Raw genomic sequence first — 288358 nt, forward strand, 5'->3', positions numbered from 1 at the left:
TTTAATTCATAAAAGTTTTATTTTTGTTGCTTAATTCCTTTCAAATATCTTCCTGATGGCCTGGATTACAGCGCTATTCTGTTCCCCTGCAGCAGTTATTCTGCTTGGTGTAAAATCAGTTCATTCTTCATATTGTTTTCCCTGCTTTTAACACAGCGTACAAAATGAAGAGGATATGTTAAAAACCTTTTGCTCTGATCAACTCAAGTTGCTGTTTTCCATTAACATTCCATTAGAATGAATAGCAGGTTCAGATGTAGCCAATGCATTCCCAGCACAGCAGGTTCACTATGTGTGAAGATACCTGGTAAATTCAGTGGTCAGTAAGAAATTGATAAATCACCAGACAAATCCCAGAACATATTTTTTATAAATGCCAGGAGCAGGATTGACCATTAAATACTGTGCAATGCACAAGAGGCAAACCTATCTCCGTAATTTATCTTTAAACGTATCCAGTATTTCTTTTCCCTCTGTGTAACCCATGGGGAATATTTGCTGTGCTCAGTAAGATTTTCAGATCTGATAAGTAATTTTTTAATTCCAAGCTGAAACCCAGTAACCCACACATCTCACCCTTCTATTCCTAATCATTCATCTGATTTTACGATATAGTTTCACAGCCATACTGAGGAAATTTTGGAACAGTCTCCACAGAACTGTTTGGGGAATTGTTCAGCGAAGAAAGAACCTGATTAAATTTCTAAATGGAAGAATGTATTGTTATGAAAGGGAGCGCATAAGGCACATCAGGATCTGTTTTTGTCACCAATTGTCACAAATGTGTCCACAATCAGGGACCTGTCCAGATTGTGTTTACAGAACCTATGCAGTCTAGACATGCATGGGCTCTGTTCACAAAAGAACAATGAACACATTGGTCAGGAATAAGCAGAGTGGGAACAATCCTGCTCTGAAACCTAGGATGGGGAAGAAGGGAGGTGTGTGTCCAAACAACCAGACTCCAGAGCTTTCGCACCCACAACACCAGCACTCTGTACTTCAAAACTATAGTGCCAAGTGAGTCACATGGCTGCATACTCAGGGCCCAATCCAGGACCCAGTGCGCCAGCTTATTGGCTTATTGGCTTAGCCAAGTGGGCCAGCTCCAGTGCTGAGCCTGTGTTCTGGTGCCCGGTGCTAGCCCAGACTGCTGGGCACAGAGGGATGAGTAGGGGCGTGGGGGGAGGTGGGGGAATGCGTTCCAGGTGGGGGGGAGGTAGGGGGCAGTGGGGAGAGGGCAGGGAGGAGATGTGGTGGGAAGGGTGTGGGGTGGGAGGAGCTGGGACTGGCAGAGCTTAGCTCCACTGGATCCTGAGCCCCGTGGCAGGCTGTGCGGCCCAACACAGTACTCCTTGATTCTGCGCCAGCTCAAGAGCTGCTGCAGAATTGAGTAGCCCCATTGTGGGGCTATTTTTCTTACCCGGGGAAGGGGATGAAAGTCCCCTTCCCCCAAGGAGCCGCTGCGGATTTCACACAGGAGCCCTGTGTGATTTGATGCCATGGTAGCTGTTCTGGCACCATGGCAGTCTTGCACGCCAGGCAGCTCAGGACTGGGCTCTCAGGCTGCAATGTTAGGCATACTTACCCAAGAGTAAGCTCCAGTGAGCTCAGTGGGACTTACTTCTGAGTAGATATGCATAGGACATGCTTCATTTTTATTTTATTTTATTACTGCAATTTTTATATTTTTTATTTTTAGTATATTAACTGTAAACGGCTTTGAGTGTTGAGCTTCGGAAAAGCAGTTTATAAATCTCTTAAACAGTCTTTAGAAATATAAGGTTACCTATAATTATATAATATATAGCTTGCTTTTAAACCTGCACATACAGATTTAGGGCAAAAAAAAAAAAAAAAGAATAATCCCATTGTTTCTGGTACAAGACACAGGCCCATACAGTCAGTGTTGGGAACTCGAGTCAGTGACTCAGATGCATGCTGTGAAAATGTGTGATTTTTGCTGACTTGGTGACTCATGAGTTGCATGCATGTAAGACTGAAAAAGACTCGAGTCAGGACCCCCCTGACTCAGCACTCATCCCCAGGGGTGCTGACTTGAGTCTGCCTGTGTTTTGGGATGCCTGCTCACTGTTTTCAGCACATGGAAAACTTTGTTACATATAAATGTAAGATGTTGTTGGGAACATGTTGTTACATATAAATGCAGCATCTACAACACTAGAGGTATTTAGTTGCATGAGATGGAAGCGAAGCCCTGTAGAAAAGACCTTCCTTCTCCACAGCAACTGTGGAATAATGTTTTCTTTCTAGCCTTAATCTGGAGTGTAGCATTTCTCACCCGCAGGCCTCATGGAATTCTACATTGCTCATATGTTACCAGACCTGAAAATGGTTGGTGAGCCAGCCAGATCTAGCTTCGGCCTCATCCATCTCCCTCTGCTTCTTGCAGGTCTATTTGCAGTTATGCAACAATGATGGATCCATGCCCCAGTTTTTAAATATTGTCTGGATCTCATCATAAAGCTATCTGGATAACTGTGATTGTGTATCTAATATCCGGGTGAGGAGAAGCCTACCCACCCCACATAGTCACAAGTAACCCAAATGAAAAGAAGGCTTGTTTTGGAAAGTCTCAAGAGCATTCCTTCCAATTGTCCCTGATCGTCAGTGGTGGGAGGGGGAGAGTGACCTTCAAATTGGTGGAGAAAAAAACAGTTTTTGTATTCTATTGTTGCAAAATCAACACATTGTGGTCTGTTGCTTTCTTTGGGGACAGTTCTTGCAACAAGGAACCTTCAAAGGATGGGGAGTACATTAACAATCTGCAGCAGATGAAGTTAAATATGATAAACAAGTTCTAAGAACATTTCTAGTAGATTTGCAAATGAAGAGGGTAAACTCATGAGTCAACTTAGATTTCAGCCCTGAGCTCAGCAGAGCGCGTTGTCACAAAGGTGCTGCAAGGCACATCTGCGAGGCTTACCATTGGGCCAGTGCTGGGCTAGTGCTGGGCTAGCACCGGCAGACGCCTGTTCTCTGCCGCTCGGCAGTCTTACGAACCACCATGCTGTGGCACGGTAAGCGGGAGAGGAGGGGGGAGGGGAGGAGGCATTCGGGGGAGGGGAGGCAGGCAGAGGGCGGAGAGAGGGCAGGGAGGAGGCATGACGGGGAGGTGGGTGCAGAGAAAGGGCAGGCGGGAGGCGTGCTGGGGAGGGAGGGAGGCGGGTCCGGTGGAGCTCTGCTCTACTGGATCCAAGGCATTCATGTGGCGCTCGGCACCCTACACTAATGCCTTTACCTTATCGCCAACCTTTTCGTCAGCGGTAAAGTGAGTAGCCCCATTATAGGGCTGCTTCCCTTACCTGGGAGAAGGAGACAAAAGCCTCAGCCTGCCACAGGCGGTGCCTCAGGGGGCACTTTTGTCCACTTCTCCTGAGGCACCGCCTGTGGCAGGCTGAGGCATGCAGGTTGCGGCGGGAGCCATTCTTGAAGCTGCTGCAGCTGTGCGCCCCGGGCAGCTCTGGATTGGGCTGCCAGTCAGCAGCAGGAGGAACTCCACAGGAGAGTAGTCCCAGAGCCCATTGATTGAGGCCATTACTTTTGCTGTATCTGCAGGACCACAATGACAGTGAATCTGTACATTAGTTACCCATCCTCTCCAACACTGCATTCAGAGAGAAGATTAATATATTGGCTAATTGTTTGATCTGATCTCTTTCTATTATACGGGTGTGCCTCCATGGTTTAGTGAAACTGCAGAGATGGATGACTGCTTCCCCCTGCCCTCCAGAAGCTGAGAGCTTCACTCCTCTCACCTCCATAGGGTCCTTTGAGCTTTCCAAGCCTCAGGGGCTTGCCTGGGCTTCCTAATGTTGTATGAGGCATTTAAAACATCACTTCTGGTGTCACAGAAGTATGCCATCTTGTGGGATTGTCTTTGTGGGATCTGTGGGATGCCATCTTGTGGGATTGTCTTTGTGCAGAATATTTTCCTTTGAGGCTATATTTAGAGTCACAAAAGGAAAGACTCTGACTTCTCAATGACTTGAAACAGCCCCTTTCCTCCAGTTGAAAGAATGGGTACATGGTGTGACCAGTGTAGTCAGGATTAGGCCAGGTTTCACACTTCTTCCTGTTCATCCCAAACTTCCCTAAAAAATACCTAGCCAGATCAGAAATACAACTGGCTGGAAAATACTGGAAAGACGACTGGCTGTGAGTAGGTGGACTCTATTCTATTAATCTATGAGAATAAGCATTATCAAATTTTGAACTGTGTGGGTTGTTTTACCAACATGTTTGCTTCAAAAGCTAGCACAACACAGGTGCTGATTAAGGACACAGAGAACACTGTGGACACTATTGTGTCCATTAAAAGACACTATTGTGCTGATGAAGGACACAATTCTTATGCACACTTACCTGGGAGTAAGTTCCATTGAATTTAGTGGGGCTTACTTTGGAGTAGACATGTATAGGATTGCACTGAAAATAAATCCACACGTAATGTAGGTAGAAAAAATGTAGGTAGAAATAGGAAATGGAAGTGTGGCATGTGTGTGCTCGGGCAGTGACTCTTGATGAGCAAATAATTGCCTAATCCTATCTGCTAACTCATGACAGTGAAACAGTTTGGTTGTTGTAACAGGCTATATGGCAGCACGCACAGTGTGCCACCGGCAGCCGTTGTGGATCACCGGAACCAATAGCAGCGGTGGTGGCGGCCTGCTGCCACAGCCAGTAATCTACTCTGCATCAGATAAATTGGCACTGGAGGTGGATGATGGGCAGGAAGTGGGAGAAACAAAGCGTTCCAGGAGAGAAAACTGAAGAGCGGGGAGGGGGCAGAAGGGGATGGATCTGGTGGGAATTGCCCCTCTTTTGAAAATCTCTCAGCCCCATTTTTATCCTTGGATATATGCCACCAAAATCGGCACCATATGTCTGAGGACACCCATTGGTGGTCCCAGGGCTTAAGCAGAGATAATAAAAAATATTTTTAGAGCCCAGTCCTATCATCCTCCTGCTATAGAATGTAGATGTGCCAAAAGAGTCAGGACTGTATGGTATGGTGAGCGGTGGGGGGAACCAATCAGTAGGCTTGGGAGATGCAAGCAAAAATATTTTTCCTTACCCTTCTCTAAGCCCGTCTATTGCCTACGGGCCTCCTTGGACCTAAGCCAGCTATAACAAGGCACACATATACTTTATATAACTGGGGCATGCCAGTTATAAAGGGGGCATGCCAGGAGACTCCAGAGGAGATAGCATCCTGGCGCACATTGCTTGCACTGGAAGACAGTCCATCTCATCTCTGACACACCTCCCACCCTCCCACGGTCAACACAGGAATGCCCTTCCCCACCCATGAAACATGCCCTTGCCGTTGTCCTGGCATGGGTGGAATCTCTTCTGGCTGCTGCTGCACATGGGATGCCAACACTATCTCGGTGGCCTAGAAATGGGCAGCAGCGTGCTTAATCACAATGGCATTCATGACACCATAGTGTTGGATTGAGCTGTTACTGAACTCCCATTTGCCTTTGGGTTACCATAGGATGCCTGTTTGGTGAGGCTGCATCAGTACTAGCAGCAGGGGATAGGATTGGGCTGTTAAGGTGATAAAAGTACAGAAAAAGTACTTTTATGCAAATGCCCGAAGTCTCCGAGCAAAGATGGGAGAACTGGAATGTCTGGCAACTAGGGAAAACATTGACATAGTGGGCATAAAGAAAACCTGGTGGAATGCAGAAAATCAGTGGGATACCGCAATCCTGGGCTATAAACTCTACAGGAGGGACAGGGAAGGGCATGTTGGAGGTGGGGTGGCCGTTAACATTAAGGAAGGGATAGAATCCAGCAAAGTAGAGATTGAAGGTGGGTCCGACTGCACCATAGAATCTCTATGGGTTAAATTACCAGGCCTGAGGAGCGATGTAATACTGAGCGAACTATTGTCCTCCAGACCAGAAACGAGAAGGGGACCTTGAAATGAGGAAACAGATCAAGGAGGTGACAAGGGAGGGACAGGGTTGTAATCATGGGGGACTTCAATTATCCTCATATAGACTGGGTCAATTTGTGTTCTGGTCACGAAAAGGAGACCGGATTCCTTGATATGTTAAATGACTGTGCCTTGGAGCAGCTAGTCATGGAACCTACAAGAGGACAGGTGACTCTGGATTTAATATTGTGCGGTACACAGGACCTGGTTAGAGATGTCAATGTTACGGAGCCATTGGGGAACAGTGATCATGCTGTGATCCGTTTTGACATGCACGTTGGAGGAAGAATACCGGGCAAATCTCTCACAAAAACCCTTGACTTCCAACGAGCGGACTTCCCTCAAATGAGGAGGCTGGTTAGAAGGAGGTTGAAAGGGAAGGTAAAAAGAGTCCAATCTCTCCAGAATGCATGGAGGCTGCTTAAAATAACAGTAATAGAGGCCCAGCTGAAGTGTATATCGCAAAGGAAGAAGGGCTCCACTAAGTCCAGGAGGGTGCGCGCATGGCTAACCAGCCAAGTTAGAGAGGCTGGAAGCTTCCTTCTGTAAATGGAAGTCTTGCCCTAATGAAGAGAATAAAAAGGAACATAAATTGTGGCAAAAGAAATGTAAGAAGGTGATAAGGGAGGCCAAGCGAGATTATGAGGAACGCATGGCCAGCAGCATTAAGGGGAATAATGCTGGATGCCGGATGGCATCCACCCTAGAGTTATTAAGGAATTGAAGAATGAAGATGCTGATCTCTTGACTAAAATATGCAACTTGTCCCTCAAAATGGCCATGGTGTCAGAGGATTGGAGGATAGCAAATGTCATACCAATCTTTAAAAAGGGAAAGAGGGGGGACCCGGGAAACTATAGGCCAGTCAGCCTAACGTCTATACCGGGTAAGATGGTGGAATGCCTCATCAAAGATAGAATCTCAAAACACATAGACGAACAGGCCTTGCTGAGGGAGAATCAGCATGGCTTCTGTAAGGGTAAGTCTTGCCTCACAAACATTTTAGAATTCTTTGAAAAGGTCAGCAGGCATGTGGATGCAGGAGAACCCATGGACATTATATATCTGGACTTTCAGAAGGCGTTCGACACGGTCCCCCACCAAAGGCTACTGAAAAAACTTCATAGTCAGGGAATTAGAGACCAGGTCCTCTCCTGGATTGAGACCTGGTTGAAGATCAGGAAACAGAGAGTGGGTGTCAATGGGCAATTTTCAAAATGGAGAGAGGTGAAAAGCGGTGTGCCCCAAGGATCTGTCCTGGGAATGGTGCTCTTCAACCTGTTCATAAATGACCTGGAGACAGGGGTGAGCAGTGAGGTGGCAGTTTGCAGACGACATGAAACTTTTCCGAGTGGTGAAGACCAGAGGTGATTGTGAGGAGCTCCAGAAGGATCTCTCCAAACTGGCAGAATGGGCAACAAAATGGCAGATGCGTTTCAATGTAAGTAAGTGTAAGGTCATGCACACTGGGGCAAAAAATCAAAACTTCACATATAGGCTGATGGGTTTTGAGCTGTCTGTGACAGATCAGGAGAGAGATCTTGAATGGTGGTGGACAGGTTGATGAAAGTATCAAACCAATGTGTGGGAGCAGTAAAGAAGGCCAATTCTATGCTTGGGATCATTAGAAAAGATATTGAGAACTATGTATTGGCAACTTTCAGTCTCGAAAGACTATGGTATCGCACTCTGAATGGTGGTTCTGGAACAGCGTCTAGTGTGGCTGAAAAGGCCAATCCGGGAGTGACAATCCCTTCCACACCGGGAGCAAGTGCAGTCTGTCCCTGGTCTGTCTCCCTGGCTATGGGCCTTCCTTCTTTGCCTCTTTGCCTCAGACTGTTGGCAAAGTGTCTCTTCAAACTGGGAAAGGCCATGCTGCACAGCCTGCCTCCAAGCAGACTGCTTAGAGGCCAGGGTTTCCCACTTGTTGAGGTCCATTTCTAAGGCCTTCAGATCCCTCTTGCAGATGTCCTTGTATCGCAGCTGTGGTCTACCTGTAGGGCGCTTTCCTTGCATGAGTTCACCATAGAGGAGATCCCTTGGGATTCGCCCATCATCCATTCTCACGACATGACCGAGCCAACGCAGGCGTCTCTGTTTCAGCAGTGCATACATGCTAGGGATTCCAGCAGGTTCCAGGACTGTGTTGTTAGGAACTTTGTCCTGCCAGGTGATGCCGAGAATGCGTCGGAGGCAGTGCATGTGGAAAGCGTTCAGTTTCCTCTCCTGTTGTGAGTGGAGAGTCCATGACTCGCTGCAGTACAGAAGTGTACTCAGGACGCAAGCTCTGTAGACCTGGATCTTGGTATGTTCCGTCAGCTTCTTGTTGGACCAGACTCTCTTTGTGAGTCTGGAAAACGTGGTAGCTGCTTTACCGATGCATTTGTTTAGCTCGGTATCAAGAGAAAGAGTGTCGTTGATCGTTGAGACAAGGTACACAAAGTCATGGACAACCTCCAGTTCATGCGCAGAGATTGTAATGCAGGGAGATGAGTCCACATCCTGAACCATGACCTGTGTTTTCTTCAGGCTGATCGTCAGTCCAAAATCTTGGCAGGCCTTGCTAAAACGATCCATGAGCTGCTGGAGATCTTTGGCAGAGTGGGTAGTGACAGCTGCATCGTCGGCAAAGAGGAAGTCACGCAGACATTTCAGCTGGACTTTGGACTTGGCTCTCAGTCTGGAGAGGTGAAGAGCTTTCCGTCTGATCTGGTCCGGAGATAGATGCCTTCTGTTGCAGTTCCAAAGGCATGCTTCAGCAGGACAGCGAAGAAAATCCCAAACAAGGTTGGTGCAAGAACACAGCCCTGCTTCACGCCACTTCGGATGTCAAAGGGGTCTGATGTGGAGCTATCGAAGACAACAGTGCCCTTCATGTCCTTGTGGAAGGATCTGATGATACTGAGGAGCCTGGGTGGACATCCAATCTTGGGGAGAATCTTGAAGAGGCCGTCCCTGCTGACCAGGTCGAAAGCCTTCGTGAGATCTATGAAGGCTATAAAGAGTGGCTGTCATTGTTCCCTGCATTTCTCCTGCAGTTGTCTAAGGGAGAATACCATATCAGTGGTGGACCTGCTGGCTCGGAATCCGCACTGTGATTCTGAATAAACGCTCTTTGCAAGTACCTGGAGCCTCTTTAGTGCAACTTGGGCAAACAACTTTCCTACAACGCTAAGGAGAGAGATGCCATGGTAGTTGTTGCAGTCACCCCTGTCACCTTTGTTCTTGTACAGCGTGATGATGTTTGCATCCCTCATGTCTTGAGGTACTCCACCTTCTCTCCAGCAGAGACAGAGGATTTCATGCAGCTCAGTGACGATGATCTCAGTGACGATGATCAGACGATGACGTCTGATTCTCACCAGACGCTCCAGCCTTCCCAGCATCAAGATCACATGCAACTATCAGGGTGCTGCTTGTGACACTGACCACTCCCTGGTGTGCAGCAGAGTGAAACTGCAAACAAAGCGACTGTATCACACAAAAAAAGGAAGGAAGACCCCGCATTGATACCAGCAAGACTCGGGATCAGAGAAAAGTGGAGGAATTTGCACGAGCGCTTGAGGAATCTCTTCCAGGCCCGGCCGACACAAACGCATCTAACAAATGGGAACATTTCAAGAATGCCGTTTACAACACCGCCTTGTCCATATTTGGCAAGAAGACCAACAAGACGGCAGACTGGTTTGAAGCCCACTCTGAGGAGTTGACACCAGTCATTGAGGAAAAGAGGAGAGCTCAAGCAGCATACAAGGCCTGTCCCAGTGAGCGCAACCTGCAGGTCCTCTGAGCTGCTCGCAGCAAAGTCCAGCAGACTGCCAGGAGATGTGCTAACGACTACTGGCTTCAGCTCTGCTCCCAGATACAGATAGCAGCTGACACAGGCAACATCAAGGGGATGTATGATGGTATCAAGCAGGCCCTAGGTCCAACGCAGAAGAAAATTGCCCCTCTGAAGTCTGCCACAGGCGAGGTCATCCAGGATCGGACGCAGCAGATGGAACTCTGGGTGCAGCACTACTCTGAGCTGTATTCCAGAGAAAATGTAGTCACCGAAGAAGCGCTGAACAACATTGAGTGCCTGCCTGTGCTGGAGGAACTTGACAGTGAACCAACCCTAGAAGAACTTCACGTGGCACTGGACTCCCTTGCCTTTGGCAAGGCACCTGGAAAAGACAGCATCCCTGCTGAAGTCCTAAAGTGCTGCAAAGAGATCATCGTTGTATTGAGAACAAAACGGCTAATATTATAATGCTGTTGTACAAATCTATGGTAAGGCCACACCTGGAGTATTGTGTCCAGATCTGGTCGCCACATCTCAAAAAGGACATAGTGGAAATGGAAAAGGTGCAAAAGAGAGCGACTAAGATGATTACTGGGCTGGGGCTACTTTGTTTAGGGGAATTAGTATATTAGCCTTTTGAAACTTTTGGGACCATAGGCTGGATACCAAGACAGCGTTAAGCAAAGAGATCCCTTGTCTAGCTTAATGAGGAGACTGGGAGAAAGGGAACTTTCCATCAAAGGTTTATATTTTTATTGCAAAAACACACAAAGGTAAACATAATACACATGGAGAATTGATAAGTATAGATTTCTAGTACTTGTGTATAGTGTACCTAGCTAGTGGTGGATGCATGTGCTATGTATTTGGGTGCATCTGAAAAGGAATCAGAAATGGATAGGGTGTAGGGAAGTATTTAGGGGTTCCTTAATCTACTAAACCCAGTTGCTGACTAAAGATGGGGAAGAAGGGAGGAATAGATAGGGAAGAAGGTAGGGAGTTTAGATGCAAGATATATTTACCTGTCCGGGGGGGGGGCAGTTGGAGGAAGAGTCCCGTGTAGGACCGCTCCCGCAGGAGGGCAATCAGAGAGAGAGAGAGACTTGTGCTCTGAGTTCTCTCTTATAAGGGTTGTCTGACCTGGAAGTTGATCTAGAAATGACCGGAAGTATCCCAGAGCTGTGCACATGCTCAGTAACACCCAGGTGAAAAAAAGGTGGAAGGGTCCAGAAACCAGCTATCAGCAAAACCTGACTCTGGGGGAGGGAGACAATCTGCATAAGGTGCTTAAGAATACAACAAAAGAACAATAGACCTTTTCCTCTGGATGTGCAGGCTTGTTTTGCATAATCAGGAGACACAGTGATCAGGTTCTGCAAGGGAGTGGGGGTTGTGTAATTCATGTGTTTGTAGCTTGGCCATGGCCCTTAGAAACATGTGCTGGGGGAGGAGTGGCCTGCATGATCCAAAATAATATAACCAAATATAAAAATTACAACTTGGAAGGGAAAAGGGGATTTTCACGTAACACCTTCCTTATGAGGAAAGGCTACGGCGTTTGGGCCTCTTCAGCCTAGAAAAGAGACGCCTGAGGGGGGACATGATTGAGACATACAAAATTATGCATGGGAAGGATAAAGTGAATAGAGAGATGTTCTTTACACTCTCACATAACACCAGAACCAGGGGACATCCACTAATATTGAGTGTTGGGAGGCTTAGGAGCGATAAAAGAAAATATTTCTTTACTCAGCGTGTGGTCGGTCTGTGGAACTCCTTGCTGCAGGATGTGGTGATGGCATCTGGCCTGGATTGGACAAGTTTCTGGAGGAAAAATCCATAATGGGTTACAAGCCATGATGTGTATGTGCAACCTCCTGATTTGAGAAATGGGCTAAGTCAGAATGCCAGATGCAAGGGAGGGCACCAGGATGCAGGTCTCTTGTTATCTGGTGTGTTCCCTGGGGCATTTGGTGGACCGCTGTGAGATACAGGAAGCTGGACTAGATGGGCCTATGGCCTGATCCAGTGGGGCTGTTCTTATGTAAAGTAGGACTGAGTCAAATGCGCATCAGAGGAGGATCAAACCACTATGAAGATGCTCTGAGGTCACCGTTTACCATACTATGACTACACCATAGCAGCAAACTGAAAACTGCTATTACATCACATCCACCTCTCTAGCTGCTCTTTGCCTCACACTCACACTCACCACCTGCTCACACACATGCATTTCATTCAAAGAACAATACATTTTACAGGCTGTAACATTTGGTAAATAGTTATTAAATCTGGCATTTACAAAAAAAAAAAAAAAAAATTAAGCAAATAATCTTAATATTTATGTGCAGTTTTTTTTTCCTTACTAAGTGCAAGGCAGAATCCATGCCATTTTACAGTGTAGATGATTATGGCTGCTAGACAAGGAGGCCTCCTGGGAAACAAAATATCAATAGCAGTGTTTAACTACACAAACCTTATTTGCATTATTAGCTCTGCTGTGCGATACCCTAGGAAAGCTAATGGCATGATTTTGAAGAAGCTTTATAGATTATGGATAAGTAAATAACCTTCTGGGCTCCCATTGACCACACAACTCATTTTAGATCTCTGGAATTACGACTACAGAAATTGCTTTTTAAACTTTTCTACCCACTATAAACACATGTGATTTCTAATGGACCCACAGAACTCCCACATAAAGGAATTTCACCTCAACTAGGGGGCAGCTTCATGTAGACATCCCTTTATTTGTGTGGGGCTGCACCCCACCACTGAAGTGAATGGAGAGTCCTTTACAAGCCTCAGAATTCTGAGTCTGTATTGAAGCTTGCACCTTCAAGGAATTGCTGCATCTTGGTCTGTGCATCTCTGTATAGGTGGGACCATGACTAATATCTCTTGTTTGCGCATTACCGCATTTAAAACACAAATTTGGAAAGTAGTCCACAAAAAACAGAATGTAGAGTTTTGGGCAAAATTTTGGATGACAGCAACACACATTTTTCTTTTGTACTCTGAACTTTCTGTGCCTCACTAGTGTGAATGAGCTTAGGATTTGTATGTGATGCATGTATGTGATGCATTTGGTTTGTGGAGTTCAGCTGTCCTGAATGTACACATGTGCCCACCCCCCAAGAAAGCTTGAATGCAAAAGTGCCGTAATAGATATCCCTTTGCATTTACCTAATTTTTTAAAAATTTCTTTAGGATTCTGAGGTGGCCTCCCTTTCAAAACCAGACTGATGGGCATTGATCACCAATGCTGTGATCACGTTAGTACTTTTGTCTGTTAATATTTAGAATTTAGCCTGGCAAATGCAGCTGCATTTCTATGTGTGTAGCAAAATGTTGCCACCAAGTGGTTGTTTTAATCTATTACAAGTGAATCTGTCATCTTGGAGTAAAATTAATAAGAGCATAGGAAACTGGCAGTTTGTTGGTCCTTCCAACTCAGTATTGTTGACGATGACTGGCTTCGGCTCTCCAGAGTTCCAGGTGGGAATGCTTCTTTCCGCTAGCTGGAGGTGGCAGGGAAACCTTCTGCATGAACTCTACCACTAAGCTATAGCCCTTCCTGCAAAAAGTTAATTTTGTGGGCTCCCTTTGGAGATGCCTAAGGGGGCCCTGCATTAGAGTACTATAGTCTTGTCAAATACACACAAAAACACATTGCAACAGGCATCTTGACACTATACTGCAGGTTTTATAGAGAAAAATAATTTTAATTTTCTTCTGAATTCTTAAAAAGACAAATTATAAAAGAAAAATATAAACGTGTTTATACTATTTATATTTTGAATTTTGACTACTTGAATTATGTAATACGTTAATTAATTAGAGAACAGCATAACATTTATTTCTCGGAAAAAAGTTTAAAAAGACAAATATGCAACTACAGGTCCAGCCTATTTATACACGGATTTTTATACACGGATTTGACTCAACATGAATGGCCCCTGTAAATGAGAAGGAATGTACTGATCCCTGGAGAAGGGGAAAAATGCATCCCTTTAAAATCACACTTTAAAAAACTGAACAGTCCTTTAACAATAACCTCCTTAATGAGGGGGGGGGGGCAGCTGGCTGACAATACTTCTCTCTCCAGGCGACCCCTCCCTTCCCCCTGAGTGCTTGAAAGAAAGGTGATAACTTTGCATTGGACTGGAGCAAAGAAACTTTGTTTTTTAAATTGATTTGCTATAGTGCATTTTTTGCCATCCACATGAGTACTTGGAACGGAACCCACGCGAATAATTAGTCTCAACCTGTATATGTGTAACCAGGGCTTTTTTGTAATAAAATGCACCGGAACAGTGTTCCGGCTTCCGGCACCTTTTTTTCCCTTTCACTGAGGGAAGGATTCGAACCTCTGACCTTGTGCTCCACCTTTTTTTTTAAACTGCGGGCTAGGGAGGGATTTGAACCTCTGACCTTGTGTTCCACAGCCCAGCACTCTCTCCATTGGGCTATAGGAAAGCCTGTAGTCAAAGTGCTCAGAACTAATATATAAGGTCTTGAGCCCAGCTGGTGGCCATCAGCACCTCAAGTATTAGTTCCAAACACTTTGAGTCTAAGAGTTCCTATGGTTCAATTGTTAAAGTGCTGGTCTGTGCAGCCAGAGGCTAGGGGTTTAAATCCCTATGAGGAAGGATTTTTTTTTTTTTTAGGAGGGGAGGTGCTCCATGGCTGCAAAATATAAAGGTTGGTTGCCAATTGCCAAAAAGGGAGCCGGTTGAGGCTGCAAAACTCCTCAAATTTCAGTTTAAAAATAAATAAATAAACAAATAAATAAATAAACAAAAGATTAACAAGTTGTGAGTTCCTGCCACCCCCTTTTTTTTTTTTTTTACAAAAAAAGCACTGTGTGTAACATATTTTTTTAGGATTCTGTGGTTCCTGTAAATATTAGTAAAAGACGGGCAACATAATCCTATATCCGGTGCTGGTGCTGGGTGCAACAGGTCCAAAATGGCTACCTCTGCATCCAGTGGCACCGCCAGGGCCAATGGAAGTCTCCTTGAGGGAAGGGGACTTTCATCCCCTTTCCCCAGGAAAAGCCTCAGTCCCACAATGGGGCTTCTCAAGTCTGCACAAGCTATTTTGCCAGCACAGACTTGAAAGCGTCCGTGTCGAGCTTTGCAGCCTGACATAGAGGATAGGATACGGTTTAGCAGGGCTCTGTCGGTCACAGCCTCTCCTGCTCCAATTCCTCCCCACCTTGTCCTCCCCTGCCTTTTCCCTGCTTCTCACCTCAGAATGCCTTCCCTCCACCACCAAGGCCCTTACTGCCACCTGGAGCTCTTACCTTGTTCCAGGTGGTGTCCATCCAGCACTGGGCTCAGCGCTGATTGGTATTGGGGCTGACACCAGCATTGACACCTCTCTAGGTGTCACGGATGTGCCTCATGGCAGTTTGTGACACCTAGCGCTGGTGCTGGAGCTCAGCACTGGCCCTCAATATGATTAAGCCCTGAGGGCCCAATTCTATCCAACATTCCAACACCAATGCAGCCACAGTGCAGCCCTGAGTTGAAGGAGTAAGCATTCCCTTTCCTTGATGAGGTCTCCATGACCCCCCCTCCACTGCTAGACAGCACAGGCCCCCCTTGGCATGGCCGCACCTGTGCTGGAAAGTTGGATAGAATTAGACTCTCAACGAATTTTAAAGTGCATATTTTAATTGCTTTCCATTCCACCATAGAGATATAAAGTCTCTAATAAATTTTATTTATCTCTCTAAGGGTGCAATCCTAACTTGCGCTGGAATAGGCAAGCCAAGAGGCTTGCACTGTATGCAGCGCAGGATTGTGGCCAGCAGCGGCTTAACCAATGGCAAGGGGAAACATTTCCCCTTACCTCCGGGTAACAGCTGCTGGCCCCAATGGGTCTCCTTGAACTTGTGCCACCTCCTGAGGAGGCACAAGTCCGAGGAGAGCAGAGCTACTTGAAGCTGCTCTGTTCTCCCCAGGGACGGGGGTTCTCCCTGCCTCTGGCTCCCTGCATGCCTGCCCCCAGGGCCACCCATCCCCCTCTCTCACCCCACTCAGGTACACCTCCCTCCCTCCCCCTCCCAGCCTCCCCCATGCCTACCTGTCACCCTTGTGTTGGCTCATTCGAGCCAGGAGGAGGCCAGCGCGGAGGCCTCCGTCGGCCTCTACAGGCCGCCGCTTCTCAGAGCCTGGCTTCCTCCCGAGGAGGTGCAAACGTGCTTTATGACACATTTGCGACCTTCCCAGGCTGGTCCAAGGGACTTGGGCCGGCCGAAGTAAATGTTTGGATTGCCCCCTAAGTTTCTACAGACCTTGGCTGTGAACCTAGTGCCCTGCAAAAAAGTTTCCAGTTGGGCCGTACAGCTCCTAAGGCTAGCCCTGGTTATGGCTCCCCTCTTTATCTACAAACTCACCCACTGTATTGGGGGAATAGGTGGAAAAAGGCAGAAAGCAGTGGACATTCATTTCATTGCAATTTTATTTGCACTTTGCAGTGAAAATCAATCCCTTTCAAGGGGAATTAGAAATCATTTTTTTTAAAGTTGCAGCTAGACATTGGAACAGGAAAGATATTTACTTGATATAAAAATACACAAGTCACTTTTCATGACTTCTATATTGCTTATATCATCAGGATAAGAAATCCAGAAAAGCACTGGATATGTTCTACTAATCCATAAATGATTGAACAAGTAGATAGTTCAGTGCCCTTGACACCTACAAAAACATTACCAGCTGAAAGAAAGAGAGATGGGTCCATCTAATTGTATAATATTGGAAGAATACATGCATAATTATAGAGCTGTTGTGACAGCTGCTTACAATGTCTGCTATCATGCGCTGTGGATGATAATTTATCTTTGGGTTTCCCATTCATTTGTACAGGAAACAGCAGGAGGTGGCCTCTTGGCTTCCCATATAATGGCAGACATTTTAAGCAAGTACCACAGCAGACGCTCCTGTTTTAGACAGATTTCACACGTAACCACTTAGAACCACTTTTGAATCTTTCTCCTCCTATTGGAGTGCTTGTGAGAAAGACAGAAATGATGTTTTCAATGCCCTTCTTTCAAATCAATAGTTGACCACGTAGGGAGGTCGATTTATAATTTCATTTCAACCTTCCAGTGTTTTCTGTATGTCACCTCTGTTTTCAACCAGAAGTAGGGTTTTAGTTATGTAGTTACTATTCTATGTAGTTGTGCTTATTTGGGAATTGCTTTTTCATATTTTAATGAAAAGTGTGTGTGTGTTCCAAGAAGGAGCCTTCTCAGTTTCATGAACACTTGACCAGTTTCATGGAGTCACAAGGAACAGTGACTTTGACCAACATCTAGGGGTAGGCAAACAGGGACCTAGTTTTCCCACACTAGCCAGAGAGGTATGTGGTGACATTTATTATTTATGGCAGGAAAAAACATACGCTATGAAAGATGGTACTATTTTTCACATTAAAGGAAGCAGAGGAAAATACCTGAGTGATCATTAAAGTACTTTAAAATGTGAATTTCACTTATATTGGGTAGGAAAAGTGTGGCTTTGTATTCTGTATGGAACTTATTGCATGACTGCTGTTAAAGACTAATTGTGAAAATAAAACCAACCTTGAATGCCAGAGTGGATCGCTCCCTAATTGTGGACACATGTCAAATGATGTGGCATTCAGTACAGTTGATGTGCATGTAGTACAGTTGATAAAATCTTTATGTTGTTGAAGGCACAGATTATCCAGAAATAAAGCCCACTGACTCAGCTGCTGACTTTGCAATGCTTTAGAAAGGCAATATAAATCAGTAATAGACTCCCTATGGAGAGACAGATGATTTCCTTTACTGCATTGCTTTGTGGCAACATGTAAATTCTAGGGATTCCAATGCCAATACACAATATCTCATCAGATTAATTTCACATATGAGTTGGGCATCCCTCATTCATAATTCCAAAATCCAGAATATTTCAAAAACTGCAATTTTTTTAGTGCTGAGATGACTTTTTTTCTTTTTATTTTGATGTTTTTGCACGCAGGTGGGAGTTGGCCAGCATAGCGTGATGGATGCTGGGGTGTGCAGAATTTTAAAAACTTTTAAAACTGTTTTGTGTGTCAGCCAGCATAGCATGACACATATGAGGCACTAGGAAACTGATTGCACTGCAAACCCTGGCTTTGGGCTGCACAGAAGGTGCATGGAGCCAAGTGGGTGGCTCAGGAAGGCTTGCAGGGGGTGATCGGAAGGCACGAGGTGGGAGCCTCACCCTCATCGTACAGCACAGTTCACACCTACAATAGTTTTATTGGTATCCAGTATTCCAAAATCCGGAAAAATCCAAAATCTGAAACACTTCCTGTCTCAAGCATTCCAGATATGGATACTCAACCTGTAAATTGGAGAACGAAATCAAGAATATTGTGTAAGTTTTTTTTAAGTTTATATGAACATTTGTAACTAGGGGCAGTCTAAAATGGTTTTATTTTTTCATGAATTTCAGTGGTTGTTTTTTTTTTTTTTAAAGGCTGAAAGTGGTGTTTTTCTTCCAAATTAATTTTTAATTGATTTTAAAGCATTTTTATCAAGTGTAATCACTGTCATACAGGTGGTATATATGTGATTTATGGCTATGGCTATCAGCAGGCATAAAACAGACATAACCCCCCCCCCCCCCTCAAACAGCACCACTAAATAGTCAAATATTTGAATTAAACTTACAGGAGCAGTTTAAGATTTGAAGGCTGCTTGAACAAAAAAAATACCTGCATATGAAGCGTTCATGTCAGTAAGGGCTGCTGTGCCTGCACTGTTCACCTTTCAGTGGTAGAGCAGATCCTTGTGGTCCTTCTCTTTTGCACCCAGATCTGCTCTTTCTTTCCTGAAATAAATAGGGCACTGTATCAGTGCAAGTGCTGGTCATGTACAGGTGACCCTGGAATGAGGTATACAAACAAATCAAAATCTACACACAGATTGTTTGCCCTGAACCAAACGTATTTCAACTCCCTTGTAAAATCGACACTTAAAATCAATGACTGATAAGTTAATTAGCCACACAGCTCCATTAACTGATGCTTTCAGATCTCTCTAAAACTTAAATGACAACTCTGGGCAAGTGTGTAAAACACCTGTTGTTACTTAGAATTTAACACAAATTTCCCCTTTATTCACGTACATTTTTTCCCTTGGGTCAGTTAAGCCTCTTCAACCAATATAACTTCATACACAGCTTATGTGACAATGTCTTCTTTTGCTTCCTTAATGCATAGGGGTATATAAAATGAGCCACAGGGTAGGCAAACAAATAGTGATTATAGCTTCAGAAATGACATCTCCTATATAACGTCTCATGCTGCCTCGCAATATATACTCTTTATCTCTTCCATTTCCATCCACTTCTTTGTTAATAAGCACTGAGTACAGAGCAGAACAAAGCCTTAACCCTAGAATTATTCTGAGCCTACTGTGGGCTGCTCTCACTCATTCAACCTCTACTGTCTAAGCAATATCCACAGGGTCAAATATTGTTTCAAGTCTTTGTCTTCCTTACATTGGAGTTCATGGATGTCAGTAAAGAAGGAGGTTAATCAATATTTTTCTTAGATTTGTTCATTCTTTTTAGAGCCTTAAAAACAACCTTATACTGACTGGAGAATGTTCTATAGGGGGCTGAGTGATTGGTGGAAATTGGTGTTGATTTTTAAACATTGGTGTGTTTTATGCATTGCAGATGCAGACCACAATGCAGTAACTCAGCCCTCCTCCTCCCTATATTCAACCTGTCCTTGGGTGGTTTTTCTAATCCCAAAGGTTAGTGAGGTATAAACGCATGCAAGTGAGTGATGTTGCAACTTTGTGCATTAAGGACAGCACTTTAGCCCTGATGTAACCTGGTGCCATGTGCCATTTATTACTGTGAATAACATATACTGGGAAAGAATTTTCACCCCAAAGTGAATGGCAATTTCCCATTGGATAAAAGAAAGAAAGAAAGAAAGAAAGAAAGAAAGAAAGAAAGAAAGAAAGAAAGAAAGAAAGAAAGAAAGAAAACAATTCTAATTACATTTTCCATAGAGCATTGTTTGGCAGGGTTTGCACTCAAAGTGAGAGGCACGATTTGTCCTATCACAAATGATTAGCCACAAAAGACGATGAGCCTGCATTTTTACATGCCCGGAGCACTTTTTGAGGTTTTCGAAAGTCAGGAAACTAGCTGCTTTCCAAAGACAAAACTCAGTTTCTAAGACAACCTTAGAAAGGAGCCAGAACATTTCTGCAGAGGGAGAACAAGGCCCTAGTGGCTCTAGCTGCTGGGTCTAGCCGACCAGGGTCAATGCCCGGTCAGTTTCACTGCAGTGAAGACCTTTGTTTGAAAACTGTGCGGAAAAGTGGGAGATTTGGTATTAAGCAAATACTTAACAGTATTTTATGCAGACTGTGAGCCCAATCCTGAGCTCCTGTGGTGTGCGGCTGCGGGAGCACCGAAAAGAGCAGCTGCCGCATCCTGTGCTCCCATGGCAGCTGCGGGTGGCACCTCGGAAGAAGGGGACTTTTGTCCCCTTCCCCTGGGTAAAGGAGGTAGCCCCGCAATGGGGATACTTGATTTACTGCCAACCTAAAGGTTGATGGTGGAGTAAGAGCCTTTGTGTCAGGCGCCGAGCCTGTCGAGAAGGCTCAGGATCCTTCTCCCCTCCTCCCCGCTCTCTCCCCCACCACGCCTCCCCTGCCCTCTCCCCAACTCCCCATCACTCCCTGCCCTCTCTCCGTCCATCTCTCCCCTCCCCGGAACACCTCCTCCATGCCTCCCATCCCGCCCCCCACTTTCTTCTCCGCAGCTCAGCAGTTCATGAGACTGCCGAACGGTGGAGGCCGGGCGCCTGCCCAGCGCTAGGCTAGCACAGGTGCTCACTCGCCATTAGAGCTTGCAAACGGGCCTTATGGAATGTTTGCAACAGTGCGTGCCGGCAGTAAGCCGGCATGTCAAGCTCAGGATTGGGGTCTGTCTCTGCGTAAAACATATGTAGCCCTGTTTATTGAGTGCAAATACCACTTAGCATTTTTTTTTAACATTGTGTTGTTTTGCTATCTCATGTGAGGGTGTGTGTGTGTGAGAATGGATGGGTGCCTAATTTTATTTTTTTAATTATAAATTTTATTCTATACCCATTTTTCATAATCTGGTCTTCTCTGGGCCAATACCTTAACTTAAAAACTAACAAATAAACAAACAAAAGTCTTACCTTTGCAGTAATTTTCTTATCCCGTTTTATATTTTTTTTTTTTAAAAAAAATCCTATTAAAACCTATTTTTAAAAATCCTATTGAAACCTAGTTTAAAAATCCTATTAAATTCTAGTAAAAACACTCCAGTAACAAGTAAGGAATGTTTCCTCCCCCACAAGAAAAGGCTGAAGTTTTAATTTACACATCACTAAAAGAAACCAAAGCAATCCTATGCATGCATATTCAGAAGTAATTCCCTCTGTGTTAGGTAGGGCTTAATCCAAAATAAGTGTGTTTAGGATTGCAGCCTTTGCTTTTTCAGCTTGATAACATTGTGAAATATGTACCACATGCAGGATAGAAAAAGGAAAAGCTGTATGCCCTCCAAAAATCAGAAAACTCTCATTTTAATTTGAGACACAGTGCAGTTCTCTCTATTGTATAGTACATAAAGTTAATGAAATGCTCATGAACAGATAGATCATCATGTTCAGGCCAATTCATTATAAACTGCATGCCTCATTTACATGGGTTTCAGTCTATTTTTCTGAGAGATGGGAAACGTGGGTCTCCTCTGCAATCAGATGAACTCATTCCTCTCGCATGCAACTAATCATTTCTGTGATACAAGCAAAAGAATTAGGCAAAAGGAAGCTATGAGATGAATGGAATAAAACATACATGAAAAAATGAATATTTTCAGCATCCTAAAAGTTGTTCATATTTTCTGATCAAACTGGAGAATAATGGAGAAAAATGATCACAATGTGAGATCACATTGTGGCATTACTCAAAATTGGAAAAATGCTACACCAATGACTGGGCTGTTGTAAGAAAGAGTAACCCAAGTGGGAATAATGGGGCAAGGACAAATAGCAGAAAAGGGCATCCCTTACCACCCGCACCCTGCCCACAATTTTATGATAGAGTATAGGATACAGACTACATTTGAAAGCCGATCACAGCGCAACAACCCCAGTATATAAGCCTCTGCCAGCTCAGGCGATCATCCACAGGGCAAGAGCTATACTTCCGTGGTTCTCAAGAGGAACTTTAGTGATGGGGTTCATGATGAAAGGGCACAACATGGATGGTGTTTTGTTAGCACGTATCCCTGCAGACTTCTTATTGCAGCTTTCTGTCTTAGGAGGACTGCACATGCAAGCACCCAGTCGGATCATCTACACCACCACCTCAACAGGGGAAACAAGGTAAGCAAGGAAAGGGATCCCCCTGTTCTCTGCAGCCATTGGTCAATAAGGCAAACAGAGGCAAGGGGACAGGAAGGGCAGCCTACTGAAAGCCGTGTTGGCAGGTGCCTGTGAGGAAGCGAAGGAGATGGGATGTGCGCGGGTGTAGCCAAAAAGAGGGGCTGTTAGATTATTTCTAGGCTTTTTATATACTGAGGCCTAGTAGAAATTATGTCCTTGCAGAGAGCTTTCAGGTCAGGAGCAGTGGTGTAGCTAAGGGAGGGGCTGGGGGTACATGTCCTTGGATATCACATCTTGAGGAGTGTCAAAAAAACTCCTCCACTCTGCTCTCAGCAGCAGCAAGGAGGAAGCTGAAGCTGGCTGTGAGCCTCCATGAGGGAGTAAGGAGTCGCAAAGCGGGTGCAGGAGAAGGTACTGTGGCAGTGAGGAGGCCTCCTTGTCACCCCAGTACCTTCTCCTGCACCCCTTCTCCCGGGCATTCACAGTGGTTGCGATTAGCTCTGAGTGGTTAACTGCTTTTTCACTTTTTTTTCACAAAAAAGTCATGGGCTGCTCAGAGCAGTTCACAACCGCTCTAAGCACGCCGTAACCTGGAAGTAATTGGCAGTGACGCCTTCATGTCACCGCAATTACTTCTGAGTCAGGAACATCTGGGGTGACATCGACAGTCAGGGCCTCAGGTCCAAGAGAGGCTAGCTACGCCACTAGTCAGGAGTATACTACAAGGTGATCTTTGGGTCTATGTAAAAATTGGTGCTGTGCAAACAATGTGCTTGAACAACTGTTGTGACACCCTGGCTGGCTCATTGATTCTCTCAAATAACCATTGCAGTAGATATCAAGCAAACCTCTTTGTATTCCTTTGTACATATCTCTGCTAGTTTAAAACCATCTTTCCCATTGTTACATCTTCAGATCAGTGAATATGAAACTGTTTTCAGGTATACCTCAATGAAAGGAACAGTCATGATGTACAAGTTCTCCCTGAGAGCTTTCCTATGACTATTAATTCTCCCTTAAAAATGTACAGCACAGAAGGGTGCTGTGTGTACTTTAGGTCTCATTTCAGCCACAACAGCAGTAAGGCCCAACAAGCTTGGCCGGAGCCCTGTATGAACTGTGAATGCACTCAAGAACATGTTCAGAAATAGACAGGGGTTCCATGGCTTACAATCAATGGTCCCTGAACTTGTGAAGTTTGAAAATCACCCGTCTAGACAAATATATCCTTGGCAGAAAATGTTGATGTTACAGTCAGTTTTAAATCATAGCGCTCTTTTCTAAAGAAATGTATTCTGTATCATAGACTTTCTCAAAATGTATTTGTATCTCAAGATGAAGCTATCTGCAGAACAATTCCATGCAAAAGTAAGGGCAGGAACTCTCTTCTACTCTTTAAGCCAAGATGGTCCACAGAGGCTGCTGGGATATTATTGTGTATGGAAAAATACTGAGTGCTTCAGCAATTGAATTATATGGCAAATAAATATGCATACATTGCCAGTGATGTGATTCCAAAGACCACTGCCATGAAAAGACCTGATCTCTGGAGTCAGGTGTCAGCACGCTCAGATTCCCACTGATCAACCACAGCTGTAGAACAGCAGCAAATTTACACAGAGGGAAAAAAAACAACAACACCAGTTTATTCCCTCCCAGCATAATGTCTCCATGGCTGCAAAGACAGGAGAAAGGCAAGTGAATGAGTGAGCATGTTGAGAAATTAAAATAAGCAGAATAAAAAGAATAAACAATGAACCCCACTTTTCCATCTTCAGAAAGAATAGGAACAGAGAAGATGAAAGCAGCATTGCTTGTTTTATTAGTTGTCCAGCCAATCAGTTCCCTTTTCCCGCAACAACTGTATAAACACATATCCCTTCAAATGAATGCTTTGTAGAACCACCTGCAACCTCCTTGACATTGAACCTCAGTGACATTTCAAACATTCTCATGAGAAGTCTGTTTCTTTCTCATAAAACAGGATATAGACTCGCTCAACAGATGATTGGAACACATCTAGTATTTTCTTAGTGGGTTATTGGAGTTCAAGAGATATATATTCAGAGCTTCTAAAAGCCCCATCTAGGAGTAAAACCAAACCATGCAGTTCAAATAAAGCTGATTTCTGCATGACTCTACATGTCCCTGTGAACAGGATAATGAAATTATATTTATGGGTTGTTCTGACAGTGGGACTCCCATAAAGTGGCCAGTTTGCAAGTGTGAACGTTGAGTGGCGATGTGTGTGTGGCTGTCTTGTTACTTTTTTATGTCTCCTCTCTCCTCTGTGTCTCCATCTTCTCTTTGCTTTTTCTTCCATGAGAGAGAATGGCTTGTGGATGGAGGGGATGGTTAAACTAGGAGTTAGGGGAAAAAGTATAAATACAGATTCTGTTGCTGCTTATTTATGTCTCATGTTTGTACAACTTTAATCATAAAAAGGATGTGGACAGTTGCATAGCTACTGGGGGAGAGGGCAAAACGTACTGCAGGTGCTGCAACGCGTTGTGTAAGCTGCCCCTCCCACTTGCTACCAAAGCCATTCCAGGTAGCGACAGCAACGGACCAAACCAAACAGCATCTCCTGCACAGTGCCATCGCTGCCCAGAATGGCTCCAACAGCAAGTGGGAGGGACCCTTACATGGCACATAGAGGTGCCTGCAGTATACACAATTTTGCCTCCTCTAGCTATGCTATTGGATGTAGTGATTCTTCATGGAACCAAACTAAATGACATGGGACAATGTGTTGGATTTGGCCTGGGAGTTGTGAGTTTAAATCCAAGCTTGCATGCAGCTCACTGGGTTACCTCGGGCCAGGCACATAAGCTATCTGACAGGGCTGTTGTGTCACATGGAGTAAGCCAAATGCATGCTGCTTTAAACTACTTGGAGGAGGAATGGGATATAAGACTAGGGAATCAATAACGACAATATTAATAAAACTGCAATACATGAAATTTAGGGCGCAATCCTAACCCCTTATGCCAGTGCTTTCCAGCACTAACAAAAGGGCAGTGCAGTTCTGAGGTAAGGGAACAAACATTCCCTTACTTTGAAGAGGCCTCCATGAGTGACACCCAACTGCAAGATGCAGCTCATGTTCCATTGGCACAGCTATGCCAGTGCTGGAAAGCACTGACGTATGGGGTTAGGATTGCACCCTTAGTTAAGTAGCACCAAGTGTAAGGGAAAATGAACTTTTTTTTGCTATTTATTGGAGACTGGTCAGCTGGAAAAGACAAAGGTAGAGTGAGTTCTGGACATATGTGCAGTTGACAAGATTACTATGCAAACAATGTGATGTGATGGAAGGCAAATGTATTTCTTAGAATCAGGGCATCAGTAATTATTAAATCCACAGATTTGGATAGGACTTATCAGCCTGGAGGGAACAGAGATGCATGGTGGTGGGCCTGTTTACTTAAGGGGAAAAAAGAAGGGGAGATATAATTACAATAAATGAAAAGACAAAAGTGATCCAGCAGCAACAAAAAAATATATGGGAAAAAACTATAAGAGTGCCAGCTGTGTAGACAAAAGATCTTTAATTCAATCTACAGTACATCAGAGGAGGTAACACATGTCTTTGGTGTGGGGAAGTTATTGGAGTTATAGAAAACTGTAAATACAAAAAAATCAATGACAATTATGGCCCAATCCTTTAGCAGCAGATCTAGCAATCCTATGCCGTAAGTCAGCTTATGAGGGTACAAAAATTGCACAGCCATCACACACTCTGGAACCACCAGCAGAAACATGTGCATGCCAGTTCTGCCAGGATGCATCACCCATGTAGGTAAGAACATGGAAGGGGCAGTTAATGGGTGATTAAGGAGAGACCATCTGATTGCTCTCCCCACTGCATACAGCATGCGCACCATCAGTGCAACTGCATGGCAGAAGATGGTGGGGGGAAAGCACTGGGGCATTAATAGATTAACTGCTGGTGATGTGAAATTATGAACTTGTGAGCAAAAATATTTGTTATTTTCAGGATACAGTAGGGTATATTTATGGTGAATGTTACACCTCCACTATCACAGTGGTATAGCACCATCCTTCTTTCCATCCTACAAATTCTAGTATGTAACCTCTGTCCTTGTCAAGCCAGAAAAAGAACAAAAAACACAAATGTGTGGCTTTCTACATAATCTTTTGGAATATTTTACAGAACAATTCTTGACTCAAAATCTCCAATTTTCACTTTATGTACTTTGCTGTCTTTTACACATCTTCCTATTTTCTGATGCTAGACTTAGTCCTAGAATCATCATACTCAATTTTTTTCCCTTCTTGTATCTTGTCAGGCTCAAAGGAAATCCATTAAGCCATCCCAATCCACTTCTCCTGTTCACCCATACCCACACCATCACACTCAAGGACCCTGCCTCCTATAGGAATCCTGAATGTCGGCCAGAAGCTGAAGTCTGAGAATGCTCCAAGAGGGCCTTTTGCTTCTGCCCTCTATTGCCAGGGTTAGGCTTTTCCCAGTGCTTCTGAACCTCCCCTGGAACTCCCCCCCCCCATAGGATGCAATAGATGCCACATTGCTGTGCAGGGAGTTACAGTGGATTGGGCTGCCTGTAGAACAATTGCCACTTGACTGGCACTCCTGATCAGAATTCAGTACTTCTAACCTACAACTGTCATAGGAAACATTTTTAGTATGTACTGTATTTGTGTGAAAACTATGGATCAGTCAGGATCAATTCATTGCATCTACAGGGAAAGACATGAAATCAGATGCATCTCTTTTTCTGCAAAAGATAAAAATGCATGCAGTAAAATAGCACTATGAAAGCAAAAAGCAATTTCCTGTATTTACTGCATTTTAAAATAATAAAAAAACACTATTAGAAGCTAGAAGATCTGAAAAAAAATCTGTTACTAAAGATGTTTGCTGGAAAGATGACATACTGCAGGACAAAAATCTCATCACTGATCACATCCCATAGCCATTTTTGAGAAAAGCATCTTTCTCCTTCTGTCACCTTGCTTGACAAGCTTTATGTATTTTATTTGTATGCAAGTGAAAGGCAGTTTATTGTGTCCCAGAGGAGAGAGTATTAATGATCATTTGCTCCCTGCTGTGTGGCCTGTCATAATTTTGCACAAGTAAGACTGACAGGAGTAACAACCAATCAGTATGTTAATACACCACTTGACAGTGGATAGTCATGTCTGTTTTATGCAAGGTTATTCCACCAAACCCTTAATGCAATTTTCATTTGGAAGGGGAAAAAATCTATTTTTTAAAAGAAGATTTGCAAATTGCTAGCTAGGAGCTGGCTAAGAACTCATAGATGGCAGTCAGACTTGTCTCTCAGCAGGTGTTTTCTGGGGTTGGTGGCAAGGAGGAAAGGATAGGCTCTTCCAGTTTGAAAGCCCAAGAATCAATCTTTAAAAAAAATCAGCAATTTGTTATATCAATAACTTAACATGAAAAAAATGCCTTGCAGCATCTAAAAATTAAATCCACTCACTGACAAGTAAATAGAAGGCAGAATCTTTAAAAATGATAGTAGAAAAGTCTGATGTCAAAAACCCCTACAGATTTCTACAATAGGATGCCTTTCATTCCCTCTTCAGTGCGGCACTGTCTGCTTCATTTTGCTCTGAAGCTAGTGGGGGGGGGGGACACCACCTTAGCTAAAGACAGTTGTTTCGGGTTCTGACATATAAATAGCCTAACATTTCGTCAGTCATTCTGTATCATGCAGCCTCTTGCCATATGCTCCGTGCCATACAAAGTGGGTTTCAAAAATTATTTCTGAGTGTTTGCACAGCATGCCAAGACATGATTACAGGGGAGATTAGTGGATTTTGGTACTGATGGTCAGCTGCCATGAGGCGACATACAAAACAAGCTGCAATTCGCTCGATCAAATTACTTTTTAAAAACATGCCGTTTCAAATCTTTGAAACAATGCAGAGAGCCTCAACGTTGCCCAAATGGAGATGAAAAGCAAAAGTCAGATTGGTCAGGTAAACAAATGAAAACAGGCGGGGAGGAAGTGGAGAATTGGGCTGGTGTACGTCTGCTTAAGAAGACCCAGTCAACAAATTGGCTTGGTATATTACATTCCCTTCCCTCTCAGCTTAGGAAAGTTTTCTCCTCCTTGTGTTGGCTGGTCAAGCAGTTCAGGAAAGAGATGGTGGATACATTTACTTGCCTGCTCACTCACAGATATCTAGAATGTTATTATAGCATAAGGGCCCAATTTTATAGCATAAGGCTATCCAATTTTCCAGTGCCAGTGCTGCTGTGCCTATAGGGTATGCACTGCTTCCTGTGTCGGGGAGGCAATCACAGAGGCTTCCTCAAAGCATGGGAATATTTGTCCCCTTACATTGGGCCTGCATTGCGTCTGCACCGATGCTGGAAAGTTGGAAAGGATCGGCCCCTAATATAACACAGATGAATTGCTTACATGATGTAAAGGTCAATACCTGGGGATCAACACAAGACAGTGGAAAAAGTGATAAGGAAGGGATACACCGCAGCAGTTCTCTAATATAAACTATCATTCATACAAGGTAGAAATGCAGGCTCATGGGAAAGAATCAGCTAGAAAGTAAATTTTACCTTACAGAGTCAGAATACATGTCTTCATGTCTTCAAACCCAGACTCTCTTGGGCTTGCTGTTCACTTCTATTCACAATGAGGAGAGTGAGGAAGTATGTGAAGATTAAAATTGGTGATTGAATCTACCTATCTCTATCCCACACACATATTTAAAAAATCATCAGATTTTAAATGCATTGGATTTTGGTAGAGGCGTATAGGTCATTTGACACCCAGGGCCCATAAATTTTTGTCACCCCATATGATTAATTAACTGTTACCCTGCAGATGCTTGATCTTGTCTGATCTTGGAAGCTAAGCAGGGTCAGGCCTGGTTAGTATCGTGGATGGGAGTCCGCCTGGGAATACTGGGTGCTGTAGGCTTATACCATAGTCTTTCGAGACTGAAAGTTGCCAACCAACCAACCAACCAATTAATAATTAATTATATTGTTTAGTTAATTAATTCACTTTTTATACCACCCTTCCTCTAAGCAGCATGGTTCCTCCCCTTATTTTGTCCTCACAACAACCCTGTGAGATAGGTGAGACAGAGATAGTAATAGTCATGACATTGAATGAATAATAATAATGGCCAGAAAATAAATGCAGTGAATATTTCCCCACAAGCAATGGATGAAATTCTGCATCAAATGGTATATAACATTATGGTATTAGTCCTAAAATCCATGATTTCCAGAATTTTGGTCACTAAGGTGTCACCCCACCCCCCCGATGTCTCATTGGCCTGTTTTGAGTTAAGGCAGTGGTTCTCAAACTTTTAACACTGGGACCCACTTTTTAGAATGACAATCTGTCCAGGACCCACCAGAAGTGATGTCATGGCTGGAAGTGACATTATCAAGTAAAATAAAATAATTATAAATAATTAAACTAAAGAAAAACAGATAAATAAGGGGAAGCCAGCCCTGTTTCACCAAGTGAATTTTCTCTTTAGCCTGCCTGCAACAACACCCTCCCCAGTACCCACCTTACCAGCTCAAATCTCTGGTTTATTCTGTTGGGGGGGGGGCTGCCTTCTGGAGCATTTGTTGAGCTCCACTTTGGGGACCATGCAGCTAGCCTTGCATTCCTCTTTGCCTGACTTGACCAGGAGCCAAGGCACATTTGCTTATTCGCAAGTAAACACGACCATGTGGCTTACTTTCTCTTTCCATAGGGCTCAATACATTCGTCTGCTTGGAGGGAGGGACTTTCTTCTTGGGTGTTTTTTGGGGGCTGCTTTCATTGGATAGGAACCATTCTGATGTCATTGGATTCCTCTCAGCCTGCCCTTTCTGAAGAACTATGGCAAGTTCGCCTACTCACGAGTAAATGCATGATATGGCTCAGTTTCATTTTCCATAGGGTTCAATGCATTTTTTTGGTTTCTGGTTTTTGGCCATAACTTTTGATTGAAAGAAGATATTTCAATCTGGTTTTTTGCATTGCATTCCACTGGAAATTCCACATCCAATGGTATATAGCCTGATGGGGTTACCCCTAACCTTCGTGATGTTAGCGATGTTGGGGCATTTGTGGTGTTAAACCCCCCACAAGGGTGGTACCCAGGGTGGGCCGTCCCCACCCCTCGCTAGCTACGCCACTGGATTTTGATTCTCCTTCTCCCCCATGCATGCAAAAGGAAGCCATTTTTTTTACTTCTATTCTCTGTTTAGAACAACAAACCAGGATTTGCCATGACATCAGAGCCTGGCAAATTCAGGTTTGCACCAACAAGAGTTTCTGAACAAGCCAGCATATGAAACTGGGATAAGTCATGAGTGACGATTCAATAAATGATTGGAAATTAATTTAAATGAAGTTACCATCTACTTAGCCCTTCTCCTGATTTGCCCCAGGGTAGAATTCTGGTCTATGTCTGAATAGACCATGAGGTCTTTTGAGTCTATACCATTTCACAACACAGGTAGGAGATGGCATTGCTTCCCTATGTAAAATAATCCATGGATGTAAACAAAGCCAACACAGCAGGGGGGAATGGTTCTAGCCAGCCCTACTTGATGAGCTACCATTCAGGGAATGGTATATACATAAGGACTTTCCAAACACACAGTGTGATGCAGTGGACTCTACTGCAAAGACTCTACTGCACAAAGACTCTACTGCAGTGGGTTGGGACCCATCAGTGACTCCTGTGCTGATTGTTGGTGAGTCCTGAAACTGAAACTGGCAAGCTATGAGTGAGTTGGAAAATAAATTGAGCCCTATAGAATGTGAAATTGAGCCACACACTTGTGTTTACTTGCAGATAGGTGAACATTCCTCAGTCCATTTTGAAGGGCAGCTTGAGAGAAATGCAATGCCACCAGAATGGTCCTGATCCAATGAAAACAGTCCCCAAAAAACACTCCAGAAGAAAGTCCACGGAAAGTTTCACAGAGAGTGAAACTGAGCCGCATGCATGCATTTACTTGCTGGTAAGTAAATGTACCTCAGCTCCTGTCAAAGGCCAGGAGAAGGGGAATGGAAGGCCACCAAAATGGTCCTGATCCAATGAACATGAAGCTCAACAAATGCTCCATAAGTGGCTCCCCCACCATAGTACAAAGGATAAAAAACAAAGGCTTGAGCAGTTGATAAGGTGAAACTTTTTTGTCTTGTAAAGCTAGGTGTGTCCCAGTGCTAAAAGGTTTGGGAACCAATGCTCTACAGCAGTGGTTCCCAACCTTTAGGAATCCACGGACTTCTGAGGTAAAAATTGGAATCATCATGAACGACATGCAACTCCCCGCACACAAAAAAATACAATTAAATTTGGTAGTCCATGGAGAAGCCCTCAGTGAGACACTGGAAGTGCCGGATGCAGCTGTGGGCAGTCTGTTTTCTGCCCTCTCTGGTGGTTCATGGGGAACAATCTTGCCAAGCAAGTGCTTCCCACAGGCTACCAGAGAGGACAGAGAGTGGACCGCCCACAGCTGCAGCTGAAAACTTCCGCAGTCCATTTTTCGCACTCTGGTTGTCCATGGGGGAGCACTCCCTTGGCAAGACACAGGAAGCAAGAGAAAGTGACCATCTTTTTCAGAGACCTCGCAGACAACTTCCCAGGGTCTTGTGGACTACCTGTGGTACACGGACCATTGGTTGGGAACCTCTCCTACAGCATGATTGTGCATCAATCTGGCTTCATTTATAAAGAGCATCACAACTGTCCTACCCTGCTCTTACCTGACTCTTTGGGGCAGTCATGCACATATATACACCACTGAGAACCCTTTCAGAGGTAGCATAGGTTTCTTGCCCCCATCTCCATTTTGAGCCTTTAGTTGCTCATAACTACCCATAATGTTATCATAGCTTTCGAAAGCTCGAGCGCAGAAGCATCTTGGAAATTAACTAATTGTATTGGTACAGCAGTGGCATTTAATTATTTAATTACTATAATTTATATTCTGCCTTTCTATGAGAGGACCATGCTCACAGTATAAATAAAACAGATGTAAGGCCCCTCCCCCCGAAATACCACTCTAAACACTAATTTTTTTGGGGGGGGTACATTTTTAAACTTGCTCATCATCATAAAGCATTGCAATAAAAAAAAAACAGGAGCAGCAGTTTAGCCATTTGACATGGGAGGATAAAATTAATTAAAATCACAGTGTAATAACATAGTCCTTATTGCAATAGGGCCAGGCACAGCTCCTTAGGGAAAGCCTGCCATAATCTGGGTGCCACTTCTAAGAAGTCAATCCCATGTCCACCAGCCAGAAGAACCTCAGGTGGCAGAAGAACATGAAGGAGGGTCTCTGAAGTGGTTCAGAGTTTTGGGCAGCCTCATACTGAAGATGATGTGGTATGAGATCATCTACAGTCTGTTTCGTTAGATGCCAGAAATAGGCTATGGCCTATTGAAGCTTATGTTATATGTTTTACGTATATGTTCTAAAATAGATCTATTTCATGAGAGTTAGTTCTTTCAAACACACAGCTTTGAAAGAAAGGACAGTTCCCTACTGCCTGATGTTTATGGCGCTCATATCCTGATACACTCCATGCTGACAGTCTTGCAGTCCAACGCCACCTAAGTATTTTGATGTGTTTTGATGCAATGTTTGCAATATATGTGATTGATGAGAAATTTATGTAATTGCCATTAGGAACAGTCTCTTTTGTGACACAACCTTTGGGAGCTCTCTGCTTCAAAGCCAGAAAAAGTAAACAAGAGATCATAGTTGAGTTCAGTGGTACTGCTCTCTCTCTCTCTCTTGCTCTCTCTCTCTCTCACACACACACACAGTCACCAGGGTGAATAGCTATAATTATTTTGGAGTGCATCCAACAAATCAGTCATTCTGTTTACACGTATTGCCTCTTTGAATTTATGTGAACATCAAGCAAACGTACTATAAGCTGGATTTAATGCTCAAACTGTCGACCTTAATACTGCAGTTTAGTGATTATTTTTTCTTTTAATTGCAAGTTGTCCTGGAGATATATAAAAACTAGGTGTGCTTTGGCAATAGGAAACTCCTAGTTTGTTCAATAAATGAGCTCACTAGAATTGCTGCTATGACTAACAACTTTTAAAATACACTACTTATAGTACACTGCTACACTACTGCTACACTACTGCTAAACTACTTCTGTATCTCTGCTCTAAATATTCAGATCTTGATCCAACATTTAGTTTACTTTATGCAGTTCTTCTTTAGTTTCAGGTTATAGATCAGAGCTGCAATCCAAAGATTTTTGAAATCTACTTTCTTTATTCATGTAAAACATTTTTACCCTCCCTTTCAGCTTTACGAATATGCAAGGTAGCTAAAAGCTAATAATAATAATAATAATAATAATAATAATAATAATAATAATAATAATAATAATGCAATTAGAAATGCCCCAAATAAAACATAGAATGCCTCAAATACTAATAGAGTACTGTGATTGTTTAACAATTCATAACAATATAGTTTGGGGGAAACAGTTTTTTTGATTGTATTCTAGTGGCTCACACAATCCTAGGCACTCTTAACAGTTAGCAAAATTAGACTGCAATCCTAACCACAGTTTCCTGAGAGTAAGCCCCACTGAACAAAATAGGGCTTACTTCTGATAAGACCTGGTTAGCATTGTGCCCTTAGTGTTCTGCCAGCAGCAACTACCTTATAGCAGTCACGTAACACAGTCTCAGAGAGCAATACACTCTCAGAGGCCCTGCCTAGTTCTGACAGCAGAACTCTGTCCACAGTCATAATGATCCTGAGAGAATTGGGCTGTGAGTTCCTTCACAGGGTTGCTGTGAGAATGTGAAGGGAATGCCTGCTGCACTATTTCCAGACCAGCAACATAAACTTATGTTGGGGGACCAGAGGTCCGCACAAATCATCACCATCAGCCACATGAATGGACTATCCGGCTCAGAGAGAATAGAAGGAGACTAGAAAACTCCCTGCACATATACAATACTGAGCTAGATGGGACAACATTTTAACACAGTGTAAAACTGCTATAAACTCAATTAAGAGATGCAGTCAGACAGTGAAGATCTTGAGGCTAACTATGATTGTTTTCCTTTCCTGAATTTGGGTTTGTTTTCCTGAATTTAGTTCATTTTTTGGTAGCTGTACCTGAAGAAATAAGTACTTCCATAGTGAAGGAAGTGATGTGTGATCTGGGCCTGCAGCTACCAGTTCTGCACTGGGTGGCATTGGGGCAAGGGGAGGGTGAGGAGGGGGTAGAGGAGGGTGGAATAGGCCCAAGAGGGGGGGGGGCAAGGTTGGTGAAGGAGGCCTCTACCATATCCTAACCTCTGTCTGAGCTTGAAAGCCCTACACATGGCTTCTCAGGCTTGCGCAAGTGATTTCACTGGTGCAGATCAAGTAGCCCATTAAGAACATAAGAAAAGCTTAGCTGGATCAGGCCAAAAGCTGATCTATTCCAGCCTCCTGTATCTCACAGTGGCCCGCCAGATGCCTCAGGGAGCACACAAGACAACAGGAGACCTGCATCCTGGTGCCCTCCCTCGTATCTGGCATTCTGAGATAGCCTACCTCTAAAATAAGGAGGTTGTACATATCCATCACGGTTTGTAATCTGTGATGGACTTTTATAGTCCCTTTTAAAGGCATCCAGGCCAGATGCCATCACCACATACTATGGCAAGGAGTTCTACAGACTAATTATGCACTAGGTAAAGAAATATTTCCTTTTGTCTATCCTAACTCTCCCAACACTCAATTTTAGTGGATGTCCCCACTCAGCAGGCTGGTGCTCAACAAATGTTTCCTTACCCCAAGGAGATGTGCAGCCTACTCAGTTCCATTGCTGGACACAGCGTGGGCCATGCGGTCCTGAGACACCAGCACTGGATAGGATTGGGCTGTCAGTCGTGTAGCAGTTCTGTTTGTGCATTGCAGGACACATAGGACCTTCACTCTTGGCTAAAATTCCTGGATTATAGTTTCCACTTGTTATTTGAGAACAGTCAAAAGGGCTTTCTTTGTACTTTCTATTTGTTTGCTCTTGAGATCTATAGGTGAGAGGCTGAAGATTGTTATTCCTCTTGATACAGTTTTCAAAAAATAAAAAATAAAAAAGGCTAGATCGATACCCTGTTAAAGGTAAGTAGAAAGCTCTGTAATCTCTGAGCTATAGAGCTGTATTAAATTTGTACCAAGTAATAGAATGTGATGAATCATCATTGAAGAAAAGGATCCCATCACTCATTTGGGTTAAGAAATGTCATAAATCATAAAACATGAGTAACATGCATTTGATCAAACTTCTGAAAGAGGACTGCAAGGAACAAATCCAGATTCTCTTTCTTCTGCAGTTAAACACTACAAAGGTGAAATTAAACCAAGAATGAAGGACTTTCACATCTGTGAATTATAAAGCACAGTTTTCTAAAACAATGCATATATTTTCATTTCTAGATTAATTCAATTAAGGATAAATTTGTCCCTTTTCCCCCCAATAAATTGGATTTAACATATTAACTTGGGAAGACATGAGAGCAAATTTACTAGGTTCATTAAGCTTAGGAAATTAAATTACAGAAAATTGTGCTTCCTAGTAATAGATTTAAGCTGTAATATTTAGTGAGTCTGCCAAAGAGAAGCATATTTCTCATGCAAATAGATATTAGAGTCTATGAACAGCCACCTTATATTTCCCAGCAATATAATTAGTTACCTCGGTTTTGTAAAACACTCCTACTTTTAAGACTGCAAAAGTGTCAAGACTCTTAAACGAAAAGATGAATGGATAGGTATCACCCAACTTGTACTCATAGTTGGTATTCTATTTGGATGCTACTATTAAATGTTTTTAAAACACATTTTAAACTATGTAACCAAATGTAATCATGCCTAAGTTTGCCAAATGGCTACCTGGATAGCCTTCAATTTTCTAATGAAGCAGAAAATGAGGCAGCTCGTGTTTTTTGTGCCTTCGTCATACACAGGCCATTCCCCCCATCTCTTCCCTACCTGTTGTAAAACTGGAATTCTTAGTGTGCAGTGCAGCAGAGTTGGGAAAGAACAAACAAAAAGACCAAGACAGACTAGGCAGAAGAAGTTATGGCAGTCTCACTTCCTACTTAATTGGAGAATTTAAAGCTTCAGCACAAATGTCCAAGTTGGCAACCTTATCTACTGCACCAAAGGTAAAGGTAGCATTAAGGCTAACTAGATTGGACACTGACCCACACTCATCAGAGGGCCCACTTGGCCAGGCCCACCCCAAACCCTCAATAATGGCCAGTGTTCCCCAGCTGCAAGGCTGCACAGCTCTGAAGCAATCTCCACGCATCATGGAGCTCAGCAACCCAGAAGTTTGGCAATGATGCCTATCATCATATTTGAGCTTCTGGGGACAACAGAGTCATGTTGACGCTCACAAGAAGAAGGGGGTCTGTGCACTGATGCACTTGGAGGCAATAATGGTAATGGTGACAGCAGCAGCACCCAATGCACTTTCAAGGGGCAAGTGAAGGGCTTCATGGGGACCCCAAAGCAGGTCTTTGCCTCAGGGGCCTCAACAACCTAGTGCCAACACTAACCAAGGAAAGGTGGCTCCAAGTTCCTGGACAGGAATCACTATAGTGTTTGTAATAGCCGTGGGGCTGGGATGGGGAAAGCAAAACAAAACAAATCCACCCACCCCCAATGCCCCTCCACTGATTTACCTGCTCCAACACAGACTCCAGAGGTCATTGACAGGAAAACAGGGCCACTGGCCCATGCACCATCACAGTGGCTGCCACATCAGCAGCCCAGACCTTGCACTGATAGAATGCGCATTCTGTCAATGCAAGGCCTGGATAGGATTGGAAGAGTCAGATATTTCTTAAATAATAAGTGATCAGTGTTTTTCTTACTTGTAACTCTGCACATAAAGCAATCCCCTGAGATGCATCTTGCTATCCTTGAAAACCTGTGTTTCAGTTGCTGTTTCTCATTAAGCTCAGAAACGTATCATCGAAGGAGGACTATTTGACTAATGGCCCAATCCTAACAAGTGTTCTGGCAGTACTAGGTGCTTTCCGGCAATTGCAAAGGGTGATTAACAGAGTGCGCAAGCTGGTGAGTGAGTGGTGGGTGGCTCTGTGTGGCAGTGGTGTCCAGATACCTGCTGTCCCAAGTATGGTTGTGCAGAAGATAGGCAGAACAGTGCAGGGGGAGGGTGGAATGGGGCAGTGACTGGGGCAAGGAGGAAGGCAGATTGAGACCCAGAATGGGGTGGGTTTGGCAGCAGCAGCGTCTGTTGAATCAAGCTCCCTTTCTGGGCTCAATCCACTTTCATGGGTCAATGCAACAATATTATTGGTGCAGACTCACAAGGCCAGCAGCCCCTACAATACTGCAACCTCTTAGTGTTAAAATGTAGCTCTGTTTCTTTCTCAGTGCCAGTCTGATGTAGTAAAGCAAGGGTTTGGCTTGGATGAGACGGCCCTCGGATCAAGGCCCTGCTCAGCCACAACCTCACTGGGTGGCCCTGGGCATTACATCTCAGATTACTCTGATGCACAGGACTGCAATACATTGGTGGAGACCATAAAGATAAATGAGAAGCACATATATGCCATCTTGAGCAATTTGGTGCTTCACACTTATGTAACCGCTTTGAAACTCACCTCTTGACCTTTCCGATTATGTCCCATCTGGGAACACTGTTTAAGCTTCCCCAAAAATTCCCTGACTGCCATTTTGCAGACTTGTCTTAGCCAGCTGTGAAAAGCTGGTGCCTGGAGACCATTTCACACATGCCATATTTCCTCAATAGACACATTCTCTGCGAAAGAGAAATGCGCACACCTTCCTGTGTGAGATACAGAACACACATTCATTGTGCCACAAGTACATGCGGTGGGAAGCAGCTTATTAAAATGCAGCATATGAAGCAGTCCTCAGTGCCTTCCTGTACCTTGGGGATGTACACCATGCTCTGTGGCAACTTCCACTGAGCATGCACTGAGGTAGAATGTGTGAGAACCTTTATTGGTTACAGATGAGGTCAGTCAAGAGAGGAGATCACATTTCCAACTTAATAGAGGTGAGAAACAGTTGGGTGGGGAGATTTACCAAAAAAAGATTCATAAGGACATATACATAAATAGGCATTGGCAATGACCATGAATCTTATTAGAGGTTTGGAAAAAAACTAGTGTTTAGCAGCAGTTCCTATAAAATATTCGCTCTCTCAGGGCTTACTGCTTGCTTGTGCAGCTGGGGCCTTCCCTTTCTTGAAGCAGATGAGGCAGATGAGTTAGCAGAAATTCCGTGTCTCTGCTATAGCAGGACTGCTTTATTTTTGCTCTTTGTTGCATCCAGAGGTGGCAAAAGGGGGAGACAGCAAAGAGAATACTAAGATAGTAAAATGCAAACCTCTACAGCATTCAGAGGGCAATGATGGATCTGAGTTGTATTTTATCTATCAGAAATATTTATCTTTTGTGCATAAAAAACACACAAACACATAAAAAAAAACACCCATCCCACCATCTGGAAATAATCAGGCTGTCTCATAATTAGATACTTCATATACATTGTTTAGGTTTATTAATCATCACACTTCCCTTTATAGTTCATAACCATAAAGCAAGGACAACGCATGCATTTATTTACATAATAAGAAGCAGGAGTACGTTAAGCAGCAAGTAATAAGCAAGATTGCCACAGAGAAATGAGAGGCCATGTCACATGACTATTTTCCATATTAAGATTACTCTGTGAAGGGGCAAGTTGTGGTATGGTGGCCATGTTACCCGAAATGTGTCATTATATACATGGCTACCTAAACCACATGCCCAGGAGAGGGACACCAACTCAATTCTGTGCTGATCAGCATGAATTTCATGGATCCCTTTCAAAATAGTGCTGTTACATTGGCTACTTTCCAGTTCTCTGTCATGGAGGCAGATTTATAGGAACGTTCCCTCTCCCAGATCCAAGGAGATCCATTGGGTAATTGGGAGGCTTGTGCCTGGGTAAAAGAGCAAATGTTCCCTTACGTCGAGGAGACCTCCATGACTGCTTCCCTGCACACACTTCATTGGCATGGTTGCACCAGTGGTGTGTGTGTGTTAGGACTGGGCAATTACTTTTCAAATTTCAATAAGAAGTTGCACTGAAATTTCCTCTTACTCATCAGAGGGTCATGTCAGAACTTGTTGGGTTCATTATTTTGCATGTATATTTTGAGTATCAGGGTCTCACTAAAGTTATAGGTATTTGGTCCTCAATAAACACTTCAGCTCAGTGTCACCTAATATTGTAACTGGCCCACCTCACCCCAGCACTGTCTGTTCTAGTGGCTGTCTGCTGGTATTCATTTGCATCTTTTTAGATTGTGAGCCCTTTTGGGACAGGGAGCCATTTAGTTATTTGATTTTTCTCTGTAAACTGCTTTGTGAACTTTTAGTTGAAAAGCGGTATATAAATACTGTTAATAAATACTGTTAATTGTGATTGGGAATTGATGTAGATTTGGGTTAAGATGAATAAAAAAATGCATTTCTTTATGCAGTCTGTGAACTATAACTATGCATGACAACAAGAACTGGTAGCTTGAGGACCTTTCAGACAGAGCTATAGAGGACTAATCTACAAGTCCTGTTACCCTGCACATGCCTGATCTCATCTGATCTCGGAAGCTAAGCAGGGTCAGGCCTGGTTAGTACTTGGATGGGAGACCACCTGGGAATACCGGGTGCTGTAGGCTTATACAATAGACTTTCGAGACTGAAGGTTGCCAACCAACCAAATCTGGAACAAGTCACTCTGTTAGAAGCAACATTGAGTGAAGGTCATGGAAGAGATGAAGTTTCACCTATTCACCAAGAACATTTCTCTTCGTGCAGGTTCCAGTGCAGTGTCTCAGACCTGAATTAATGAAATAGCTGGTGCAGGTCTGTACTATGGGATTGGGTCAGGGAAGGGGCAGGATATTGATAGCACTGACAGCATTGATCCCAACCCCCTCCTGAACCCAATCTGTTCATCCCGCATTCCCACTCTGCCCTCCTCCATCCTGTTTTGCCGCCTCCCCACCCTGCCAACCTTCTGTCCTCCCACCACCTTCTCCTGGCTCTCCCACTGTCTGGCCTTCATAGATGAGCATCATATTCATATTGGCATCCTTCAGTTTCAGAAGACTATGGTATCGCGCTCTGAATGGTGGTTCTGGAACAGAGTGTCCTCTCCAATGCGCAAAGCCTGGGTCAAGTAGATATGGAGGATAGACTGTTACCCATGCAGCAAATCCCCCCTCTCTACGTCGCTAAAATGGTCCAATGGAAAAGCAGAAGCCAATACGGTTGGTTCCAGCGGCGTCGCAGGAGTTGCCAGAATGTGACTGTGTTCAGCCATGAACTGCCTCAGGGACTCCAGCTCCAGATTTTGCCTCGAGGTTGACTCCTGAAGCCTTTTCCATAACTGGATGTAGCCACAAGGCAGTGGAGGTTTGGGATCAGAGTTTTCCTTCTCTCAGATGAGCTGCCTTCCCAGGCTGACAAGTCCCAACTACCCGGTGGCTGTTTAGTCGCCTCTTACGACAAGTACAGCCAAACTGAGGGCCTATTCTTATCCCCCAGCCCCCAGGGGGCTGTTGAGCAACAGAAGAAAGATTAGAGTGGGCGGAAAAGTGCAGGCCTTCCCATTGGTGCTGCCTGCACATCAAGTGATGCACTGCAGGAAGCACCTTTTGCAACTGTCATTGACTGTTTTACAGCAGTCAGCACCAGTGCAGGAGGTGTGCTGCCATCAGACGGCACACATGGGATTGGGCTCTTAGGATTCTTTTTATATGCCCTCTTAGCTGCCAAGTGGATTCCTTGAATAAGCAAGCAAAGATTGTGTTGGAGTCACCTAGTCTGGTACTGTTGAATCACTTCAGTATTCATGCTGAGGCCACCTTGTCTAGTTCCATTCAGAACTTCATGGCCCCCATGGGAATCATGGAGTTATCCTAAGTTGCACTGGACCCAGTACATATTAAAGGGAGCATTGAGTTTACCCTGCCCCAGCCCAGGTACGATACAGAACATCAGAAAAGCTTATATGGAGCTCCCAGTAGTCTCCTGTCCAGACATTGCTCAAGTCCACACTTATTTGGTAAGAACAATGTTAAAATTTGACTGCTCCCATTGGGGTTTTTTGTTTGTTTCTGTCCTTGAGACACTCCAGAAAAAAAATCAAAATCTATTGTTATTTGGAAATGTGTTAAACTATAATGAGAAAGCCTTGATGACTTCCCTCCCACCCCCCAAATTATTTTAGGCCTATGAGGCTTTTCTCATTAAAATAATAACTTTCTGGTTCCTATAGTCTGATGCCAGCAGAATCATTAAAATAATATGTTGTGAATGCCTTAATATGGGGTTGTTCATTACACAAGTACATCCTTTATCAATGTTTCCATCATAAATCTGGTGCCAACAGTTTCCAAAGTGATTTCCTTGTATCAACAAAGGGGATGAAGAAATAATATTTGGAATGAAGCGAATTACAATAACAAAGACATCTGTACTGTAGCTGAAATCTAAATTAAGATTTCTTTCACTGTTTCAGTTAATTCACGACAATACGCTTGAAACAAGTTGTATAAAATGAAAGCAATAACTATAGATCTAAACCATGTTAGAACATTATTTTTGTTCTGATGTTTTTATTTTACTCCAGACCTCAGAAAATGGTTTCACTCTTTGGAGAAAGATTATAGATTCTGTGCACCACTCACATACACCCACACAGCCATGCCTTAAAGAATTATCACAAGGTTCTGTAAATTTTTAACATTGCCCTTTATAAATGTTGCAGGGGCTATAGAAACTAAAAAGGCCTATAAGAAGTTTAATGGCTCCCAGTTTAGCCATTTGTAATGGGGATTTAACTGCTTTGTTTGTGAGCCTCAGCCAAGAAAACAGATTACCTTCATCAAGTACTAATACTCCGGAGTCAATCTAAACTCTGTTCAGCTATGGAAAGCTATCATGGGATATCAATAAGTGCTATAAACACTAATCCAGCAAACCTGTCAGCTGCTATACACAAAGATTATTTCTGTATCTGAGCTGCAGGTTTAGTGTTTTCATCCTCCTATAAGACGGATGCATTGAAGATAAAACATTGGAGATTAATTTCAAGATCAGAAAGAGCCTACCTGTAATTTTTGGAAGGAAAAATTGTGTCTCTCAATTGAGTCCAGCTAGACATGCACTTATTCTGTGGGAAAATACATCTGTGAATCTCATCCATGAGTTTTGACTCATGAAGGAATTTCGAGCCACGCGTTCACTTCAATCCAGGGCTTTGTTGGCACAAGCTGCACCGGTTCCTTCTCTCTCACTGCCAATCATTCCTCAGCAGATTTCCTGGGTCTGCAAAAATCCCAGCAGCAGCACATGCCAGCTGAAAAGTTTGGGAGTTTCCCTATGGGGCTGTACCCTTCTCAAGGCAGGATATTTCCTGGTTTGGGTATCATAATATTAGGATTCCCTGCCCCAACTTTCAAAAGTGAAATATTTTCTCCATGCTTGGTTCCCATGTTTTGCAGTTTTGTTCTTCAGTGAAGGAAGCAGCTGAGGAGAGAGTGAAGGGGCTGGGAGTTCCCTTCACTGGTTCTGAATGGGAAGGTTGCCCTGGGAAACCTCCCAATAAGTGTCCCCCCCAAATAAATTATATTGATTCTGGGGGAACCTTCCTATATGGAAGCAGGAAGGGGAGCCCATTTGACCAAATGTTGTTTCACTTTGGCAAGCCGCTGTTGGTCCGGTGGGTTTACCCAGACAAGTGCCAGTGATAGCACAGGTGCAAGCCTACTTGGATCTGTGAAGACAGGCTGAGCCCAGGAAGGAGGTTTGAATTCAGAGGATGCCACTACCACCAAACCTGCATCCTTCCCAGTCTCAAGCCACCGTCTTCCCTGCCCCCATCGCTGCCCCATTCTGCCCACCTCTGTCTCCTTTCCATCCCTATGCATACTTTCTGGGAATGGTGGACAATAGGAGCCTGCTGGTGCACAGAGCTGACCACTCACTGCTTATGGTGGTAGCCAGTCCACGAGCTGTGGCATGTCACATTTGCCGATAGCCAGAAAGTGTCCCGCATCACCAGAACACTTGTTCAGGTGGTGCCAGGCACTAATAGGATTGGGACTTTAGTGTAGCATTCAGTTTGACCCTTTTCAGCCCAATTTACCACAACTCCCCACACAGTGATGCAGTGGCACTAACATGACATCTGCTACATTCTGTGGGGGAAGTTTGGTCTCCAGAGGCCTCCTTAGGGTAAGAGAATATTTGTTCTCTTCCCCCAGGGTATGTTCTTGCCACCCTGGTGGGTCAACTCAACCTAAGCCAGCAATATTGCTAGCGTAAGTCTGGGTTGACCCAGGAAAGTGGATCAGGCCTATGAAGGGGTTAAGAGTTGTTGGTGCCCTGCCATCAAATTCACCTGTTCCTGGGCCCTGTTGACCCTCCTCTCTGCTTCATATCTCCCCATTCTGCCCCCAACCCAACTTTCCTCCCAGGCCCTTCAGAATCTTACCATCTGTGGTGGGCATCCGTTGGTAGCTGGTATGTGGAGCTAGCCATTTGCCCTTCCTGCAGCAGCCATTCTGCACGCTTTGATGTGTCACCTTTCACGACAGCCAGAAAGCACATTATGCCACCAGAACGTTCGTTTCAGTGGCATAATACGCTGTTTGGTTTGGGCTGCCCATCAGTGAGTCTGGCGCTGTGTATTTCATCATAACTATGTGGGTTTTATGCTCATTGAAGGAAACTCAAGAAGTACTGAGAAACTTTTATATTGAAGCACACCAGAAAACCTGCTATGCCATTTGAGTTTGCCTCTTTGATTTTGTTTTATGTCAAAGGGTAATTCTTAAAAGGTATGCGGAACTCTTACAGCCCAATCCTAACTAAAAGAAACCCCTGCAGAATGTGTGTTCCACAAGCACACTGGCTGTTGCAAAAGCGCTGTAAAATACTTTGTGGTAGCACAGGCAGCTGGCACGGAGGCAGGAAGACCAGAGCAGCAGTGGACCTCCCCAGCCCTGCAGCTTTTCTTCCAGAAACCTGTCCGATCCCCTTTTAAAGGCATCTGGGTCAGATATATCACCACGTCCTGTGGCAAGGAGTTTCCCATATTAATTATCTTTATTAATTTATGTATTTAATTATAATTATATACGTTTCTTTATTAATTAAGGAAATATTTCTAAACTTGGGCAGAGTAACCATTTCAGAATCACACTATCTGTTGGGAATCCTGCACTACTATCTTCCTGCACTACTATCTTCTTTTCTGTGCATAAACAGTTTTTTCCCCAACCTGTGTATCCATTCATATAAACTAGATAAGAAACAGCCAAAGTCATGGGGCCTGTTCTACATTTTCAGATTCTTTAGCTTGCATTTTTTTAAAAAAACAATTGGGTAGACTTTTAAAATGGCCTGATCATTTCTCCATGGTTGAAACTATGCTCATCAAAATGGTACGTTTGAAAAGTTTGATTGGACATGTTAACTGGTACCAGTCAAATCTCAGATCTGTTAAATTTAAACTGACTGGTACTGTTTACTTTCTTCTTAAAGCTTGCCTTATGAAATGAGTCTTTCTTGTGTGAGACATTACAAACATTATGTATGACTAGCATATATGGAAAAAATATAAACAGAGTACAAGAGAGCCCATCAGGAATACATCTTTAACGATTCTTCAACAAATGCTTCCTAAAAGGTTTTCTCCAAACCATGCAATTTAATTTTCTTTTTAAATGTTATTCTCTATGGCTTAAAAACTTAATTATCTTCCTGAACTTCACGTTAATTTTCATTTGAGCCAAACGTAATCTCTTGTCTATAACTTTTAGGAATCAAAATGCAGACACTAAAGGTGCAAGTATGATCAGTGGAGCAGATAAGCCAGCAATAATCATAGCAGTGAGACATTAATTGGTGTCTGGGTGGTTCTATTCATAGCAACAATAGGCCATAATAACACCCAATGTCCTCTGCTGCTCAATAGCATTTTGCTGTGGCATTTATCATAATGACAGTTATGTTGTACTTGAATTTCCTGCCTTTTCTTTAACAACAGTCAAGTGCATAGCAAAAACCAAGCACCTGTAACTTCATAAGGTGAAATGTTTGGGTCAAACACGTTGTTGTGCCTGCCATAATTCAGACAGTTGTTTCTAGGATCTTATTAACAGTTTAGTGGAAAGTGGTTCATTCTATGTGGTTTTCCCATAGATTTGAGGGCAGAGGGTCATATGATCATTTGAAATTAAATGCAACCAAGGTAGAAAACTCAACAGATACAGCCTTAACAACACTTAACAAGCCTTAACAAGTACTACTACTACTACTACTACTACTACTACTACTACTACTGCTGCTGCTGCTGCTGCTGCTGCTATGGAAAGCAGTCTTTCTTGGAATGGTATATATATTACAAAAATATCTATAAGTATCCTAGGTGTGTTGGAAGGACGTGGGAAGCCAAATCTAGCCACCAACGTCTGGCAAGCTGTACAACGTCTGGCAAGAGCAACAATAATATTTTTGAGACTGGCAAAAACTAATCATCATCATCATCATCATCACTAGTAGCAGCAAGTAGTCCCAAGCCTGATGAGGGGACATAGCTCAGTGTTGAATATATATTTTGCCTGCAGACAGTCTCAGATTTAATCCTTGGCATCTCTGGATAGGGCAGGGAAAGATCCATATCTGTAGCCTTGGATAGCTGCTTCTGGTCAGGGTGGACAATAGAAGAATTGAGGATATAATAAGGCAACATCAAATGGTCACAGGGGGCCCTTTAATGGGCTCTCCTGTCATTGAAAGTTGGGGAACAATCAGGACCTTTATTTTGAGGGTTCTTCCATCTCGTGAATATTTATTTATTTATTTATTTTATTAATTTATACGGGCACACAAGGCGGCTTACAAACAATTTAAAAATATAACATTAAAAACAATCATTAAAAACAATTTACAATAATTAAAAAATCTAAAAATAAACAAACCCCATGGATTTTCATATAAAAAGCAAGAACGCCAGCCAGCCTGTCAACAATTAAAAGCTTTTTGAAATAAAAAGGTCTTCAGTCCACGCCGAAACGTTAGCAACAAGGGAGCAGTTCTCAGTTCTGTGGAGATACTGTCTGCTTGGTATCCAGTTTAAGTAGTTTTAGGTGCCTGGCTAATGGCCCAATCCTACCTGGGCTGGCCATCATCTCAGCACCTCTTCTGCTGGCTCTGACTGCCAGCATGGGTTGTAAAATGCACTCAAGCAGTGCACTACTCAGCACACTGCCAGGAACGCTGGTGAGAAGGCTGGAGCCTTCCAGTCAGCACCAAGGGATCCAGGCCACCTGCCACTGAAGTTAAAGAGGGGTGGGGAGGGTAGAACAGGAGTGTGGGGGGGGGGGAAACAGTGTGGTGACACCTGTAGGGTGATGGGCAGCCACCAAATCCTAACCCCTGGAAGGTTTAGTTGTGGCAATACCTGCAGATGCACAAATTGAAAAGAAAAAAACATGAAAAAGATCTTCGAATTGAGATAAAACTACTCTGGCAAAAAAGGGCAAAAATTATACTGACAGTAGTAGGTGCTTTGAGTGCTATACTGAATGACTTGGGAAAGCATCTGTTCAGCTTGGGTGTAAACAAAATTATGCCATATAAGCTGCAAAAGTCAGCTCTGTTTGGAACTGCACATATTCAGTGTAAATAAATCTAGGGATCCTAGGTCCTTGGAAAAGACTTGCTATTTAGAAAACACCAGTCACCACCAGGCAGTGGCGTCACTAGGATTCGCGTCACCGGGTGCGGGAGGCCTGTGCGTCACCCCATGCAGTAGGTGAGGCAACACCCCAGGTGGTGGGCATGGTGATGTACCATCGCCCTGCCCCCACTGGATTTTTGCCTGTACCTTTTGTTAGAACACAGATATTTCAATGTGGTTTGTATCATTGAATTCTGCATGAAATTTCGCATTGATTGATATATAACATGATGGTATTATTTCTCCAAATTCTGATTTTAGTGATTTTGAAAACTTGTAGCAGTTAATAACAACAACAACAACAACAACTACTACTACTACTACTACTACTACTAGTATTTATGTACCACTTTTCTGGTCATTGGATTACTCCTCTGACTTTATTCAAGGCTGTTTACATAGGCAGGCATTTCTAAATCCCTCAGGATGATTTTTACAATCATAAAGGTTCTGTGTTTCAAGAACCAACAACATTTCAGAATGGATCTTCCTGGTTTGGTCTCACTTCTGGCCTCCAGTTCTCCCACGCAGGCTGACAAGCAGCTCCATCTCTCACATGGAGGGCAGCCAAGACGCTTCTTGCTCACACCAAGAGCAGCTGGAATCACTCAGCTCTGCTTTTCAGCTGCTTCAAGGTCTCGCCACTCTCAGCCATTCAGGGAGCTGCTGTGTCCTCAAACTGGCGACCTTCTGTTGTTATCTTCGGGTTAACGGAGGCTCTACCCTCTAGACCAGACCTCCTGCCCTCAAAGTTCTCAAACATTTAGCACTGGGACCCACTTTTTAGAATGACAATCTGTCCAGGACCCATTGTAAGTGATGTCATGCCCAGAAGTGACATCATCAAGCAAATTAAAATAATTATAAATAATTAAATTAGAATAAAAGAAATAATTAAATAAGGGGGAGCCAGTCCTGTTCCACCAAGTGAATCTACTCTGAAGTAAGTCCTATTGTGGTCAATGGGGCTTCCTCGCAGGAAAGTGTGGGTAGGATTGCAGCCTGTGAGCCCATGCAAGTCTGCTCTGAAGTAAGTCCCATAGTGGTCAATGGGGCTTACTCTCAGGAGAGTGTGGGTAGGATTGCAGCCTGTGAGCCCACTCCTATGCATGTCTACTCTGAAGTAAGTCCCATAGTGGTCAATGGGGCTTACTCTCAGGAAAGTGTGGGTAGGATTGCAGCCTGTGAGCCCAATCCTATGCATGTCTACTCTGAAGTAAGTTCCATAGTGGTCAATGGCGCTTACTCTGTAGTCTGCCTGCAATAACAACCCCCCAAAAAAAGAATCAGTGAGATTTTCAGCCCTCCCCAGTGCCCAGTTTAAAGTTCTTCTATTTAAGGCATATCAATACAAAGACCCACCTGGCTTTTCAAGTGCAAAATAGAAAACTTCCCCTTACCAGTTGAAGCCTCTTTTTGGTCCTTTTTTTTGGGGGGGGGGGGTCTGCCTTCTGGAGCTGCCTTCTGGAGCAGCTCCATCGGATCAAGACCATTCTGGTGTCCTCATATTCCCCTTTGCCTGGCCTGACCATCATAAGAACATAAGAACAGCCCCACTTGATCAGGCCATAGGCCCATCTAGTCCAGCTTCCTGTATCTCACAGCGGCCCACCAAATGCCCCAGGGAGCACACTTGATAACAAGAGACCTGCATCCTTGTGCCCTCCCATGCATTGGCATTCTGACATAGCCCATTTCTAAAATCAGGAGGTTGCACATGCACATCATGGCTTGTAACCCATAATGGATTTTTCCTCCAGAAACTTGTCCAATCCCCTTTTAAAGGCATCCAGGCCAGATGCCATCATCACATCCTCCGGCAAGGAGTTCCACAGACCAACCACATGCTGAGTAAAGAAATATTTTCTTTTTTCTGTCCTAGCCCTCCCAACACTCAATTTGAGTGGATGTCCCCTGGTCCTGGTGTTATGTGAGAGTGTAAAGAGCATCTCTCTATCCACTTTATCCTTCCCCTGCATAATTTTGTATGTTTCAATCATGTCCCCCCTCAGGCACCTCTTTTCTAGGCTGAAGAGGCCCAAACGCCATAGCCTTTCCTCATAAGGAAGGTGCCCCAGCCCCGTAATCATCTTAGTTGCTCTCTTTTGCACCTTTTCCATTTCCACTATGTCCTTTTTGAGATGTGGCGACCAGAACTGGACACAATACTCCAGGTGTGGCCTTACCATAGATTTGTACAATGGCATTATAATATTAGCTGTTTTGTTCTCAATACCTTTCCATCAGCCAAGGCTCGTCTGCCTACTCATGAGTAAACGCAACCGTGAGGCTGTTTTGCTTTCCATAGAGCTCAATAGGGCAACTGGGAGGCAGGGACCTCCTTCTCCGGTGTTTTTGGGGGCTACATTTATTGGATCAGGACCATTCTGACATTGTTGGACTCCTCTTAGCCTGCCCTTTCTGACAGAGTAAGGCAAGTTTGCCTACTCGGGAGTAAACAAGGCCACATGGCTTCGTTTCCAGCTCAATAGACTTGCAGCTGGGAGGGAGGCAGGGACCTCCTCCTCTGGTTTCTGGGGACTGCATTCATTGGATTGGGACCATTAAGGTGTCTTTGGATTCATCTCAGCCCGCCCTTTCCGATGGACTATGGTAAGTACGCCTACTCACGAGTAAACCTGCAATACGGCTCACTTTCACTTTCCATAGGGATCCATTCATTTTTTCTTACCGGTTTTTTGGCCATACCTTTTGAACGAAAGGAGCTTTTTTCGATTCTGTTTTCTGCATTGCACTCCGCTGGCCATTCCACATCCAATGGTATATGGCATGATGGGGTGGCTCCAAAAGCCGTGAAGTTAGCGCGTCCTCCCCCCAGGACGTGTCACCCCCGGGCGTGTCACCCGGTGTGGCCCGCACCCCCCGCACCGCCCTAGTGATTCCACTGCCACCAGGGGGGTTGTTATTAACCAGATGATGATCATCATCATTCCCCCATGGGACGCTACCTTGTAGTGGTGGTGGGGTTTGTGTGCTTCAGTGAGGCAGAGGGCCATGCTGGATAGGGCCACACAAACCAGACAGGGCTCTACTGAGAAGTCAGATGAAATGTTTCCAAACCCATTGCTAGTATGGTATGAAAAATGAGTACAAAGTTTATGCCAGCTCGGTCATCGCCTGGTTAAACAAGGACTACGCCAGCTGCTACATTTCCTGGGCACTTGATGATAAGTGGGCTACAGGAATCAGGATCTTCAATTGAGCAATCAGTTGAGCAACCAGCACATTTTTGATGCTGTATAAGGCATTAAAAAGTTACTTCACTGAGAAACCAGAAGTGACCTTTTTTATTTTTTATTTTTATTATTATTTTTTTTTACCTCTAGGGCTCAGTCTGAGTCTGGGTGAGGCCACTGCAGCCTCTGCTGGGCTCAGAGGACCCTCAAGAGGCAAGGGGAGCAGACCATATCCACGGTTTCACTTAACTGCAGGGGGTTCCAGAATGGAACCCTTGCAGATATGGGGGCATGCCTGTATTTAGGAATCTTAGAAGCGGATAGCATCCTAAATGCAAAAGTGAAAGATTTGACATGGTGAGAATACATCAAAAGAGCACAAAAAATCTTAAAATCAAAGTTGAATGGTGGAAATATCATCAAAGTCATAAATACATGGTCCATCCCAGTAATTAGATACCAGAACTGATTGGATTCAAAGTGAATTAGAAAAGTTAGACTGTAAAAAATGAAAAGTAATGCACATGCATTGAACATCGCATCCAAAAAGTGACAGATAATATCTACCATGTAAAATTGGAGGTTGTGGACTTTTATAACAGATAGTGGAAGAAGAAAAAAGAGGTCTGAGTGATTATGTAAACAAAAGCACTGAAACACTATTGAAGGCTGTAAAAATGGAGAATATTTAAAAAAAAAAAACTACAGAAACTTAAGGCTGAATATAAAAAGCAGCAATTTGAAAAGAGGCTGAGTATTTGGAAAAATAAACCATTGCCTGAAAAATACTGACGGAACGATAGCAACCTGCTTTGGGCATGGCTGAAACTGGGCACCACTGAGAAAGAAACTGAAGGTTTGATTTTGAGCCCATAAGATCAGGCACTGCAAACAAATGTTATGAAGGTTAAAATCCAGAAAGTAGGTGAAAACTCTTAAACTCTTAAGTGCAGACTTTGCCAAGAAAAAGATGAGATTTTGTAGCATTTGATATGTGAATGTCGTAAAATTGCACAGACAGATTACAAAGTCAGATACAACAGAGTAGCAACATTACAACAGAGTGGAATTAATCCACTGGTCAAGATGTAAAAAGTAGAATTTTCCAGCACTGAAAAAAAGATTTTCTAACATCAGGTTGAGAAGGTGTTGTAGAATGAACAAGATCCTGTGGGACTTTAAAATTCAAACAGACCGATACCTTGAGCATAATACACCTGCTATAATGATAATAGAAAATCAAAATGCCTGGCTAGTTGAGATTTCAGTTCCTGGAGCTGCCAGAATTGCTGAAAAAGAACTAGAAAAAATGACAAAATACCAAGATCTGGCCATTGAAATCACACAACTATGGATAAAACATACCAAAGTGGTCCCCATTGTCATCGGGGCCCTTGGAACAATCTTGAAAAGTTTTGTGAATTACTTTAAACAACTGGCATTTATTGAAGTAACACCTTCAGATCTGCAAAAAACAGCACTTTTAGGAACATCGTGCATACTGCTCCAATACCTAGTTGATAGTTAGGTCTCAATATGAGACTTGTATCAGTTGCTCAACACCAGTTAACAACTATGTTTCATGTAGTTTGTGATGATGATGATGATGATGATGATGATGATGATGATGAAATGAACCTGGGCCTTGTCCAACACTCTAGCCACTGCACCATACTGACTCTCTAAAATACATAAACCCTGGGTATCAGGAATGGTGGAGGTGGTAGTCATGGCTTAAACAGGACGATGAAGCAAATGGCTCTATTTGGGCTATTTTGGGCTCAACCAAGAAGCTATGGGTGCAGTCCCAGAACTTAGCTACCCTTCCAATCTGTTGTCTGCAATTTGCAAACATTCCTACTTTTAACCTGCCAGAGCGGAACTGACAGCTTTATAACTGTTGCAATAAGAGAGGGAAGCAATTCTATGTACTGTTGCTATTTCACATAGCTTTCCATGGCATGGTCAATTTTACTGTGTTTTTATAGTATTGGGGGGGGGGGATGAATCTATTCCTTAAGATAGTAATCAGTTCTAGAGAGCCGAGAAATTGGAGAACCCTTCTCAGGTCTCTGTGGCTGGCCTGCCTCCACTTTTCTGCCTATTGCAGCTTTAAGTAGAAACAGATCTTGGCAATAATAGGTGACCTCAGAATTCAAAAATGTATCTTTTGTCCTATCAAAATCTACACATAATTCAACAGCAGACCATCACAAAATTTATGATAATCCTGGTTTTGATGAGGACTCATCTAGCATAATTTAAGGAGGGTTGTAGAGAAATATGATTTTTCAGTGCATGCCATACTGGGCTGGCAATGTGTTCTCTGCAATAAAATTTGTTTCACAGAAGCTTAATCACTACCTAACACACTGAGGGCCACATCGTATGTTGCTTATAGCAGCAGTTCCCAAACTCTCCAGGAGTTTGATAACCAGGGTAAGGCAGCTACTCTATCATCACAACCACATTGCTGCTGGGGCCAAAAGGGTCTTTTTAAAGATTTACCTAAGGCAGCACTGTCCTTCTGGGGGTGTGAGGAGCCCTGCGGACCCCTCTGTAGGTCCCCTAAGCCTCTAAAAAGCTTAAAAAAACTATTGTGACCTACTTCCAGTTTTGCGATTGCAAGCTGGAAGTAGGTTGTGATCACTTTTTCAGCTTTTTGGAGGCTTGGGGAGCCCTGCAGTCCTTGGGGCTTCCTGCACCCCCTGGAGGCCAGTGCTCTTTTAGGGAAGTCTAAAAAAAAACCCTTTTGACCCTGGCAGCAACACAACTGTGATGATCATGTTGCTGCCTCCTCCATCGTCCTGCCCCTTAAGGCGGCAGAATTAGGGCTTTCCTGGTTGGGGTGTCACCACTCCCCAGTTTGGGAACATCTGGCTTATAGGAATGTGAGTATGGAGAATGTCTAAAGAGCAGCATGTATGGTTCCCTCCTCTCCTATTAAAACAGCTTCATTTCTAAATCCTAGCCAGAATCAAAGTCACTAGTGAATAAATGTAATCATTTGATAAACTATTGATTCATACATTTTAGATTGAATTTTTCTTCCATCATAGAGCTTGATTTGACATAAATATGATTCCCAGGCAGTCTTCCACACAGGCGGTGACCAGGTTCAGGCCTTCTTAGTTTCAGCTGCATCATGTGCTTCATGTTGTGTCCTCAGACTATATATTACATGTCAGTTCAAACAATCAATTTTGTCTTCATGGAAAGCTCCCTGAGGGTGAAACTACACATTATCCTGGCAAACAGATATTCCCCAAACTTTTATTTGCTGAGATAATGGGAATGCAAGGGCAGGGTAGACTCACAGAGGACAACTGGTGAACTTAAATATGTGTTACTTATCTCCTTCTGAGCCCATGATTCTCTCCTGCTCATGCTTCCCTAGGGCCATCTCTCCCCCAGCTGGATTTATTCCCATTATCAAAAAAAGTTATGGCTGGGGAAACATTTGTAGGGGAGAACTAGTGGGTGAAAGAAGGCTTAAGCAATCATCTCCACCTTCCTATTCTCCCCTACAAATACTTATTTGAGAGCCTATCCAGGATTGGGTTATACTGCAGAAGGGTTTATGACAGCACAAGCAAGTTCCAGTGTGCTAAAATGACTCAGAGCCCAATCCTATCCAACTTTCCAGCACCGGTGCAACCGCAATGCAACCCCATGGTAAGGGAAGAAATGTTCCCATACCTTGAGGAGGCCTCTGAGACTGTGTCACCACCACAGGATGCAGTGCATGCCCCACTGGCACATTTGCACCGGCAAAGGAAAATTGGATTGGATTGGGCCCTCAGTCGGTGCCCATTTTCAGAGCACTGCTGCAAGAGATGGCAGTGCTCCAAGCCTGCTGCACCCATGAGATATGGCAGGGGTAAGAGTGGGTGTGGGTAGGGAGGGGTCTGGGAAGGGCAAAACTGGGCAGGGAAAGGGGAGGAATGGGGCAGGAAGGTGGTAGGAGGGCTCATGGACCAGCGGGAATAGCATGCCCTGGATCCTGTCCCCACCCCCTTTTACAAATCTCCCCTTCCTTTCTTTTCCTTGAAGTTGTGACAGCTACAGAGGTGGTGCAGGTTCTAGGAGACCCATTGTGGAATGGGAGGAGTAAGGGGAAATAATTTCTTTTTCTCCTTCAAAGCTTCTCGCCCCCTCCCCCAGACACAGTGGGCACCTTTTCGGCGCAGTTGCATCAGCGGCGGGAAGGATCAGATTGGACTCTTAAGTATTGTTTCTAGGTTAATTTTCAATTTCAGACTCTCAATAAGAAAAATAATTTAAAACTTCAGGGTAGGGGAATTTTGCAGGGGAAAATCAGGTTAAAGCCTCAATCCTATTCTGATCTTGCACTGGCATTCCAGCAGCTCAATGAATTGTTTATTAGTCAGGAAACCAGAAAGATTTTTTCGTTGATTTTAGAGTTTTTCTCTTCTACTTCATATTACATCTTTAATTTGCAGCAGCTTCTCTCAGTTAAAGAGCCTGTGGGAGATCCTGTAGCACCTCAGTGCCATCTGCTGGTGACCAGCATTATTGTATTGGCAACCTTCAGTCTCGAAAGACTATGGTATCGCGCTCTGAAAGGTGGTTCTGCCACAGCGTCTAGTGTGGCTGAAAAGGCCAATCCGGGAGTGACAATCCCTTCCACACCAGGAGCAACTGCAGTCTGTCCCTGGTCTGTCTCCCTGGCTATGGGCCTTCCTTCTTTGCCTCTTAGCCTCAGACTGTTGGCAAAGTGTCTCTTCAAACTGGGAAAGGCCATGCTGCACAGCCTGCCTCCAAGCGGGCCGCTCAGAGACCAGGGTTTCCCACTTGTTGAGGTCCATCCCTAAGGCCTTCAGATCCCTCTTGCAGATGTCCTTGTATCGCAGCTGTGGTCTACCTGTAGGGCGCTTTCCTTGCACGAGTTCTCCATAGAGGAGATCCTTTGGGATCCGGCCATCATCCATTCTCACGACATGACCAAGCCAACGCAGGCGTCTCTGTTTCAGCAGTGCATACATGCTAGGGATTCCAGCACGTTCCAGGACTGTGTTGTTTGGAACTTTGTCCTGCCAGGTGATGCTGAGGATGTGTCGGAGGCAGCGCATGTGGAAAGCGCTCAGTTTCCTCTCCTGTTGTGAGCGAAGAGTCCATGACTCACTGCAGTACAGAAGTGTACTCAGGACGAAAGCTCTGTAGACCTCTCCCCAAGATTGGATGTCCACCCAGGCTCCTCAGCATCATCAGATCTTTCCACAAGGACATGAAGGGCACTGTTGTCTTCTATGGCTCCACATCAGACCCTTTTGACCAGCATTATTGCAGATTAATTAACCCATTTTCTGCCAAAATCCTTACTTGTTGTTGTTCATTTGGTTGTTAATCCCTTTTATTAGATTTTTAAGAAACCTGTTACAGTTTAACCTTGAGTCTGAGTGGTTCCTGATATGGAAGTATAGTGGATTGTCATGTCTCCTTGCTCTGCAGGTGCTACTATGCTGGTGCTAGGGCCATTGTTGGGGAACCAAGGGGAGCTGATCAGCTTAAAGTGGGCATAAGTTCTCTACGTGAAGCTTGGACTGGGGATTTGGCAAAACACCAATCTCTCATGGTGGAGCAGGAATCTAGTCCTTTGAATTCTCCAAAAAGGGCCGAATATTAGCAAGAGAAAAACTCTGCAGTGTTCTGTTATTTCGCAGTCCTTTCTACTCTTTTTTTATAAAGTATTGCCTTAGCCAGCTGCCTGTATGTGTTTCTTTGACTTAAAAAGAAAAGCAAATGGGACTGAGGCTAAGCTATATCCTCCAACACCCATGTTCCTTCTGTGGCAGTGCAGAAATGCCCCTTCATTACATAGGAATAAGAACACAAGAAGAACCCCATTGGATCAGACCAAAAGGCCATCTGGTCCAGTATCCCTTTTTCAACTAGAGAACACCAAAAAGCCTCAAACAGCTCCTGAAAGCAATATTTTATTCTCACTTATTTAAAGATTTCTGTACTTTTTTCCTATGTTCAAAGCAGTGTATACCTCTCACGGCACAATCCTACCCAGGTCTACTCAGAAGTAAGTCCTATTGTGTTCAATGGGACTTACTCCCAGGAAACTGAGGTTAGGATTGCAGCCTCCATCTCTAAACCTGGAGCGTCTATAGAGCCATAATGACTACGAACCCAGCGATAGACCAATCCCGAGTGAAGTTAGCTAGTGCAGGGGTTCTCAAACTGATAGAGAAGCTCTATTTCTGCCTCCTTAAGAGGCAGGGCACCAGTGACAACGGCACCAGTACTCCCACAATCGCACCAATGCTGGGTGAGAACGTTCCATTTTAAAACTTTAAACACACACCAGAAGGCACTAATGCTTCCTGGAGAGCGCAGAGAGCCTGTGAACCCCTCTGCAAGCCTCCCCATGCCTCTAAAGTGCCCCAAAATGTGATCGGGAGCTACTTCCAGTTTTTGAACGAAAACCAGAAGTTGGTCGCAATTGCATTTCGGGGCACTTTAGAGCCACTGTTACCAAAAGGGCTGTTTTGTTTAGGGGGAATTATTACACTGCCCTTATTGGAACCTTAGGATCGTAGGCTGCATAACAAGACAGCGTAATGCAGAAAAATTCCCTTTTGCTTAAAGAGGAGACTGAGAGAAAGATAACATTTAATAAAAGCTTATAGTTTTATTACAAAAGCACAAAGGTAAACATAATGCACATGGAGAAATGATAAGTGTATGTTTCTTGGTCCTAATACTTGAATCCAATGTACCTAGCTCTCATGGTGGTTGCGTGTGAATAGTATTTGGTGCATCCGAGGAAATTAGAAAAAGGAAAGGTTGTAGGGAAGGATTTTAGGGGTTCCTGATCTGCCAACCCCAGCTGCTAACTAAAGATGGGAGAGAAGGGGAGAAAAAGGGGGGGGGAGAAGGGAAAGAGTTCCAGGCACAAGATAGTTACCTGTCCTGTAGAGCAGTTGGAGGGGCAGGAGAGTCCTGTGAAGAGGACCCTCTAACACAACACAGATGTGTTGGTCCTTAGAGAGAGAGAACATGTGAGAGGAAGCCCTCACTTAAAAGGGGTTGGGAGACAGTGCTGAGCTGGATGGTAGCTTGATTACTACCACACAGCAGGGTGCTTGGAGTATGTAAAGCATTGAAAGAGGATCAGGATGTCAGTTATCAGCAAAATTCAATGGGGTCTATGGCTGGCTTCCTAGATGGGGGAACTTAAATAATACAATGAATACAGTAATGTAGGAGACACTTTTTTGTATTGGCAACCTTCAGTCTCGAAAGACTATGGTATCGCGCTCTGAAAGGTGGTTCTGGCACAGCGTCTAGTGTGGCTGAAAAGGCCAATCCGGGAGTGACAATCCCTTCCACACCGGGAGCAAGTGCAGTCTGTTTAAGTGCAGGAGACACTTAAACAGTGATTTAAGATACCAGAAGGCAGTTCAAGTTTGCATACAGTACTTAAACAGTGATTGGGTTAAAAAAATACAATGAATACAGTAATGTAGGAGACACTTAAACAGTGATTTAAGACACCAGACTTCCTCCCATAATGTGTGACCATGGGAGGGGGTGGTTATGTAACCATGAGCTTGTGGCTTGACCTTAGTTCTGGAAATGTGGCCTGTGTACTGGGAGAAGTTTAGCCTGCATGCTATTTTAGTCCATAGTAATATAACCAGATAGAGAGAGAAAATTACAACTAAAAGGCAAAAGGGGATTTTCACGTAACACCACAGGAAGGTTCCCAGAGGGGTCCGTAGGCACTCTACACACTCCAGGAAGCAGTAGTGACCCCTGTTGAGTGTTCGAAGTTTTAAAATGGAACATTCACCCCAGTGCCAGTGCAATTACAGAGGCACTCGCACCGCCCTCCCTGCAAATAATTAAATAATGTGAGGACAAAAGGAGGAGAGCAGCTGTGTACACCGCCCTGAGCTCTTTGGAGGAAGGGTGGTATAAAAATGCGAATAATAAATAATAAAATAAAATAATTACAGTGGCTCAAACTCTCCCAGAGTGGGAGAGTGCTGAGCTAGTGGGATGGGAAATCCCATTGCCAATACTGGCTCAGGTGTTAGGGCTAGCCTTCCATGACGTTCTAGCACAGTAACAGCCCAATCCTATTCACGGACATGCAGAAGTTCCACTGAGTTCAATGGGATCCACTCCCAGATAAGCCTAGGCTGCAATTCTATACACACTTATCTGGGAGTAAAATTCATTCAACCCAATGGGCCTTATTCCTGAGCAGACATGCATAGACTTTTGCTGTAAGTTGTAAATTGTACCATGAAAGACAATCTTTCTTTTCAAGAGCAGTCTTGCTCTAAGTTTGCAATTTGTGTTTGTGTGTGTGATACAACAAACCGTTCTTGCACAAGCTTCATCTTTATTTAAAAATTAACTAATGAAAAAACTCTCTTGGCATCTTTTGTAGCTTTGCCTTGAGCTAGAAATTATTAAGCATTTTGCAGCCGGATGCTAGACACTTTTACTTGGCCGTGAATTCTGCAGTGTTCAGTGAGACTTCCTCCCAAGTAAGCGTGGAGCCTTCGGTGTTCTCATCTTTATTGTTGTTTTTTTGCATTTAGAGCCGCCTGCGTCTAAAATGAGCTATTTAATCCCTAGTCATCACATAGCCATAAAAATTGCAGGCAGACAGAAGTCCGCAATGGCTGCTTCACAGGCCCCAAAGCAATGCATGGTAACAGATTTTCAAAGCAGTTCAAAGAGTCCAGTTTCCATCTGTGTTTGGTGAAGGGTGCAAAAAAGCTTGGGGCCATCTGAAAACTCTGCTTCATCTCTAACACTTGGAATAACAAAGGTGTTATTTTTCAAAGCTCCATTCTCCCCTCCTGGGGTGGCTCTGCAGATATAGTTCAGGGAAGGTGGGAAACTTCAGAGTAGATATTCCCCTTCTAGACTTTGCCTCCTTCAGGGAGTTCTTTTGAGGATGTCACAATGGTGGCCTATATAACATGGGTTACTGCCAGCAGAGGCCAACTGTTAATGAACCCTATAGACAAATTCTTTCTTCTGGTCTCTGTGAAAAAAAAAAAAAATCTGCAAAGAAACAGCATTCAGGATTTTTTTCCCCCCAAGCCTTTGTGTGTTATTTGATCAAAAGAAAGTAGAGGGTGCTGTGCATCCATATTACAATGCAAAATGAACACATACCACTGTTTTCCCTGTCTGCTACAGCAATATCAGAATCTCCAAGAAGTTCCTTATTTTGATAGCTAATGTCTGCTTTGCAGGCTCAGCCAAGCTCTCACTTTTACTTATAATTTTTGAAATAAAAGGGTTGGCACATTTGCATGTAGCAAACATTCATCTTCAACAAAGTAAAACGAATTGGCATGAGGCTGAGGATGGAAAAAAAATACACGTATTCACCAAAGGGGTTCTTAATTTGTGGAATTTGCTTGAATTTGTGGGTATGTGCTGAGGGCTGCTAGCTTAAAAGGGAATCAAGCAAATTTATGAAGGATAAGCAACATTTATTAGCCATGATAGGTAAATGGCAGATTCATGTTCAGAGTTACTGCACCACTACTAACAGCTGCTGAGGTGAGGCAGTGGGGCAGGCCTATTGACTTCATTACTTACTTCTGGGCTTTCCAGAAACATCTAGATGGGCACTTTGGGAAAGAGAACACCAGACTAGATGGACCTTTGATCGGATCCAGCAGGTTCCCTATGTTCTAGGGAAGCAGGCTGTAAAACTGTAATTGAAACAGAGATGACCAAAGCTCTCGGTTGCATCTTGGCCGCTGACTGCACAGCTATCTTTTTAGCCACCAGAAACATTGTTCTTTGGGCTTGTTTCCATTGTGGGATTGTGCGTGTGCCCTCTTGAGAGGCTTCCGTGTGAAAGGACACTATCCTTAATCGTGCAGGGTTCATGACTGGTGTGGACCTCTTCCACAGCCTTTCCATAATTTTCCTTTTGGATGGGTTTAGTGTAGGGGTTTCTTTTCAGGCCACATCATATATTTTACACATATTTGGAGGCCGGGGGGGGGGGGGAGAATCGGTTTTATTAAATGAATGAATGAATGAATGAATGAATGAATGAATAAGTTCTACTTAGATCTTTTTTGTGATCAGCATGATATGTCACCAAAAAAGAAATTCCTTTTTGGGTTCTCAGGCCACATTCAAGAAATCTGAACAGTTTCTCAACATTTTGCCACAACTATGTGGGGCTTTCTCAAGGGAATACAGGGAATAGTTTATACATCAGCATGATATGATTTCAAATTTTACAAATTTGCATGAAAATGAGAATTCCGTCTGCACTTTTCAACAGAATTCTGGCTCTGCGTCCACTCAAACATGGGCGCAGAGCCAAGGAGACCCATGGGCATTGTAACGGTATTACCTGAGGCAAGGGAGCAAATGCTTCCTTATGCATAGCTTTGGCATCCACAGGATGCTGAGGTCACCATTTTTGTGTCACTGCAGCTCTGGGTAATGTGGCATTCAGAATTGGGCTGCCCATCTTCCCCACCACCAGGGGCCAGATGAAATCTTGCGGCAGGCCAGATGTCCATGGGCCATAATTTGGAGACCCCTGCCCTAGACCAAGAATACTGTGACTTCCAACACACAACACTCACCCCAAAGGAGGGATAGCTCACTCCTAACTAGGACTAGACTGCCCTTTATTACATTGGAACACAGTTCCACCATCATAAATGGTGTCTGATGATGTCCCCTTGGCAACCACTTGTCCAGTATTGTGGGATTCTTTTCAGCTTGTGCAGCCTGCGGATGTGGACAGACTCCTTTGGAGTGTGAGGCCGTCTGCCTGCCTGTTTGACCCTTGCCTAGCTTGGCTGATTAGAGCAGCCCGGGGGGGACTGGCTGAGTGGACGGGGAGGGTGGTCAACTCTTCTTTGATGGAGGGGACGTTGCCGCTCGCCTTGAAGCGGGCGGTGGTTCGCCCCCTCCTGAAGAAGCCCTCCCTGGATTCCACTGTGTTGAATAACTATCGGCCAGTTGCCAACATCCCGTTTCTGGGCAAGGTAATTGAGCGGGTGGTGGCGGCCCAACTCCAGAGGGTCTTGGATGAAGCGGATTATCTGGATCCTTTTCAATCTGGTTTCAGGCCGGGCTTTGGGACGGAAACTGCCTTGGTCGCCTTGGTGGATGACCTACGCCGGGGACTGGACAGGGGGTGTGCGTCCCTGTTGGTCCTGCTGGACCTCTCGGCGGCTTTCGATACCATCGACCATGGTATCCTTCTGGGCCGATTGGCCGAGTTGGGAGTTGGAGGCACTGTTTTGCGGTGGTTCTGCTCCTACTTGGAGGGTCGGTCCCAGATGGTGGTGCTGGGGGATGCCTGTTCGACACCCTGGCCCTTGAGGTGCGGGGTGCCGCAGGGTTCAATTCTGTCCCCCATGCTATTTAATATCTACATGAAACCGCTGGGAGAGGTCATCCGGGGGTTTGGAGTGAGGTGTCATCAATATGCTGATGACACCCAGCTCTATCTCTCCTTTCCTCCAGACTCCAGGGTGGCGGTTGAGGGCCTGGAGCGCTGTCTGGAAGCAGTGAGGATCTGGATGGGGGCTAACAAGCTGAAATTAAACCCGGATAAGACAGAGGCTCTCCTGGTTCAGAAATCCTCGATGCAGGTGCTGGATTATCGACTTGCTCTGAATGGGGTTGCATTCCCTCTGAAGGAGCACGTTCGCAGCATGGGGGTCCTCCTGGACTCACAGCTGCTCCTGGATTCCCAGGTGGCGGCTGTGGCTAGGGGGGCCTTTGCTCAGCTTCGGCTGGTGCGCCAGCTGCGACTGTACTTGGATCGTGCAGACCTGGCCACGGTGATCCATGCCACGGTGACATTGAGGTTAGGTTACTGTAACGCGCTCTATGTGGGGCTGCCCCTGAAGACGGTTCGGAAACTACAATTAGTACAGAATGCGGCGGCCCATGTGGTCACCAGAGCCAGGCAGTTTGACTCTGTCAGCCCGCTTCTCCGGGGGCTACATTGGCTGTCCATTCGTTTCCGGGCCCAATTCAAGGTGCTGGTTTTAACCTTTAAAGCCCTATACTGCTCTGGGCCAGGATATCTTAGGGACCGCCTACTCCCGTACAATCCGGCTCGTCCTCTCAGATCATCAGAGAAGGCCTTTTTGCAAGTGCCACCACCCAAGGAGGTCTGGGGGGCGGCTGCAAGAAATAGGGCCTTCTCGGTAGTGGCACCAACATTATGGAACTCCCTTCCCCTTGACTTGAGAATGGCTCCCTCTCTTGAGAGTTTTCGGCGAGGCCTGAAAACACTTGTTTAAACAAGCCGTCTGATTTCTGGCCTTCTTCACTTTTTTATACATCTTTTAGTTTTACAGGCTTGATTCCTCGGTGATCTGCTCTTTTACTCTTTTAATCTGACTACTGTTTTTATGGCCTCTGTAGTGTGTTTTTAAATGTTTTTATCTGCTTGTATTAATGTTTTTAAAATCTGTTTTTTAATATGTTGTTAGCTGCCCTGGGTCCCGTTAGGGAGAAGGGTGGGATAAAAATAAAGTTTTATTATTTATTATTATTATTATTATTATTATTATTATTATTATTATTATTATAAATGGCCATATGGTAGCACATGCAGCTTCTGTGAACTGGGCTAAAAAGTACCCAGTGGAGGGAACCTGGGGATAGGATGGGGTGGGTGAAGCAGAGCAGGGAGGGGCAGTTTCTAGGAGAGGAGTGGGTGGGAGAGAGGTGGAATGGAGAAGGGGCGTGGATCCCTTCCTCTTTTCCACATTCCCTTTTTACAGGTTTAGCAGCTGCATGGGGATGAAACTGCTAGATCTATCTACTGCCACCATCCAGGCTATAGGCAAGGGGGGAAAAACCCCCTCCCAGAAGAGCACAGAACCCAAGGGATTCTGATATAAAATAATGACCGTTGTCACGTCTGAGAGCAAATTAAACAAAAAGGTTGGGGGTAGAAAATGTACTGGCAGACTGATGCAAATTACCTGAATTCAGCTGAATGGATAATAAAGAGAAAATGGATACAAAGAAAAGTTTGACCACATGAGATACAGTAACTAGGTATGCCCATCAGATACAGCTAGGATGCTACTCAAGAGGAAAGCATACAAAACAGCAATGATGAGTGGGTTGCCCATGGCTCTCCTGGGATGATGCCCACATCCACAGTGGGGGTTCAGTATTTTAGTTGGTGCATGGCAAAAACCATGCAATATTACCTTATTGAAAGGTCTCTTCATTAAGGTCTCCCAGCATAAAATTAAAGATGGGGGGGGGGGAATTTATTGATATCTTTTGCTTTCTGCCTAGAGACTCAGAGTTGAAGAAGGATTAGCTACCAAGGGAAACAGCTTGAGAATTAAAAAAAAAATTGATAGGTTGGGCAAACTGGTCACCAGGCTTCACAACCTATGCAGAGATTATTTTGCAGGTTCAGCCAAGCGTACCAGAGTCCTTGTGTTACTTCAGTATCTATCTAAACATATTCACAGGGCATTCAGGAATTTTATCAGAACTGCCTCATTGATCTACAGTGAGAACCATCTTAAACTGATGATTGGGAGGGAATAAGCAACAAATGGAACATGGACCACAAATCCGGATGCCTATCAAGCTCATTCAGAGTGATAGATCGGATAACAGACCTTTAATTGCTTCACCTCAGGAGTCACTTCCATGAACAAAAAACACAAGAAGAGCTCTGAGATGAGGTTTACCTGCAATAGATGTTAGGCTGACTGACTTGTAGTTTCTGGGTCCCCTCTCCCTCCTTTTAAAAAATAAAATAAAAAATGGCATATTAGCTATCCTCCAGTTCTCTGGCACACCACCTGTTTCAAGGGACACTTTGCATACTTTAGTCAGAAGAACAGTAATTTCACACTTTTATTTGGGTGGATGCCATCTGGGCCTGATGACTTGTTAATCTTTTAATTGTCATTTGGTTCTGAATGGGCATTTCAACTCAGTGGGTTCAATTCAACCTTATTTGCGGAGAATTTAACAGTGGGGGCAAGCACTGGCATAGCTGAAGCATCTGCTGTCTGAGGTCACGGAAAATTTGGCAGCCTCCACACATCAAAATCATAATTGATTAATGGATTAATATATTATTAAGAAGCAGTAATACATTATCAGTCTCTTGCTATGAAATTCAGCAGGGAAGAAGTGAAATAATATCACTTCAATAAATATTAATAAGATATCAATAAGATATATCAATATCAATATACTCAGTATATCAGTATATCAATATATACAAATACTTTCAGTATATCAATAATGTCAACATAAAAATGAAATTGAAATATGAAAGTTGACAGAGGAAGATGAATGGATGAACAAATGAATAAAACTAGTACACAATTTTATCATAAACATTTACAAACATAACTGAATATATGGGCAATGGGTTGTAAGCAATAAAATCAACAATGACAAATTATATTAAACAATTGAGTGAAAAAATGTATAAAAACAAAATGGTGGAACTTGCTAGACTCTAGCTACACTGGAAAGGAGTTTGAGCATCACCATTTCAAATATTCTATGTTCTGAAAAGCCAACCCCAGGGTAGCAGGGGAGGATAGCCCTTGCTTTCCCAATAGCAGAGTGGCACGGGAGCATAGGGAGATAGCAAAAGAAGCAGGCGATCCCAAACAGAGCCAAAGGCGCAGACACAGGCTTGTTTGTTGCAGAAGCATGTATTGGTAAAAGGAGCAGGCAGAAGAGTAGTCAGTCAAACGGTCACGATACACAGTCCAAGTGACAGAACAAACCAGCAGCACCACATGCAGAAACTCCACCACAGCAACCCACATTTGGTATCTGCTCTTGTCCCCATATATACTGGGGCCAGCCAATCAGAGTAGGGTGACTCATAGTCACAAGACAGTCTTGTGACCCACTCTGATCGGCTATCTAGTGGTGCATTGCACCACTCAACCATAGCCTACCTGACTCTGCACACATCTCCCCAGGTCACATGGCTCTCACCTAACACAGGTGCATCTGATTACTAATTGCATAAAGTGCTGCTCTTCCTTTATTTGCATTTCATACCAGGCCTGGACATCAAGGCCCCTCCTGCCACATCCTGGCTTACAACAATTCAGGGCCTGGGATGCCAAAGGCCTGACAGTTTTGCTCTGCAGCAATAAAACTAGTTCACTGACTATTTTTGTATAGTTCAAATTGATTACCTTGACACACAGCCCAATCCTAAAGGCAGCATCACTGCTGGGTGCAGCAGTGCCAAAAGCAGCTACCCAGTCTTGCAGACTGGCAGCAGCCACTGGAAGTCACCTTGGGGAAGAGGACTTTCATTCCCTTTACCCAGGGAAAGCCCCAAGACCTGCAATGGGGCTTCTCAAATCTATGCTGGCTATTTTGCCAGCGCAGACTTGAGAGGCTCTGTGTTGGGCCTTCTGGCCCGACACAAAGTTCAGGATCTGGCAAAGCAGAGCTCCACCAGTGCACTACATGTCTGTTGAAGTGATGGAAGTTTGTTATCCAGTGCCCCCCACCAGTACTCAGGTGTCCGTGATATCGGTCTTTTGGGCCAGGGTAAAGCAAAGAATGCATGGAGCCCATGCTGGAATTACAAGGATATCTTTTTTGTGTGTTTTTGCTTTTCTGTCCTTCCCACCCCTTGGCATGAGAATCCCTGTGGACATTTCCCAAGGGTACTAAGGTTGAATAATGACCAATCACCCAAAAATGCATTTTGCAGACTGTATCCCTGTTGTTGTGACACATATCTGTACAAATGAGGGGCTGACAAAGTAGTTTTATGAAGATGGCTTACACTGTAACCAGGGGGATCCTCCTCCCTGTCATGAATGCAACTCCTTGTCAAAGTTTTGGAAAGTTAATAGATATTTGACTCAGTTTGCGGCCAACACAATTGGTGTTTTATTCACAGGCCTGTGGGAAATACAGCAGGTAATAGGGTATTTCCTGTTTGCCCCTTTACTGGTGGGCTCTTCCCTCCTGCTGCAGTGTCAGTGATCTGTCACCCTGGATTCAGGTTGAAGGCCAAAACCCATCTTCTTTCTAGGGACTCTCATCTGGGATACCTGAGTGCCCAGGATAACTTAATCTGGAGGACTATTCCATTGACCTACTTGTAGAGGGGGTTAAAGTGTTACCAAAAGGGGCTGTTTTGTTTAGGGGAATTAGTATACTACCCTTTTTGGAACTTCAGGATCGAAGGCTAGATAACAAGACGGCGTAATGCAGAGAAATTCCCTTTTTTTGCTTAAGGAGGAGACTGAGAGAAAGATAACTTTTTAATATAAGATTAGATTTTTATTACAGAAGCACAAAGGAAAACATAATGCATATTTCTTGGTTCTAGTACTTGAAAAGTGTAACCTAGCTTTATGGTGGTTGCATGTGACATGTATTTGGTGCATCTGAGGAAATTAGGAAAAGGGAAATTTGTAGGGAAGGATTTTAGGGGTCCCTGGTTTGCCAAACCCGTTGCTAACTAAAGATGGGGAGAGAAGGGGAGAAATAGGTGGGAAAGAAAGAAGGGAAAGAGTTCCAGACGCATATAATTACCTGTCCTGAAAAGCAGTTGGATGGGGGGGGGTGGAGAGTCCTATGGAGGACCCTCACAACACAGATGTGTTGTGTCCTTGGAGGGGGGAGCCCAGAGAGAGTGAACATGAGGCAAAGCCCTCTCTTAAAAGGATTTTTTTTTGGACCAGCCCAGATGGGCTGGACGCTGAGCTGGAGGAAAACTGCCACCCACCAGGGTGTTTGGGGTCAGGATGTCCCTTATCAGCATATCAGCAAAATTCAATGGGTCTAATGGCTGGCTTCCCTGGCTGGGGAAACTTACAATACGCAGTGATTGATTTAAACCAGGGGTGTCCAAAGTTTTTGGCAGGAGGGCCACATCATCTCTCTGACACTGTGTCAGGGGCCAGGGAAAAAAAGAATTAATTTACAGTTAAAACTTGAATTAATTTACATGAGTTTGCATAAATGAATATATTAAAGATGAACTTATATGAATGAATGAAGGTCTTGAAATAGCTCAAGGCCTATAAAAGGCCTTGCACAAAGCAAGGCTGGCCTTTCCTTTGCTACTGCTACAGCATCAGAGACGTGAAACAGCAAGCGGTGGAGGAAGACCTCATCCCACAGCTCACTCAAGAAGTCAAACAGTCGCCCTCATGCTGAGAGCACTTGCATCGGGCCAGTGCGGGCTCCAACAAATCTCTGGAGAGCCAGAGGCTCATTGGAGACTGGGGGCTCCCTGAGGGCTGCATTGAGAGGCCTCGAGGGCTGCAAGTGGCCCCTGGGCCGGGGTTTGGGCACCCCTGATTTAAACAATACAACCGTAGGAGACACTTAAGCAAAGATTTACTCTTTAGACTTTGTTGCTAAAGTCTTTGTTGCTGTGTGCATAGAGAGGTGGAGGTTGTGTAAACTTGTGACTTTTACTAGGATTTTTGGAAATTGGGCCTGTGAGAAGTTTGGCCTATAACCAGATATAAAATCACAACTTAAAAGGAAAAAGGGGGATTTTCACATAACAAAAGAACTTGTCCTGCCCCTGCTTCCTCTAGCCTCCCAAGGGGCAGGGCTGGTTCTTATCCTCATCATTCTTCCCAAGGGCTTTTATCAGCTGCCCTTCCCCTTTTATACCTGTTCCTCATTTCTTGCTCTGTATCTGGTCTCTTTCCAATTCTCCATGCTTTCTCCATCTGTTTGTCTCCTTTCCTTTGCTGCTTTCCTTGGCTTCCTCCCTTTCTTCTTCTCTCTCTCTTCTGATGGCTTCTACCCTCCTTGCCTTGTTCTGCTACTCTCTCTCTGGCCACACTTAGCACAGCAGGTGCCCTTTTTGACCTCCAACCCAGGTACATTTTTCCCCTATACCCCATCTTATGGGCCCTGCCCATGCCATTATCACACCAAGAAAAATTATCATTTTGTAAATATTTTTTACAAAATATTGCATCATCTGCTCTGCGTCTGCTCTTCGTCTGCATCATCTGCTCTGCATCCGCTTAAAAGTCTACATCTGTATCTAGATGATGCAATATGCAACATGGACTTTTTTTTTTAAAGGAGACCTAAAAAGAAATAATATTTTATTTATTATTAAGTAATAATAAGAAAAAAGACTCACAAACATTTATCTCCGTATATTTAGACATGCTTGCAATCTGCAGGAACTCCTCGCAGGGCTATTAGCAGCTACAGTATCTGATTTTTGAATAGCTTCAGGGCTTGAGGCAATTAGTTATCTGATTTTTCCATCACCCTTTGGCAACCCACCAAAAACATCAAGTCATGACCCACCAGTGGGTCCCGACCCACAGTTTGGGAACCACTGGGTTAGTCTAGATGATGACTGGCTCAAGAACACCCAGTGAGCTTCATGGCTATATGAAGATTCCAGATCTCCCCAATCTCAGTATCCACTGCTTTATATTGTGTAATTTCCAAACCACTTGTTCTCTAAGCTGAATGAAGACCAGGCATTTTTTTCTTCTCTTGCTTATGCAAATTTCAGCCAGCAGGCCGAAAATATATTTACATATATTTACAGGCCGAAAATATATTTACAGCAGTGCTGGGATAATGAAAACCAAAGTCTTTTTTTGTAGAATTCACAGATTAAACCTGTGGAGGCTTCCAAGCTATTGGTGATACTTTGGAAGTATAGTAAGAGATATGGAAAAACTGGCACTGTGAATAATTTCGACACTGCAGAACAAGATACAAAGTGGTAAAATAATAGTGCTCACTCTGTATAAATGTGATGCTTACACCACAGTGTCTGCCAGTTAGGAAGCAACTTGGATGCCTGAATGAGGCAATAATTCCACAGGGTTCTCCTACACACCTCTTTGGAGTGTTGGAGAAGACCAATGGCTGCTTAGTAACAACTGTGTTGTAAAATATTTAATGTCTTTCAGAGGCTGCGTGCTGGTGAGTGTTTATTTCAAAGCCACCACTGCTGGCTACATGTCAGGCTTCACCTGTCTGACTTCAAACACAAGGTACATTAGCTAATCAATGGTTAAATGAGATGCCAGGAGCAAGATAAATAATGTAACAGCAAGTCAATACAAAAAAGTCAAAAGTGATATAAACAGCCAAGAGTTACACTTTACAAAAGAGAATATGAATTAACTTTTTGCCAAGTAAGAATGCTAGGAAGACACGACAGCTACTGATTCCTGGGAGCAGTATCAATGACAAAGTGAAACGTCAGTAGGAATTGTACTATTTAATACAAGAAACTATGTAGAGTAGGCAAATCCCTTGCTAGCGTTACTGAATCAGATTCTCTTGGCCACACTATTTCTCCTGTTGCCTTCTACTACAGTGAACTGTAGGTGACACAAGCAGGATGAGGACTGCACAACACGGGCACACCGGATGTACTGGTAAAGCTGGCCAAAGTAATGGTGCAGTGGGGATGCTGAAATATGTACAGCTTACAAACTTTCAAGATTCAAACACAGTTGGTCAGGGCTTCCATAAACTGAAGTATCATGAGACCAGGCTGCCTGATTGGGTCAGATACTGGGCACTGGGTGCATTAATATGAGAAAACAAAATCGACCCCAAATGGAGGCATCTCAGCTCCCAACAACAAAACATAGTAATGATCCTGGTAATACCTTAATGGCAATACTGAAGAAAGCTCAATAAAGATTCAACATGAGGGTGCTTTTACATGCATTCAATGTTCTTGTAGTGTTAAACTGCCACACATTTTAGGCCGATCATTTGAAAGCAAAAATGTTGCCACCACATTGCATAATAAATAGAGCCCCCCATTTTACATCTTCACTAGGTGTTTGCCATCTAGACACTCATACCAAACTGATGCAATGACACAGCTGAGCAAACACTACAATGTAACACCAAATTCAGAACAGCAACTCCATCTTGGCTAACTGGGTTATGCGACGTATTAATCCTTGGCTTCTTGCCTTGACAAGTTAAACTTTTTGTCAAGCTTGTAATTGCTTCAAAGGGATCTCCATAGGGAGAACCTGAAACAGGCATAATTTAGGCACTATTGACATTTTAAGTGTTGATATCTGTCCCATAAGAGAAAGGTTATAGCTAATGATGCCACTAAACATTATCCCAGCACAGCCCAAAATCAGTAACTTTGTAAACTCTGCAGATGCGTGTGGCCTCTGGGAACCAAGTGCCTCTGGGAACCAAGTGCCAGGTAAGGCACAAGAGTTTAGCATCTGGGTGAGGAGAAGGCAAGGAGACCTCTGAGTTTTGGAGAAGGAGAGGAGGAGGAGCAGGAGGAGGAGGTAAGTGTACTCATTCTAACGCTTTGTCTTTCTAACTCCCTGTCTTCTAACCTTAACCTTACCTTTAAAGCAACCTTAAATCAAAATTGAAAGTTAGCACCTAAGGGAGGTACATAGGGCTACTCTGAGCAGGAGCAGAGTCCTACTCGTGAGTAAGAGCAGAGACCTACTCGTGAGTAAGAGCCCAAGGGTCAGGCATTTAAATCAAAGTTGAAAGTTAGCTGCACCTAAGGTAGCACTTAATCGAAAGAAGGGAGGAGGATAAAGTGGAAAGCAGGTTTTTCTACTTGTTTAAATTAAACCTATACTTAACCCAGGTTAAACCTAATCTAAGTTAGAACATAACCTAAACAGGTCAGTAAATTGGGACTCAGGATCTAGAGAGCAATAAATAATTAAACAAACCCAAATAAAAACTAGCTTGAGGTTACAAAAACAGTCCAGCCTAAGAGAACAGAACTAGGAGGGAAAGGACCTAGGAAGGGCCAATTCCCAACCCATTAAGAGCCCCATTAGGCTAATCCAAGCAGTCCATTCAGGAGCCTGCAGAGTAGGTCACGCCCATCAGCAGCCATTTGCCTTCCTGAGCTTTTGTAAACTCACCTGGGAAGGCCAGCCCCCTTTCAATCAGGAAGGAAGGAGGGGGGAGGAGCCAGCCAGGAGTATAAAGCTAGGCGGGACATCGCGTGAGGCTCTCTGCAGACGCGTGAGGCCTCTGGGAACCCAGTGCCTCTGGGAACTAAGTGCCAGGTAAGGCACAAGAGTTTAGCATCTGGGCGAGTTCAGCAGCAGGGCGAGGAGGCCAGGGCCCCATACACTGCCCTTCCTCTTCCCTAGAGAAAAGGGCTGCTATCCAGTGTACGGTTTTTAAAAGAACCCCTAAATAAAACAACAACAACAACAACAACAACAAAGCTATGCAGTCAGACAGCCAGCAGCAGGGTGGGGGCTATCCAGTGTTCTGCATCAAGTGCCACATGTATGATTATATGCCTCTGGGGCATAAGTCATGGGTGTGTCCTCGGTGCAAGGAGCTCCAGGCTCTCAGGGAACACGTCCGCTCCCTTGAAGCCTTGGTGGCCGACCTGGAGAAGCGCAGGCAGCCAGAGGAGGACCGTGGGGAGACTTCCGGGGACGATCAGGCTTCGTCCCAACCTCAGGCGTGCAGCTCATCGGCTGCCCGGGTGGGAAGTCTCGGGACTGGAGGACGTCATCCTGGAGAGGAGGGAAACAATCCCCTAGGGGGGATCCCTTCTCCAGGGGATGGGCCTGTATCCGAACGCACTCGGGATACTCCTCGGCGGGAGGGGGGTCGGGGGCTTCTTGTAGTGGGGGATTCGATTATTAGAAACATAGAGAGGGGGGTTTGCGACGGATGTGAGGACCGCATGGTGACTTGCCTGCCTGGTGCGAAGGTTGCGGACATCACTTCTCGTCTAGACAGGCTAGCAGACAGTGCTGGGGGAGAGGTAGCGGCTGTGGTGCATGTCGGCACCAACGACTTGGGCAAGTGTAGCTGGGAGGTCATGGAGGCCAAATTTAGGCTTTTAGGCAGGAAGCTGAAAGCCAGGACCTCAAAGGTAGCGTTCTCTGAAGTGCTACCTGTTCCACGCGCAGGGCCAGCTAGGCAGGCGGAGATCAGGGGTCTCAATGCGTGGATGAGACGGTGGTGTAGGGAGGAGGGGTTTAGATTCGTTAGGCACTGGGGAACGTTTTGGGACAAGCGGGGCCTGTACAAGAGGGACGGGCTCCACTTGAACCAGAATGGAACCAGACTGCTGGCGCATAACATTAAAAAGGTGGCAGAGCAGCTTTTAAACTGATCCCTGGGGGAAGGCCGACAGGAGCCGAGGGGCATCCGGTTCGGGACTCCTCATCCCTATGGGATGAGGATGGGGAGGTTAGAGAACAACAAGACAAAGGCAGGGTAGGAGAAGAAATTGGGAAAGGTAGGGTGATGGGATGTGATAGACGGTTTGGCACAATGAGAGGATGCGGGGACAAAGGAGCGAATAAGCAGCCCATCCTGGGGCATTCCGTGTATAAATGCTTTTATGCGAATGCCCGAAGTCTACGAGCAAAGGTGGGAGAACTGGAATGTCTGGTGACAAGGGAAAATATTGACATAGTGGGCATAACGGAAACCTGGTGGAATGCGGAGAATCAGTGGGATACCGCAATCCCGGGCTATAAACTCTACAGGAGGGACAGGCAGGGGCGTGTTGGAGGTGGGGTGGCCCTTTATGTTAAGGAAGGGATAGAATCCAGCAAAGTAGAGATTGAAGGTGGGTCCGACTCCACCGTAGAATTTCTGTGGGTTAAATTACCAGGCTTGTGCAGCGATGTAATACTGGGGGCGTGCTATCGTCCTCCAGACCAGAAATCTGATGGGGACCTTGAAATGAGGAAACAGATCAGGGAGGTGACAAGGAGGGACAGGGTTGTAATCATGGGGGACTTCAATTATCCTCATATTGACTGGGTCAATTTGTGTTCTGGTCACGATAAGGAAACTGGATTTCTTGACGTGCTAAATGACTGTGGCTTAGATCAGCTAGTCACGGAGCCCACCAGAGGACAGGTGACTCTGGATTTAATTTTGTGCAGTACGCAGGACCTGGTTAGAGATGTAAACGTTACTGAGCCATTGGGGAACAGTGATCATGCTGCGATCCGTTTTGACGTGCACGTTGGGGGAAGAATACCAGGCAAATCTCTAACAAAAACCCTTGACTTCCGACGGGCGGACTTCCCTCAAATGAGGAGGCTGGTTAGAAGGAGGTTGAAAGGGAGGGTAAAAAGAGTTCAATCTCTCCAGAGTGCATGGAGGCTGCTTAAAACAACAGTAATAGAGGCCCAGCAGAGGTGTATACTGCAAAGAAAGAAGGGTTCCACTAAATCCAGGAGGGTGCCCGCATGGCTAACCAGCCAAGTTAGAGAGGCTGTGAAGGGCAAGGAAGCTTCCTTCCGTAAATGGAAGTCTTGCCCTAATGAAGAGAATAAAAAGGAACATAAACTGTGGCAAAAGAAATGTAAGAAGGTGATAGGGGAGGCTAAGCGAGACTATGAGGAACGCATGGCTGGCAACATTAAGGGGAATAATAAAAGCTTCTTCAAATATGTTAGAAGCAGGAAACCCGCCAGAGAAGCAGTTGGCCCTCTGGATGGTGAGGGAGGGAAAGGGGAGATAAAAGGAGACTTAGAGATGGCAGAGAAATTAAATGAGTTCTTTGCATCTGTCTTCACGGCAGAAGACCTCGGGCAGATACCGCTGCCCGAACGGCCCCTCCTGACCGAGGAGTTAAGTCAGATAGAGGTTAAAAGAGAAGATGTTTCAGACCTCATTGATAAATTAAAGATCAATAAGTCACCGGGCCCTGATGGCATACACCCAAGGGTTATTAAGGAATTGAAGAATGAAGTTGCAGATCTCTTGACTAAGGTATGCAACTTGTCCCTCAAAACGGCCACGGTACCAGAAGATTGGAGGATAGCAAATATCACGCCTATTTTTAAAAAGGGAAAGAGGGGGGACCCGGGAAACTATAGGCCGGTCAGCCTAACATCCATACCGGGTAAGATGGTGGAATGCCTCATCAAAGATAGGATCTCAAAACACATAGACGAACAGGCCTTGCTGAGGGAGAGTCAGCATGGCTTCTGTAAGGGTAAGTCTTGCCTCACCAACCTTATAGAATTCTTTGAAAAGGTCAACAGGCATGTGGATGCAGGAGAACCCGTGGACATTATATATCTGGACTTTCAGAAGGCGTTTGACACGGTCCCTCACCAAAGGCTACTGAAAAAACTCCACAGTCAGGGAATTAGAGGACAGGTCCTCTCGTGGATTGAGAACTGGTTGGAGGCCAGGAAGCAGAGAGTGGGTGTCAATGGGCAATTTTCACAATGGAGAGAGGTGAAAAGCGGTGTGCCCCAAGGATCTGTCCTGGGACCGGTGCTTTTCAACCTCTTCATAAATGACCTGGAGACAGGGTTGAGCAGTGAAGTGGCTAAGTTTGCAGACGACACCAAACTTTTCCGAGTGGTAAAGACCAGAAGTGATTGTGAGGAGCTCCAGAAGGATCTCTCCAGACTGGCAGAATGGGCAGCAAAATGGCAGATGCGCTTCAATGTCAGTAAGTGTAAAGTCATGCACATTGGGGCAAAAAATCAAAACTTTAGATATAGGCTGATGGGTTCTGAGCTGTCTGTGACAGATCAGGAGAGAGATCTTGGGGTGGTGGTGGACAGGTCGATGAAAGTGTCGACCCAATGTGCGGCGGCAGTGAAGAAGGCCAATTCTATGCTTGGGATCATTAGGAAGGGTATTGAGAACAAAACAGCTAATATTATAATGCCGTTGTACAAATCTATGGTAAGGCCACACCTGGAGTATTGTGTCCAGTTCTGGTCGCCGCATCTCAAAAAAGATATAGTGGAAATGGAAAAGGTGCAAAAGAGAGCGACTAAGATGATTACGGGGCTGGGGCACCTTCCTTATGAGGAAAGGCTACGGCGTTTGGGCCTCTTCAGCCTAGAAAAGAGACGCTTGAGGGGGGACATGATTGAGACATACAAAATTATGCAGGGGATGGACAGAGTGGATAGGGAGATGCTCTTTACACTCTCACATAATACCAGAACCAGGGGACATCCACTAAAATTGAGTGTTGGGCGGGTTAGGACAGACAAAAGAAAATATTTCTTTACTCAGCGCGTGGTCGGTCTGTGGAACTCCTTGCCACAGGATGTGGTGCTGGCGTCTAGCCTAGACGCCTTTAAAAGGGGATTGGACGAGTTTCTGGAGGAAAAATTCATTATGGGGTACAAGCCATGATGAGTATGCGCAACCTCCTGATTTTAGGAATGGGTTAAGTCAGAATGCCAGATGTAGGGGAGGGCACCAGGATGAGGTCTCTTGTTATCTGGTGTGCTCCCTGGGGCATTTGGTGGGCCGCTGTGAGATACAGGAAGCTGGACTAGATGGGCCTATGGCCTGATCCAGTGGGGCTGTTCTTATGTTCTTATGTTCTTATGTAATACTCATTTCCCATGCAGGACAAGCATTGCACCTCAAAGTCCTTCTGCAACTTGGTGTTTAATTGGAGCTGTAGATGTCCTCCCACACATTAGTACATCTTTTGCCTGAGATCCCTACATGTTGCTACCCTTGCAAGATTCTTGCAGGTTCGGTTACATCATACTGTTTCAAAAATTCTAGTCATGTTGTCTGGTTTTCTTCTGATGAGATGGGCTTTTAAAAGATCCCCCATTAACAAGTTATGTATCAGTTAAACCAAAGAGTTAAAGCTTAATTTGTTCTATAAGTTGTCCAGTGTGTAACAACAATTTGTTAAGTATTCTACCTCAACTGAATGATCCTTCCACCCCAAGGAAATTTTGACACAATACCAGGGTGACCAGACAGCCTGTTTTTCAGGATGTGTCCTCTTTTTTAGCCTCTTATCCTGGAAAAGAACTTAAATGTCCTTTGTTTCCCTGTGAGCAGGCCCCTGCAGGCAGTGCAGAGCCTTCTTGAAATTAATAAATTATATGTAATGTTTTAAATTTAATAATAGGTAATAGCGTTTAAATTAACCACATGAAATCAATATACAAGTTGTTTTAGCTTTTATTTTGTCATGTCCTATGTTCTGGGGTGCCTTGTCCTCTTTTGTGGTTATGACATCTGGTCACCCTGCCCTAAAGGTCCAACCAGAGAGCTATGGCAAAACTACAGACTTGGTTTCCCCAGAATTCTACACTGGTTGGCAACCTTCAGTCTCGAAAGACTATAAGCCTACAGCAGCCGGTATTCCCAGGCGGTCTCCCATCCAAGTACTAACCAGGCCTGACCCTGCTTAGCTTCCAAGATCAGACGAGATCAGGCATGTGCAGGGTAACAGTAGTTGAGCAAAATAAAATATATGCATGTGAGATGCAGAGTATTCTTCAGCCAAAGGGTCATGCCTCTGCAGATTTTTAATCTTAAAGCTATGGGTAGCTGCCATGATTCTGTACTGTATGAGGCTCTGCCCACCTGTATTCCTCAAGACCTTGCATTCCAAATCTGTTGCAACTGAATTTACTGATGTGGCTCCATCATCTGCTGTCATTCCGAGGCAGTGTTGCAATATACATATCACTTGGCTGAGAACCACTCCTGTAATTTCAGCTTTTATTAGGTTGCTGGAGGTAGACTCTGAAAGGAAAAAGAGGCAGTGCCATGCTTATCATGCTCATTTTGGGCAAGCTGCCTGCAACCATGATTACAGCAGCCTTCCAACAAAGAGATCAATGGGCTGATTTTCCTGGAAGCCACCATGAGCAAGGATTAGCTGGAAAAGCTGAATGCTATTTACACCTCTCAATGAAAATTTAGCTGGTAAATCATGCCAACACCAGCAAAAATTAAAATCATGTTCATGATAAATGTTTTAAATATCCCTATTAAGTGACTGAATGGTTGTGCACTTGACAAATTATCATTGTCTGAATGCAGCACTTCTGGAGCTACTGCTGCTGCTATACTTTTCGCAGACTGCTTTGCAATCTGATGCACAATCTGTTTTCTCTCGCAGCATATCTGTGCAGCAGGCTGCTATGTGGCAGTACCAGATTTCAGAAGAGGTCTGTTCTTTTATTTATTTATTTATTTATTTATTTATTTATTTATTTATTTATTTATAATTAATACACACAGACATACAAACATATACATTTAGGAGTGCTAAATACCATATACCATTACTCACTAATCATACTATATCTCCTCATCTACTACTGTCTTTTATTAGTTTATCCATTTATATAATATATACTAAATTTTCCCTAATGCCCTGTACTATATTTTCTAAATTTTCACTTTCTATCAAACATAAACTTACTTCAATTACTCATTAATATTAAAACAAAATAATCTAATTACCAAAGTATAACAACATATAAAACGATTCTTCCATCTACTTCTAACTCTTCTACTCATTTATATATTTCTTATATCAAATATAATAGATTTTTCCTAATTCCCTATAATATCTTTTCTAAATATTCACTTTTTATCATCTTGTTCAATTACTCATTAATATCAAATAATAATAATCTAATTTCCAAATTATAATAAAACCAACAATCTCTTATATGTTCTTTACCATTCTCCAATCTAATTCTCCAATCTGATTACATTTTTTCTTTAACATAATAACCACCTATAAAACAATTCATCCACACGCTAACATTTCCAGCTATTTTTTCTAATTCATTCTAATTCATATATATATCATTTTCGTATATATTTATTTTTAAAGTAAATTTAAACCAGTTATTAACTAAATAAAATCCTCCAATTTTCTTTAACCCTCAGGTTTCTTTTTCTTTCTTTCTTTCCATTTTTTCTCCTGTAATATCTAATAATTTATCTCCATAACAGAATCCAATGAACCCACACTTTCTTGTATAAGGTAAGTTCATTCTTCCAATTAACTGGGATATGTTTTCTTCTTGTTCCAACAAATTTTGTATTTTGTGCACCCATGTTACTCTGTCCATCTTCTCTATTTCAATCTCCATCAGCGTCCCCTCTAGATCCTGTTGATTTTCCACTCTTCTAATTTCTGTATCTACTCTTCTGATGATGATTTCATCCCTCACCATCATCTTTTCCACTTTCTCCTTCTGTTTATCTTCTGTTTTCTTCACATCTTCCAATTGCTCCTTGCACACATCTATCAGTTGAGAGAGAGTCTTTAAACTGGCTTGAATCTGCAAGGACCAACTCAACTGCTGTCTTCTCATTGTGAGCAATTTTTCCAAATTTTTGAGGATCATTTGAGTCCAAATATCCAGACCAGGCTCCATCTTGCAATTTCTCTCTAATCCACAAGATGTCCACAGCATATTATTCTCCTTACTTCCACCACATGTTTTTTCAATCAGGCATTCTTCAAATTTCTCTTACAGATAACAACGTGGTTAATGGAGAAAACAAACGAAAGAAACAGTCTCAAGAAGACAAAACTCTTTCAAGTCTAATAAAAATTATGTCCATGAGTAATTCTGGATTTTAGTCCACACATTAAATTATATTTATAATTATAATCTACGACCGATTTATCCCACTACAAAGAGCACTTTCAACATCCTTAAAAAGTTTCTCATTAATGCCTTCAGTGTATCCAGGGCTTTTAGCCAAATCAGTCAATCAAAGCCGGGGACACTATTAACACATACTTATCTTTCCAACTTAAACTTTATGCTTCATGCTTTTTCTTCCATATGGCATCTTAGCACGGAGCCAGCAGCTTGATTGCAGACACTGCACCTCCCCCAATACTGTCCCTGATGATTAGGTTTCTGAGAAGAAAGCCCCCCCCCCCCCCGGTCGGGCTTTCAAAATCTCTGGTACCTGCACTGTGGAAAGATCTTATCTCTCTTGATAAAGATCTTCAGATCCTCTTCAGACCTGCAGTTTTGGGGGGGAAAACAGAATGTCTCTCAGGAGCCCCTGGAGACATCTGTTCATCCACTGTTGGCTCCTCCTCCTCTCAGAAGAGGTCTGTTCTCAGGTGTTTCTGATCAGAACAGAGCATGGACTAAAGGATGAAGATGAGCTGAGGTTGGGGAACTTATATCTGCTTATTTTTACTCATGGAAATGCATTGCTCAGGTCAAGGAAGTAAGCCTGAAGTAAAGGTTACATACATGAAGATTACATACATGAAGTAAAGGTTAGGGCATGTTAAGCCCCTGCAGATCTTCAAATTACCTGGGCTGCCAGAGGAGTTACCATCACCTGAATGAAAAGGAAGTGGAGCAAGGATAAGGCCAATAACCATCTGAGAGAGTAATCTGATGGCACAAGGTGTGAGGTGCCTTGGCATGGCTGTTGGAGTCCCTGGTTCAAGGCCCCTTGTCAAGTTTTACAGGCAGGATGTATGTAGGTGGAAGAAGAACAGATTGGAAGGGGTTGCTTAATTCTTTCCCTTTCTCTCATTTTCCAGCTCAGAATAGCCCTCTCCAAACATCTGTGTTATCCGTTATCCACAGAGAGAGAGAGAGAGAGAGAGATTGGGGACATTGATTTTGAGCTGAAAAGGAACCAGGAGTTTAATTATTACACAGCCTTTTCTAATGGAACCTTCTGCTCAGACTCAACTTTTGTAAACCTTTGGATCACACAACCAACATGGACAAAATAATCAAAGAATTCAGCGTAATGTGTTGTTGGAATCCTATTCCCATTTTACAGCTGAGCCCATGAGAATAGACTACAGCAAGTTGTCTGTATCCCTAAAATGGATCCCTGGCAGAGATGGTGGTTCAGTCCAGGTCGCTCAGCTCCAACTCCAACCCTCAACCATCTGGCCCACCAAACTGGCATTGCGTTTATTCTCCTTGAGTTTGCTGTATGGAATCTTTCATACATTCACATTCTCTGTTCATTCCATGTCAATAAAATTATCAAGATGTTCCATGTGCTACAATGAGAAGAGATTTAACTAATTAGCAAAGTTCCCCATCTGTTTGTAAGGCTCCCTGCGTGCATGTATCCTACATATGATTGAAGCTCCAGCGGGGGAGCAAAGGAAGAACTTGGGTGGGTTTGTTTGCAAAGGGAACTCATCTCCATCATTATCTGCTCAGCAACATAGTGGGGAACCTGTTATGCTTCCATTAACCACTAATAAAAAAGGCACACAACATCCAGTACTGTATATTCTATTTTGGGCAGAGCTGAAAGGAATGATCAGCTCCACTTTTAAAGTACCACAATCAAAGCCAGAATACTGGATGCAATGACCTGTTCCAGTATGTCTAATCTCACTAATGAAAATAATCCCCTGTAATAGGCTCAGGCTTGACCTCCAGCTATCGATCTTGTTCCTCTCTCTCACCCCATCCTAACTCTGAGTCTCAGTAGGAGAATCTCTAACCTTCTTCCCTCTGGGGCTTGAGATTCTGTCATCAGGAATTAGGCATGAGGCCTTTGATATCTACTACCTGTATCTCTAATTCCTTAAGCCATGAATCCACTCTTGGTTTTTTATAGTTCATTCTGTGCAGCAGGAAGGAAGACCTTCCATTCATGGTAAAACCACATCAATCCTAAGCTCTAAAGTTATCCCTAACTGTACATGGATATATATATCCATGGATATATATATATAATCTAAGCACTAAGAGTACAGAAGGGCCTAACTATTTCGCTCTCTGCATTTACCACCTTTAATATTAATTAATTAATAGATTTATTGTGTTTTAACCCCACCTCTCTCCCCCAAAGGGGAACCAAGGTGGCCATCCAATTTATGACCCTTAAGATCACAGTCATTCGAGTTAAATCAATTTCATCCAATCATCCCAGCATTTTGGAAGTTTCCCAGCTGACTTTTTTTTTCATTTAACACAGATTTCCACAAATCACTCACCTTTGCCTCTGCACAGCCTTTCATCAGTAATAGAAAATCTAAAGACAATTAAAAAAATCTAAGAGGTGCTAAATGGAACACATATTTGAATTTACCCTGTTCCCTCAACGCAGACATGCAAGAGGAAGAATTAGTTAAGGAACTCAGAAACAATAACCCATCATGCAGCGCAATCCTATCTTGTGCTGGAACAGGTAGGCCAGGAGGCCTGCGCTGTATCCAGTGCAAGACTGGGGCCAAAAATGGCTCAGCCAGAGGCAAGGGGAAAGTCTTACCCTTACCTCCGGGTAAGCCATCATGGCCTCAATGGATCTCCTTGGACTTGCGCCACCTCAGGAAGTGACACAAGTCCAAGAAGAACGGAGCAGCTTCAAGCTGCTCTGTGTTGCTCTGAGAATGGGGTTGGGATCCGGCATAACAGCTGCGTTCCATCCCCGCCTTCCATTCCCCACCTGCCCCTGAACAACTCCCTTCCACCTCCTCCCCGCTCTCCCCAGACCCTTGCGTCGGCCAAGTTCAGCCAAAGCAGCCATGCCAATGGGGTGTGCATTGCATCTTGTGGTGGGGCAGCAGTCACAGATGCCTCCTTAAGGTATGGGAACATTTGTTCCCTTACCTTGAGGCTGCATTGCGGCTGCACCAGTGCTGGAAAATTGCGGCCCTAAGGCCACAATCCTAACCAACTTTCCAGCACTGACATAATGCAACTCTGAGGCAAGAGAACAAACATTGCCTTTTCTTGAGGAGGCCTCAATGACTGCCCCCCAACTGCAAGATGCAGCACATGCCCCACTGGCATAGCTATGCCTATGCTGGAAAGTTGGTTAGGATTGCGCCCTAAATGGGAATGAATGTGACCCTTACAATAAATCAGTGAAACTCAGTACAAAGTACTGAATAAATACATAAGATGAGAAATCTGTATTGAGCTCAAAACCAACTACAATATCCTCAAATACTGGCCATCACTGATAGTATGTTTTAAGTTAGAAATCGCTGGCACAGATCCAAGCAGCCCAGTGTAATGCTGGGCTGGCTGGGAGCGGGGTTAAGATCCAGCCTAAGTGCTAGAGGCTGGTCCCACCCCCTCCTGGGTCTGGTCTGCCCACTGGTCAACCCTCCCCACCCAACATGCCCCGTTTCAACCTCCCGCCACCCCCTGCTCTGACTGTCCTCGGCTGCTGCAAACCTACCAACCCAGTGTCTGGATCTGGCTTGGGGAGGCCAACACGCATCCTTGCACTGGCCTCCCCAGCTCCAGAGAAATTGCAAATGTGCTTTAGGGTACATTCGCAACACTCCCAGGATGCTGCAAGCACAAGCACAATCAGCCAAGCACAAAGTTAAGATTATACTCTAATCCTCTCTCATATATTTTCATAATCTTACTGCACAATCCTATTGGCCTGCTGCACTGTTGGAACTCATGTTCCAGCAGTGCAGTGTGCTCTATGACTATTGCAAAAAGTTATATGCCCAGTGACAAGTGGCTGTGGCTATGCTCCAGAGGCCTGCCAGGGAGTCAGTGCAGGGAGTGGGCAGGAGGCAGGTGGCGGGTGGAATGGGGTGGGGAGGGGAATAATAGAATCATAGTGTTGGAAGGGACCTAATAAGTCATCTAGTCCAACCCTCTGCCTTAGGCAGGAAATCCTCTTAGAGCATCTCCAACAGGTGCTTGTCAAGCCGCTGCTTGAATATTTCTAGTGAGAGAGAGTCCACCACCTCTCTTGGCAATCTGTTCCACTGAATGGGAAGGAATGGGACAGAGACTGAGGTGGAGAGGGGAATGGATTGAGGCTGGAGGTATAGGCAGTAGTGCAGCCACCAGTATCCTATCCTATCCTTCCCTGCCTCAATCTGCTCTCGGGCAAAATTGCTGGTATGGGTCCAAGCCGACCTACTCAAGCAGTGAAGGCTTGTCCCTGGGTAAGAGTACAGATGTTCCCTTACTTGGAGGAGAACTTTGGGACTGTCTGCTGCAGTATGTAGTACACACTCTGGCGGCACAGCTGCATTGATGATGGGTGATTTAGTTAGGATGATACTGCTAACTGCCATTGTTAATCCTGTGTGATCACCTAGAGATGGTAGGCAGAACCAACTTCTTACCCCAGAAGATGATCAGTAGGGTCAAAACCGATGGCACCAGTCATCTGCTTAGTGGTACACATGCAGTGTAGGACTCCTGGGTGCTGGATGCATGTTTTCCCCTCTTTGGTGCTTGCAGGACTAGTTCAGAAAGGATGGAAGAGATCATATTTTGAAGTTAAAATTGTTACAGTGTTCAAACCAGGTGATGATTAGAATACTGTATTCTGACTATGGCTTCAGTCCTGCACTGGAGTTTACATAAGATGACAAGTTTAAGGGTTGGAGTCAAAGTAATTAAACAATATGAAATGATCAATCATTACCTTACATCAAAAATAACCTTACATCAAAAATGGGGAGAAGGGCAAAATGTTAACCACAAAAATAAGTCCAAAATTTTTGGAAACATTTTTGACATCTTCACCTTCATGGAAATAATCCATTTTGTTTGGTTGCATGTAATCTATGCAATAATTTAATGGAGAGTTATACTCCATTAAATTCCAATGGAGTTGTGTTTCCCTGTATATCACTTATTTTATTTGGGTGTGCTAGAGAATATTTATGGTTAGAAGATAAAAGTATCTGAATAGGTTGGTCCAATAAACTCTTTTCCTATCAGTTAATACAAAGCTGTAAAAATACAACTTTTGCTGTATACATTGTGCCATTTAGTAGTCTTCTTATCATATTCAGAAATCAACTATTGATCATACTGAGGTATTGTAAGTGAAGATTAAAGTACTCCAACATTCTTGTCTACAGGTGTGCCACAGTGAATTATAGTGGTAGCATAATTTATCGGATGAAAAAGCTGGACCCAGGAACCAACTGTTAATCAGTGTATTTGCACAGAAGATCAATCTTTGATACTTATATTCACAAATCCTTTTTATTTGGCCATATTAGAGAACAGACGGGTTTGCTGGAATGGATTCTTAGCAATGATGGATGTAATTGTCAAAACTGCCAAGGTCAATGTATAACGTTCAAAAAGAGAACTAACTCATTTTGAGCACCTTCCATTTATCATTCATGCAATCTGACCCCCAGTTCTCTCTGTAACAACAGAGTATGAAGGAACAACTGCTGTGTTCATTCCTATATGTTACTGTGGACATCTAAATACCATACAGGTCACAGCCTTTCCATGGGACCATTTGTATGTAACTTCTGTTTCCAGCTATGCTGGAACTATGGGAGGAAACCTGAATTTAATAACAAAGAATGGATTGCCTATGAATCTGTTCCTAGTTGAGAGTTTATTGAAATATAGCATGCATTTAAAGTACAAAATTACTTAATTTTTCAACATTTTTATCTACCTATCTAAATGTACTGAATCTTAGCATTAACTTCTCTTTCTCTCTCTCTCTCTCCCTCCTCTACCCATTATTCAGAGTTGAATTCAAGTTTGTTGGTATATGGTTGAGCTCTTTTACTATACAACATAAGCCAGCCTCAAATATTTGGGGAATTAGAAAGACCTTCTGCCTTCATTCTCAAAACGGCTTTAGCCCATAATTCTATTCTGAAAATTTCCTTACACATTTCCCTGAAAATTGTTGCTGCTTGAAACAGAAAACTGGGCAAAGGAATAACTAAGATGGTCTGTAATGGCAATTTATGGGGGACTGTCCATTCATTCATTGATACATACATACATACCCTGCTTTAGCTACCCTCTAGGGGCAGTGGTTCTCAAACTGTGGGTCAGGACCCACTAGGTGGGTTGCGAGCCAATTTCAGGTGAGTCTCCATTCATTTCAATATTTTATTTTTCATATAATAGACTTGATGCTACCATGATATGTGACCGCATTTGGGGAAATGTACTTTTAACAAGTTACTATGCATATTCTTTTAACAATTATAGTTAATGGAACTTATCCTGGGTAAGTGTGGATAGGACTGCAGCCTAGGATAGTTAAAAAATTTCCTGCTTGATGTCACTTCTGGTCATGACATCACTTCTGGTGGGTTCTGACAGATTCTCATTCTAAAAAGTGGGTCCTGGTGCTAAATGTGTGAGAACCACTGCTCTCTAGGGCATTCAAAGCGACTTCCAGATAGAATAAAAATATAAACATTATACAATTATTTAATAATATAAATATTTAAAAATTCCTAAAATCTAGTAAACATAAGAATCTCATTAAAAGCCAAGAGCGATAAAAAGCAGAAAAAAACCAGTAGCAGACAATTAAAAATGTACCATAAAACCCCGAGTAGCTACATTAAAAAAACAACAAAAACTCAAAAGGTTAAAGTAAAAAGAAATATTTTTAGGCCCCACGGGAAAGCCTCTATGGAGGGAGCAGTTCGTAAACTAAGAGGGAGGGAATTCCACACAATTGGTGCCACTGTGGAGAAGGCCCTACTACTTTTTGCTGCCCCTCCCACCTACATGGGCGGTGGCACTCACAAAAAGGTCCTCCATCTCCGATGGCTGGAGAAGACAAGCCAGATTGTAAGGAAGAAGGCCTGGCCCCCAATACCCTGGCTCCAAGCTGTATAGAGCTCTATAGGTCAAAACCAGCACCTCAAATTGGGCCTGGAAACAAATGGGCAGCCAGTGCAGCCGCCGTAGCAGTGGCCCCACAGAGTCAAACCACCTACCTACAGTAAGCACTCAGGCTGCCGCATTCTGCACTAACTGCAGTTTCTGAGCCATATTCAAGGACAGCCCCATGTAGAGCGCATTACAATAGTCTAGTCTTGATGTCACTGTGGCATGGATCACTGTGGCTAGGTTCACATGATCCAAGTATGGCCACAGTTGTTGCACCAGACGAAGCCGAGCAAAGGCTCCCCTGGCCACAGCTGCTACCTGAGAATCCAGGAGCAGTTGCAAATCCAGGTGAACCCCCAAGCTGAGGACCTGTTCTTTCAGGAGGAGTGCAACCTCATTCAGAGCACAATGGTACTCCAGTACCTGCATCATGGATTTCTGAATCAGGAGAACCTCTGTCTTCTCTGGATTTAATCTCAGCTTGTTCGCCCTCATCCAGGTCCCAACCACCTCCAGGCCTTTCTCTCGACAGCCACCTCAGAATGTGGTGGAAAGGAGAGATAGAGTTGGTTGTCATCAGTATACTGAAAGCACCCCAGTCCAAATCCCTGAATGACCTCTCCCAGCAGTTTCATGTAGAAGATGTTAAATAGCATGGGGGACAGGATTGAACCCTGTGACATCCCACATCTCAAGGGCCAGAGTTCTGAACAGGCATCTATCAACACCACCATCTGAGACCTATCTGCCAAGTAGGAACAGAACCTCTGCAACACAGTGCCTCCAACCCCCAAATCAGCCAATCGGCCTAGAAGGAAAGCACTGACATAAGGGGTTAGGATTGTGCCCTTAGTGTTTTGCATTCCCTCTAGCTATGCTACTAGCCCAAAAAATACCAAGGTAAGCCCTTCAAGCAGATGTTAAAAACGTTTTAAAACATTTAATGGTTCCCAAGCTATTTCTTATGGGAACTTATGGGAGTATGGATTTTTTTTGTCCTGTTGCAAGCTTCTCATTCTAGCAAACACACAACAAAAATCATGAACATTGGATCTGCCCCTGCCTTGAGGAGGCTTCCATGATTATCTCCTTTCCCGACCACAAGATGCACTACATGCCACAATGACACAGCTGATTCAGTATGGGAGAGTTGGGTAGGATTGAGACCTTAGCTTCACCCCCAAGTTATCCTAGTTACCTTCTCTTTTCCCCCTGCTTCAAGCACTAACATCCTTAGACATGTGAGTAGGTTATCTCCTCTCCTGTGTTTCAGACCACATGTGACTATTCATCAAGAGCACCTTGGTTTCTGCCCTGTTTATTTATTCTGCACACTAAGGGACTGTTTGATAATATAGGGAGACTTTGATAATATAGGATAGTTTGATAATATAGGGAGAATGGCTATATCATTCTTTTAAAGTATATTAGACAAAGGACCCAATCCAATCCAACTTCCCAGCACTTATTTGTCTCTGCAGACAAACACTGAATACAGGGAGAGTGACTGGGGGAGGCTCTCTTATGCCCCATCAATGAGGATGGAGCTATGATATATGTTCTTGGGAAACTGAGAGAAGGAATGTATGCATAATGTACTTATTTCATTTGTCTCTTTTTAGATAATGAGCTCTTTTGGGATGGGAACCATGGTTTCATTCATTTTATTGTGAAACTGCTTGGTGAACCCACCAATGTGTCCAGACCCACAGTTTGGGAACCACAGATCTAACAGATTTCTGAAACACTTCGGACGCAATCCTAACTCCTTATGTCAGTGCTTTCCAGCAGTGACATAAGGGCAATGCAGCTCTGAGGTAAGGGAACAAACATTCCCTTACTTTGAGGAGGACTCCGTGAGTGACACCCAACTGCAGGATGCAGCACATGTCCCATTGGCACCGCTATGCCAATGCTGAAATAAGAGGTTAGGATTGCACCTTAAGTTTTTGCAGGAAACATCCCTGCAGTGTGCAAGTGGCGCCTCCCCTTTGGAACCATTGCAGGTGGGGGAACAAAACGGAGGCGTATGATTATTATTTTTATTATATAAAACAAAGTTTTAAAAGAGGAAAATAAAACGCCCTGACATTTCTGGCAGCTGTGGCAGAACCCCAACTGTTAGCATTAACTTTGGCTACAACCCTATGTTTTTCTGGTAATTTCTTTAAAATTCGATCAATTTTAATTTAAAAATAGTAAATACCGATAACAAATGAGAGCACAGCAGATTAAAAAGAAAAACAAAAATGTGCCAGCAACTAAAAATCAATCAAACAGCCATCAATCCATTACTAGTTGTCAGGAAAGCCATCAAGTGCCATTAAAAGCCGGAGAGAACACGACAGACTTTGCTGGGGCCTAAAAAATAGCAAAGGAGGCACCGGGTGTACATGCTGACATGTATCAGCTTGGATCCAAAATGCTGCCCAGTGAAATATTTGACTTTTCTCATTTTGAGTGACAACTCACCCGCCATATCACCAACTGCTTTTCGAACGATGACGAAAGTGTGAAATTAAAAAGCTGTTTGTGATATGATGTGGGGATCTGCCACACAAAATGAAGAAAATGATTGTATCCAAGCACTGCTTTAAAAAAAATGGCTGAAGAGAAAATAGCAAATATCCTGGCCACTGGCATTAAAGGAAAAAATGCAGCCCAGATGGGATCAACTGGTAATACTACACAAACACACATAGTTTGTAAAGCTAGATCAGGGGTACCCAAACCCCGGCCCTGGGGCCACTTGTGGCCCTTGAGGCCTCTCAATCCGGCCCTCAGGGAGCCCCCAGTCTCCAATGAGCCTCTGGCCCAGTGCAACTCTAATGTTGGAGCCCACACTGGCCCAGTGCAACTGCTCTCAGCGTGAGGGAAACTGTTTGACCTCTCGTGTGAGCTGTGGGATGAGGGCTCCCTCCACTGCTTGTTGTTTCACATCTGTGATGCAGCAGCGGCAGCAAAGGAAAGGCGAGCCTTGCTTTGTGCAAGGCCTTTTATAGGCCTTGAGCTATTGCAAGATCTTCATTCATTCATATGTTCATCTTTAATATATTCATTTATGTAAACTTATGTAAATTTATTCAAATTTTAAATGTAAATTCTTTTCTTCCCTGACCCCTGACACAGTGTCAGAGAGACGATGTGGCCCTCTTGCCAAAAGCTTTGGACACCCCTGAGCTAGATGGTAAAGGAACATTTTGTAGTTATTTGGGGAAGGGGGGGGGGAAAGGATCAGTTTATGGCTAGTTGAGAATTGGAAACTTCATTTAGGCTGAAGACCAGTGCACTGATTTAGGCATAATGTACATGATCAACGCCCAAAATTAAGATGATTAACCCATTTCTGCCCTGCCCACAGGTGTACAGATTTAATCTCTGTTGCATATATGCAACGTTGGGCAGAAATGGTTTAAACAAGATTAAGGATTGAACAAAGCAGCAAACTCAGAACACACATGTAGGATTAGGATAACGACTGATAGTCACATTCAGATATGGTCAGTTGTGTCACTAGGGTTAGCGTCAACAGGTGTAAGAGGCCAGCATGTCACCCCTATGATGGGCCTCCTCCCATGCAGTGGATGGGGCAATGCCTGGGGCCATTGTCCCCATTGTCCCATTGTCCCACCCCAGCTGGTTTTTTGGCTATACCTTTGATAGAATAGAGTTATTTCAACATGGTTTGTTTTATTGCATTCCGCATGAAATAACACATCAATTAATATATAACATGATGGCATTATTCGAAAATAACAGGTTTTTAAAAATTTTGGCCTGTAGTGGTGTCACCCCCCTGTGTGAGCATCACCTGATGTGGCCCGCACCCTCATAACAACACCACTGGATAATATAGAGGGCCATCAAGAAGTCTTTTTGCAGTTTCAAAGCTCACCTCTCGAAGGCTTGATAGAGAGAATCAGCATGGGGCAGGGCATGGAGAATGCTCTACAGAAGTACCTTACAGAATGAGTCCAGAGTCAGGCACAGACACTTTGCAGATTAGGGTAATGTAATAAAAATTATTTTAAAAAATATGTATGTATTGTCTTTCAACAAAAGTTCACCAAACAGTTTCACAACAAAACCATGAAAATGAAACTGAAAATGAAAAAAAAATGAAACCATGGTTCTCATCCCAAAAGAGCTCATTATCTAAAAAGAGAAAAATGAAATAAGTACATTATGCATACATTCCTTCTCTAAGCTTTCCAAGAACATGCATCATAGCTCCATCCTCACTGATGGGGGCATAAAAGAGCCTCCCCCAGCCACTCTCCCTGTATTCAGTGTTTGTCTGCAGAGACAAATAAGGAACATAGGGGCATTTCTCCCCATGATTTGAAACCCTGTCCTGTTTTCCAATCACAGAGAGAAATTCTCTCCACATTTTGCAGTTGCCGACAACCACTGAATGCAAGGGAAAGGGGCAGGCCTAGTGAGTGCATCATTGGCAGGCTGGGGCTAATGCACATATTCTTGGACAGCCTTTCACTCAAGACAGAACTAAAGTACTCAGTTTAAGAGTACTCTAGAGCTTTAAAATATGACTGGGCAGGGGCTGTATTTTATGGAACTCCCAAAATGTAACAATTAAACTTTGGACTTTGCAATACAACAGGAAGCACAAAACATGTGTGCTTCCTGCCTGTGTCTTCCATGTTTTGCAACAATACTAAAAGACCAATATATGTTATCTAAGGCTGCAATCCTAAACACACCTACCTGGAAAGTAAACTTCATTGAATACAATAAGACTTAGGTCGCAGTCCTAACCCCTTATGTTAGTGCTTTCCAGCACTGGCATAGCGGTGCCAATGGGACGTGTGCTGCATCCTGCAGTTGGGTGTCACTCACAGAGGCCTCCTCAAAGTAAGGGAATGTTGCTCCCTTACCTTGGAGCTTTATTGCCCTTATGTCAGTGCTGGAAAGCACTGAGATAAGGGGTTAGGATTGCGCCCTTAAAGGCATAGGATTGCACTGTAAGTTTCATTTGGACATAGTAAACCTTCTCAACAATAAAGCTCGTGGGTAGTTATTATCTTTCAGCCTGATCAGCCCTACCAAGTTATTAAGAAACTAAAGTTCAACCCTGAGCTAGTTGGAGAAAAAAACAGGTTATGTATAGGAGTGATCATTCTTTCCCCTTTGGCTTCTCTTGGATTGTTTCTATTTGTTATAGTTAATTGAATTCCTTCTAGATTTTGATATGAGCTTAATTGTTAATTTTATTGTGTCTACTTTTGAATGTTTTTTTTCATTTTTATTGTTTTTGCTGTTTTTAATTATCATGTAAGCCGCTCTGAGTCCTTTTCAAAGAAATGTGGGCTATACATTTGTAGAATAAATAAAGCCAGACCGTTTTCTCCAAATTGAACCATTTTCTCCAGTAAGAAAAAGATGACTTTCCACTATGAAAGGACAAAATATTTACTTTGCAAAAGTGAGATGATAAAGTTCAGGGCTGATTTGCCTCCCTCCTACATTTTTTCCTAGCTTGAAAATTCCAGAAAGACAAAAAAAAAAACTAATGGGGGAGGGCTTTGTTTTGATGGATAACCCCACAAAAATTGAAAATTTCTTGAGGGAGCATACAACACCAGCAATGAGCTTTAAAATGAAATGCCACCAGTTTTGAGGCAGCTGGGTGCCACAGAGTGCACTGTAACATTATCTCCAGGATCTAACTCAGGAAAAGCCAGTTCTGCTACTTTGGGCAAATATCGGGAAAAGGAAATCTCATGAGCACATGAAATGGGAAAATCTGAAAGAGGAGTATGTTCTGCCAAATCCCAATCCACTGGGCCTCGTGCCTGCTTAAGGCTGATCAGTCCCACTTGTGCAACTCACCAGTGCAGCAAGCAAAAGTCAAAGTCCAGTTCCAGTCCACAGATGCCAAGTAAACCAGTCCAATCAATTAGAGTTGCCAAATCAGAGTCCAGAGCCAATAAGCCAAGTTGCAGTCCAAAGTCAGGTTCCAGGTAGGTCAGTCAAATCTGTCAGGGTATCCAAGTCCAAAGCCAAAGTCCAGTCACAATCCACAGTCAGATTCCAAATTCAATAAGCCAAGTCAGTCTTCCCCTTACCTTACCAGCAGTAAAGCCCCAGCCGTCCCTATAGGGCTTCTTGGCTCCACACCTGCTATGTAGATGCTGCAAATCTGGGAAGCCCACGTAGGGCTGCACAACCCAGGAACAGGGGTTAGGATGTTGCGTGTGCTGCTACCACCAATCCTACCCCCTTTTCTGCCTGTCCCCCACCCAGAAACACTCCCTCTCTGCCTGCAAAACTCCTCCTGCACGCCACCTTACATGAATCTACCTGAGACAGCTGGTGCTGCGTTCAGAATTGGCCCTGGCAGGTTCACGCACACCTTTTGGCCAGCACTGCCGACGCGCAAGTCATCACAGACGTGCCTTACGGCACATTTGCGGCACTCAGAGCCAGCACAGGGAGGGCTGCATGTGCTCACCAATACCTTTGGATTGTGCTGTTAATAGCAATAGGATTCTGTCAAGCAATAGGATTCTACAATTTGACCCAGATTCATCTGTCATGGGTACTTGAGCTGTCTCATCTCCTGCTCTCCAAGGGATTGAGAGTCCACAGGACAATTGGGAATGCCACAGCTGTCACACCATTTAGCTAATGGAATTATTTGTTTCTGTTTGATGAGCACATATCCATTCTAGGCACACAAAGTTTGTCAACCCAGCTGTGAAAATAGAAAGTAATTTTATATATAAGCTTATGTGCTTCCTCAGAACTGTGTCAGGTAATGTTGCTTGTATTCCTGTAGGCTTGAGCAAAACAAAGCTGAAAGATATTTGGTGTGTCAAAATGGAAAATGGAAGAATAAAGCCACCTTTGAAGCTCAGCTGTACGTCTGCAGTGCAGCCGCGACTCAAACCTCATTTCAAAATCAAAGATGGATCACACAAAATTCTGAGCAATCAGGCACAGATTGCAACCTAGAGACGTCACATCAAACCCTTCCATTTCAGCAATGAAAACTTGTGGGTCGTTGTGGGCTCTTTTTTTTAACATAAAAATGGCTGAGTTGAGGGGAACAGCACAAGCAAATTAGTCACATCTAGAACGTAATTAGCATTACCACAATCTCAGCGACTACTGGCATGACTCCTTAAAAAAAAAATTGGATGTAGAATTTAAAAACCTGTCACTGTCATGAGACACCAACGATCAATTCTCAAATCCTCACAGATGTGCTGTTAAAATTATTAATTTCACCAGGATGATCAAAATGTTTTATTCAACTGTTCCACAAATATCAGTATAACAATGAACCTACTTCTTCTGTGTTAAGATAGCGCTTGTCTTTAAAGAGAAGACTAGATTTTTTTTTATGGCTTGCTCCTGAGTATTTTAAATCTCAAGTAGCATTTGTAAAAATTCCAGAAATGCCATGACCAGTGCCTAGTTGATTATGTAGCCTGATGTAAACATATTAAGCAGTGTCAACTAAGGTAGTAAGGGGATTTAACTGTTCCCCCCTTCTGCCTGGATGTTAGCAGTAACACCTTAAAGTGCAGATTTGCGGCAGCATGGCTAAAGAAAAAGAGAACAGGATGCTCTGGAAGGCTAAGCAACTGCCAGGCATCTCTTGTTTACTTTTTAGCTCTTGACACTTTAGGAACACATTAAATTTAGGCAATTTGCTAATTAAGATGAGATTTGCTACTGTTATGTAACCTGTTTTTGTCATCCTTCTTTTTTCTCCCTGTTTTAAAGACTTTGTTAGCATCTAGCGTGATGCAAGACAAACAAAGCCACTGTCAATATTCATTTTAATTAAGCCAATGGCATTAGCTGCTTATGACTTCATTCCGCTCAGTCCCAGTGGGCAACCTGAAAGGCAATTCTCACTGTTACTTAGCTCCTGCCGCGTAATCCACAAGAGGCTGTCAGCTTGCCGTGGTTTGTGACCTCTGACCCAATCACTTTCTTCCTTTTAACACTACTACTTTTGCACATTTAATGAACTTTGTACATGGTTAAAAAGATGTCAGCACAGAGAAATGATAGACCCTGCTGGGAAGGGCCCCATTGTTTCTATCAGTCTAATTGACCTTTCACATCACACACATACCAAAAAAAGGGGGGGGCGAGAATCAATATGGTTACTTAGTCACCAATCCAGCGCTATCTTTTATTATTAATATGCTAAACACATTGCTTTCAGAGCACTGACACCTAAACACCCCTAGACATACAAAAATGACTTCTCATTAATAACCATTATATTAATCACTGTTGCCCAGAACTAGAATCTGGCTGCGAAATCCCCTGGTGGAAATTGCTATAATCGTTCAAACTACAGGAATGAATATTTTTTTCCCTAGCATAATTACTGCTGTCTCCTTATTGAAAAATATCCCATTAGATAGCAGCTTTTAGTTACGTAAATCGTGTTGATTAATTTTTAATTTCTGGCTTTTTATATGACATTGTTCATGTAAGGATCTTTGATAACTTAAATGGTTAGCTGAACAATTATTACAATAACTTACAGCATTTCAAATATCCATTTACTTTCCAGAACAGTTTGTATAATTAACTCCTAGCTAAAAAAAACTGGGCAATCGCTGGAATGACCACAAATAAACTTATATCTATATTTATATAACTGTGGTGCTATAAAATGACCATAATATGTGCCAAACCAACAGCAGTTGAGATAGCAGTTAAGATGGCTTTTCTTGTGCCTCCTATCCAAGCAGTTGTTCACCTATAGAGCATTATTTTGATATTGGTATGACACTCTCTTTAGACTCACAAAAGATCTGATTGGGGAGTGTAAGATGCGTAGAAAAAAGGTTAAGGGAACCTAGAGTAAGCTGATGACCCTTCATGAAATACAGGCTAAGTTTTAAGTCAGTGAACATTGACATACTAGAAATTCATTCCATATAATAGTATTCTTCTTGGCAAGGATGATCAATTAAGTGGTGCCAAGTTCATGGCTGGATCAAGGTGCAAGATTTTATTTGGGAACAGGAAATGATGTATTCTGAGATGTGTAAAGCAGAGCAGAGAGGGCAGGAAGTGGTGCTGCATGCTCTGTTGGGGATTTAACACTGCCTCTGCCCTAGGCGGCATTCCAGATTTCTTTACCAAATATGTGACATACTGCAGAGGTTTTAATAGTGCACGATAATTGATTACTTTTGCCCCAGTCCCAGTTTGAGAAAATACTTAGGAAGGTTGTGTCAGTCATGGGGTTTGGAGTCTCATATATTTTTATTTGGGGCAACCATAATGACTGCAATGGCTGGACTGGACAGTGATGCACACCGGATGCTATCCTCCTTTCCAATGCACCTTGCTCTCCTCAAACATACACCTCTGTTCCTCCCACTTGCCAATTTCTAGCTTAGCCATCTCCTCCTCTCCACATTTCCTCTTCCTCTATCTGTCTGTCTTCCTTTTCCAGTTCAGGGAGTGTAAGGAGAAGGAGTGACAGTGATGGCAGAGAGAGATGGGTGCCCTGCACCAACCAATCAACTGGCTGAGGGAACTGCTCCAATTTGCCTCATGAGTGGGCCAGGCTTGGTTCCAAGGAATGGTAAGGATTGTTACCCATGCTAGAGCGCCTGAAGATCTCCACAGGTTGGGTGATTGGCTCCTCTCCTCACTGGTCTTTTTAAATAACTTCAAATAATAAAGCAAATAAACTACAATAAAGCAAAAAATCATAGTAGGTGTGCCCAGAGAATGATTGACATGAATCATTCACTAAGGGCCCAATCCTATCCAATTTTCCAGTGCTGGTGCAGCTGTACCAATGGGGCATACACTGCATCCTTTAGTGGGAAGGCAGTCACAGAGGCCTCCTTAAAGTATGGGAAAATTTGTTCCCTTACCTTGGGTCTGCATCGCGGTTGCATCAGTGTTAGAAAGTTGGATAGGATTGGGCCTTAAGAAAGTACTAAAGCATTTTCCTAGTAAGGGGCAGCTGTCTTCTAACAAACCTCTACTTAGTCGGACCCAGTGTGAAGCACTCCTCCTTTTAGAACCACCAACAGCATCTATTTATCCCAACTAGTAAGGAGATGTCTACCCCCCCCCCCAAATGCTGTGTTCTTTCTTTTACTTTCACTCTCCTCCTTCCTCAGTCTTGCCCCTGCTAGCCTTTCAGTCGGAGAATCATTCTAATCTAGTGGTTCCCAAACTCTGAGCCACGGCTCCCTGGGAATCACAGAATCCTCACAAAAAGCTCACTGCCCTCTACAATGCATAGGATTGTAGACTTAATGGGGAGCAGTGGCCAATGGCCCGGAAGGTCAAGAGAGCTGCCAGTCAAAAAAGTTTAGGAACCACTGGTCTAATCTGACTGCTTTCCTTCTTTTCTTATTCTTTTGCTATAATATCCCAGGCCACATATCATTCCTCTTAAATAGGAATAACTCTATCCCCTAAGGCAGTGGTCCTCAAACTCTCTGGGAGTCTGAAAACCTGGGGTAAGTACTTGTGGGGGGTGGGGACTGGCATGGGGGGGATGTCCCGATGGTGCCACAGCAATTGCGGCACAGCAGGCACCCAGGTGCATTTACACATACCTAGGGGGACTGTGCAGCCTCCTGGAGGGTCCTGGAGACTTGCAGCCCCCTCCGCAAGCCTCCCCTCCACTGCAGTGGGTTCCAATCTGCAGTCAGAGCCCACTTCAGGATTGTGGTCAGAACTGCAGGGCACGGAAATTCCAAAACCGGAAGTGGGCTCCGACTGCAGATTGGAGCTCACTGCAGTGGAGACGAAGCTCATGGAGGTGGACTGCAGGGCTCCATGACCAGGAAGCTTAAGAGTAAAATGGTGTGTGACTTGGAAGTTGCTTCATTGGCTGCTTCATTCCTGGTCCAAAAATCAGGTTGTGACCTACTGCTGGGTTCTAACACACCATTTGAGAACTGCGGTACACAATGGTCAATGAAGCGACTTTCTATTACTATTGTATCCTGCAGCTTCCTGGCCTCGGGAGGGGGGGCACTGTGGGTCACCGAAATAAGTAGTTTGAGAACCCCTGTTCTAGCCCATCACTGTTTTGTGTCTTTTCTTGTTGACTCCTGAAATTCTTACAGTGCACACAACAAGGCTTAAGTATGTGTTTCTTAAATCTCAAATTGGCATAGTCTCATAATTGGGGGAAAAAATGTGTAAACATTTCTCCTCATTGGTTTGGGCAGCCTGGAGCTATCCAAGAGCCCAATCCTATGCATGTCTACTCAGAAGTAAGTCTCATTATAGTCAATGGGACTTACTCCCAGGGAACGATTCACGTGAACGTTCGCTAACAAAGTAGTGAAGCACTCTCCTGGGTGAGGAGAATCTGCCTCCTACTAGCTCTCTACTTAGTCAGACCCCAGACCCAGTAAGTGTGATAGGATTGCAGCCCAAATACCTTAACTTAGGATACAACTGGTCATCCCTATTATCATATTGAAGTAACTGAGGGCCCAATCCTATCGGCCTCTAGCACCCGCACTGAGCTCCAGTGCCAGCACTGGGTGCCACAAAGGTGCTGTACGGCACGTCCACGACACCCAGAGAGGAGGGAGCACCAGATCCTATCCTCTGTGTTGAGCTGCAAAGACTGACACAGAGGTTCTCAAAATATCTGGTGCAGACTTGAGAAGCGCCATTGTGGGGCCTGGGGCCTTCCCCTGAGGAGACCTCCGGTGGCCCTGGCAAAGCCACTGATAGCCATTTTGGTGCTGCTGCACCTGGCGATACCACTGAGGTCAAGATTAGGCTGTGAGAACGCGCATAAGGCACCAGTTGTAGAATTTATTTTCCTTCTTGTATGTTTACCACAGAGCTTTTTTCCCTCTCTTCTTGAGTGAAGAGGAAGCACTGAGGACCTCAGTAAAAGAAAGCCCCTGCCCAAAAAATATTGTTTTAGGAATATGACATTTTAGCTTTTCATCAGTTTTCATCGGTTATCAAATGTTTTGGAAGAAACATCTCCCTTGCATGGTTTAACACTCAAGATACAGTGCTTGGGAGAACAGTTTCATAACCAGACAAATAGAGAGATAAGGAAAAAGACGCTTTGTTTTAGAATACTCTACTTATTTTTTTACAGCCCTTGTCAGTATGGTTCCTTAGCAGATTAACATTATTAATATGCAAAGGATAACATCCTTGGAGCAGAATAGACAGTACCAATAGCTACCGTGTCAGTCTGATCTTTGCATTCATTATTCCCATGTCCCTTTTCTGCCCTATGCTTCCTTGGTGGTCTCTACTATTTTGTTAAACAGAAGTCAAAAAAGGAGAGTGAGAGAGAGGAGAAAAAAGATACTGATTTTTTTTTTTTTTTTTACAGTTACAGATAGAGACTTTTTGTAGTTTGATTTTTTGAAATTTCAGCCCCTGGAGTGGTGAGTGGCTCACACTCCAGTATTTACACAGATGTGAGCACAGGCAGTTTGTAACCATCTACCACTGCCCTTGTGGTCACCTCTGCCTCTGAGCAATCGTTGGGAGGTACATTAATAGCATTTGTATTAGATACACCCTCCTAAGATCCAATATTTTTATTTCATATTGTCTTCGTGGAATGTAACTTAATACATATTCTGAATGCGAACATGCATTTACTTAGCAATTTATAATAAATTCAATCATGGACCACTGGGGCATTGCAAGAGAGTCTCAAAAGTCCATACAACAAAATCCAGTTCCAATCCTCTTCTCAAAAGGGGAACTAATGGGGAGAGGCAAAAAGTCATTTTAAAGAACAAAAACACCCTATCTTTAAATCTCGCTCTTTGAAATGAAAGTAAAATAGTTCCAGGCGTATTATACTTTCAATAAAACATATTGTATATAAGTTACTTTCAAAGATAACATGATCACTGGATAAGGTGATTTAACTGAAAGCGTTTTTTGCTGTATCTCTCCTGATCATTTTTCTTTAGCTATTCTTCAGAACACCCCAAAGAATTAAATTAAGGAGGAAAAAAAAAAGCCATTGCAGCTAAAGAGGTATTAGAAGGCCTTCTGTTAAATCTCTTTTGATTCAGCCTTATTCTCTTACTTTATAGAATATGGGGTGAAATTGGCAGCGGCCTTATTCTGTAGGCTCTTCCTGCCTCTTAGAGCTTTGCTCTTTCAGAGCCCACAGATGTCCACATCCTGCTGGCAGGCCGAGTGCTAGACTCCCACTGGGATTTTTACTCAGCCAGGTGTCATGGCTGCCACGCTGAGCGATAAACACTAAGCAGAACCTGTCAGGGGAATATTTGCATTATGGCTTTTCCTTTAGAATCAGAAGTGTTACAAGATGTCATTGAAAAGCCCCAAAGAATGACTAAGCATTTTCGGTGCTTTAGCACCTCTCTGTCCAACTTACATAACTAACATATGGGAGGCCTCCTGCAGGTAATCGTAATAACTCCAGCTCTAGAGCCGATCTCTCTTAGCACCTTCTTACCCTGAAGGAAGCATTGTCTTTGATTGTCTGTCAAGGCTAATCCTTTTTCAGAACCATGCTTGTTAGCATAATTGCAGAAACCACAAGGTGCATTATGTGTATATGTGGGGTTAGTTTTTTTTTTCTTTTTTCTTAAAGGCCATTGTGATGAAAGGACCACTTATTTATGACACTAATCCAGCATTTACAGTTTCCTTCCATAGTTGGGGAGGAAAAAAAAGAGTAACATTCTACTCTCAGCTTTGTGAAAGGCAGAAATTCTGTTTGCAGAGCCAAAGTCCCTTTGTTAGGAATCATCATCAGGTTAATACTGAGAGAATACAAAGCAATTGGCTTTAAAATAGACAAAAATAACATTGTGTGGAACCAAAATGTACATGAGCAGCACCTCCGGTCTTTTCACCCAGGCTACTAGTTGCATCACATAGATAAGATGAGAGAAGAGATGAAGCATTGCCTTTGACAGCTGTGGAGGCCTTCAGTCAATACACATGTTGATGACTCATCTTTGGGAAAGTATTGCACACACTTGTCAACTGCTTAGCATTAACATTGCACAAACATTGGCATGAGCAGCAAGAGCAAGCAGCAAGAATGACCTGCCCTATTCTCCTCTAATTCTACAGATGGCAATACCCCTTTCCCAGCCATAACAAGAACAGCAGTTCATGCTAAAGCAGCATCTGCTACTTGGCAGTTTGGAATGTGACATATTGCTTAGCTTATTAGCCTAATATTCTCTTAGTGGTGGAGATGAGTGGTGTGTTGTTGTACTATGCATTTCAACAGCTGGGCCAAAATTGAGGGGCCACTGACTCAACAGACCCCCAAAAGCTGTTTGCATGGACCTCCCTGCCTAATCTAGGCAGTAGTGATGGCACAATAAGAACAATCAGTAGATTTTGGGCTGGACATGGCCTATATGCAAATAGTACAAGTTTTCTTTTTGCCTTTGGGCTCACATGCACAATCCTATGAACCATAGCCTGGGAAGGCAGCTCATCTGAGTGAAGGAAAACTCTCATGCCAAACCTCCACTGCCTTGTGGCTACATCCAGTTATGGAAAAGGCTTCAGGAGTCAACCTCGAGGCAAAATCCGGAGCCGGAGTCCCTGAGGCAGTTCATGGCTGAACACAGTCACGTTCTGGCAACTCCTGTGACACCGCTGGAACCAACCATATTAGCTTCTGCCTTTCCATTGGACCATTTCAGCGACGTGGAGAGAGGGGATTTGCTGCATGGGTAACAGGCTATCCTCCATATCTACTTTACCCAGGCTTTGCGCACTGGAGAGGACACTCTGTTCCAGAACCACCATTCAGAGCGCAATACCATAGTCTTCCAAGACTGAAGGATGTCAACAACAACATAGAGCAGGTCTGGCCTTAGGAGCTGCAGGGCCCAATTGGAAACATTTTTTTGTGGGGTTCGCAACCCCACAACCAGGTTCACAACCAAAGTCTGTAGAATCTTGGAGATATAGATAAAATTCATTATAGACTTTATATCTCTAAGGTAGAACAGAAAACAATGAAAATACATGCTTAAAAAGTGCATGTAAGTTAATGGACCAAATGGATCTAAGCACATATCCCTGCCTTTAACCCTTAACATTTCCCTGCCTTAACATTAACCCTTCCCTGCCTCCTGGCTGCAACTTCCCTGCTGCTTGCCCAGTCTGAATGATGGCCCCACAAGTTTTTCCATGCCATGAAAACAGTAAGCAAGCACATCCAGTCTCAAGTCTGCATGTATGGGGACCAACTGCTGAGTCAGTGGCCTCAAACTTGAGTCAATTCCTGAATCATTGGTGCGTCTGATTTGAGTGTACATGAGTCAGCAAAAATGCTGATTTTCGCAACTTGGACTTGAGTCACCTGACTCGAGTTCCCATCCCTATTATTTACTTTTAAAATTAGGAGTGGGGGGGAGGGGGACAGAGCCAAAGTATTGTATGGGGGTTGAGGAGGCTTTAGGATGTAACTCTGTCATGGTTTTGTTCCTGATTACACTACCTTGTGCCATTTTAAACAGAAAGTTGTGTATAACACTTCCATTGAGAAATAGTTAGGTTTTTTCCCTATTTAAAATAGTTGAGGGGGATGTGATCAAAAGTGAAACGACTGTAAGTACAAAATTTTAAAGCCCCCCCCCCCAATCTCCTGCCACATTTCCATTCTATTTTCCCTCAAACAACTCACCATCTGGCCATATTGTGTGCTTAGAGGCACATCTGACCAGGTCCTTAAAGAATTCAGAAATACAAGCAGAATGTGCTTATCAATATGAAAACGCAAACTTTCTAAGCAGCAATTTTCTGATTTCCAGGTGCTGGGAACAAACAACAGAGGATGTCCACTTCCCTCTTACTCTGCTTTTGAGCTTCAATAGGCTATCTGGTTAACCAATGTTGGAGATGGACTGCTGTCTCAAATAGACTCTTGACCTAATTAAGCATAGGAGCTTCTTACTTTCTTACTAATGCAAGATGTCTGCTATGAACACCTCTTCTACAGATATCCATTAAAAAGACTGCTCTAAAAAGGCTATTCTGAACCCTAACTTTTTTTTGCCTTTTTATTATGTCCAATTATTCTGCATAAGTATACACATTTATTTATTTAAGGGTGCAATCCTATCCTGCAATGGAAGAGGCAAGCCAAGAGGCTTGCGCTGTATCCAGCACAGGATAGGGGCCTAAAGAGGCTCAGCCAGAGATAAGGGGAAACTTTTTCCCTTACCGCTTTGTACCCTGGCCCCTATGGGTCTCCTCGGACTTACACCACCTCCTGAGGTGGCACAAGTCCAAGGAGAGCGGGGCAACTTGAAGCCGCTTAGAATTCCCTGGGAACGGAGGTTGGGATCCAGCTTAACTGCTGGATTAACTGCTGGACATAGCAACTGATGCAATGTCATTCCATCTGTTCCATGTTTGAGAAAGAATTTGAACCTGGATCTTCTAGGCCAATGGGCTGCCCACTACAATGTGTTGGTTTATTAGCCTTTGCTTCTCATGGCTTTATAACAGAAATATAGGAAATTATTTTTCCAGTCTTCACCTGACATTTTAAGTCTTATGTCACTGTTTTTTTTTAGGGCTGTGCTGTGCCTAGGGATCTTTGTTTTCTTTACAAAAATCCACTTGACACCTGCAGGAACAATCAAAAAATAAAACAATAAAAAAGAATATGATATCTTCTTGCCCACTCTACGCTCTTGTTCTCTGTTGACATAATCCTTAGTTCCGTGCTGTGGCTGAAACTTTATTACTCAGATAATACAGCGAGGCACCTACCCACAAACACCCCCGTGCTCTTTGTCAAATGGCAGTGTTCAAAAACTTTTAGTACCTTTACTCCTGCTGTTTGATGGACTGTAATTTACCACACATATCTGCATGCATATTAATTTTGAGTGTCAGTAACTTTAGAATTTGTTTTAAAGCTCCTGATATACATGCCCAATTATTTTTTTCCCAGTTACTGTAACCATTTCTAATTTAGATCAGAGGACTGGAAAGACATGATCTGTGTCACTGAACAATTTATACTAAATTATGTAGGAGATGTTCTGTCTTATTCCTAAGGCACCTATATTTTTTGTTCTTAAAGTACATGTTGTCCAATTGGGTTCCAGCCTATATAAGTGGAAGACACAATTAATGGTTAGTTTTTAAGCTGCCACATGACTCTTTATTATTCCTGCTACAACAGACTAAGGGCCAAATTCTATCCAACTTTCTAGCACTGATGCAGCCTTGCCAAAAGGACACAAGCTGCATCCTGCTGTAGGGGGACAGTCATGGAGGCCTCCTCAATGTAAGGGAGCATTTGTTCCCTTACCTCAGACCTGCATTGCGGTTGCATCTGTGTTGGAAAGTTGGATAGAATTGGGCCAGACACAGCGGTCTGTCTGTAATTTACATTTGTATCAAGATTCTGCCCCAGCTCATCTGAGAGGCTCAAGACCAGGGGTGCTCAATAAGTCGATCCCGATCTACCAGTCGATCGCCAGGCAAAATGAGTAGATCGAAGGCTTCTCTCCCATCCACGAATTCCTGGGAGTGAGCCCCGCCCTGGGAGTGAGCCCCGCCCTGGGAGTGAAGCATCCCTGGGAGTGAGCCCCGCCCTGGGAGTGAGCTCCTGTCCATGCATCCCTGGGAGTGAGTCCCGTTGACTCTCCTGGGGTGACTTGTGAGTAGACCTGGAGAGGAGCCACTGGCAGGCTTCTCTCCTGTCCACGCATCCCTGGGAGTGAGCCCCGTTGACTCTCCTGGGGATGACTTACCTTTCCCCTGTTTTTTCACTGGTATGTATGGAGATCTACCCCCCCACTTCCATCTGTTGGTTCTGTGTGCAAGGGGTTTTGCACTGGTCTTGCTGTGATGTCTATATAGAGATCTTCCCTCCCCCACACCTTTCCCCTGTTTTTGCACTGGTATGTATGGAGATCTGCCCCCCCCAACTTCCATCTGTTGGTTCTGTGTGCAAGGGGTTTTGCACTGGTCTTGCTGTGATGTCTATATAGAGATCTTCCCTCCCCCACACCTTTCCCTTGTTTTTGCACTGGTCTGTATAGAGATCTGCTTCCCTCCCCCCCACTTGTATTGGAATCGAGGAAGATCTGGTGAGGAGGTAGATGTGGTGTCAGCAGTGGCCCCTTTAAGGGTAAGGCCTGGGCATCCAGCAGAGTGTGCTGCACAGCTGCAGCAACTTGAAGGCAATAGGGCCCTCAGGGATATAAGAGCACCTAAGGCAGGAAGGGCTCCACTTATTTATGTGAGTCAGCCTTTTCCTACATGAAGATCTTTAAGTCCAAGTACCATTCCACCATGACTGATGAACATTTGGAAGTGTGCTTGAAGCTGGCTGTCAGCAGCTACTGTCCGGACTATGCATCCTTGGCTGATTCACTTCAGTGCAAGTCATCAAAGTAAACTCAAGTAATTACAAAAAATGTTTATAGTTAATTGTGTTGTGCAAAATTGGCTCATTCGGTTATGCAAGGTACACCAACATACATTGTACACATAAATGTTACGTTATGATGGCGTGAACATTGTAAAAAAACTCTGGTAGATCTCCAGGCCTTGTTGGGTTTCAAAGTAGCTCTCGAGCCAAAAAAGTGTGAGCACCCCTGCTCAAGACATTTAAACTTCAACCTTATCTTCTTTTATCTGCATGATATAACATTGAGATAGGTTTGGCGAGAAAGAGACAGTTCAACTCAATGTTTTACAAGCTCTCATGGAGAGTTTGAGTCACTGTAAGTGCTTGCAGGGGCAGGGGGAGGCAGCAGGGATGGGGAAGGCAGCGGTGCGATCCTGGGGATCGCGCAGCTCAGGGCGCTGCAGGGGCTTGGGTGCACTTACCCAGCCGCCTGGGTGTGTGGGGAGCCCGGCGCAACCTTCAGCAGGGCTCCCCGCAGCAGTGAAAGTGAAAGCAGAGCAATCGCGCTCCACTTCTGCTTTAGCGGACATGGGGTGCTATCGCTCCGCTTTTACTTTCACAGCTGCGGGGAGCCCTGTCGAAGGTCGCGCTGGGCTCCCCGCACCCCTGGGAGGCTGCAGGAGGCTTGGGTAAGTGCACCCAAGCCCCTGCAGCCCCCTGAGTGGTGCGATCCTGGGGATTGCGTTGCTGCCTCCTCCCTGCCTCCAGATTGCCCCCACCCCTTAAGGGGGCAGAGGCCAGGGCCCACAGATTGGGGCGTTGTGACGCCCCAGTTTGAAAAGCCCTGGTCCAACTTGATGAACACCATTGTGATGCAACGTGGGTATTCAAAATGTTTAACAGTCCCACTTTATCCCACTGTGGCAAGCCAAGGATTAAACAGCAGGCCCTACAGAACAGAGAAGGAAAGACAGCAGCACCCAGGGTCTTCCTCCTGGGTGTTCTCCTACTTCTCTTTGGACTACCTGAAAGCAGAGTGACCGCTTCCCCAGCCCCTAATCTGGATGGCTTTTAAAGGTAGTCCAACAGATTCAGCAATTGCCCTTCTCCCCTCTCAGAAGGTTTCTTAGTATTGTTGCAAATGAGAAACATGGCCATAGTCTGAGCATAGAAACATCCCCCTTTCTGCTTCAGTTTGGCATTTGCCTCTCTCATCGAGGCCCATTTCTGGGGCAACCAGAAAGCCAGGCCAGCTTTGCTAAATAGTGGCCAAAGTATTCCAGGGCCAGATCCCAGACAGCGACAAATACTGACAGTACCGTCTTCAACAGTACTGAAACGGGAGAATGAATTTATCACTAGCCTGCTCCCCCTCACTTTGCCACTGATCACTAAACACACCATCAGCATCAAAAAGGAGAATTGGCTCTCAAGTGGGAAATTGGTCCTTTGTCCCAGGCTACTTCTAATCTTAGGTTTCCCAATACCTAGCAGCAGAGCTTTGATGGAGTGCTGGGCTTGTGGAAAAGTGTGTTAGCATTCAAATCCCATCAGGAATTCTTCTCATTTTAAGAGCACATATTTTAGGATCAAAAGCTAATATTAATATGATAAAACCCCTACACTCCTTCCATAGATTCTACAAACTACAGACCGTGGGGGCAGTTCGACCATGCACTTTCTTCCCTCTATCTATCTTTTTTGCTCAATGTGTAGCTTGGTCTAAACCAGCAGGTCTTTTCTTATGTTCTTTTTTTTCAGAGTGGGCTGGTTTGGCTCTATCCTTGTGTTGCATACGCTTATCTTCATAGTGTTTTGAAACATTCAGTTCTTGATGAGAACAGACTGCAACAGATGAATACGAATACCCTCCTGAAATTCTTACTTTTTACTGTGATGCTTTCCCAACTGATTATAAGTGGTTTCATATGTTACAGACCAATGTTTGCTATTCACTGAAATGATAATTTACAAGCAGCTGTATGTTGTTGTTTTTTAATTTCATGTGCATGCAGCAGGAAGAGATAGCCAGTAGTGGTGACATGCCAAGTCCATTCACATAAAAGAATACATCGCTTCTTCAAATGGCACACTTTTAGAGGACCACAGTGTCCGTTTGTTAGCATGTACCTATTTAAACATGCGGTGTGCCAAGCTACACTCACAGAAGGAAAGAAGAATCTCTTGCTCACCATTTGCTTGCACCACTCCCTATGAATCACAAATGTCCATTGGACTATTTATATCCAACCAACAATTCTACCTTTAGGCTCCTGTCCTTGTAGGATATACTTCTTTTAAGAGCAAATAAAAAAAAAAGACAGATCTGCTGCTCATATTCAGCTATGCTGAGTTTAATTTAATCTATGGCACCAGTTTTTGATGGCACCGGTTTTTGATGCCACGTATTTGAAGCATCAGAAGTAACCTTTAAGATGATGGTGACTCTGTGGACAAGCAACATCTCCCTTGCTCAGAACTTAGTAAACACGACATGTCCCTATAGGCCTGGGTCCTGGGATTAGAGCTAAAAGCTTTCTAGGCAGAGCATGGCACCTTCAGGCAGATTTAAGACCTTGATTTCTCTCTGTGGAAATATAGTTCAAAGGATCTTACATCAGATTCACATTTAGGAAGAAAGAAAACCTTGCAAACAGAAAAAAATGACAGCAGTGCAAGTAGAAAAGAAAAAGGTCTTTCTCTTAACATGAAAGGCTGGTGTGATGTAGTGGTTTGACTGTAGGAGAACGGTTAGACCTCAGTGGTAGAACATATACTTCCATTCAAAAAGTCCCAGATTCAATCTCCTGGAGGAGAGTCTCAGGTACGGCACGTACAAATTCCTTCTGAAACCCTGAAGAGCTGCTTCCAATCACTGTCAACAATACTGCTCTAAGTGGTCCAATGGTCTGACTCAGGATAAGACAGATTCTGTGGACTTTGTATTCTAGTGTAAGATTAGGAGCAAGGAGATCTGGGTTCAAATCCCTACTCAGTCATGAATGTCCCTGGGTAATCCAGTTACTGTTGCTCAGCCTAAATTATCTTACCACAGTGCTGGAGGTAGCAGGGAAAAAGCCCTGCAGCCCTTCTGACGGTATATTGGATGATATCACTGTTACTGAAGATTCAGTCCAGGGACAGTCCAGCCAGATGGACACTCTGATGGGTGTGGGCCCTCAATCAGTGTCCCACCCATCAGAGACTTCTGGCAGTAGCCCACCTTAAAGTGTTGTTGTGAGGATAAAAAGCCACCCTGAGCTTTTGGAGGGAGGGCAGGATATAAGTGTATCTAATAATAAAAGGAATAATGTCTATCGAACAGTGTTGGGGCGGTAATTGCCTTTGTACAGTGCTAAATCTGTTTTGTACAGTTTTGAGCCTACCTTCTCAGTCATTGTTTCAACCATTAGGCGAGCTTTCAGTAGTTTTGAAAGCCAAACAACTTTGTAAATACAAATGTCAGATCACTCAGTATGACAATGCTTCTCATGGCACTGGTTGAATTGATTGATTTCCGCAGTGGAGGTAGACTCTTATGTTGTACTTGAAAACATTTGTTACCAAAAAGTTTGCAAAAAGTTTATAGATGTATAAAATTGTTCTTTTGGGTCACCCATTTTTTTCTATAGGTGATAAGTGAAAGGAACAATTGCACAGTTATCCCCCCCCCCCACGAGTGGGGAGTCAGTGTACTTTAGTGGATGGAGTTGGACAGGGATCTTGAAGGCATATAGTCAAGGCCTCTCTCTCCTGCATGCTGCCTCTCTCAATTTTCTGTCTGATAAATGGGGATAATGTTTATCTGCCCCAGTTGGTTGCAATTAGGGTTTTTACTAAATTTTTCCAAGGCAGATTTGAGGGCCTTATTCCACTAAAATTTGTGAAGGAATTCTAAAGAAAATTCAAACAATTGTCTTATCAACAACATTGGAAAGAGACCCCACAATCTCTAAGTTGCCTCTGTGTTCTGCTAAATCAGCTGTCTCCAAACTAGAAACTGCTGTGTCTTGAGAAAGCCCTCCCCATCCTGAGCAGTGCTTACACTTCTGCTGTGGCAGTGCATTTCTTTCCAGCTGATCTGGGCACAGGATACAGAACTGTAAGTGATGCTCATGGGGGGGGGGCATTTTCCAAACCCTGAATTCAGCCTGTGGGCCAGGGTTTGGAGAGCCCTGATCTAAGGCAGAGGTACACTTGAAAGTCTTTGCTCAGTCACAATTTCGACAGTGGTGTTTATTAAAATAGTGATTTTAACAATATGAACCAAGATTCTGTTTCAGGTATCTCTTGGTGGCAAAGTTGTTGGAGTTGATGCATCTCCGTCTGCTGTCCAGAGGGGGCAGGATGCTGTCCAGAAGGGGTCAAGCTATGGCCCAGTGACTCTACTCTTTTTTTTACCTGTTTACTCTGTGATCCTTATGGGGATGTGGCCCTAACCCTTTATCCCTGTGGGCAGGAGGTCTGGTCTAGAGGATAGAGCTTCTGTTAGCCCAAAGATAACATCAGAAGGTCGCCAGCTCAAGGACACCAGCAGCTCCCTGAATGGCTGAGAATGGCGAGACCTTGAAGCAGCTGACAAGCCCAGCTGAGTGATTCCACCTGCTCTTGGTGTGAGTAAGAAGCGTCTTGGCTGCCCTCCATGTGAGAGATGGAGCTGCTTGTCAGCCTGCGTGGGAGAACTGGAAGCCAGAAGTGAGACCAAACCAGGAAGATCCATTCTGAAATATTGTTGGTTCTTGAAAGAGAGAACCTCTATGTTTATAAAAATCCCCTTGAGGGATTTAGAAACGCCTGCCTATGTAAACCATCTTGAATAAAGTCAGAGGAGTAATCCGATGACCAGAAAGGTGGCATATAAATACGGAGTTATTATTATTATTATTATTATTATTATTATTATTATTATAGTTGGCAACCTTCAGTCTCGAAAGACTATGGTATCGCGCTCTGAATGGTGGTTCTGGAACAGCGTCCAGTGTGGCTGAAAAGGCCAATTCGAGAGCGACAATCCCTTCCACACTGGGAGCAAGTGCAGTCTGTCCCTGGTCTGTCTCCCTGGCTATGGGCCTTCCTTCTTTGCCTCTTAGCCTCAGTCTGTTGGCCAAGTGTCTCTTCAAACTGGGAAAGGCCATGCTGCACAGACTGCCTCCAAGCAGGCCGCTCAGAGGCCAGGGTTTCCCACCTGTTGAGGTCCACTCCTAAGGCCTTCAGATCCCTCTTGCAGATGTCCTTGTATCGCAGCTGTGGTCTACCTGTAGGGCACTTTCCTTGCACGAGTTCTCCATAGAGGAGATCCTTTGGGATCTGGCCATCATACATTCTCACAACATGACCGAGCCAATGCAGGTGACTCTGTTTCAGCAGTGCATTAACGCTAGGGATTCCAGCTCGTTCCAGGTCTGTGTTGTATGGAACTTTGTCGTGCCAGGTGATGCCGAGGATGCATCGGAGACAGCGCATGTGGAAAGTGTTCAGTTTCCTCTCCTGTTGTGAGCAAAGAGTCCATGACTCGCTGCAGTACAGAAGTGTACTCAGGACGCAAGCTCTGTAGACCTGGATCTTGGTATGTTCCGTCAGCTTCTTGTTGGACCAGACTCTCTTTGGCGCGGCTGCACCAACAGGAAGGGGGGAAGTGTAGGAATTGTAGGATTGGGTTCTTAATTACTTACATTAAGGGAAGGCCTGACTCAGAAGCATTTATGAAATCCAGGATTATGAGCTGACATTTTCTGGCCCATTGATATAAATTTGCTTCATTGCTGGTTTTGTCTGAACTCCCTGAGGATGTCTCTGAAGCACTGGCTGAATCACTGCTTGACATCTCTTTGGTCACCACCAGTTCAAGACCCCCTTTAGGCTTGCCCTGACCTTTGTATGGTTTTATAGCTATGAGTCCAGATTTTGAATACTTTCTGCTGGCAATCCAAATCAGTTATCCCTATCACCTGCAAGCACAGTGAAAGATGTAACTTTGAATTGCCAGTGGTCTTCCTTGCAATACAAGGACATCTGCAAGAGGGATCTGAAGGCCTTAGGGATGGACCTCAACAAGTGGGAAACCCTGGCCTCTGAGCGGCCCGCTTGGAGGCAGGCTGTGCAGCATGGCCTTTCCCAGTTTGAAGAGACACTTGGCCAACAGTCTGAGGCAAAGAGGCAAAGAAGTAAGGCCCATAGCCAGGGAGACAGACCAGGGACAGACTGCACTTGCTCCTGGTGTGGAAGGGATTGTCACTCCTGAATTGGCCTTTTCAGCCACACTAGACACTGTGCCAGAACCACCTTTCAGAGCACAATACCAGTGTCTTTCGAGACTGAAGGTTGCCAACATGGTCTTGTAATACTTTTTGCTAATTTTGATCAAAAGCATACATGAAAACGGAATACATTAAATTGTCTGAAGTGTTGTACTTCATTGATAAGATAACTCCATTTTATTTCGTAATCTACCATATGGCCAACAAAAATTTTTTTAAAGGTGATGTGTATTTAACCTGACTTCTTCACCAGTCTTCCTTTATTGTGGTCATAGTCTCATAGCAGTCTAACAGCCCAATCCTATGCACGTCTACTCAGAAGTAAGTCCCATTAGATTCAATGGGGCTTACTCCCAGGAAAGTGTGGATAGGATTGGGCTGCTACTCTCCTGTTACCTTTGGGCAGCCCAGTCCTGAAGGCGGCAGCTTTGCCGGGTACAAGTGGCACCAAAACAGCTACCTCTGCATCCAGCAACACCGCTGATGTTGCTAGAGGTCTCTCTGGGGGAAGCCCCAAATCCTGCAATGGGACTTCTCAAGTCTGTACAGGCTATTTAGCCAGCAGACTTGAGAGACTCTGTGTCGTGCCTTTTGGCTCAACACAGAGTTCAAGTTTCAGTGGAGCAGAGCTCAGTCAGCCCTCTCCAGCCCCAGTTGCTAGGCTAGTAACTAGTCCTTTGCCTTCCACATATCTTTCCAATGAAGGAAATATCAAAGCAACATATCACTGAAAAACTTTTTGCCATTATGCATGATATCTTCATTTACATGCAACAGACTCTGTGCTACTGAGCTTGGACTCCAGGACTGCACAACCTGTGACCCACCAAGTTGCATGTAACTCTCACAGCAGTCTATAGCAGGGTATCAGGATCTTATTGAATAGATGAGAATGAAATGCTGTCAGCATCATTTGGCTCAATGTGCTAGTCACAAGATGGGAAGGTCTGACTTACAGTGATATCATTTCCTACCCTTTCGCCACTTCTTAGTACCAAAATCTGATGGTCTGAGTGAGTATATCATTAATATAGAGGAGGTCCTTCTGTTCCTTCCCCTTAGCATTACACCAAAAAAGTTTGATGGAATTGCTGATTCTGTTTCAAAAGAAACAGAAACTATTACACAAGGTGCACAGTTCTCAGGAGGTTCATGGTATCTGTTCAAACAAAAACTTAAACTTGCTGTTGGACCATTGCCTGCCCAGGGCCCAATCCTATCCAATTTTCCAGTGCTGGTGCAATTGTGCCAGGGGTGTATGAACTGCATACTATGGTGGAGGGGCAGTCACTGGGACCTTCTCAAGGTATGGAAACATGTGTTCCATTACCACAGGGCTGCATTGTGGCTACATCAGAGCTGGAAAGTTGGATAGGATTGGGCCCCCAGTCAATAGGAGTAAGACAAATAGTTGGGAGTTATTGCCACCTGCTTACTTGATGAAACTTGATATAAATTTAAATGCAGGTGTCATTCACACACACCAGTAAAGACTCTGGAGTTTTACATATTTTTCTCCCACAGTCCAAAAGTTAAAATAAGTTCATTTATGAAAGATCTATCAATACGAAAACATAAACAGGGCATTAGAGACTTGATAACCAGAAAACATATATTCCCACAGCCTTTTTCACTGTACCATTTATCACACTGTGAAAGGGTATACTATTTTAGGTACACAAAAGAATTTTAACATACCAGATTTTGTTCTTACTTGGGAAGATGAAAAAAAGGAAAATCCATCTTCCTGTAAGGAACGGTGGACAGAGAAACCAGATATTAAACACTTCCTGCTTTTGAGGAGGGATGCAATATTCTATGAATGGCTGACCCGAGTCTGACCTTGATCATGGGAAAGAGTTTGTTTTGGTAGTCTGCTAAAGCCAGCTACCTGCTGTGAGGCTTGGGATTTGTATCAGAGGGAATTATTAAAACTGCGTTTAAAAGCTCATTTGTTTGGGTGGAGTTGTTATTGCAGAGAGATTGCTTTACAGGTAGAGTGATTGATTGATACTTTGCTTCTTTTTTCAATTTGTTTTATCCTATCTTTTCACACTTGTTCAGAGTGGCTGATCACATTTTATGACCAAACATGCTAGAACAGATTTTCAGTGGGGAACAAGATGAAGCTACCATTGCTTACCCCTGAAAAAGCAAAGACAATTGGACGAAGTAGGCAGAAGGATGTCTCCTGCTTTCCAAAATTTGGATACAGTGATGAATTTGGGAGCATCTCAAGGCTATAGACCTTCAGGATTAAGGAATGCTGAGGGGTATAAAAACATACTTCCCCCACTTCACACTACAGATGGATCTATTAACCATATTACCTGTTGTCTGAATTTAGTTTCCATTTTGGTTCACCAATATTCAGTCCTCTGTCATGGCTTTAGAACCTGATAATAGGAGGAGAATGAAGGTCATCTGGATTCTCTACTGATCACAAGACCCACCAGACTGCACACAATTTATACAGCATCACAGATGCATGTGGACATAGGGGGAGTAAGCAAGGCAGAAATAAACTCTCCACGACCCCCACCAAAAAGACAATTTTGGAGTAAAAATAAATCACCTACTCTTATCTTTGGTTCAGCCCGAACTTGAATGTGTGGAACTACTGAAGCAAGAAATGGCTACTCTGAATGTTCACTAGGTTCTGAAGGCATATATCTGATGTATCATGTTCAGCGCTTTCAAAAGCCATGATCAATTCTGAAATCGACTAGACAGAGTATCGAAGTGCCAGAAGTATAGTCTGAATGCTCCATGTGAGCTAAAAGCCACTTCTTTAATAGCGTTTCTAGAAGGGGAGATGAAAAATGAGGCCAAGCCTCTGTATCATTCAACCATTCAAGTTTGGAGTGAGATGCTACCTCCAACTCTCCCTCTCGTTTTCCCAATAAACATGACAAACCCTCCCCGCAACCATTTGCCCTGGCAAGCCCAGCCCACAGAACAGTGGAGCAGCTTTTGTGCCATTAACCCATTAATGCCATTAACCCATTTGTGCCATTAATTAATTTGTGCCATTAATCATGAGATCTGCCACCAGAAGGTCAGGATACAATTAGGCCATAGAGAGGCCAAGAAGTTGTGAACAAACCCTAAAAATGCTATCCTTGACATTTTTAGTGCCCCAAAACTACTACCACTTATTTTTTTAAAAAAAATTATATGTATTTATATCCTGTATTTCAGTATAATGTTTCCAATGGCCCAATCCTATGGGTGGCTAGTGGCGGCACAGCAACTGCTGCTCCTGCAAACATGCTGTAAAGCACATTTGCAACTACTTGGAAGTAAGGGGCACCTATGGGAAGGCTGTGCAATCCTGCTAAGGCTGAATCTAAACCTGCGGCCACTGGTGCTGATGAGTACAGCACTGAGCAGCACAGGGAGAGGGTGGAACTGAGGTGGGGAGGGGTGGTAACATGGTGGGGAAGGACAGAAAGGGTGTGGATCATGCCCAGGAGGGGGCCAGGGTCAGCAGAGGAAGCCTCCACCATATCCTAACAACACCCTGCCCTGTCTTTCAATATACAAATCAGCTAGCAAATATAAACACATACAACAACAACAACAACAATAACACAGGTCTGCAAAAAAAAAATTTTTGGACAGCTGTTTTGGTTTTTTTGACTGATTCTTACGTTTTTTGGTGCGCTGAATCCAAAAACAATAGCAGTTTTGTCCTGGGGCGTCAGGTTTTCGAACAAACGGGTGGTCATCGTTTTAAAAAATCTCTTAACGCAAATATTTTATTTACATGAAAAATATTAACCCATTTGCACAGGTGACAACAAAATTAACACCACACAAGTAGATTGCTTGTGAAATCGTCTTTTTTTTAACTCTAAACTTCTTTTTGAGCTTTTCCTCTTGTAGGTGGCTTCCGGAAGATCCCTATACAACATCCAACAGTAGTCAGCCATCATCGTTACACTCCATTTCCCTTGATGCCTTCTTTCCATTTCTTTTATATCTTGATGGAAACATTCTCCCTGCTCTTCACTCACTGCTCCCAAATTTTCAGGAAAATAGTCAAGGTGTGAGTTGAGAAAATGGACTTTTAAGCTCATGGAGCAACCAAGCTTGTGGAACGCTTTCAACATTGTTTCCACCATTTCCTTGTAATTTGGGTCCTTTTGGTTTCCCAAAAAGTTATTTATGACCACAGTAAAGGCAACCCACGCTTCTTTTTTGAGTTGGAGTCATTGAACTGATGAAGTCTTTGTCGGATATGAGTTTTCTAATATCTGGGCCAACAAAAAACCCCTCTTTCAGTTTTGCCTCCGTTAAACCTGGAAACTTGGATCGCAAGTACTTAAAGCATTCGCTATCTTTGGGACGTGCCTTAACAAATTGCTTCATTAATCCTAATTTTATATGGAGTGGTGGTAATAAAACCTTCTCAGGGGGTACCAATGTATCTCTGAGAACATTCTTTTCACCAACAACTAGACTTCTTGGTGGCCAATTTTTTTGCTTCCAGTGATTTTGTCGGTCTCTACTGTCCCATAAACATAGAAAACAAGGGTATTTGGTGTACCCAGCCTGTTGTCCCAGCAGCATACACAATACTTTTAAATCCCCACATACCAACCAGTTTTGGTTTTGATAACCCACTTTCTCGAGTACCAACTCCAAGTTCTCATAAGTCTCCTTCAAGTACACTGAATGAGCAACAGGAATGGATGCATAATGGCCACCATTGTGAAGTAAAACTGCTTTTAAGCTTCTTTTGGAAGAGTCCATGAAAAGCCTCCATTCAGAAGAATCATACTGAATGTGGTACTGAGCCATCAACCCCTCTAAATCAGAGCAAAACACCAAATTGCCCTCATGAAAAAAGTAAGACAGAAAGTCTTTTTCCCGATGTCTGTACCATGCAAAAGATGTACCTTCCATCAACAAATTTTTGCTTTTAAGTCTAGAACCAAGTAGACTCTGCAGACGCGTGTGGCCTCTGGGAAACCAAGTGCCTCGGGAACTAAGTGCCAGGTAAGGCACAAGAGTTTAGCATCTGGGCGAGGAGAAGGCAAGGAGACCTCTGAGTTTTGGAGAAGGAGAGGAGGAGGAGCAGGAGGAGGAGGTAAGTGTACTCATTCTAACGCTTTGTCTTTCTAACTCCCTGTCTTCTAACCTTAACCTTACCTTTAAAGCAACCTTAAATCAAAATTGAAAGTTAGCACCTAAGGGAGGTACATAGGTCTACTCTGAGCAGGAGCAGAGTCCTACTCGTGAGTAAGAGCAGAGTCCTACTCGTGAGTAAGAGCCCAAGGGTCAGGCATTTAAATCAAAGTTGAAAGTTAGCTGCACCTAAGGTAGCACCTAATCGAAGGAAGGGAGGAGGATAAAGTGGAAAGCAGGTTTTTCTACTTGTTTAAATTAAACCTATACTTAACCCAGGTTAAACTTAATCTAAGTTAGAACATAACCTAAACAGGTCAGTAAATTGGGACACAGGATCTAGAGAGCAATAAATAATTAAACAAACCCAAATAGAAACTAGCTTGAGGTTACAAAAACAGTCCAGCCTAAGAGAACAGAACTAGGAGGGAAAGAACCTAGGAAGGGCCAATTCCCAACCCATTAAGAGCCCCATTAGGCTAATCCAAGCAGTCCATTCAGGAGCCTGCAGAGTAGGTCACGCCCATCAGCAGCCATTTGCCTTCCTGAGCTTTTGTAAACTCACCTGGGAAGGCCAGCCCCCTTTCAATCAGGAAGGAAGGAGGAGCCAGCCAGGACTATAAAGCTAGGCGGGCCATCGCGTGAGGCTCTCTGCAGATGCTTGTGGCCTCTGGGAACCCAGTGCCTCGGGAACTAAGTGCCAGGTAAGGCACAAGAGTTTAGCATCTGGGCGAGTTCAGCAGCACGGCGAGGAGGCCAGGGCCCCATACACTGCCCTTCCTCTTCCCTTGAGAAAAGGGCTGCTATCCAGTGTACGGTTTTTAAAAGGACCCCTAAATAAAACAACAACAACAACAACAAAAAAGCTATGCAGTCAGACAGCCAGCAGCAGGGTGGGGGCTATCCAGTGTTCTGCATCGAGTGCCACATGTATGATTATATGCCTCTGGGGCATAAGTCATGGGTGTGTCCTCGGTGCAAGGAGCTCCAGGCTCTCAGGGAACGCGTCCGCTCCCTTGAAGCCTTGGTGGCCGACCTGGAGAAGCGCAGGCAGCCAGAGGAGGACCGTGGGGAGACTTCCGGGGACGATCAGGCTTCGTCCCAACCTCAGGCGTGCAGCTCCTCGGCTGCCCAGGTGGGAAGTCTCGGGACTGGAGGACGTCATCCTGGAGAGGAGGGAAACAATCCCCTAGGGGGATCCCTTCTCCAGGGGATGGACCCGTATCCGAGCACACTCGGGATACTCCTCGGCGGGAGGGGGGTCGGGGGCTTCTTGTAGTGGGGGATTCTATTATTAGAAACATAGAGAGGGGGGTTTGCGACGGATGTGAGGACCGCATGGTGACTTGCCTGCCTGGTGCGAAGGTTGCGGACATCACTTCTCGTCTAGACAGGCTAGTAGACAGTGCTGGGGGAGAGGTAGCAGCCGTGGTGCATGTCGGCACCAACGACATGGGCAAGTGTAGCTGGGAGGTCCAAATTTAGGCTTTTAGGCAGGAAGCTGAAAGCCAGGACCTCAAAGGTAGCATTCTCTGAAGTGCTACCTGTTCCACGCGCAGGGCCAGCTAGGCAGGCGGAGATCAGGGGTCTCAATGCGTGGATGAGACGGTGGTGTAGGGAGGAGGGGGTTTAGATTCGTTAGGCACTGGGGAACGTTTTGGGACAAGCGGGGCCTGTTACGTGAAAATCCCCTTTTTCCCTTCCAAGTTGTGTTTTTATATCTAGTTATGTATTTTGGACACTACAGACCAAGCAAGCAGGCCACTCCTCCCCCAGCACATGTTTCTAAGGGCCATGGCCAAGCTACAAGCACATGAATTACACAACCCCCAATTCCTTGCAGGTCAATGTATAACCTAATCACTGTGTCTCCTGATTATGCAAAACAAGCATGCACCTATGGAGGAGGAAGTCTATTGTTCTTTTGTTGTAGCTTTAACACTCTTAAGCACCTTATGCAAATTGCCTCCCTCCCCCAGAGCCAAGCTTTGCTGATAACAGAGTTCTGGACCCTTCCACCTTTTCTTTACATACTCCAAGTGTTACTGAGCATGCCCACAGCTCTGGGATACTTCCGGTCAGTTTGAATTGACTTCCAGGTCAAAGACAACTCTTAAGGGAGAACTCAGAGCACATGCGCTCTCTCTCTCTGACTGCCCACTGGCCGGAGTGGCCAGACTCTTCCTCCAACTCCCCCCCCCGACAGGTAAATATATTGTTGCGTCTAAATTCCCCCCCCTTCTTCCCTACCTATTCCTCCCTGCTCCCCCATCTTTAGTCAGCAACTGGGTTTAGCAGATTAAGGAACCCCTATAATACCTCCCTACTTTCTGTCCATTTCTGATTCTTTTTCAGATGCACCCCAAAATACATAGCACACGCATCCATCACTAGTTAGGTACACCAGATCAGTACTAGAAATCTATACTTATCGATTCTCTATGTGTATTATGTTTTACCTTTGTGTATTTTTGCAATAAAAATATAATCCTTTGATTGAAAGTTACCTTCCTCCCAATCTCCACATTAAGCTAAACAAGGGATTTCTTTGCTCTACGCTGTTTTGTATCCAGCCTATGGTCCCGAAAGTTTCCAAAAGGCTAATATAACTAATTCCCCTAAACAAAACAGCCTTTTTGGTAACAGGCCTGTACAAGAGGGACGGGCTCCATTTGAACCAGAATGGAACCAGACTGCTGGCGCATAACATTAAAAAGGTGGCAGAGCAGCTTTTAAACTGATCCCTGGGGGAAGGCCGACAGGAGCCGAGGGGCATCCGGTTCAGGACTCCTCATCCCTATGGGATGAGGATGGGGAGGTTAGAGAACAACAAGACAAAGGCAGGGTAGGAGAAGAAATTGGCAAAGGTAGCGTGATGGGATGTGATAGATGGTTTGGCACAATGAGAGGATGCGGGGACAAAGGAGCGAATAAGCAGCCCATCCTGGGGCATTCCGTGTATAAATGCTTTTATGCGAATGCCCGAAGTCTACGAGCAAAGGTGGGAGAACTGGAATGTCTGGTGACAAGGGAAAATATTGACATAGTGGGCATAACGGAAACCTGGTGGAATGCGGAGAATCAGTGGGATACCGCAATCCCGGGCTATAAACTCTACAGGAGGGACAGGCAGGGGCGTGTTGGAGGTGGGGTGGCCCTTTATGTTAAGGAAGGGATAGAATCCAGCAAAGTAGAGATTGAAGGTGGGTCCGACTCCACCGTAGAATCTCTGTGGGTTAAATTACCAGGCTTGTGCAGCGATGTAATACTGGGGGCGTGCTATCGTCCTCCAGACCAGAAATCGGATGGGGACCTTGAAATGAGGAAACAGATCAGGGAGGTGACAAGGAGGGACAGGGTTATAATCATGGAGGACTTCAATTATCCTCATATTGACTGGGTCAATTTGTGTTCTGGTCACGATAAGGAAACCGAATTTCTTGACGTGCTAAATGACTGTGGCTTAGATCAGCTAGTCACGGAGCTCACCAGAGGACAGGTGACTCTGGATTTAATTTTGTGTGGTATGCAGGACCTGGTTAGAGATGTAAACGTTACTGAGCCATTGGGGAACAGTGATCATGCTGCGATCCGTTTTGACGTGCACGTTGGGGGAAGAATACCAGGCAAATCTCTAACAAAAACCCTTGACTTCCGACGGGCGGACTTCCCTCAAATGAGGAGGCTGGTTAGAAGGAGGTTGAAAGGGAGGGTAAAAAGAGTCCAATCTCTCCAGAGTGCATGGAGGCTGCTTAAAACAACAGTAATAGAGGCCCAGCAGAAGTGTATACCGCAAAGAAAGAAGGGTTCCACTAAATCCAGGAGGGTGCCCGCATGGCTAACCAGCCAAGTTAGAGAGGCTGTGAAGGGCAAGGAAGCTTCCTTCCGTAAATGGAAGTCTTGCCCTAATGAGGAGAATAAAAAGGAACATAAACTGTGGCAAAAGAAATGTAAGAAGGTGATATGGGAGGCCAAGCGAGACTATGAGGAATGCATGGCCAGCAACATTAAGGGGAATAATAAAAGCTTCTTCAAATATGTTAGAAGCAGGAAACCCGCCAGAGAAGCGGTTGGCCCTCTGGATGGTGAGGGAGGGAAAGGGGAGATAAAAGGAGACTTAGAGATGGCAGAGAAATTAAATGAGTTCTTTGCATCTGTCTTCACGGCAGAAGACCTCAGGCAGATACCGCTGCCTGAACGGCCCCTCCTAACCAAGGAGTTAAGTCAGATAGAGGTTAAAAGAGAAGATGTTTCAGACCTCATTGATAAATTAAAGATCAATAAGTCACCGGGCCCTGATGGCATACACCCAAGGGTTATTAAGGAATTGAAGAATGAAGTTGCAGATCTCTTGACTAAGGTATGCAACTTGTCCCTCAAAACGGCCATGGTGCCAGAAGATTGGAGGATAGCAAATGTCACGCCTATTTTTAAAAAGGGAAAGAGGGGGGACCCGGGAAACTATAGGCCGGTCAGGCTAACATCCATACCGGGTAAGATTGTGGAATGCCTCATCAAAGATAGGATCTCAAAACACATAGACGAACAGGCCTTGCTGAGGGAGAGTCAGCATGGCTTCTGTAAGGGTAAGTCTTGCCTCATGAACCTTATAGAATTCTTTGAAAAGGTCAACAGGCATGTGGATGCGGGAGAACCCGTGGACATTATATATCTGGACTTTCAGAAGGCGTTTGACACGGTCCCTCACCAAAGGCTACTGAAAAAACTCCACAGTCAGGGAATTAGAGGACAGGTCCTCTCGTGGATTGAGAACTGGTTGAAGGCCAGGAAGCAGAGAGTGGGTGTCAATGGGCAATTTTCACAATGGAGAGAGGTGAAAAGCGGTGTGCCCCAAGGATCTGTCCTGGGACCGGTGCTTTTCAACCTCTTCATAAATGACCTGGAGACAGGGTTGAGCAGTGAAGTGGCTAAGTTTGCAGACGACACCAAACTTTTCTGAGTGGTAAAGACCAGAAGTGATTGTGAGGAGCTCCAGAAGGATCTCTCCAGACTGGCAGAATGGGCAGCAAAATGGCAGATGCGCTTCAATGTCAGTAAGTGTAAAGTCATGCACATTGGGGCAAAAAATCAAAACTTTAGATATAGGCTGATGGGTTCTGAGCTGTCTGTGACAGATCAGGAGAGAGATCTTGGGGTGGTGGTGGACAGGTCCATGAAAGTGTCGACCCAATGTGCGGCGGCAGTGAAGAAGGCCAATTCTATGCTTGGGATCATTAGGAAGGGTATTGAGAACAAAACGGCTAGTATTATAATGCCGTTGTACAAATCGATGGTAAGGCCACACCTGGAGTATTGTGTCCAGTTCTGGTCGCCGCATCTCAAAAAAGACATAGTGGAAATGGAAAAGGTGCAAAAGAGAGCGACTAAGATGATTTCGGGGCTGGGGCACCTTCCTTATGAGGAAAGGCTACGGCGTTTGGGCCTCTTCAGCCTAGAAAAGAGACGCTTGAGGGGGGACATGATTGAGACATACAAAATTATGCAGGGGATGGACAGAGTGGATAGGGAGATGCTCTTTACACTCTCACATAATACCAGAACCAGGGGACATCCACTAAAATTGAGTGTTGGGCGGGTTAGGACAGACAAAAGAAAATATTTCTTTACTCAGCGCGTGGTCAGTCTGTGGAACTCCTTGCCACAGGATGTGGTGCTGGCGTCTAGCCTAGACGCCTTTAAAAGGGGATTGGACGAGTTTCTGGAGGAAAAATCCATTATGGGGTACAAGCCATGATGTGTATGCGCAACCTCCTGATTTTAGGAATGGGTTAAGTCAGAATGCCAGATGTAGGGGAGGGCACCAGGATGAGGTCTCTTGTTATCTGGTGTGCTCCCTGGGGCATTTGGTGGGCCACTGTGAGATACAGGAAGCTGGACTAGATGGGCCTATGGCCTGATCCAGTGGGGCTGTTCTTATGTAAGTAATTCAGCAGATTGCTTAGGTAGATCTAGGTCTCTAACCAAATCATTGAGTTCCTCTTGCGAGAAAAGTTTTGGTTTGTCAGCTTCAAGGTCTGAAGAACTTGATCCATCTTCAGGCTGAGGTACAGTTCCATTCTCGTCAGGACAATTGACTTCATCCAGGTTTGTAGGAGGGTCAGGCACAGGGACATCTGGACCATGGGGAATGGGACGAATAGCAGAAGGAAGATTGGGATACGTGATGGTGCACTTCCACTTTGAATTGTACCCCTTCACATCACAGGAACAGAAATAACAATCATCACTATGATTCTTTTGCTCGCGCCACATCATAGGAATTCCAAATCGAAAAGCTTTTATCTTGCCTTTTGACCAATTACAAAGATCCTCGACGCACCGCTTACATACTTTATGAGGAGCCCAAACTTTATCTTGGTCACCAAGTTTTAATTTAAAATAAACGAAATAAACTTTCTTAACAAAATCCGTAATATTCAACTGCTGCTTTTTCACCATGAACTCTCCACATATGAAACAAAAACTGTCAGGCCAATTTACACACTTTTTTGGAGGCATTGCACACAGACAATAGCAGGATGACGACTAAAATGAAATACAAGATTGTGGAAGAAAGAACATGTCCAGGCATGCCCTAGCAAGCACACTCAACAATGTAGTGATCACCATCAGGACCAATAAACATGTATTTTCATGTTTTTGGGAGCACTGGCAGTGAAAATAAATTTGTTTTTCCATGTTCAGTTTTTTTCCCCCAAGTATGATGAATTTAAAATTTAGCGATTTCCAGCTACCTGTTTGACCGAGGCACGTTTTGATTGTGAAAAAACCTGACGTCCCAGGAAAAAAAGGTGGTCATTTTCGAATTCAGCGCACCAAAAAACATAAGAATCAGATAAAATTATGAAAACAGATTTTTGGTTGCAGACCTGTGAATTGGACAACTGGACACCCCTACAATAACACCAGCTGAATTACAGAAGACCGCCTTAATTGGCACAGCATCCATCCTTCATCGGTACATCATCTACACTTAGACATCAGGCAGATGTCCATGTGGATGAGGATTTACCAGTTGATAAATATTATGGTTTTTGTATATACTTGTATATACGATCATTATCAGCTGTGTTGTCATTTTGATGTGAATAAAATAATAATAATAGCAATACAAGTATAAAATCAACCATTTCAACACAAGTCCACCATGCAAAAATGGTCATGGGAATGCAAATTGGATTGCCTGCCATCTTGTTTAATAACATCTTAAACCCATAGATGAACAAACCTTGCTGAGGGAGAATGAGTTTGGCTTCTCTAAGGGTAAATCTGGTATCACAAACCTTTTAGAATTGTTTGAAAAAGTCAACAGGCATGTGGGAGAACCTGTGAATATTATATATCTTTATTTTCAGAAGGTGTTTGACACGATCCCTCACCAAAGACTGCTGAGGAAACTCAGGGTGCAATCCTATCCTGCAATGGAACAGGCAAGCCAGGAGGCTTGCGCTGTATCCAGCGCAGGACAGGGGCCATAAGTAGCTTGGCCAGAGGCAAAGGAAAACTTTTCCCTGTACCCCTGTAAGGGCTGCTGGCCAATGGGTCTCCTCAGACTTGCGCCACTTCTGGAGGTGGCACAAGTCCGAGAAGAGTGGAGCAGCTTCAAGCATAACTTAATATGCTTAATATGATCCCAGCCCCGCCTCCCGCTCCCTGCCCGCCCACCCCCGGGGCCGCCCATTTCCCGCCCTCCCCACCACCCAGCAACACCTTCCTCCCTCCTCCTCCCCACCTCCTACCTTTTCTGCTTGCGTCAGCCCAGTGGGGCCAATGCAAGCATCTGAGGGGAAGCCGGCGTGGAGGCTTCCGTCAGTTTCTCCAGGCCAGTGCTTCTCGGAGCACCAGCCCGGCTTCCCCTCGAGGAGGCTCAAACATGCTTTACGGCATGTTTGCGACCCTCTACAAGTTAGGATTGCACCCTCAGTCACAGAATTAGAGGGCAGGTCCTCTCCTGAATTAGGAACTGGCTGAAGACCAGGAAACAGAGAGTGGGTGGACAATGGACAATTTTCACAATGGAGAGAGGTGAAAAGCGGTGTGCCCCAATGATCTGTCCTGGGACCGGTGCACTTCAACCTCTTCATAAATGACCTGGAGACAGGGCTGAGCAGTGAGGTGACTATGTTTGCACACAACACCAAACTATTCCTGGTGGTGAAGACCAGACTACATTGTGAGGAGCTCCAGAAGGTTCTCTCCAAACTGGGAGAATGGGCGGCAAAATGGCAGATGCGTTTCAATGTAAGTAAGTGTAAAGTAATGCACATTGGAGCAAAAAATCAAAACTTCACATATAGGCTAATGCGGTGTTTCTCAAATTGTGGGTTGGAACCCATTTCAGGTGGGTCCCCATTCATCTCAATATTTTATTTTTAATATCTCAGGATGCTACCATGGTATGTGACTGTACTTAGGGAAATGGTACAGGTCTGTACTTTTAACAGGCTACTATGCATATGCTTTTAACAATGACAGTAAATGGGACTTACTCCTGGGTAAGTGTGGGTAGGATTGCAGCCTAGGATTGTTAAAAATTTTCCTACTTGATGATGTCACTTCCAGTCATGATATCACTTCCAGTAGGTCCTGGTGCTAAAAGTTTGAGAACCACTGGGCTAATGGATTCTGAGGTGTCTCTTGTTGTCTTGTGTGCTCCCTGAGGCACCTGGTGGGCTAGTGTGAGATACAGGACGCTAGATGGGCCTATGGCCTGATCCACTGGAGCTGTTCTTATGTTCTAACATCCTTGTCTATTGGCGAAATGCAAACATTTCTTGGGAATCTGATGAAAATGTAAACTTCCATCTTGGTCAAAATTTAGCACAGCTATCCAGCCAAAGGAAGACACCTTTGTGCTAAGAAGTTAATAATTTTAGTTCAGCAGAGAGAATTGTTAGGATTTTATAATACCTCTTAGTTGCAATCATTTGCAGGATGTATCCACAATGAATTGGGTCACTGAGAAGCATGTTACTTTGTTAATCATTGTAATGTATTCCAGACACAACATCTAGCTAAAGGAAGACAAAGCATTTTGTGTAAGAACACTTTATATAAAAACAAAAGGTTGTCTTAGAGAGAGAAAAACAACAACTAAAATACTCCGTATCTTCTAGGAGTAAGAAAAATAAGTTAACTTCGCAAGCAGGCTAAGGGGAAAAAAGGAATATATAGACAAAAAAAACCTTTGTGGCTTCACAAAAAAAGGTGGCAACCTTACCACAGCATGACAGTAATTATGTATAAGGTAAAATGTGTCCTTAACTCCAGTGTGATAGTGTTTATATATCAGGTGTAGTGCGATTTTTAACTTTAGTGGGCTAGTAATTAAATTTAAGGTATATATGAATAATACATAGAGAATGAAAAGACCATTATTTTAAAAAGGGAAGCAAAATAACCAGTTGGAGATGTTGTTACAGAAATTCGGAAAGTGCAAGCTTGCAGATGTTTATGTTACCCATCTTAAAAGATTCATAAGAACACTGAGGATTTATTATCTCCAACCCTGAAGCAGAATAAGAAAAGAGCACTTTAGATGTGGGATACGGCCGCTTCTTAAAACAGGTTGTTTGCAAGTACCATTGTGATTGGAACTAATTGGCCTATAAGTTAATTCTCTGGACCAAAAGCCATTTAAATTCAAACCCTGCCGAACCTCCTGGGAAAAACTTTGCAGAAACAAGGACAACTGTGGCGACCTCTGCAGTAGTTCTACAATGTAAACAATATTATTCTGGCTTTTGGAAGCCTTTAGGCTGAGAATGCTGAGTCAGAAAGACGATGCAACTTTTGGAACGTCACTTCTCTGAAAAACAGCATTCAGTGCTAAACATGGCACTGCCACTATCAATAGCAGTGGGGAGCAAAGTGGGGTGGGACGACCAAAAATGGAGCTAGGATTCATAGGACCCAAAGCTACATGTGATAGCTGACTCAGATTTCCCCCTTCTGAATGGCAGCCCTTCAGATGCTTGAAGGAGTTTGATTAAGAGCAGCGGTCTCCAAACCGTGGACCGCTGTGCTCCGAACTTAAACTAAAGGGCGAGGCGGTAGCGAAAACTTGCCGTTCCATGCTGCAGCCCCGTTCATCATCCCAATCTTCACACAGACTCATGCCAGGAAGCTGCTTTCACTGCCCATCGCTCCAGAGGGCTCTGCACCCAGATTTCCAGGTGGTAGCTGCTGCCCGGCATAAGTCTGTGCAAAGATTGGGGGCAACAAGCATGGGCTGCAGCACAGAACAGTAAGACTTCACCACTCCTGTGCTGCATCTGAAATCAACCTGGAAGGTTGATTTTGGAGCAGCGGATCTGGCCTGCAGGCCGGAGTTTGGGAGCTCCTGACTTAGAGGGATCATGCAGATGAAGGAGCTCCTGCAAACCAAACCAGAAGTCCCACACTTTCATGTTTGAAGAAACAGCACCAGGAGCAAGATAAAAAGGCAGATGATCTACTTTCCACTAGCTTTAAGTGGGTAATAATAATAATAATAATAATAATAATAATAATAATAATAATAATAATACAGGTATTTATATACCGCCTTTCTTGGTCGTCAGATTTCTCCTCAGACTTTATTCAAGGTGGTTTACATGGGCAGGCTGTTCTAAATCCCTGTAGGGATTTTTACAATTGAAAGGTTCTATCTTTCAAGAAATAATAATAATAATAATAATAATAATAATAATAATAATAATAATAATAATAATAATAATAATAATAATAATAATAACAGTATTTATATACCGCTTTTCAACTAAATGTTCACAAAGCGGTTTACAGAGAAAAATCAAATAACTAAATGGCTCCCTGTCCCAAAAGGGCTCACAATCTAAAAAGATGCAAATGAATACCAGCAGACAGCCACTAAAACAGACAGTGCTGGGGTGAGGTGGGCCAGTTACTCTCCCCCTGCTAAAAAAAAAAGGAGCACCCACTTGAAAAAGTGCCTCTTACCCAATTAGCAGGACCACAACATTTCAGATGGATCTTTCTGATCTGATATCACATTCTGGCCTCCAGTTTCCTCCCACACAAGCTGACAAGCAGCTCTTTCCTTTCTCATATGGAGGGCAGCCAAGACGCTTCTTCGCTCACACCGAAGAGCAGGTGGAATAACTCAGCTCAGCTTGTCAGCTGCTTCAAGGTCTCACCAATTTACAGTGCTGGTGGCCTTGAACTGGTGACCTGCGGATGTTATCTTCAGGCAAACGGAGGCTCTACCCTCTAGACCAGACCTCCTGCCCTGCTCCTGGGTAGAAAGTGGATCAATAAGGATTGCATCTGCAGCAGCCTGAAGGGACGCGGTGGTGGCATCAGCAGACTTGGGGTGAAAGGCACCCCAACTCTGCCACCTTCTTGCCACCCCCCCACCCGGAAAACACTGCTGATGCAACCCGCATCACCTAGCCTCATGGATGCCTCCGGCTGCCTCCTGCTGAAACTTGTTCACACATAAGATTTCTAGACCTGGATTTCTTTCTCAAGCTACAGCAGTTTTAATCAAACAAAATGACACTTCACATCCCTCATAAGAACACATAGGCTATTATTACTGGGGGAGGGGGCGGAGCATAGAAAAAAAACAATATATCCAAAGAGATACTTAAAATGTCTTCCAGGTATAAGGCATAATGATCTTAGGTTTTAATGGAAAACCTGCTCATGTGCAATATCTTCTTGCATTTATGGCTGAGCTACACATTGCAATGGATTGTCTTGATCTATGTTTTATAAATATCATGCAGGGAGCTACAAAGTTGAACCAAATTAGGAGGGTAAGGGGTCTTAGAATTTTGCCTCTGCCATGTGTTTGATCCAGATTTCAGCACCCTGTTTTCTATTAAAAATATCTCACAGAGGCACATGTTTGGAATCAGAACTTTAACTGCAACTCCAATGCCAAACTGCATGTGATGGCATTGTGATGTACTGTTTGGGAGCCCCTGTGCCAGGGATATACTCAAGTCACTAGCCTCAATGTGAGTCAAGACTGAGTCAATGTGAGTCAGACTGAGTCAAGTCTCAGGTCTCTATCCTCAAGTCTCAAGTCTTTGTGCAAATTCTTGAGTTGAGTCGCAAGTCTCAAGTCTCTGAGACCAAATTATTTGATTGCCACTGATCAGCTGGGCAGTGGGAGAAGGCACTTCTGGGTGATGGCTCCTCGCTGTCCAGCTGATCGGCAGTGATTGAAAAAGCAAGCAAGAAGAGACACAGACTGTACACATAGGAACTCCAGCCAAAAATTGAGTCACAAGTCTCCAGCTTCAAGTTGTAAGTCAAGTCCAAACCTTTGATGGATGTGACTTAAGTCCAACTTAAAACTGAGCAGCAAGACTCAAGTGCCCATCCCTGCCCTGTGTTAAGGTAATGTTTCCGGACCATTTTACCTGAGCTTACTGCTCTATTATATTTTTTAAAAGATTGCTGTGCTTACTCTTCTGTATGGTAGCTACATAACAGTATGGCATGGTTATCGGCATGGAAATCTTGCTCAGCATGGAAATCTCACTACCAGCATAGCATCCTGGTTGACCAGGGATCCTAATTAATAAGGGTCAACCAGGCCCACACCTATTAGTTTGCCCACCTGGCTGGGCCAACCCCTAAACCCTCAGTACTGGTGTTACTGATAGTACTGAATGGACCATCAGGAGTAGAGGGGGCAAATGTGGGACCGGTTTAGGGCTTTGCTCCAGCCACAACATATACACTTTAGTTAGCATTTCTGAACGGGAAAGTTTTTTGGTTTTTTTTTAATGGGAAAAATTTTTCTAGTGTCTGCAGTATATACATATAGGTTTCTTTTCTGTCATTACTCTGTTGCTCAGACCAAGTGTCATGTTGTTGGAGACTCTGAGGAAAAGTCATGCACTGGGACCCCCAGTGCACCCAGTACTGAGAGGTCAGGGGCCAGCCTGGCCATGTGGGCCCTCTGATGGATGTGGGTCCTCAACCAGTTGTGTCCCCCACCCCCAGCTGACCTCTGATGCCGGCCCAAAGCAAGTTACCTGTTTGTTTTGTTATATTTTGTTAATATGCTATATTAACTCAATTGGTGAGGTTGAGAGTTTGTAACTTGGTCTTGCCTGCTCACAAGCATTACAGACCTGAAGAAGCAGAGAGAACAGGAAGTGCAAACCAGTTGTTCAACCTTTCACAAATGGCTCACACTGAGCCAGCAAGGATAGAATCTGATGCAATTGTCTGTCTGTTCCATCACAGCTAAGGTTCCAGGATCTTGGGTGTTTGACCTGAAACTCATGCCAGGTGGTGTACCTTATCCATGGCTCTCCTGTACATTTGATAGGACAGCATGCTTGGCATCATCAACCCCTGTGAATGCAAGTCACTGCAGCTGAGGCTGCAATCCTATACACACTGTCCTAAGAGTAAGCCACATTGAAGATAATGGGACTTTTTGCTGAGTAGACAGGAGTAGGATTTCAACCTGAACCAGGAGTTAGGCTGAGCATAAGAGTGGATGATGAAGAGGCCCTGGATTGTCTTACTCAAAGCACAAAATAGTACCTGCAGGGTGTCTGGCTTCAGCTTCTTTGGTGAGCGGTACAGGGAAGGCTTTGCTTGATTTCTTCCAGGACCACTCAGAGAAACCACTTGGATTTCTCTGAGGACCACTTGGATAGTGCAATCCAATATCCACTTGGATAATGTAATCCACACACTGGGGAACAGGTTTGTGTCCTTGGTCTTCAGTGCAGTGTGGAAATTCATATATCTCCAACGGCTTCCTACTGTCAGGAATAACAAGTAGGATTTGAGAACAGCTTTTAATAAAAGGGATTTTGCTTATTAGGAAATATTAATTGATTAAAAGTACACTTTAAACTAATATGACAAGGCACGCATGTGAATTATGTGCTATGGTTCTCTTTACTAAGTGGCCCAGGTTGATTTATTCATGTAGGTAATTACGTACAGCGTTATTAGTGTAATGCACAGTTAGATTAAATTAGGAAAACACACAATAAATTGAAATGGTAGTCATATTTCTTCTTGCTGTGTAAGGAACTGAGATGTATTGATATAAGTTCTAAGCATTCTACATAAGTTGAATTCCCTAGACTGCAATGGGATCAAAAAGCATTAGACATTCACTTAGGCTATATTAGGTCCCTACCATTGGATGGCAGTAAAATTCTATATCAATCACTTTAGCAAAGGGCAGCTTGGAACATAAGATGACTCTCTTTTATTATTTAATAGCAGGAAGCTTAGAGGCTTTGTGTGTCATACAGTCAGTGATAAACACAAGTGCTAAAATATGTTTTATTTTCCACATTAAAGGGTATAATGCTGCATATGAATCCCTTGCTTCAACACTATTATAATATTGCCCAGGATTGAAAGCTTCATGTGCCTTGGAAAAATGTTATTACACAAGTTTGAATGTTTCTGAATTATGTTTATTTAGCCCTGGATAGTTATAATTTACAAGTGCCGCTTTCTGCTATAGTCATGGCGAACCACTTTCAGTTCATGTACATAATTACGATACTATATCTTACATGAAGAGATGCTGCTTTTTAAAACAAAAAACCTGGGTGATTTTATGTGGCAGTTTGGGCAAAAAGTCCTGCCCAAGATGATCTCAGAAGACAGCCAGTTTCATCCTGTGAAATGCTGAGGATCATTATTTTCATTCTACTCAGTGGGACACGAGCAGCTCTCAGCACTTCACATTATTTAACCCAGCATAACAATAGAAGATTTTAGGCCTCTATCACAGTTAGCATTGCTACTTTTTTTTCTAATTATACTGCAATTAGAAGAGACAACCAATTTCAAAGTCTAAGCACGCATTCCTGGCTCTTAAAATACCCCATACTATGCTGTCCCAGTTGTAATAAGTGGGAATTTTACAGATCATTCAACTTAAAAAAAAATCCCACAAAATATATTCTCCTTTAACATCTGTGAGTACACGGCATTTTCAAGGTCCTAAATACCAAAGCAAAATAATTATAAAAAATATTATCTTTCAATTAAATACTCATGATCCACCAGCAAAGGCTGCCTCAAATGTATATAAAATCATTCCACTTTTTCAAAATCAACTGAAATAATTCAATCACTGTTAGTGAGCTCAGAATTGGGATATATACTGCCATGGGTGTACATTTAATATATGCATATATAATATGTGGAGTAATTTAGTAGATGAGGCTCGTTGATTCAGCACCTGAACGTATATGAAGGAATGTGAATTTTGTGTCACTATGGTGGTATTCTTTGATTAAAAGTATAGTAAGCCAAGTGCAATTTAAATGGCTAAGAAATGAACCCATTTTTTTTCCTAAAAGCATGCAGGGTGGTCCAGCTCAACTGACAGCTATTAATCAGGATTTCCTGGGATCATACCAGTGCCTCCCTGGCAGTTTAGTCCCTGACTTTATAGCAAATGTGTGTTAAAAATTTGTCACTTGTTGAAACTCAAATTAGACATTCAAATATGAAAGCAGCATTTCAGCAACAAGGATAGCAACAAAAAGAGTAGAAAGGCTCATGAACTTTATTCCCCAGGAAAGAGAGTTGTAAACTGTGCATGCACACAGTGGAAGAATATTAATCTGTTATATCTTGAAATGGTGGCAACAACTTGGACATATAAAATCTTAGCAGTACAACATGTAGAACATGATGGCCAATACGGAGTTGATTTTAAGTGTGCTTAACTATGTATTAACCCCTGGGGGCTGGGGATAAGAATAGGCCCTCAGTTTGGCTGTGCTTGTCGTAAGAGGCGACTAAACGGCCACCAGGTAATGGGACTCAATAGCCTGGGAAGGCAGCTCATCTGAGAGAAGGAAAACTCTGATCCCAAACCTCCACTGCCTTGTGGCTACATCCAGTTATGGAAAAGGCTTCAGGAATCAACCTCGAGGCAAAATCTGGAGCCGGAGTCCCTGAGGCAGTTCATGGCTGAACACAGTCACGTTCTGGCAACTCCTGTGATGCCGCTGGAACCAACCGTATTGGCCTCTACCTTTCCATTGGACCATTTCAGCGACGTGGAGAAGGGGGATTTGCTGCATGGGTAACAGTCTATCCTCCATACCTACTTTACCCAGGCTTCGCGCACTGGAGAGGACACTCTGTTCCAGAACCACCATTCAGAGCATGATACCATAGTCTTCCGAGACTGAAGGATGCCAACAACTATGTATCAGGCTGCAGCTTCTCTTTTAAACTTCAATAAGTTTCTTTTTAAGTTTCAATAAGCAAGTCTCCCACCACAGTGGGATTACAGTTTTTAAAATTAAAATAATTATCTCCCTCCATTCCTACAATTTAGTACTCCCTTATGACACATTCATTGACCTGGTCACTCCTCACTTTCTTTCCCTTTTCTTTATTCTCTTACCTATTTTGTCCTGTCTTTATCTGATAAGCCAACAAGCAGGGTCTGTTCTTTTACCAAAAAAATGGTTCAATGCCTAGTTATTTCAAAAATAGCAATTTACTATTGCCAATAACTATTCTTATAACAGTACTATTCGATCCTACCCCTTTGTGTGCAAGTGGAAAGACTTTTAGGGCATGAGGGAGTGGGCAAAAATTCCTCCAAGGACCTCCCCCCAACTTTGAGAATGGGCTAAACAAAGCACAGGAGGAGCTTGAAAACTCCTATGCACAAACTCGTAGCTGCTCATGCCAATAATTATCAGGCCAAATAATGATAATTGTAATTAAACATAGGTAGACAGCTAAAGTCATGTCTACACTGCACACCACCATTCTTTTTTCTCATATATTTGCATAGGTTTGCATCTGTTCCTCTAATTCCAAAATCCCCACCACCCATAGGTATGATAGCCAAAATGGGATGACTCTCCATAGAGAAGATGGACGTTTCTGAATACTTACTGGACTCCATAGGCTTGCAGAAGTTAGCAACTTTCAAAAAAAAAAAAATTCCCAAGGGGGTCAAAAAGTTCCCAAATGTGGGAACTACAAAAGATCAGTAGCTTCCTGGATTAAAGAACATCAGAGTAATGTAAGGTTAAAGCAGATAGATAAGTCAGCCATTGCAGAGCACGTGGAAAAAACAGGACATAATGTGAAGTTTGACTCCACAGTTTTACTGAGAAATGCATCACATTATTTCCAGAGAATGCAACTAGAAGCAATTGAGATATTTAAGCATAATATGAATAAAAAGAAGGAAATCTAATCTCTCAGTTGTATTTAAATACCAATTTGGGGGCGCTCTGGATTAAGTCTGCTACCCAGAAGATAAAGTCTCATGTCATCAAAGAAATTGATTATACTATCTTTCAACATGACTGGATGTTTAAAAGGAAGTTTTTAGTAATTTTGAGAGTAAGAATTAACTTAAAGGAAGTTGTCACTTTAATTGCCTCTTACAAGTACATTAGGATGTAGTCCCATGTGTATTGGATGCCTCTAATTAATTCAGTTGGGTTTGGTAAGACCTTTGCTGTCAAATGGAGAACAGGAAGTTGATACACCTTAGAATAGTGGAGTTTTGCCTTTGGATGCCTGCTGATGTCTACAGCAATTGTGAGATGAAATGTTTTTAATTAATCAAACAACATTAGTTGTTTGAGAATTTTATGGCTGGTACACCCAAAGATTTTAACCACGAGTGCAGTTCCCAAATGTTTTGCTTTCTGGTAGACTCATAGTTAAAGAGGGAGACCATGGGTTCCTAGAGGGACTTCACTGGAACACACATTCTTCTGCAAAGCAATGTATTCCAAGGCCCTTTATTTTCAACTTGAGTAACACAATGCATTTGAAGTGCACAGAAAAGCGACTGTGTAAAAGAGATTGGGTGAGCAACTGAGTGAGAGACAGAGAAGAAAAATAGCTGGAAAGATGGGAAACACCAGTGAGTGATGCAATCTAGCAGTGTGAGCCAAGGTATGTTTACTCTGAAGTAAGCCCCATGGAGTCTGGCAGGACTTAGTTTCAGGTAGACATGAAAAAGAAGCTGAGAAGATTGGAGTGTTTATACATTAGAGATATAAAACTCTAATGCAGCCTATGCAGTTATATTCAGTGCATGTTTAGTCTGAACTAAGCCCCAAAAAGTTCACTGAAACTTACATCAAAATCCCCCCCCCCCCAAAAAAAAAAAACCACAAGTCCTCACAGTTACAGAATGTTGAGGTAGTGGCTGGAAAAAGCATAACACCAGAATGTGGGAGAGGGTTTGATTCTTTAACCATTGGTAGTATGCAATTTCTGGTTGGGGACATGCATCAGTTTGTTGTGGGACCCTTTGTTTAAAAATTTTCTTTATCATGTATCCTTCTCCCAAGGGTGGGGGAGAACATGGTATTTTTACAATTGTTATCCTCACAACAACTTTGTGAAGTGGGCTAGGCTACCCATAGTAATGGACCCAATATCACTCAATGAGCTTTATGGATGAGAGAAGATTGAAATGCAGGTCCGAGGCCAGCACTCACTGCACTATGCTACACTTACTGGCTCTCTGTTAATTATTAACACTGTGTCTTTGAATCATCTTATTGTTTTCATATTAGAAAGTGATTCTCTGTCCACACACTTTGAAGTAGTTAGGTTTCATGTGCCATCAGCCTGAATGGATGCCTTCACCATCCAAAGTGCTCTCACATTCTGAAACTGGCATAATCACATAGTCACAATCATGCTTACATCTTTTGCATTTGGTATTTTCTACTAGAGAGACTGCCTCCTTAAGGAATTCTAATTAAGGCTATTACACAGTGATGCAAACTGATGCAAATCATATGCAAGGGGGAAAGCCGTATGCATTGATAACTTTATTTTTTGAACCAAGGACACTGAACAAGGATGAAAAGGCTTGATGTGGTAACCAGAATACAATAAGGTAACTATATAACAGCCCAATCCTATCCTTCCCTTGTGCCCAGGACTACAGCGGTGCCAAAATAGTGACCACTGTATCCTATGGGGCCAGGGAAGCAGCACCAGGTCTACTCAGGGTAAGAGAACAAATATTCCCTTACCCTGGTAAGGCAATCAAATCCTAACCTGCACCGGATTAGGCAGTAGCACATTAGCCAACTGACCTTCACCATATCCAGCACAGGTTAGGAGGCGGCTGCCGTGCAACTTGGAGTAAGGGGATTTATTTCCCCTTACCCTGTGTCGCATGGGAGCCACCCCATGGGGTTACTTGGATCTACACCAGTGAAATCATTGGCACAGATCTGAGCAGCCCAATCTGGCCAGTGGGGTAGTTAGGATACAGCCTAAGTCACCCAGCTGGAAAATAATTCAGCTGGAAAAGGAAAATGGAGATGAAGGTAAAAGGTGCAAAAAACAACAACACCCCGACATGGAGGCTAGGATCTGACAAAGTAGGGCTCTGCTGGCCCCACCCCCCTTCCAGGATGCTTTCTTCCCTCACCCTGTCCTCCCCCTGCCCTGGAAAGCCTCTGCCTGCCCCAAAAACCCGCACTGCCACCTAGCAGTGCAACTTACCTTTGGGTGCTCCTGTGGCGTCCTCCATCCGGCACTGGATCCAGAGCTGACTGGTGTGGGTCCGACACCAGTGCTCCCTCCTCACAGTACCATAAGCGTGCTTAACGCATGTCTATGACAGCCAATGCTGGAGCTCAGTGCTGGCATTGGCCAGATTAGATTGGGCCCTAAACTAGCTCACTCACACCTTAAATTAGATGGTTAGTTCATGGATCGTTTTAGCAAGGCCTGCCAAGATTTTGGACTGACAATCAGCCTGAAGAAAACACAGGTCATGGTTCAGGATGTGGACTCACCTCCCTGCATTACAATCTCTGAGCATGAACTGGAGGTTGTCCATGACTTTGTGTACCTTGGCTCAATGATCTCCGACACTCTTTCTCTCGATACCGAGCTAAACAAGCGCATCGGTAAAGCAGCTACCACGTTTTCCAGACTCACAAAGAGAGTCTGGTCCAACAAGAAGCTGACGGAACATACCAAGATCCAGGTCTACAGAGCTTGCGTCCTGAGTACACTTCTGTACTGCAGCGAGTCATGGACTCTTCGCTTACAACAGGAGAGGAAACTGAGCGCTTTCCACATGTGCTGCCTCCGACGCATCCTCGGCATCACCTGGCAGGACAAAGTTCCAAACAACACAGTCCTGGAACGTGCTGGAATCCCTAGCATGTATTCACTGCTGAAACAGAGACGCCTGCATTGCCTTGGTCATGTCGTGAGAATGGATGATGGCCGGATCCCAAAGGATCTCCTCTATGGAGAACTCGTGCAAGGAAAGCGCTCTACAGGTAGACCACAGCTGCGATACAAGGACATCTGCAAGAGGGATCTGAAGGCCTTAGGGATGGACCTCAACAAGTGGGAAACCCTGGCCTCTGAGCAGCCCGCTTGGAGGCAGGCTGTGCAGCATGGCCTTTCCCAGTTTGAAGAGACACTTTGCCAACAGTCTGAGGCTAAGAGGCAAAGAAGGAAGGCCCATAGCCAGGGAGACAGACCAGGGACAGACTGCACTTGCTCCCGGTGTGGAAGGGATTGTCACTCCCGGATTGGCCTTTTCAGCCACACTAGACGCTGTGCCAGAACCACCTTTCAGAGCGCAATACCATAGTCTTTCGAGACTGAAGGTTGCCAATACAAGAAGTTCTGTGGCTATCTCTGTCATCACCAAGGATGATTGACTGGGAGACTGGGACAAGAAGAAGAGTCACTATGAAGGATATGTACTCTTTCTGCTTCCCCCATCTCTGACCAATTGACCTGCTGTAATATTGCCTGCATGTTTTGATTTCTATTCTGTGATGCTACTTGGCCAAACCTATTTATGGAGGTAAACATATGGTAGCTTCTCTACCGCTTTTTCAACATTTTAACTTGTTTTCAAGTTGGCTAAAAATGACAGTTTGAAGGTATAATACAATCATTTTGCATGCCTGTGTAATTCAGCCAGGCTAATCTAGTTTATTCCATACACAGAAGGAATGTATAATTTTATTTCCATTAGGGGACTGCCATTTATTTGTTTGTTTGTTTGATTGCTTGTTTGTCTGTTTTTCTGTATTTGTATATCAGCTTTCTCTGTTTCTTAGACAGCATTCAAGGCAGTTTACGTGTGCAGGCCAGTGTAAACCACCATTTTTCAATAGGGTTTTTACAAATATATTCTGTGAATTGCAGAATCCTCAGTCACCAGGTGTTGCCTTCACAGTATGGTTATCACATTTTTCAAAATTTATAAAACATTTCTCATTTATACTTGATGAATGACATCCCAATCCTATCCTTCCCACATAGAAATACACACATGATGGTGCACCCATGCCAAAGACAAGCAGGCTATATCCAGAGGGGAGGTAGATTGGAGGGCTTTGGAGGGGAAAGGGAATACTTTATCCCTGCCCGCTCCACAAAGGATCTCCTCAGACGTGTGCTAACGGTTTCACTAGCACAGTCTGAAGACAGAAAGGGAGTTGGGGCTTGCTGCTGGAGTGGATAAGATCCGGTGTGCACCATCACAACTGGATTCACCCCCTCTTGTAACATCCTAACCCATGTTCCTCCCTTTGTTCGCCCAGTTTCACAGGGTGGCGACAGGTGCAGACATGAGGGCAGAACAGGATTAGGCAGGGAGTGGGTTTGGCCAAACCCCTTTCCGAGACTTAATCCACCTTCAAGGGTCCAAGCAGACTTTCATCAGTGATACTGCTGGCACTGGTCTGAGCTGACCCACTGGGCCAGTAGGGGCTTATGCGCTCTGTGGTTATGCACTCCTAAGCCATGCCCGTTGTTCTTCCCGGGTTCATTGCTTACATGAGGAGGGCAGCACTTCTACTGAGGATGGGACGTTTCCTCTATGCAATTCCCTCCCCCGCACAGAGGGACATAGCCAGTGGCATAGCTCAGGGGGTAGCAACTGCACCAGGCAACAAACTGGACTTGACACTAGTGGCCAAAATTGTGAAAACCTTGGTATGTACGAGTAATACCATCATGTTATATATCATTGGAAAAGTAATTTAATACAGAATGCAATGAAAGAAACAGCATTGGAATATCTCTATTCTATCAAATGTTATGGCCAATTAACCAGAAAATGAAAACATAACTGCCTTATGGAACAAAAAGTGGATTTCATTAACTCAAGACTGACCTTGGAGACTGATTGTGCTGACAGCCAATGAGATGTTATGATACAGCATGGAACCAATAAGGTGTTAATATGAGTCAGCTCTCATTTCCATGTATCATAATACAGTTACCCCTGCTAACTAGGTAAAGAGCCACTTTTTCAAGCAGTGCTCCTCTTATATTTAGCAGGGGGAGAATAACCATCCACCCCAGCACAGTGTCACTAACCAATAAGGAGCACATATTTTATTTATTTACTTAATTAAATTTGATTTTGTCATGGGAGGGACTACAAAATCTTCTTTGAGGTAGCGTACAGATACCTTAGGCTGCAATTCTAGCCACACTTTCCTAAGAGTAAGCCCAATTGAACAAAATAGGACTTACTTCTGAGTAGACCTGGTTAGGCTTGTGCCCTTAGCTATGCTACTGGCTGGGGGGGAGGCAGCACAGCAAGTTGGTGGTGAGCTGCTGGGGGGGAGGAGTTGGGTTCCCCCCCCCCGATTTTAACTTTTTAAAAAGCCCGGGTGTGATGTCACTTCAGGTTGTGACATCACTTCTGGGGCATCATTTTGAGCTCAGCACCTGGCTACATGATCATTAGCTACACCACTGGGCATAGCTAAAGAGTACATGGAGTGGGGGTGCCAATCCAGCATGCTTTCATTTCCCCTCTACCTGAAAACACCATGGCCAGTGTTAGAGTGATTGAATGGGCAGCTACTGACTTGACCAAGGATACGCTGTATCATGGGAGAGTGAGAGATTTAAACTTTAGCTTCCCTGGTCCAAGTCTGACCATTCTCTTAACTGCCTCTACAAATGACTTTGCAGAGTAAAAAAGTAGTATCAAAGATGATGTGGAGAATGTGGCTGCTTAGAAATGGAGGAATTTTTTTTAACCATATGTAATGTGTGCTGATTCACACATCCCACAAGCAGGTAGCACAGTTCAAAGTCATGAATATTGCAGGACATGCCTGTGCTGAATGGTACTTCTGTCCTTCTGTCCTTTTAAACCTGCTTCCTATGTAATGCTGTGTAGTGCTAAAGTCAGGGGAGCTGCTATCTGGACATGCTCTAGGATTCTGCATCAAGGCTACCTAACCTTCCCATTACGTGCTTTATTGTTAAGCAACAATGCAGCAATGCTACTTACCTTGTACATTCTGTTAAGAGTCTGCCTTGCATGCATTGTGTGGCTATGCACATGTACTGTATGACTGGCAGGTCTCAAGGTCTTGTATATTGAATGTATGTACCCTATAGGGAAATTATGTCTCCAAGCAGAGGCTTAACAAGGGTGGAGACTGAGGGGCACCTGCCCTAGGTGCTATGCCAAGGAGATGTGTGCAATTTTTAATAAAGGAAAGAAAAGGTCAGGTGCTTTTGCCTCCTAATCAAATAGCAGAGACTCTGGGGTGGGTGGTTGACAAGCTAGAGAACCGTGAGAGGTCCTTTTTCCAGCACAGTGGCCTTACTGGAGCCAGATGAGGTGGTGGCATTTTTGGGCTGGGTGGCATAGCAAATGGAAGTAGAAATGATGTCACAACATCACTTGACATCATGACAACACTGCCCTGGGCACTGTAGCCCCTGGGTACACTTCTGTCTAGAAGTGCTGATAAATGAAGGACTCTAGGAGTGCAGGTGATGATGGAATGCAAAGCCGAGAGGCATAAGTCTTGAGCACTGCAGCATTACAGTGATGGCAGAAGCTTGGCCAGAGCTAGTTGAGTGGTGGCTGGCTTTGGAAATTAACTGAGCAAGAAGGAAATTGGTGAGAAGAACAAGGCAGAAAACCAATTATGTGCAGATTACCAAGTAAAAGAGCAAAAAAACGCATCAAGGAAGAGAGGCAATAAGGTGGACAGAGCAGATTGCTGAAATGTCAATGAGTTAGAGCAGCAGGGAGCAGTTGGGCTGCAGGTGCTGAACTGTGAGAACTGTAACAACACCAGCAGAGAGGTTTACAAAGTGTCAGTGTCTGGTGCCATCATCAGAGGGCAGGCCTGGAGCTATGAAGATGCCAAGCACCTCTCTCAGCACTTTCTGCCCTCTGGTGCTCAGAATACTGTCTTTGTAGAGAAACGCTCTTTCCTTTCATGAACTAGAGGTGCCAAGAGGGAGGTGTTTTTTTTTCTATGACTCATTGCAGGAATTGATGGTTTGGCAGTTTCTTGGCTAATGGGATTTATTAAAAATAAAAGCCCTTTTGCTTATCATTTCCTAAAGCGAGCAGGAAGAGAAGGGAGGAGATGCAAAGAGATTGTCCCTGGTTATTAAGGAAGAGGGACAGAGTCATAACAAAGACTCGGGTCTGTTTAACAGCAACTTGCATGTAACTGTCTGCTATGTGTACAAGTTGCTGGTATATATCTAACCGCCATATAGATATAGAGACACAAACACACATTGTGCTGGCTTACTTTGGAACTTGCAGCCTAATCCTACTCATATGCCATCCCAATGGCACACAGACCCACTACAACAACTGCCATCTCCTGCCAGCACAGCCCTCCTAGTAATGCTGGCACAGCCCTTCCAGTGACAGCAGCTACATTCATGCATCAGAACTGTGCCGCTGGTGCCACTGATGTCAGGGGTATGTTTGTCATCTGAAGGGGGGGGTGGTTAGGATATGACACTTGTTGACTCCTTCTCATCCTGCCCATGCCCCTCCCACATTATGCACATTATGCCCCTCCCACATTATGAGAAGGAGATATCCTTCTCATTTTTGGCTCTCCACTGATGGAGTTGCACCAGCAGTTTAGCAAGAAATATAACTTCACTTCATGGACAACTATTTGGAGTGAGACTAGGGCTGATTGGACTCCTTTTTTGAGGATTTTTTCTGATCTAGCTTAGCACTTTCCTCCCCTCCACATTTCCTCTTCCCCTCTGTCCCCCTCTTCCTTTACCAGTTCAGGGAGTGGAAAGAGAAGAAGGAGCAGTGGAGGCAAGCAGGCAGACAGAGATAGGTACCTCCCCCCACCAATCTGCCACCTTGATTCAACCCTTTCAGTTGGCCTCATGGACGGGTTGGCCCTGATTCCACACCCTCTTCTTGTATTGATTGATCAGTCATTGCCACCTCCTCTGAACTGGCTAGATCACCCACCTAGCCCCCAGTCCTAGCCAGTTTAGAGTAACCCACCAGCATGATGTGACAGGGTAATCATGACAAGAACAGTGAGTGACAGTGACATTGACTTCCTCACTCCTCCTTTTGCTCCTCCGCCCTTCAGCTTTCCCTTTCAGCTCACCCACCCACTTACCTTTTTCTTCCTCTGCCACTCTGTTTTGAAACACTGCACCCAAGCTGGCTGGAATAGGGAAGCCAAGAGCAGCTCAGTAGGGTACCACTTACCTCAGGCAGCCTGCCTCAAAGGATGGCCAGCCTGGGGTCTCTCAACCATCAGGAATGACATTTTTGTGAGCTTTTGGGACTGCAGCATTTGTGGGAGATTTCTTGCATAAGGTTCATTGCATGATCGTCTTCATTAGGGACAGCGGTCAGGGAAGGCCCTGTCTTGCTGCAATGAAAATAGCCTGGGAGCCTCATGTGCCTCCAATGAAAATAGCCTCACATAAGGTTCAGGGAGAGGCTAGAACTTGTAGCAGTGACAGCTCAGGCTCCCCTATGATTGCGCATGTGCTCCACCCAGTTTGAGAGTGGTTGAGCGATTGCAGGGGAGGCTGACCTATTGTTGCCACAAGCTCTAGTCTCTCCCTGAACAGTATGCCTTCCAGGTCTGCCTCCCCAACTTTGGACCTCATCCCACATCACTGGTCTCTATGCTAGCAAAGGTTTGGATGCAATCCCCTGTCACTGAACAGAGCTCTACATTTTGTTGGGACTGTTGGAGTTCCACAGAATTTTGGGTTGTCACCTGGGGTGGTTGATCTTTGTTTTGGGTACACTGTTCTACGTTGACTGTCTTTTATATGAAAATTTATATGTTGCGATCTGTAAAAAGAGAAAAAAAAGATTTCAGAAAAAAACCATATTTTGAGATGTACATAAATGCCTGAATATCTATAAATAGATGACCAACTGCATTGCATCTCTGCTGTCCACCCCACCCCATTCATAAACAATTAGCAAACACCCTCTGCGAGGTTAAATTCATCAAATAAAACATTTACTGTGCACACTTGGCCCAGCTCTGCCATTAACGTATTTGTTTCAAGTCATTATTAGTTTTCAGCAACATTTAAGATGTCTGAATTGGAATTTATATTCATGCTCTTGATATGCAAATAACTTATGCTAAACTCTGCAGCTTTGACTCACTTTGGATTATCAGCATTTACCTGCAAATATTTGAATAAACACAAGTGAGACCATCCTTTTACAACCCTTTTAAGATCAAAGAGCTGGTATTCTGCCTTTGAGGCTTGTCTTTTTCAACCCTGCACAAACAATTAAAATGATCTCCCTCTCTCCATCCATTCCTAACAGCCTAACAATTAAAAGATTTTATTCCTCCAAATGCTCTTGTTTTTGTTTTGATTTTTTATTACCAGTGCACCTAATGAAAGCTTGATGTATTTTTGGATAAATCTCATATGTATTGTTTTAAACCTGTACCTGCGATAGTTGGGTGCCACACAGCATGAAGTTTTTTAAAAAGCAGATTAAAAATGGAACTGGAGATCTGAGCTTTATATCAAAAGGATGTTTGTTTAGTGCCTCCATAATTGGACTTTCTAAGGAATTAAGCAGTTTACCTAGGGCATCTGATGTATTAGAATGGCATGGGAGAGTGACTTACTTTGGGTGATAAGATTCAGGATTCAAATATATTATGAGATATACTCCTTTAGTGAAGAAAGATGTTCATTTTTGCATCATGTGAAATAATATTCAGGGATGCTGTAAATCCTACCATAGTCGTTAACATCTCCCATTCTTTCTATAGCATATATAATAAGTAACCTCATCCTTTCTGTTGTATATATAATAAGCCACTCAGAGCCCAAACCGATGCCTATCTATTCAGAAGTAAGTACCATTACAGTCAATGGAGCTTACTCCCAGGAAAGTGTAGATAGGACTGCAGCCTCAATCAAAACAAAAGAATTCTTAGTTCAAATAATTCTGATTCTTCTAGCGAAAGATTCAGAGATGAACACTTGCTGAGCACCAGCTAGGCTACTGAAAGTTCTGGTGATCCACCAGAAATGACATAGATTCCAGCTCTTTCTTATTCCCTACCAGAAACTTGAAATGCCAGATATTGTCACATTTATGGGCTTCCATATTGAACACTGAACTCACATGTTACCTTAAGTGTATGTTGGGAGGGAGCTACTCACTCGCCCACCAGGTAAGAAGGACTGTTGGCCACATAGGCATGTGATTATATACATAACTGCCTTAGATATGAGATTTGTTAGCAGCAGTGCTTCTTAAAGCATGCATATCATGCACACATGAAAGGGGGAAGAAACTGCATGTACAGATGGTGTGTTGAAGCTAATGGCATGTTTGTGTCATTCAGCAGTGAAAACACCACTGAGGTCACACTAAAGTGCCCTGAAACCTCTACTAAAGTGATCAGAAGACCAAACAGGAGTGGGACTCTCTGAATTATCACACTCTCACATCTTCTGGAAGAATCTAACACTAACAATCACCATATAATAGAGCCTTAAGAAAAGCTAGTTAGCAGGAAGGGAGAGAAGAAGAAGGGAGGAGAGAGGAACTCCTTAGAAAAGGCATGGGGAAAGGGGGCTGTAGTTAGATGTGATGGGCTCCCAGAAGCACCCAGGGTATAGAAGGGAAGATTATGGGGTGCAGGGGGAGGGCAGGCAACAGTCAAAGGAATCAGTAAAAGGGACGCAGAGATGTATCAGTGGTTCATTGTCACAGCAGAAAGCCGCAGCTGGAAATGGTTCTCTGTGGCCTGAACTGAGGGCCAGGGCCTCTGAGAGGAATTTTATCAGGGGGTACAAAGTTTCTTTTGGGCCCCTTTGCAGAGAGGGAGGGGTGAAAGAGCAGGTGATGGGCAAGCAGAATAGGGGCAGGGAGGGGCGAAGCAGCATGAGGAGAAGGTAGAGACAGCTGGAAAAGTCTTTGGAGCCCAGGTCTACCCAAGTCTACCCACCCATGTGGCATCAGTAATGTCCCCAGCATCCTGTACAGGCAACAAGTCTGAGCAGATAGGAAAATGTCAGAACCCAGGAAATTTCTGGGCCCCCTCCTTGGCTCCTGGGCCTCCTTTTGACCCTGGGCCCTGGTACAAATTACCCCCTTTACCCCCTTCTCCTAGGCCCTGCTGAGGGCTACAGGCAAAAGGTGAGCCTAGGAATCAGTCATAAAAGCACTTTACCCACTTGCAGCAGGGAGTGCGTCCCTCTTGTGCAAAACAAACTCCCCTAACCACAGCCCCTCCAGAGCAGTGGTTCTCAAACTGGTGGGTCATTTGCAACCAGGAAGTGCTTTGTAAATGCTTATTTCTCAACATTCCAACATTCCAAGTCTCACAGAGCCCTGCGGGAAGCTCCCTTAACTTAGGTTAAGTTTACCTAAGGGAGTGCCAGCCTCTGGGGGAGGGTTTTTTTAATTTACCTAAAGGGGGCAGAGAGCCTCTGCAGGGCTCTCCAAGCCTCAAAACAGTAAAAAACATGATCAAAAACTACTTCTGGTTTTCGATCAAAAACAGGAAGTGGTTTTCAATCACTTTTTAAAACTGTTTTCGAGACTTGGGGGCCCCTGCAGAAGTGTCTGTGGGGTTCTCCACACCCCCTGGAGGCCAGCATTCCCTTAGGAAAGTTTTTTTTAGAAAAAACCTCTCCCAGCAGTAGCAGGATCCTGGGTTTTGCGTTGCTGCCTTCTGCCTCTCCTCTACACATATTTGCAGTGATTCCAACTCCCTTGTAGGAGTTTGGGAAGCACTTTCCTAGAGGGATTCAGGTTCAGATTTGCCCCTGCTGCCTTTCTGGAGTCACATAAACATTTTTTTCTTTTATTCCAGAAAGTTTTTGAAATTGTTAATGATAATATGCAGATTAACATCTGATTCTCTCCACTGTTGTTTAGGATCCTGCTATGTTTGTGTGCTAATTTTTTGGTTTTTTGTTTTGATTTTTTATTATGTAACTTTGGCGGTTTCATTATGTTAGTTTTAAATTATAAACTGCAGTTTTATCGCTGAAAAGTATAATGGCCTATAAGTTGTTTTTTTTTAAATTTAAAATATCTGTTTAAATCCAAGTACTCCATTTTGACTGGTTTATGAATGAGTCAGTTTATTTCCTTTAAGTCCCCAAAATGTTGATGCAGTAGCAGATTGACTGTAAAATGGAACAAAGCTCCCTTTTTTGGCTGAATTGTTGTTGTTGGCATCCTTCAGTCTCGGAAGATTATGGTATCATGCTCTGAATGGTGGTTCTGGAACAGAGTGTCCTCTCCAGTGCGCAAAGCCTGGGTAAAGTAGATATGGAGGATAGACTGTTTCCCATGCGGCAAATCCCCCCTCTCCACGTCGCTGAAATGGTCCAATGGAAAGGCTTAGGCCAATACGGTTGGTTCCAGCGGCATTGCAGGAGTTGCCAGAATGTGACTGTGTTCAGCCATGAACTGCCTCAGGGACTCTGGCTCCAGATTTTGCCTCGAGATTGATTCCTGAAGCCTTTTGCATAACTGGATGTAGCCACAAGGCAGTGGAGGTTTGAGATCAGAGTTTTCCTTCTCTCAGATGAGCTGCTTTCCCAGGCTAATGAGTCCCATCTACCTGGCTGAATTAAACAAATAATTTCAAAGAGTCTGGTAGGAATATGTACACTGTGGATGAACAACTGTTTCAGCAAATGTTCAGTGCAAGACTCTAGAATCCATAAAGGAAATCACTAGCTACTGATGTCTGGTTCCATTAAGATCAGTATAGTTGCCCTGGCAAATTACTGCAATGTATTTTAACTGTAGTAGGTGATTTTGTGACAAGCTAAGATGTATGGCTTACAAACTACCACCTTTAATATAAGGCCAAATGTGAGCCTTAGGATATTTTTTCCTTGAAAATGTAACAATTATTATAGCACAGATGTCAGCCATGTTCCTATGATTCATTGTTCTTTAGTTAATAAGAGCTGTCAGAAGGTTCAGGTGTATATAAAAAATATTCTCTTAAATATTTACCTTGGGCTTAGGATTCAGAGATTGCTTATCCATTTAAATGGAACAGAGGCAATTAAATGCACTATCCCTTCCAGATATGTCACTGTCAAATCAGTTTCAGTTCAGCAGTCCACAAAAGTCTGATAAGGAAACAGAAATAGATCCATGCTGTTCCTTCACGTGGGCATTCCTGGGAAGCATCCACTTGGTAGGTGCACAGAAATGCACTAGAAGAGCCTTTCAGAAAACGGGTCGTTCTCCTTTGCTGGTACAGTATAGCAGAAAACTGGCTGGCAAACTGTACAGTTGGTGAAGATGCATAGCAATGCACAAGAAAGGGCTGTGGTCAGTGGCATAGCTAGAGGAGGGTCAAAGTACTAAGTTTTGCAGGTGCCTGAACACGCTGTGCAAGCAGCCCCTCCCCCTTCAGAACTATTCCAGGCAGTGGGTGAATGACTCTGTTTTGCTCCCCCCACCCAGAATGGCTCCAAGGGGAGGGGGAGGGCTTAGAAGGGGAGGGGTCGCTGTTATGCTGCGGTGAGGCTCCCTGCAAAACTTAGTGTTTTGCATCCCCTCTAGCTATGCCACTGGCTGTAGTTCAGTCATATGGCAGATGCTTTGTATGCAGAAGGCTCAGGTGTAGTCACTTGCAGAGGGTTAATGCACTACCCCAGCACCCAGAGCAGTGATGCCTTATTTGTGAGGTTGTATCACAATATGTCATGATGTCACTTCCGGATTCTCCCTGAAGGAGGGAGTGCTCACTGCAGCAACTTCACACATCCTGTTCCTTCTCCTGTGGAAGCTTCCCTTTGAAGGAAAAAGAACAGGGGGGGGGGGAGAAATGAAGCCACCAGCATCTCATCTGAAACTAGGACAGAGCCTGATTGGCAGTCATGCATACCCCCTTGGTGTAGTGCCCAGGGCATGTGCCCCTCAGTCACTGGATTAATAACTGTACTCATAACCCCATCCTGTCCCCCACACAGCCCAGACCACATCGCCACAGATGGAGCGCATACTGAATGCTATAGGGAGGGTGACCAGACGGCCCAGGAGATGTAGGTAAAAATAGGCTTTACTCACTTCCCCAAAGGCCGCCTGGCCTCCAAACGGTCTCCTTGGACTGATGCCAGCTGATGTCATTCCAAGGAAACTCAAGAGGCAATTCAAGGTGGGGAAAGGAGGACAGGGTCTCAGTGTGCACGACTGCTGCCTCCCTCTCACCCCCTTCCACTGTCCTGGTCCAATCCCTGCCCTGATCTGCCCAATCAATCCCAACTGCCACTTTACCTATGGGTTCTACGGGTTGCGACTGGCAGCATGGAGCATCCGGATGGACATGCCATCGCTAGCAGGCAACAGAATGGCAGCAGTGGTGTAGCACATGATGCACTAATCATGAGACCCATCAGTGTATTTTGCACCCATAGGATTGGGCTGTTAGTATCTGAAGCATTTGTTGAAAGTGCTTCACATGCACTATTTTGATTCAATCCTTACCACAACCCTGTAAGTAAATAAGTATTATCCCAATATTGCATATGGGGACCTGAGGCTGAGGAGTGATTTGTGTGAGCCCACTTAGTGTGTGTTCATGACATAGGCAAGATTCCAACTAGGCAAGTCCAGATTCACAAGTCAGTTTTTTAACCACTGCACTAACCCAAATCCCAGTCATCTTGATAGGGCTAATAGAGATGCCATAGAATCATTTCCAGCAGGGATAGCATCAGAGTTTGGGCACTGGCTGAAGGATCACACCCATCGGAGGATTCACTTCACTGGTTCAACATGGAACCCTCAGCACCAGTGGCAATGGTGGTATCCAATATGCCAACAGTGTGCAGGTGGGAGTCATGGGGGTTGCCAGTTAGCATCCTGAACAACATTGAACTAGAAAGATTAGTGATCTAACTAGGCCTGGCCTGAGCCCATGTGGCACATGGGCACAAATGACACCAACCCAAGAAACACATGGAAAGCAGCAACCTGGCCATTTGCCCCCTTACCTCACTCCTTCCTTACATGATCCCTTTAAAACAAAACAGGAATTGTGAGGCATGCTAGAAGTGCTATCATGTTTCTAATTCCTGTTTTGTTTAAAGGGACCATGCAAAGAAAGAAGGAAATATGCAACTGTAAGTAAGGGTCTGTGGAATCTTTTGTCTTTCTAGTCATCTTATGAATGATGCCCTTAGTTGTTAAAACTCTGATTTACATCTTATGGCCACAATATGAAGACCACATTACAAAGTGGTCATAAGGTTATTTGTTAGCAAATTCTCCAGTCTTGCCTTTTCCTTTACTAGAGCTAGGCAAAAGACTGTAGAATAATTCTCTCTGCCCATTTCTTGGAATTACACTCCATTATTTAGGGAGTGCAGTCAATGTATTTGAAAATTTAACTTAAAGAACAGACAGGAATGGGCAAGTTTTCACACTGTGGTATAAAAAAAAAACTACATGAATCGATGTCATATGCAGAGCAAAGGAGAGGGAGGAATTAAATATTATGCAATTATACCTGGTCAACAGATAGACATGTATTGTCAATGGATATGGAGGGGAGAGGTCACCAAGATGATAGCTTGGAAGGAAGAATTTGGTTGGACTCAATGAGTTTAAGGTGAAGATGAGACATGCCAAGCATAAATACCAGAGAGGTGGTTGAGGTGTGGACCTAGATGTAAAGAAAAGTGAAGAATTGCTGGTTGTTGTCAGGATATGGGTAACTATACTTTCATGCAAGTTCTTCCTTCTAGGAAAAACTGAGCAATAATACAATATAGACCACTAGTATCAGGTAAATGGTTACATGTTTCATATATAAGACCATCAATCTTAATGGGTAAGTGAAGACAGGAACAAATGTGTGGCATATTTTTCCTTAATGTTTTTCCCCTGGGTGATTTGCCAAAATCTCCACACAGATGTTTTAAATATGATATGCCCTTTCTGCCAGGCTGTTTGATTCAAATTTCCTCCAGAAATGTACGAATTTAGGAAAGGCAATGTTTTCACTTGATGAAGGAACTCAGTTTCCACTAATGTTGTAAGAATTTTATTTTATTTTATTTTTGCTGGAGGAAGGACATTTTCACTAAGGATGGCTAAATAACCATATCTTTACTATACATACATATATGTGTATATGCATATACATACCAAATATACTCTTGATGTGGATGTCCTCCAGATGTGAATAGACTCGAAACTTAGAGGTTCTTTTTTTCCCTGAGTATTCATTTGCCATATAAATCTCCCAACACATTCTTATCTCTTATGTAAATAAGATGTGGAATTCCAATAGTGTATCAGTGTTCTACAGCAGATGGTGTAGTGAGATTTACCACACCATTACATTTAATGGGATTGAATTCATTTGGATTTCTTGAGGCTTGCACAGTCCTTCCCCATGCAGTCGTGTTGCCAATGTTCCTGATTATATATGATTTGAGAGAGTGCTTAAAGAAGGGGAAAAAAAACCTTTTATCTTAGAAATATGTGTGTTTTCTGTCAAAGTTTAAAATGTATCTGCATTGCATTTCCCAGGATTTATATGCCCTTTGAGGAAAAGATATTTAATGAATATTCAACCAAAAAGTTGAGGACATTGCTAAGATATTCCAATATCCAGTTAACTGTTTTCATACAAGCATCTCCGAGAAAAGTGTTTTTTTCTCTTCCTCCATCAGTCTGAAATGGAAGATAGCCAGAGAATATCACAGAGATCCATTAAAAGCAAGGTGGCTTTGAAGCCATTGACTTCAAATGAATGTGGAGTATACTCAGAATTAAAAATCAAAATTCATTTAAGTGGTTTTTTCATAAAATATACTAGGCTTCAACATATTAAATATTGTTTAATATGAATATTATTTGTAGCTATTGATGTGAAATATTTATAGCTGCAGTCTGTCTGTCTGTCTGCTTGCCAGCCAGCCAAATAGAAAGATACCAAATGGGACACTGGAGTTATTTCAGATGATGATTGCAGATATTGCAATCATTGGCAAAATGATGTCTTCCCCTATCAGGAGCTCCAGGGATTACCACTTGGACCCCCAGAGTTCAATCTGGAATGTCTTCAAGAGCAATCCCCAGTTCAGGGCTGGCTTCTCCCACCAGGGTTGGCTATTGGATCCTTCTAAACAGAAAGGCTTGTTCTGACTTCCTGTTTAGGTTTGAATAAAGTTGCCAATTCTGACTGAAGTCGTTTTTTCCCCATAAGATAAATACAATCCTGGATGAGAACTCAAGTCAGGTGACTCAAGTCCCAGTCACGAAAACCAGTGTTTTTCACTACTTGTGTACGCTCAAGTCAGATCCGCCAATGACTCAGGAATTGACTCAAGTCTGAGGCCACTGACTGAGCACTTGGTCCCCACACATGCAGACTAGAGTCTGTCTGTGTCTGGGTGTGCTTGCTTACTGTTTTTGTAGCATGAAAAACCTTGTGGGGCCATCATTCAGACCAGGCAAGCCGCAGGGAAATTCCAGCTGGGAGGCAGGGAAGGATTAATGTTTTGCTTTTGCATCGAGTGAGGGTGGGCGGGTTGGGAGTGGGCTCTCTTGCCCATCTCTGAAGGAACTTGATGATCATTGGACAAAGGATGGGTGGTCTAATTTGTTTCTTTGGGTGAGGGAGGGCAGGAGGAGGAGCCCAAGGGCGTTCTTGCCTTGGAACTGGCTGGAGAAACCCATGGAAAAAGGAGGTGGGGAAGTGGGGTGGGGATTCATAGCAATCACGCTTTCCAACCGCATAGCTGCTGTGAGCTCTGTTGTTACTTGGGAGGAGATAGCCCCATTGAATGACTGATGCAAATAGGACTACTTCTGAGTAGAGCTGCAGAGGATTGGGTTATCCTGGTAAGTCTCGCAGCTGCTGCACGTAACCCTCCTTCCTCTTGCCGCTTCTGTCCCTGCTCCCATGCAGTCTGTCCCACCCCTTCCTGCTTTGTTTACAGATGGGATGGGGACAGCAGGGGAGTGTTTAAAGAGAACGCAAACACACAGCTCTGTTTCCCCCCCCCATGGAATTGCAGCTTACTTTTCAAAGGGAAAGTCACGTGACCCAAGTCTTTTTGAGTCACAAAAACGCTCCAGGTGACTTGGAAAGTGCCCCTCTTATGACTCATTTTCAAGTCAAGATGTGGGTGGAGGGGGGTGGAGACTAGTGACTTGACTCATGTCAAGCCATGCCTGACTTGCCCATCCCTGGTAATAATGAAGGATGCAATCCTATTCACAGTTACCAAAGAACAAGGGCCTAATCCTATCCAAATTTCAGCACTGGTGCCGCAGTGGCAACATGGTGTGCATTGCATCCTGCAGTGGAGGGCAGTATGGGAACATTTGTATGCATCAGCACTGGAAAATTGGATAGGATTTGACCCTAAGTCACATTGGACTCAGTGGAATTAACTTCTAAGTAGACTTGCATAGGATTGTGCTGTAAGGCTATAATCATAGATGAAGTAGACCCCACTGAACATAGTGAGGCTTACTTCTAAGATATCATGCAGAGGTTTGCCCTGTCAGTGGTATATTTTTCCTTAAAGGTAAGCTGTTTACTTTCTTTTCAAACAGAAAGAAATCCATTAAACCTCTCTACACAGTAACATGTGTTACATACATACTGAATATACATACTGAATATACTTGCACATTTATTTTTTAAAGCTAAGACATGCCAGGTTGGGGGGCATGGCTTCGACAACTCCATTTTAAAAAATTTGTGCCATTGCACCAGTACAAGTTAGTTTGTTTCAGGAATCAGTAACACATGCATTTTGCAGATGGCTTACTAAGAATTGACGATTTTACTCTTTCACCTTCATTGGTGACTTTGAGGCCCCTTAACCTCTCCCATCCCCAGCCGATGATCCAGTCTCCAACTGTTTCTTTCCCTTTTGCTTCTGCAGCTTCCTCACCTTGTGTGCTTGCCTAATTGGTGTCTCATATTCTGGGAAAGTGGTATGCAGGCAGGGGTGATGTTAGTCTCTAGCTCTACAGAGACAAAGTGAGGGAAGGCAGGAGACTCTGGACTGGGTCTCAGGGCTGAGAGGCCATCCCTTGGTACTTGCAAGTCTTCCAAATTCCTCTCTTTTGGCCCAGGACAGATTGCTCATTCCAGAGGGCTCCTGGAGTGTGGCAGAGAATTGGCAACCTTAGGCAACAACTACGCCTGAACAGAAGTTATGTTTCAACTCTGGTACCCAACTCTCTGCTCATCTTCTGAATTCCTTTTTTATGCAGTGGCTTACATAAAACATGGGCTGCCCACTCCTAACCTGCGCTGGAACAGGCAGGCAGACTGGCCTGTGCTTTATCCAGCACAGGTTAGGAGGTGGCTGGATGTCAATGTGGGATAAGGGGATACTTTTCCTCTTACCCCATGTCAAACCCCAGCCACCCCTCTTGGTCTACTTGGATTTGCCAACTGCCAAGTCAGCACATGCTTTATAGCATGTTCATGACACTCGGAAGTCTGCACAGGAGGCCTGTACCAGCTTATCTGCAACTTTAGATTATGCTCCAAAATGCAATAAAACACATAAAATGGTTCCCCTCTGACCACTGTTCATATCTCTCCCATACATTTACAAATAGAGAGTTTTTGTAGGCTGCTCGGCAACAAACCTGCATTGAGGAAGAGATCTTCCACTCCCCAAGGAAGACCGCATTTCTTGTTCTCTTCTGTAGTCTTTAATCCACCTTTCCTACCCTCACCCCCCTACTGCAAAAAACCGCCAAACCCAGGAAAACAGTCTAGGGCAGGCAAAAAATCTGCCAACCAAGGCCAACCAGGAAGTAAACAACAAATTTCTGCCTTGTTCCAAAGGCCTCCAGCCAATCTCAGGCTGCACAATGGGAGGGTGTGCAGGTCTCAATAAGCCAAAGCACACTGAGGGTGCTGAGCAAAAACTTACAGCCAATGACATTCTGCCCCCAAAATCCTGAGCACCAATAAGGGGCCTCGGTCTTCCTGTTCTTGTCTAGTATGATTGAGGGGCTGGGTAAGGAATGCCTCCCCCTCCCCACATGTAAGAATGGTGGTGGACTGGCAGTGCTTTAGTATCTTTAATATACATTATCAGTCTCCCAAGGGTCAGAAGAGAAAAAGAAATTATAGGGGAAGGATTTCACAATGTCAGAATGTTAATGTGTCCTTCAAGCAATTATGAGTCTTGTGTATCTGCTTGTGCTTGCTAAAGTGCTCAAAAGCAGAGTGGGGAGGGGCCGAGTGGTAAGTATGGTACGCTCTGTAAAACGCCATGTAAGCTCCCCTCCCCTTGGCATCAGAGCCATTTGGGGTAGCAACAGCAAAGTACCATTGGATCCTCCATCTGCTTCTGGAAGTGCCATCAAAATTTTGGGAGCTGCTCATCCCTACTACATCCTGTGACATCAGAAACAGGGATATTAATCAGAATTAATACGTCACTCTGTTGGTTTTTCCCCCTCTCATTTTCATGATGACATTTAATGATGCATTAAAAAAAAAAGAAAATCAAGCATCAGCTGTTACGTCGGCTACTTGATATCCATGCTAACTGTTCCTACTGGCTCTCCAGTGACGTTACATGGCTCATGCCGTTATGAACAAAGTAAATTTTATCCAGGAGCCCAACTTGTAAGCTTATAAAACGAAAGGCACTGCAGGTACTCTGTATTCTGTTCTTTTGCCCATAGGATTTCAACAGAGGGAAAAATTTTAAAACATGAAAATAATATATTGTTAAAGTTGATTAGCTAGCTGTAGTTTCCTAGATACAGTAGATTTTCTCCTTTTACCCAGCAGGGAAGTACATGACTTATGTAGGCAAAGCCTACTTTACCAGAGGTTAAATTTGATCAAATTGATTAAACACAGGGCATTTTCCCCCCTTTTTACTCTATTCTGTCAAGTCCATTTACAGGTTTCAGGCATGTTTTCAGTTTTCACCTGGGTCTGAAGTCAGCTAATTTGCAATTAGCAACAGTCCTTAATCCCTGCACCCTCCAAAATGTATTCATTATATGTGTATGATATGTATGATTTGAGAGAGCAATTTTTGGAAATCACCCTGGACTTTGGAAAAATGTGCTATCAGTGTTTTAAATAAGTATATATATGCACATGCACTTGGAACTCCGAAGATGCCCATTCTCTTTGGTTTATTATTTGATGCTGAAGATAAAAGACCAAGACTTTTAACGAACACTCATTACGATACACAGGCTTTATTTCACTGAACGTGACAAATCAAATATTTAGCTGGCAGCCTTATGCAACACAAATTTAGCTAGGAGGAAAAAAGACAATGAGGGGATAGAGCTTGCAAACCTGCTGGGCACTCCTGAGCATCAAACCACTGTTCAGTGATGGGTAGCATTACTTTTGCAGCAGACCTCTTTCTAAGAGGGGACCTTTAAAGCTTGCTGAAAACCTTGCTTGCATTCACTAAAATCTCATGAGTGCTTGTGATGTCTGAAATGCCCCTGCCCCCAAATTTATTCACAATGTGTGTGCCCTGCCACAAACCAAATCTTGAAAAACTTTGCAGCAGCAGACTTAAAAACAATGCATCAGCCCACACTGAAAACTTAAGATGTTGTTTACTGCAAAGCAGCCTCAAGACTGTCTCACCACACCCTTAAGGACCACACTAGACAGGATGTGGAAGATGCAAGAGTCAGGAATATGCTCTTCCATGGTTTTTAAAAATGCTAAGAGCAGCCACAGGAAATCCCAATTTGAATTTGAATTTTGATGTTTGGGGGAGTGCGATGGAGCCCTTCCTCTTGTGCTAGTTTCTTGATTGAAATGGCCCCCAAAGCTCTTATTTGCCCTTTCAAAAGCTACATAAATATATAGGTGCCTGTTCCCTTGTCCTACAGAGCAAACAGCAGCTTAATTCACAGTATGACATGGGTGTTGCCACACACCCCATCGTTTGGGGAGCCCAATCCAAATTGGTCTTCAGGTGGTGGATCTCATGATCCACTGCCATATGTCCCAGTCTGGAATTACAAAAAGCACACAACTGTCATGTGCTATGAGGCCACTGGCACAAGTAGCTGGAGGCCCTGAAGATGCATCAATGGCTCTCCCAGGCCATGCCAGAATAGGAAAGGTGGTGGGGCAGGGGTGTTTGTGGGCAGTTTGGGGAGGATTTGTGCAGGGAGCTGGCTGAACCGGAGATATTTCAGGAATGGGAGGGGGAAGGATCTCAGCAGCAGCAAGGCATATCAAGATCCTAACCCCCTTCTCCAGGCCCAACACCCCCCCTGTGGCTCCTCAGACATACAACAGCTAAATAGCTGGCATAGGTCTAAGTATTGGCAGCCAAGCAACTTATAGGGACACAGGTAAAAAAAACATTTCTACTTATCTCTCCCAGGCTACTCCCAGGCCACCATAGGGTGCTGAATTGATGCCATCATTGGCATCTTCCAGTTTCGGAAGACTATGGTATCGCGCTCTGAAAAGTGGTTCTGGAACAGCGTCTAGTGTGGCTGAAAAGGCCGATTTGGGAGTGACAATCCCTTCCACACCCGGAGCAAGTGCTGTCTGTCCCTGGTCTCTCTCCCTGGCTGTAGGCCTTCCTTCTTTGCCTCTTAGCCTCAGACTGTTGGCCAAGTGTCTCTTCAAACTGGGAAAGGCCATGCTGCACAGCCTGCCTCCAAGCGGGCCGCTCAGAGGCCAGGGTTTCCCACCTGTTGAGGTTCATTCCTAAGGCCTTCAGATCCCTCTTGCAGATATCCTTCTATCGCAGCTGTGGTCTACCTGTAGGGTGCTTTCCCTGCACGAGTTCTCCATAGAGGAGATCCTTTGGGATCCGCCCATTGCCCATTCTCACAACATGACCAAGCCAACGCAGGCGTCTCTGTTTCAGCCACAGTCTCTGAATTTATGCCACTGCATTATGTACTCTAATTTCTTTGTTTTGTTTTAAAACAATTGTTTTCATGTTTTAGTATTGTTTTATCTATAATTGCATTGGTTTTATTTTGTAAGCCACCTTGAGTACCCTTCAGTGTGGTGGAAAGTGTGGTATAAATTATTTAAATAATTAAATAAATTATTTACTCTTGCTTTCCCAGCCAAATTCCATCATTAAATCAACATTTATCAGGCTAAAAAGCTGAGGTCAAATTGAAAAGAAGAATAATTTAAGAATAAATAAATTTCCTGTTGTTATCTCAAAAAAAAAAAAAAAAGGCTCCGAAATCCGTGCCATTCATTAGCTTCCTCTGAGTCAACTTAAAAGCTGTCCTGAGGCATTCATTTTTAGGTTTCATTTTGTGGGTCACATTGGAAGCTGCCTCAGACCTGAGTCTGACTCTTGGTCCCTCCAGCTCAGTATTGTCTGAATCTGACTGGCAGTGTCTCTTCAGAGTTTCAGGCAGGGAAGAATTTTTCTTAGCCTAACCTGGAGATGCTGCCAGGGGCTGACCACTGAGCTGCAGCCCCTCCCTTGTGTTGGAGGTTGCACAGAAGGGTGCTACAGTGCACCTGCTTGCTGTCACGGCTTTGCTGGCATACTTATCAGCCACATCTGGCAGTCCACTATGATACACAGGGTGCTGGACTAGATTGTCCTTTGGCATATTCTAGCAGAGTTGGTCTTATGCTCTCAAACATAAAAGATAGCTCAATCCTAGGCTGCTGTTACACTGCCAGTACTAGTGTTCCAGTGACATAAGGCGCATTATAGTGGTCGCAAACAGAACCTGCCAAGTGGCAGCAGTGGCCTGCCGGTAGATCAGTCATGGCCCCAGCACAGGTAAGTCACAGCGGAGGCAGGGAAAGAGTGGAAATGGGTAGGGAGGATGAGGGAGGAAATGGGGCAGAACAGGGGAGCAACAAGGGCTAGAACAACAACAACAACAACAACAACAACAACAACAACAGGTATTTATATACCGCCTTTCTTGGTCTTTATTCAAGACTTTATTCAAGGCGGTTTACATAGGCAGGCTTTATTTAAATCCCTTATTAAATAGGGATTTTTACAATTTGAAAGAAGGTTTTTTCTTTCAAGAACCACTACATTCAGGTGTTTCATTCCGATCTGGCTTCACATTCTGGCCTCCATCCTCCCACGCTCAGAGCAGATGGAATAGCTCGGCTTCAGCTTGTCAGCTGCTTCAAGGTCGCACGGTGCCGGTGGCCTCGAACTGGCGACCTTGTGGATGTTATCTTCAGGCAGACGGAGGCTCTACCCTCTAGACCAGACCTCCTGCCCAGACCAGACCTCCTGCCCAGAAGGGGTTGGTATCGGTGTCAGCCTTGCCACTGATATCCTATTCCTCTAACAGGCCTCAGTCCATCTTCCCAGGTCCACTTGGACTTGCGCCAGAGAAATAGCTGGTGCAGTTCCAAGTACATTCATTCTGGTGCCAGAGGCTTACCAGCTGCATCAACCAGGGATGGAAGGGATAGGATTGGACCCAGAGCCATTCTAGATGCCCATGCTGGCCAGAGTTTTAGGCACCAGTAGCTCCTGGGTGCCTGAACTTTTGCAGGCCTAGAAATGTTAATGATGGAACAATCATTTTCCCATGGGAAGAACTCATCTTACATTTCTTCAAGCTGGATAAATCTTATATTCCCATGCCCTGTGCAAAATGGATTTTAGAAAAAGAAAGAAATCTGATGAAGAATGATATCCAGTTATCTTACATGTAGCTAATCACTTTCAAATCACTGAAGCTATCCATATATCTAGCACACACTTCGGACCCTCCATCCATACTCACTGAGTGCCCAAAATGCTCAGCAAAGCATGAAGCAAAGAGCATCACTGATTCATGGCTGCAGAAATGCATTTGAGCATTATTTTAAAAGTGCCATAGACCTTATATTTATTGTTCTGAATAGTTATGAACAGCGAAGCACTGAAAGCTGAACAGTGGCAATTACCACCCAAATAGGTATACTGTCATTAGATATGAGGCTGATTCCTGATATTTCCATGTCAGCGAAGTTTTATGTTCATAAACAAACAAACAAATCCCCATTTAAGAAAACATTTCTCCAGTACACCAAGGCCTCAACCTGAAGGACTGAGATTAAATTCTACACTTTAGTCATTTCTTGACTTTATGAGACGTTGACAGTTTGCATGATTTTGGAATGGGTTTAATACAAACTCTGTTTGTGTCTTACAGCCCAGTCCCACCGAAATCCCCATGTGGCAATGTCGCAGCATCAGCACATATTCCACTGTATCCCACAGGGAATTTTGAGGTACTAGAGGTCTCCTTGAGGTAAGGGAATGTTTGTTCCCTTGACCCAGAGTAAGCCCCAGCAGCTGCTGTGGGGCAACTCACAGCCCAATCCTATGCATGCCTCCTCTGAAGTAAGTCCCATTAGAGTCAATGGGGCTTGCTCCCAGGAAAGTGTGGATAGGATTGGGCTATCAGACTGCACCAGCTCGATCACTGGCACTAGTCCATGTTGTCCACGCAGGTGAATCAGGCCTAGTAATGGGCCCGGAATTCAATATGTGCCACCACTGCTGATCTTACCCTCCTCCTGGGTCTGATCCACCCATCCTCCATACCATCTCCTCCCTGTTCTGCCCTTCCTCTTCCCCATTCCCCCCTCCCCATCCTCCCCCATGCCATTCCACTCCTTGCACTGGGCTCACAGGAAAGCTCCAGCCTTCCCACAGGTGTTCCAGCAGCTTGCACTACTGCAAAGTGTTTTGTGGCTTCCTGCACCAGCAGATCATGCATTCCACTGGTGCTATTCTCAGTTAGGATTGGGCTGTAGATATTGCTGCCATTCTGCCATTAAAAAACATTGCGAAGTATTTAAAAGAGTTTTTACCCCATACTATAATTAGTTTCAAGCTGGGTGTGTTTTAAACATCTGCACAAGTTAAGAAGCACATAACTTCTAAAACTCTTCCTCATTTCTTCCTAGAACTTTGCACTGAAAAAAGATAAAAATGCCCAAGAAATAATTGAGCATAGGATGAGCATAGTATGTTACTACTACTGTGATGTTCTAAAATGTTACTTGCTTAAAGAATTAAAATGAAATCATCTGGAAAAGATCTGCTGGATTGGGAAACCAATCAACCACCTAATGATCCTTTGATATAGGTTTTTGCTGATGGGGAATTAGAACTCAGGGTCATTGACTAGCTCAAGGCCACCCTAGAACTGAGCCGAGATTTGAAATACTTCTTCATTTTTTCCTGGCTCATTCTTTCCACTATAAATTGTTAAACAGTAAATACCAAATCCAGAATTGCATATTCTAGGCTTTAGAAACTAAAATGCACAATTGCGGGGATGTCACTAGCAAACTGTGAAAACACTGAATACTCTCACTGAAATTCTGCCCATACAAACACCTAGAAGTGCACCACACATGACACACCCCTGGCTCTAACTGTGCACTACAAATCTAGCAAGAAAGGTTGGAGTGGAGGACAGATGGGGCCATACTAAAATATAGAAGCAGCATGAAACAGCTGTGGTCTGTTAGCAACAACAGCTTCGAAAACACGTTTTCTTTTTATTATTATTTAAATAAAGAAAGCTGAGACAATGCTGTGTGACTGGATCTAGCAGTGCCAAGAGTGTACCCAGATGGGCAGTAATACTGGAATTCTCCAGAGTGCTGGCTAAGCTACGGCAAGGCCGACGCTTCTGTTTGTTTGACTGTGTTTAGAAAGTACTAAAGAACATCCCAATTCAAAGCTAACATATTCATCTCCTACATTTAGGATATGTTCAATGCGCTTCTCATTTTCATAGAAACTGGCACAGAGTATTTTGCCACAAGTTCTTTCTTTTCCTCCTAAAATGACTTCACAAATTAAGAGGCACTAATTGAACCATATTAGCATACAAAGTCAATTCAGGGCCCAATCCTATCCAAGTTTCCAGCACCAGTGCAGCTGCAATACAGCCCCAAGGTCAGGGGACAAATGTTCCCACACCTTGAGGAGGCCTTTCTGACTGCCTCCCCAACACCGTACATACCCTAGAGGCACAGTAACACCGCACCGACACTGGAAAATGGGATAGGATTGGGGCCTCAGTGTGTTCCTAGATTTATGCAGGCCTTCCAATGAGTAATATAGTTAATAATAATAATAATAATAATAACAACAACAACAACAACAACAACAACAACAACAACAACAACAACAACAACAACAACAACAACAACAACAACTAGGTATTTATATACCGCCTTTCTGGTCATCGGATTACTCCTCTGACTTTATTCAAGGCGGTTTACATAGGCAGGCGTTTCTAAATCCCTCAAGGGAATTTTGACAATCATAGAGGTTCTCTCTTTCAAGAACCAACAACATTTCAGAATGGATCTTCCTGGTTTGGTCTCACTTCTAGGCCTCCAGTTCTCCCACACAGGCTGACAAGCAGCTCCATCTCTCACATGGAGGGCAGCCAAGACGCTTCTTGCTCACACCAAGAGCAGGTGGAATCACTCAGCTGGGCTTGTCAGCTGCTTCAAGGTCTTGCCATTCTCAGCCGTTCAGGGAGCTGCTGGTGTCCTTGAGCTGGCGACCTTCTGATGTTATCTTTGGGCTAACGGAGGCTCTACCCTCTAGACCAGACCTCCTGCCTGACCAGACCTCCTCCTTAACCTCAGTTAAGGAACTGATAGCCTAGTCCTATCCAACTTTAAAGCACCAGTGCAACCACAATGCAGAGCTGAGGTAAGGGAACAAATGTTCCCATACCTTGAGGAGGCCTCTGTGACTGCTTTCCCATGAAAGGATGCAGTGCATGCCCTATTGGAACAGCTGCACTGGCACTGGAAAATTGGATAGGATTGGGCCCTGAAACTGCTATGCTCGGGTGGGGGGCGGTGGCTTTTCAAAGCATTTCCAACAGCAAGACATTTTATGTTTTTTGCTTTAGTGCATCTTTTTATTTTATATTTTTCTAGTGACTGAATACCAGGAGAGAAATATCACATCCCATTGTTTGTATGAAATGTGAATATATTCACACTATACATTTTGCTGTCACTCTCAAGGACAGCTTTCCTTTGGAGAGACGGGTGCCATTTATGCCAAATATGAGGCAATGTCATTCGCTCAGAGTAATGAGCAGCTGGTGCTATTGTCCTGGTGTTTATGAGATGTAAAAGGCACACTATCACATCTGAAACTGGAGACACCAAAATGCTGCTGCTGTACTTTTTACAACTTCCCTTTGGAAGCAAGGATTTTGGGGTGAATTCTCCCACTAATTTTTGGAAAATGCCTAGAGAGAAATCCAATGGCAGCATGTTTTGCCGCAAGGTGCTAGAGTAACATTAAAAAGTGTGTGTCGTGCTGATGAACCATCAACCAGAACAATGAAACAATGTAAAGGTGTCAATACGTCTTCAGTTTTCCAGACAAATCTAAAGGTTAGTGTTGTCCATTAGGAAACACAGCTTATAGGAGAAGTTTAAGATGAATTCGCACAATTATTGATCAATTCGTTTAAGCTCCCCTGGAAGATCTTCCATCCATGGTTTCAACTGTCTTCTTAAAAGCCATGCTGAGTTCAGTTTTCAGAAAGGAAGCCACACCAGTGCCTAACCAGACAGTGAGATGTCCTTTAAATTCAACATTCCCAGGTTAAAGTTCCAAATACTATCCTTTGTAGCACAAAGACTGAAGCTTAGCTTCACTGAGGGCCAAAACCTATCCAGTTTTCCAGTGCTGGGGCGGCTGTGCCAAAGGGATGAATGCTGTATCTGTAGTGGTGGGACAGTCACAGAGACCTCCTCAAGGTACGGAAACATTTGTTGCCTTACCTCAAGGCTGCCTTGCAGCTGCAAAGGGACTGGAAAGTTTGATGCCAATCCTATCCAGCTTTCCAGTCCCGGTGCCAATCCTATCTGTCGCATTCCACCAACTTCATTCCTAACTAGGCCAGTAGGTGTAAGCAACCTCTAAGTTTGTCAGGCCAACTCTGCATGAACTGGAAGTACCACCAAGATAGCAGAACTGCACATAAAATGGAGATAAACAATTGATTGTTTCTTTATTTACCTCTATTAGAAAATGTCTTGGCAGACTTGCCCATTATCGTCTTCCGCTTTCTCAAGGAAAAGATAATTTACCCTCTTAAAGATATTAGACTCCTGTGTATTGTTGTTCTCCATTTGGTACCCTCGATTCTTATTTCTGAACACTTGAGTGCTTGCAATCAGCACACAATGACACTCACTAATAACAAGTGAAGTACAACACCCCACCATAATGTCGTACTAATACCAGATATAGCACCACATAATACCAGCAATGTGGAACGGCTTGGCTCTGCAGAGATTTGTTTCCTTCCATATCTACATCTGTTTTTCTTTTCCCTCTGGTACATCTGTTATGGAGCGTATCCCCTGCTGAGCACAATGAGACCTCTTTCCTCCCTTCCCCCCCCCCCAAAACGGAGTGTTTTTAGCTGTAATTCTGAGCCCCAATTCAAATTCTGGTGCTTGGCTTGACATTCCTAGAAAATGACAGATGTTGGACTAACACTGTGGCATACAAAAAATTTTATGTTGCAGGGCTTTCTTTGTTATGCACATCACTGCTACTGGTAGTGATGGCTGAGATTAGATAACACTGCACACCTTCTTGTTAGATTTCATGCAATATTGCCCAAAAAGAAAGGTAAAAGAAACACTTTTCAGTTTCTTAGGAATAAGAGGAAAATTGGGGGGGGGGCGTTTTACTCCCCCCGCTGGGAATGGCTCCGAAGGGAGGGGCTGCTTGCCCGCCTCGCTGTGGCTTCCTGCCAGCCTCAGCACTCCGCCCCCCTCCAGCTATGCCACCGGGGGGAGAATGTAAACTGTGTTTTAAAAAAACTGAAGGAATAACAGCAAACCATTACATGCTTCAATGTAGAAAACATGTTAACAGTTTTAAGGCCCAGTTCTATTCAGATACTGTATGGTGCACCAGTGGTGCACCAATGTCATTCTTATCCTAAGCCCATCTAGGCAACATCACACCAGTGCATCCCTCCCTCTAACATTAGCTCAGCATAACATTGGTAATGCTGTTGGCGTTACTGGCCCTTCCCAATAATGCCAACAGCATCCATAGAAGCTCTGATCACCTATTGAGTGATGTCCTGACATTGGTGTGTCACTGGTGCATCATCAGTGTGCGTTATCGGTGAGACATCAGCACATTGTTGGTGTGACCTACAAGGAACAAAACATTGCCATCCATCCAGCTTTAATGCTGACAACCAGAGAAACACTACCAGTGTGAACCAATCAGGGGCAGGCTCAGGGCCAATGAGCATCCGTTGTTGAGGGGAATCCCCCTGCCAGCAAAACGTTGACAGACAGCACTGCCAACCATAGTGAGAAGCCCCAAGGACCTCTCTCTCTCTCTCTCTCTCTCTCTCTCTCTCTCTCTCTCTCACACACACACACACACACACACACACACACACACAATATGTCTGCTATGAGAGCAGTTTTGTGGAGAACCTGGTGGGTTCTAGACCTGCCTTCTCCCTCTTCTTTTGTCCCTGCCGTGGGTGTTCCTGGTCAGTCATGCAAAAGGTGTGTGCCTTACTGGTTCAGCAAGTGCCTTGGCTGGCCTCAAACCCATCCTGCTTGGCTCTCAGCCTGCATCTTTGTGCAGTGAGCTACTAACACTATGATTTATCTGAATGCTATTGTGACTTGTCCCATTCCCACCCCAGGCAAAGCGATTGTCAACCTACCCTCCCCCATCACCAAAAAACGGTTAGTAATACCTCTCTAGGAGTTCCAGGAGGGGAGTAAAAAACACATAATGAGCAAACTTCTCAATAGCTCTTGAACAATATGACAAAACTTGGCTTCACAAAGAGTCCTGTTACAGTTGGCAACCTTCAGTCTCGAAAGACTATGGTATCGCGCTCTGAAAGGTGGTTCTGGAACAGCGTCTAGTGTTGCTGAAAAGACCAATTCGGGAATGACAATCCCTTCCACACCGGGAGCAAGTGCAGTCTGTCCCGGGTCTGTCTCCCTGGCTATGGGCCTTCCTTCTTTGCCTCTTAGCCTCAGACTGTTGGCCAAGTGTCTCTTCAAACTGGGAAAGGCCATGCTGCACAGCCTGCCTCCAAGCGGGCCGCTCAGAGGCCAGGGTCTCCCACTTGTTGAGGTTCACTCCTAAGGCCTTCAGATCCCTCTTGCAGATGTCGTTGTATCGCAGCTGTGGTCTACCTGTAGGGCGCTTTCCTTGCACGAGTTCTCCCTAGAGGAGATCCTTTGGGATCCGGCCATCATCCATTCTCACGACATGACCGAGCCAATGCAGGCGTCTCTTTTTCAGCAGTGCATACATGCTAGGGTTACAGTACCCTCACTCATATGAAGGTCCAATAGTTGGCAGTTTAATAGTTGCTATTTCTTGGCAAGGATTCAAGTAAATATTTCTCTGCTTCCCTGCTTCAGCTTCCCTTGGGATAGAATAGGAAAGAAAAATAAATTATACCCAAATCAACCCACTCTATTCAACTGAAGAGCACCACCCATGTCACCATTGTTGGAAGCACTATAAAATTAGGGGTTTGCAGAAATACCTAGATAATTGTTGAGGAGAAACTTGTTTAACTTTTTAAAAACATCTCAGATGTTTCCCCTTGAGAGGAATCCTGAAATTCACTTTGAGTTTGATTTATTGCAAACTTTCAGTGCCACTCCTGTATTAAAGTCCCAAACAATACACAGTACAGGTTAATAACAAGACCAGAGGCATAATTAGGGCAGGCAGGTATAACTAGTGCTCTGAGCAGCACCTGCTCTGGGCGCTCCACCAAGAGGGGGCTCATGACAGCCCCTCAGGCTCCACTTGTTATGGAGAAGGTGCTGGCAGCTTCATGCTCCCTGTTCTTCTCCTATGGAGGCTGAGGAGAAGAAAGAATGTGTGGTGCGAAGCTACCACAGCGAGTACTTCTCCTCTGGAAATAACCCAGAAGTGACATCACATGACACCATGTCATGTGATGTCAATGATGTTACTGCCCTGGGCACCGGGGTAGTGCGTTACACCTGTGAACATGACTGCCACCACCTACATATGGTGTGAGCAAAGCAGGGTGTAATGCTTCCTTTCATAAAAAGCCAATGTAGTGTTTCAGGGGCAGTTTAAAGCCTCCAGGACCCTTCATCTTTGGGGTCCCCCTTCCTTGGATAGACCCTGAAGCAGGAGAAGAGTGGGCATTCTAGGGGCAGCTCATCCATCAGGCTGACTGAAGCAGTCATAGGCACCCATCTCTTGCCTCCCCCACTTCCCTCCACTGGGAGGAGCAAAGGCAGGCATATCACCTGGTAGGGGTGTGGGGAGCGTTTGACACAGTGCTTCAGGTGCCAGGAGGTTTCAGGTTGGCTCTGGGCTGTTGCATGCCCTAAGGTGAGATACAGAGAGGCCTTCATTGAGAACAGGTCAGTACATACTCTTACGGCCCAATTCTAATCAAGCCTGATCAGTGGAACACATGTTCCACTGGCATGTGCTGTTGCAAAAGCACCATAAAACACTTACAACAGTACAGACAGCTGATGCACTGGTAGGAAGGCCAGAGCCTTGCCATATGTGGTAGCAGCTATCAGGGCAGCCACTGGACCAGGAAAGTTCAGCGTAGTGGCAGGGTGAGAGTAGGGAGGAAGTAGAACATGGAGAAGAAGGGGCAGGGATAGGCCGATCAGGTCTAGGAGGGGGCAGGCTTGGCAGCACCAATGCGCATCATATATCCTAACCTCCTTTCCAGGCCAAATTCACCTGTATGGACTAACATAGACTTGCACCAGCAACATTACTGGCAGAGGTCCAAGGTGACCTGTTGCAGCTGCTGTGCTCAACAAATGCCCATTTACCCTGAGACCCCTGAGACTTCCAGCAGCCAAAAATCCCCTGAGGGATACAACAGTAGCCACACCAGCACTTCTGCATCACTGTGTGGAGATTTGCATAGGATTGGGCTGTTGGCATCGCTTATTATGAGAAGGTACTCAACTTGCTCAGGATTCTGGAGATTTGCCCCTATAGAGATGCAATTCTAATTCTGAGCAATTTGGCTCTCCCAACCTTGAAAGAAACTGGGGTGAAGAAAAGACACAAATACACAACTAAAGTGCCCTTGGTTGACCAGCTGTGCTTACTGTAAAATGGAGGAGTGGGTTATCTGGCACCAAAGATTAATTTTAACTCCAGGCAGCAGAGCCAGTGTTGATATTCCTTGTTTTTCTGATGTTGTTCTTTCCCCTCAATTGAGTATTGCTGCAGTGAAACACAGACTGTTCATCTTTCAGGGGCAAGATTTCTTGTTACTGTGTTCTTGAAAGGACATTCTGTCCTCAAGTCAAATTTGTTGAACTTATACAGCATTTCATTACTTCTTGCCATTTTCCATTTCAAACTCTTTGAATTGCAGGATGCTATTCAATTGAATTTGGATTTGGATTCCTTCCAGAACTGAGTGCAGCGTATGAAATAGCAAAATTGGTATTTTTTTTTCCCCCATGGCTCCCTTTGTTGTTTTCCAGTCATGATATATGTATGATGCAAGAAGTGGAAAAGCAATCTACTCCTACAGTGTCATCCTTTATTAGTGTTCTTATTTGCATTAACACAGATTATATTCTGTTCTGGCAATTCTAATCTTCGACTTCTGGTATCTCTCAATTCATCAGATGTTGCTGTGAAGAAAGGATCGGAACAGATTCTGCTTTTTGTTGCATAAATGAAGATTTGGAGTAAAATCACTAATATCTATAAGGAAATAGACGATAAAGTTTAGTTCAAAGTCCCCCCCCCCAAATGCTTTGGTACTGTTGGAAAATAATGTTACAGAAAGATAGAGGGGGAGGAAATGCTCCTGAACTGCATTTTTCGCTTCTTTTAACCATTTGTATTTTAGCCCTACCCCAAAGGAAGAGCTGTGTTAATGCTTGAAACACTCTTGATGTTCTTTTGACACTGTATCCAGGGGCCTAGCATCTGTGGTTACCATAATTTGACATTTCAGATTAAAGCAAACCATTACAATAATTCTTTATTCCAGCAGGTTTTGTGCAGTTTTATCAGTATAAAAGCATGCCTGATATTTTGTCAGGTTTTTGAGAGACTGTAAGGAGTGGTTCAGACATGGCAGATATACCCATGCATCACTGGAACTCTTCACACCCAAGGAGGAATAACTTGAAAGGGTACTTTCGACACCTTTTCTTCTAAAATTCATCTTTGAACTGCCCGGACATTGTGCTGTGTGTGTGTTTAAAAAAAGATCTAAATGATTAATTGAATGTGGTGATAAATGGATAAACAAGTGAACTGGGGTGTTTTCATGTGTAGTCAGATGTTAGATACGACTTTAGGAGAAACAGTAGTGATAACAGAATGCTGTTTTCTGGCGAGGTGTGGTCAAGAAAGAAAGAGCTAGGAAAGGAATTCTAATGCAGCATAATGTTCTGAAGTATGAAGCACTGGAAGGCAAAAGAGATCCACACAGGATGGATCAAACAAGTAAGGACCCAATTCTATGCTGCCCTGGTACTGCGCAGTACAGCTGTGCCAAAATTGGCCACCATTATATCCTGCAGGGCCAGAGCAGCAGCTCCAAAGGGACTCCAAAGGAACATTAGTTCCCTTATCCTGTATAGAACTCCAGCAGCCCTAATGGGTTTACTCAGATCTGTGCCAGTTACTTAACTGGTGCAGAACTGAGGAGATCTATATGAGGCTCCATGGCTCGAGTGGGGGATAGGATTCAGCGGCAGCCCCCTGGCCTGCCCTCTCTCTGCCCAGTTTCACACCCTCCTTGCCTTCCTCCCACCCTCCCCATCCTGAAAAACCTCCCCAGCACCTGGCAGGGACACTCACCACAGGCACAGCGCTGAGTGTTGCTGGCCTCTTTGCTGTCACTGCATGTTCCTTGCCGGTGGCAAAGTGATTTATGGCACTTGCATGACAACTGTTGCTGGGGCAGCGCACAGACTGCCGGCACTGTCCTGGCAGAGGATTAGGCTGTAAGGATGCAATCCAAAGCATGCTGTCCTAGAAGTCAACTGCATTGGGCACAGTAGGACTTACTTCTGAGTAAGCAAACCAATAAACCAACTTTCTTTGCAACAGCATTCACAATGCTTTTCATTTCCTAATTCACAGGTAACGCACCTAGAAAATGTTCTTCTTTTGGATGCAAGCTCTTAAAGACGTAATCTAGATGTACCTGGCTTCACTTTGGTTTCTGTCATTTTGGGGGTAGTTACCAATTAAGTTAAAACAAGAAAGGATCTTTGTGATATAAGTGTTCACTTTGTAGGATGCTATTAAGTATTATGTTCAGCTGGCAGATCTCATATATAGCCATGAAAAGGCCTCCCCCCATTTTCATCCCTCAATTTCCTATCTTTTTTTTTTTTTTTTTTGCCACCTCATCTAACTTGGCAGCTGACTGGTGGCAGATCTTCTGGTGCTACTTCCTCTTACTAGGCATCAGCAGTGAATCTGCTGGTACTGCTACCACCCTGCAGATCCTCTGTCCAACTGCTCTCAGCTTTGAAAAGGCTGAGGGTGGGAGCAGTGGAGTCATGGTTGGCTAGAGTGACCACTCCCTTCTTTCTCTGGTCCAAGTGGTTCCAGCTTCTGCTTTTTAGCCCAGCTGTGGATCTGTTGAGGAACAGCAGTATTTCATTTTACAGGAAAGCTTTGTGGTGTTTTCCTGTCATTTTCCCCTTAGGGCAGATCATGTAGTAGGCTAATCATATATACACCAGTCTGACCTAAGTAGGGGGAGCTCCTTATCCCTTGGAAACATAACAACAACAACAACAACAACAACAATACACGTCAGAATTGCATGTGTCCCCTAATGGCATACTCTCCCTCAGCCTTCAAGCTTTCAAACACATTAGAAAATTAAATCCAAAAGAATGGGCCAAGTACCACATCAGCCTTGCCGTGTTGCATTTTGCACAATAAGCACCAGAGGTTTGTGCATGGTAGCCCAGTCTTCCCTATGAACAACAATGTTACACACTGCTATAATTACATTTGAAGTTGAAGGCATGTCTTGGGGTCAAAGGGACTAATATACCCCCCAACCCAAACATATGGTGAAAGAATAAATCCTTACTGAAATCCATGGACCTTCCTTTCATTCAAAGTGTCTGGTATTAAGTTTAATAAAGGCTTAAACCTACTTAAAGTGGTTAGGATTGAACCTTAAATTGAGGAAGGCGGAGTTGGGAACAGCTGCAATTGCAAAACTTCATCCAGCTGTTTTCGTAATACTAAAGAAGAAAATCCAAACATTCGCCTTCTAGCCTTTTGTCTTTCCACTCTGTGATGACACAGAGTATGAGCAAAGGAAAAAGATTATACCTTGATATGGAATTTAAATGGATATTCTTTGAAGTTTGCCCCAGCTCTGTAATTAAGGCCTCGTAAAAATAGTACTTTATATTCTAAAAAGTGAAAGAAAATGTTCCTTGGCCTCAGCTTCTTGGCACTGGTGGAAACAAAATGTGCCTGTTTTGCTAGCTGGTGGGTGATTTCTTAAGGGGTTAGTTAGAATGATGTGGTAGACCTGGCTGTGCAATGCATTTCTTCATACTGGGACAATGAAATGCCAGTGTGCGTAACAATGCTGAGGGCCCAATCCTATGCCTGCCTCATAAGTGCCTATAGGCACTTATAGGCACTGCCTATAAGTACCATTATAGTCAATGGAGCTTACTCCTAGGTAAGGGAGGATAGGATTGCAGCTTCAAATCTAAAAAGAGTTCAGGTATGGATGCCCAAATACGCAATGCATATGTCAGTTCCAGACAGGCAGAGCACAGTGTCTTTTTCAGAATATTATCTGAAGCCCATTTCTAGTTGTAATTGATTTTCTTTCCTGGTTTGTCGAGTCCCTGATTCTGTCACTTCATCTCTTTCAGAGCAGCTCGCAATTGAATTAGAAGCATTGCTTAACAACAAGAAAATCTGTCACTGAGGCCCTGTTGACAGACAGCTCTATTCTGTTCACATTTCTATTTACTCCTTTTATTTTCATCTGAAAGCGCCCATGTGGAAGTGTTGTCTGTGGTTGCTGGTATGGGTTTTTTTTTTGTTTTGCCATTTATCATTAAAAGAAACCCTCTTGCATTTGGCATTTTCCATCAGAAAAATAAACAGCAGCCATCAAAGTCTTTCAAACCCCCAAATCCATCAGCTTGACAATTGCCAACTTTTCACCCCCAAGAGTAGTAAAATATTTCCACGTTTGTGATCTTGAAATGTGCTAATAAAGGTGCAATTTCCAAAGAGAATCATTAGCCTGATGGAAGGAAATCTCATTGGTGACACAATTACCAAGGTGAGCATTCAGTTATTCTCTCTCTATGATGTAAGCAGAGGTTGATTGGGGCTTGGGAAGACAGCCACCTGCACTTCTGTAATGACTCCATTTTGGAGCCAAATGAAGGTGAGGCCAGGCAGGTGGGTCCAACTTCATAGCACTCGGTACTTTCAGTGACGAGCACTGTGCCCCCCCCCCAGAAAGCCTGGGAAATATCTGGAGCTCTCTGGAGGGGGATGTGTCTCTTCAGTCACCCCCGAGCACCACTATCCTCTTGGACACCCCTGTGTGGCCTACCATCTGCTCCCCTCCCCGCCACCTGGTTCATTTGCCACTGCTTCTTCCCTAAACTAACTGCAGCCATGGTGCAAATTACCCAATCTTTAAAGTTTATTAAACAGAGAGAGAGAGAGAGAGAGAGAGAGCACACCATGTTAATTATTGGTGAATAGGGATGGGCAGAGCACATGTTCCTGTAAGTGCTCCTTATTCTCTGCTGATCTTCTGGGCTGATCACCTGTTGGGAGGAAGAAGGAAAAGCTGACTAAGATTTATTCACCCACTCTCTCTAAACTGGTAATTAGAGCCTTCAGAAATGTCAACATCGCTCATATATTCTTCAAAGCACGAGTTATGCAGGGACACTCTGAGCTCCTCCAGGTGCTAGAAACGGGGTATTTTTTTTACCCCATCTGTTTCTGCGTGTGGATCACTCCTTTGTAGACTTGGCCAAATAAATGTTGTCGTACCACAAATTATTGCCATTACAGCACATAAGGTACCATTTGAACAAAATGAATTTTTAAAACAAATATGAAATCCTTAATCAGATTCTAAACTACATGTTTCCCAATACTTAAGTGACATGGTTTAGAATTGCCAGAGGATAAAGGAAGAAATTTAAATTCACAATTATGTTTTTCATGTTCCTTGTTTAAGCACATGTAGTTTTTTAGGGAAGCAGAGAAACGACCGCAGAGGAACTGATGGCTCAAGGGATTGGTAACAGGATCTGAAGCCTTGCTTCTTTGGGTCACTGGTTTGCATCCGGCTTAGGTCTTTAGGTCGACAGTGAATTTAAGTTATTACTGATTAACAGGTGTGTGCTGGCCTGTGTAAAATGAGTTGGGGCTTTCAGGGTTCCTAAGAGGCAGATGTCCAAATCACTAGGGAAAGTAGCATAACATTTAGCACTCTTTGCAGAGAGGTCAGAAAAAGCCCAGATAGGAAACTGAACTCACACTTACAGGTGGTCCCTGCCATTCAAGTAGACAGGAAGGTAGTACGACATGAGAAAATCTCTGTCACTGCTATGTGAGTAGCTAGCTTTCTAGTTTTGCTGTTGAGCTCTCTATCCAACCCTGATCTGTGACTGTGAAACTTTCTTCCCAGATGTAAAATATGAGACAAAGGGCACAATCCTAACCGGGTCTACTCAGAAGTAAGTCCTATTGTGTTCAATGGAACTTACTCCCAGGAAAGCGAGGTTAGGATTGCAGCCAAATAGACATAGCTATTTCATAAGTTAACACATGGTACTGACTGAATCCAGTCAAAGGGAGCAGCACAATAGAGGTAGATAAATTCTAGAATTATAAATGAAAAAATTACATGGAAGCCTACACGTGGAAGCCTGTCTTATCAAACCATAATTAACCTGAGAGTGTGCTCACACTATTATTTTACAACAAAAGGAAAGCATGAACATTTAATTCAGAGTTTTCTTAAGGGCTCTTAAAGAAGGAGACATGCTTATTTTGAAATAAAATCCACTTTGTTCTGTTGGATTTCCTCTCTGGTAAATGTGGATTGGATTGCAACCTAAGGCTACCTGTCAGGGGTCGGCCAGTGAGCCCACTCCTGGACATATAGAATCTAAATCACAGCACAACCTTCTCATCTTGATTTCTTCATACAGTCCTGCCACACTGGTACACATTTCTGTAGCTACAAAAAGTACCTTACAGCCCAGCCCTATCTCATGCTGGTCCATAGCATGCAGCTGCAACAATATAAAAATAGCTTTTACTTACCTCCCAGTACACCGCTTGGTCACTAATGGGTCTCCTTGGACCCACACCAGGTATTTTGCTGGCATAAGTCTGAGGAGTGGCAGGGGGGTGAGTCCAGGTTGGGACTCACCCAGCCCGGACTCACTGGGAAAGGGAGAAAGATTCCAGTATTCCAGTATGGATAACTACTGTTGAGATTTCCCCTTCTGTCCCCTTCAAACCCTTCCCAACTCATTCCAAACCTCCCCCCAGACCACCCCACCACCACCTTTCTTGCTTTGATATGGGCTAGGTGGCCTGAAAAAAGTACTGTATTGCCTACCACAGATATTGGTAGAATACTGTTTGTCCATCTCACCTTTATAATACAGGCATTCCGGTGGTTGTATAATGAAGCAATTGCCTTGCTGAAGTTAAGTATGCTTGGGTCTCATCAGCACCTAGATGTGAGAGTATTTGTGAGTCCCGTGTATGCTGCCCTGAACCCCACAGAATCAGTTCAGTGGATTTCTCAACAGCGCCATAGATAAAACAGTATCATGCTCACTTCATATTAAATACACTAAAACAGTGGTTCCCAAACTATTTAGAACCACGGCCCACCAGTGGACCTCCCCAGCCCCACGCCCCAAGGCAAAGGTCTGCGATGGCAACCCCCTGCGGGATGTTGCCACCCCCCATGCACAAATCCACCCCCCTCCTACTTACCTGGAGTGCACAGTGCCTCGCGCAACTCCAGGAGGCATCAGGGAAGCCTCCTGAAGGTTCCCTGATGCTTTAAACTGTGCTTCCGGAAAAGCGGAAGCACATATTTCCAACCCCTCAGAGAGGCTTCCGTGGGGTCCTAAAGGCACCTGAGGCTCCATGCCCAGGGCATTTGTCCCATAGAGTGAATGGGCCACTGCCTGGGCTTACTTTTTAAAACGACACTTTATAGGGACCTACCTAGATTTTTAAAAAGGAGATCTAAATTTATTTATTTTTAAGTAATAATAACAAGAAAAAAAAAACCTTAAACTTTAGCTCACTATATTTACACAAGCTTGCAAAGTGCAGGAACTCAGCTCCTTGTGGGACAGTTAGCAGCTATCTTGCAAGCTGCAGGAGCTGAGTTTTTTGCAGGGTAATTAACAGCTACAATATCTGATTTTGCCATAGCCTCGGGGCTTCAGGCAATTAATTATCTGAACTTTCCATCACCCTTTGGTGACCCACCAAAAATTAGGTCACAACCCACCAATGTGTCCAGACCCACAGTTTGGGAACCACAGATCTAACAGATTTCTGAAACACATAGTTACATAGCAGTCAAACACTTAGCATCAGCAATGGCTGCATTTAGTGTGGTTTAAAAAAATAATATTTTCTACTGACAAAACATTATGTTTTGGAAAATACACTTTCTGAAACCAGCATGGTCTGTCTCAGAGTAACTCAACTTCCTGAGTAGCTTTGTGAGATGATGCATTATTCTTTAGAATCTTTATCAAATTGGTTCCCAAATGAAAAGAATTGCAACTAACAAAAATATTCTTTTCAATAACATGTTTTTCCAAGTGAGTGTATGTTAGCATGAATATAAATGGGTGATTTTCAATGCCCACAGTTCACGTTTCATTTTAAATTGTCACCAAAAATTACATAGTAAGCTCAAATATATTTCTAGTGACTCTATGAAGTAACTTTAGGAAGTACACAAAGAACTATGTACTGAATCTATTGACAGACATGATTTCATTATGTTTGTAGCCTGAGTGCAAAATGTCTTAAGTAAATTGTGTTTGCTTGCTTTCTGATAAGAAAATGTTCTAAAGTAGATATTTTTAAAGTATATACTTTACCGTTTCGCACAGAAAGACCAAAATATTTTGTGCTCTCATTTTCTTCTTATTGTTAGAAAATTCAACAAGGTGGAAAACATTTTTTGCCTTTTCTGCATTGTGCCTTTGATCAATATAAACATCCAATTAGTTTATCTTTAATAATTAAAAACAATGAAAATATCTCTACAAACAAACCATAAAGCAAAACGGGTGCATATACAACTCATTCACACTCTTTGTACAATGGATTACTAGGAGTGCTTTGATCAGTTTTTCATAAAAGGTACAACAAATGAAAATTTTATATTTGGGATTTCACTTGAAAAGAGAGACATAGTACCCACATACATGGAACATAAATATATTATCTCTCAATTTTTTTGTGATCACAGTGAGATAACGGTTTTGTTTGAGCAGAGCATCTTGGTTCAGAAGCTGTTTATTTATATGATGTCAGAGTTCATATATCGGGGGGGGGGGAGCCTTTGCTACAAACCAAAGCATCACTTATTGGAGGTGGCCTCAAATAAAGATGCCACAGTCCATTGTGGTATTTCTTTTGCTCTACCCACTTTGTGTACATTCGGTGCCAGTTTGAACTCATTGTTTGACGGTGGAACTAGATATTGTGAGACTGCGAAGAGCAGCTCTATTTGTGCCTTTCTCTAAGATTTATAATGGCTACAAAGGGCTTTCCTATCCTCCCCATACTGTGCTGTCATGACAGTACACATTTCTCTGCCCCCACATGATTGACTGCAGCTGATAGGGCAGAGACATGCATGACATGATGGCATGACCACCTTCATGAAATGTGATGAAAGAAATAGAGGAGAACCCCAAAAAGGGGTTGCTGGTTTTTTCAGTAGATCTGTGTGTATAATTCTAAATGTCCACAACTCTAATTGTAAAAATACAATGTGCAGATGGAGAGAAAACTGCATTTGAAGTTATCGTATACATAAATAGCAAACTCAGGTGAGTTTCTATGACATTGCAAGCAAACAGGGTGCAAGCAGTTGCCATGCCTAGATTGTTAGCCTTTGACTGAGGAGACATATTGACAGTCCAATCCAATGCCGAAGCAGTGCTGGTAGCCCACATGCTGCCCTGGCAAGGGCTGTCACAAATGTGCTGTAAGGCACATTGCGGTGGCTGGAAGATGAATGGCACTGGCAGAGAGGCCAGCACCACTTGATGCTGGGCCTCTGTGTTGACAGGAGGATAATGGGCTCCCGTGAGTGGTGGATACCCTGCTGCTCAGCAGAAAGGCATTCCAGGGCAGGGGCATTTCAGGGCAGGGGAAGGTGGGAAGGGGGCAAAACTGGGTAGGAGAGGCCAGGGGAGGGCAGGGCAGGGGAAGACGGCTTAAGCCCAGGAGGGGAGATGGGATGGTGGCAGGTGTGGTTGCCAAATTCTATTCCCCTCCCAAGCCTTGGAGCCCTACATGGGTCTCTTCCGTTCTGCGCCAATTAAATACCTGGCACAGCTCTGAGTAGACCCATCAGGGCTGCCTTACCCTGATGTTCCCAAATCTCAAGGAGACCTCCAGCTGTTTCTTTGGCTCAGCAGGATATAGCAGCAGCTGTTTGAATAATAATAATAATAATAATAATAATAATAATAATAATAATAATAATAATAATAGTACAGGTATTTATATACCGCCTTTCTTGGTCTTTATTCAAGACTTTATTCAAGGCGGTTTACATAGGCAGGCTGATTAAATCCCCGTAGGGATTTTTACAATTGAAAGAAGGTTCTATCTTTCAAGAACCACAACAGTCCAGGTGTTTCACTCTGATCTGGTTTCACATTCTGGCCTCCATCCTCCCACGCTCAGAGCAGATGGAGTCGCTCGGCTTCAGCTTGTCAGCTGCTTCAAGGTCGCAGGGTGCCGGTGGCCTCGAACTGGCGACCTTGTGGATGTTATCTTCAGGCAAATGGAGGCTCTACCCTCTAGACCAGACCTCCTGCCCTAAGTTTGGGTGCCACTTTACCACACAGTGCCACACAGAGCATAGGATTGGGCTCTAAATCTCCATTCAGCATCCAAGCTCACTTTGGCCAATCAACCTCTCTCAGTTTAATCTCTGTCACAAGCCAAAAACACTATAAACTACCCTGAACAAATTGGAACAAGGCTGGGATAAAAATAAATAAGTAATATAATGCTTCCTCAAGTTATTGTTAAGATTGAAATGCATTTCAATGTACTGGTAGTACATTTTACATGTGGTACCACTACAGAAGTTATGCAGAGAGTTTTAGGAATAGGTCTGAAGGAACATGTGTGTAGCACATTTAAGGAAAATCTTTCAAACCTTAACATAAAAGCTGTCATCACTCTGAGAGGGAAAAGCTATGTGAAAAATGAAAGCAAGTATAAAAGTCATTACACCCAAGAGGCTTTGCCAGAAAAGCAACACCAATGAGTGGATTCTCTACTGTTGGTACATGTGTGGTTCTTGACTCTGTGTGTGGCTGTATTTTAATGTCTGGTCATGGTCAGTGCTGGCACCAGATTGCTAGTATCCTGGGACAAAGTCTGCAGTGTTCCCCGCACCATTGTACCCTCCCACGTGGGAGGATGTGCATTCTCGGCATCACCTGGCAGGACAAAGTTCCAAACAACACAGTCCTGGAACGTGCTGGAATCCCTAGGATGTATTCACTGCTGAAACAGAGACGCCTGCATTGGCTCGGTCATGTCGTGAGAATGGATGATGGCCGGATCCCAAAGGATCTCCTCTATGGAGAACTCGTGCAAGGAAAGTGCCCTACAGGTAGACCACAGCTGCGATACAAGGACATCTGTAAGAGAGATCTGAAGGCCTTAGGAGTGGACCTCAACAAGTGGGAAACCCTGGCCTCTGAGCGGCCCGCTTGGAGGCAGGCTGTGCAGCATGGCCTTTCCCAGTTTGAAGAGACACTTTGCCAACAGTCTGAGGCTAAGAGGCAAAGAAGGAAGGCCCATAGCCAGGGAGACAGGCCAGGGACAGACTGCACTTGCTCCCGTTGTGGAAGGGATTGTCACTCCCGAATCGGCCTTTTCAGCCACACTAGACGCTGTTCCAGAACCACCTTTCAGAGCGCGATACCATAGTCTTTCGAGACTGAAGGTTGCCTACTGTGCCCTCATGATGGCATTTTGTGTACTAGCTCTGCTGTTGAGGGTTCAGGAGTGGCCCAGTCATGTCAGCCATCTGAAAGATGTGGGCCATTAGCCAGTGCCCTACATGGTCAACCCTGGACTTCACCACTGTACCTGGTGTTAGAACATTGGATTGCATTGACTCTGAGCATGCACAGTTTGGTCTAGAACAGGGGTGTCCAAACATTTTGACAGCAGGGCCACATCATCTCTCTGCCACTGTGTCAGGGGCAGAGAGAAAAAAAGAATTAATTTACATTTAAAATTTACATAAATGTACATAAATTAATATATTAGAGATGGAACTTACATGAATGAATGAAGGTCTTGTAGTAGCTCAAGGCCTCTAAAAGGCCTTGCACAAAGCAAGACCAGCCTTTCCTTCACTGCCTCTGCTGCATCACAGACATGAAACATCAAGTAGTGGAGGGAGCTCACAGATCACGCGAGAGGGGTTGCGTCGGGCCAGCATGGGCTCCAGCAAGTCTCCGGAGGACCAGGGGCTCATTGGAGACTGGGGGCTCCCTGAGGGCCAGATTGGGAGTCCACAAGGGCTACAAGTGGCCCCCGGGCCAGGGTTTGGTAGTCCTGGTCTAGAAACTAAGCCTGATGTCATACAGCTAGCAAATCACGTTTGCCAGATTTACTCTTGAGAGGGGATGTTTCTAAGCCCCGAATTGTTCTTTCTGAAAATTTCGTTAGGGAGTGGGTGCCTAAGGGATTTCCAAAAACTAAGGTGGGTGCCCAAGGGATCTCAAAACTGGTGTTGACCTTGAACTCCTTTATGGGAGATATTCTGGAATGACCTGCTTCAACCTGAAGAAGTGTGTAACCTCTTGTCTACATGATTTTGGGAAATTTGCTCATGGTATATAAATCATTTTTAATTGTATGTATGGTATAAGGATTTATTCAAATTTAAGATAGTAAAATTTATCACCTTAAAAGCTCTGTGACCTTCTTCATAAGGTTCAATATGCTACTTATTTTTATTTCACCTGCTTTTCCATACTAATACCATGCATCTTGTCAATTCAAAGGTATTCACATTTCCTCCTTCTATAAATAATTTTATCCCTGCACTATGACACTTCAAAGAGAATGACATTACTGAAATGTTTATTCTTTAATACAAGCAGTAGCTTCCAGATTTTGCAGAAGTCTCCTCCATAATTAATGGACTTACACATTTCCTGCAGAAAAGCACTGGATTCCCAGTCATCAAAATAGCCAATTTAGATCTTGATGCAATGAAATGTCACAACAAAATTCTTCTTCAATTGAAGCAGTGTACAATAGGTTTCATGGCATCTGGATTCCAACATGTACTTTTCCCAGACATTAAGGTTTCAGAGTTTCCCCACTGCCAACGGGCCAAAACTGTGTCACAGAGTGCTAAGCCTGGAATCACCAGACCAGAATTCCTATCCCACTGAGGCATCCATCAGCTATAGAAACCTCGGTTTGCAACTCTCAATTCATTGCGAGGGGTCAGAACAATCTGAGATTGGTTAAGGCCAACTGAGAGGAAGGGAAGTCCTTGCAAGGCTATACTTTGCTTTGGTAGTATTTCAAGGGCTGTGAGCATATCAGCTCTAAGCAGAATCCTGCAACTTACCTGGGTCTCAGGGGTGGGAGGGAGGAGAAGAGACCAACTTATCTACGCATTGATTTCCAGACCTAAAATGACCATGGCATTATGGTCTAACTCATCCTAGATGCCTTTAAAAGGGGATTGAACAGATTTCTAGAACAAAAGTCCACCACAGATTACAAGCCATGTTGGGTATGTGCAATAGGCTACCTCAGAATGCCGGGTGCAAAGGAGTGGCAATAGGAGGCAGGTATCTTGTTGTCGTGTGTGCTTCCTGAAGCAGCTGGTGGGCCACCATTGTGAGATAAAGGAAGTTAGTTGGGCCTTTGGCCTGATCCAGCAGGGCTCTTCTTATGCTCTTATGTCCATTCCTACTCCTTTCCAGACCAAGGAAATGGCCATGTAAGTCCAAGATGCTCAGTTAGATCCCACTGTTCTTGGCCTGGCAGATCCTTCTGCTTTTCAAACTTTTCACAATTTGCTTTTCAAACAGTCTAAGCAGCTCTTTGGATCTGTGTGTACAACTGAATGTGTGGAGGGCTCTCTACCTGCAGTCTCTCCACTTGCAATCAGGGAATCTGCTTTTCCAGGGCTAGATTGTCTATGAGTGTGCAGAAGTCAGGGTCACACTCCCACTCAGATTCATTTTACCACCATTGAAAAACTGGAAACTAAACTATACAGGTTCCAGTAATCAAGTCTACCTGGGTTTTGCTGGAGGATACCTACCTGTGAGGAAAAAAAAAAAAGATGATCATTGATTGCAATCTTGTTCATACTTGTGATTAAGTACCACTGAACTCAGCATGACTTACTAGTGGGTAACCATGCATTGGATTGGGCTGTACATCTGCTTGATGCATACTGTCATTGCTGGTATGTTCATTTTCATGTAAGAAATACGACGACATGTCTCCATGTAGCATCAGTAATTCTGATCTAAATATTTGATGGGATATTTTCACAGGTTTCATTTTAACATTGAATTCCCCAAACCAATGACTGAATCTTTAATACCGACCGAGCAAAATAATGCAAGTGAGAAAAATCCTAAAAGCCCTTTGTAGTTGTGTGTTCAGCTTTATAAACTACCACTGTTCTAACAAGAAAAAAGCACTTACCTAATACCTGTGGGCTTGTGGTATTACTGTTTTTTCAACCATTCCCTGTGTGAACGTGTATAATTTATTATGTTCAAATAGTCTCACAAGTTTCAAACTACTACATTTACATTTATTAGTAGATATTCAGCTCCAATTAAGCCTTAAACTGGGACAAAAGGCATTATGTGCATACAGAAAGAACAAAAATATAATCAAGAATATATACACATTCAAGGTTAAAGAGACAAGAGGAGATCTGTTCATGCATCCTTCTTGGGTACTTTGGATACAGACTTACAACACAATCCTATCCCCTCTCTGTGCCGGTAGTACACATGCTTCACTGGTGCAGGCTGTCACAAACATGCCGTAAAGCATGTTGCGACAGTGCAGATGTTATTGGCACCTATGGGAAAGCCTGCACCATCCTGCCTGCACCAGATCCAGATGGTGTGCACACTTGGAGCAGTCAAGGGCAGCTTCAAGCAGTACAGGGGCGGGGAGGGGTGCAACAAGGCAGGGGGAGGGCAAGAACAAGAGTAGAAGGATTGGGTCTAGGAAGGGGGCAGGATAAGCAGCTGCAATGCACACCATGTCCTATCCCTTTCCCAGACCAGATATGCAGGCGCAAATCTGAGCTGCCCCATTGCAGAAGCTGGAGCTTACATCACAGCAAGGAGACAAATGTCCCTTTACCTAGAGGAATCCGCCAGCATTTTAACTTCTCCCACTGAATGCAATGGAGCCTGCACTGGCGCCACTGCGTCAGCGATGGAGAGATTAGATAGAATTTGGCTACAGTGGCGTACCTGAGGGGGGCAAGGGGCACAAATGTCTTGGGTACTGGGCTGCGGGGGTGCCGCTGCACCACCATTCACCCCTCCCCACAGTGCCCCCCTCGCACCACTCAGGCACTAGGGGCCCAGAGGGATTCTGAGGACCAGGGAAGTAGCGTGCGACCTCCCTGTCCCTCCAAAGGCCTTGTAGAGGCCTCAAAGGGCTGAAAGACATCACTTCTGGTTTCACAGAGGAAGCCAGAAGTGCCATTTTCAAGCCCTTAGAAGACCTTCTGGGGGCTGGGGAGGCTTTCCTGGTCCTCAGAATGCCTTCTAAGGGATGAAAAACATCACTTTCTGTTTCCTTTATGAAACCTGAAGTGATGGTTTTTGGCCCTTTGAGGCTTTTAAAAGGCTTTCAGGGGGTCTGGGAGGGTGTGCACAGCCTCCCTGGCCCTCCAGAAGGCAAGGGGTGGCAGCCTGCCAGTGAGGGGACAGCACCTTGGCTGGTGGGGGAGGCGACAGCCTGTAGTCGTGGACCCCGGCAGTACCAGAACCAGGATCACCACTGTTGGGCAGTGAGGTTCTGAATATAAGGCACTTTTGTTTCTTCCCACATGACCCCTCCCCCAATAGTTATGTCTTAAAGTTCCATCTCATGTAGAGGTTGACTTCAGCCTAAAGAAAACACAGGTCATGGTTCAGGATGTGGACTCACCTCCCTGCATTACAATCTCTGCGCATGAACTGGAGGTTGTCCATGACTTTGTGTGCCTTGGCTCAACGATCTCCGACACTCTTTCTCTCGATACTGAGCTAAACAAATGCATCGGTAAAGCAGCTACCACGTTTTCCAGACTCACAAAGAGAGTCTGGTCCAACAAGAAGCTGACGGAACATACCAAGATCCAGGTCTACAGAGCTTGCGTCCTGAGTACACTTCTGTACTGCAGCGAGTCATGGACTCTCCGCTCACAACAGGAGAGGAAACTGAACACTTTCCACATGCGCTGCCTCCGGCGCATTCTCGGCATCACCTGGCAGGACAAAGTTCCTAACAACACAGTCCTGGAACGTGCTGGAATCCCTAGCATGTATGCACTGCTGAAACAGAGACGCCTGCGCTGGCTCGGTCATGTCGTGAGAATGGATGATGGCCGGATCCCAAAGGATCTCCTCTATGGAGAACTTGTGCAAGGAAAGCGCCCTACAGGTAGACCACAGCTGCGATACAAGGACATCTGCAAGAGGGATCTGAAGGCTTTAGGGATGGACCTCAACAAGTGGGAAACCCTGGCCTCTGAGCGGTCCGCTTGGAGGCAGGCTGTGCAGCATGGCCTTTCCCAGTTTGAAGAGACACTTTGCCAGCAGTCTGAGGCAAAGAGGCAAAGAAGGAAGGCCGATAGCCAGGGAGACAGGCCAGGGACAGACTGCACTTGCTCCCGTTGTGGAAGGGATTGTCACTCCCAAATCGGCCTTTTCAGCCACACTAGACGCTGTGCCAGAACCACCTCTCAGAGCGTGATACCATAGTCTTTCGAGACTGAAGGTTGCCAATACAATAAGAGGTTGACTTCCAGAAGGGCCAGAAACTTGTCCATTCCAGTTGCAAAAGGCTCTTTCACAGGAGGACGCTCGACTGCTCTTGTTGCTTTTTCAAAGGTAATTCCTTTTTCTTTGTGCATTATGTACTTGGTGCTTGTTTTAACTGTGGTTTGTTTTGTAGTTTTCATTTTGTTTGCCTTTCCCACTTTCAATTACTTTTGACGTATTGTGATTGTATTGTTTTGTACACTACTTCGGGGAAAAATTATTGAAAAGTGTTATAAAAATAAAAGTATTTGTGAGATGGAAGAGTGTTCTGGAAGGTAGATGGGGTGGTGATTAGGTTCCAGCTGTGTTTGCACATGCAGGCAAATATGTTTAGATTTATGGGATGACAGATGTGATGTGAGCAATTCTTAAATGTTACTGAGGCAAGACTCGCCTTTGCAGAAGTCATGCAGATTTTCCACCGCAAGAACCTAGTATGGTTATGTGATGGATCCAAAATACACATAAATATGAAGTGGTCAATTTTTCAAAAGGATATTGGTTTCTTCACATTAGTCCCTATGGGTCGCACCCATTTGACATCTTTTTATGGTGAGGCCAAGAAGTTCTATGAAACCACCTTCAGACAAGCCAGGAAAGGCATCTGGCCTTCAAATGTAGGTCTATCCTCCCAACTTTGCAGTCAAAAATTTGTAACCTAACGACCATGGCCATTTTCTTTTAATATAATATATGAAGCATATACAAGCAAGGCAGAATGCAACATTGGACTCTGAGAATTTAAGAAAAAAAAATCCAAGAACCCTTATGACTATTTGGTAGAATAGACCATAAATATTACTCCATATACCAGAAGTTTCGATCCAATGGAAGAGATTTTTGACCACTAGAGATGTTTGTTTCCAGTGAGTAAGATAAGATTGCAGCATAAATCTTACTGAACACAATGAGCTGAGTAAGGTAAATAACACTGTTTTCAAACACATCTATTGACCGCAAAAGGCTCCTTCTCTCTAAGCTGCAAGATGCTGATTGGCAGATAGAAATCCAGTGGGAAAGAACTGGTCTCTTTCTGTCCTAACCCAGCTCTTTTGTATAGTAAATTGATGCAGATCTGGGAAAAAGACTCAGTGCAGTTCCCACACGTCCATTGCCCGTCAGTGAAGGCTGGATATAATTCGGTTTTCTGGGTTTGATTTAGAATTGGTTTCAGTGGACTGGAACTCCATGAAAGGTCCAAGAGGTGGCTGATATACCAGCCAACTGATAACACTGATAGACTTTTGGTATACCAGTCACCAGTCAGACTGAATGCAGGTGCCTTGTACGATCTTTGGAGATGATGTTCTCTTCATGCCTCGTTGTGTGCTAAGGCACTAGACAGCGAGGTTTTTTGCTGCAGAAATACTCAAATCTTCATGTTATCTGAGATAGCAGCTAAATAAGAGGGCCTTTGCTGCAAATGTTTTAAAGATGTGTTAAACAGGTGGCTCTCGCATGTGTTTGCCTTGCTTGAGCAACTCCACTTTCAACTGAGAAACCCCAGAAAAACGATCCTCCACAAGCTTTAACAAGGCTGATTTCCTCTGCCATTTGCCAAGAATGAACTGAGGTATAGCAGGTGAGTAGTGCTGTCTCTGCGGCTTCCTTGTTACCATAACTCAGCCATAAGTTTTGATTTATAGCATCTGAGGTCATTCTCTGCAATTTAGCATGAAGGTCTCTGTTTTGATATGAATACACTGGATTAGGTGACGATTGCTGTGTGGGTTATGATATCGTTCAAACAATTTTTAATATATTTATTTTAACCTAAAAGAATTACTTTGCTACTGGAAGAATAGAAGACAAATGACCCCTTGATACCCATCCTGTCATCAGTTCTGCATTCCATTCTCTGCACGTAGCATTTCAAGAAAAAAATAATAATTGTTGTTGTTATATGTTTTTATTTAAGAGCTCAGAGCAGCACATATGGCTATGAGATAGCCCAGGTTGAGAGAGTGACACATTGGTGTGAGTGGTTCAAAATCAACTCAAAAGGAGGAGAAAGATGTAATTACACAAGGCTGAATATCACCAATAGCTCTGTCCTCCCCCTTGCACCCCTAACACCAACATCATGCCCCTCACCCAGAGGTCAACTCCAACAGTATTCCTGACTCTTAAGCATCCCAGCCTGAATTTGTCCAGTCTCACAAATTTTCTGTGGGTGAAGGAGATAACAATTTGGGTTTGGCCACAAAGTTGGAGTTGGTTGACTCAACTCCCACACAGGTAACCACTGTCCTGTCTTAAAGGTATTAGGACCTATAACTACATAGATTGTGGTGGAGAATAAAAACTAGCTCTCTGCTTCCCCCCCCCCCCTTTATTCCAGAGATTGTCATGAACAGAATTCATCGATGAAGCAACATGTTCTCCTTCAGGTCAGAGAGCACTTTTATCAAGAGATGAATTCCTTAGATCTGGAAGTATTACTGCTTCCTGTGGCATAAAATACAATTACCGTATAATGGAACTAATCCTTACTCATTCGGGTCAAGGGCTATAAAAAACAACCACCACCAAATAGGCCAGTTACCTAGATTTGAAGTTCATATCATTATTCTATGTAACATGTACCAGTGCTATGAAAGCCCCCACTTATACTGTCTTTTTCCTTCTAGGCTGATAGCTAGTAGAGGTGGAAGGGAAGCAGAAAGCAGAGAATCCTGGTTGCAGTCTTCTCTGCACATAGCAAAGGGCATCACTTCAAAAAGTTGTATGTGCAACTTTATTTATTTATTTAGAAGCATTTGTAGCCCACCTTGCCCCTTATATTTAAGGTGCCCAAGGCCATCAGCAACATAAACAAAACAATACAGTTAATAAAATCACATATAAAACAATACAAAATAATAGCACAAAAAATGGAAAGCAGGAATAGCTAAATGACAAGAACTGAAGGGAGAAGGCAAATGGAATCAAAAGGACTTTAGTCTTGCTGTTATTCTTGTTTTGGGTAGGCACGTTAAATAGTCTGAAAAAAGAGGATAACCAGGAGTGGTGACAGCATAAGATGTGGAGAAGGGGTTAGCATGCGCTACTACTAGGAATGCCGTTGTACAAATCGATGGTAAGGCCACACCTGGAGTATTGTGTCCAGTTCTGGTCGCCGCATCTCAAAAAAGACATAGTGGAAATGGAAAAGGTGCAAAAGAGAGCGACTAAGATGATTACGGGGCTGGGGCACCTTCCTTATGAGGAAAGGCTACGGCGTTTGGGCCTCTTCAGCCTAGAAAAGAGACGCTTGAGGGGGGACATGATTGAGACATACAAAATTATGCAGGGGATGGACAGAGTGGATAGGGAGATGCTCTTTACACTCTCACATAATACCAGAACCAGGGGACATCCACTAAAATTGAGTGTTGGGCGGGTTAGGACAGACAAAAGAAAATATTTCTTTACTCAGCGTGTGGTCGGTCTGTGGAACTCCTTGCCACAGGATGTGGTGCTGGCGTCTAGCCTAGACGCCTTTAAAAGGGGATTGGACGTGTTTCTGGAGGAAAAATCCATTATGGGGTACAAGCCATGATGTGTATGCGCAACCTCCTGATTTTAGGAATGGGTTAAGTCAGAATGCCAGATGTAGGGGAGAGCACCAGGATGAGGTCTCTTGTTATCTGATGTGCTCCCTGGGGCATTTGGTGGGCCGCTGTGAGATACAGGAAGCTGGACTAGATGGGTCTATGGCCTGATCCAGTGGGGCTGTTCTTATGTTCTTATGTTCTTAATTGTGACTTGTGGCAATTTTTCTTTGCAGTCAGAAATGCATTCAATCTTGCTAAAGAAATGAGATATGATGCCATTTTGATGGGCCACAACAAAAACTTCATACAGTAGCATAGCCAGAGTGGGGTGACCCAGGAAGTATTGCAGGCACTGCAATGCACTGTGTAAGTAGTGTGTGTAAGTGTGTATGTGAGCAACACGCTGTGTAAATGAGCACTGTTTAGTGAGTGCCTGTGCGTTGCTGTTGCTGCACCAATGCCTCTGTTAGTGAGTGGGAGGTGCCACTTACATGGTGTGTTGTGGCACCTCCAATATTTACTGTGCCAACGCCCCTGGCTCCGCTACTGAGGTTATAATTTAATTCCTTAAAAAGGTTATTCGAGATGGTGGTCGAGATTTCTCCAACCATAAAAAACACTTCCTACAGTGTGAAAAACGGACCACATTATGACTGGTTCCACCTGAATTGCCAAAGAGTACACTTAAAAACAAAGCCCAGAGCTTTAAACCAGTTATAAAAAGGGGCAGAAATCTAGTAATAACTTTTAGTAGCAATTGAATAGCAGCATTGTGTCAACTATCATTACATATCATAACGCCCCAATATGAGCCTACCTTTACCCAGAAGCTGGATAAACTGTACCATTCAAACCAATCCCATTTCATATTCTAAATTTAATTTAATTTGTTCCCATTCTTGTCTGCCTTGCATGTGCTGCCACCCTATACATGCTTACCTGGGAGTATGTCCCATGGAACTCAATGGAGCTTACTTCTGAACAGAAAGACAAGGGATTGCACCATTCATCTTGACCATCTATAGCTCTCATGACATTACAGTATCCCTGTTATGTGCAGTCTTTGACCCTTATGAGCCATGTTTCTTTGCTGCTGTCAATCTCTTTCTCATTCAGTGTCTTGCATGTTTTCTCTTTCATCAGCAGAGAGAATTCACTTTCTTCAAAATGGGCATCTTTTTTCATTCATCTTTAGTGTATTCCCAGTGGTGGACTTCTCCCTCCCTGCTCCTGGGGCAAAGGTCTCTGAAGCTTCCAGCTCCCCTGCAAGATGCCACCCTCCTCTGTGCACAAAGCTGCCCCCTTCCTCTGCAGGAGCATGAAGGAGCCTCGCATGACCATAGGACTGACTGGGGAAGCCTTGTGAGTTTCCAGAAGTGCAGTTTCCAACCATGTTGGGAGCCTCACAGCCCAATGCTATCCATACTTTCCTGAGAGTAAACCCCATTGACTCTAATTGGACTTACTTCTGAGTAGACATGCGTAGGATTGGGCTCTCAGTGAGGTTTCCCACGTGGTCCTAGAGGTGCATGGACCCAGTGTCCGTTTCATTTGCCCCATATGCTCAGCACTAGGTTCACTGCTGGTTATTCCTCTCTTTTTCTGATTGCATTACAACTTTTGTCTTCAAAACACAACTGAACACCCCCTAGTCAGAACAGATATTATGTGGACAGTAATGTCAAAGAGGCTAGTGACACTCTAAATCAAAATTTCAGCTCAATGAAACAGTACATTTTGCCTTTTAAAAGGAACAGATGTGACATAACAGAACTAGTGATACATTTTTAACTGCAAACTAGCCATCAATATATTGGCACAGAGTATAATATGGATATTTTGTTTTGACTTTACATGGACCCTTAAACTGTCATTCAGAGAGAGAGAGAGAGAGAGAGAGAGAGAGAGAGAGAGAGAGAGAGAGAGCTGCTACACTTAGTCTGAAGGGACTTGCCCATTAAATATTTGCCATAACTAATTAATGGGGAGTTTAAGAAGTGTTGGTGTACTCCTTCAAAAAATTGTTAAAGGGCTTTTAAAACTACAAAGTTGTCCTTGTAAGACCACAGACATCCAACTGTGCTAAATGAATTTGGAATGGAAGTTTTAAATGTATGTTTTGGCTTTTGAATTTTAACAGATATCCTTGAGGACTGAAACATAACTTTGTTGTTTGAAAAGTCTTAAAACTGCACATCAGTAATACACTTTTCCCCCCCTAAAACAACAACAACCAACCCACCAACCTTTGAAAACAAAGTTCTATGCTCTATTTTCACAGGGCCAAGTGTGGGAATATTTGGAACGAGAAAATTTGATTAATGACGTCTATCAGTTTTCCAGGAAGGCGAGGATCATGTGTGACATGTTGGAATTCTTTGAGGATATGAATAGCTTGATGAGATGGAGATGCTCATTGATCATTGGAAAACCAGATTAGCAGGGAAGATTTAGCAAAATTGAAAAAAGTCAGTTAAATTAGAATAGTAATGCCATTACAAAATGTATGGCACAGTATCCTTAAGGCAGGAGCACAGCATGTGATAAAAGTTAAATCTCCCTATTAATTTTTACTGGTTTGAAAACAAATGTGTTCTGTTACATTCCAGACGCTTAAACCAACCTCAAAACTCAGATATATATGTTTCCCATTGAGACTGCTGTGCTACACGAATGCTGTGTTACACGAAACAGGTTGCAGCTGCGGTACAGTTAATGACCACCCACCATCAATTGTTTGAAATAACTGTCTTGTTCTGCAATCCGGAGCTAACAGAATCAATAGGAATCTTGCCACCAACATCACAACTGCAGCCCATCTTTGGGCTATGGTCAGAAGCAAGGGGGAGAAAGGAAAGGCTGTTCTAGCCTCAGAAGTAGACATAGCTGTACCTCTTAGGGTCCATTCCTGCGGGATGCTTAATTTCACAAAATGATAATGGAGTGATCCTAGGCTTCACCTTGAGGATACTGTAACAAGAGATGCTCTGAAATTCTGTGGCTATAAAAAGCTGCTTTATTCTGAGTCCATCAAGCCCTATTCTGACTGCTCACTATTTTCCAAAGACTCAGTCAGGGCCCCAATACAATACCTGAGATGCAGAGCATGAAAACCTTATCCACAGAAAGTATGTGGTAAATCACTGAGCTATGGGCCCTTTCTATTCAGTGATGTTTGGGTCTGTGTCTGCAAGATGGCATCATTGACTGCAATACCTGGGATTCTAAACTTAAGGATTTGGAACTATTAAATCCCAATCCTATTCAGAATGCCACACTGACATTGCATTGACACTGGTGTGACATCCATCCTATCCTAAGCCCATTCTGGCAATGCCATGCCAGGGTAGCTCTCCCAGTAATGCCATTGAGGCTCTTCCAGCAATGAATGCTGACAATGGCGTTGCAAACCCCAACACAGCCCATCACCCACAAAACAACATCCCAACACTGGAGTGGCATTGGCACGATGTTGATATGACATCCATGCATGATTAGTATGATGTCCACAGAGCCAATCACCGCATCCACTGAGCCCCGGCAGTCAGAGAAACACCACCAGGATGGGTGGGCCAGTGGGCAGTGGCCGATGCAGGGTCAATGAGCGGTCAGTACTGGGGACACACACACACTGTGCCAGCAACTAGACATGAGCACCACAGCAACAGGCACTTCCACTAAACATGGGGAGGTGCCCCAAGGACACCACACACAAAACACATGGCACAAGGATGTCACATCATCCCCATCTTCTACAGGAGTTACAACCAAGAAAGGGCATGGCTGGCTATCAACTCCTATGGCAGGGACAAAGGAAGAGATGGAAGCTGGTCTAGAACCCACACTGGTCACTTTATGAAGCTGCTTGCTAACCACCTAGCCACAGCAGGAATCAGGCAAAGGGCACCCCGTCTTGCGTTAAACATCTTTCATTGTCATAAACAGGCATACCTGACTGGAAGGCTGCATCACACAAACCTATCAGAAGGGGTACTGCACGTGCCAACCATTGTGCTGGCATGTGATATGAGATTCCTACTGCATACTGTCACCAAGCCACATCTACACACATCCCGTGCCCTTTGCTGCATCACTGGCACCTGCCAGCGTAGGTGTCATTATGCTGCCACCTTGTCTCCTTTTTTAGACTGGGAGCCTTTGGAACAGAGACCCATCTTCTCATGATGTCATGAACCATGTCATCATCGTCATTGTCATCATCATCATCAGTCAAGTTTTCAAGCACTAACGAATCATCTTGTAAGTCTTATAACTACCCTGTAAGGAAAAGTATTTGTATCCCACGTTGCAGATGTAAAACAGAGGCTGAGAGGGAATGGCTTGCTACTGAGAACATAGAAGAGGTGAGATTAGAACCATGGAAGTCCCAATTCTCACCTCAAACTCTTAAGCACAGTGTTGTGGTGTTATGTGATAATTGCCCAATCCTATGTAGGGCCTATGGCGATGGATCTTGTGATTTACTGCCATAACTCCTGCCATCATTCTTGCATGCCACCACACTGCATTCTGGAGCTACTGGCACAAACTGCCAGAGGCTTTGTGCCCCCACAAACAAATTTCAGCTGTCACACTGCAGTAGGTACAGTGGTGGTGGGGGTTGTTCAAGGGCCATTCAGGGGAGGATCCGGGCAGGGAAAGGGGAGGACATGGGGCAGCTTGGGCTTGGGAGGTGGTGGATCTCAGCACTAGTCCACACCTATTCCCGTGTTTCCTTCCTGACATGTCCTTCTGTGGCTCCTCAGACTAACGCCAGCTAATTGGTGCAGGTATGATTAGACTCATACGATTGGTAAGAAGGCTTACTTCTGGGCAAGGAAACAAATGTTCCCTTACCTGAAGGAGATCTTCAGATCTGCCCCCCCCCCTCCACAGGATGGTGGCACAGCTGCATCAGTGTGTGTGGCGTTTGATAGGATTGGGCTGTCAATAACATGGATTGATATGGATAAGAATTTAACTAGCTGCAGCTCAAGGTAGTGGAGATTCCATCATATCAACTTTCGTCTTTACCCTTGTAGTGGGATTATATCATGTCTTGTTTCCTGCATTTTTAATCTCCATTTGGTTTTATGGCACTTATAGAAGTTAACCTTCTCATACGGTTTCCTAAATACACCCAATATGTAAGAATTACCTTGAGCACTGCAGATTTTTAGGTACTTCCATTTTGTATTTCTGTTGCAAGTGTCCTTCGTGCACTGTTGAGCAATTGTGTGTATGTGTGTGTGTGTGGGGGGGGGGAATGTATTCAATTAAACATCCAAAGAAGTCAAGTAATGTTCGTGAGCAGAAGTCATCTATGGGTAACACACGCACGCACACACAAAAAGACACAGGAAATGAGAAACAATTATACAGTATTTGAATAATTGTATTTCACCCAAAGGGAAACTAGAAATATGGGATAAATTACCAGGATTGGCCACTGGTGCACACAATAGTGCATTCAAGGCAGTAAGAAATAGGTTTCAAGTAAAATTACAAAAAATAATAATAATAATAATAATACTGCCTAGAGAATAAAGAAGGGACTTCCTTTGAAAAAAAATTATAATCACATATTTTTTGAGCTTAGGGAGAGGTTAATTAAGGCCAATGAAAACAAAAGTCAAGTGAGACTATCACAATTCCCTTACTTTTCTGAAAATTGGAGAAGAAATTGTGACAAAAAGGCAGCAATTGGTGGGTGAGCAGTGAGGGCGGAAAAGGCAAAAACCCACTGGGTCACAAGTTGCTTGCTTTTGATAATCCACATCTTCATGAAACTAAAACTGAATTGGGTGTTGCCTTAAGTTCACATACTTCAACATTCATAGGATGGAGTAGTAGGAGTTGACGACAACAACTATGACAATGATGATGTTGAAGAAGTGCTAGTTCTTAACTACAAGTGTAATTAGGCTGGTAATGTAGTATGCCAGTAACAGCTACGGGCCAGCTTCTATGCTAATCTGTCCATGCTACAAAGACAACAGCGGTGGTTCCCAAACTTACCTGGGTCATGACATCCCAGCAACTCCTCAGCTTGGTGCTGCCATATTGGACTTGCAAGATCCAAGATGGCAGCACACACATCTCATGAGATTTTGTGAGATCCAAGATGGTGGTGCCCAAGGAACAGGTAGGAGGACAACTGGGGACATCCCGCAGCATTCCGGTAAGTGTGACATAATGCCCCAAGGCAGTGTTTCTCAAACTGTGGGTCGGGACCCATTAGGTGGGTCGCAAGCCAATTTCAGGTGGGTCCCCATTCATTTCAATATTTTATATATTTCATTTCAATATATTTCATTTCAATATATTATAATTAGACTTGATGCTACCATAGCATGTGACTGCAAATGTTACAGATCTGTACTTTTAACAACTATGTATATGCTTTTAACAATGATGGTAAACAGGACTTACTCCTGGGTAAGTATAGGTAGGGTTGCAGCCTAGGATTGTTGAAAATTTCCCTGCTCAATGATGTCACTTATGGTCATGACATCACTTCCGGTGGGTCCCGACAAGATTCTTTTTCTAAAAAGTGGGTCCCAATGCTAAATGTGTGAGAACCACTGCCCCAAGGCATTACGACACACACTTTGTGAACCCATGGGCTACAGGATTGAAGACAAGGTTCTTAGTGCAAAGGAGAGGGGCCCAGAGATTAATAGTACAGTGCATGCTTTGGAATTCAAAGATCTCAGACTCCGTTCCTAATATCTAGGATCTTAGGTAGTAGACACTAGGAAAGTCCTCTGAGCCTAAGACCTTGGACAGCTGTGGCCAGTCAAAATAGTTAGTACCAGGCTAGGTGACTCTGCACAAGGTAGCTTTGTACATTCAGGGGTTGCAGCTGCTATCAACAATGTTGCATTTGCAGAAGGTGCAAAGGATTTGTAGATGTGGACTACCCCTGGGACTTGCCTCCCATCTTAAGAGTCCCAGCTGTGCCAGGAAAGTGATTTTATTCTGTCCCTGCCATTGTAGTGAGTGCAACACAAACATCTGTACTGAAGAGGCCAAAACAGCACTCATTTATCTTCTGCTCCAAGCATCAGAATGGAATCAAAGACTGAGGGTGCAAGCCTAACCAGGTCTACTCACTACTTACTTCTAAGTCCTATTTTGTTCAATGGGGCTTACTCTTAGGAAAGTGTGGTTAGGATTGAAGCCTGATACAATCCTGATTAGTCCTGATTACTCTCTTGTTCCCTACAAAAACATCTTCTGACATCCACTCTCTCAGGCCTGAGCAAGACAGCAGATGCTTGACTGGCTGTAGCTGAACAATGCTTACTCCTCTCCAGTTTGGTAAATCATGTCTTAGTGCCACCTTGCTATACTCTGAGCTAGTTTGTTTCCATGTCTCATCTGATGCTTGGGACTCACTGAGTATTCAGTGTACTATATTGATTAATCTCTTCCTATAGTCACTGTTTGTTGTTGTTGTTGTTGTTGTTGTTGTTGTTGTTGTTTTGCAGGAACATGTGCAATGTTTAAACTTGTCTTACTTGATATAAAGGGGAAAAAAAGATGATGTATCTTTCCAGGGTTCCCACTTATCTATTAAATGCATATTATGAATGCAGCTCAATAGAGTCTGAACAAAACATGTTGCACTGCATGCTGTGGTAGGTTGAATAATCAGGAGGGCTTGGGAAGGAAAAGGGAAAATAATTTCACCTACCACTCCATACACCCATCACCCCCAATGGGTCTCCTTAGACCTGCATGACCTCTTTAGCTGGTGCAAGTCTGAAGAAACAAAGGGGGCATGTTGGCTTGCTTTGGAAAGGATAACATCCATACCAAGTTGCCAATGTTGAGTTCCACCCCTCTCACTTCCAACACACCTCTGGCCCGTATCCTTCTACCTCATTATAGCACCACCCCTTACTGTCATCAGCAGGCCTTCTCCCCACCACTGTATATGGGGCCTCTGCAGCGTCTCCAGCTGCTGTCTGGAACTGTCATGCACGTCCAGAAAATGTTTTCCAATGCCATAAAGCACATTCTGTGACTGGAACACTAGTTCTAGTGGTGGATCCAAGAACTAGGATTGGGCCATAAGAGTATTTATTTAATGCATTTTTATTTTACCAATATATTTTACCTTCACCCACAGCACAGCAATACCACTTATTTACGCGTACCATCAAATGTATTGATTAAAGACATGCATTTCAGTGGAAAAATCAGGCAGTCAGCCAAATCAAACTGACCATGAAGAGGAAGAGTATATCATGTTGAGCCAAAATATAATCTCTTAAAAAAAAAATAGGCAGTTATATGCTGGACAGTCAAACATGAAATGAATTCATTTCCATCAATTAATTCAAACAATCACTGGCACAGGTCTGAGTTGACCCATTGCAGCTGCTGGGGCTTATCCCGGGCAAAGGGACAAATGTTCCCTTACCCCAAGGAGACCTCCAGTAGCCCAAAATCCCCTACAGGATGCATCACAGCCCATGCTGGTGTCGCTGCATCGCCAACATTGGGAATTTGGTAGGATTAGGCTGTAACATAAAAAGTGTTCTGTTGGACACTCCAAAGATCTGTGCCTTCAGTTTCTGTCTGTGGTCAGCTAGATTGGGAAGTTCACACGGAGGGCATGAAGGCAAATCCCAACATCTGGCTCTGCAGTCCCTGAGCATGGAGGCTTTGTCAAGCTTACATGACTAATTGGCACTGATACACATTTCCTTCATTCTTTTTACTACAAGGAGAATTCTGCACAGGTTGAAAAATTAAAAAAAAAAAGGAGAGAGAGGAAAAGAACCCAGTGGGTAGTGAATTGGCCTTATGAGAAACCTCATTTAGAACTTCTCAGAGTTGAGGACAATTTCAACATCGTATTCATTATTTCTTGCAAATGCTAAACCACTTTGCTGGTCACAAATTAAACTGCAGTATACTTAGAAAGCCCAGTCAGCTTAAATTATACAATTATCAGAAAGAGACAATGAAGCACGTTCTCCTGTTGTCTACTATAAGCAACAACCACTGAAGAAAATGTCAGACATTCTTGATTATAGCACAGGACCACTGTTAATCCTTAAGCCAACTACCTGGCATTCATTTCCTCTAAAAGCCGCCTTACTGCATCAAAATTTTCTCCTTCACCCTGATGCCATTAAACATTTCTAGGGCCAGCTGCCAATAGCAATGAAATGGGACTAATTGTGTCTTTATCTCATGCATAATTAATTTAAAAATATTGAGCTTCTAATTTTGCTCCTGGTGGAGCCCATTGGTGCGTGTTGCCATTCAAGAGAGACTGACTCAGGCTCAGAGTTGGAATTATATTCATAACATTCTTGCTTCAACAGGAATTCTGGGTGCAATTCTGGCCAAGATAAGCGCTGGTAAACAGACTGTATTCAGATATGCAAGCAGTGCTTCTCTCATCCTCCTATCTATCAGAAATATCCATTTGGCATAGTAATGCTAACCTGTTCTATAGCATGACTACTCTACTTATACAGACTCTTGACTGATAGATCTCAACAGATATTCACCAAGGTCAGACACATTGACAAACCTGGAGAGTTGAGGATTTGTGATAACCATGAAGCTGAACTTATCCGCTTCCCATCTTACTTAGGGCAGGAAGTGTGGTCTAGTGCAGTGGTTCTCAAACTGGTGGGTCGCGACCCACCAGTTCATGTAATACTTCCCCCGTCCCTTTAAGTTCTCCCTCAGTAAGTTCTTGCGTGGGAGGGGCTAGGGCAGCAACTCAATCCCCAGGATCGCGTCGCTAAGGGGGGCGAGGGGGGTGCTTGTTCTTTACTTTGCATGATGCTGGGCCGCAGTAGGCTGCAGGAGGTGCAGGCAACCCTGCGCAGCCCTGTACAGTGCTCCCTGACACTTGGAACCTGCAAAAGAAGAGGGTGCAAAGCACTTCCGTTTTGCAGGTAGTGCGCTGCCCTAGCCCCTCTCGTGCAAGAACTTACTGAGGGAGTAAAGCTCCCTCAGAGTTTGAGAAACCCTGGTCTAGTGGTTGAGCTGAAGGCTGCCAGAAGAATGCTAAGCAGGAACAGTCCTGGTTGAATTCTGGATCTGGACTGAAAAAGCTGACAAAGGGTGTAATCCTAACCAATTTTCCAGCACTGACCTAACCATAATGCAGTCCCAAGGTAACGTAACATACATGCCCTTACCTTGAAGAGGCCCCTTGACTGCCTCCATGCCACATTGGCACAGCTATGCCAGTTTTGGAAGTGGCATGTCTATGAATTTAAGAAGTCAAGAGCTGATGGAATCTTGGGGTTTATGAGTTAAACGGTTCTAAGGCAGAATTACCTGCTACAGATCACAGACAGAAAGTCCAAGCCTGGACCAAATTTTATATAGTTCTCCAAAGGAACTGGAAGGCTTACTGGGTTTTAACTCAGATTTCACAGAGATTGTTAAAAAAGTCAAAAATTCTCAGGATTTCCATAGTGGATGAGTAATTGCTGCCCAAGTTTGGGTTTTGGGATGAAAGTGGCTCAGCCTGGGGCAAGGGAAATTGCTTCCCCTTGCCCCAGGGAGAGCCACTGTAGCTCCAGTGGGGCTATTCAGATCTGTGCCACATCATGGGTGGTGCAGATCCAAGCAGCCCAGAACTGACCTGGGCTGCCAATGGGGTCAGGATCCGACATAACTGCCAGGTCCTGGCCCCACACCCTGCTTACCTAGCACCTGCCCACAGGTCCACCCACTGCCCACTACCCCGCCCCAGAACTCCTCCTCCCTGCCCTTCCCATGGCCCCCAGACCCCTGCACCAGCTGAGCTTGGCTGGCATGGACTCACTTTCCTACACCGCTGTGGAGGCTGGATCTGACCTCTGTGGACCAGTGCACATCTGGTTGACTTCTGAGGACGTACAAAATGCTTTACAACATATTTGTGATCCTAATGGGCCAGCGCAAGGAACTATCCAGTTCTGATCTGGATCAGGATCTTCCATGGGTGCTCTTTTAAAAAATTAACAGTCTCTCACACATACATAGAGCCAGACAATGTGTTTAAAGTGACATCAAATCCCACTCTAGGAGCCTTCAAAACAAGCTTGAGGACTATTGTTTGCTTTCAGCGCCTTCCTCCAGAGTAGGAGGACAAGCAGAAGCAAGCTACCGTCCTTAATCCAAATATTTTATTGCCATACTGAGCTGTGAAAGTGTAGAAAAGCACAAACCTTGGGTATCTGTCAGTGCTCCATAACATATACTAAGCATCTGCCCAGGATAACATTTCACAGTGTGTTTGGGGTTTTATCCCTCGTGTCCATTTGTCATTATTGTCCATTTCGGAGCTGGTGGCAGGTTGTCAGATAGCATGATGCTCTTCCTGCAGACTCTTGCCTTATTCCTAGGGTTAGACACGGTCTCTCCTCATTGCTTTTTAATGGAAAGTCTTTTATCATTTCTGGTAATGTGAGCAGTTATCTTTCAAGAGTTCCTTTGTATTTTTGGATACTGTGACAGTTTCTCTTTGGTCAGATTGTCTTCAAAATGTTTCCATGTTTTAGAAATGCTTCCATGTAATCAACATATAACAACAGTGCTTAACACATTAGTAGCTGAAAGACTGGGGGGTGCAATCCAGACCGGCTGATGGGCAAGTGCAAGTTGCTTGCACTAGCCCATCGTTGTTGCGAAAGTACCGTAAAGCACTTTTGCACGAACATAAGGGGAAATAGGCCAGCCCATGGACATGCACCAGCCTCCCCGCACCAATGCAGGCCGTGGGCAGAGTCAGGTTCGTGCCAGCTGTGCTTGGCTGCCATGGGGGACTGGGGGAAGGTGGGTAGGGCAGGGAGGAGGTGGAAGGGAGGCGTTTCGGGACAGGGGAAGAGTAAGTGGTGGACATTTCCAGGGCAGACGGGGAATGGGCAACGAGGCCTAGCCCCATTCCCAAGCAGCCCGGGGTAGACCCAGGCTGCACGGATTTGCACCACCGATTTAGATCCATAGGGGCTGCTGTGGGTCTCCCCAGGGTAAGGGGAAAATTTACCCTTGCCTTGGGCCGAACCTCAGACAGCCCCAAACTTGTGCTGGATGCAGTGCAGGCCTACTGGCCTGCCTGTTCCAGCACAAGATAGGATTGGGCTGTGGGTTTTTATTTTATTTACTCACTTCTGCTTAATATCTGGATATTCAGCATGTAAAGTATAGTCAGTTATTTTTGATACCATCCTCCAAGTCACACATTCATGGAGCTGGTTCACATATATCATAAGGGCTCCTTGGTGGGCCACTGTGAGATACAGGAAGCTGGACTAGATGGGCCTATGACCTGATCCATCAGGGCTGTTCTTATGCTCTTAAATTATAGTGTGATAATCACCCAGATGCCGGGACAGTGTTCATGAAACAGCTGCCACACAGGGTTGGTGGCCTGACACTTAAATGATAGGCTTCTACATGGAGACCTATGTTGCATGGAGACATGATAGATGCAAACTTTGCTTCTCTTTTTAGAGAGCAATCATGTGAACCAGTACTCCACACATAGAGGACATGAGGACTGCCACCTTCACACATTACCTCAGGATAGTGTTTTGCAACATTTTCCCTTGCCATACTACTACTACTACTACTACTACTACTACTACTACTACTACTACTACTACTACTACTACTATTATTATTAACAGTATTTATATACCGCTTTTCAACTAGAAGTTCGCAAAGCGGTTTACAGAGAAAAATCAAATAACTAAATGGCTCCCTGTCCCAAAAGGGCTCACAATCTAAAAAGATGCAAATGAATACCAGCAGACAGCCACTAGAACAGACAGTGCTGGGGTGAGGTGGGCCAGTTACTCTCCCCCTGCTAAAAAAAGGAGCACTCACTTGAAAAAGTGCCTCTTACCCAATTAGCAGGGGTAATACTACTTCACATTGTCTACCTCTTGTGGTGGAAATACAAGTGTAAAATACAAGTACTACCAGAAGTAACTGGTGATGATGTCATCATCAGTTACTTCCAGATTGGGAGGTCAGAAGCAATGCACAGAAACTGATAAGAGGCTCAGGACAAACAGGAGGACTTTTTTGAGCTCACAGAAAATACATGCTGGAGCTCTGCCCGCCAAGCCTCTTACTGCTGCTTGTTGAATTGCATTGCTGGTCTTGCAGCCAGGAGGAAGGGTTCTGGGGTCCTATGTGTACTACTGGACACCACATCAAGTATTACTCATGAGAAACGAGTACTACTGGTTAAAAAACACTCCCTTAGGAGTATGGTGGTGGGTGAGGTCCCTTTGACCTGAGATCAAAGTTGGCAGCTAGCTACAACTAGCTACAAAGTTGGCAGCCAGTGAAACAGCCTATGGAGTATTGATGGACTGAGCACATATTTTGACAGTACATGTTGTACGTACTCCTGTATGGAGTTATGTGTATACTATAAGCAAGAATACATTTTGTGCTCAATAGATGTGATGGCTGTGTTCCATGTCCGTTTGCTATATCCAAAATAAAGTATATACTTTCATTCCTAGCTCACAATGTATCATACTTATCTTCCTAAATGAGTGTGGACTTCCACAAACAAAATCATAGCATGGGATTCAAGACCAGAGGCGGATTCAGGTTGCAGGGGGCCCTTGGCAAAAAGCCCACCTAGCTGGGTGGGCTCCAAGAAGATTGCTCTGCCAGCATCACAGGAAGGTGAAAGCACCGAGGTGGTCTTAGAAATCAGCAGTGTTCAACTCTGAAATCAGCTCCTCAACTATGCTGACCCCTGATGCAAGTCCAAACCAAGACATCTAAAATATCTGCTGTAAAATACAAATAGGGAATTTTCTTTATGAGATTTAAGAAAAGACCAGAGAAGCCTGTTTACATACATTCTTAAAAGAACTCCTGAACCATGATTTTACATGACCCCCATATGCATCTGTGACTCTTATTGTGCATTACTTGGTATGCGCTTTAGTTCTTGTGTAAGCAAGTCACAAGATGCAGCCAAGAAATCCATTTGAAGCTCAAATGTTAAAAAGGGGGAAAGAAAGCCAATTGTAGTTATGTAGTGTCAAATTCTTGCATCTGACTACATAACATATTTCCTTTCCACAGGAGGTAGCTATGACAAATTAGAAGTCTGAAAATTTTCTGATGGTGTAAAGGCTCCAGCTGTCACTGGGGAGATAGTGATCAGATTTCATAGCTGCATGGTCCCACAACGCCTCTAAGAGTTCCATATGGTCATCCAAATGTTACAACTAAACCCGCTCAAAAAAATTACGGTAGGAGTTTTGCTTAGAAAAGATAAAACTCATCCTCGATGAATTTAATAACCAAGGTGCTCTGGAATTGTTCGCTGAAAACCAGTATCACAGAACCCTCCTTACAGTGGTTCTTGCTTTGAATACCAAACAGAGACGACAAGGACCTAACTTGTCCTTTTGCGCAACTTACATAATGGAGTGTGGGCTTTTTAAGTGGATGTGCCATGAATAATTAAGGTGTGTATATGTATGTGGCAATAAACAGCAATTCCTCAAGACACTTCTCTTTCTGTTTTTAAAAAATAATAATAATACACCCCTCTTAAATTGTTAATGCCATCACCGTGGACGAAGAGGCTCTTGCTCATGTCAGAAATGTCAGCGCAAGCCTTGCACAATAAGAAATGACAGATGAATAATTTATTGATCCTTAAATGGCCGTGTCCTTGGATGTATTTCTTATAACTCATTTGCTTAGAGACACATCTGGCTTGTAGCGATAGCATCTGTTTTAAAGAAGGTCAGTATTATATTTTAAAATTAAAGCAGAAGAACATAATCTTTTATTTGTTATGCTTCTCTGCTCCTGCTGCCCTAGGAACTCAGTTAATTCTCATTCAGTTCTGTCTATTTTTTATACTACCAAATCAAAAGATGTACAAGCTGTTCAATTTTGAAACCATAATAAAGGAGCCGATTAAAGATGTGCTTGCAATGAATGAATACTGGTTAGGATTTAAAAAATATGTCCATGAGTTTGAGATAGATGCATTTGAAATCTATTGACAAATATTGAATATTGGCACATTCCACTCAGGTGCTTTATTACAAATGTTAAATGTGTTTGGTTTTATTTAATACACTTTTATAAAAATATGTGTAAAAATATAAAATATGTAAAAATATACAATATGTATATATATACAAATATATACGTATATATATGTAAAAATATTAGCTCGCTGCCATGTGTTGCCTTCTAAAGACCTACTTGGCAGGTTTAGAAATGCCCCGAAGGAAGAACGAGTCTGTAACTGTGGCCTTAGAGAGGTAGACTCTCTTTTACACATTGTTTTGCACTGTGTTGGCAATCAAGTGCCTAGAGATCAGTAACTTCTCCCATTATTAAGAACTAAAAAAGGTCTTTCTGAGAATGTTTGCCTACAATTTTTGTTGGTGGGAGATTCTAAACTCGTGACCCTTCCAGTTGCGAAATTTTTACACCTGAATAACTTGAAGAGGGCTAATCTGTTGGTCCTAAGCAACCTGGAGTTACCACGCAAGTAAATTGTTGTGTTTTAACCTTTATCTTTATTTGCTTTTTTAACATATATTTATATATTGGATTGTTTAGAGATATTATGTGTTAATTTTTATGCCTAATAAAGGTTTGATTGATTGATTGATATGTAAAAATATATAAATATATATGTATGTAAAAATATGTAAAAAAAATATAAAAATATGTAAAAATACCATGTTTTCCAGACTCACAAAGAGAGTCTGGTCCAACAAGAAGCTGACGGAACATACCAAGATCCAGGTCTACAGAGCTTGTGTCCTGAGTACACTTCTGTACTGCAGCAAGTCATGGACTCTTTGCTCACAACAGGAGAGGAAACTGAACGCTTTCCACATGCGCTGCCTCTGATGCATTCTCGGCATCACCTGGCAGGACAAAGTTCCAAACAACACAGTCCTGGAATGTGCTGGAATCCCTAGCATGTATGCACTGCTGAAACAGAGACGCCTGCGCTGGCTTGGTCATGTCGTGAGAATGGATGATGGCCAGATCCCAAAGGATCTCCTCTATGGAGAACTCGTGCAAGGAAAGTGCCCTACAGGTAGACCACAGCTGCGATACAAGGACATCTGCAAGAGGGATCTGAAGGCCTTAGGAGTGGACCTCAACAAGTGGGAAACCCTGGCCTCTGAGCGGCCCGCTTGGAGGCAGGCAGTGCAGCATGGCCTTTCCCAGTTTGAAGAGACACTTGGCCAACAGTCTGAGGCTAAGAGGCAAAGAAGGAAGGCCCATAGCCAGGGAGACAGACCAGGGACAGACTGCACTTGCTCCCAGTGTGGAAGGGATTGTAACTCCCGAATTAGCCTTTTCAGCCACACTAGATGCTGTTCCAGAACCACCATTCAGAGCGCAATACCATAGTCTTTCGAGACTGAAGGTTGCCAAAATGGCACATTCCACTCAGGTGCTTTATTACAAATGTTAAATGTGTTTGGTTTTATTTAATACACTTTTATAAAAATATGTGGCAGTAGCCAGGAACTTAACTTGGGTTTTATGTGTGTGCACATGCATTAAAGGATAAGAAAATATATAGTTAAATATATAGTATAATATATAAACAAATATATAGTATGTTTCTTTAAAAATTTACAAACACATTCCAATTTGCTCATCTTCCTGCATTAGAGTATTTCTCAGGTTTTTCGTCATTCCCATTCAGAGATCTATCAAAGGCTATTTATTACCCATTGTATTATTCTGTATGTTCCAAGATAGTGTGTCCCAGAATATCAAGAACTGTGGACAAAAAACAGGGGAGCCTTGTGGCCTTCATACCGTGTTTGTGAGCCATCCCGAATATGTGGTTGGTTTCTCTTGGAAATTGAATGTTGGCCTGTACTAGATGGATCTTGGGCCTGAACTAGATTGACACCATCAATAGAACAAGAATATATTTTATAAACATTTTAGTTTATAGTCTACCTTACCCTGCTAGCTGAGATTGAGTCAAAACTTTTTAAAATTGATAATTGTATTTTCTTCCTAGCAGGGCTCACAATGTAACTTACAGTGAAGGAGGAATATGAGCAATTGCAGGAATGGACTAAGAGCCAGATATTTCCAAACATTCTTCCATCTCAATTCAGAGATTTCTTAACGATGCTCAAGTTCGGAGCAGAGCAGGAAATTTTCCTGCTCATTAGAACATTTATTCATGTCAGTGAAGGACCCCAAGCATTTGCTTGTGTGCATTGGGTGTCTGTTCCTCCCACTCCATTTATTATTAAATTTGCAATAAATGGGAAATTTCTGCATATTACATATCTCACATTATAAACATCTTAAATACAGAGTATGTTTCTTTAAAAATACACAAACACGTTCCATTGTGCTCATCTTCCTGTATGAGAGTACCAACCTTTTCCCGGTTTTTCATCATTGCCGTCTATAAACAGACAAACTGGGCTTTTTGCTTCTCAACCCTCGTTCATAATCTTTTGTTCCCACTGTTACGACTCATTCCAGGACATCTATTGACTTCATCCATTTGACACAGAAATGAAATGCCAATTGAGTCTCAATTATATGCACATTTTGGATGTGTCCACTGCAGTATTATTATTATTATTATTATTATTATTATTATTATTATTATTATTATTAACAGTATTTATATACCGCATTATATGCAGTATGTGCTATTTACTATCCATTTGAAGTTTGCATTTGGATAGGAATATTTAACCCTGTATGGAGTTGGGAAGCACCTTTCTCATTTATGGTTCACCTTGCAGTATTCATAAAAATGTTTAATTATTTGAGGATTAATGAAGGTGGTTCACAATTAAGCTGAAGTATGATCTGATGTCATCATCTCAGTACGATGATATACATTTTTATGCCAAAGCACCTGTTGTTTTGGATGGAGGCAGCTGATATCATTATCTACTCAGCCAGATAGTCCTGTTTCCTGCTGCTTAAAAAATTATCCTAAGGGTTACCTAAGTTGGGATAATACAGCATTAAGTTTTTCATGCCCAGGACAGAAAAATATGCATGTAGACATTACCAGCAATCTAAGAAAGGAGAAAAAAATTCCCCAGCACCTCCTGGTTTGGGTCAGATGTTCAATTCTTTTTCTCATACAAATGTATTTTCTACAACACATAAATCATGCTGCTTAGTTGTCTATCTTACACACAGTATACGGACAACTCTAATCTTCATAACCACATTCTCTACGATACTCCTATGGACTGCACTGGAAATTACTCTGGAGTAAGCAGCATAATAATTCAGTGTAATTCTACCTCAATAGATTCTCCTGCACATATGTCCACCATGGCCAGTCATGTTGATGCATTCCAAAAGTATAACAAAATAACACATCAATGTGTTGCACATAAGTTTTGCTTTTAGCTAAAATTAACCAGTAAAATGCCATTGAGTTCCTTAATGGTAACAATATTATGCGATTAATAACACTCATTAATAACTCTCAAATAATGACAATAGGAAGACCCATTTTGAGAACTGTTTTTACTTACTAAAATACTACAATAATTGTTCTTACTATAGATACACTCTATATTTACTACTCATCTTCAATGTCTGACTGTCTTTCTGTCACAGGAGAGGGGATAAAAGAGCCTGTGAGATAGACAGTTTGAAATCAAGAAGTTTTAGTTTAGTATGGAAAACAGAATATGTAGTATTGCTAGAATACATATTGGTATAACTGTGCAGACATGGTAGACAGGAGGGTGTTCTCCATAGGGCCTTATTAATTCCTTTACCCTCACCAGCCCTTGGCTAGGTATGGATTTTACCAGGCATGGTACTATCCTCTCCACCACTTCCCTGAATGGCAGGTCTTCCTATGCTGCCCAAGGGCTCAAGTGCCCAAACTACTTGCATTCCTCTGTGCAAGAGCCCTGTGTTACTATCAACATCAGAATGAACCTGCACTGTTATGTTCAATAACAGTTTGGAAAATAGAATGAGTCGATATTATTTCTTCACTAAGAGAAGAAGAGACACCATTGCTCAGAGGTAGATACAGTACACTTTACAGCAGGGTGTCAAACTTGTTTTATACAGAGGGCTGACGTTAGCATTCAGGGCACCTGCTGAGGGCCAGAAGTGATGTCATTAAGCAGAAAGTGACATCATTAAGCAGCTGATGGCCAGAAATCAGCACTTCGTTCACAAAAAAACTCATTAACTGCAAATGACAGAAGAGAAAAATACCAAATCGTGATCATATTTCAAGATATGGGGGTCCCCAATTTTCATGTAGACTGCTTTTCAGCAGTAACACCTCAGCACTACTCAGCAGCTGAGAGCCTGAGGGCCAGATAAAAAGCTTCTGGGAGCCGCATCCGGCCCCCGGGCCTTATGTTTGACATCCTTGCTTGACAATGTGTAAGATCCTAGATTTAATCCTTGGCACTTAGTTAACAAGGCTGAGAAGGCCTTGTTGACTAAGTTTTCCAAGGGGCCTTTTCCAGGGAGAAAAGTTTCTCCCTGGGGCCTTGGAAAACTGTTGCCTGCCCAAGTAGAAAAGACTGAATAGAAGCCCAGTCCTGTGGGTTGCCCAGTAGTGGCAGGACAGACTTTCTCTGCCATAAAAAGCATTTGGGCTGCATGTTGCACATGTCATCAGCAGCCATTTCCAAACTACCACCACAAAGCAGCAGCATAGGTCCAGTTCTAAGCTGGATACTTGCACCAGAGCCAATTAGCTGGTGTGGGGGCAGTTTTTGGATGCAAAGCAGAAGTAATGGGGTGTATTGGGGGAGTAACTGGGAACGTATCAGAAAGGAGGGGTGGGTCCTATGGCAGTCACGTATGCTATGCCCCATTTTTCTACCTGCCCCCTCCCCTCATTACTTACCTCCTGCAGGCTGTTCAATTGCCCCACCCCCACACAGCACAGATAGGATTTTGGGATAGATGTGTTATGTATGCAAGTTATGTAGGATCGAAATCCTTCATAACTGATTGGCCCAGACTTATGGATGGCCAATCGGGTGATGGATCGAAATCCTACCATCCGATTTGCCCTCTAGTTAATGTTTCAATTGCACCAATCATGGGGAGTCTGGGCGGAGCTAAAGGGTATAAAAGCCAGGGGTGTTTGCCTTGTGTCAGATTCATTGCCAGGTCCTGTTCTGAAGATGGAATAAAGGTATTGAGCTGTTATCTCTATGCCTTCCTTTATTCGCATGGACCCTCTATGTAACTGATGGCTAATAGTCTGAGTGGCAAGCCTCCAAGAACTGCTGCCATATGCACTATGCTTCTCACTGTTTATGGTAACTCAGCCAGAAGCACATGGCAGCAACCTGGCTTTCACACCACCGTAAAGGGCCTTGTATTGCTTGAATGGGAGTTCAAGCAGTGCAAGGCCCAGATAGGATTGGGCCTATGTAATTTCATCTGCCATGCATCCTATCCAACTTTCCAGAGCTGGTGCAGCTGCAAGGCAGACCTGACATAAGGGAACAAATGTTTCCTTACCTTGAGGAGGTCTCTGACTGTCTCCCCACCAAAGGACACAGCACATACCCACCAGCACAGCTGCACCATCACTGGAAAATTAGATAGGATTGGGTCCTAACTCCTTATGTCAGTGCTTTCCAGCACTGGCATAGCGGTGCCAAAGGGCCAAGTGCGGCATCCTGCAGTTGGGTGTCACTCACGGAGGCCTCCTCAAGGTAAGGGAATGTTTGTTCCCTTACCTCAGAGCTGCATTGCCCTTATGTCAGTGCTGGGGTTAGGACTGCGCCCTGAGTCTTTTGCAGGATTAAGACATCGATTTCAATTTTTCAATATATTTTTATTTCAGATGTTATGAAGTGCTCTTTAGCTAGTTGGACCACATCCAACCAAACTCTATTGTAATTTCTATTTCAGCATAATTTCTACGGATCAAAGTTGGCAAAGATCTCTGCTTGTGTAAATCACAAAAGCTTGGTATAATTTATAAGAATGTGGTTCAGTTGGTTTATTGGGAAAATTTAATGAATGATATGTTATGCTTTTAACTGTGTGCCTGTTCAGAGTCAGTATAAAGCATCAGGATTATATTGTATAATTTGCATGGATATGTTCTGGTGATCCCAAAATGGCCTGTGTCTTTACAGTAATGGGAAGGATGTTATAAGATGCATGAAGATCATTAGAAATGATATATTTTCAACATGTACATATTCCTGTCTTGCAAACAAAATGTCTTGCATCCAATAAATTAGATGCAATTTGGGCCTCGCTGTAATTTCATCTGCCATGCATAAGATTTCCATTTTTTGGTCTCTGCTGAAATATTCAATAGAGCTTTCTTTAGAAAATAGATAAATATAAAACTTTAACATTTTGTCATTTGGGGGAGGGGGGGTGCATCTTCACATTTGAATACTCCAGGCAGACAGACTTGTGCTTCTTTCTCCTCCAAAGTTGGAAATGGAATACTGTGAAGAGGGGGGAAAAACAGAATTAAAACAGTTAGTAGTGACAATCTCTGGGGAAATAAAATGTTTGAGAAATGCTGATGCTCCCAGCAGTTTGCTGTATCCTGGTCAACTGGGAGAGCAACAAGAATATATTGAAGTTAGTATGTACTGACTATGATGATTCAGTTGTTTCCAGAGGCTCTGAACTTTCCTCTTCTTTACAGGAGAAGAACTTGAGCTGAATCTGTATAATGTTCTACTGTAATTTCATCTCCCCAGAGAACCCTGGGAATTGTAGTTCAACAAGTTGGGGGTTAAGAAGAGGGAGATGCTAAGCACCCTCACCAAACTAAGATTGCCTGGGAAAGTAATTTTAATATTCTAACAGCCCAGTCCTATGATTTTGCCCACCATAGCATGCAGCCATGACCAAATGGGCTATGCTGTATGCTATGGTGGTGGGAGATGGATGTTGGGGATGAGACAGGGAAATGATTGCAGCTTTAAAAATCCTGGGCTGCTCAGATTTGCATTATCAATTTAGGTGGTGCAGATCCAAGTAGCCCCATTGGGGTTGTTGCAGTGTTTCCTAGAGCAAGGGAATTTTTTCCCCTTGCCCCTGGCTGGCCTGCAGTCAACCTCAAACCTGCCCACAGGCCTGCCTGTTCTAGTGCAAGTTAGGATTGTGCTGCCTGTCCACCACTCTATCTGGTTACCCTGACTGGCATAAAAGTGGCCCAGTACAATTAATGGCAATAATATTCCAAAAACTTGGAATAATACTATTATGATCCTACAGACAAAAACTGTTCTGCAGTCAGTTCCCTTCAACTCCCACTCACTAAAAAAGCAGTAAAGTCAGAAAATTCAGGGTCATTTTTTCCCTTTTCCCAAAGATTTAATATTACAATTCCATGAAAACGTTTCTTACCAGCTGGTAATGACATGGTTTTGTGTTTTATCAAGAAGCAAATGCCCATTAGGAGAAATAAAGTGGGAAGGCAAGAGAGAATTGGAAAACTTTCATGACCTCTAAAAAGTGTTGCCTATATTCTTGTTTCCAGCCTAAAGTGCCTTGCTGATGTCCACCCATTGAGCACTGATTGACATCAACTCTCTATGGCTGCTGGAGATAATCATGTGGAAAATGAGTACAACTGATGTGTGTTTAATTGAAGTAGCTGCTGAAATCCTGCATAGTTGCAGTTTAAGGTATAATCAGACCTGCATACAAATGCGTGCTTTCAATCTTTTAGTTTTTTACTATGTAAACAAATAATGGTGGAAGTGGGGAGCGCTAGTACTTTTTCTCCGTAGTGGTTTGTAACCTGATCACATGTTCTCTTGAGTGTTATTTATTGTCAAAAAAGCTTCTAGCTCCCCCCCCCCCCAAAAAAAAAATAGCATTTGGGGGGCTTGCAATCAGATTATGAATTGTAATGAGGACTAAAAACTGAAGACCCCCTCTTCCACTACGGTTTTGTTGCCCCCCCCCAGCGCGCACATACACAAACACAGAGCCAACTGATACGGGGTCAGTGATTTTGAAGATGGTCAGAACTAGCAGATTCTGGCAAACTTTATATGACACAGGAAGCCACTTCCTTGTGGATAACAAAAATAGGACCCATTCAAATTAGCATATACATGAGCTAAATACATGAGTTAAATGCAGCTGGTTATATTAATGTACCTGCTTCAAAGTAAATTTTATTAAAATGCATGGGATTAAAATCCATTTGTGATATCAATAGAAAATTACTGTTATGTATAAGAACTGCTAAATAAGAGTGAATTCAGTGCGTGTGTGCGTGCGTGTGTGAAATCTTTACTCACAGTGGCAGACTAGGAGCGGGGCAGGGGGAAACGTCCTGGGTGCTGCACTTGCCATGCGCTTGCCACACGCCTGCCGCTGCTGCCTCCACCCTGCCCTGCCTGCCCATCTCAAATCATTCCACAGGCAGGCAAGGCTCTGCACGGTGCTCAACGGCGACTGAGAAGCCTTCTGAGGCTACTCAGGATATTTTAAGCAATACCTCCAGTTTCGCTGGGAAACCAGAAGGCTTCTCGATTGCCATTGAGCATCGTGTGTGGCTCCATGAGCCTCAGTAAGTTTCCTGGGGGGCAGCGGTGTGCTGGAGGGGGCTGCATTTTGAAGAAGGGTGGCATGTCACAGACCCACCCCGGGGCACAGTGAGGGCAGGTCTGCTACTGTTCCCTCATTCAACATCACCAGTTTGACAACCAGTACCACTGAGCCACATGGGAGATGTGGGGAAGCATGATTATGCTTCACTATGCATTAGAGTTTTTGGCAGGAAAAAAAAAATCACATTGCATTTCATTCATGCACACAATCAAAGCACATGGTAGAAAACCTTACCACATGGATATGTTGATGATTGTCTGTGTTAATCTCAAGTCTTAATAATTTATTTATTTATTCACATTTTTATACCACCGTTCTTCCAAAGACCTCAGGGCAGTGTACACAGCTGCTCCCCTCCTTTTGTCCTCACAACAACCCTGTGAGGTAGGTGAGACTGAGGGAAAGTGACTGGTCCAAGGTCACCCAGGAAGCTTCATGGCTGAGAGGGTATTTCAACCTGGATCTTCCAGGTCTAAGTCCACCTCCCAAACCACTACACCAAATATATCTGCCATTTTACTTTGGCTTCAGCAATTGTATGTCTTGGTTCACACTGTGGTTTTAGCTGATATTGACATGATACAGTCTTTCTATTAATTCCCCCGCCCCATGACAAAAGTCAAAGTGGTAGCTTGCGACTATAAATTGCACCTAACCTTGTTATTGTCTAACAATATTGGTATTGTCTGCTGTGTGGGCATGACAGTTCTATTACAGTTCAACTACTTCTGTTTCAAGTTCTCTGTTTTAATGCTTGCAGCATGTTGGGCCAGGCATTTGAAGTAGAAAAAAATATGTTAGTTGATACTCTTTAATTGTCTTAACTCTCACAAGTGTGTGTGTAGGAATTATTTTCCTAAAAGGAAGTCTCTGAAGCTCAAATGAACCAAAGTTTCAGCTAATAAAAGGCCTAAGTTATATCATGTTCTTGCAATATATTTTGTAGATTTGGCTGTACAAGTCTGTTTTGAGGAGTAATGGAATTAATCTCATGGCAACCACTAGATTCAATAGTTTTATTTTCCCTTCTAGCTGCGCATGAAAATTGCAATAAGAACAATAAGAATCTTTATTTTCATGGACCCCAAATAATCCCCACCCCAATCCAAGACTTCAGTGCATATCTACTTATAATGCAACATGTAACATTGCTGTACGCAATGCAGATGTTTTCTGTTATTATATGGAGAGGAGGTAATGATGGTTAAGTACGTGTTTGCACTATAGTCTCGGCATGAAATCATTATGTTCAACTTTCTTGATTGTTTCTGCACTGAAAGTGAGGATGTTGTTCAACCACAATTCCTTTCAATAGTTCATAGAGAGCAAGAGGGTTTCAAAAATCTCTCTTGAAGACATAAGAATTCACCTGACTTGGACAACCAGTAATACAAAAATAAACAGATCCATCAGGCATTACTGGTGGTTGGAGGTGGGGAGAGAAGAGGTCTCAAAGCATGAAAGAAATTTCAAGTGATCTAACAATACAAAATTAAAATCTTTCCTTACCAATTCAGTAGTTCTCAGAAAGTAGCCCGCTAAAGGTTTAGGGCCAAATCCTATCCAGTTTTCCAGCACTGTTGCAGCCGTGCCAGCAGGGTATGTGCTGCATCCTGCAGTACGGGGGGCAGTCATGGAGGTACCCCCAAGATAAGGGAATATTTGTTCCCTTTACTCGGGGCTGCATTGTGGCTGCACAGGCATTGGAAAGTCGGATAAGCTTGGACCCGTAATCTTCAGAACGGTACATGGCTACTATGCATCATGACCCCATAGACTCTACATTCAGAGGCATATGCCAATAAATACCAGTTGCTGGGAAGCAACAGGAGGGGCAACTGCTACCTTCATGCCTTGTTTCTAGATTTCCTAGTGGCTTCTGATTGGTCATTGTGGGACTAGGAAGCTGAATGAGATGAGCCGTTGTTTTTTTTTTTTTTTCCAGCAGCATTCTTCATTTGTTCTTATTGATTCAAGTACTGAATGCTTGAAGCCCTAATCATGTCATATTCTTCACTTGGCCACAAAATATTATCTTAGAGCTGGAGAAGAAGGGTAGACGAGTGGAGTAGAAGAGTGGAGCTATCCAGTGAGCAAGATCCAATAGATATCAGCTTACTTTTTCCATCCTTGATATTTTTTTAAAAAAAATTACATGAGGCAAAATTCTTTTCATTCTTCCCTGATCCCCATAAAACAATCTGCAAACTCATCTATTTACTGCAAATATGTCTTTTCATTCCACATTAATTTTTAGAACATTAATTGTAAAGATCCTGGCCATCATCATCATCATCATCCCCGGTCACCATGATGACAGGGGAGCCGGCACTAAGGACCTAGCAACCAACACCACTCCTCTGCCCATTTTACCCATGAAGCTGGCATTAAACTGGGACAGTAACTGCTGCCACAACTCAAAGGAGGGTGCCTTGGGTTAAACTGGAAGGAAGGTATCTTTCAGGTTAGCCAAAACCTTGGGTAGTAACTCCTCATGGAAAAAAAAAATTACTCCAATGCCAAGTTAAATAATATAACAAGAATAAACTTTTATTGAGTACATTATACTAGGTTCTAATTTTAAAAAGATGTACAAAACAGTTTGCCCCCATCACCAAAAATCTGTCCAGGGTAACGTAGAAGGACAGAAAAGAAAGAGGAATAATTTTATATATATATATATATATATATATATATATATATATACACACACACACACACACACACACACAGAGAGAGAGAGAGAGAGAGAGAGAGAGAGAGAGAGAGAGAAATTTGGGCCTTTCTTCACACCCTTTCTTGCTAACTAACTGCCAGAGAGCTAACAGACATTCTTGTCACAGTGACTGACAGTTCCTCACAGCAGTAAAAAAGCCACTGGTTAAAATTAGGCACTGATGTAAGGAAATTTGTTTTTAATGGTCTAAACTTACTTAGAAATCCAAAATTGTTCTTTTATTGATTGTCCGTCTCCGATAATGGGCAAGCACAAGGTGGTACAGATCCTAGTAGCTCCAGACTGCCCCAGGCTACCTGGGAACGGGGATAGGATTCGGCATAAGTGCTGGATCCTGGCCCTGCTGCCTGCCCTCTCCCCACCCTGAAACACCTCTTCTTTCCCTCCTTCTCCCCCCCTCCCCATGCCTCCCAGACCCCCACACCGGGCAGGCTCAGCGGATGCAAACTCACCGGTCTCAGTCAGTGCAGAGGTTGAATGCAGCCTCCATAGGCTGGCTTGTGTCCCTGCACCAGCCCAACCAACTTCAGAGGAGGCGTAAATGTGCTTTGTGATACATTTGCAGCCTGCCCAGGACAGTGCAAGCGACTTGTGCCGGCCAAGTGCTCCTTTTTGATTGTGCTCTAGCTGCTATTGGGTAAACAGGTTGGAAAGTAGAATAAACCGTGTAGATATAATTCCCTAGTGATTCTGTGTAATAGAATTAGAAATATTTAATGTTGCAGATGTCAGACCAGATGTGTTACCCACACAAATATGATTTCTTTGCTCTATATTGTAAGAGAAACAAAGGAAACAGCGAAAAAGTCAGAATGAAAGTAGAGTGATCACTTATTCATGACCCAATCCTATTCAGGTGGAACATGCATTTTGCTAGCGCCTGCTGTCACTTTCTTTGCAGCAGCACTTTTGGCCAATCTTCCCACTGGTACAGGTGGTCACCCACTGGACCAGGTAAGTCCATGTAGGGGAGGAGGAAAGGCAAAGAGGGTATGGGATGGGAAGAGAAGAAGGTGGCAGCGGGAATAGATAGATCAGGTCCATGAGAGGGTAGGCTCAGCGTTGCCAGTGCTTGCTATATCCTATTCCCCTTCCCAGACTCAATCCATCTGCAATATAGCTGGGACAGGTCTGAGTTGACCCATAAGACGTTGACTCTTACTTGCTCTAGCAACCAAAGTGGGTCCTGCAATGAATGCAGAGTGCTGCTACTGCCTCTTATGGAAGAGCTCCCAAAATGACCACCAAAGAGCACTGCACACGCTGACTCCATTCTGCGTTTGCAAAGCACTTTGGCAAAGATTAGGCTGTGAGTTGCAGATCTTGGGATCCTAGCTATATCTTCTTGGTTTTGTTGACAGTTTTGTCAACCTTCTTGGGTTTATTGACCAAGAAGGGAATGGACCTCATGGAGTGCAACTCAGAATGTATATATTAACATTATTCCTGAACTTCTAGCTTAGCTTTGCTTAACTGACAGAGCCAAAAATGTTCCCATGTACCTGTAACTACTTATGAGCAATTAAAAAATACTGCAAGCTCCTCATCTGTTGTGTTTCATTGACTGATATGTTGTTATGAGGTAGGCCAAAGGAATGATAAGCAGGAAGCAAAATTACCAAAACAGAATGTTCTGAACATGTAGCTGCCCTATACTGTGTCAGCTCATTGGTGTATCTAGCCCACTTTTGTCTGTTCTGACAGACAGAGATATTACTTGCTACCCGATCCATTTGACTGACAATATTAGACATCGAGGCCTGGCCCTTCTGCATGCACAGCATGTGCTCTACCAGTGAGCTATGGCCCTCTTCCCCAAATCAAATCTCTTGAAATTAATAGGTGTTTGAAGTCAAAGATGAAAGGCTACTTTGATCCCTCAAGTGAACTGTGTTGAATTAGGAAAAAGTCATTGAAATTCTAACAACCCGTTGTCCCCCTTTTGTCTGTTGGTATTTATCAGGAGGTGTAAACAAAGTACTTGGAATCGAAGGAAACAGAAGAATGTTCTGAGTAAGGGGGGGATGTGGTTTTTATAACTTTAGAAAAGGTTGATCACTAGAAATGGGAGAATTGTGGGACATACATCAACCAGCTGTATACATTTGTAACAAAACATTCAGCTTAACCTGATTTTATGATGTCTAATTCACTCGGTCAACATTTCAACTGAAGGAAACCTTATATGATGAAGCCTGTTATTCATCATGTGAGAGCATCTCAATTAAACTAAAATCTGCCCTGATGTGGTACAATAATGGAAAATTTGGTCATTTTTCAACACCCATGGTAAATGGAACACTCTATTTTCAGTGTAGCATTATGTGGATTTAGAAGACTGGTTCCTAACCTGTGGTCCATGAGACCCTGAGAAGTGGTCCGCAAGGTCTCAGGAAAAAAATCACCTTTCATCACTTCCACTGTCTTGCCATGCAAACAATCTCCCACAGACTACCAAAGAGGGTGGAGAATGGACTGCCCATAGCCACAACTATTGAAGTGTCAGCTGTGGCTGTGGACCGTCCATTCTCCATCCTCTCTGATAGCCCATGGGGGAGTGCTTGGGAGATGGAAGCACTTCACCAGAAGGGGAGAAGACCAAACTCTTCACAGCCTTATGTGATCCACAATTCCAATTTTTTCCTCAGTGGTCCATGGACTCCTAAAGGTTGGTAACCACTTATTTAGAACCATACATATTGCTATTTGCGACTACAGCACTGCAAGAGAACTAACTGCCATTGTGTCTAATTTGTAGTGTTGTTTGTCTAATTGTGTGTAAGATTATTTTCACTCAAATACATTGCGCTTATACAGGTTGAGACTAATTATTTGCGTGGGTTCTGTTCCAAGCACTCACTGGATGGCAAAAAAAAAAACACAACAACCCAGTGTACTATAGTGATAAATCACTATAGTGATTTGCACTATAGCAAATCAATTTAAAAAAACAAAGTTTCTTTGCTCCAGTGATTTAAAAACAGCCTTGCTAACCTTTGTGATTTTAAGATAGGGTCATTAAGATGACAATCCAACAATCAGTCCCTCTCAAAGTGCTTAGAAAGGCTTCACTCAGCCCCTCCCTTCACCAATGCAAAGTATCTTTCTTTCACTGCTCAGGGGGAAGGGAGGGGTCCCCTGGAGAGAGAAGGATTGATAGTCAGCCAGCTGCCCCCCCCCTCAGTAAGGAGGCTATTGTTAAAGGACTGTTCAGTTTTTTAAACTGATTTTAAAGGGATGCATTTTTCCCCTTCTCCAGGGATCAGCACATTCCTTCTCATTTGCAGGGGCCATTCATGCTGAGTCATATCTGTGTATAAAAAATCTGTGTATAAATAAGCTGGACCTGTATTATTGTAGTTCATCTTCAGAAATCCACAGCAATTGGGGAGGGGGAGAATTTTTAGTGGGAAAATGGCACAGAGCAAGCATTCCCTACCTGCACATGATGGTCTGAATCCATGAAAGTCCCCAAACAGCTTACATTTTTACTGAAAAAGCTCCTAAATAGACAATGACATGTTTAACATCTCATCCATCTCATCCTCAAATGCTTTTCAAAGCAGCTTATCACCAAATTATATTGGGCTTTAGCATTGGTGGAATGAGCACTCACTGCTACAAAACTATCCACTTTCCAGCAGTGCCTTCAGTAGGATGCTGCCAAGACACCAGTGGGAAGGCCAGCATCTTCTCACCTGCATCGTCAACTCTCCCACTGCCCACTAGAGCAAGTAAGTAAGTGGGAGAACCAGGAGGGGGTGGGAGGGTGGAATGGGGCGTGGGGAGGGAGAAAAACTGGACAGGGAGGGGGGTAATATGGGGCGGAGAGGTAGTGGGGGGTGGATCTGGTGATAAGGCTTGCAAAGGAGATTTAAGTCTGAAGCCTTCCAATCTGCCCCCCCCCGCCCCCACTGGATACAGTGTGCCCATTTTTGGCATGGCTACACCAACGGGGGAGGGGGCAGCAGGGAATGATAGGATTGGGCTGTTAGACAAGTTTATGGAGTTTATCAATGACGATTAGCCATGATGCTTTCTGCTGCTTCCAGGTTCTGAGACAATACACCTCCATACACCAATTGCTGGGGAGCAACAATGGGAGGGGATAGTTGACCATGTCCTACTGATGGGCTGGCTTCCCAGTAGCATCTCATTGGCCACTATGAGAAACAGGATGTTTCGACAGATAAGCCTTTGGTGTACTCCAGCAGGGTTCTTGTTGATCTCTTTTCTATATGCACAAACAATGATGTCTTATGAAAGCTGAGTGATTAGAGCCGCTTGGAAAACATTTAATTCCAACACCTTTCCTAGATGTATATGTACTACATATGGATTCATACCATGCATAATCCAGGGACATGCAGTGGTTGGGGAGGCAGGTGAGGCACAGCCTCCCTACTGGAGTCCTTCAAAAAGTGCTGCCATGTGGGAGGTGTGTAAGCATACCACACACAACTCTGCCTGCTTGTCCACCTCACATGTAGTGGTGCTTTTTGAAGGACTCCAATGGGGAGGCTTTGCCTCACCTGCCTCCCCACTCACCGCACATCCCTGGCACAATCCATTTACTATTGGTTATCCCTAATCACATGAAAATGATTAAAAAAAAATTTTTTGTACAATAGGTAAATATGCAGTGCAAAAGAGAGAGAGAGAGAGAGAGAGCCTCCTCAGGCTTACAGAAATTTCTTGTGGTAAAAGATTTTTAGAGCAGCTCATGACAGGAAGGCAAGCACAATTTTCACTTATTTCATTAGCTACAAAAATAGTCTGTGGCTCTTCCTTTTTGGAATATGTTGTTGCTGCAGATGGAGTCTGCAAAGGAAAACACATAAAAAGCAAATTAAATATGTAAAGCACAGCCAAGTATGAACAGAAGGAACTGAACCCTAGGAAAACAAACTGAGGGGATACAGCTAAACTTGTTTGCATCTTTGCTGACCACTGTTTAGGGAAGGTCTGGTCAGGGAAGGGCTACAGACTACTAGGATGAGGAAAAGACACATACTTGAATAACATGGGATAGAGAATTCAGCCAGATTCATTTCATGGGCTCTTTTGGATGAGAAACAGAATACAGAACTGGGTAAACTGGGGTTCTTCACATGGATGCAAACATTACAAACTTATGTGATGAGGACCAAACTAACCAGGGCAACAACACTCCATAATCAACTCTCCCTTCTTAATTTTTTGTTAAAGCCCAATTTGGATTCAGACTGCAGCCCTGCAGGAGCACTCAGGTTATCACTGCTCCCAGTACTGTTTTCCCAATGAAATCCCCCCAATTCAACCCCCTCCCCATGCATGCACACAGACTGTGCTGTTTTCTGTAAGCACCTTTATGGAATACAGAAGCATCATGACATTATTTTTGCTGTGAAAATGGCTTGCAAGGAAGAATGGGATCATAAAAAAGGTCCTCCAACACCATGGTCCCAATTGCCCCATCTTCTTTTCTTTGACCCTGAGTTTGGGAAAAGCATTTTAGGCTATGCATAGATAAAACAGAGCTTGAACAACCTCAGAATCTAAGTGCGTGAGCAATACTTCTGTGAAATTCAAAGGTATGTAAATATCAAGGCTGTCTACTTGTGAATTTTAATTGTTCAGTTATGGGTAATTTATCAAATGTTGAATGTATATCATATTTCATTTTAGAGCCACTGCAGAAATGAAGCTAAGAACTCTTGTACTACATAGCAGGTGGGGACTAGCAGAGCGGTAACAAAGTACCTTAGAGCAGGGTCAGCATCTGGTTTCACCAAACTCTGGAGTACAATCCTCAAAAAGCTCCCATATATGCAGCTTTACACCTCTCTCAGTTTCCAATTTTCCCAGCTTTTTGAAAATCTCTCTGCACAGTTGCATGTTCTGTATTTTCTCACTCTCTGTTTCCTATCTTGGTCTTTCATACACTTACAGTGCAATCCTATACATGTCTCCTTAGAAGTCCCATCATGTTGAATGGGACTTACTTCCAGAAAAATCTACAGGATTGCAACCTTAGCCCATTTTGTTTCTTTGAATGCAATTTTTACTCACTTTGAAAATGAAAGATACTTTTTCCTTGGCAGGGAAGAGCAGTGGGTGTGGTAATGTTCAGTGCAGCTTTTCTAGGAATTCAGATTATCTCTGTTGAATTCTTCTACATCCCAGGAAGTCGATATATGTGGGACTTCCATATCCACAGATTATTCATCTGCAGATCTGGCTCAAAGCGGGTCCCCCTCCAGAGGGCTTTCTGAAGCCCGCAGAAACAGTGCATGTCCGCCCGCTGCCTCTGCAGGCTTCAGAATGTCCTTTTCGGTAAAAAAAAAATGCTACTTTCGGTTTCCCAAAGGAAACTGGAAGTTATGTTTTTATGCCATATAAGGCATAACAACCCAGTTCCCCAAGGAAAATCCAAAGTAGCATTTTTTTGGCCGAAAAGGCCATTCTGAAGCCTGCAGAGGCAGCGGGGGAGGGGGGACAGGACATGCACTGCCTCTATGAGCTTCAAAAAGCCCTCCAGAGGCGACCGGAGCTTAGTTTTGATCACCTCTGGTGGGGCCAATCGCGGATTTAATTATCTGCAAAATTCGGCATCCTCATGGATACTGAGACTCCACCTGTACAATACACACAGGGTGAGCTGCACATGCACTGTTGGGGGGGGGGTGTAATTTCCCCCCTTTGGATTTCATTTTTGGGGAAATTTCAAATCTCTGCAGTGAATAGCTGGAAACCTTTCCCTTCTTTGTGGATGGGTTTATTCTAAGTACATCCTTATCAGCAAAGAGGTGGGGACTTTAGAAATAGATACTTGTGCTAGTAGAAATTAGAACCATTGATAGAAAAAGTAATGTCAGAACTGAACCAGCTTTTACAGCCATAGTAAAAATCTTTGCTGTCTGAGGCTCATAGCATACCTTGTGCGTATTCCACGTGTCACTGGTTACAGTCCATACAACACCATATAGTACTTAGTTGGAGGACAGAGAGTCTCACTGACTTCAGCTAAGTTGGGATTGAACTCATTGTCTGACTAGATCATTTAAAATGAGATTGGACAAAGCAATTGAGAATATACTCTAGGGTATAATTTCACATTAATGAGAAGAGCAGAAAAGATTGCCCTCCCAGCCATTTTATCACTAATTTCTCTGATTCTATGAACAAAGAATGCCTTTTGTTGGAGGTGGAGAATATAGTAATATAATTTGTTCCGCATTTCATAGAGGACTAATGTGCCATTTCTTTATTTTTTATTTTATTTTAGAACAATCCGTTTCAGCTCAACGTATTAATGGCCAGCTTTCAAATTCCCTTACTTGTAATGGGAAAGGTCTTAAAAGGCTATAATGCAAAATAATTGTTAGGCTTTGGCCTTAAGCATATATTGCAGAATGTGAATTCTTCACAATCAAAGATGAATTTTTTTTTAAAGGGAGCCCTGGAGAAAAAGAAGCTTAACCATCTGAGAAAGCCTAAGGCTGATGTGTAGCCACATCACTGAAAATCACTGTGTAGCTTACAAAACAAGCCAGCTGCTGCTCCCGGAAGGATTCCATCTATAATATCTGAACCGTGTGACAACCTATCACAACTCATGTTTGGCCTTAAGGTGCATGGCACTGGCAGAATGGACGACCAGTTAGAAGGCAGAACAGTGAGTGTTAATTTCTTATACTCTGCAGAGAAGACTTTTATTCTTGTTTCTTTAATTTAAAAACTGTGTTTATTTCACCTGCAGTCAGTGAGTACAGATGGTGCTAATAGAGTATTCTGCCGTAATGCATGGATTAATTTTCTGTGCACATAACAACCCAAATGCATTTTCTCCTGTTGAGTCCTGGGTGCCACTTATGTCTGTAGCTTGACATGGATTTGAAAATTAGGACTGTAATGGAATTCTTTACTGCAAATATTAAAGGTGTTTTACACAGATATCATAAGAACGGAAGGAAAGCCCTGCTGTATCAGGCTAAAGATCCATTTAGTTCAGCATCCTGTTTTCTTCAGTGGTTCACCAAGTGCCACTGGGAAGCCCACAAGCTGGAGAGAAGGTGTTCTTCTGTCCTACCATTGCTCTCCTGAAATTGGTTTACAGAGCCATACTGATGCTGAACCCAGAGGCAGCACACAGACATTGTGATGAGTAGCCAGTGATAAACTTGTCCTCCATGAATTTGTCCAATCTGCTTTTAAAGTCATCCAAGCTCAAAGTCATCACAGCATCTTGTTGCAATGAATTCCACAGTCTAATTATGCACTGTGTGAAAAAGTGACTCCTTTAAGGACCCAATCCTATCCAATTTTCCAGTGCCAGTGCTGCTGTGCCTATGCAGTGTGCACTACTTCCTGTGCTTTGGAGGCCTTGGGGCTGCACTGAGACTGTCCTGGTGCTGGAAAGTTGGATAGGATTGGACCCTAAATGTCCTGCCAATTGGTCTCATTGGATGACCCCCCCCCCCCCCAATGTGGGTATGAGACAAAAACTGCATTATCCACTCCATTTATTTATTTATATTTATTCTTCTCATTTTTATACTGCCCTTCCTCCAACAGGAGCTCAGGGCAGAGTACACAGCTATACGCCTCTTTTTGTCCTCACAACAACCCTGTGAAGCAGGTGAGGCTAAGAGAAAGTGACAGACCCAAGGTCACCCAGGATTCTTCATGGCTGAGGGGGGATGCGAACCTGGATCTTCCAGGTCTGAGTTCACCTCCCAAACCACTACACCACCCTAGCTCTCACCCGGGCACTCCATCCACACTGAGCATCACTTAATAAGTCTCACAGCCCAATTCTACCTAACTCTTCCAGCAGCAATGCAGCAGCACCAATGTGGTGTCTGCTGTATCCCGTGGGGGATTTTTGCCATGTTGAGGTCACCTTGGGGGAAAGGAACATTTGTTCCCTTGCCTCAGGGTAAGCCCCTGCTGCCACCAGCAAAATAGCTGACATGGATATGAGGAGACCACTGGTGACCAGTCTATTCTTACTTCATTCTTGCTAGCTATATGATTGTCTTCCCCAACATTGCGTGTAGCATGAACAGAACACGGTAGGGGAAAGGATTGGGCCATGTATACATTTATCTTTAATTATCCTTTTCACCAATTTACCCATGAGAGACACATTACACTGACCAGACCTTAGTTTCCTGATCCCCCCTCCACCCGATCATTTTTTAAATATCATAAGAACATAAGAACAGCCCCACTGGATCAGGCCAAAGGCCCATCTAGTCCAGCTTCCTGTATCTCATAGCGGCCCACCAAATGCCCCAGGGAGCACACCAGATAACAAGAGACCTCATCCTGGTGCCCTCCCTTGCATCTGGCCTTCTGACATAGCCCATTTCTAAAATGAGGAGGCTGCGCATATCAGTGTTACATTGGCTGCCTTCTAGTCCTTTGTCATGGAGACTGGTTATGTATTTTTGTTACATATTTTAATAGGTTCCTTATTTTTGTTAAAAGATCAACAATTTTATATTTGAGTTTCCTGCAGCCCAATCCTACACATGTTTACTCAGAAGTAAATACTATTTAATTCAATGGGACCTTCTCCTAAGTAAATGTGTATTCTTATAACAAAATGTGAAATCGCTGATCTTCTAAGAAAAAACAAAACAAAGAAACAAAAAAAGGATTGCAGCCTTAAGAACTCTTGGATAGATGCCATCTAGGCCCTGTGATTTGTTAATTTTTACTTGTTTATATGCTCTGGAATTTCATCACCTGTAACTTCTTTTTGGCTCACAGAACAATCCTCATCTTCCCTAATGTCAGTGCAATGACTGCTGCATCAGACTAGGCTTTTGCATATATGCCATAAGGCATGTTGGGACAGCCTAGCAGAAGTGCCAGTGGGAGGGTCTGCACCATGCTACTGGTGCTAGAGCAAGAGGGAATGTGCACCAGAACTGGTAAGAGTTGCTCCGAGCAGGTAAGAGCACAGGGGCGGGAGAAGGGTAGGGAGGGGTGTAATGGGGAAGGACAGGGAGAGGGCAGGGGATGGGCAGATTAAGTCCCAGGAGAAGGGTGGGATCAGCAGTGCCAGCACATACCTAATCCTACCCCCCTCCCCAGGCTTGAAAACCCAACATGCAGCAATTTGAACTTGCACTGGCCATTTAGCAGGCACAGATCCAGGTTGCCTCATTGAGCAAGCTAGGGCTTTACCCAGGATACAGGGATGAATGTCCCCTTACCTCAAGGAGACCTTCAACCTGCTCAATCTGCACTTTGAATGCAGGTCAGGACAGGGACAGGTATTTGTTGCATGTCTTATGTGCAAAGAAGCAAAGAATTCATTCAGCTTTTTTGCAATCTCTGTATCCTCTTTAAGCCTCTCTTTTATTCCCTCTATCTTATGGTCCAATGTCCTATTTGGCCACTTTCCTGCTTCTTAAGTATTAAATTGACAGAACTTATTTTCAAGTAAATGTACTCCAGATGAAAGTAAAGGTAGCTTTCACTGTTTGGATTTCACAATTCTCCAAGAACAAGTGTGGACAGAGTCCAACAAAAAGACCTGTAAGTGACTCAGAAGAGAAGTACTGTATTATCTTGTACATGAAGATGTGGTTGGGAGCCTCACCTATACTCTTCATAGTGACAGTGGGTGTTCCCAGGGGCGGACAGGTGGGGAGTGGAAGGCAGGGCCAGGATCCGCCAGTTATGCTGAACCCTAACCCCATTCCCAGGCAGTCTGGGGCAGTCCCAAGCTGCTTGGATTTGCGCTGCCAATTTTGGTGGCGTAGATTCAAGTAGCCCCACTTTACCCAGGGTAAGGGGAAGTGATTCTCCTTGCCCCAGAATGAGCCACTTTCAGCCCCAAGCCTGCCTTGGATGCAGCGCAGGCCTACTGGCTTGCCTGCTCCAGGGCAGGTTAGGATTGTGCTCCACATCTCAGAGGCTGAAATCCTGTTCTTCCAAGTCTATCTCCTCAGTTTAGCTGTTGACACAAACCTTTCCATGATGAACCCTGAGCAACCTGAGATATCTTTTTGTGCAGGTATGTGACACTTAATGACAGGGTTACATTATAGTAACCCTGTCATTAAGTGACATTGTCATTAAACAAAAAATGTATAAAAACTTACCTTGGTGGTGTCCTTAGAAGGCCTCCTCTGAGTTGCACTGGGCCTCAGAATGACTCATAGAAGCCTCTGGAAGCTGCTTCTGGTTTTTGGAAGAAAACAGAAAGTAGCTTTCTGGAAACCCAGAAGCAACTTTCAGATACTTCTATGGGTCATTCTGAGGCCCAATGCAATCAAGAGGAGGCCTTTGAGGCCTCCTAAGGATACTGCCAATGCAAAGATACGGTTTTCAGGTACTGTACAGCTATGGTACAGTAAACCAAGGACAGACCATTGTCATATATGCAGTCCATTGTTAGTTGTAACATCACTAAGCAACACACACTTGTATTTAGGAAAGTTTTCTGGCAATACCAGCCTGCCTCTCCATGCTATTTGGCACAGTTTTCTTTATTAGATTAACCGATTGTTCACTATAGATGGAAAAGAGAAGAGACCTTTAGAAAAAACTCTTGTACATGTACTTAATCATGTACATGTACATGAAAATTACATGTACTTAATCAAATACATGTAAAACGAGCCAATGAATAAAATGTGCCAATGAGCCTCTGGTCCTCTGGAGACTTGCTGGAGCCTGCGCTGGCCTGACACAATGTTCAGCCTCTCGCGTGAGCTATGGGACAAGGGCTCCCTCCACCGCTTGCTGTTTCACGTCTGTGATGCAGCAGTGGCAGCGAACGAAAGGCCAGCCTTGCTTTGTGGAAGGCCTTTTATAGTCATTGAGCTATTGCAAGACCTTCGTTCTTTCATATAAGTTCCATCTTTAATATATTCATTTATGTAAATTTATTCAAATTTGAAATGTGAATTAATTCTTTTTTTCCTGGCCCCCGACTCAGTATCAAAGAGATGATGTGGCCCTCCTGCCATAAAGTTTGGACACCCCTGCTCTAGGGATCTATATCCTTTGGGGACATATGTGGAAAAGTTCTGTTCTCTTTTCTCTTTTGTTAATAAGCCTTCTGGGCCTGTAAAAAAAAAAAACACGAGGGTTTTTTTCAAAATATTTTTTAAAATGATTATAGAACTTAACATTTACAAGATAAAATTCACGGAGATGGATACAGAGAGAGAGAAGGGAATGACCTGAGTTTATAAATTGCTCCTTTCACTGAAGGCTTGGCCGCATGATATATTCATGGGCACAATCATAGCGGCACAAGGTGTTTGTTATTCGCTGTTTCTATGTAGCAGCTGATGCCTTTTTTTGGTCATAATTCATTATCCCTAAAAGCTATATCAAGTGTTGCAATTGCTATTCAATACAAATGCAAGCCTATAATATACCTAGTTTGGAAAGAGAAAAATAATACATTAGGCACTTGTGATATCTTTATGTATAAGTTTGAGAATCATTAAATAGCTGTCATTCTTCCTTCCTCCTCAGCATCAATTACTCCACTCTGGTTTTACTTACTCTACTCTGTATAATGAGTCCCTAGAGCATGTTTCATTGCGGGAGAATGAACACATTCTTCACTTGCGGTCAGTGGGATGTGGTTAATTTGAAATCACTTAAACTATTATATCTGTCAAGCGTGGTTATTTTATTTTCAATTCACATCAGTGTTTTAGTATGCATGTCGGTTACTGGGTCAAGCTGCCAGATTAATTTCCAGGTATTTGAATGGGAATGCTCTTTATCACTGTCTTTAGACTCCTGTTGAAACTTAATACAAACCTATTACAATAGACTTCCAAAGAAATGTACCCAGGACTATTTTATTTGTGGACAATTTGTGGACAAAAGTGTTACATAAATATAATCTAATTTTCTCATGCAAAGCGGCTATACATTAAAAGCTCTTTAAATCCTTTCTTTTGGAATGTACGTAATGAATTACAAAGATTAGAAATACTAATTAATGAGAAGCAAGACAAATGGCTGCTCATATAATGCTGAAATACTGTCCAATGATAGTCTGCAAATGCAAACTTACAGTTCAGCCATATTAGATATTTTCTTATATTGCTCCTGAATTAACTCAATGTGGGGCGTCTCAGGACCGGTTTTGCACCTTATGATAAATATACTTCCAGACAACAATTAGGAGACAGCCTGATCCTTGTTTTCCAGTTTATTCTGTAAAAACTAGAGCAAACTAATCACCTATCCTCCTCTGATTGCTACCTTGTTGCATGATTAGTGAATTCACACAGCATGAAATTGTCCTTTGATAGTCCAAAGCAGTGAAAAGACACATCATCACAAAATCAACCCTCAATAATAATCACAGACCTGCTGGTGTCCAAAAGCACTTGCTCTTTAAAGAAAGAAATAGAAAAAAACAGGTTTTTTTTATTATGTACTATTGAATAAAGTGCTAGACTAACAACACTGCAAGTGCTATTATCCAGAGCTCCAAGGATCTGTACCTATCCACTGACCCAACAAAAGGTACATGATTTCTCAGCCTCTGCACACTTTGGTCATCAGTATGGTCAAAGAGAATAGTGTTACGTGAAAATCCCCTTTTCCCTTCCAAGTTGTGTTTTTATATCTAGTTATGTATCTTGGACTATACAGACCAAGCAAGCAGGCCACTCCTCCCCCAGCACATGTTTCTAAGGGCCATGGCCAAGCTACAAGCACATGAATTACACAACCCCCAATTCCTTGCAGGTCAATGTAGAACCTAATCACTGTGTCTCCTGATTATGCAAAACAAGCATGCACCTACGGAGGAGGAAGTCTGTTGTTCTTTTGTTGTAGCTTTAACACTCTTAAGCACCTTATGCAAATTGCCTCCCTCCCCCAGAGTCAAGCTTTGCTGATAGCGGAATTCTGGACCCTTCCACCTTTTCTTTACATACTCCAAGTGCTACTGAGCATGCCCACAGCTCTGGGATACTTCCGGTCAGTTTGAATTGACTTCCAGGTCAAAGAAAACTCTTAAGAGAGAACTCAGAGCACATGCGGTCTCTCTCTGATTGCTCTCTTGCGAGAGTGGTCCTGCGGGACTCTTCCTCCAACTGCCCCCCCACAGGTAAATATATAGTGCGTCTAAACTTCCCCCCTTCCTCCCTACCTATTCCTCCCTTCTCCCCCCCATCTTTAGTCAGCAACTGGGTTTAGCAGATTAAGGAACCCCAAAAATACCTTCCTACACCCTAACCATTTCTGTTTCTTTTTTCGGATGCACTCAAATACATAGCACATGCATCCACCACGAGTTAGGTACACCAGACAAGTATATACTTATCTATTCTCCATGTGTATTATGTTACCTTTGTGTGTTTTTGCAATAAAAATATAATCCTTTGATTGAAAGTTACCTTCCTCCCAGTCTCCTCATTAGGCTAAACAAGGGATTTCTTTGCTCTATGCTGTCTTGTATCCAGCCTATGGTCCCAAAAGTTTCCAGAAGGCTAATATAAATAATTCCCCTAAACAAAACAGCCTTTTTGGTAACAATAGTGTTGAATATGTTTAGTGGGGCACAGGCATCTCCGTCCAGCAACCAGAATCATGCATGCACCCTTCCTTCTTGAGGTTGAGAAAAAGTGGCATTTTTCACCTACCTAAGGCCACCTACCCAAGTTATGGCTGAGGAACCAGTGATTTCCTAGTCACAAAAATCCCTTGTCAATATGGTAAAAGTAGCACAGACCACAAAAATACTGTTTTTAAATCCAGTCTTTCCTAGACAAGCGGATATGAACCTAAAGCAGTGTTTCTCAAACTGTGGGTTGGGATCCACTAGGTGGGTTGTGAGTCAATTACAGCTGGGTCCCCATTCATTTCAATATTTTATTTTTACTATATTAGACTTGATGCTACCAAGTATGTGACTGCATTTGGGAAAATGTTACAGACCTGTACTTTTAAAAAGCTACTATGTATATTCTTTTAACAATGACAGTAAATGGAACTTACTCCTGGGTATGTAGGACTGCAGCCTAGTATTGTTAAATATTTTCCTGCTTGCTGATGTCACTTCCGGTCATGACATCACTTCTGGTGGGTCCTGACAGATTCTCATTCTAAAAAGTTGGTCCCCGTGCTAATGTGTGGGAACCATAGACCTAAAGGATTCATTGGATATTATCCTTTTCTGGTTGGTTTGTTTTGTTTTTCTTTTACTAAAGTGCACTCAGTACCCAGACATTGATGCTGGGGGCGGGGGGGGGGGTAGGATTTGACTGAAAGAGACACTATAACTGTGGCAAGATTTAACGTTATTTCCTCAAGGGTTTTTTCCACCTGGTCAGGAGATATAATAAGATCCCCTACCAAGATCGCTGCTGTCCCTGTAGTCACGGGTCGGCAGAATCTCTTCTGCATATATTCTTCTATTGCCCGTGGCACAACAGTGCTCGCTCTACCTATTTGATACCTATTCTGGTTAACAGGGATGGACTTTCAGACATGGCAAAAATAAAGTTTCAATGATTGCTCATCAGAGAAAATGAAGGAGGTCTCGCAGCTTGTACTGGAGATGATAAACTAAACTATGGCATAAGACAGTGCATTAAACCTCCTTGGTGGTTTGGAAATAGTTAATCTAATGCAAATTGTTATGTGGATATGGATACTATACGTGGTAGCTGCTTTACCGATGCATTTGTTTAGCTCGGTATCGAGAGATAGAGTGTCGGAGATCGTTGAGCCAAGGTACACAAAGTCATGGACAACCTCCAGTTCATGTGCAGGGATTGTAATGCAGGGAGGTGAGTCCACATCCTGAACCATGACCTGTGTTTTCTTCAGGCTGATCGTCAGTCCAAAATCTTGGCAAGCCTTGCTAAAATGATCCATGAGCTGCTGGAGATCTTTGGCAGAGTGGGTAGTGACAGCTGCATTGTCGGCAAAGAGAGTCAGAGTCTGGTCCAACAAGAAGCTGACGGAACATACCAAGATCCAGGTCTACAGAGCTTGCATCCTGAGTACACTTCTGTACTGCAGCGAGTCATGGACTCTTCGCTCACAACAGGAGAGGAAATTGAACACTTTCCACATGCGCTGCCTCCGACGCATTCTCGGCATCACCTGGCAGGACAAAGTTCCAAACAACACAGTCCTGGAACAAGCTGGAATCCCTAGCGTGTGTGCACTGCTGAAACAGAGATGCCTGCGTTGGCTCGGTCATGTTGTGAGAATGGATGATGGCCGGATCCCAGAGGATCTCCTCTATGGAGAACTCGTGCAAGTAAAGCGCTCTACAGGTAGACCACAGCTGCGATACAAGGACATCTGCAAGAGGGATCTGAAGGCCTTAGGAGTGGACCTCAACAAGTGGGAAACCCTGGCCTCTGAGTGGCCCGCTTGGTGGCAGGCTGTGCAGCATGGCCTTTCCCAGTTTGAAGAGACACTTGGCCAACAGACTGAGGCAAAGAGGCAAAGAAGGAAGGCCCATAGCCATGGAGACAGACCAGGGACAGACTACACTTGCTCCCAGTGTGGAAGGGATTGTCACTCCCGAATTGGCCTTTTCAGCCATACTAGACGCTGTTCCAGAACCACCTTTCAGAGCGCGATACCATAGTCTTTCAAGACTGAAGTTTGCCAACATGGATACTATGGATATTTTAGGTTTTAATTTTTATTTTATGTTTTGCTGTTAATAAGGACAACGTTTAGGCTTTACTTAGCCTTGTTGCCTGATATAACTGTAAGAAACTGTTACCTTTCCAGTGATATTCCTTGCTGGGTTGTTGTTTTTGTGATGTATGCTAATAATGGTGATTCTGATTCTGTAAGGATATAAAAATGTCAGTGTGTGTGCAGCCAGTGTGACATCACTGCACAGACATGAGAAATTACGGAACCAATATTTTTATAAAAGTAGGCTAACAACAGATTTTCATTATTTGTCTGGCTAGTTTTGCCTGCTAGTTTTGCCACATTCAATTTTTAGTATGAAACCTGTAGTTCAAGTAACAGATGCTAACCACAATATCATTAAGAGCAAACCAAACTTGGTTCTGCATAAAATACGTTCTTTAAGTTGTCAGAACTTGGGACTTCCAACAGCTCAGAGTTGATAATGTCAATATACGAGCTTAGCTTACTAACCACAAGGCACATCTATGAAGAATTACAGAGACCACCAATAGCCCTTTCATTATAAGAGACATGTACACATTACATTAATAAATTAGACTTCAGCATTATGCAGCTGCTGCATCGTGGATTATAATATGCTGTGCAGCAAACCCATTAACTCTGAATCCACTTGGACTAGAGCGAAAGTACAATCCCAAGGTAAACTGCCTTCACATTATACTCCATAAGCCTATAATAATCAGTGACATGCCGGCTAGGTGGGATGATGTGTTTAGATGCCTAATCAAGTTTACGGAAAGGCTTCATTTCTGCAAATCACTTCAAACATTTCATCTTGCAGAGGTTATTAAAAAAAAAAAAAAAAAAGCATTAGCCATAAAAATACAAAATGTTTTTGCAGAACAGTTTGGATGTATATGATTGCAGTCTAAGATGCTCCTTCAATAAAACAACTTTCTTTACCATAAGGATGACGTTGGGGGAAGGGAAAAGATGTAATGATAATTATTTCTACTAATTAGAAATAACTTTTCCTTAAGTAAAACCATTCCAGTTGATTCAAATTATTCTGGTAACACAATCAACATAAACTTTGTCTTTTATTAGAGTAATGGCAAATACAGACCTAATGCAGGCCCTGCTGCTCTCTGTGTGCCTAATTCCCACACACCAACACTCTTCCCTCCTCCTCACTTCCTATTTGTCTTTCCTGTTTTGCAGGGTTGGGAAGTTGTGTCAGGTGACTCAGACTCAAGTCGTGAGTATGCACATTTTCCGCTGACTCGTGAACTCATGAATTGCTTGTGTGGAAGACTTGGAAAAACATTTGAGTCATGGGCCCCCTGACTTGGCATCCCTAAGCATGCAGACTCAAGTCTGCCTGTTTCTGGGTGTGCTTGCTTACTGTTCACAGTGTGAAAAGCCTCATGAGGCCACCATGCAGACCTTACAAGTAGCAGGGAAGTTCCAGGCACAAGGCAGGGAAGGGTTAATGTTGTCCTTTTAAATGTTGGGGGGGGGGGAGAGGTGAAAGGAAGCTCTTTTGTCCATCTCTGACAGGAAGGAAGGAACCAATGATCATTAGACAAAGGATGGGCATTCTGATATTTTCCTTGGCTGAGGTAGGGCAGATGGAGGAGCCAAAGGGGGTTCTTGCCTTACCTTTGGCTGGCAAAACCCAGGGAGGGAGAAGAAACAGGGAAGTGGGACTGTCAAAACTATCATGCTTTCCCAACGCATGGCTCCTTTTGGCTCCATTGTTACTTTGTGATGATGGTGATGATGATGGTGATGTACCATCAGTCCGCCCCTACTGGTTTTTTGGCTGTACCTTTTGATAGAACAAAGATAGAACACATTCTGCATGAAATTACGCACTGATAGATATATAAAATGATGGTATTATTCTTCCAAATTGTGATTTTAGTGATTTTGGTCACTAGTGGTGTCACAGCCCCCCCCCCAGGGTGTCAACTTATTAACACCTTATTGCAGCAGTTCTCAAACTTCTAGCACTGGGACCCACTTTTTAGAATGACAATCTGTCCAAGACCCACCAGAAGTGATGTCATGGTGGAAGTGACATCATCAGGCAAATTAAAATAAGTATAAATAATTAAAGTAAACAAATAAATAAGCAGAAGCCAACCCTGGTCCACCAAGTGAATTTCCTCTGTAGCCTGCCTGCAATAACACCCCCCCCCCTCCAAAATCAGTCAGGTTTTCAGCCCTACCCAGTACCCAGTTCAATTTAAGAACTTTTGTTTAAACCAGATCACTGTCAGGATCCACTTGGTTTTGCAAGTCTCAAAAAAGTTCACCTTATCAGCTGAAGCCGTTTTGATCCCTTTTAGTGGGGGTGGGGGAGGCTGCTTTCTGGAGCATTTGTTGACCTCAAGTTCCATCAGATCAGAACTATTTTGGTGGCTTCACATTCCCCTTTGCCTAGCATGACCACCAGCCAAGGCACGTTTGCTTATTTGCGAGTAAACGCGAGACTTAATAAGGCTCAATACAGTTGTCTGCTTGGAGGGAGAGACTTCCTTCTCAGGTGTTTTTGGGGGCTGCATTCATTGTATCAGGACCATTCTGGTGATGTTGGATTCCTCTCAGCCAGCCCTTTCTGACAGACTAAGGCAAGTTCACTTACTCACAGGTAAATGCACGATACGGCTCGGTTTTGCTTTCCATAGAGCTGGATGCATTTTTGGTTCTCTGGTTTTATGGTCATAACTTTTGATAGAAAGGAGATATTTCACTCTGGTTTTTTGCATTGCATTCTGCTGGAAATTCTGCACCCAACAGTCTATAACATGACAGTCTTACTCCTAACCACCACGATTTTAGCATGTCACTCCCCCAGTGCGCGTCACCCCCCATCCGCATCACCCAGTGTGACCCGCACCATCCGCACTCCCCTAGCAACGCCACTGTGGGAAAGACCAAAATATAATGCTGTAGACTCCTCGGAGTTCAAGGAGTAATAAGCAATATTGCCCTTTGTGGCATTCCAAATTGGAACAATTTTGGAACAATTCCAAATTGGAACAATTCCAAATTAGGCTACGGCGTTTGGGCCTCTTCAGCCTAGAAAAGAGACGCCTGAGGGGGGACATGATTGAGACATACAAAATTATGCAGGAGAAGGATAAAGTGGATAGAGAGATGCTCTTTACACTCTCACATAACACCAGAACCAGGGGACATCCACTAAAATTGAGTGTTGGGAGAGTTAGGACAGACAACAGAAAATATTTCTTTACTCAGTGTGTGGTTGGTCTGTGGAACTCCTTGCCATAGGATGTGGTGATGGCATCTGGCCTAGTCACCTTTAAAAGGGGATTGGACAAGTTTCTGGAGGAAAAATCCATTATGGGTTACAAACCATGATGTGTATGTGCAACCTCCTGATTTTAGAAATGGGCTAAGTCAGAATGCCAGATGCAGGGGAGGGCACCAGGATGCAGGTCTCTTGTTATCAGGTGTGCTCCCTGGGGCATTTGGTGGGCCGCTGTGAGATACAGGAAGCTAGACTAGATGGGCCTATGGCCTGATCCAGTGGGGCTGTTCTTATGTTCTAACAGTATTCCATGCGATTTAGCATGACGCCATTTATTGTTGAACAGACAATGGCGTGTGACAAAAGGCCTGGTCTGGTACAGCACTCATATATAGCATATTTTTTGTTAGGGGGTTATGACACTGCAGTGGTCATAAGACTTGCTTTTCAATTGCATTCATGGAATTGGAGAAACTGCTCACTGTCTTTTCACGTTCTACAGAAATAAAAACCTTTCCTACCAGACCAAAAATACAAGGGTTTTTGAAAGTACTATGGCGAAAAAACTAGATAAAATGCCCAAAGGGAAATCAAATCAAAAGAAAGAACATGATTAGAGCAAGGAAGAAGAGCAAGGGGTTGTACGCTGGCCATATGTATGCATTCCGAAGAACCTCAAAGAAAACCTGGCGTCTGTCCTACAGGGTATTTTCCCACTAGATCTAAAAAGCAGCAGCAGGTTGTTTGGACAGAAAGAAAAGTTATCAGTAGAAGGAAGGGACATACACACATGGAAACATTTTTTTTTTCCTAAGAAACAGCTTGAAAAAACACCCAAAGATTCGAGAGGAAGGAACATCTGTGCAACATGCCTCAGGACCACCAGTGGTATGACAGGGGAAAGGTGGGAACAGAGAGGATACACAAGCAAGGCTGGACTTTGTACTTTTGTCCTTGAGACAGAAACAGTTGAATGAACCTGCTACACTGATAACCATTCAATGGCTATGATCCAATGAAAACACCGCAGGGAAAAGGGAGACCTGGGGGAGGCATTATAGGCTACAAAGGACAGATGGAATTCCTTTGAGCAAACTCAGCCTGCGAATGTGTGAAGAGTTCCCCAGCAGTGAAGGAAAAGATGATTTAACTTTTGTGTCTGTTGCCAAGTTGGATACATCCAAAATTTTGAGGTTCCTTCTGCAGGACCTGGAGCAGCCCTTCTTGCAAACTGGGAGAGGGAAGATCAGAAGAGCCCAGCAGTACATACATAAGACCTTTATTGGCATAGATAAAGGAAATACACAACAACAAACCACCAGAACAAACAAACAGAAAACAATAAAATAAAACAATCATAATCATTCATTATCCCCTCCCCCCATTCACCATAATGTAACAGAAGACCCAGAATTCTGTCCCGCTAGTACCCCAGAAACAAAGTTTGCAACTTTGTCGAGAGAAACAGTTTCCAATATGGAAAGAAGAGATTGTAACTTAATTGAATCCTCCCAAGAGGCCAGCAGTAAAGAGGCAATTTGGGGGAGAAATCTGTAACAACCTCTCACAGAAGCTCTTTCGGGCACTGCAATAATTTTTAGGAGTGTAAAATTGTACAAATCGATAGTAAGGCCACTGGCGTAGCTAGAGGGGGGCGGGACACTATGTTTTGCAGGGAGCCTCCCTGCAGTGTCCCCTCCCCTTGGGAGACATTTGCCTCCATTTTGCCCCCCCCCCGCCCAAATGGCTCCCAAAGAGAGATGAGGAGCTGCTTGCACGCTGCGGGGAGGCTCCCTGCAAAACTTAGTGCTCCGCCCCCCCTTAGCTACGCCAGTGAGTAAGGCCACACCTGGAGTATTGTGCCCAGATCTGGTTGCCAAATCTCAAAAAGGATATAGTGGAAATTGAAAAGGTGCAGAAGAGAGCAGCCAAAATGATTAATGGGCTAGGGCACCTCCCTTATGAGGAAATGCTACAGTGTTTGGGGCTCTTCAGACTGGAAAAGAGGTGCCTGAAGGGGGACATGATTGAGACATAAAATTATGCAGGGGATGGATAAAGTGGATAGGGGGATGTTCTTTTCCCTCTCACATAACCCCAGAACCAGGGGACATCCACTAAAATTGAATGCTGGGAAAGTTAGGACAGACAAAAGAAAATATTTCTTTACCCAGCAAGTCTGTGGAACTCCTTGCTACAGAATGTGGTGATGGCATCTGACGTGGATGCCTTTAAAAGTGGATTGGGCAAATTTGTAGAGGAAAAGTTCATCATGGGTTACAATCCATGATGTGTATGTGCAACCTCCTGATTTCAGAAATGGGCTAAGTCAGAATGCCAGATGCAGGGGAGAGCACCAGGATGCAGGCCTTCTGTTATCTTATGTGCTCCCTAAGGCACCTGGTGGGTCACTGTATGGTACAGGAAGCTGGACTAGATGGGTCTTTGGCCTGATCCAGTGGAGCTCTTCTTATGTTCTTAAGGGGCAAGGTGAGGTGTCTGCAGAGAAGGCTGGTGAGCTGGCCCTGCCTGAGAAGCATCATTGCCTTATAGCAGCAATTCTTAAACCTCAGATTTTACACTCCTAAAAGTTCTTGCAGAGCCCCAAAGAGCTTTTGTGAGAGGTTATGTAGAAAAGACATGAACATTTTAATGAATTTTTTTAATTTCTTAAATCAGCGTTTCGCAATGTGTGCTTGTGGAGCCCCTGAAGGGACGTTGGGGAGCCCCAGCGCTCCAAGGACCACACATTGAGAAATACTGTCTTACTGTATGCAATCAATGATTCAAAATGAACATTGCCAGCATGTGAAAGACCAGACTAGTGCAGGATTGTTCTTTACTGTTGACACGCACACAGCGACTTATGATATTAAGCCAGCACAAATCAACTGGAAATTCAGAGAGAACCCAAAACCCACGCATAGCAGGTCACTCCAACCTGTTAAATCTCACACCGAACACACAGCTATCTCATTCATATGCACATAGGCAACAGCTCCCCACATTAGTTCCAACCTAAGTGAGAAGTGCATGAGATCTTGCAAGAATTGTGTGAGAACTTGTGCAATTCAAGATAGCAGTGTCCAGGAGAGTCAGGAAGAAGCGGCCGTTGCACGTTGACCATGGTAAGTTTGGAAACCACTGCTTTAGATGGTTGCACAATGCTTTCATTCCTATCACAAGAAAGTGTATTAGAAATAAATTTAATATTGATGCAGTTATAATAAAAATCTACGGTGTTTATTGTTGTTTTTCTCTCCTGCTGATTTATTTTCTGCTGCTATATGATCATTCTTTTTTCTTCATGCATGTATGATGTAAGTTTATTTCCAACCATACAATGAGGGGTAATTTACATGCGTAAACACATTTCAGCATATGGATTTCTCACATTTCATATTTAAGCAAAGGGAAGGGAGTTCCTAGAAACTGAAGTTTGTATGCATAGCATTGTCAACAATCCAATAATTGTGATATGAGTTCTCTGCAGGGCAGGACTCCTGTAGCTAAGCCCCATCACCTAGTTCAGTACCTTCACTGTTCCCAACAGGCGATCCACCTGTGACTTTGTGAGCACAGGTGCACCCACAGTATTGTGGATTGGGACAAACTGAGCATGCAGTCCTTTCCCTTTAATAGGTAGCGGGAACGTGATTAAGGAGTTAAAAAAATGAACTAACTTTATCACCACAAAATCATTGCTATAATAGTTCAGTCTTCCTGGAATTACTTACTAATTAAGCTTAATTATACCATCAAACAATTACTCAAAATTTGACCTTTTCTAATAAAAGTCAGGCAACAAATCTGTGGGTGAGGCAGAGAAACTGTGCTATAAACATCCAGGAGAACAATAATCACATTTTCCTTGGTGATTTTTCTTAGCTCCGTGATTAACATTCAGCTGAGCTAATCCACTCTTTTCCGAATTACTTTTAATCAAGTTCTACTGTAGATATCACCATGCTCCCCCCTGAACTTGAAATTAAATTTGACAATTAAAAACATAGAGTATATAAAGTGTGAAGATCTGATGTAGAGACCTGAGCTCATGACTATTGAATTCACTAAGACTTGAATAACACAAACAGTCCAATCCATGCAATGGCGGCATCATGACGTACAGTGGTGCCAAAATGGCAGCCGCTGTATCATGCAGGGCCAAAGCAACCTCTGGAGTACCCTTCAGAGTAAGGGAGATCAGTTCCTGGGTAGAACTCTGCTGTTGCCAATGGGTCTTCTTGGAGCCACTTTTTAGCAGGGGCAGAACCAAGGAGGCCCGTGCCAGGTGGTGCAGCTCAGGAGGGGGTATTGGATTCTGCCCATAGGGTCCAGTTCAAACAGTTCATGAATGAGGTGTCAATTATGCCCCTGTGTAAGCATCTTAAAATTCTCATAATTCCTGCTTTCACGAGTGACAGTGACATATATTTCGTTCAAGCCCTTATAGTGGAAGGGAAGAGTGATGGGGGGGGGGTTGCAGAATGTTAAAACAAATAAAAAAAATCCACAGAAACATGTCTTTGGTTGCCAACTTTTGATTTCAAGATCTGGTGGGATCATACAGTGAAGGCAGGATATGCAGAAGCTTCGTGCTCATGCATTCCATCCTCCCTTCGTGCCCTCCTGAAATTCCCCAATTTGTTTCCTTACATTCTGATTTTACAGATACCATTTTTTGCTGTGATACACAAACAACGCTAACTATATTTTCTATAATTTGTCTCCAAACCACACCATTGAAGTGAATTTCAAGTGGTACAGGTACTGCCAGTGGTACTTGAGGTGATGCCTGTTGGTACCCGCAGTACCCTTGACACCCGTCACCCAGCAGCGAGACCAGTACCGTGACACAACAAACAGTGGCAGGAGGCTCAGCTGAGTTGGCAGAGCTCCAAAACATGCTTTTCCGTGCTTGAAAAAGCCGTCCTGTTCACCCTGAGCCTCTTACTGGTGTTTGTCACATTGCATTGGGCCTCTCAATGCAGAAGTAACTGGTCATGATGTCATCACCAGTTATTTCTGGTGGTACTTCGAATAGGTGGACCAAGCAAAGTGGTACAACAGAGGACAAATGTTGAGAAATACTGGCTTAAAAGGAACTGAGAATCTAAGAACTCAATCCTATCCCCATCAGTTCAGAGATTTCAGCACCACTGCTGCAGTATGCACTGTGTGATGTGAGGCAGCAGGAGACCAGAGAGACCAGGAGAGGTAAGTAAATAACATTTTTACTCAGCCATCTGTAGGCTACCTCTACCAGGTCTCCAATGGGTCTCCTTAGACTTACGCCAGCTCTTTATCTAGCATCAGTCTGAGACTCTGGATGTGAGTCTGGCTCCAGGCTGAGAAGGGGTATAGGGTGCTACATATGGCAGCGACCCCCTCCCAGCCCCAAACCATCCCAGCCCAGTCTGCTCCCTGCCCCAATCCACCAATGATTCTCCCCTGAATCACTCCCATCATCAAGTTTGCAGCAACAGCAGAGGATGGATGAAGTTCTGCAGGCCAGTGGTGCCTGCACACATTTTCGCAACCATTTGTGCTGGCATGCCCAGCTCGCAGAACAGCAGAGCAGCTTTTCTACCATCGGCCTAGGACTTATAGAGGCAGATGGTGAGATCCTCCACCGTAAGACTTGGATAGGATTGGACTGGGTTGTGAGTGACTTTCCTCCAAACTGAAAAGTAGCTCAGATTATTTCTGAATTAAAGGCAAATTCTCCCACCACCCACCCTAGTGAAGCTCCAAATTCCCTCATATCCACCCAACTCATGGGCAGCCCAATCCTGAGCTGCCTGGGATGCCCAGGTTAGGCGGCACCGAGGAGGGCTGCCGCCAAATCATTTGTCCCCTTCCACCGAGTAAGGTAAGCAGCCCCGCAATGGGTTCGCAATGGGTTCCTCCTCCCTCCCTCCCTCCCTCCCTCCCCCGGAATGCCTCCCGCCCCCCTGGCATGCCTCCCTCCGCCATCTCTCCACCCCCCGCTGGCCTCTCCCCTCCCCAGAACGCCTCCTCCCCACCCCTGTTCCCACCCCCGCCTGTTGTTCCGCAGCTCGGCTGTCCAGGAGACTGCAGAGCCATGGAACCTGGGCGACCGCTCCGCGCTAGCCCAGCACTGGCCGGCGCTGGGCTAGCACGGGCAGGAGCCCAGCGGTGAGCCCCGCAAACGTGCCTTACAGCATGTTTGCAACTGTGCTCAGCGGCACAGAGCCATGCCGCTGAGCACAGGATTGGGCTCTCATTTGCCACCCCCCTTTTCTTCAAAGCCCTCATACAGGTTGGGCCAGAAGCAACAGAAGTATGATACAAGATGGAAAACAATCAGTTGTTTCCTTACTGCATTTCACAAGGACCACTGGCACTTTCATAACTCCAAATTGGAGAATTCAAGCATATAATGTCTTATCTTCTTTGAGTTAAGCATTCAGCTAACTGGTCCAGGAGTGCCTTTGGCAGGATGCAGCCTGTGCTCCTACAGCATGACTGCACTGGCATGACTACACTGGGGGATAGGCTAGGCCCTAAGAATGTTGGCACTATGAATAGGGAGACACAGAATCAAATATCCACTCAGCTACAAAGCTTACTGTGTGACTTTCTCTCCCCAAAGGGTCCCTTTGGGGAGAAGGGCGGGATAGAAATAAAGTTTTATTATTATTTTATTATTATTACCCTAAACTATCCTACAAGAGTTTTGTGAGAATAAAGAGGTGGGACCATGTGTGACACCCTGAGATCTTTGGAAGAAAGATGGGATTTTAAAAATGTAATAAATAGAGGCCTTTTTCACACACAGTTAAACCTTTGCTGTTTATTAACTCACTCTTGATGAGTTATATCAACATGACTTCTGGAGAACTCCATGAACCTTTCCTGGAGGCTTTGAGGTAAGCATATCTTCTCCACTCACTCAGCAGGATCTGGCTGAAAGGCAAAAGGCTATTATAACAGACATGATTATTCTGTACAGTTCATTGCTTGCTATTAGTAGGAAAAAAAACTGGAGTAAAAGTAAAAATTTTGAGGCAAAGTAAAAATTGGGGGAGGGGGGGTACCATTATGGATTTCCATACTGTTGATGCAAATTCTAGTTCTTCTTAAACTAAAGGAAGTTCAACAACGCAAAGATTATTAGTCATGTTTCGACTAATGGATTCATTGCTCTGAACACGACACAATGATTCACTCATGTTGACATGCTATGTCAGAGGTGGCTAAACCATGGCTCATGAGCACATGCGACTCTTTGACATAAAATGTGCGACTCTCAGAAACATGTTGGCTGAGCTCCTTTTTGCATCGTTTAAATATAAAAGGTAAATAAGAAATTTTCAAGGGTTATGCATATTCACCAGGTATAAATTGAGGGCTCAATGGATTAAAACATAAGTTTAATGTTCATGGTGAGTAAATAAATTTAAGAATTTAAATGCTTCTTAAATATTGCGACTCTCAAACAACTTTCTTGTGGCTCTCAAACATTATTGTATGTGGCGCTTACATTAAGCAAGTTTGGCCACCACTATGCTGTGTGGTGCTTTAAAAGAAGACCTTGATACATACATATGAAATAAAATAGATTAGATTACTGCAATTCTCTCTTTGTGGGGCTACCTCTGAAGATGGCTCAGAAACTGCAACTAGTACAGAACGTAGCAGCCTGTGTGGTTGCTGGAGTTCGCTGGGGCCATTGCTCAATAGGGCCATTGCTTCGGCAACTAGTTGCCAGTTAATTTCCGAGCTAAATTCAAAGTGCTAGTTTTGACTTTTAAAGCTCTTTACAGCTCAGGTCCAGAGTATCTGAGGGACTGCCTCCTTCCTTATAATCCTACCCATCCTCTCAGGTCATCAGAGGGGGCCCTAATTGTGCTGCCACCAGTAGAGGTGAGGGGTATGGAGGCAATAAATAGGATCCACTCAGTGGTGGCACCCTATCTGTGAAATTCCCCTGGAATTGAGAACAGCTCCCTCTTTGGAGTCCTTTTGGCAGGGCTTCAAGACTGTTTCTTATTTAGGGAAGCTTTGAAATGCTGGCAGAGGGGGGCTTGCGCTTTTTATGAAACATCTTTTCAATTTTGATCCAGTTGAGCATATTACATTTTATTGTTTTTATGGTTTTAATTGTTTTAACATTAATGTTTTAGTACTGTTCTATGCATCATTGTATTGATGCATCATTTTGTAAGTTGCCTTGAGGACTCTAAACAGGGTGGAAAGGCAGGCTATAAATTTCTTAAATAAATACTGACTAAATGGAAACATTTTGAATTGGAAACTAGGAAATTAAGAAGTTGCAAATCATTCTTTTTCAACAGGCTAGTCCTCTGTGTGCACAGATAATGTAAGTATAGCAAAGCAACAAGGGAAAGAGCCTTCTCTGTTGTGGTGCCCTGGCTGGGGAAATCCCCACTCAGGAGATCCATCTTGTCTCTTCTCGGTTGTCCTCCTGTCATCTTTGAAGCTTTGTTTTGGTTTGCTTTGGCAGGCATCTGGCTTGACCTTTGTGTGATTTTTCTTTGCTCCTTCTGGAAACTGCTTTTGTAGGGATTTTTTTGTTTGGTTTTTTTTTTGTGATTTGCAGTTATCTTTTTCTTGGTTATGGTGTTTTACGTGGGTGGCCAGGAGTGCAACATGATTGAAGACAGGCAGACATTCTAAGCATGGTAAAAGCAGTTCAAACTGAACACTCTGTCCTGAAAACAAATGCCTGAGAATGTGGAGAGCATGTTTTCAACCACATCCACCACAATTTAGAATGCCTGTCTTCATCCTTGTGCTTTTTTGCACTGCTGACCACCCACATAAACTGGTTTAGGCATTCACAGATCTGAGTAATGCTTTAAAATAACTTCACTATTGACCTTTGCACTGGGGGTGTGTGTGTGGGGGGGGGGGAAGGAATGACCAAATATTATATTCTTTTTTAAAAATAAGTTCAGTGTTGTTAAAACTTTTCAAAGACTGGTTTCTCAGCATATAATGCTAACCACCTTGATAGCGACCTCCCAATTCTAATCCAAGACAGAAAATATTCCTTTACCCAGCATGTAATTAGTCTGTGGAACTCCTTGCCACAAGATGTGAAGATGGCATCTGCCTTTAAAAGGGGATTGCAAAGATTTCTAGAAGAAAATTCCATCACAGGTTACAAGCTGTGATGGGTATGTGCAACTTCCTGGTTTTAGAAGCAGGCTACCTTGGCACGCCAGGTACAAGGGAATGACACTAGGGTGCAGGGCTCTTGTTGTGTTGTGTGCTCCCTGAGTCATCCGATGGGCCGCTGTGAGATACAGGAAGCTGGGCCTTTGGCCTGATCCAGCAGGACTCATCTTATGTTCTTATATTCAAGTATTCCCAAATGGAAAGAAAGGTTGTAATCTTATCTGTAACTTAGGATCAAATGAGATGTGCACTTAATTGTGCAATACAGTGCCTTGAAGAGTGGGTGGGTTATTTTTGTTTCTGAAGAGCAAGACGGGCACAGAACACAGATAAGGTGTATCTGTGTATCACAGATTCACATTTTTCCCCACTATGGTTTTGATATTGATCATAGCTTCATACCTCTCTACTCACTATTTTTGGTTGGGAGGAATTGAGGGCAGAGAGGTGAGATGGGGTGGATCTTACAGCAATGATACAGTCCAAGTCCTATCCCCTCTTTTAAAAACCTTTCCACCCCTTTTCCCTCCTTGGACATACACCATGAAAAGAGGTGGCATATGTCCAAGGAAATACATGGGCAGGCCCAGGGCTTACATGAAGGTAAGTAAATTTCTTTACTTACCTCTTACCTACTTACCTCTTATTTATTTTTCACATTTTTATACCACAATTCCTCCAATTAGCTCAGGGTGGTGTACATAGTTCCTCCACTCCTTCTGTCCTCACAACAACCCTGTAAGGTAGGCAAAGTTGAGAGATAGTGACTGGCCCAATGTCACCCAGGAAGATTCATGACTGAGCAGGAATTTGAACCATGCAATTGAGCCTTTACCCATTGCAGGACTGCTTACCTTACCCGGGGGAAGGGGACAAAAGTCCCCTTCTCCCAAGGTGCCTCCTGCGGTATCCCGGGGTTAGCAGGATCCAGCGGCAGCCATTCTCGGTGCCACCAAGCCTGGGCACCTCAGGCAGCTCAGGATTGGGCTGTCCATGTTTGTAAAATCAGTGGAAAATCTGTGTATGCACTGGAGTTCTTGATCTTCAAGTAGCATCAGGAAGTAAAAAGAGATCAAGAGCAGACAGCAAATCAAAGGGTGAGGACCGAGCATTAGATGAATTTAACAAGAGGGAGCAAATCACACCACAAAGTGAAGGTGAATTAGAATGTCTAGATTTAATTTTTTTAAAGACACTGTTCAGTATGTGGAAGAGAATTATGGAATTAGGAGCTTGTATGGTGCAAGAATAACATGTTCAGTCCAGAGCTGGGATGAGGTCAGGGCTAAGGCATTTTTGCAAAGCATCCACATTTTAATCAGAAGCATGAAGCATTAGGCATTAGGCAGGGTGTCACAACTGAAAAAAAATATGCTTACCTATGTTAAACATTTATCCTTGTCCCAGAGGTGTAGCTAGGTCATTTGACACCCAGGGTGTTATTATTAAATAATCAACACAGCGTCCATCCTTCAACGCTTTTGCCTTCGACGATTAATTATTAATATTTGCTTATTAATCTTCGATTAATAATAATAATAATAGTAATAATAGTTTATTAAAAAAATAATAATGAATAATAATAACATAATCAACACAGCGTCCATCCTTCGTCGATACCTCATCTACACCTCATCTACACCTAGATGTCAGGCAGATGTCCGTGTGGATGAGGATTTACCAGCTGATAAATGTTGTGGTTTTTGTGTGTATACGATCATTATCAGCTGTGTTGTCATTTTGATGTGAATAAAATTAATAACAATAATAAAAAATTATACCACATTTTTATACCAACCTTCCTCTAAGCAGCTCAGGGTGGTGTACATGATTCCTTTGTCCTCACAACAACCCCGTGAGGTAGGTGAGACAGGGATAGTAATAGTCATGACATGAAATGAATAATAATAATGGCCAGAAAATAAATGCACTGAATATTTCCCCACAAGCAACGGATGAAATTCTGCATCAAATGGTATATAACATGATGGTATTATTCCTAAAAGCCATGATTTCCAGAATTTTGGTCACCAGGGTGTCACCACCCCTCCACCACCCCAGGATATCTCATTGGTCTGTTTTGAGTTAAGGCAGTGGGACCCACTTTTTAGAATTACAATCTGTCCAGGACCAACCAGAAGTGATGTCATGGCTGGAAGTGACATCATCAAGCAAAATAAAATAATTATAAATAATTAAATTAAAGAAAAACAGATAATTAAATAAGGGGAAGCCAGCCCTATTTCACCAAGTGAATTTTCTCTGTAGTCTGCCTGCAATAACACCCCCCCCCCCACACACACACAAAATCTGTGAGATTTTCAACCCTTCCCAATGCCCACCTAACCAGTTCAAGCCTCTGTCTCATTCTTGGGGGAGTGGGGTGCTGCCTTCTGGAGCATTTGTTGAGCTCCACTTTTATCAGATTGGGACCATGCAACTAGCCTTGCATTCTCCTTTGCCTGACTTGACCAGCAGCCAAGGCTTGTTTACTTACTTGGGAGTAAACTTGACCATGTGGCTTGCTTTCCATAGGGCTCAATACATTCGTCAGCTTGGAGGGCGGGACCTCCTTCTTGGGTGCTTTTTGTGGGCTGCTTTCTTTGAATAGGAACCATTCTGGTGTCCTTGGATTCCTCTCAGCCTGCCCTTTCTGACGGACTAAGGCACTTTCACCTACTCACAAGTAAACGTGCGATATGATTCTATTTCACTTTCCATAGGGCTCCATGCATTTTTTTTTTTTGTTTCCAGTATTTTGGCCATAACCTTTGATGGAAAGGACATATTTTACCCTGGTTTTTTGCACTGCATTCTGCTGCAAATTCCACATCCAACGGTATATAGCATGATGGGGTTACTCCTAACCTTCACGGTGTTAGTGATGTCGAGTCATTTGTGGTGTCACCCCCTCAAAAAGCTGGTACCTGGGGAGGACTGCCCCCCGCCCCTCGCTAGCTATGTCACTGCCTTGTCCTTATGTATGCCATGTTATAACTGTTGTGTTGTTTGAGTGGATGTTGGCTTCCGATTGCATTTAAGGCTGAAAAGACAGAACTATAGAAAATGGCTACTGAAAGAGAGACTGAAAGTTTTACAGAAGATTTTTTACATAACTTGTACTATATCTGACATGCCCTGTACAGCCATGTTTGAACAGCCTTGAATTTAATAAAATATTTTTTGGAGTCCTTGATGGAGAACTCTGCCCAAGCAGGGAGGGAGCCACATCCTGCCACATTCCCTGGGGGTAGTTCGGCAAGGTACCATTGTCCGTCTGACCCAGATGGGACACCTATGCCATCACTCTCTCCCTACACTGCTACTAGGCTGAGATAGAACTTAACAGCTCTGGGGTTATGGCAAAAAGACTGTAAGCCCAAACCTGAAGTCAGTAACACCCAGAGGAGCAGCGGAACCAAAATGTCAACTGCTGAATCTTGTGGGCACTGAGGCTACCACCAGGGTTTCTTCAGTGTTTGCTCCCTTACCCTAGGTAATGCCACTGGAAGGTGGACATGAACAAGTTTTAAACAGCACATTGGAATAACTAAAATAGATCCTTAATATAAAGGATCAAATCTCACTAGAAGGATTCCCAATGGGGCTTCCCAGTCACCTCCTCTTCTTACCCCTTGTCACACCAGCCTTCCTAACCAACTCCTCAAGAAGGATCTTCCCAGTAGTGCTCCCGCAGCGCATGTTGCCAGAATGCGCTTTATAGCTGTCTTATGACTGCCCTATGGCAGCGGGGTAGCCCAACAGGATTTGCTGTTGGTCATCTACATCATCCTATGAAGCAGTAAGAAGATTTCACAACACCTCTGGTGCTTGTATGGGGTCAGGTGAAGGGACTTTGAGGCACTCCGTTGACCCAAATGGCATTTACACATGAGCCCAACCTGACTGCAAGCACAGGTCTGGAGTAACAACTGGTTCAATTACACGTGAACTAGCTCTGCTTCCCACACTAATGCTCCATACACATTCCAGGAAGAATTGAATGGATACAAGTTGGTCACCAAAAGCCTTCGAATTTTTGATGTCAGTGGTCATTCACTGTACTTCAAACATCCCAATTCAAAGGGATTTCTCCATTTATTTTCTTTCCTAAAGCCTTCTTCTCCCATGTGAATATGAAAGCTGCCGACCACAACATATCACCTCTCCGCAAGACAAAGTCTTCAGTGTTAAACGTATGGGGCTGCTCAAATAAGGTTTAGAGGCAAAAACAAATGGTTAAAATTGTGCAAGTTCTGTTTTGTGAATTGGGGAAGAAGAAGCCGATGTACGAATGCAACGACACCAGCTCTAAGCTGACATCAAAGCAAAAACGGGGAAGGGGGGGACGGCTGAAATGACAGCAGCAGCTGCAGCATCTGCCTCTAAATTAGGCTGTGTTTCAAAGTCTGCACTCAACTGCTAAGCAGTATAAAGACCCAGGAGGAAGGCTGCCCAAGAAAGAGAGTTAGCTTCCCAGCCTAACACATCAAAGTAACACATGCTAAGAAGAGCAATAAATGCATATGGCATACAGGCACTCACTACCTAATTGCATCGGGCTCAGGAAGCCCAGGCAAACCTTCCACTGATGCCTAATTTTAGAGAGGATTTGAGATCTTTTTTTTATTATTAATATTCCAAACGCAGAAAGCTGACACAAACTGGGAGAAGATTAGATTATGCTACAGCAAGGCAGCATCCCGTCACTTCAAAAGGCGGGAGCTTCTTTATTTTTTTTTTTTTACATAGACAATGGGACACCTGTGAAATACCAAGTTCTTAATTATCGGCCGCATAAACCTAGCAGATCATTCAGCTGGAAAATATATATATATATATATATATATATATATATATATATATATATATATATATATATATATATATATATTATTATAATTTATGAAAACCTTGATTGCCCAATTTCAGTGTGAACTTCTTTTATGGAAAGCTTTGGCTTGATCCGCTGTAAAACGAATTTCCCAAACATTCAGTCATCATTTCTTTAATTAAAATGCCTCCCTAATGATACTTCTTGTCACCAGAAAAGAAGAAATGTATTAATAAATGCTGTGAGTTTTAAAGGCTGCAGTATGTCTAGCCTCATGATACTTCCTCATTATTCTCCTTGTAACACATCTAATATGGTGCACAAAGAAAATGATATCACTATATTAAAAAAGAATATTAATAGGGAGGTTAGTAGTTCATATACATACATTTTATTCATTACATTGTACACAGAGTTTTGGTTGTACATTGCCCTTCAACTATTTCGACTCTTACACCGGGTATGTTAAGATACAGTAACTTAAGAAGTTGTTAATTGTAAGTCCTGCAAGATTATTAATTGCACTTTTAAGCATTTTATCAGACTACCAAATTAAAAACTAAGATCTGGACTGAAACCCTAACATGAGTCTCTTCTCTGCCAGTCTGTTTGTTTTGATTTCATCGAATACACTTACAAGCAGAGGGTTAAAGTTGCAAACAACAAATATTCATCTTTAATGCACTCTGGTAACTTGTGCATTAGGAGAAACAATTCCAGCAGAAATGATGCCACAGTGACAATATTACACATGAAATAATATTGGTTTTTATGCTTATGGATTTCTATCAGTTTAAATGAATCCGTTCAAGGGCATCACCATCAAATATAGAGTGTGTTCCAGCGTAGTTCTCATCATGAAAATGGCCAGAAGTAGTCAAGAGCAAAAAATCAAAACAATACAAGATGTATCATACTCAAAAGGGGGAAAAGGGCAAACAAAAATGGTTAGTAGATTGCTTTTCGTAATGTGATTCATAGACATATATCTGACAGCAAAGGGTCCTCTGTAGTTAGCCTATGTCACTCTGGAAATTGACAACAGATAGGCAGGTTTTAAGAATACAGGCTTTGTATAATTGTACATATATTTAGGCTTCTTGAATAGACCATGCACCGTGAGGCCAATTTAGAATACAAACAACATATCCAGATTAAAAATCAGACTATCACAGGATACAATCCTAACCAGGTCTACTCAGTAGTAAGTCCTATTTTGTTCAATGGTACTTACTCTCAGAAAAAGTGTGTTTAGAATTGCAGCCATAATCTCATTTCCAGTTAAAAGTTTAGCCATGAGAACCAAACATAGTGTAATCCCAAGGTCTTATAAGGCATCTTTATCAAGACTCACAGCCTAATCCTATTCTTTCGCCGGCCATCGATGCAGCAGGACCAAAATATCTACCACTGCACCCCGTGGGGGGGAGGGACGGCAGTGGCAATCGCTGAAGTCCCCTCTGGGTAAGGGAACATTTGTTCCCTTCCTTTAGCTGGGGGTAAGCCTCCACAACAGAGAAGGGTCTACTTAAACCTGGCTAGCAAATTTGCTCAGCATGAACCCGCACTGCAGGATTGGGTCTGGGAAAGGGCATAGGATTATGTGACCAACACTGCCACAGAAGCCACTGCTTCCCAAACCCAATCTGCCCTCCCCCACCTGTTGCCACCCTGTTGCATCTTCCTCTGTTGCCACGTTGTTCCACACACCCCCGCCTCATACCACCCTCACCCACCCCATCCTACCTGCCTTGGTGGATGCGGGAATATCTCTGGCAGGCGTGGGAAGACTCCAGCATAGAGTGACTGAACTGAAATTCTGTTCAGTGTCTCGCTAAACACCACAAGCCAAGGCCAAAAGAACAAAGCAGTTCCATTGCTCTCATGTGCTGCTTATAATCTTCCAAAGGTCATTTTGCCTGCCAAAATTGGAAAAAGAAGAGGAAATCCCGCCAGAGATGTTAACTTTGTTCAATGGACTCCCTCAGACTCCCAACCATCTGCATCTTTCCCCGCCATGGTTCTCCCTCTTTGTTTTGCCTTGCCTCACCTCCCTTCTTCTTTCTCTCCCTCCTGTGCATGCTATTGCCATGCCATTATCTACCCCTCCTCTTTTTCAATTGGCCTAGAAGGAAATATGAACCAGAATGACATAGTATTATCAGCACAAGCTGATTGGCTTCCATGCGCTTGATAAAGTAGATGAACTCATTCACACACACACACCCCAATCAGGTTCTTGAAAGTAGGTCCTATATTTCAGGTGGAGCTCTGAGGTGGGTCCCAGCACTTAGCCAGTCAAAGACCACTGATTGAGGCAACCAGTTCCCTACCTGCAGCTTAAAGAGGTGGACTTGGATAAGGCAGGGAATGTGAAGAATGTAATGGGCATACACAACGGATCAATGAACAGTCACTCATGCATGCACCATCTTTTCCATTTCCCACAAAGATACACCCTTGTGGCAGTACAATCCCATCACTAGGAGCAATCATGAAAATCTTTTTTACATTCCAATGCCGGAGTCTTAAAAATCAAGGTGTACTGATTTTTTTTTTTTAACTTGAGTATTTATTTGCTCCTAAAGTGGTGGCTTGGAACATTGTGTAAAATGATTGTGGAAATGCCAGTGCATTTATAGTTTTTGGGTGGTGAGTTCTACTATAGATATGTAATAAAGATACAAGACCAAGTAATTGTTTATTAATGAGGCAAACAAATATTTAAATGTTAATAAAATATTTTATACTTCAAACACAATCTATATGATGATATTCCCAAATACAAACGTGTCAGAGAATCTAAAACTTCCAATTGTATTAAGAACTGTTTTACTGAACATGCGCACACCATGGTCCAACATTTCATCTACAGAACCAGCTTGCTAGTTAGCAAGGTACCAATGGAAGGATCAATGGAAGGATGATGGAGCATAGTATGTATCAATTGTCCCCAAAGCAGAGTTTTAATGAAGAAAAAAAAAAAAAGGCATAATTCAACTTGCTCCACATGACCAAGTCAACCCACACCAGTGAATGTGTTCAATGAATGGAATATTGCACCAATGGTGGTAGAAGCAGAGCTCTATGTGACTTTCTAACTCAGCCAAGATATACACAGATGCTGGCAATGAGTGAGGTAACTCCTACCCTTCCCCAGAAAATGTTCCTGCTCCCAAAAGGAACACCAATCTCCAGGAATGACCAATCCTAACCCCCCCCCCCCCGGCCCAGCAGCATAACTAATGAGACTTTAAGGCTGTCTCAAAGTAGCCTCCATGAACACACTGCACCTCTTGGAAATATGTTGGCTGAACTCCTTTTTGCATCACAACTAATATACAAGGTAAATAAGAAATTTTCAAGTTTTATTATTCTTTACTGGGTATAAACTGACAGTATGGATTAAAACATACTTTTAATGTTCATGGTGAGTAAATATATTTAAGAATTTAAATTTCTTGTGAATCTCAAACATCTGAAACTTATCGTATGTGGCTGTTACATTAAGCATGTTTGGCCGCCCCTCCCATATTCCATAATGTTCCCTTTGCCTGGAAAAGCTTGCCCTGCCCATCCTTCTGCCTAACTTTTAACCAATTCCTCTTTATATTGAATGACCCTTTCCTCAAAAGCCTTATTTTCCTGCGTAAAATTCTTTCCTTGGTCTTCACTTTTGTGCTGTCAATATTACCTACCTCCTTTCTATATTTACTTGGAAGTCCTGTGGATATATTGGAATTAACACCCAAACAGGAGCACATTAGATCTCAGCTTTCATTCATAAGCCTATTGGGCAGGACCATGTTAATTTTGTGTTCCGTACGGTGCCTAGCACACTGCTGGTTCTAAATAAATGTTTAATGAGAAAAGGGAGGAGGAGGACGCTTCATAGGAAAGATGTATAAAATACTGTCGAGGTCAGAGTTTTACTTGGTACGACTCAGCACAATCCCAACTGCTACTGTACAGTTAGAATGATTTAAACTAAATCATCTAGCCAGCACACAGTACTGTAGCTGGCACTACCTAAATGCCTACAGCTCCATAAAATTAAAATCTTATTATTATACTAATGCAATAACATGAATAAAAAATGAATCTGATCTAATGAATACATGATAAAAATTAATCTATTTGTTGCTTGTGCTGCCGTCTTTTCAAATTTTCAAGTTTGGAAAATAAAACAATTTGGGTTCCATGCTGTTTAATAGTAAGTTTCAGCCCTATGAGAATTTCTGTAACAACTTATAAATGTCCTGAATCCAAAAAAATTTGCAACAGGAGCTCTCTTGCCTCTCTAACTATTCCAAGGCCTAACACCACCAATGTAATTAAGTTTGATTTTCTTCATTTTTCCCCTGCTGTTTGAAATAAAATGTGTTGTTCAGCTTTCCAATATACAACAAAAACTATATGAATACTAATCTATTTTAACCTCAGAGGATTTGCAAGAAAAAGATTGACTTTGATTTTATTAATTGTCTTCTCAAATAAAACTGTTAATGAAGGAACTGAAGATGCTGCCGATCACATTTGTTCCAAGAATTTCAAATAAAAATCCTGTTTTCATTACCGAAGAAAAGAATGGCAATTGATTCTGCCAGCGTTTAATTGAAGCACCCACTGTGTGTCAAAATATTAATTTTTTTAATCTTATCATTAAAAATAAGGGAAAGCAAGTAAAATAAAAAGAAAATTCATCCAGAGCATCTTCAGAATACACTGAAGTTCTCTGGCATTCCACTCATTGCTGTCATCAGCATTATACAATGTGAAATGAAGGATATCTAGCCATGCTTGACATCTTCAGTTGTCATCAATAGAAATAATTTTGAAGGCAAAATTCTAATCAAAAGCTGTTTTCAAATCAGTATGACGTCTCTTTCAGAACCTCCTACATGAAGTAAGAAGGAAATCAATTTCAGTGATCTCTGGAGAATTTCAGAGGCATTTAGGATCTGACATATGGTCTTCCTGTGCGGCATATGTAAAAGGAAGTACATTTTTTTAATGGCATCCATTTTGTAATCAAACATCCATATGTACTACATGAAACGTATGCCATGATAATACGAGTTACTCATAAGTTACTCGTATTATCGTAAGTTACTCGTAAGTAACTTACTCCAAACTTAACTACTTTATCCCTACTTACTTACAAGTGGCCCTTGGTAATCACCAACTGAGAAAAGCACAACACTAATATAAAGTCTTCCCCATCAACTATTGATGCCATGGGTGGGCAATTCAACAATAGGACAATTGTTGAGTGTTTGGGGTAGACAATTCAAAGATCAAGTGATGAGGGATGCTTGCACATGTGTGAACCAGTCCTAAGTCAAAAGTCTTACAGTGACCACTAGCCCAATATCTTGATAAACTACTGACATTGACTCAGCATTTTTAGTGTATTTATGCTGTCTCTCACCCTTTCCACAACATGCAATATTTTAACATGTGCTTATGCTGAACTTGGGTAGCAAAGTTATTGCTCAGCTTCTTAACAAGTTCCTAAAAATGCTCAATAATGTTATATTTCAATTCACATCCCAAGATGGCTGTGCTTTGCCCCGTCTCCTCCCCATGAACATTCAGCTTGAACCAGACTGTCAGTCTGCTGAAATCTCCTTAAGTGAAAGGAGCATCGCCATCAGCATCATAGCAATTCAGTCCTACTGATAGATACAGAAACAGGGAATGCCAGAAATCAAACAAAGATAGGGGAAAGCACTATAGTTCTCTATATACATATATGTTTTAGGGAGTGTGCCTCTCACTTTAACAGAAGGAAGCTCTCAAAAATGGAAGTGAGGACTAGAAGGCCATTAGGAGTTACGAGAGATGCCATAGCTCAGTGGCAGAGTGAATACTGAAGGTTCCAGTTTCAATCACAAACATCTATAGGTAGGGCTTGGAAAGACCCACTGCTGCAAGCCAAGTGAGCCACTGCCAATCAGCATATAGTCCTGAACTAGATGATCTGACCCAATATAAAGTGATTCATATGTACTGTACAGTTTTGTTCAACAAAGTTAAGCTGACATTTGGAGGCAACTAAGAGCATCTGAGCAGTTCTTCACCAGTGACAGAATAGGTACCACGATCTGAGATCAATTCACAAAGTGTTTTTGCAGTACATAAAAAGGATGCAGTAAAGAAGAAGGCATTGTAAGTAAATTCAGGCTGCAGTCCTATGTACACTTTCCTAGGAGTCAAATCCATTGAGTACAGTGGGACTTAAAGCCTAATCCAATGCACAGCTACTCAGAAGTGAGTCCAATTATAGTCAGTGGGCTTACTCCCGGGTAACTGTGGATAGGATTGCAGACTTGCTTCTGAGGAAAAATGCACAGGCTTGTGCTGCTAATCTGACAGCACTAATAGAGAAGAGAGTTATATTGAACCTTCGAAACAGAAGGCATTGTGACTCCAACAAACTGTATACAGAGTGAGAGACAGAACAGAACAGACGAACAAATTCATCTGCAGCAGGCCTGCAGCCTTCAGCTCTCACCCTTCTGTGTACACAGACTACTTCAGATCCCAGAAAAACCAAGAAGTCTGTATTTTTAGTGAAACATTAATCTTTCTACCACATATTCTGCAGACCACAACAAAGTGAAGATAGTTACTACAGGTCCAGCCTATTTATACAAGGATTTTTATACACGGATTTGACTCAACACAAATGGCCCCTGCAGATGAGAAGGAATGTGCTGATCCCTGGAGAAGGAGAAAAATGCATCCCTTTAAAATCAGTTTAAAAAACTGAACAGTCCTTTAGCCTCCTTAATGAGAGAGAGAGACAGACAGACAGACAGACAGACAGACAGATGGCAGCTGGCTGACAATCCATCAGTCCTTCTCTCTCCAGGCGACCCCTCCCTTCCCCCCTGAGCACGTGAAAGAAAGGTGATCATTTTGCACTGGTGAAGGGAGGGCTGAGTGAAGCTCCTCTCTAAGCTCTTGGGAGGATGACTGATTGATGGATTATCTTCTTAATGACTCTTATCTTACATCACAAAGGTCAGCAAGGTTGTTTTTAAATCACCTGAGCAAAGAAACTCTGTTTTTTAAATTGATTTGCTATAGTGCATTTTTTGCCATCCAAGTGAGTGCTTGGAATGGAACCCACACGAATAATGAGGCTCAACCTGTACTAGTAGTTGTAGTACCTTAAGTATGTGGAGCAGTGTTTCTCAAACTGTGGGTTGGGACCCACTAGGTGGGTCATGAGTCAATTTCAAGTGGGTCCCCATTAATTTCAATATTTTATTTTTAATATCTTAGACTTGATGCTACCAAGCAGTCTGTAACTGCATTTGGGGAAATGTTACAAACCTGTACTTTTAACAAGCTAATATGTATATTCTTCAAACAATGATAGTAAATGGGACTTACTCCTGGATAAGTGTGGGTAGGATTGCAACCTAGGATTGTTAAAAAATTTCCTGCTTGATGATGTCACTTCCAGTCATGACATCACTTCTGGTGGGTCCTGACAGATTATCATTCTAAAAAGTGGGTCCCAGTGCTAAATGTGTGAGAACCACTGATGTGGATAATTTGGCTCACTACTGAGTTCAGTTGTCTCTTCCTGTTTCTGGTAGGCCACAATCCTACCAGGATTTTGAGAAGTCAGGCAATTGGGACAGACAGCTAAAAGTTTTATTTTCTGAAGGGTTGAGAGTCCTGTCTTGTCTTGAGAAGTGCAGAATCATCTCTTATGATAGCAAGACCTCTCTAGTATCTTTCAGTTTTTCTAAGATTCCCTGAGTGAGTTACCCTGTTGCTTGGAAGACTGTGCTGATGGAGAGGAAAAGAGCATGTATGTGAGAGCACAGCACAACTTAGTTGGACCAAGGAATTTACTGCTGATGTGGTAGAGAAGATACCTAAAAAAGGGGGGAGGCGAAAACTGAACTCTGCTGATGTTCAGAGACCCTTTTATAACATCTGGACACTGGTAGATCACTAGATAAGGAAAATAAGTTTCTGTTAACATCCTCAGTCACTATCTCCTACAGTTTAGTTTCAGATATTCCCTCAAGATTGCTTGCAGAAGACTCATCACTAAGAGGTTTTATGAAGTTCCTGGGGTACCAACCACATTCTAAATACTTCAGTAAAAGCTATGGACTGAAAGGGATTCAGTGCTCTCTTTGATTTTATTAATTAGTAATACAATCATATAGATTAATTTTTCTGAAGTCCGACCACCCCTGCATTCAAGAATAGTTGCTTTCATCTTTGAAATGTTGGCCACATTGTGGAGAGAGTTGCTGTGTAGTCTACAGGGCATGTCTGTGGAAGACCATCCAAGGAAGGAGCAGTGTTTATGCTTGATCAAGCTCTGGGGTTTTAGAGGAGACTGGACTACTTCCTTTAGTGTTCACACTGTGTGGGATCACTTTTTATATCATCTAACAAAATGCAACTATTTTATGACTGGAATTCTGGAACTGCACAAAATGTTCTTATGAAATGGCACATTTTTTAAAGTGATAAGTTGGGTCTTAAAGTGGCTCTTTTACATATATCAAGGAATGAATGCAACTAGTTGACCAAGCAAGTGCTGACAGTCTCTTGGAAAGACGAGGTGGGGTGTATGAAAGCAAGGGTTCAATCCAGCTCATAGAAAGAACCCTTCTTCCTCTCTGTGTGGCTTCAGCTTGGACAAGATTCAGTTTACTGAAGATTTCTTAAATCAAGAAAGAAACCTAGGTCAATAATAAAAGGATTGATCTTCCAAATAACATAGCGTAGTAGAAAAAAGGGTAATTGAGCATTATTATTTAATGACTTGCAAATGCTGTATATTCAGGTCCAGAGCCATATTCTTCAGTGGCTGTGATTTAAGAAAGAAAGGACTTAGACTTTGTAGCAACTTAAAGATGAACATTTTATTTCAAGAGCGTGAGCTTGTGCTGGTTAGTCCACTTCATCAGGTTCTCAAATGGGCAGAACAGCAGCACGCAGATAAAAGCACTTGTCTGAATTTCAAAAAGAATAGCTTCAGTGGATCTTTAACTTCAAGGTAGTGCACTTTATTTCCTCCATTAATTTTTTTTTTTTTAATTTTGAAATACTTCATTTGAATTTCTGAGATTATGAAACAAAAATAGGCTACATTCTACATGTTTTTCAATCCTAACTAACCCCTCCCCCACCGATACAGCGGCACTACCAGAGTGCGCACTGCATCGTGCAAGGGGGCGAGGAGTCATGGAGGTCTCCTCTAGATAAGGGAACATTTGTTAGTATTCCTGTTTTTGAGGTTATATTTGTGATTGCTCACCCCCTTTCTTAAACAAGATCCAATCAGACTCATAGAGACCACTTCTGGGTATTTTTCACGAGATGATGATAATGATGATCATCTAAATCCCCATGTAGGGATGTTTACAATTACAAGTCCTAATCTTTCATAGGACACCTTCTTTCCAGGTGGAATCCTTCATGGTCTGGTATCTTTCTGGCTGCATTTGCCTCCATGCTTTATCTGATGGCACTCTTCTGCTCTCACTGAAGACCAGGATCATCCTCGGCGCCTCTCAACCAACTGGGATAACTCATCTTGTCAGCAGTAGCGGCAGCTCTCAGATGTTTCTGACAGTCTCGAATTGCGTTCCCAGATGTTTTTCAGGCATCATCGTAGGTAGCAGCTTTACCACTAAGCCAGACTCCTGCCCAAAATATATATGATATAAGAGATCATATATTTAGCATTCAAAGAGTTGCACATATAAGAACCACAGGTGTTGACGATTACATACTGTAAATATTCTCAGTGCAAGCCTGAAAAAGAACCATTTGCAGTAAGCAGTAGCTTCTAGAAGGGTCATATTTAGCTTCTCTCAGAATGTCATTAAGCTCTAGGATAAACTGAAGGACACAAGATTTTCTGATGATACATTTAACATCAAGTTACATGAAGTAACAAGGAAAGTCCTCCTGCATTTCCTATGCCATTGTTTTGTGTGAGTTGTGTCTTGGGTATGATTCTAGTACGCTCTACTGTTCTACATCAGTAACTCTAAAACTTGACAAGTGTTTGTCAGGATCACACAGATGCAAATATATATGGCTCTATTCCGTACTTGGCTGTAGATGATCAACTGCAGATGATGGCTAGGGGCAAGGAAATAGGTAGGTCTGCTTAAGGTAGTCTTCAAGCCACTTTTAATATAATATAACTGGTGTTTTAAAGAGAGAAAAATGGTTACGGGGAATAGCAGAGGCAAAGGCTGATTGCAGAATAGAAGTTATGAAGTCAGGGTGAAATTTCTTGACAGATTTCTCACGATGGCTTCAAATTATAACTACATAATGAGTGCACTGGAGCTATCCAGTAGAATTACATGGTAGATATTCAGAAAACACCGTTCACAATTAGCTTTGAAGACTATTGTCATGTTGACATACTGCTTTGCCATACACTGTGATACAACAAGTTTGTATGGGTCTAGGATGCCTATAAGGATGCAATCCTGAGGCACCCTTGGGCAGGTGCAAATCCCTTGCGCTGGCCCAGGAGGGTCGCAAATGTGCTGTAAAGCATGTTTGCGCCTCCTTGTGAGTCAGCTAGGCTGGCGCAGCGACACACGCCAGCCCGCGGAGGCTGAATCCAGCCTCCACGCTGACTCTTGGCTGACGAAAGGCTCTGGGGTGGTCAGGGAGGAGTCGGGGAGGAGGCGGGAGTGAGGCATTCTGGGGTGGGGGAGAGCGGGCAGAGAGTGGTCCTGGGGCAGGCGGGTGCAGAGTGGGAGGTAGGGCTGGAACCCAGCTCTTATGTTGGATCCCAACCCCTGTTCCCAAGCAGCGTGGAGTGGCTTCAAGCTGCGCCGCTCTCCTCAGACTTATGCTACCTCAGGAGGTGGCGCAAGGCCAAGGAGACCCTTTGGGGCTGCAGTGCCTCCTATGAAACACCTGCATGAAATCCCAAGTGACCTGTTTCTTTCCTGCTGCTGGCAAAGCATCACCTCATGGGTATGACCCTTGCCATTGTCTAGAAAATGAGGAGGGCCATCACAATCTTTGGACATGCAAGTCTGCTGTTGGTCCAGCAAAGCAAGAAGTGCAATGCACAGTTCTAATTTTCCCTCCCTTTTCCTCGAAAAGTCAACAATTTCTCATTGATTATCTAACATAAATACATTAAAAGTGACCTGATGATAATGTTAAATGGAAAACTTGCAGAAGTTCAATGAACAACTTACAGCCCAATCCTGAGCTGCCTGTTGTGCCAGGACTGCTGCGGTGCTGGAATAGCTGTGTGCAACAGGACAGCCATTGGTGGCTCCCTGGGGAATGGAGACTTTCGTCCTCCCAGGTAAGGGAAGTAACCTAAGGCAAGGCCAATTTAGTCCTGCTTTCTTTATCTCTGTTTCCCACAGCTGGCTGCCTAAGTGGTAGACTAAACAACAGTGAAGGCATAGCATAGCACAATAGCATATTACAGAACACAGCACTGTAGCAAGCAAATGCATGATTTTGTTTATGTAAAACAACAGTAAGAAGCACTGGAGTTAGAGCATTAGAATAAAGCATCAGCAACAGCACTCATAAAGATCAGGTCTTCATTTGTACTACATATATATTTATTATTATTAACAGTGGCACAGAATAACAGTGTAATAATAGATACCCAATTTCCTGCCTCCCAGCAGATTATGAATGTTTAGTGGCTTCTATTACACGGGCCAACTCACATTTTGCTTCCTTAAATGTTACACCAATTCCTGGGTATATTTGGGGTGCCGATTCCAGAAATGGCATCTGTTTTGCCCTATCACGTCTACTTTTGGAGACATGGCATATCCTCTTTAGGGAATGGTTCAAGCAGCTTCCTCATGAGGAAGCCTACACCTATCTCCAAAACTAGACGTGATAAGGCAAAACAGATGCCATTTTGGAATCAGCAGCCCAAATTCATATCAAACCACCATAAAATTTGGGAAAAACTTTTCTGACCCTCAATTTTGTAGGCCTGTGTTATTGGCTAGGAGCAGGTAGCTGCAAGACCTTGCCACAGCTCATTTTCTCAAACAAGAAAATAATTTTTTTTTAAAGCTAAATAATCCAGCTCTGCATTCCTCCTCCCCAAATTATGAATGCTCAGTGATCTCTATTAATAGCAAGCAGGTGCTCTACTACTCACTTTTCAAACAAGAAAATGTATATATAAGGGTACAATCCTAACCAGGTCTACTCAGAAGTAAGTCCCATTTTGTTCAATGGGGCTTACTTTCAGGAAAGTATGGTTAGGATTGCAGGCTAAATAATTTTTTTTTTTAAATATAAGCCAAGTAATTGAATTTTCCTTCCCCCCCCCCCATTGTAATTAAGCAAAGCACTACTTGCAGCAGGATGCTTTTCTTTTATAATACCCTCCAGTTGGTGCCAAAAAACTCTGGTGACCCAAGAAGTCAGGAGCAGCCAGCAGTAGCATGTAGAATGAGAATGAATGGCTGAAGGGGTAGCTGCAGAAGGAGCGCAGCTCATGATTGGCTGGTGCTCAACCAGTGAAAGTGCTCTGCACTGTTCAAAAGAAAAAAAAAAAACCAGGAGCTTGCTGGATGATGATTGACTGAGCCAGCTGGAGACTTAGAGAGGGGGAAAAATGCGGACCTTAGCCAAGCAGAGCAGGCAAAATTGAAAAGGAAAACAAAACACGGAACAGGTGGGGCAGCAACGGAGGGACAGGATAGGAGGCAGTGGATGGGGGGCAGGCAGTGAGCTAAGGGGGCAGAGGGAAGCCAACCCGCCCTTCCCACACACAGAGGCTGAAATAAAAAGTCTCAAAGAAGCTGCCAATGGTGGTATTTTATTAAAGTGAAACACGTGGGGGGTATCACAGCTTCAGTGCCCCTCTCCAGGCTGCCTGGCCTCAGCACCTGAGGCTTTTGCCCCGTCTGCCCCCTGCCCAGGTCTGCCAGTGGAAGTAACCCCACAATGGGGCTATTTGATTCTGCAGCAGCCCTTGGACTGCTGCAGAATCAAAAGCCTCAATGTTGGGCCCATAGCCACTTTCTACTAAACTAAAGCATCTTGTGCTAGTTCTGACATTAGAGAACATGTACTGCTAAACTGACTTGCTATGGCTGTTTTTATTTATAACTTTACTAACCAGTATATCAGCCAGTGACTTGCAATTGAACAGATTGAGATACTGGCAAAAGTAGCAGCAATGGTGACAGGATGTGACTAGGTTCCAATAGCATGTATAGACACAATTGGTACATCGTCACAAGAATAACTAATGGGTCATAGGGTGCAATCCTAACCCCTTACGTCAGTGTTTTCCAACACTGGCATAGTGGTGCCAATGGGACATGTGCTGCATCCTGCAGTTGGGCGTCACTCACGGAGACCTCCTCAAAGTAAGGGAATGTTTGTTTCCTTACCCCAGAGCTGCATTGCCCTTATGTCAGTGCTGGAAAGCGCTGACATAAGGGGTTAGGATTGCGCCCATAGTTGGTAAAGATAGCCAGCATACACCATGAACAACCTCTAGATTCAAGCCAAGGCTAACCAGGAAAATGTGTCCAGAAGCAAGACACATAAATAGCAAGCATGGAATATAAATGACAAATTATACTCAGCTCTAACTATTAAATTCAGTGTTCCTAAGCTATACAATGAAAGGGGGGGAAAAAAATTAAACCTCAGCAAGCAGACAGCAAAAAGTTAGCAGTGTACTATGATTGGTCCTGTATGAATTCATATTTATTACCTTTATCTGAAGTTGAGTTCAATCATTTATGTTCATCACTCAATGACCTCAGTCTCATTGCATCTGCTGAAATTCCCTACCCCCCCCCCTCAAAAAAAAAAATCAGTCTTAAAGATTACATATCCCTGCACATTACCTCAAACCAACCACACTTTTGGGAGTTTCTGGGGGGGCAACAACCAGATAAGTTTCCCAAGTTTGTGTTTCCCCAAGGCATCTGCTTTGCCACTCTGGTAAAGAGGATACTGAATGGACCTAGATCGAATCCAGCAAGGCTCTTCTCGTATTCTTATGCTTCTGTGGAGGCAATTCTCTTGTTCACCATTCAAAAAGAATTGTTAAGCAATGAGCAATAGATACACCCAAAAATGTCATGACTGTGGCAGTCATGATTGTTCACAAGTCTGCTCCATTCGTAAAAAAAAGAGTGGGGGTTCTAATTTTAACATCAAAAGCTCCACATAGATGAGGGGAATGGAACCTCTTCTTCTGTTTCTCCCCACAATCCATTGCCCCAGGAACTTTTCTTCCAGTCTGGGTTTCTTCTGGAATAATAAGTGGTGTGAGAATGGACTATAGGAAAATAAGGTGGGGGGATGTTCAGCTCCCCTCACTCTTGTATCCCTTGTGATATTTGCATTAGCCCTTCCCTTCTTTTTACAAAGTATAAAGAACACCTACTCAATCTGAGGTTGAGGAGCACAAGCCTGAAAAGGTAACAGACTGAGGAAGGGAAATTGTCTCAGCAAAGATTGAGACAACTCAATTCAGCAACAGGACCATTGTGTCCTGGGCAACTGGGTCCCAGTTAAATGAGTCCTGGCAGCGGTCATTTGCATATTATTATTGCTGTTGTTATTTTTGCGTCCTGGAAATTTGTTTTCCAATATATGCATATTTAAATTAGAAGTACTTTTTTATTTTTAAAACTCAAAACTGGCTTAAGGTTAGACCTTGCTATATGCTAAGAGGCTTAGCATATCTAACATGGGGTTTGTTTCCCAGTTATAGTTGTCCAAGATGCAATGGTCCTTCACAATTGGGTTCATGTAAATGGCCATGTATGAGCTTCCTCGATAAGTTTGCAAATTCCCCCACTTAACCTTACTGATGAGCTGACATGTTGGTTGGAAATGGACAACTTCTCTATTTGGAGTCATGAGTATAAAGATTTTAACTTCACCAGCACAAGCACCTCTAAGAATAAGAGGCAGAGTTTGTATGAAGTCTCTGACCAACAACACAGTCATTCCAATCCTGAGCTGCCTGATGCGTGGGGCTGCATCGGCACCAAGCAGTGGAACACCAGTGCTCCACTGGTGCTAGCTCAGCACCAGGCAGTGCTGAGCTAGCACTGGTGCCCCACCAGTGCTGAGGGCCGCAAACATGCCTTATGGCACGTTTGCAACAGTGCGCGCTGGCAGTGAGCCAGCGCGCACTGCATAGGATTCGGCCCAGTGACTCTTGCCATCAGAACATCATTGACATGAATATCTTTAAGTGCTTTGCTGAGGGCTTCTGCACTGGTGTTGTGTGACATCATGCACACATCCCATACAATCAGCATGCAATCTCAGAGCATGTGTGCAATGGTGCTTTGAAAGGAAGTACTGCACGCTGCAGTTTCCATGCAGTTCGGGGCAAAAAAGGAAGTAGATTTAACTATTTTCATAGTTTGGCCCTAATGAGATATTAATGATGTAGATAAATGTATGAATCCACTTTGAATTTGCATCCATTCACGTGGCTTCAGCACTGCAAGAAAAATTAGTTTCATGATCCAGATAGGTACACACACAGAGAGAGGAGGGGCTGTCTGGGAAAGAGAGAAGTACTACTGTGATCTTATTATGGTTGTTAGAAGATCAGGATCCCAGACAAACAGAATCAAATGGTTCAGATGATACCTTTGACTGAGACAAGTGTCTTGGTTCCAGAGGTAGCAAGTTTCCACATTGCACCAAACTCTTCTTGATCTTGAGGGCTCACGCTGCTTTTCCTAATACTCATCATCATTAAGTTGGATGCAGGAAAGAGTTCCAAAACAGCCTGAAGCCAAATGCATTAGGCTTGCTTCATACATCTGCCATGTATCTACCCTATAGGTGGTTGCTTGGTAGGCAACTGGATGGAGGTAGCTCCATTTGGTAAGCTTTCTCAATTAAGCGTTTTTTCATTCACCCCCCAGTGGTTCCAGCTTCCAGGTCAACCCAACTCCTGCCTCTCCTCACTGTTTGCATTGCCATAGTTGAAATAACTGCAACCAGTGAGGTGACCCAATTCACAGAAATGGTACATATAAAGCTGCCTCCATGTATTTTAAGCAAACGTTCACATGACAGGGTTGCACATTACAAGGGTATTTCAGAAACTGGTCATCTTAATGTACTATTGGGATGAAGAAGACTATTCAAAAATAATGAGGACATATTGCGTAGGGTTATCTGTGGCTGGTTTTTTTTACACCTTTGCTGAATTTACAGAAGCTAATGTAATTTGAGAGCATGTCTTGAGGGATACATAGTTTGGAAAACTGTACTGGAACTCCGTGCTTGACTGTAGAAGTGATGCCACATTGGTTTTCCTCCTCAAGTTCTCCTGGTCAAGGTGGGTTTTGGATTAACCCCTTAATCGCCATTGCCAACTAAATAATACACATAATCACATTCACTCCTTGTTCCCACAGCTTCTCCTTTCTACGCAGACTGATGGTGTTCAGTAAATAATAAGCATTACACCTGGAGAGAAATAATAAAGAAGGGCTGTCTTTTATAAATATGCTTAACTTTCAGAACAGCAGTGGATGAAATGAGCTTGGTCAAAACAGGGATCTGCACAAAACGCTATTTTAGTTTGTTCCACCCATTTTGCATCAAAAGATTACTTGCAATGCATGCATAATTTAGTATGAGTTACATTATGCTGCCATTAGAGGGCAGAAAAGAGTAAGTGTGTAGACAGAAAATGCACATCCAAACCTATAATCTGCAAAGAAAAGAGCTGAGATTTCGATACCAGAAAAAGACATTGTTTTAAATGAGTCATCAGAGATAATATGCTGAACGATGAATAATGAATCTTGCAAAGTAAAATATTTTATCTGCCATGTTTCTGAAGGAAGCTGAAATGTTTGGCCTTGGCACTGGCAGTCTAAAACTAGGTCACAGCTTTTCTATGCCAGTCTATCAAAACAATGTAACATTTCTTGGGACTTTCTCAAGTAGACACTATGTCAGGGTTCACAATTTATGTTCTTAATTGTATTAGAAGCATCATCACACCTGAAGTTAAAAATATCCATTGTAGTCCTAGAATGTTGCCCTTATATTTCTCAATGAGAGATTTAACAGCGCAATCCTGTGCATGCCTACCCATAAGTAAGTTCCATTATGTTCAATAAATAAATATGGCAAATAAAACTACAGAGATTGTATTCAACATGTGATATGATGTACTCAAACTCTCTCAGACTCTGTGAATGGGCAAGGAAAAGAGACTTCAGGATTTGCATGGGACAGTGATCTGATGGTGTTCAAGATTCACAGCCGGGCTCAAAGGCTTGGTCTTAAATATAGTCAAGATTAAATTGCAAAAACCAATTGATTGCAAGAGTTTCTGTTTTTTTAAAATATCCAAAGAAAAATGCTTCTGGAGAATAATTGGGGTGTTGCCCTCCTCCCTAAAAGGCATCCTTGTATGTAATTTCCAGTTAGAAATAACCCAGTAAAAATACTGGGCTCTTCAAAGGCCCTTTCCATTTCTGATGTGAAAAAATTTCAGCACAAATGCCCCCAATACAGTTACAGACAAAATACCTGTAATGTGCAAAAAGCAATATTTCCTAATGAGCTTTTTCTTCCATTTGCAAAGCTGAGACATCTATATGAGTTTTTGCACTTGACAATGATTGGTTACACAACATGGTTTTTCAGAGAAAAGTAACTAGGGAAGGGGCTCTGAGGTCAAAACGTGCACTGAGCATCTTCACTGCAATCACCCCTCACTGGGCACCTTATCAGGTTTTCTGTAGATGTCCTGTATTCAAGTACTGTGTGAAAACAGGAAATAAAACATAATGTACATATTTGAATATCCAAGCAGGGCTTAAACAGGCATAAACAAAGGGGCTTGGAGTTTGTCTCTTGATACAATTCAGTCTTCATTGTAGTCAGAAGATATACTAATGAAAAAGATGAATGTGGTCATTCACATGTATCATCCTACCCAAGTTCGAATCCATGGACAAACCAGGCTCACACATAATTTTGATTATAACAAAGAGCTATACCATAATACAGGGGTGGGCAAACCCCAGCCCAGGGGCCACTTGCAGCCCTCGGGGACCCCCAATCCGGCCTGCAGGGAGCTCCCAGTTTCCAATGAGCCTCTGGCCCATCAGAGACTGTTGGAGCCCACACTGGCCAGCGATTGCTGGTCGTGACCGCCAGATGTGAGCTGTTGGCCAAGTTAGAGCAAGGTCTTTTATAGTATCCATGTGTTTTCACTGTGCAAGAGGTGTGTGGCAAACAGTTCATAGTTCTCATGTGGTTTTACATACCTGTATTATAGTTTTCATGTGTATTATAAATAAGCTCAGTAAAATTCATTCATTCATATATGTTCCGTCTCTAATATAATCTTGTATATAAATTTATGTAATTTTCAAATTTATTCAAATTTGAAATACAAATTAATTCTTCTTTTTCCCTGGCCCTTGATACAGTGTCAGAGAGATGAGGTGTCCCTCCTGCCAAAATGTTTGCCTGCCCCTGCAATAATAAAACAGAATCAACTATAGTATCCTTCTAAATTGCCTTACAAGGATGGAACTCAGAGTCCACATTTTCAGTAACTTCAGTCTTTCCTGCAGAATAGATTCTAAAAGGTGGTGCTGAGGCACCTCTATTTGATACCTTGAACACTGCCAAATCTCAGGTTTCCATCGTCATGCTCATGTTTAATTTACATGAAATTGCTTGGGGAGACCCTCTGAGGCTATGGGGTTGGATGATCTCAATATGAAAATGACATCACTAACTTTCTCTTCAATCTTTAAGGGGGAAGCCCTGAATTATTATCTCATCTGTGATGGACTGGATGAGGGCCTACAGACTGACAAAAAATCTGAATGGGGTGGCGATAGGGATGGGGAAAATGCAGATTGGGTCTGGGAAGGGGCGGATTCAGTGGAAGCAGTAGCTGCTGAATCCTAGCCCCCTTCCTAGACCCAATATTGCAGTGTGGGTCCATGCAGACTGGTGCCATCAAATAGACTAGTGTGGGTCCTTCCCCAGTGCAGAGGCTTGCCCCCAGGTAAGGGAATGAATGTTCCCTTTCCCATAGAAAACCTCCACAACAGCCCCCTACAGAATGCAGTGGTACCCAGTTTGGCATCAGTATATTTGTGTGAGGGAATAGATACGACTGGGCTCAAAAACTTTTACATATATCCTCCACTGCTTCATGGTCCTCTATGGACCCACTCAAATCTATACCAGATCTTCTGCTGGTGTAGACCTGTTATGCTAAAGGGATCATGTCAGGCCTGGGAAAGGGGTATTGGATCCTGCAGATATTTGTGATGGCAGTTCTAACATGGCCACCAGCAGCAAGTACTATATGGGCATTTATCACATCAGAACTGCTGTTTCACTGTCATAAAACCTAGTTAGCATTGGGCCGTTGAGTTAGTTATCTTAGGTTGCAATCCAGTGTTTCTCAAACTGTGGGTCAGGACCCACCAGGTGGGTTGCAAGCCCATTTCAGGTGGGTCCCCATTTATTTCAATATTTTATTATTATTTTATTATTATTATTTTATATTATTTTATTTATTTCAATATTTTATTTTTAATATTTGATGCTACCATAGTACGTGACTATATTTGGGTTGTACATTTAACAGGCTACTATGTGTATACTATGTAAAATTTTAAAGAATGATAGTCAATGGGACTTACTCCTGGGTAAGTGTGGGTAAGATTGCAGCCGAAGAGCCCAATCCTGAGCTTGGCGTACCGGTTTCCCACTGGCATGCACTGTCGCAAATGTGCCATAAGGCACGTCTGCGAGGCTTACTGCCGGGCCAGCACCCATTCTAGCCCAGCGCTGGCCGGCAATGGGCTAGTGCCGGGCAGGTGCCTGTCCTCTGCTGCTTGGTGGTCACACAGACTGCTGAGACGCAGCATGGTAAGCAGGGGCAGGGAGAAGGCGTTCCGGGGAGGGAGGAGGCAGGTAGAGGGTGGAGAGAGGGCGGGGAGGAGTTGTGATGGGGAGGCAGGGAGAGGTCGGGTGAGAGGCATGCCGGGGGCAGGGCAGGAGGTGGGTCCAGTGGAGGGGGGAGGGAGGGAGGGAGGCAGATCCACTCCACCAGATTCAAGGCGTTTGTGTGGGGCTTGGCGCCTTTACCTTACCGCGGACCTTTTGGGCTAAACATGAGTAGCCCCATTGCAGGCTGCTTCCCTTACCCAGGAGAAGGGGACGAAAATACCCTTCTCCCGAGGTGCCACCCACGGTAGCCCAAGTTGCACAGGATGCGGCAACAGCCATTTTCGGTGCCACTGAAGCTGGGTGCCCCGGGCAGCTCAGGATTGGGCTGCCCGATTCTTAAAAATTTTCCTGCTTGATGATGTCACTTTTGGTCATGGTATCACTTCCAGTGGGTCCTGACAGGTTCTCATTCTAAAATGTGGGTCCCAATACTAAAAGTTTGAGAGCCACTGCTGTACACAGTTACCTGACATTAGGCCATACTGAGTGCAGTAGGGCTTGTTTCTAAGTAGACATGCATAGGATTGCACTGTTTGGGATTTTGCAGCAGTACACCTGGTACCTCATATTTTTGGCACTGAAATTGTGTTGAGTCTTGTAAAGAGCCATTTAGGATATTAGGATATCTTTAGTACCTTTGTGTGAGCTAGAAATTAAATGCATTAAGCAGCTTTATTAGATTTCATTCCTTTTCATAAAACTTCTGCTTGCACTTTTATGTGCAATTATATGACTCAGTGAAAGATTTTTTTTCTTCTCTTTTTCTAAAAAAGTTTGACTTCCAATGAGCTCTCTAGTGTGAATTTTTCTGTTCCAGAGAGTTAGTTTAGAGGTTGCATTACAGATATCTGCCATTGGCAAGCATGCTCTCTTTTCCTCTTGCATGCTTAAAGTCCATAAGTTATTTCCTGTTCTGCACAAATCATAATTTGCTGTTACATTTGAACAGGCAAATGATGGTTTCCGCTTGCGTTTCAAACCAGAATTGCAAGCCATATAAAACAGTGGTTCATCATTCTTGATTGAAAGCAAGGGCAAACAATGCCCATTATTGGATTCTCAGGAAAGAACTCTCAGGAAAGAGTCCACCTATGAAGTCACTGGGCCATATGTTCATTGTTACTGGCTCCAAAAATTGATTTCCAAATAGTTTGGGGCATTCTGAACAAAAAGTGTTACTCCTTCTCACTATACTCCATACAGTGACCATGCAACAAGGATGGTTCAATTGTATTCTTCAGAAATTTCAGTTTGAGCAGTATAGGATGTGGAATATGCCCTTGGATGCCAACACAATGACATGTCACTTGTACAGTGTAGGCACAGGAGTGCACCATAAATTAATGCATATTTTAAAGGTGCCATAAAACTCTCTGTTGTTTTTGCTGTTACAGACTAACAGTAAATCCTATACCTGGCACCGCTGCTGGGGGCAGAAGCGCCAAAATGGCTATTGCCATACCCAGCAGCACCACGGAGGTCTCCTCAGTGAAAGGCTGTCAGGGCAGCAGGGGAGGATAGCCCTTGCTTTCCTGATAGCGAAGTGGTACGGGAGCATAGGAAGACAGCATAAGAAGCAGGCGATCCCAAACAGAGCCAAAGAAGCAGACACAGAAGAAGTTGTTTGTTGCAGAAGCATGTATTGGTAAAAGAAGCAGGCAGAAGAGTAGTCAGTCAAATGGTCCAGAAGTCAGGGATACAGCAGGTCACAATCATGAGAAGGCAGTCCAAATCAGTACACAAACCAGCAGCATGGCATGCAGAAACTCCACCACAACAACCCACACCTTGGTGTCTGTGCTTGCCCCATATATACGGGGGCCAGCCAATCAGAGTAGGGCGACCTCATAGTCACAAGACAGTCTTGTGACCCACTCTGATTGGCTGTCCAGTAGTGCATTGCACCACTCCACCACAGCCTACGTGACTCTGCACACATACTCTCTCCAGGTCACGTGACTCCCACCTAACACAGGTGCATCTGATTACTAATCACACACATACACAGTGCAGCTGCTGTTCCTTTAATTTACATTTCACACCAGGCCTGGACATCAAGGCCCCTCCTGCCACATCCTGGCCTACAACAATTCAGTTGCTGGGGTGCCAAAGGCCTGACAAAGGCCCTGCAATTTCTGGTGCCACTGCAGCCCCGCGTGCCGGGCAGCTCAGGATTGAGCTGTTAATTATTTGATTTTATCTGTAAATTGCTTGGTAAATATTTTGTTGAAACTCAATATATAAATACTCATCATCCAAACATATTTTAAGAATCCATACTATCATACGTAAAGAATCTTCATGGTTAGAAAGTACTTGAAGAAACAAACTGAAGAACCTTAGCCAAACAGCCAAAGATTGTAACAGTTTCTCAGAACTTCTGCCCTTGAAAGAGATCACTAAAAATATCACACCCAGTCCCTGGTAGCATGTCATATTGTACTTGTAGAATCTTAAATTAATTTCTAATAATAATACCCCATTACTGTTAAAGAAATATATAATTTATTTTCAGTGGTTTTAGGAAAGTGCTAACATTTGACAAGAAAAAAAAAAAAATTACTGTTAATTTCCAGTTTGTAATTTAAAAAACCCACATAGGAAAGTCACTAAGAGAAAAAAATAGCCCAAAAGTTATCAAAGGCTAGTTCTTCAGTAGCAGCTAGAAGGCAAAAAAAGGTAGATATCTTCCAGAAGCTTATGTGAAGTTGGTTGTTTGGCAGTTAGCCTGTTGGGACTGTATTGTCTGGGCTGCCCCCCTCCAACACAATTGAGGACACGCATGAACATGTTTCGTTCTTTCCCTCATGCACTTTTCCCCAACTTCTAATGGCAAGGGAGTGTCCAGGTCACCCCTTATACATGATCTAAATATGATTTTAAAGTAGTATTTGTGCCATGAATAGTAGGACAGTTTGGATTAACCGTTCCCCCCTCCATTCAATAACACAACATATTAGCATGCTTGGGAGGAAATGTGTGCACTCTTGTCCCTCCCCATGTGATTAAAGGGAGCCACAGTGTTGTCAGAACTGGTCCAGTCAAGAACTACTAGAACAAGGGTGGCCTTTCTGAACCTATGGCATCCTGCTAGCAAGAACACACCATACAGGGGTTAGAAAAGAACCTAAAATGTAAAAAAAATTAAGCCATACCCTATTATATTCCAGACAGACAGAAAACAAAAATTTGCACATTTACATTCTTTGGTTTCTCTTTGGTTTACTTATGTGTTAAATCACATTGCTTTCAGGGAGTCTTACTTTTGGGTTAATGTAGCTGGAATTGAAACGTAATATTTTAAATAAGCATTTTGTCATAAAACATACATCTTATTCAAAAATGTTTATCTCCATGGAGTTTCTGGAAGTGAAGCCTAATATCAGTAAATAAATTGATTAGGCATTCCTCTCTGTTTAAAATATATAGGGGTACATAAAGTCACAGTCTGAGTTCATTTAGGCTTTTCATTTGTAGTGCTCTATATTATATGAGTGCAGATCTATTTGAATCTCTTTAATATTCATGATCCTCTCACCAGTCTGGGTGAAAGAGAAAAAGCTTTTGATAGCAATCTGAAGAACTTGATTAACAATGTACTAATCATCAGTACCATTGACCTGATTAAAAAAAAATGTTTTCCATTCATCCGTCATTCTATTACCAAAGATGATTGCATTACCTTACTATTTTTTTTATCTAAATAAAACCACATGAGTTGTAAATATCATGTCCTTTTTTAACCAAATACACCTTGCAACCAAATTAATTTAAACTAAAATACTAAAACGTCCTATAATAACCAATTAGTGCAGGGACAAGGAAAAAAAACCAACTTACAAGTGGCCTGCTATAAACCAATTCACTTTGACTTCATGTTAATAAATGTTAAATTGTGCCAAGGAATTAATTTTGCAATAAATTGTTATTGTTGTTGTAATATCCAACTAAAGCATATTATCAGGAGTAATTATCCATATATCAGAATGCATTGAATGTAGAGTGTGCACTATAATTACTCCCCAAATTGCTTATCATTCAAATGGTAATTTTAGGGATAATGTTGCAGTAACTATAACTTACCTTTCATCTGAAAAGTAGTTTCTAATCATTATACAAACCTTGATACTGCACATGTAATAGAAATGACTGGTTATGAAAATAAAGTAATGGGAATATATTGGTTTCTTAAATTTATTATCCTTGCTAATAAGATGTGTGTATGTATTAATTCATACAGTAGAATAATGTGAGTTATTCACCTTTTCAAGAATATGGACCTATCCAGTGATTCCTTTACTTGTCATCTACCAGTCCAACATTATTCTTTTGGGATGGTATACACAGTTTCTTGTTCCAGAAGAAGGAAAATGATTGATGCTGTCCTAGGCGATTGATTTTGCTGCTCGCTTCCAACCAGTTCACAAGTGCATGTTTACCACTCATTGTGTGTGGCATCAAATGAAAGTTTTCATGTGTAAATTAATCACTGAAGATTAAATACTACATGTAAAACTTTCGTATCACTAATGGCACTTCACTTTTTTTCTTTTTTAAGAAGACAAGTCAGAGTGTCAGAGTCTTAGACAAGCTGAGAGTCCTCAAAGCCCAGTTGAAATGAATGCATGGGAGAAGGCCTCATGGGCGCATCCACTGAACACTTCTCTGACTTCCAGTAAATCAAATGTCTCATTGTCCCTGAACCTAGGCACTCACACCTGGAAAATGGTATCCTCCTATATACAGTCAGCTCTTGCTACCCAGATTTGCTACCTGCATATCTGTTTATCTACAGGCAACTGGATTGCCACTTACCTCATGCCATTTGCCGGGTGTTCTGGGCAATCCATGGTCTATCCTGCCTTTAGAAGATCTCTGCTGCATTCAGGAAGCCAGCAAAGACCTCTGGAAGGCTGCTTTAAAATGCACGTCAAAATGGTGCCCTCAGCCAGTGCAGAATTATTTGGCAGCCCAATCCTGAGCTGCCTGGAGCGCGGGGCTGTCACGGCACTGAAATGGCTACCACGGTATCCAATGCACAACCAGGCAGCACGCAGTGGCTTCTCGGGAGCCTTGTCCCCTTCCCCTGAGTAAGGGAAGTAACCCTGCAATGGGGCTGCTCAATTCTGCAGTGACTCTTTAGTGGGTACAGAATTGAAGAGTCCTATGTTGGGTCATGTGACCTGCAATGGGGCTCAGGATCTGGTGGAGCCGAGCTCCACTGGTCCCACGCTCTTCTCGCCCCATTCCCTCCTTCCACCATGCCTCCCTTCTGCTCTCTCCCTGCCCTTCCCCCATGCTGAAACTCCTCCTTCCTGCCTCCCACCACACCCTCACTCACCTTTCTGCCGCTTGGCAGTCTGGGAGACCAACAGGCAGTGGAACGCGGGCCCAGCACCTGAGCTAGCCCAATGCAGGCTCTCTTGCAAAGTCTTGCAAACATGCCTTAAGGCATGTTTGTAACTATGCACCAGCTGTAAGCCCGCGCGTACTGTTCAGGATCAGGCCCTTAAATGGCTTTAGAAAATTTCAGAAGTTTCCCATGGCCATTTTAAAGGGACCGTGTTAGTTGCAGGTGCTGTTTTGAAGGTCTCCACTGCCATGTTGCATTTCATTGGATTTTGTTTCTGCTGCTGGCAGGTAAGCTACTCCTTCCTCTTACCCCATTGATCCCATTGGATCCTATCCATGTACTCAGTATCCATTCAGGTTTCCAGGAATCTAACCCCAGCATCATACATACTCATCATATTTCTCAGCTAGGCATGGTACTTCCGTTACAATCCTATACATACTTCCCTGAGAGTTGGCCTTATTCTAAATAGATATGCTTAGAAAGGCAGCTTATGTCATACCTACCCTAGAAAAATGGAAGGCATGAATCGCTTTACATAGGATGTCCTGGTGTAAGTGCATAGGCTCTGTCCCAGTAGGATGCTTAAATGCATGGAGATTGGGGATGGGGCCAGAAGCAGTTTCAGGGCCCGATCCTGAACAGTGCATGCCAGCTTACTGCCACAGCAGAAGAGCCGCTGTAGAATTGAGCAGCCCCGTTGTGGGGCTACTTCCCTTACTTGGGGGAAGGAGATGAAAATCTCCTGAGGAGCCTCCACAGGCTGTCTGGTTGCTCGTTGGATGCTGCAGTCGCCATCTTGGCATTGTGGCAGCCCCGTGCTCCAGGCAGCTCAGGATTGGGCTGTCCACCTCCCTTCACATGTTAATTTCTACATAAATGAATGCCTGAACAGAGATCTAATGAATTATTGAGACCCATACTATAGGCACAAAACTTCTCTGGGACTAACATACAGAATGTTGACTTGAAATAAATGTTATCCAAACTAAGAACATAAGAACATAAGCAGAGCCCCGCTGGATCAGGCCATAGGCCCATCCAGTCCAGCTTCCTGTATCTCACAGTGGCCCACCAAATGCTCCAGGGAGCACACAAGACAACAACAGACCTGCATCCTGGTGCCCTCCCTTGCATCTGGCATTCTGACATAGCCCATTTCTAAAATCAAGAGGTTGCACATACCCATTATGGCTTGTAACCTGCAATGGATTTTCCCTCCAGAAACTTGTCCAATCCCCTTTTAAAGGCATCTAGGCCAGATGCCATCACTACGTGCTGTGGCAAGGAGTTCCACAGACCAACCACATGCTGAGTAAAGAAATACTTTCTTTTGTCTGTCCTAACTCTCCCAACACTCAATTTTAGTGGATGTCCCCTGGTTCTGGTGTTTTCTCCTATTTACAGAATTTACTATTTTCTCCTTTTACAGAATGCTTACGCTGTCTCTTCAGAAAATACGTCAATAGGGAAATACATGAGAATGCATATAGACATTAAGAAAAAAAACTCTCATTTTCTGTTTTCAATTTCCAGAAAGACCAGCCATGACCTTAAATACCATAGAACATGTCTATGGTTGGCACAAAATTAAAATATTTAATGTCTTCAAATTAGAAATTGTTATTTTCTTATCCCATCAGAGGTGCAGTAAAGATATTAAAATAAAAGGCCCTGACGTGTCTGCTGGGGAAGTCTTGCTGTTTTCAGAGGTTGTAAAGACTATTCTGACAAGTGGTTTTTCTCCAGGGAAGAAAACCCAAGGAAGTGTTCATTGTAAAAAATGTTACATCCAAATTTTCATTTCACAAAGACATTTTAGGGGGTTCTCTCCACAGGTATTATTTTTCCTTTTTAAAAAGAAGTCAGAAGTAGTCTATCGTTTGATTCTAGATGCATATATTTTAAAAGATCTTTCAAACCAGGAGATTATTTGAATTGAAATTCCTGTCATGAAATCTGAAGATGCCTTAATGATGCTCCTTTTCAGACCCATACAACATAATGTCTATGTGAGAAGACATGAAGTGGAATTTAAATTTAATCTGCTAATCGTCTAGAAGAGAGAATGAGAATTTTTCACAATCACAATGCAAGTGCAGTTATACATTAGCAACCAAATTCTATGCATGTTTACTTAGAAGCAAGTCCTGTTGTTTTCAATAGGGCTTACTTTAAGGTAATTGTTGTTCTCCTTAAAGAAAAGCATGGTTTTTATTTTCTAGGGGCAAACTAAAAATTTTGAACTTCAGTATTTGCCTATCTGGAAAACATAGATAGACTGGAAATGCCATCATTTAAATTAGATGATGTATGCCTATTTTTTCATATAGATAAATCTCAGAAGTATGCATTCAATATGGGTTAAAATCTCACTGCAGATGTTTTCTGTGTCATTGTATTAGAGTTGTAAGTTCTAACAATGTTTGAACTTGTTGTGCATATTTATGCACATTTAAAGCATACAGTGTAAAATTTTACAGTGTTTATTTCATTTTTCTGCAAACCTGTGAACCTATAAGCACAAAAATAAATATTTTGTTACAATGAATTTTTCTACATTTACTATCCTAGATATTGACTAGTATCTTGCTTTGGCATTGTCTACTAAGTCCAGGGGCAAATTCATTGTTTGTGTTGGGGGGGCATGAGCACTACCAACTCCAGAGTCCAACCAGGCACATAGACCTGGGCTTTGGGTCGAACTTGATGGACTCCTTAGCCAAGATTTGCTGTTTGGGTATACCTGGGTACCTGCCTCGACTTGGAGCCCTGATCTACTGGCTGGGTAGACCTGGGCTCCCGTTTGGACTAGGAGCCCAAGTCTACCAGCTGGGTAGACGTGGGCTCCCGCCTGGACTTGGAGCAAAGGTCCAGGACTCCCATTCCAGCCAGTCTCACTGGCACCCGCCCAGTGCTAAATCGTGGCATGCCCCCTCCTGAGCCCAGTGCCCCCACCAGGCCCCCTACTGCTTGTCCCCCTGCCCCAGAATACCCCCAAAACACCCTCCCCCCACCCACTTCAAGACCCTGCACTGGCCTTCCCAGGCCGGCGCTTACTTACCCGATCCTTCTGCCACTGCAGTCTGCTCCCAAGTCATCGCAGAAGTGCCTTATGGCCTCGAGTGTCTTAATGCATAAGTCCCTTGCACCGGCCTAGAGTACAGTTTTGATTGTGCCTTTAAAGAGATTCATTCCCTTTAAACCCCATGCTAAGAGAGGGTGCAGTTCAGGCAAAGGATGCTCCTGTTTCGGATTTTTGCTCATGTTTAGCTATTGGGGAGCAGATCAATGCAGCTTCCATACATTTGGGAGGGAAGTGGCAGTAGAAAGAAGAAGGGCACCCCAAATCCACTACACCTTCCACCAGCAGTCCTGATGCAAGCCATACAGTGGTGGTATATTTGGGTTGGCCTTGCTTGTACCACATCCCATATTACTCTGGAAGACCTCCCCCATCCCTTAGAAATGGACTTTTGGGTGCTGCTGGATTGTGTACGGGAAGAGGGTGTGTGCACTGGAATGTGGATTCAACCCTTTGCAGTGAATTCTGAACTCCAGAATGTGATACTGAAATCACAGGCGCTGGGCTAGCGTCACTTGGCGCTGAGCCTCAGAACCACTCAGAAGGTTGGCCAGTGCTCCAACAGTTCTGGCTGGTAGTAAGTATCAAGGTGGAGGAGGGTAGGGTGGGAAAGGATCCGGGGCAGGAGGGGGTGGGACTGGCAGAGCTCTGCTCTGCTGGACCCTGAACTCTGCGTCAGACTTCAAGTCTGCACTGGCAAAATAGTCAGGGCAGACTTGAGAAGCCCCATTGTGGGGCTTGAGGCTTTTCCTGGGGGAAGGGGACTTTTGTCCCCTCAGGTTGCCTCAGTGGTACCATTGGATGCGGTGCTGCTGCACCCAGCAGAGCCACCAGCTTTAGAATTGGGCTGTTCATTAACGTTTTAAAAACCTCTTAAAATAATATTTTTAATGTGACAACAAATAGCTTTCTTTTCCTTGATTACTATGCATGCCCCTGTTAAAGTGAAGGGTTTTGCTCAATATGGGGAGAGAGAAGAAGGGGTACCTGAATATAATTTTGGGAAAGAGAAATTGCGTCGCCATTTAGCTCTGAAATACATGGCCTTGAGAAATGTTATTTTAAAGCTGTTTGCCTTTTAAATGGCAACAGTCTGTATATCTATTTGTCTAGACTCCATCAAGGGGACTATTGTAGCTGGAGGCTTCAGCCTGAAGAAGACTAAAGGGCTACATCATGTCAAAAACCTGAAGGAAGAATTATTGCCTTTCTTGCTTCAGTTCACAGCTGTATTATGTCACCAAATCACATCACAGTGTAATCAAAGATGAATAAAATATTTTTTCCCCTTTACCTTAAATGCTTTTCCTGTCAATTACAATCAAAGGACATGATTTCAGGTCTGTCAGTTGGCTGGGTTCCTTCTGACTGATGACTCTAAAACTGTAATCTACTAAATATAAAATGAATCAGAGAAGTCTCAGAATGATTCTGCCATTAAGAAAGAAGAATTTTTTTTTCCTCCCACAGGGGACAGAAAAATAATTGGTCTTTAAAGAATGAAATCAAAGATGTTAAAAATGACTCTTGTGGTTCTTTTCCCCTCCTCTATTATTGGCATTTTCATCTGTACTAAAATGTCAGTAATTTTCCTTTGGGAAAAGCTCATATCAGTATTCCAATCAACCCGATCTCATCTCATGTGCCATTAAAGTAAATATTAACTAATATCTTATTTTTATAAGTCCATACTTTTTTATTCATACTATTAGGTGCTCTGTAATGGCAAACTGTAATCCCACAACAACTACAACTTCTAGGCAGTTTACTAGCTTGATTACATCATTAACCATAATCAAAAACAGTTCCCCAGAATGATTTCAGCTTGGTGGCAGGGATTGCTTCCTTTGATCTCAGTAGCATCATTTTACGATAGGTTGCTCCTCATTTACACTACAAATGCCGGCAAAAAATGAAAGTGGTATCTTTGTGAGCAATATTGGATAAAATAAAATAAAATAACCAGTTCAGCCATCTTTGGCAGTTGCTTTCATTGATGAACAATCAGAATTCCTTTTTCTAAATCCTGAAAGCAAAGTCTCATCTCTGTATGATACTGCTTTGTGTGTTCTGTTTGGTGACATTTTTTATCATTGTCCCCCTCTTTTAAAAACAAAACAAAAACATTTTAAAAATCCCTTTTAGTGAGTGTATTAAAAGCAATTCCAATGCATAGTTCTTAGGCAAAATGAGCGTGAACACCATATTACTTCACTACACGGGATGCTTATATACAGCATCACATTTTATTTTAATGTACTAATATACTTAATAAAAAGAGCTCATTGCTAGATAGGGCTCCTTTTTTTACTGTTTCATTTGTAATGTTGTCACCCCAGATGAGCAAATACAAACCTCCAATATCTTTGAATAATGCATGCCGTTATTGGGGAAGTGGCATTTCTGAGCTGAATGTAGGTTCAGAATGTCGGCTTATTTGGCTGAGCACAAACGAGGACACTACAAAGAATTTTAAACAACAGAGGTCAGGTGCAAAAAAAAATGTATACATTGTCCAAATGAGCAAGTCCTCTATTGTATGCAGTTACAGCCCAATCCTAAACTGCCCAATGGGAGCCAGCGGAGTCTCCTTGAGGAAAGCAAACATGTGTCCCCTTCCCCCAGGTAAGGTCACAGGCCCTGCAATGGGTCTCCTCCATTCTCTGCTGGCTGTTTTGCCAGCACAGACTGAAGGAGCTCTGTGTCAGGCTTTTCAGGGCTCCACTGGTCCCATCCCCTCCTGCCCCAGCCCCAACAAACCTTACCACCACCCCGGAGCTTTTCCCTTGCTCTGGGTGGTGTCTGTCTGGTGCTGGGCTCAGCGCTGACTGTGGCCAGGCCAGCGCTGGCAGTCCCTACACGGAGAGTGCCATAAGTGGGCTTGAGGGCACATTTACAACACCTAGTGCCAGTGGCACACTTGTACCGCCAGCACCGAAGAACTCAGGATTAGGCTCTAAGACCACTGTGCATGTAGAATACTCGCAAAAACTCATACAGTGTTTCCTGGAGATGGAGGCACAGATCCACTTATTTGCCTTCCTGGATATAATCCAGTGTGAAATGCTGTTGTGTGTGGGCAACTAGACTCTCCTGTGTAGGCTGAAATATGCTCTGATCCAAAGGTGAACGACAGTAGTGGACTATCCACTTCTGAAGTTCAAGAAAAATTATTTGTTTTTGAACACAGATGTGGATGGCTATCTACTTCTGATCTGTATGGATTTGTCCAGCACCTTCACTGGTGGAATCTACAGAGGCTTGTGCTCATGCATATAAGGATGGATGACCAATTTTTCTGCTTCAAGTAGCAGCCCACTGACCTCATAGGCTGTTACTCTGGGGAGGGGGCTGATCTTCAGACAGACTTTTTTTGAGGGAGACTAAAGGAACAAGCTGAAAAGCTCCCATGTACACATGTAGACTGTGGGTAGCACTTTGGATCCATACCGATGTGGACGACTACTTATTTATAGAACTGTCTCATTGAAAGTTGTGTTATAATGAACGGAGTCTGAGCAAGAACACTGATTGGTGCATATTGCCCAAAGCAACGGGCAGCCCAATCCTGAGCTGCCTGGGGCACGCAGGCTCGGCAGCACCGAGGAGGGCTGCTGCCAAATCCAGCACCTCCCGCACTACTGCTGGAGGCACCTTGGGAGAAGGGGACGTTCATCCCCTTCCCCTGAGTAAGGTAAGCAGGCCTGCAATGGAGTTACTCACTTTACCACCGACCAAAAGGTCGGCGGTAAGGAAAAGGCACTTTTATAGGGTGTGCAGCCCTCCACAAGTGCCCTGGATCCTGCGGAGCAGAGCTCCGTGGATCCTCCCCCACCCCCCGCTGGCCTCCCTCCTCCCTGCCCCCATTGCCACCCCCACCTACTGCACCCCTGCTTGGCGATCTGGGAGACAGCCGAGCTGTGGGAGCTGGGTGACCGCCCGCACTAGCCTAGCACTGGCCTGGCGGTGAGCCCCGCGAACGTGCCTTATGTTCAGTTTGCGTCCCTCAGTTTGTGACTGTGCTCGGCAGCACGGAGTTGTGCCACTGGGCACAGGATTGGGCTCTGAAGTTCTTGGAATGGACATGGCTTGCTATTAGTAGAGGTGGAAGAAAATGGTGATAACAAAATAAAAACACACAACACCACTTTCCGCACTTCTCATTTTTGTAAAAAAACAAAACCTGAACAAATACAACTTTTTCATTTGGTGTTTATTTATTATTTAATGCGCGCTACATGGGTAATAACTGTGGCTTCATCTGCTGACACTATACCGCCTACTTATTAGTACACTTTTATGGCTATTATAATTTATAATTGTAATGTAGATTTTGAATAAAACACATAACACCACTTTCTGCACTTCTACTTTAGAAAAATACCAAAATCTGTGAAAAATTAAAACTGTTTTCACCCCCACCTGGCCCACAGGGGCTTACCTCAGGGGCAAGGGAACAATATTCCCTCAACCTGAAGAGGCCTCCCAAAGTTGAAATTCCCCCATGGGATTCAGCAGACAACCATTAACGCTGCTGCACACAGTTCTTTCAGTACCCAGCACCCAGTGTACTTTCAGTGTAATTTTCAAAGGCTGAATTTGCACATCTCCTGTGAAAAGAAATGCAAATTCAGTGAGGGAGACCTTTACATTCCCCTTTGGATGTGTGGGGCAAGGAATAGAAATAGGGATTCAGTGTCTACCCTTAGGTAAGCAAGAGTCAGAGAGAGAACCAGGACCAGTCTCAAGGTTCAGTAGGCTGGTGATCCCTTGCACTTGAATTGTAGTATCTACCTCAAATGCTGTCTGGCTGAGGTAGGTGGAAGTATTAGGTTTGACCCCCTTTCCAGGGGTTGATGTTGAAAAGCTAGGGTCGCTGAGAGGTAACCTTGGGTTGGACCCAGACTGGTTGCCCAAGGGAATTTGGATAGGTGATCAATCTCCTCCAGGGTAGGTGCCCTCCTCCAGGGAGGAGGTGTTTCTCAGTAAAACTGTTACCAGATTGGTTGTATTGAAGAAATGTGGTCCTACATCCTGGTTTTATTGTTAATGCCAACAAAGGTTTTTGATTTGATTTGAAGAAATGTGGTCCAGTGTCGTGTGATTTGTTATGGGTACCTGGGTGAACTTCCATTCACAGAGCAAAAGGTTAGAATTCTACCCAGTGTTATGATTGGCACTGTAAGGTATTTATTTATGTATGTATAGCCCGTCCTTCCCCTAATGAGTCAACATTGAATTATATGTATGAAGAAAGCACTCATAACTGAGTTGAACAATCTGATGCTTGCAAAATTAGTGTAGCATCGTGATTACAGTAGAATGAAAGGACATCCATTTCAAATCTCATCTCAGACAAACTCATTAGATGCCCCTAGAAAAGCCACTTTTCCAAATGGTAAGCTGGAGATAATGATAGTGGACATAATGTCACAGGGTTGCTGTAGGAGTGTTCCAAGAAAATATGTGCCGTGCACTTTGAGGTTTTAGAAAAGTGTACTTTACCACTGTTAAGGACAAATGCAGCCAGTGACATTTTTGCCTCCCCCCCCCCCCCCTTTGGAAAGCAGTCTACCACATTACAACAGACACTATTTTTGGGACTTTCTTCAATTTCAAAAATACTTTGCCATAAATGATAGAAACCCGGTTTTCAAGTAGTATGGAGAAAGGCCCCTTGGTGAGATGAAGTAGTTTCATCATTCTTTGAACCCTGGCTTAAGCTTGATCATTGTTATTATTATTTAGAAGATGCTCCTCTAGGATGAATTAGAGATGTTCCCCTTGCATGTTTCCAGATTGTTTGCATAAGAAGAAACAGTTGCACTTCTTCAAAGGTAAATTGTTTATTCATTGTTGAATCATCAAGGATCAGTTTAAAGCAGGTAAGCTGAATACATTGAAGAAACACTGATTGAAGTAATAAACACATCTCTATAATTTGTACGTTATTATAAAATGATGCATGGTGTGGAGAGTGGAGACTGAGAAGTTGAACTGTTTTTCTCCCTCTCTCATAACACTAGCATACATTATCCAGTGAAACTGGCAAGATATTCAGGACACATAAAGTACTTCACATAGCGCTTAGTTAAATGTTGAAAGTCACTGCCAGACGTTGTGTTGGTGGGCACTAGCTTAGATGACATTAAAAGGACATTTGAACAATTCTAGAGGTAGAGACATCAACCTCTTGTCTAGTAGTCAGGGAGACAGACCAGGGACAGACTGCACTTACTCCCAGTGTGGAAGGGATTGTCACTCCCGAATTGGCTTTTTCAGCCACACTAGACGCTGTTCCAGAACCACCTTTCAGAGCGCGATACCATAGTCTTTCGAGACTGAAGGTTGCCAACAACAAAAGAACACGGCTTATCATGGAGGATAAGCCTGATGACTACTAGACAAGAGGTTGATGTCTCTATCTCTAGATTGACTACTACCTCTAGGTTGATGCCTCTAAATACCAGTTACAGTGGAGCACAATGAGAAGGGAATTTGCCTACACATTCTGGTCTTGGACTTCCCAGAGATATTTGGTTGGATGCTAGTCTTATCCAGCAGGGCTCTTCTTATGTTCTTATATGACATGTTATCCAGAATTGCCACTGATGGACCAATTGCTACCCTCATCACAGTCGTCAATTCTGCTGACACTTTGCCTGCTGCTGCCAAGAGTCTGACTGCCAGTTTATATGCAAAAAAAGCAACCATAGCCTCATTACATTTCATGGTATTGACTTTAAGGGGCCAGATGGAGCCTGCAGGAACCCCACCTCTCATGAGAACTCTGGTGCAGACCTCTCAGTCGCTAGGGCAATCCAGTCCAGGTTCTGGGAGGAAGGAGGGTGAAGCTTCAAGGCCTGGGAGAGTTTAAAGCCCCATTCAATGTCAATTATGAGTGGGAATAAGCAGGATACAAGGTTGAGGACTCTGACTTAATTTGGGAGACTCATGGCACAATAATGTCTTCCTTCTGTGCCAGGGAAGCATGTGCTCCACAGGTCCAGACTGTTGCAAGAGTGCCATAAAGGACGCGACAGCACGTGTTCCAGGCCTGCTCGTGGGAAGGCCTACATCATTCCACCAGTGCCAGCACAGGGAACAGCATGTGTCGAAGCTCCAGCTGGGCAGCACAGGGGAAGGGTGGGGGAGCAGAACAGGGCAGGAGATGGATGGCAATGGGGCAGGCGGTGGGCTGATTGGGCCTGGGAGAGGGCAGAATTGGCAGCAGTGGCACGCACCATATCCTATTCCCCTTTCTGGACCTGATCTGCTGGCACAGATCAATTTGGACTTGCACCAGTAATTTTACTGGTGTGGGTCCAAGCAGACCCGTTGCATTGACTGGGGCTTTCCTTGGGGCAAGGGGACGAATGTCTCCAGCATGCAAAATTCTTCCACAGGATGTGGCACAAGCCATGCTTGTGCCACTGCATTGACGCAGGGAAATTTGCACTGGATTGGGCTGTCAGAGGCACAAGGAGTCTGTCCTGCAAAGGAAGAGGAATTGAGGGCTGCACAACCCCATCCCCTAGTACTAGGGAACCCAGGGCAGGTACTGGATTTTCTGAGTGTCTTGAAATGAGTACCCAGAGGGAAAGTGCTTTGTCCAGTTGTTGGTGGGCCCTTCAGTGTGCCAGGAGATGGAGATGAGTGATGATGTGAGTCAAGGAGGTCCCACATTTTGTGGCCTTGGGGTGAAGAGGACTCCGCCATACATGTTCTACATTTCTATGACATGGTTTACTTCCATGACTCACACTAGAATGTAATAAAAGTCAGTGATCTGCAATGACTCATTATGCAGTTAAGGGCCAAACTGGATGTGAAGGAGCAGATATATGAATTCATCTGCAGCAGAGTCGGATGTAAAGCAGAGGGTCAAGGTGCACATGTGTGCCTGCATGCATGCACGTGTGAAACGGAACACACAGGTGAGAAATTGATAACTTCTTTTACTATATTGCCCTCCATTGCTTCAAGCAATTCTCCCCTAGCACAGCTTCAATTTTGCCCACCATTGCTTCTAGCAATTTTCCCCTAGCCACAGTAAGTGAGCCAGGCTGCACAAAAATAAAATAAAATAAATAAAATTGCTTCAGGAAAAACATGAAGTGCAAAAATGATGGAAGAATTTAGCTTCCCTCACCCACACACTCTATTTTATTTAACCATCCATGTGAATGAGGCAGACTTGAGAATAAATGACACATGGCTTCCCTGTCAAGTCCAGTTTGGCCCTGATACTACCAGAATAAATGCATCCTCCAAGAGAATGCAGATAGCAACCTGAGAAATGTTTAAATCTGGCTGAAGAAGTCAACCATGCAAGTCCCAATTGGCATGATCATCTTTTTGTATGGTGCATCTTCCACATGGTTTGGGCTGTTTTCAGGAAAAACCCACCAAAAAGAAGTGTTTCCAGGGCAGCTGAAAATCACATGAACCACTTGGATAAGCGTTCAAAAACTGCTTTCCACCAGAACCGTGATCTTTGGGGCAAATACCCTGGCTAAGTAAGATAGGGTATTCGGGATACACTGTGTGCAATTTATGGTTGGAAACATGTCTCTGAATGAAGAACTGTCTGGCACTGCTAAGACATTAGCCTGGAAATTGCCAGGATTCTCCTTTTTGCAAATGTGAACAAGCCTTTGATGGCAACGCTTTCCTATTGACTTCAAAAACAGACAGGCAGTGATAATGAATACCTTCGCAATATGCAGGTTGCTAGTTCCCTCTTCAGTATTATCCGATACCCTCAACCACCCTCAGGTTCTTCCCGCTTTAGGAAATCATTTTGTGGTTGCCCATGACAACCCCAGAGCAGTGTGCTCTATTACTCCACATCTTCACTTATTAAGGGAGGGGGAGAACCCCTCGAAAAATACAAATTGGGAGTTTTCTTGCCAGGTGGCGAGTAATATTCATTCAAGTATTTTGCCCTACATTTCCCTCCCCCAATTAAAAAAATAAAAAACCCCAACAAAAAAATTGTATACCATCTACCATCATCTCATGTAAATTAACCGCTGTTTTCAGTATGGCAGTTCCCTCTATAGCCTAAAAACACAATAGATACAAAGAACGGAGATAATGCCTACATCCTTCAACTTAGCAAATGCTTCAAGCGTAACAAAAATATTTTAAAATTGCCAATAATTATAAAAATGTTGCATGCCACGGCATAATTATTTTATAAACCACATCGCATGCAACTGTTACTCGTCGCAGAGGCCATCTTCACACTGTACCATATGGCTAATGGCTTCCATTGTGCATCGCGCCATACTGTGTATTCCTTTCTCATCATACTGTATTGGCTACTGAATCAGTTTGCCGTTAATGTCTGTGTTACCCTTTCACTGCATGTTTATTTTATGAGATTGTGGCATCTGTTTTTGGTGTTTATTCTAAAAGCGACAGAGCTCTGTTTCCAGCTTGTGCTTGGATATTGCCTCAATATTAATTTCCCAAGACAGGCTTAATTTTTTTGGTTGCTGTTGACGTTCTGGCGACATTTATGACTAACATTTTCTCTATTTTTTGTTTTATCTTTAGATTTTTTGGAAGAAAAATTAGAAGGATTGTACCTTTCCTTCCTAATAAAATCCATCAAACTAAACTAAGTACCCAGAGACTGGTGCTTTTTGAAATCACTCATTCGAATGATATCAGCTTTCCCCACAGGCATATTAATTCTTCAGGTTCCCAAAACTGTGACATGAATGTGTTTCACTTTTTATATCCTTCCTTCCTCAAATGCAACCTCCTATAATCATTCAGAACAAATTACATTTTACAAAATTTAAGCAGCTTCATAACCACCATGCACCAGGACCACATACACAGCACATTTTCACAATGTTTGCAGTGCCATAAAATCCTATACATTATTTACTTTTTTATAGCAAGACTCAGGAAGAAGAAACTCCAAAAAGATAAATGCTTCATCGCTATACAGCATTTGGGGCAATTGGAATGAAAAAAACACCTCTTGATTTCAAACAATTGATATAGACCAAGGGTTAAGAGGAAAATAACACAGCAAAATTGGAAGCTCTACCTGGCTTGCGTGTTAGGGATCCATTTCGCAACAGAGTGATGTTTAGTAGTTATGAAGTAGAAGTTAAGATGCGTTGTGACTGCATAAGATGTGTCATATTGACCATAAGATAAGTTGTGACTGCATAAGATGAGTCATATTGACCTCATTTATCACCTTTTTATTTTAAAAATAAAAATAAAAAAGGTGGAGCTTTTGTGGAAATGAATCATCTCAGAAATCAGGCAGAAATGGGGCTAACTGAATGCCATAAAAAGCATTCAGAAACCTCAATTGATGCAAAATGCAACAGCACATCACCACCCAAAAGTTGGGTTGTTTGCATTGGCTGCCAATTTGTTTTCAGGCTCAATTCAAGGTGCTGGTTACAACCTCTAAAACCTTAAATGGTATGGAACCTTAAAAACCACCTCCTCTCATGCATGCCTTCCTATACATTCTGATTGTCAGACCTCGCTCTATGTACCTTTGCCTTCAGAGTTACAGCAGGCTTCAACCTGAAGCAGGTTCTTTCCAGTGGTAGCATCCCACAGGTGGAATGCTCTTCTTGGACGTTCCCTACTCTATACCCCTTGTATAGATTGGTTAAAACCAGGCTTGTTTGTTCAGCTTTTCGTGGGGGGTGAGGGTTGTGATGGTGACAGGTCTATTTAGATGCCTTCAGTTGGAAGTTTTTGTTGGAATACCACCTTTGTACTTTTTTGTGGTTTAAATTTATTGTTGTTTCATTCTGATTTTTTAAGCCCCCTTGCATCACCCTGTAGCATGAGAGGTGGGATATAAAGCTGGATAAACTAAACAGGCATCACTGCCATTTTAATAACCAATACTGGGTTGTTCACACAGTTAAGCCAGGTCACACATACATGATCATCAATGTATCAGACCTGGAAGACCCAGGTTCAAATCCCCCCTCAGTCATGAAGCTTCCTGGGTGACCTTGAGCCAGTCACTTTCAGCCTCACCGAAAGCTGTTTGCCCGAGTTGTACTAAAGAGGCTCCAGGTACTTGCAGAGAGCGTCTATCCAGAATCGCAGTGTGGATTCCGAGCCAACAGGTCCACCACTGATATGGTATTCTCCCTTAGACAACTGCAGGAGAAATGCAGGGAACAACGACAGCCACTCTTTATAGCCTTCATAGATCTCACAAAGGCTTTCGACCTGGTCAGCAGAGACGGCCTCTTCAAGATTCTCCCCAAGATTGGATGTCCACCCAGGCTCCTCAGCATCATCAGATCCTTCCACAAGGACATGAAGGGCACTGTTGTCTTCGATGGCTCCACATCAGACCCTTTTGACATCCGAAGTGGAGTGAAGCAGGGCTGTGTTCTTGCACCAACCTTGTTTGGGATTTTCTTCGCTGTCCTGCTGAAGCAGGCCTTTGGAACTGCAACAGAAGGCATCTATCTCCGGACCAGATCAGACGGAAAGCTCTTCAACCTCTCCAGACTGAGAGCAAAATCCAAAGTCCAGCTGAAATGTCTGCGTGACTTCCTCTTTGCCGACGATGCAGCTGTCACTACCCACTCTGCCAAAGATCTCCAGCAGCTCATGGATCGTTTTAGCAAGGCCTGCCAAGATTTTGGACTGACAATCAGCCTGAAGAAAACACAGGTCATGGTTCAGGATGTGGACTCACCTCCCCGCATTACAATCTCTGAGCATGAACTGGAGGTTGTCCATGACTTTGTGTACCTTGGCTCAACGATCTCCGACACTCATTCTCTCGATGCCGAGCTAAACAGGCGCATCGGTAAAGCAGCTACCACGTTTTCCAGACTCACAAAGAGAGTCTGGTCCAACAAGAAGCTGACGGAACATACCAAGATCCAGGTCTACAGAGCTTGCGTCCTGAGTACACTTCTGTACTGCAGCGAGTCATGGACTCTTCGCCCACAACAGGAGAGGAAACTGAGCGCTTTCCACATGCGCTGCCTCCGACGCATCCTCGGCATCACCTGGCAGGACAAAGTTCCAAACAACACAGTCCTGGAACGTGCTGGAATCCCTAGCATGTATTCACTGCTGAAACAGAGACGCCTGCGTTGGCTTGGTCATGTCGTGAGAATGGATGATGGCCGGATCCCAAAGGATCTCCTCTATGGAGAACTCGTGCAAGGAAAGCGCCCTACAGGTAGACCACAGCTGCGATACAAGGACATCTGCAAGAGGGATCTGAAGGCCTTAGGGATGGACCTCAACAAGTGGGAAACCCTGGCCTCTGAGCGGCCCGCTTGGAGGCAGGCTGTGCAGCATGGCCTTTCCCAGTTTGAAGAGACACTTTGCCAACAGTCTGAGGCTAAGAGGCAAAGAAGGAAGGCCCATAGCCAGGGAGACAGACCAGGGACAGACTGCACTTGCTCCCGGTGTGGAAGGGATTGTCACTCCCGGATTGGCCTTTTCAGCCACACTAGACGCTGTGCCAGAACCACCTTTCAGAGCGCGATACCATAGTCTTTCGAGACTGAAGGTTGCCAATACAATACAATACTTCACAGGGTTGTTGTGAAGAAAAAAGGAGGGGAGCAGCCATGTACACTGCCCTGAGCTCTTTGGAGGAAGGGCGGTATAAAAATGTGATAAATAATAATATAACTCAAACCATCACTGAAATCAGTACATTTACATTAGCAAAAGTCTATTCAAGTCTGAATCGATACCACTTAATGCTTTCAAGGCAAGTAGGTCATACTTTCAGTCATAAATCATCGAGTTTGGAGACAATGATGGCCTGGAGCCAAAGTTGCCCGTCCTCTGGAGGAAAGTACCCGTTGAATTCATTCACATATATAAATGTGTAAATCAAGCTTGAATTATAAACTAGTTTGATATATCCCATGCAAAACAATCAAACTAAGGGCACAATCCTAACCAGGTCTACTCAGAAGTAAGTCCTATTTTGTTCAATGGGGCTTACTCTCAGGAAAGTGTGGTTAGGATTACAGCCTATATTGCTTAAGCAGAATGAAGGCCCACGCAACTGAAGGTGGCATATAAATGAAGTGCCAATGTGAGTAAAGCAGATTCCTCACAAAATGAGTACTCCAGGCCCAAGTGGCCCCTGTCCTCTGTCATGCAGTCCTCTGTATACAGTCTGTCATACAGTCCTCTCACAGACCAGGGACAGACTGCACTTGCTCCCGGTGTGGAAGGGATTGTCACTCCCGGATTGGCCTTTTCAGCCACACTAGACGCTGTGCCAGAACCACCTTTCAGAGCGTGATACCATAGTCTTTCGAGACTGAAGGTTGCCAATATACAGTCCTCTATATACCCAGAGGTATACAGTCCTCTGTCATAAAGGTAGCTCTGATACAGCTTTGGCTGCATATGAGGGCATTTACGGAAGTCTTTGACCTGATATGAATGGAAAAGTCCTATGTTATGTTTTTATTAGGGTAGATTATTCTAAGTAAAACAACACAAATTAAGCAATGCATATTTTTATCCTGTGAAAGTAAGGATTTGACCTCAACTGCTTTATTTTTGGTTTTAGTTTGTGTGGCCCTACTGCTCCTCATGGCTATTTCAACTTAGCATATGTATAGCCCAATGTAATCCAAAGGATGGATTTGGTACTCATACACTGTGCCTCAATTTATTTGCTTTAGGAACAGTGTAATGCCTCAAGAAGACATGTAAAGGGCTGCCTCAGAATCCTTGATGCAAGAAAAGGAAAGCTATCATCTGAAGCTTGTGAAACCGCCATGTTTATAAATCCAAACCTGGCTGGCACATTGACGGTGCTGCTTGAGGTCTATGCATTATTTTGATATGTAAGCACTGTGACTGGATGACTTTTATGTAGCCAGTTTTATCAATAAGGCACTGATCAAGATGAAAGAAAACGGTTTAAGTTGTGACTGCATAAGATGAGTCATATTGACCTCATTTATCACCTTTTTATTTAAAAAAAAAATGGTGGAGCTTTTAAAATAGAGGCAGATGACTCTCCTGTCTGTGTAGGAATCCATCTGGTAAAGGTATGAGTGCCTTACTATTAACAAGTCATTGTTAATACCTCTTTGCCAAGTAGCAGAACATGGTGCTTGGGCAAACAGAAAAGCTTTTGAACATTGTTATGGGAATTCAGTTACTCTTTAGCTGTGTAAATGCACAATTTGTTTCTACTATATAGAGCCTGAAATGAGTGATATCCCAAAGGCTATACCCAAACATCTGCAAGACACTGTC

General features: G+C 43.5%; 1 pseudogene; it reads left to right on the forward strand.

Annotated features, from left to right (window-relative positions):
- Positions 1-39802: 39802 nt before the first annotated feature.
- Positions 39803-39922, forward strand: LOC136647202 (5S ribosomal RNA; annotated as a pseudogene).
- The last annotated feature ends 248436 nt before the right edge of the window (positions 39923-288358 follow it).

This window comes from Tiliqua scincoides, chromosome 3, assembly GCF_035046505.1.
Source record: "Tiliqua scincoides isolate rTilSci1 chromosome 3, rTilSci1.hap2, whole genome shotgun sequence".
NCBI lineage: Eukaryota > Metazoa > Chordata > Lepidosauria > Squamata > Scincidae > Tiliqua > Tiliqua scincoides.